This window comes from Camelus bactrianus, chromosome X, assembly GCF_048773025.1.
Source record: "Camelus bactrianus isolate YW-2024 breed Bactrian camel chromosome X, ASM4877302v1, whole genome shotgun sequence".
NCBI classification, from domain to species: Eukaryota; Metazoa; Chordata; class Mammalia; order Artiodactyla; family Camelidae; genus Camelus; species Camelus bactrianus.
In genome coordinates, this window is record NC_133575.1 from 11,926,438 (window position 1) to 12,214,795 (window position 288,358).

Below are 288,358 nucleotides of genomic sequence, written 5' to 3' on the forward strand. Positions count from 1 at the left end.
ATGATGGTGGTGGTAATGGTGATGATGCTTTAGGACAATTCTGCATAGGGGACTCCAGGAAGGTTTTATAGGAGTGGTATTCTGGAGTATGAAAGGGATTTAGGGCATTTCAAGCAGCATATTTGAAAAATTATAGGGCAGCAGAAGAGCCTACTTAGAGAAGATCTGTGTGGCTAGATTCATTACATTCTTAATTGTTTTAGGAATTTCTGAAGGGGGGAATGTTATCTTAAGAATTACCTTCATGGAAGAGACTGTTGAAAACACAAAGTTGTATCTTCGCACTGAGAGGTCTTACATATAAGAAAGACAAGAGAGAGGAGCAAAGGCAGCATTCAAAACATTGACCTCTAAATTTGGTTATTTTCTTTCACTTCCTGTGTTGGAAGTATCAAATAAGTTGACTTGGTTTCTGTTCTAGATAGGTCTTCCCCAGAAATCAGACCATGATTAAATGAGGAAGAGATGTGCTGGGGAGGTAATACCTGTGAAAGTTACAAGGGGAAGGAAGCAGCGTTGGCTAGAGAGAGACTCAGACCACCATGCAGCTCTGACAAAGTCTCCACCAACCCCATGGGAAGCTCTGGGGCAAAGATCGCCCATTAAAAGCATCCCCTATTGGGCAGAAATGACCAGGTCCTAGTGTTCCTGCCATGCTGGATCTTTGGCTGGAACTGCTAAGAAGAGCATGGCCTCAGCTCAAAAGTTAAGGTGGATCCTGAAGGCACTTAACAACTGGACTTTCTTAGCTAACTGTATTCCTTGTAGCTGAACAACACATTTTGTTTTGCAGGAAGATCTGAGAAGTGCATGTCTGTGGATACCATGATTCCTCTAATGAGCTGTCTCCTAGGAGAGCACCGTGGATGGGAGGTGGAAGGAGTGAAGTCGGTAAGCTTCCAGGAGGCCCGGTTTCTGACCCCCATGCAACTTTAGTTTACTGTGATAGTCTCTTAACTTTTTTGGGTCTCTGTTTTCTCAGCTAGGAAGGTGAGGGGATTTTATTTGAAATATAAAATATATTTGATTCTAGATGGCAAGAATTTTAATTCAGAAATCCTATGGCATGAGAATGGTATTAAGAACATGGATTACCTGAATTTGAAATCTGGCTTTTGCCTTGACTAATTGTGTGATCTTGGGTGAACTATGAAATCTCTTTGCACCTTGGTTTCCTCATCTATAAAATGGGAATAATACTAGTACCTACCTAATAGGGTTGAAAATCCAAAGAGAAGAAAGCACTTAGAATAGTGCCTGGCACATGGTGAACACTCAGCAGATGCTGGTTGTAATCCTCCATCCCCACCTGTACATGTTCCCACATACAGATACTCTTGAAAGGACCCGGACCTTGGAGTGAGAATTTAAGGGGCAATTGGGTCTAGGTTAGGCCCAGCAGCAGCTAAATCTAAGGGAAAACTTCAGCCCTGCTTTTTGTATATGCTCGTTTCTGAGAAAGGGTAAAAAGCATTTTTCTTCCAGAGCACAGTTTGTGATGCTTCTGAATTGCCTAGTAACAAATGTTTCTCCTCACTCTTTTTCTGATCTGATTGTTTTCAGTTCAACACTTTTTTTAATTGAAGGTTTTTAAAAATTGTTAATTGAGTTCTGTTTCCCTGACCATTTGAAGTCACTGAATCTCAAACAAAATGCTTCAGGAGTGTATAAACATCATTGTTTGTTATAACCTGCTCAGAGTTATTAACTTTCTATTCTTTTATTTTTTGGATGCCTAGCAACCAGGCTGTCTTTGCTATAGACATAATGAGGTGTCCCCTTAAGTCATCCTCCCAGTGTGGGATTGGTGTTGGCAGGGGGAGAAGGCAAGGTTACCACACTTTAAGCCTTTGATTAAAGAAAGAGAATGTGCTTGGGGAACAGACTCCAGTTTTGTACTACTCCAGTAGTATGAAACCCAAAGAGCAAGACTATTGTCAATCAAATCATCAAAAGGAGAATTTACAAATGAAGGAAGAGGAATGGATGTTTTTGAATGACTAGAGTGAGGTCTTTCTAATCCCAGCAGAACAGTCAAAACTGTTCATTTTGAAAGTGGTGTCCTCCCTGTTGGCAAAGGGGTGCGGAAGTAGAATTAGGACAGGGAGTAGGGTGTGTGAGAGGGGAATGGAAAGCGAGGTAACAAGCCTTGCTCTGAGTCTGCGAGTAGCCTCTGCCAGGAGATCAGAAATGGGGGCGTGTTCACTGTTAAGTCACCCTGAAGCCTAGCAGTGTTTTCAGCAAAATGGTGCGTAATTTGCTTCGTGTTTCCATGAGGATGTTTCATCTTGTTTATTGAAAGAGGAAGCACAGTTGAGGTCCTGTCGCCATTGGGAACCAGTGAGTTTCTTCTTCTCTCTACTGTACATCTTAAATCACTTTGATATTAAAGAAATGTGACTGTAGACATGAGACAGGAACTGAGCATCCTGTTTATTTCCCTAGAGGCAAAAACCTAAAAAACAGAAAAACAAAAAACACGGGACACTGTTGCCGAGGAAGAAATAGAAACCACAGCTGCTGGACTCTCCATGGTTTTTTCCCACTAGTTTTTCAGCCCCCTAATTATCCCTAGTTTCTACTTCCTTGTGTTTCAGCATGCTTTTCCCCTCTTTCCTATTTGTCCATTTCACCTCCCAGGAGAACACTGAGGTATGACTCTCCACTTCTACCCTTTATCTACTGAGAGGCGTGTGGTTCAGGGGTTAAGCACCCATTTACCAGAACACACTAATTAACTGTGTAAATTCAGGCCAGTTGCTTCCCCTCCCTATACCTCTTTCCTCATCTGTAAAAAGGATGTAAATAGTCCTATATCATAGGATGGTTGTAAGGACTCCACGAGGGAACACGCTTAAAGCATCTGGAATCAAGGGGGTTAGGTTATAGCTCAGTGGTAGAGCACATTCCTAGCATGCACAAGGTCCTGGGTTCAAGCCCCAGTACCTCCATTAAATAAATAAAACTAATTACCCACCCCCCCAAACAAAAACAAAAACAAAAAGCATCTGGAATCAATGTCAGTTCTTTCTATCATTGTATCCTCTGTTCTCAGTCCTTCCCGTAGAGCCTGTACTATTCATAATCTGGCAATTTAAAACAAAGGGAAGAGAAAACTCACTAAGAGAAATAGAAAGGTGAATGCTGATAATAGCTTTCAGGTAGGGGGAAGTGGAGTGTTTACTTGTAGTTGAAGTATAAGGCCTTCTCTAGAATTTTTGCATGAGTCTAGAACAATCATTTAAGTCTATTTACTTCATACAGGGTAATAGGGATATAGGAAAAACCATTTCTAGTTTCTCTGACTCTGTGATAGAGTCTTGGTTAGCACACCTAGGCTTAAAAAGGAATTTGGACTAAAAATTGATCTCATGTTTTTGACTTAGTAGGACACAAGCAGAATTAAAAATACACTAAGGTGGTCATGGAGAGGGATAAGAGGGAGAGAGGGTAGTAAAAAGCAAATCAATCCATTTCTCCACTGCATCTAAGAGACATTTTCCTAGGCTGACAATCCAACAGCCACTCTGAAATCAGTCCCATCCCAAAATCATTTGCACTCCATGGCACTTCAGTTTGGGGTCTCCAGATTGATGTGGAATAGAGAAAACGCATATCTGAATGGCCAGAGGGATGCTGCCAACCCTCCAGGAAGCTCCACTCTACGCCATCCAGTCGAGGTCTCAAAGATACGTGCGTAGTTAGTTGTTTGGCATTTACTTATCATGTTAATAATAAATCACCATTTTGATACTATTAAAAATAGTGGAGAATTTAAAACATATACAAAATAGACAGATGCATTACATGAATCCCCACATACCCTCACCTTTCTTTGACAATTATCAACCTGGCCAATCCTGTTTTATTTTTACCCTTACTCACTTTCCACGTGATTTGGAGGCAAATCCTGGCTATCATATCATTTCACCCATATGTATTTCAGTAAGTTTCTGCGAAACCGAGGTTGACAAACTCTGGCCCATGGATCAACCTCCTGTTTTATAAATAAAGTTTATTGGAACACAGCCATGCTCATTCCTTTACCTATTTGATATTGGCTGCTTTTCCAAGGACCCTATGGTCCACAAACCCTAAAATATTTCCTATTTGGCCCTTTAAGAAAAAGTTGGCTATCCCTATCTAAAAGATAAGGACTTTTTTTTTTAAAAATTGAAGGTATAGTTGATATACAATATTGTGTAAGTTAGAAGAGTACAATATAGTGGTTCACAATTTTTAAAGGTTACATTCCATTTATAGTTATTATAAAATATTGGCTGTATTCCCTGTGTTGTACAATATATTCTTGTAGCTTATTTTATACATAATAGTTTGTACCTCTTAATCCCCTACCCCTATATTGCCCCTCCCCTTCCCTCTCCCCACTGATAACTACTTGTTTGTTCTCTGTATCTGTGATTCTTTTTCTTTTTTGTTATATTTACTAGTTTGTTTTATTTTTTAGATTCCACATATAAGTGATATCATTTTTAAAATTACAGTATTTGTCTATCTCTGACTTATTTCATTTAGCATAACTCTCCAAGTCCATCCATGTTGCTACAAATGGAAAATTTCATTCTTTTTAATGGCTGAGTAGTGTTCCATTATATATATGTATCCCATCTTCTTTATCCAGTCATCTGCTGATGGACACTTAGGTTGCTTCCATTTCTTGTCTATTGTAAATAGTGCTGCTATGAACATTGGGGTACATGTAAGGATAGGGCTTTTAAAAATATAGCTACAATATCATTATCACACCTCAAAAGTTAACAATATACACAGTAACCTAGAATTGTCTAGGAATCTATACCTTTTAAATGTCTTCATATTTGTTGCCTCATTTGAATCTCACAACAATTCTGAGAGACAAAGATGAAAAACCTTAATGCCGTGTAAATCCCTTTTATATATGAAGAAAAGTATAAGCATAGAGAGTTTAAAAGTGACTTTACCAAAGGCAAGCAGCTAAATAAGCAATGTGATATTGTGATAAGGCCAAGGGAAGCTTGAATTCTGCAGTAAGTGAATGATAAATTCCCTGTGTATTTCTCAGTTGTTCCATTTCAAGAGTGTTTGACTTGAAGAACCTGGTATGGGATATATAGTTCAGACATGACTTAAAGTTAATTTAAGGTGAGCCTCCTTCAAGCAGTAAAAATAACAGTTTTTATATTGGGTGAGAGTTCCCACGGAACCACTCTAAGTTTGAAGTGCTATAGTGGCATCTAGAGAAAAATCTGTGGGTAATCCTGTTTCCTAGCATCCTTCTTTCAGAACATGGTGTATTATTTCACAGGCCAAAGAGAAAGGGTGAAATGTGAGGAGTGGAGATGCACTTTAGTTACACGAGCACTCAGAGTCTGGAGGTGAATCCCAGGTTTTTTTGTCCCATAAAGCTGGCTGGATATAAAATAAAAGCCAACATACCCCCTGCTATGATGTGATGAGACAAGCACCTCACCTCTGTGGTTTTTCTCCCCCAAATCCACATCCCCTGTCTCATAATGGAAAGGTAGCAGACAAACCCAAATGGAGGGATATTCTACAAAATTCCTGACCAGTATTCTTCAAAAGTATCAAAACAGGGAAAACAGGAAAGTCTGAGAAACTGGCACAGATAAGAGGAAACTAAGGAATCGTGATGCTTCAGTGCAGTGTGGGATCTTGGATTGGATCCTGGAACAGAAAATGACAGTAGTAGAAAAACTGGTGAAATCTGAATAAAGTCTATAGTTTAGATAATAGTATTGTGCGCATGCTAATTTCTTAGTTTTGTAGATGCTAACAATAGAGGAAGCTGGGAGAGGGGTATATGGGAACTCTTTGTACCGTGGTTGCAACTTTTCTGTAAACCTAAACTTATTTCAAAATAAAATGTTTAAAAAGGAATTCATCCCAGCAACATGTTGTCTTGTCAGACATCTATTAGCAGAGGTAGACATAATACAGGGATGTGTTTCAGGGGCTCAAGGGCCTCACTGATCCGATTCTCCTAGGAGAGAAGAAGAGCTGGAAAGAGAGATGGCTGAGGTCAGAGGGAAGGTGCCAATTTCTGTTGCCTTAGGTGCTACTGGGTGGTACTAATGCCTCAAGTCGTCCTGAAGCATAGGCCAAGGGGAAATGGCCCCTGTATTTTATGGAGGGGGAATCCATGGCACAGAACAGTTCAGTGGCCAATAATGTTCACTGAATTAATTTGACTTGCCCAAGCTCACTGAACAGATGGGAAAATAGGATATGAATTGTCTAATTTCCAGGTATAAGGTGGCTGGGCAAGAAAGTTCAGCTCATTTATAATATTTTTAAAATACATATATTTTATCCAGATAAAAAGAACTTTGTTGTTACTGAATAACAAATGGATTTCTGTCTCTATAACTTTTCTAGATTTAACAAACCTTTCCTTCACACTCTGTCTAACCACTCAAGCAAGGTTCAACCCAGGTTTATAGCACTTGCCTTTTCTGGTATTTCTTTTATGTTTTATTTTGTCTTTTTGGTGTTTTTCTTTTCCCATTCCCTCTCCATCCATTCTACTTACCAAGTGTTATCTATTGCTGCATAACAAATTACCAGAAAGCAGTGGATTAAAACCAAAGGCAGTTATTAACTCACAGTCTCTGTGGTCAGGAATTTGAGAGTGTTTTGACTGGTAGTTCTGGCTTAGATTATCTCTCTAGATTGTAGTCAAGACATTGGCTGGGGCTGCAGTCACTTGAAAGCTTGACTGAGGCTGGAGGATCCGTTTCCAAAATGACTTACTCCCATAGCTGTGGACAGGAGGCCTCAGTTCCTCAGCCTGTGGACCTGTCCTAGGTCACTTGAGTGTCCTCATGACATGGTGGCTGACTTCCTTCAGAGCAAGTAATCTAAGAGACAGTGCACAGAGGGAGCTGCCATGTCCTTTGTCATCTGCCCTTGAGGGTTACACCCTATCACTGCTGCCTCATTCTGTTTGTTAGAAGCTGTTCTCTAAGTGCAGCTCACATCCAAGGGGAGGGAAATTAACCATCACCTGTTGAAGGAAAGAGAACCAAGAACTGGTGGAATCTTTGAAAACCACCATACGGGGTATTCTTTCAGCCTTGGGTCTGACTGAGAGGCTGGCCTTCCACTTGAGGCCTTCCCTGGGCCTGTCCTGCGGCAGTTCTGTGTGGCTCAAAATGAAGCTTAACTCCCTCTTTCAGAAGACTCCCCCATCTCTCCTAAGTTTCCAAGCCCCATGAAAAGTCACAGAATGTTAAGAAAATAGAAGGGAACTTGAAACGATCCCAGCATCACAGGATCTGGATAGAGTCATCTGTCTCTTTTGTTCCTGCTGCTGCACTAAAATTTGATATCTCTGACTCTTCTCAGGCAAGGGTTGCTGCAATCTTTTCAGCAGCTTCTCCATGGGGCTGCCACAGATATCATACTGAAGTCATGTTCAGTACCCACTGACTTTCAGCACATGACCTTTTCCTCAAAGCCTGACTTCACTTGATTCTTGGCGATTTCTCTATACATTTAAACTATCATAATTCAGCGTCCTGGTTTTCAGCCAGTCCTCTTAATTATTTACCTCTCTGCCTTCAGACTTCAGCTCTCATTTGTGTTAACTTCCTTCCTTTCCCTTGTTCATATAATGAACTCAGTATGCCTGAAACCAGCTTCTGCATTTCCCTCCAAAGTGGCTTCCCTCTTGTTCTTGCAGTTTATTCTCTGAGTCACGAACCTAAAAAAAAATAATAAAAATAAAAATAAAAATTTTTTTTAAAATCACCATCTTGGGCTTCTCCATTGCCTGTATTCCCTACATTTGTAATGGAATTCTTGCCCCTCTCTTGGGGCGAAAACGACTTATTGACCATGTAGTCTGGGACAATTCCCAGCCATTATCAGGGCTATCAAAAAGCCCAATTCAGGGATTCTTCTTTCAGCTTCTAGTTGGTCCAGTTGCTCGTTTCATTCTAAACTTGAGATTCCAGTTTCCTATCTGTTCCCAGTTCCTGCCCTGGTTTCTTAACCTTTTCTGCCAGAGCTCCCTAACACCTACATCAGCACTTCTCAGACTTTAATGTGCATGTGAATCCCTGGGAATCTTATTAAAATGCAGATTATGATTCAGAAGGTCTGGAGTGGTGCTTGAGTTCTTGCATTTCTAACAAGCTCTATGGTGATACCCAAACTGCTGGCTCAAGGACCATACTCTGGGTATCAAGGGTCCATAGCAGCAGTCTCCTAAATGTGCTTCCTTGCTCACTCTCTCCCTCTGAGGAAGGGAAGGCACAAGGACTGTAATGTTGCCATGACCTCTGGGTCGCACACTGCCTGCATCATGGGTCCCCAGCATAGCAGAGCGATGGAATCGCTTTGGGACCTCATGAAAAATCTCGATTCTTAGGTTCCATCCCTGGAGCTGATTCAGCAGGTCTGGAGTAGGGCCTCAAAAATCGTATTTTTAAGAAGCATTCCAGGCAATCTTGATGAGTTTTTGAAGAACCAGTGTTTTATAGGCTAAAGTTCAACCAAAAATCTTAAATGTAAAATCTTCCCCAGCAGATACAGTCTCCTTTTTCCTCACTTATTACTCCCCTCTAGAGCTTTGTTGCAGACAGACTGTCTCTCAAACAGATCCAAAGCATCCCCTTCTCTTTACTCTGGTACCACCTACAAATTCTACCCACTCTATAATTCATTTATCTTTTCTGTATGTGTTCGTTGTCAGTCTACCAAGAATGCCAGCTGCTGGAGGACACGGTGCCATGCACACAGCCGGTGGGAGGAGCCTCTGCCTCCACTCTCTTTGGTCCTGTCAAGTCCACCCATCCTCCCAAATTCTACCAAGTCACTGTGCCCCAACCCCAAATTTTTAAAAATCTAATTTTCTGGAAGAATGGAAAATGTGACTCTCTTGACTGAAATAGAAATGACATTCCTGCCCTGACACATAAGAAAGGATGCTGAGTCACACTCCAATTCTATTTGAAAACTAGAGTCCCTGAGGATGGGGACTTTGTATTATGTTTGTTCTATGTTATTTTTATAAGTTGAATGCATCTCACGCTCACCATTAAATAAAAAGCTAAGCAAATGTCTAAGTATTTTGGTCATCTGCCGGAAGGTGACACATAATGGTAGGGATGGAAAGGGTCATTATTGCTAATTAGTTGAAATGACATCAAAATTCTTTAATTAGCTTTAAAACATCTTTGCTCCCAGAAAATATTAGGTGTTGAACCTGAATATATCTTCATTCCTAAAACACCATCGGAACAGTCTGTAGTGTTGCGGAACACATAACACTAACACCAGCCTTGAGAAATCATGACTATCAGTATCAGCGTAACTCAGTGTAACTTACATGGGAAGAAACACTAACGGGCTGGTTGGATTTAAGAGGTGAGGCTGATTCAGCGCATGATGTCTAAAGAAATAAAGGGAAACAGTATCCGGGAGTCCTCTTTGTGAGCTAAAAATATGCCCTCTAAACCAAACTTCTTAACAAGAATACAAGATCCAACACAGTCCCATCCAAACCTGCCTCAGGCTGCATTTCACACTGCTCTTTCCCCACCCCCTCTCTTCCAATCTGAATGGTCTTTCTGGACTTGTCACTGTCCCCTGCTCAGTGCCATGTGCTTTCCTTTATGTCCCATCCTGGGTGCATACTATTTTCTCTGTTCAGAAGGTTCTGCCAGACACTTAAATTTTAAGATCAAACGTCACCTTCGCTGGAGAAAAGTTAGTTACTTTATTCTGGGGAAGGGCTGGAGTCTAAATTGCTGCGACTCTTTTTTCTTTTTTCAGAAGCCAGAGTTTATTTCTATTTAAACAATCCTCAAGGAACTTTCAGAAGGTTAAAAGGCGCAAAGACATCCGGGTGTAATATACTATTATAGCCAGGTTCTGGCTATTGCTGCCTCTGTTTCAAAATCCTCAGGACTACCCTGGGCAGTTCAATGCCTTGCTAATTCTTCTAGTCCAAGAGTGGTGGATTTCTCTGAGTTTTGATATAATTCATACAAGGCTGTCCCTTCAGTAATGATGACAAAAACAATGCCAGAAGCAGTCATTGTCACTGAAAGGCAGAAAGGTAAATGATCAGAGAAAAAAGCCACCACAGCAACTTCAAGAAGCAGAATTACAAAGCCAGTATAGAACAAACAGAAAAGCATTTGCAGAATCTACGTGAAAACCCTTCTTGCATTATTTGACACCAGGTCCTCTGACTCTGAGCTTGCGTAGCTGGGATCATGGCAGGCCTTATAATAACATGTTCTTTTTCTCAGGCTCTTGCACAGTGCCTGGAAACTGGCAGATGTTCAATAAATGTCTTTCAAGTAAATGGAGGACTTGCTGATTCACCTGTATGATAGGACCTTTTGCCTATTGATCTGAGGTCAATTGTTCTTCTGACATTATTGGGCTTCTTCAAAGCAAAATCACAAAAATAATCTCTTTCAATCACAACAATAATAATAGTTAATAATAGCAGCCGGTGTTAATTGAGCACTTACTATGTTCCAAACACTGCGAAGTCTTAATTTGGATAATTTCATTTAACTTCACAAATTTATCCCCACTTTGCAGATGAGGAGCTTGAAGCTTAAGGCATCAAGTAACTTGCCTAAGTAACTTGACAAGGTAATGAATGAGGGAGCCAGGACTTAAGCACAGAGCCCATGTACTGCACTATTAAGCTATACTGCTAGCAACTCATCAAGGCCACTAGGCATGTGGTTGGTTATTGACTCATTACTGGTGATACTGATCTCCACTGAGAAGCTCTTCCCCCTCCAGGCACAAAGCATCAGACTCTCTGCTGCTGGCTGAGAGAATCACAAGCCCTTGGATTTATGGAAGGAGCATGGTGGCCACCTCAGTGTTGTAACTTGCCACTGGAAATTTCCATGACAACGTACTTGGAGGCTGTCTTGGTGGGCCCTGGCATGGTGATGAGTGCAAGCTTCTTTATTCCTTATGAATCCTGAAAAACCAAACCTTCTGTGGCAATGCCTGCTAGTAACTGGCTTCTTGTGATGTCCCTGGAAGAGCTGGCTCCACTTAAGTCTTGAAGATTCACCCTTATACATTGTTGCTAAAGGTCTAGGCTCAAGCCTTTCCTGGCATCTATCAACTCTCAGTTATTTCTTTCCACTCCCCAATTCCTCAGTATTCTATCAGTAATTCCTTTCCAGTTCATTTCCCGCTCAGAGCTCAGAAGGAAATTTGCTATAAAATACAGCAAGCATTAATCCAAAAATACAAATAACTGCATCACAGTGATAATTCACAGACTTTTTAGATTCAGTGGGAAAATACCCATTCTTCTGCAAAAGACTACTGATATTTGAGAGTTAGAATACAGCTGGCTTGTGATTTTATTTCTCTCTGGTAAAAGGAATGAGAATGGCTTGGCAAATCTATAGGATAGAGCACATGTGCGTTCTGCTTCTGGTTTTCCCAGATGTCAGGTGCTAAAGTTTAAGGCAGGAGTCCTGTGCCTATTCGTCCTCAGTAACAGTCCCTATTCAGATAGGCAGTGGGGAGGCTGAGCGGGACCACTCACACATGGATGCCCTGTACATGGTGTGCATTTAATTCAGAGACAGACCTCATTTTATAACAACCGTAACATGTCATTCTAATGTATCAGAAAAGATGAGAAAATTGGATGTGAGTCCCAGCTGGATTCAGAGCCTAGTATCGGAAAGACTTTCAGTGCTTTACAGAGTGCAGCAGCACTTGCGAAATACCTACCATTGGTGCTGCGTCTGCAAAGAGAAGCCGAAGTTATCTGCTGAAGCTGTAGATGGAGGAACTGCAGTCGCTGGTCGATTCCCGATTCCCATCTGGGCAGAGCTGGCAACCAGGCAGTGATTGAAGTGTCCAGCAGGGGGCTGGCATTCTCTGTCTGTAAGTAGCCCTGGTTCCTGTTCAGAGCCTCAGCTCAGCAGAGCTGCCGTTTGCTGATGAAGCTGGTGACGTGCAAAGCATTCCTGCCTATAGCATTTGAGGCTTTCTCAGTGCAGTTTTTTCTACCCACTTTAAACCTTCAGGTTCTAAATATCACGGGAAATGCCGAGTGAAAATAGCAGGCCAAAAGTTCTTAGTAAACTGCAGCCAGGGAGACTCAGACTAGAATGGAGGTAGAGTTGATACAGAGTAGGTTCGATTCTATGCCCTTTTGGGGTTGAATTTTTGTTGCTGTTCTGTTGTTAACTTATTGAATTTAGAGATGTATTGCATTGGTCATGTGAAGACCAGAGCAGCACCAGCATCAAAATAGTGACAGTTTTGAATGCCACAGTATCTGTGTACTCAGAGTATTTTTTATGAAAGAAGATAAAGAACCCAGCATAAATTTTCACCCTCATCTTCACTCAACTGCAAAATCAGAAGTTAAGAAACAGCATCTAAGGGCATTTTTCAGGTGGCAGAGAATCTAGAGGATGGCTCTAAATGACTGTGTGCTTCTGAACCTGGAAGTGGACCATTTCGTGCACTGCAATATCTCTAATCACACTGTGGATCTCCCTATGAAGGACGACTGGTTCCACCCAGGGGTCCTCTATGTCATCCCTGCAATTTATGGGGTCATCATTCTGATAGGCCTCGTTGGCAACATCACCCTGATCAAGATCTTCTGTACCGTGAGGTCCATGAGAAATGTGCCGAACCTGTTCATCTCCAGCCTGGCTTTGGGAGACCTGCTCCTCCTGGTCACCTGTGCCCCCGTGGATGCCAGCAGGTACCTGGCTGACAGATGGCTGTTTGGCAGGATTGGCTGCAAACTGATCCCCTTTATACAGCTTACCTCGGTGGGGGTGTCTGTCTTCACACTCACTGCTCTCTCGGCAGACAGGTAAGTCCCGGAGGAAAGTGACATTCTCTCTCAGGGGGGTAGATGCCTCAGTAAATGAGCTACCATGTTGGGACAAATAGGGCTGTTTGCACAAAGGGAGGTTTTCCTCAAACTCTGATTCCCTTCCCAGCATGTTTCTCTTCTAAGGATTACTTCTTGTGGTTGGCATCTTGGTTTAAGAAAGAAAAGTAAGTGGTTGGCGGGGACAAGAGAGAAAAAGAAAGATCTCGGAGCATAACATTGAGGTGCATTTTCTGGAGACAATTGATTTAACCTTGCCTTTTCCTAACTTCTCCCTCGCCGCAAAATTAATTGGTGAGAGAAAAAACAAATTACACCTAGTAGAGTTTAAACCCCAGGCAAACGTTTCTTGGAAGCAATTCAGAGTCTTCAGAGAATAGAAAAGTCCCATTGCATTTCTTCTTCAAATATTCTTTCAGAAAGAACAAAAAGGAGAAAATAAGTGGCATTTCCTTGAAATCCATTTTCTTCAAACAGTTTAACTTTTCTTACAGCTGATTTTGTGTTTGGCTCTCTGTAACTGAATAGTTTGTGTGTTGTTTTTTCTAAGTATTTCTTAAGTGAAATCAGGCATTGTTTGGATTTTTGTTCTTGAGAAAGCTCTATTCAAGGCTGATTTCAAATTTTAATATCTTTATTGATGTACTTCCATATATAGTACCTTTGGGGTTTTTTGGGGGTGAGGAGAGAGTCCAGTATAATGTTTTATTCTGGAAAATCTGCATATTTGTGAACTACATTTCTTATGTAAACATATTGCTGAAAATTTCACATCTATTCATTCTTAAAAATTCATAATTATTCTTGGAGCATTTATCAAGTGTCTATCATGTAAAAAACACTTGCTTGAATTAACCAGTCACGAAGTATCTGCAGGTTGTTCACATGAATTGCTGAACATGTCTTATGTACTCTGAGCTCTAGAACTTGGACATGGGAATGAAGAGACTCCAGACACATCGTAGACCATATGGTCAAATTAAGAAAAAGTGGTACAGTGAACCAGAGACTATAAATTTTTATTTGAAAATCAACTGTATGTTATGGTATTAAAGATACACAGGGATCTGAGAGTGTACTAGGAAAGGCGCAGAAGCAGCTCTTGAAAATTTATACTCTGAAGAAAATGTCCCACATTTAAATACATATGGTGCCGGATTCTCACCTTGTAGAGGAACAAACAGTCCCCAGGTGATCTGGCTTTGTGGAGTAATGGACAAATAAAGATAGTGTTATCAGTATTTGTAGGCATGTGTTTATACTTAGCTGCCTGAAGTACACTGCACAGCACACACAACTTTTTCACAGACTGAAAAATAAGAGCCCAGGAACGAGGTTTGCATATGGCGCCGACTGGACAGGGTTTCTCAGTTCCTACCACTCACCCCTAGCTTGCTCTAACCTTGAACGTGCGCCCACCAGGGACCAACGATGACCACAGACAGTCTTACTGTTGAGCTAGGGCAGGCAAACTGTGGAGCTAGCAGCAGGTCTGTGGCTCATTACTGATGGCCGGGGGCACCTCAGGATGAGGGTCATTTTCTTGATGGGAAGATGAGATTTTGGTTTCTGGATTAATGAGTGCAGTGGTACAGATGGTGTTTCCTATCTTCCTGGGGTGGGATAGGGGTAGGGGAGAGGACAGTGAGGGCATGCAATGGAAAGATGCAGCTGCAGGGAACTCTTCTCTGGAGTTGCAAAGCAGACCAAGTTCACATCAGCAGAAAGGCTCTCTCAAAAGCCAGGGTGCACCATTTGGCAGCTTCGGTTGTGTTCTCAGTAAGTTTATAATTACTGCATGTCTTTCCCAAGTTCAGAAATTACTGTAAGCTTCCATATAACTGACTTTTTGTGTTTTGCTAAGGCTTAAAAAAGCTGATAGATTACCTGAATCATAAGTCATGCCTCTCACCAATTTCAACAAGAATAGGTATTGAGCTAGTTACAATATATGAGACCATACTTATCTACTTATCTCATCTTTAAAAGCTATCGGAGTCTTATAACAACCTCATGAGGTTGGCATGGCAAATACACACACACATACACAATATCTGTATTTTTTCTTCTCAACAAGGTATAATCTATATACAGTTAACTAAACAAGTGTGCACTTCAATATATCTCCACATATTCTATATAACAACATAAGCACCACCAAGACAGAGATATAGAACACTTCCAGCACCCCGGGAGTTTCTTTTATGTCCCTTTCCAGTTAATACCCACCTCCATAGGGAGGTAATCACTATTCTGAGTTTAATTATCATATATTATTTTTGCCAGTTCTTTAATCTCATATAAATGGAGTCATACTTCTTATGCTTATTGTTATGTCTGGGATAGTCATCCATGCTGGTGCACATAGCAATGGCTTATTCTTTTTAATTGTTGTGTAGTATTCCATTGTATCAGTATGCCTCAGTTTATCCATTTTAATACTGATGGACATTGGGTTATTTCCAGTTTGAGGCTGATAATAACCTGCTCTGGATATTCTTTGTCATGCCTGTTGGGGAACATAAGTGTTTCTCTTGAGTATATGCCTGGGAGAGGAATTGCTAGAGCAAAGGGGGCAGGTATTTAGTAAATATTGTCAAAGTTTTCCAAAGTGGTAGTCTGTATCTGACAGATTGGTCAAAGAGTGATCCAGAAGACCCTCTAAACTGGATGGCCATTGCAGTCATTGGCGAGCTTCAAAATATGCAGATCCTTAGCCCCCATCCTAAATTTACTGAATTAAGATGGATGGTAATCATCCATCCCTGCCCCCAGTAAGTTGACCAGCAATGTGAGTACTCATCCTAACCTCTCTTCTGTAGTCCTTCCCTTTCCCAGGTGAACTTGAGTCTTTGTTGATATGAAAATAACATTTTTCTAAAAAAGTGTATACTGTTGGCACTAAAGGGAGACTTCAAGGCAGTCCTGGGAACCAGAATTCTGGGTTTCACACCATTGACCAGTTGCAGATTTGCATTCAAGCCCCTTCACTATTAGTCCCACCCCGCCCTTCTTCCCATCCTTACACAGACTGATGTCCTCACACTCAGTGGTTATACTGACGACTTCCTGGCTCTGCTCCCTTGCTTACGCTGTGTCACATCCACTCTCCAGAATGCTTTCTCCTTTACTAAATAGAAGACTTCTCTGCATCCCATGTGATGTATGGGGGTGGAATGGGTGTCAACAGCCCTACATTTTAGGTTTTATTTTTCTGCCGTTACTACTCATATAAGGGAGTCTGACCAGTCACATAACTCTCTGACCTTAGTTGAATCATCTATAAAATAATAGGGTTGAGCTAGGTTATTTCTAAGGTCCTTCCAAATTTTAAAATATTATAATTTTTTTTCTGTCGTATTGCCTGCCATTCGGAATCTGCCTCAACCCTTCTCCTTAAAGCCCTAAGTTGGACCATTCTAGCCCAAATTTTCTAACCCTCTTCTAAACATGAGGCTCATTATCTGAGACATGAATTATCTTGTGACATCCTTCATCTTGCTGTTTTGAAGTATTTCACTCATTTGTCTTCTTTTAGTCTCTCATATATTCATTGCTTTGACTTTTCAAGCAGATTATTAAGACTGTTGAAGGCACAGATTTCTTATATATTCTTAAGTTTTACAGTGCCTCAGATGGTTTCTTGTACCAAATGGGTGATCAACAAATATTGATTAATTAAAATTATGGTTAAGCATCTGAAAGCATACTCTTCAAAAATATATCACACAGTCACCTCCTTCTAATCTGTTCCTCTCTATTAAGCTCTCATTATTTGGGCAAATGAGAGAAAAGCTGTTCTTTGTGAATCAGTAAATCGATTTGGAGGATAAACAGATGGGTAGATGGATGGACAGATGGTTGGATAGATAGGTGAATGTTTGGGATGGATGGATAGATTTTTTTACATACTAGTCTTTCCTACTAGGTGCCCATCTCTGCACTAGGTGCCTCAAGTATTATGTAAATAGAATTTAAGACCCAAATTGAACCGTTAACAGGAAAAGGGTAAGGAGGGCTTGTGGTTTTTTCCAGAATAATTGTAAAGTATAAAGCTGGATTTAATGTTAACAGCATATAATGTCCAAGTTATATTGTGTCTGCTTTAGTATTATTACTCAGTTTTATTTCTGCTAGAATGGAGCTGACAGAATAAGTCCTAAGGACAGTTCCATTGTAAGGCAATTAGCAGTTCCATTGTAAAGGGGGGGGTTGGTATAGCACAAGTGGTAGAGTGCCTACTTACCATGCATGAGGTCCTGGGTTCAATCCCTAGTACCTTCCCAAAAAAACAAAAAAACCTAATTACCACCCCCCCCCCCAAAACCAAAGTCCACTGTAAGGTGATCCTTCCCTGATTCCATGGAAAAGATTTTTCTTAAGTTTTCCCCTCCCTTGTGATTTAGAATGTGTAAAGAAACAGGAAAGTATTACATTTATGGAAACTTCTTGAAGTATAGATTCTTTGAATTCATTGCAGGAATTATGAGATAATGTAGTTTTCAACCTTTCCTGACATCTAGAGCTGCATGGTCCAACATGGGAGCCACTAATCACATGTGCTTATTTAAATTTAGATTTAATTTAAATAAAACTAAAAATTCAGTTCCCTAGTCACACCAGCCACATGTCAAGTGCTCAGTGCCATGTGTGATTCTGTCAGACAGCTCAGATACAGAATATCTTCATCATTGCAGAAAGTGCTGTTGGACAGTGCAGCAGAGAGTTCGCTCTGTGTCTTGGGGTCCAAATTTCTTTCCCATGATCCATGTTAGCTGCTCTCTTTCATTGAGGGTATCAGGAATTCCTCAGATAGGCAAGTATCAGATGCATCCCAGCTGCACAGGCTCTTCCTGTCTGTAAAGTATCTTATATTGGAATACACTCAAAGATGAAGAGGGAAGAATACAGGCAACCCAATACAATCACTAGTCACAGGCTTGGGGACTTCAGGCATCCCATTGATGAGGTTTTGAGACTCTCTGTAGGATGCATGTGGGGTTCACTTTCTGGGTCTGCATTATGAACTTCTGTCTGGTCCTTCCATTCTCTTTTGCCAGGCCATCTGCCATCTGCCAGTCTAACTTTTTACTTTCCTATCTCAAAACTCACCAGAACAAACACTGCTCAAGCTAAATTCTTACTGTCTCCCACATGCGCTGCCTGACTTCTCCCCTCTTTGACTTCATTTCCCCTCCCTGATGGCTGGGCTCTTTCCTCCATCTGTCCAAATCCTACCAGTCTCTCAAGCCCTTCTCCTCTCTGAAGCATTTCCAGATCTGCTTTCACTGACTGTTTTCCCCTTCCCAAGATATTTTTGCCTATAAGTTTCACTAAATAGCAAATCTAGCCTACCTTGTACTACTGGGTCCTTTTCATAGATGTGCTTTCCACCTCCTTAATCATGTGGGAAGCTCCATGGGGTCTGCGCCTGCTGCGACACCCAGGCCCACCTTCCATCTAGTAAGATGACCATAACTACAGCTGGGTTGATGTTTGAGCAGTGACAAAATGATAAAGTTCAGCAGCTACAAGTAGAAATCATCTTAAAGTTCGAGCCCATGGAAATGGTGTTCTGAGACTCAGTTTACAACAATGGGGGAGTGGATTCCCCACATATCCAACAAGCAGTTCTCAGAATACCAGCTAGGTGTCTGAGAATTCAACTCATTTCTGACACTGTCAACCCAGAGGTAGCATCGGATCCCACTGGTTGAGAACTCAGTCCTACAAGACTGCATTCCACTCCCCCCACCCCCTTCAGATGCCAGTCACAAACCTATGCTTCTGACCAACTGGCTAAAAATCAGATTCCCACAACCCCATCTCCTCAGGTTCCATTAATTTGCTAGTGCGACTCACAGAACTCAGAAAACCATGTTACTTATTAAATCACTGGTTTATTATAAAAGGTGACAGTGCTTTTATCCTCAGGACAGCCAAATGGAAGAGATACACAGGGCAAGGTATGGGGAAAGGGCACAAAGCTTCCATGTCCTCTCCAGGGGTGCCACTCTCCTCAAATCTCTCCACGTATTCAACTGGGAAGCTCTCCCAACCCTGTGCTTTTGGGTTTTTATGGCAGCTTCATTACATAGTCGTGACTGATTAAACCATTGGCCATTGGCAATTGATTCAACCTCCAGCCCCTCCCCCCTCCCAAAAGGTCTAAGGATGGGACTGGAAGTTCCAACCTTCTAATCACCTGGTAGAGTCTCTTGGTGACCAGCCCCCTTTGAGTGCTTTCCAAAAGTCACTCTATTAACATAACAAAGACACCTGTATCACTCTCCACACACTTAGGCAATTCCAAGGGTTTTAGGAGCTGTGAGCCAGGGACTATGAACAAAGACGAAATACATACGAGAAATAGATGTTTGGTCATCTGAATGACCAAATATACATTTCTAAATGACAGTTTCTCACCTTGTTTGACACAGAGACCAAAAGTAGTGATAGAATTTGGCCTTTTTACCACAAATTCAGGGTAGAGTCAGACTAGGACCTCCAAGTCCCAATTTCTTCAGGGGCTCTGAAAAATTTTCTTCAGAAACCATCAAACAGAGTCTGATTCCATTTCCCTTCTCTGCTCAGTGGGAACTACTGATCCTCAAACCCTGCTGTTCTGAGGGAGGTACCCTGAGTTAATCCAAGTTGGTCCCCTTCCGAGGGGATCATCTCAGTGATTCCAAAGGCTCCTCTAGTGTTCTACAAGCTCAGCTTCACTGATTCCAGGGAGACTGGCCCTTTCTCCCAAGAGAGGACGATTGAATTTCTTGTAAAACATCTTTCCCAGAAAGTCTCTCTGTTGGAGGAGTTTACATGAGACGCCAGTCCACGACTCCTCTAGAGGGTGATTTTTCTGAAGCACATGCTGCGTCTCTGGAAGGAATCTCAGCTGGTGCCTCCGCACAGTGATGGGTCTGTCCCAGCTGCTGGCGGCCTCTTGGGTGTCAGAGGGCAGGTGCAATTGACGTGGGCTTTCCCAGCAAGACGTTAGAGGGCTGTGGGGAGAAGGGCAGCACCCTCTCACACATTATCTCTTAAAGTGGTAGACTTTTATGTGATTAATTATCATTTCTGGCAACTTAAAATGCATGGAGGTAAAAAAAAAAGGCTCATACTTAATCATGCAACAGAGCAGAGACTGAAAGGTCTCCCTGGTGAGTTTTTTTGAACTGTGCTTATCAATACCATCCTTTGAAAATAGACTAAATTTGCATTTTTGCACTTGTAAATCCTCTTGGTGTGTGGTGTTTGCATAAATTCTCTCTTAATTAAAGCACATGTTTTGCAGAATAAAAGAAAAAAGTTTCTTCATTCCTTTTGCTACTTCCCAGTATTAGTTAAAGGGATTTTGTTTATTACAGTCATCTTTGAAATTCTGGTTATTAAGTATTAGATTAGCATTTGATATTTGCTGCTACTTGAAATGATTTGATCTGCCTAGTAACCCCCAACAGGCTGCTGGTTCATTTTACACATTGAATGTCACCCTCTGTAGGAGGACCTCATTGACCACTCAGTCTAAAGGAATGACCAGCACTCTTCTACCATCCAGTTCCTTCTTTCAGGTTGATTGAGGTGTAATTTACATACAGTGTAAACTTTTAGGTGTGCATTTCTATGAATTTTCACAAACTTATACTGTCAGGTAACAACCACAATCAAAATACAGAACAGTCCCCCAGTTCTCTTATGTCCCTTCGTAGTCTATCTCCTTCCTCTACCCAGAAGGGGTTTTTATTTCCTCCACATCCAAACTCTTTAGTTTCTAACCTCCATTACACACTAAGTTAATCTTACAGAAAATAAAGCCCCTGGTAGCCCCTGATCTTTTCCAAAATATCATATGAATAACATCACACAGTCTGTAGTTGTTTGAGTCTGGCTTCTTTCAACTCAAGTTGTTGCATCTATCAGTAGTCTGTTCCTTTTTACTGCTGAGTAGTTGTCCATTGCATGGCTAGACTAGTTTATCTGTTCTTCAGTTAGTGAGTGTTAGGGTTGTTTTCAGTTTTGAGTGATCATGAATCAAGCTGTCATAAACATTCAGTTTTTGTAGAGATGGATGTCTTAATTTCTCTTGGGTAAATATCATCCACTTTTATTTCCTTGAGAATTATTTTGCTCATTTGTTTGTTTATCTGTTTACTGTCTGTCTCCTAACACTAGAATATAAGCTCCAAAAAAAAAAAAAAAAAAAAGGAGGCTATGGCATTCATTAGCATATTCTGTGACATTAGGACAGTCCCTAACCTGTGGTACGTGCTTGAGAAGAGTTTGTTGAGTACCTGAATGGATGGATACAAGAAGGAAGGAATAAAGGAAGGAATGAATTCTGGTAGATTCTACTGTCCCTGTTGCTGCAAATGGCAGAATTTCATTCTTTTTTATGGCTGAGTAGTATTCCATTGTACAATATACCACATCTTCTTTATCTACTCATCTGTCTATGGACGCTTAGGTTGCTTCCAAATCTTGGCTATTGTAAATATTGCTGCTATGAATATTGGGGTGCATGTGTCTTTTTGAACTAGTAGTTTTGTTTTTTTCTTTTTTTGGATATATACTCAGGAGTGGAATTGCTGGGTCATATGGTAGTTCTGTTTTTAGTTTTTCAAGAAACCTCCCTACTGTTTTCCACAGTGGCTGCACCAAATTACATTCCCACTAAAAGTGTACAAGGGTTCCCTTTTCTCCACGTCCTCGCATTTGTGTTCTTTCTGATGACGGCCATTCTAAAAGGTGTGAGATGATATCTCATCGTGGTTTTGCTTTACATTTCCCTGATGTTTAGCGATGTTGAGCATCTTTTCATGTGCCTTTTGGGTGATATCTTTTTATATAGAGAAATGAGAAAGATAACACAGTCTTCTAGCATGGTTGATTCAAATTGACTTATTACTAATGAGAGGTTTGAAAAGTTTCTCTCAGCTTCATAACTCATTATTGGTAATGTCATATAAATGTTTAGGGCTATTATCAAATGTTGAGGATTATCTGAGAAAGCCACTATCAAGTTTCTTTCCTATACTAGCTGTAAAATTTCACAGCATTTCAAGTTTTCTTGTACCTTGAGTAATCTTAAATACTCATTTAATTGATGATGCCCATTAACCTTTCTACCATGAATGTCTTTGCATTATGAGTTTTAAGTTAACTTCATCAATGCTGGTATTTTGTGGGTATGCATAATATGAGTGACTTCACACAAACGTATTTGCTATTTGTAATTTGGCAACAGATTTCTGCCCTATAAACACAGACACTCTGATAAACTTGATTTTGCTGATATAGTTGGGTTTAAACTGACCATTTTATTATTCATTTTTTGTTGGTCTTACCTGTTTCATAATCCCTCTTCTCTCCCTTCTTGCCATCTTTTAAATAAATTAAACATTTTAATGATTCTATCCTCCCCCAGGGCCCCAGGATGAATTTGTTAGTTATACAAACTCTTAATATTTTTTAGGGGCTACCCTAGTGTTTACAACACATACCTTTGACTTAATAAATTTTACTGTAAATTAGAACTTTCCCACTTCCCAGACAAGGGTAATAGGACACTTTAACTTCATTCTAATTCCCTCCTGTATTTTTTTTTTTTTGGTTATTGTTCCATATTTCAATTCTCTCCATGTTTTAAAACCCTCAAGACGTAATGTTAATTGTTTTTACATATACTTACATTTACTTACATATCTACCTTTAGATTTATTTCTGTATTCACCTTTTCTTGCTCTCCATTCCTTCCTGCATGTCTGTGACATCATCTGAGATCATTTTACTTCTGCCCAGAGACTGCCCTTCAGTGTTTCACTTCATGTAAGTCTAATAGGGATACATTTTCTGGTTTCATTTGTCTGGAATTGTCTTTATTTGATGTAATTTGGGGAGGATATCATCACTGGGCATAGAATTCTTATCTTTCCCACTTTGCAGTTGCCATTCCACTGTGAAGTCAGATAGTTTCATTGTAGCTCCTTTAAAATTATTGATTTTTTTTCCTCTTTGACTGATTTTAAGATGTTTCTCTTTATCTTTGGTTTTCAGCAGCATTATTATGAAGCACTTAGTGTGGTTTTCTTTGTATTCTTCCTGCTTGAGATTCATAGCTTTTTTCTTAAATCTGTGACTTGAAGATTTTAGCCACATTTGGAAAGTTCTCAGCCATTACAACTTCAAAGATTGCTTCTGTCCCATTCTCTTTTTTCCTCTCCTTCTTTATGCTGTGTACATATAAATAGAATAACTACAGGTTAACTTAAAGCTTTTCAAGTTTTTTTCCCCTTTTGGTTGTTTTTGCTTTTATTGAGGCAGGCAGTTTTATACTTGGGTCAGGCCTCTGTGACCGGAAACTATTTTAAACGCAATTTCATTTCACCATTTCACCGATACATTTCTATTACCTTTCTGTATTTTCCATTTGTTTTTCTCACAGTACTTCAGTCTGGCCATTTTTCAGCTCATGAATCCTTTCTTCAGCTGTGTCTAGTCTGCTTCTGAAGCTTCAATTTAATTCTTAATTTCAGTTATTGGATATTGCAATTCTTGAATTTCTATTTAGTTTTATTTTATCACCTAATTTCTTGAATTAGTCCTAATATATTATAAACTCCCTCTTGGGTAACTCTAACATGTGGAATCTCTAGAAGTCTGTTTCATTTATATATTTCCTCTCTTGTTTTTTGGTCATTTTGTTTTGTCTCCTGGTATACAAAGCAATTTTAGTTTGACTACCTGATTTTGTGTATGAAGAATTATAGATAATTTGGGGCTCTGGATGGTATTATCTTCCACAAAAGATTAGCTTTTGCTTCTTCCGGGCAGGTAGGAGGTGGCAGTGCATCTGACCGAAACAGGGATTGAGCAGATTGGAGGCTGGGCTTTGGTCTTTGTGAGAATTGGTCTGTTTCCGGTTCATCTGTACTGCTAGAGTGTACCCCTTTGGGCATCTTAACTGTAAGCCTGGGGGGGGGTTACCTGGACACCTCTCTTTGGTGGGCCCTGAACTCCATTTATTATTCCTCTTCATCCTGAAACTGCTAGTAGCTCTTCTCAGCTCTCATTTTCTCTGCTACTGCTTGAAATTTGGTAAATGCTGTAAGGGGAAAGTGATGCTGAATAACAGCTTCATCTCTTTGTGCTTCCCTTCTCCCTAGGATTTTGGTCCCTCAAGTCCTTACTGCCTTGGTATTTCTCTGATGTTTTGGAAGAGATTGTCTACCTTTTCATTTCAGAAGAGTAGGTCAGCATCAGGCTAGGTTGTCATGATCAGAAGTGGAGAATCCTGTACCACCTCTTCTTAAAGACCTGATCTGCTGTCCCCGAAGCTATCCACATACCAGTTCCTCTAGAGAGGAGTACCCAACTACCTAGTCAGATGTGGGGAATCAGCGTTTAGAGTCTCAAATTAAATCAGCAATTTAGATTCAGAGAAATGAGCTCTGGCTAACCTTAAAGTGAGTAAGTCAGGAATCTCAGCTGAGGCCTGCAGCAGTGGACACTGCCAAGTATCATAGGTACATCAAAGCCTCTGGGATCTTTCAACTTGGCCAGGACTCTTAGCCCCAATAAGCAGGAGCTAGAGCCAATATTTAGTTACGCAGTGATTGATAACAGCTGAAATTTCATGGGACCAGCAGGGCCAAAAAGGTTGCTAAGGTACACTTCTTTAAATTTCACTTCTTTATTACTTTTTCTTTTTTTGTCTTGTATTCAGACCAGTTGGCCAGTGGTGATGGCTAAAGGTTACATGGGAAAGAAATAGGGGGAAAATGCGAAACGCAGCAAATAAAGGAATTTATTTCCAATGTGAGAAGAATTTACTGTGACAATAATATGTCCATGTGACTCACTTATTTCTATGTTGTCTACATATAAATAGAATAATTAAAGATCAACTTAAAGCTTTTCAAGGTTTCTTTTTTCTGTTTGGTGGTGGTGCTTTTTATTGTCAGGCAGTTTCATACTAGGGTCAGGCCTCTGTTATGAGAACTATTTTAAACACAATTTTAAAAAATATAAAATTATGTAAAAACAAAATTACGGTGGTTTCTCTGTGAGAACATATGGGAAATGCATGTTTCTTTTAAAATAAATGGTGATCAAGACAGATTGTTAAGAATTTCATCATTTTCTTTTCCCCTACCACTTTAAATGATTGGAAACATCACAGAAGAGCAGAAAAAACAGAATTTGATCTTTTCTTTCCTAGATTGTCAACAGAAGTGAAATTGAAGGTTAAAATGAAGGCTTCAGGAATACATACATATACTACAGGATGAAGATAAATGTAGTCAGTATTTATTTTCAAGCATGTTTCACTTGTGCTTTAAAAAAGCCTGTGAATCTGAAGTCTATAGACTTGGATTCAGAGACAGAGGTTCTAGTCTTGGTTCTCAGCTAACTGGCTGTGGGTCCCGTATGGGCACTAGTTTCCTCTTCTTCAAGTTAAGGAAATGGGACTTGAGTTTTATATTCCATAGTTAGATATAAAGTAGGTTTCTAATCAAACATGTACTCACGTGTCTGTACCATGATGACAGCGCTTCATCTGTTCTGAGTGCTCCACCAAGGGGAATAGACATATGTGAGTATCATTCTCTTGTTCTTTAAGGGCTTTACTTGAGTATATCTCATTTCCTCAACTAGATTTTAAATCCTTTGTGGCCTGGGGCTTTTATATCCATAGCGCCAAGCATAGCCTGAGATACTAAATTAGTATTTTAATGTGCTGATAAGTTGACTTAGCATCCTGAGCCATGAGGGTTTAATATTGGAAGACCAGCAGCAGAGGTTAGTGGCCTGTTCTCTTCATTATCACAAATTAGTGAGTCTAACAGGCGGTGCTATGTGAAGTGGAAGACGGGCTTTCCTCTGTCTAAAGAAGGAACCAACAGCTTCGGTGTGGACAGGGAGAAAACAAGAGAAATGGGAGCCCTGGTCATACATTCAGTGCACATAGGACAGGGGCCAGGAAACCTTTTCTGTAAAGGGCCGTATAGTGAACATTTTCCTCTTTGTGGGCCGTACGGTCCTTGTTGCAACCACTCAGCTCTGCCATTATAGCAGAAGAGTAGTCATAGACGTGATGTAAGTGAATGGTCATGGCTGTATCACAGTAAAATCTTATATATGGACACTGAAATGTGAATTTCATGATGGTAATTTTCATGTCATGAAATCTTTTGATTTTTTTCCCCAGCCATTTAAAATGTCAAAACCACTCTTAGCTCGTGGGCCATATGAAAACAGGCAGAAGGTCATGTGTGGCCAGTGGGCCTTAGTTTGCTGTCCCTGATACAGAAGCCTGTGTACACTTGCTGAGGTGGTCATTTAGCAGAGAGAGTTCCCTATTTAAACAGAGTGGGACGTAGGGGAATCCATGACCCCTGTCCAGTTAGCCAGGACAGACTTCCTAGGTGATATCATAAAAATACAGGTCATATGGCTGTGTGATGCTTTCTGGTATGAGGCATCATCATATCAGGCACATTAGCTTTGGGATCATCAAAAAACTGAGTCAAGCCAACATCTTTAAGCCACATGTCTTTTCCAGCATGCCTTGGGTCCTCTGTGACACTAACAGTTGTTTAAATGAAGAAAATGAAACTTTTAAATCCAGGCTTAGCTGGATTCCAGCTCCCATGGGAGGTGGGCATGGGGACAGAGCCTTCCTGTTGGGGAAGTAAAGATAGAAACAGATGATGTGCTTCTCACTACCTTCTCTAATGTTCCACCATCAGGCACGGTGCTGCCTCCTCTAAGCTCTTTTCATGATAGGCTCATGTAAGCAAGTCACTTAAAAATTGTTAAAAAGAGGAATTGTGCTCAGGGAGAATCATTTCCTCAGTACCCCCAGGGATTCTTCTGGGCTTGAAATGGTTAGAGAAGTAGGAAGTATTTGGGTTACAGGAGATCTCCTGGGAAAAGCCTAATAAGATTGGTGTCCAGAGTGATTTGGGGCAGGCAAGTGGACTTAAGAGGAGGGTTTGGCTAGAAGCATGTCAGCAGGGATGTAGGTTATTTTGAGCATCATGAACCCATTTCCTTGTCTGAAAGTACATTACAGGCCAGACAAATTGGGTGCACAGTTCTAGATTTTTAGTTTTCATTATATATTTATTCAAAAAATAGAATAGGCATAAAATGAACAAGACATGGACTCAACCCTTAAGAAACTCATAGTCCTGTGATGCAGGGTGCATGAGCCTTTTTAATTTCCAGGATGGAATGAGAGAAGATGTCACTGAGTGTCCAGGGCTTATGCTGCTTTTGACCTCTTCTGTACCTAGTACAGGGCCATGCAAAAGTAGGTGCTTAAGACATGCTTTTGATTATTAAAAGTGCTAGTTTTTGAAGAGTGAAGATGTTTCATTTCATTTAGACAGGATGTATTGCACTGGAGCTAATCCCAGGAGGGATCTGTGAAAGCAGGGTTGTTACCCTCTAGTGACTAGAGGGGCTCCTTAGAGCTGAATGGACATGGTGCCCAGAGAAGCCAGCTGGCATCTGCAGAGCGCCCCCTGCTGGTTAGAGGGGTCACAGGCATCCTGAGGCAGATGCTCTTAGGCTATAGATCCTCAAAAAAGATACAAAATTGTATGCTCTGGATTCTGTATAAAAGACAAAGAAATATAGGAAGGAAATACATCAAAACATCACATGTAAGGTTTATGGATGATTTCTTCTTCTTCTAAGAATTCTCTGTCTAAATTTCTACAATGAGCTGTTAATTAAATTTTTCAACTGAAAAAAGTCATTCAAATGAACTAACTGCCTCTAGACTGCCTTCCTGGAGGACGTCTTTGCTGACTCTAAGCAAACTTTTCCAGTTGGTTCTGAAGATACCCCCAAAGTTTCAGGATGACAAACTTACAAACTCCCTCCCTCCTTCTTCCTTCCTTTCCTTCTTTCTTAATTTTATTGTGGCAATATGTACATAACATAAAATTTACCATTTTAATCATTTTAAAGTTCACAGCTCAGTGATCTTAAGTACATTCATGTTGTTGTGCACTTATCACCACCATCCATCTCCAGAATTTTTTCATCTTCCTAATCTGAAACTCCATACTCAAACAATAGCTCTCCTTTCTTTCATTTTATTTTTTCTCTTTCTTTTTTTCTGTCTTTCATTTATTATGTTTTTGAGGTTCACATTTAATAAAGAACTGTTCATAGTGAGGGTAAATTCAAAAGCATTGAATTTGATTGATAAGATGTCTGAGTTTGAGCCCTGAGTCTTCTAATTGTCAACTGGGTGACTTTGAGCAAATTACTCTACAGGCCTCACTTTTCTAATCTGTAAAAAGGGAATAAGTGTATTTACTTTTAATATTTCATAGGAGTGTTGTAATTTTTATAATGGTAAACTAATGTGTTTTATAATGGTGAAAAAATACATTGACTTCTTTATGAGCTGTTAGAATTTCCAGTCAAAAGAGTGAGTGTACCATTAACATGATTGTTGTTTATGTTTATAAGGGAGCCAAGAGGGCTCCCTTTCAACCAGTTGATGTTCTAGTGGACAGTCACTTGAAACGTGTTGGGAGCTGTACCAGGCACACAAGAAGTGTGAAGAAATTTTTGTTAAATAAAAATTAAAAAAAATAAAAAGAAACTGAGACAGCATGCTTATACACAAATAGCTAATTGTGGAAGTGGGAGTAGAACACTGTGTGGCTCCAAGTCTTCATCCAGTCCCTCTCTCTCCCTGTCCTGGGCTACTTCACCACTGGCGTTACCTCCCTGACATGGCCAGGATCAACCCCCGGGCGAGGAGACTCAATAAGCCACACAGTTGGGTCACCATTTCCCCATGTATAAAACCTCTCACAAAAGATTATTTAAATACGGTGGTGTTAAATTGTTATAATTAGACACAATGATTCATATGCCATGGTGGTATTTTTGAGCTGTCATGATTTTTATTTTGAAAAAAAAAAAAGATAATGCATTTTATTGAGATAATTTAGGAATTTAGAATTTCTATTTTTATCCCCAATAATTTGAAATATGTTTAAAAACTGAAATTGTCTCATTTTCTATATATATGTTTGGTAAATTGACTGGACCAGGAGAAGAACATAGTGGATGCTGTTGGTGGACCCTGGAGGTCACTTGCAGACCTGGACTTTCTGTATTTCTCTGGCCGAGGGTGATCCTGGCCAAGGGGAGGTTTGGGGCAGGCTGGAGTGCCCCCATTAACACCACAGGACAGTTTTCAACCAACGAGGGATGGGAGTTGATGGGTAAAAACCCCAGCCTCTTCACCCATTGGTGGCAAGTTCCAGAATGTGCTCACCACAGTCTCTCAGGGGGTCCGCAGCAGGCCTGTGCTCCAGGTGCCCTGCATGGTCCCCTTCTATCCCCTCCCTGCCCCACTTCCCCACTCCCTCGCTGTGCTTCCAGAGAGCCCCTCCCAAATAAAATACATGCACCTAAATCCTTGTCTCAAGGTCTTTCTGGAGGTGAATGACAATTTATATAGATAATTTATGACTCAGAGTCTATTATACCCTCCACCCTAGAGTATAGGTGATTTTTTTTTCTGTCTTTGTGATTTTTCCCCATTCTCTGTGTATCTTCTATGCCATGCAGTAGAGTAAATGCAGACTGTGTCTAACTTCAATTTGCAGATGGGATTTATAAGTGTTCTTCAAACTTTCTGGCTCATAAATAGCTGAAAAAGTCTAACAAGTTATAAATATATGTTCCTCCCTCCATAACATTTTTGAGGAATGGCCTACAAACAACTTGTGCCAGGATGTTTGCACATCTACTGAAATTTACCTGGGTTACTGCTTTCCTTTGTCATTGTAAACATACCCACTGGCAACTGTAATATTTCATCTTGCTTATACCCCTTCTGACGGGCTCCCTTACAAGATTAGTGCTGAGCTTTGGAATTAGATCATCCTGCTGAAACCCATTTTGGGCCCAGGGGTCAATAGTTGCTCAACTCTTTCTGCCAAAGCACCGTCAGATGTCCACCAGTTGCTTGCATTTCTCTTCCCATTTTATACGTCAGCTTCTACATCCCTTATATCCCAGAACCAGTACCTGTACTTCTGAAACCCTCCCCGCATCAATGACTCTTTCTCTAGCCTCCTTCCAGCCTTTGGTTTTTAGTCCTTCCCTGGTTGGTGCCTTTTTGCCTCTGCTCCAGGGTCTCACTCAGATGGCCTTTTTAGGCCCTGAGGCCTCTGAATATATGAAAGAGCCCAGACTTCACTCTAGGCCTCAGGCCACGAAGAACCTCAGGATGTGTATATAGGGGTGAAAAGGCAGGAGATTAGGTATAACAGACTCAAGGGAGAACAAGAATTTTGGGTCTGCCCAGAAATACACTACTTTCAACATGGCTGCAGCAGGTGGGGAGCAGACATTCTGATCATTTCTTTGGTTTTCTCCCTTAATTCCAATACCAGTGAAGGGGAGCAGAATTTGCCACCTCAAAATGTGCCTCTTTGGCCCAAGGATTATTTTAAGCTGCTTATTTTTAAGAGAGCAGACAGAGGCGAAGATCTAAAAACTGAGTAGCAGTTACCCTCCTATGAGAGACGTTTACATTTATAAGGAAAATCTCCATTTGTAACGGTGTCTCCCTCTTGGTATCAGATTGCCTGGTCAACCACAGGACCATCATGATAGGAAACAGCAGGGCCTAGGAGTGTAGACTTAGGGGACAGCCCCTGCCTGGGCTCAAATCTTGTCTCCAATGCTTAGCACTGATGGCCTGGGAAAAGTTACTTTGCCTCAGTTCCATTATCTGTAAAAGAGCAATAATATTAGTACCTGCCCCATAGAATTGTTGTGAGGATAAAAAGTGACAATTTAAACAAGACTCATAGCATAGTTACCTGATCCATAGAAAGTCTCAGTAAGTTTTAGCATTATTATTGTTGTTGTTCTTAACAGACTCAATCTAACTGAAACCCAGGTATAGAATGGTCTTATTCCTCTGCAATCTGTTACAAGAAAAAAATTCCCACATGGTAGTTGTAAAGTAAGCCTTTGAAGAAAGTAAATATGTACAGGTCTAACTGTCAGCAGCCCTTGCCCCCCAGATGTCTCCTCCATCTGCTGGAGAAATAAACAAAAATGCCTTTATTGGGAAACAGAGCCTTTCTTCCATAATCAGAGGTAGGACTCTCATAAGGAAGGTGATCTCATTGACTTCAGTCCATACTAAAGAATGGCTGATATGCACTCCCCTCCTCAAAGAAGGGTTTGATCTCAGGGAGGCAGTGGGCTTCTATGGGAAGAGAACACCATGGAGGGGAAATTTTGATTCACAAAAAGGTGACTTCAGGACTTTCCTCAGGGGTGGTCCTGGGTGGATCCATGATCTATATCTTAATCTCTCTGAAGAAACTGAGAAAAAGAAAAGGCATGATTACACTTCGTAAGGTGGATCTAGATCCTCTGCCCTGGGTTTAAAGCTTGCTTCCTCCGGAGACAGGTCTTCATTGCAGATCCTTAGAAAGCCCCCTGAAACCTTTGCTAAATTTTCTGGAAAGTGTGTTCTGGGACACTGGACCCCAAAGTGGGGTTCATGTCTACTTATATTGATTTTTATTTAAAAAGAAGGATGAACTAAAAGTTAATACTATGTAGTATCCAAATTGAAGCTCTCCCTGTCACTGAGTCCACGTCAGACGATCCCTTGTCGTCCGTAGTTCAGGCAGCAGAAGTAGGGGTCCCACCATGTACAGGTATCAACAGTGACCTTACTCTTCCCTGCACTTTCAGAAGATGGAGAGGCATTGCATACTGACGCATGCTTGTGCATAATTAACCTCCCCAAATGGAAAAGTGGCTTAAAAATATTCCTGCCAAAACAAACCAGAGCAAAACCAACCCCCACAGACTGTAGGTGATATAAAAATTGTGAGTTCAAGAGACCAATCTGAACATAACAGAGAAGACAATTCCCTCATTCTTGGTAGAGGCGCTAATCAGGTATGACTCATGCAGTCACACTATAGTTATAATAAAGTTTTCCAATGACAAAAGGGTATACTGTTAATAAAATATATAACATATTATTTTAAAATTATTTTACTGTTAGTTCATCTTTTTAAAATTCTGTATTTTAGTGTATGTTCCCCCCAACCTGTTTATAAACTCCTGTATAATACCCACCCACATTCCACAATTAACATTTCCTAGACTTTGTTCTCACTTTCTAGTGTGTATGTGTGTGTGTGTGTTTTGTTTTATTTTGCTGAACTCTGGAAAGTAAGGTCCAAACATCCTGAACTTTCACTCCTAAGTATATCACTGTGTATTTCCTAAGGACAAGGACACTCTTCTACATAACCCAATGCCATTAGCATACTTAGTGAATTTAACAATAATTCCTTAGTACCATCTAATATGTAACCCATAATCAAATTTCCCCCATGGTCCCAAAAATATCTTTTGTAGCTTTTCTTTTTCCTAAATCCAGGATCAAATCAAGGTGTATACATTGCATTCACTTGTTATATCTTTCTTTTTTTTTCCAGTTGTTTTGAGATATAATTGACACATAACATTATATAAGTTTAGGGTATAGAACATAATGCTTTGACATATGTAAATACTGTGAAAAAGACTACTTGTTATATTTGTTTAATCTCTTTTAAGGTAGAATAGTAGCTCCCCTACATTCTTCTGAAAAAACAGTGTTGACTGTTTTGATGAATCCAAGCCAGTTATCTTGTAGAATGTGCCAGAATTGGATTTGTCTGATTGTTTCCTCCTAGTTAGATTCAAGTGAAAAATTGGGAACAAGAATACTGCTTAGGCAATGTTATGTCTTCCCGTTGCTCTGCATCAGGAAGCACATGATTGCAGATTGTCCTGCTACTGGTGATGCTAAGTTTGATCAGGGCTGCTTTACAAATTTCCTGGGCCCTTTGCACTTTTACCTTCGTGGGATCCCTTATCCATAAAAAATACTAAAAATCATATTTTATAATTGTATTGGCACAATTATAAATATAATCCAAGATGCATTATATTCATTTTTTTCTTCTGATTTTAAAAGAAATTAAAACATTTTCCTGAGCCTCTAAAGGTATCATGGGCCCCAGACCTTGTGCCTGCTTGGCCTTATGAAGTTCTCTGTGGGGTTTGACCACTTGATTAGAGAGAGGGGTGACCTCTGGATCTCCCCAACATAAAGGTACATTTTCCCTTTGTAATTAGATAGTAATCCGTGGGGAGACTCTTTGAGACTGTGAATATCTTGTTCCCCTAAAGCCTCTCCCTCTGGTTTTATCATTTTTGCCTGAATCAGTTATTACATTGAAGGTTGCAGGAATTACCTCCTGTCCAGGAGTGAGAATACTTAGGTGCAAAGAGTCCATGATTTATTTAAGATCATAAAGCTAGTATGGAGAATCACCATTAGGAACTAGATCTCTCTGCTCCCAAGTTCACAGTAGAGCCCAGAGGAAACTGGAGTATATTAAGAAGGAGTGAAAAAGAACATTGTAGTTATTTGGCCCAGAGAGAAGAACAGAAAGGCATGACTAATCTGTTACATACTTAAAGATAACGGTTAGATGAGCACCCAGAATCAGCAAGCTCTTCACTTGCAGAATAAGAGCTCAAAGGAGAGAAGACTCCACTGCTCTGGATTATAGTCATTTCACAAACCAGTTAATAATTGCCTCACATTTCTTCAGAAAAGTTTTTGGCGTTATTCTCAGGGGAGAATAAAGCCAGTGTTTAATAGTCTTGTCAAATCTTATGAGGTATTAGGATTCTAATTTAAATGCTGACAGTGTGTCAATTACCCTCAAGACCATTTTAGTTAATTTCATTTTCTCAGTCCTCTCCAGGTAGTGTATGCATTAGTATTGTAATGGAGATTTTAAAATTTTCTTGTTCAACAATTGCTACAGACTTCAGTAGGTAATTATGGACAAATAAGGGCTGAAATATTGTATCCTTAAAAATAAACAAACTGCCCATATTTGAATAAAAGACATACCTTTCTCTGGGCAAAGGTTTCCAACCCTGGGTTTGGACGCCAGCTACTTCCACTTGCCAAAAATCCCTTTGACACATTAATCTTGCGCAGAGAATGTTTTTGACCTTTGCAGTGTTTGCATGAGAAAAATGAAGCACACAAGTTTTCAGAAGTGGGAAGCAATTGTCTTCAGCCCTATAGTATCAGAGGAGTGAATTTGTCAGTCTGTGGAAGAATGATTCTTACTAAGTGTGTGAAAGTGAATCTGCTCTTGCTTGTTTGTGAGAAGTTGAAAATAAAAGACACATCTGCAAATCACATGTTATTAATCAATTAATTAGCAAGTATTTGCTGAGCCTCTATTTGAAATAAGTGATATGCAGAACAGAGGACCTGGAGCATTTAAGTGATACGGAAAAAAGGGAAGAGATGTAAGCTTCTGACCTCAGGAACTTATAAGAAAGTTAGGTAGAAAAGACATGCCCATGGAAAGCTAGCAAACAATTCAAGATAGTGCATGGTAAGCACGAAATGAGAAGAGTAAAATTAGACAGGTTGGGAAAAGGAATGGAAAGTATGGAGGCCTAGATTGGTCAACAAATCTTCAAAATAATACTTAGAAGCTGGAATTTGGAAGGATAGGATTCAGATGGATGGAGACTCTGGGACTGGGCATGAAGAAAGGAGGGAGGCAGGGAAGTGATGGAGAATTTAAAAACAGGACATAGACTAGTCTCTCTTAAGTACAACCAAATGTTGACAGCTCATTCTTTCAGAGGGCAGCAAGTGGGGGAAGACCTATGCAAAATGATCCTGCAAGTAAAATCTGATAACTTACATGACCATCGTGTTTAATTGTTCTAAAGTTCTTTTGTTGACAAAGAATGGAGGCCACTCAAACTAACTCAAGTGAAAAGGGAATGCGAGAATTGTAAGACGGTAACAGGAGACCTCTTGAACATTCAAATGTAGTTCATGGGCCAGGAACCAAGGACCCTCTGTATGACTTAGGGCCGCATCATCTCAGCTTCTTCTTTTATGTCTGCATCATTCATCTCTTTCTCTCTGTCTACCTACTTTGCTTATTCATCTTCCTTGACATCATAATCTTCCATTTCTAGCATCTGTGATTACTAACTATATCCTCTCAGTTTTTTAGTTTAAATATTTACGAGAAAGAGAGACTCTTTAGTAGCTGGCCAGGCAGTCTACTGACTGGTTTAGATGACTGAGTATCTACCCTGGTCCAACTAGGACTTAGGTCCATAGCAGTAATGAACTTGCAGACACCCTGATCTCCTATATTAGATGTGCCATTCCCCTAGTCAGGGACAGTTAGATAAGCCACAGGCCTCGCTGAGCCCAGTGCACATGCTAGGTTCTGTTTCCTAAACTCACCACTTAATAACTCACTCCCCCTTCCCTGGAGGGAGGCAGAAAGTGAGTGAGGATTCAGGGTGTAGCCAAGAGTGGTAACTCAATGGAGGTTTAATTAACATGGAAACAAGTGGAAATAACTGTTCCTCTGTCTCTGAAGTCCATTATATAAAAGAGTATCAGAGGCAGAACCCAGTGTTAACATAGCACTTTCAGCAATGAACACCCTCATGTTTGTGTGGTCCCAACTCATATCAAATTCCATACTGTAGCAGCTCATGCACAATTGAGCAAATGTTTGTACAGTGTGTGCAGATCACAGTACCGGCTGATATGAAGATAGAAAAAGACACAGTCTTTGCCCACCAGAGGCTCATCCTCTTGTGGGTTCTCAGACAAGCAGACAGAAAATAGGTGTGCAGCCCACCATGCTCTGTGTTGTATGGGGAGTTGTACCAGACATGGAGATACTCTGCTCAGATCTCCCTTGAAGAACAGACTCATTGTCCAACTATGGGGACTGTGGTTAGCTCACCACCTCCAGCTGTCAGCTCCTCTGGGTCCGCTTCAGTTTCAAGCTATGGTCATGCTCTTCTTGGGCAGTTCCTGCCCAATGACAGAACCAGGTAGTAACTGAGGTCAGACTGTTTCTGGGTGGCCCCAACCAATGACCAAGCAAGGTGGTGATACACCGGCTTGATCATTTCCACCAAGATAGGACTCCTCCATTGGGCAGTCTTTGCTCCTGAGCTTCCCATTGGGCTAGTGTAGGGTGACCAACTGTTCCGATTACTGGGACTGAAAAATTTCCCAGGATATAGGACTTTCAGTGTTAAAACTGGGAAATTTCTGGGCAAACTTGGTCACTTTCACTGGTCACAAACACTTGTCAGGTTTGCATCAGGGTCTGACAGCTCCCTCTGCCCAGTTCTGCTTCCTCCCTTTTTCCCCACTGGTATTCCTAAATGATAAACTCTTTGTCCTCCTGACTTCATCTCAGTGTCTGCTTCTAAGAGCACTCAACCCAAGACAGGGGCACAGGTAGCAGCATGGAAACCAGGAAGGATCTAAATACTGCAAGAGAAGATGAGGCTGAAAGAAAGTAGGGCAGGGGGAAGATTAATTTGACAATTACAGGGATGCTCTTGTGTATAACTTTTTTAGCAAACTATTTGTTCTGCAACCTTTGAAAAAGAAAAGAGGCATATGTAAATACTTGGTGACTAAAGGTTTCCTAAACTGCATTTGAATACTCAAAATGAAGGCTTTGCCAAGAGAAAAAAAGCCAACATTCTTGTTCCTGTGTTCTTTGTTAAACATTCTTTGTTATTCATTTCTATGATCTAAGAAGAAAACTGAAAGGAGCTTCAGCTTTTCTGAGAGAATATGGCCAGAATGTTACTGCTGGAGAAAGTGCACAGCATCCTTCAGGGCTTGGACTAGGATAAGGTGAGCAAGGTGCTTGGGGTGCAACATTTAAGGAGACACTCAACTGTGAGTTCAGAGTCGAACCCGAGAATGAGCACCTCCTTAAGTATTGCACCTCAGGTGCCTAGCTGGCCTCACCCTAGTCCCAGCCCGGGCATCCACAATAATACTAGGCAACTTAACACAGAATGTTCCCTCTTTCCTGCCCCAGGTACAAAGCTATCGTGCGGCCAATGGATATCCAAGCCTCCCATGCTTTGATGAAGATCTGCCTCAAAGCCGCACTGATCTGGATCATCTCCATGCTTCTGGCCATCCCAGAGGCTGTGTTTTCTGACCTACATCCCTTCCACGAGGAAAGCACCAACCAGACTTTCATTAGCTGTGCCCCGTACCCACACTCTAATGAGCTGCACCCCAAGATCCACTCCATGGCTTCCTTCCTGGTCTTCTACATCATCCCACTGTCCATCATCTCTGTTTACTACTACTTCATTGCCAAAAATCTGATCCAGAGTGCTTACAATCTACCCGTGGAAGGGAACATACATGTCAAGAAGCAGGTGGGTGCTTAGGAGTGATTCATTTCCTCCTTGGGCATTTGATGCCTTGCATTCCTTTTAGACTCCACTGACAAGTCCAGTAGTTAGGTGGTCACGTCGCCTGACTCTGCAATGAGAAGAGGTGAGTGATCTGCGACCAGATGGTAAATGGGAATGCCTAGCTGCAGAAGACCAGGGATTCAGGTGTTCTTCAGAATCCTGTTCTCTTATGAAAGACCTAAGCTAGGAGGTGTTGAGAACCTGAAAGATTTGGAGTATGGGTTTCTTTTTGAGAAATATCTGAAAAAGTGTTGTTTTAAAAAATAAAATAAAATGTTGAGGCTTACAGGGATATGACTTCTTTGAACTCCAATCACATTGCTTGGATACGAAGAGGGTTACCACATGTGATAAAGCAGAAGGGGCAGGAAAATGAGGCCAGTTGAAGAAAAAGAAATAGTTTGATTAAGATGGGTTCGCATTGATGTGAGTTCAAATCCAGACTTCCTGACTTACTCACTTACCCTCTGTAAGTGTCAATTTCTCATCCATGATGTAGGGTCATAACTCTTATCTTGTAAGGCCATTGGAGGATTACAAGAGAGAGCATATGTACCCCTAGGTTGCCCAGAATGCAGGATGCCCTCTGTATGTGTTAGACTTCCTTCCCTATCCCCTGCCCTGTCACCCCCACGATTTCACCCTCAGGCTTTAAATGGTAGAAACCAAGGCTCTGGCTTTCTCCTCTTTGTCAGTTTTTGCCTTCTAGTCCAAATGTAGATCATGCGATATTTGTGATGGAAAAGCAGAAAGACTCTCCATCCATTTAAAATGTATAGCTGACTCAGTTGGGGGCTGCACCCTCTAAAATTCTTTTTTCCCCACTCAATTATGGGGGGGAGAGTGGCACTTCTCAGTGAAACTATCTCCCTGCTTGAAAGACCTCTCAATAGTGCACATCCATTGTACCCCAAATTCTTTAATGAGAATGATGTTTCCCTTGCAGTAGCAGGGGGAGTTGGGAACAAAGGAGATACTCAGCCTGCTTGGTCTAAGACCCTTCCTATATAGTAAAGACCAGAAATAACTTGAGAGTAAAAAAGGTAATAATAGGCAGTTACCTTGCTTTGGCCATTGAGGAAGGACAAAGCTGGCCACTTTTTCAAGCATCAGAGGGAAAAAGAAATTATTAACTGTGGAGCTAAAAGGCCTGAAGTCATATGCTTGATAACTGCACCAATGCTCTCCTGAGGAAAAAGAGGGCACTTACTAGAATTTCATTGTGTGTCCGCTGAAGCGCGTAATCCACTTTGTGTGAAGATCTGCTCTCAGTGGCACGTTCTAACGGTACTCTACCTCATTGATTTCTGCTTCCCGGCCTTTCCCTTTCTGTGTTTCTAACTTGCTTGCTTTCTCTGTTTCTGTGGCTTTTCCCTCCTTTCTCTCTCTCTCTTATGGAACTCGTTTTCTGTGACTTTGTGAGCCCGTCTATTTCCCAAATTCCTTTTCCCTGTCTTTGTCTCTGTGTTCCCCCACCCTGTCCCTCGGTCCCCCTGTCTCTCTCTGGGTGACTCTCTCCACAGATCGAATCCCGAAAGCGCCTGGCTAAGACAGTGCTGGTGTTCGTGGGCCTCTTTGCCTTCTGCTGGCTCCCCAACCATGTCATCTACCTGTACCGCTCTTACCACTACTCCGAAGTGGACACCTCCATGCTCCACTTTGTCACCAGCATCTGTGCCCGCCTCCTGGCCTTCACCAACTCCTGCGTGAACCCTTTTGCCCTCTACCTGCTGAGCAAGAGTTTCAGGAAGCAGTTCAACACCCAGCTCCTCTGTTGCCGGCCCGGCCTGATGACCCGGTCTCACAGCACCGGCAGGAGCACCACCTGCATGACCTCATTCAAGAGCACCAACCCCTCTGTGGCCACCTTCAGCCTCATCAACGGAAACATCTGTCACGAGGGGTACGTCTAGACTGACCCTTGATCCTGCCCTGCCTAGAGACCCCTAGTTTTGCTTATTACCCATAAGGAACCCTCACATCTGTTATTGTCTCTGTATCCTCAAAAGACCTTTTGGAAGGCTCGTAAGTGGTGTAGGTGGGTTGTGTAGAGGCCCAAATGGGTCACTATTATGTTTGAAAGGCCCATCAAGGTTTATGTTTTCCATTTCAACTTGTGAATGACACTTCCAATGTAGAATACACGTTCCCCCTTTTAGAAAAGGGACCAGGTAGGAAATCATTATTTTAATCATTAAACCCTGATATCCAGATGTGGTCCACTAAGTCATAGAAACTGTATGAACAGCCAGATTTATATAGCAGAAATTGTACACTGAATGTCCACTTTGTGAAAGACTTCACCCTGTCGTTTCTTTAAGCAGAAGCTAGTGCTTTAAAAATATGGTTTCAGTCATTGTTCAGGAATATTTATAGTCACAAACCAAGGAACTTTTTTTTACACTCGTAGCACAAAAAGTCAACTCCAGGAGAGTCTCATGATAAGGGACAGTCCCCAAATTGATAACACTGGAAGCCAATTTAAAACAAATCCCAGAGTGTTGATTGTTTTTTAAAGACATTGCTAAGGACATAGGAGAAACATTCACTGCGTCATTTTAAGACAAAAACACAACCAAACACATTGACATTTGTATCAATGTCCAGATGTGGCTGTGGAGTGGTATCTCACACTCTGAATTCTAACATGATGGAGGTCCTTTTTGCTGTTACCCAACTATCATCATCGATGGTACAGTTCCACCATATCAGAGAAATCCTTTTGGGGGAAAACTGATCATGTTATCAAATTCATCAAATATTTATTAAGTGCATAAAGTATAGTTTTTTTGTTTTGTTTTGTTTGGTATATAAGTTTTCAGCCAAATGTGTTTACTTCTATTTGGCTGTCATTGTCTGCTACATTGAAGCAGTAGTTTCACATGAGAAGAAAGGGATCATGTTCGAGCGGAAATAGAAACACATTTACATTTATTGTGGAAATAGAAACACGTTTACATTTAACGTCTGCTTCACCTAAAGTCTGTTGCAGGAAATGAATACAATGCCAATAATAATGTGTTTTTGTCTGAACATGTGTAAAAAAGTTGCAGGGCTCTTAGCTTTAAGAACCAATTGAAAAACAGCTACATTAACTTTCTACTTAAGAGTATTTAGGAAACAGCCCATGTGCAGAAAAATACTGGACTTAAATCTTTTTCATTTTAAGTGAGTAAAAGATTTTGACTCTCTTACTTTAGAAATCCTGAGTCAAGTTTTTGTTGACTCAAGGACAGGCCAATTCTGACAGATTGCAAACGTGTTAACCCGCTTTCAGATAAGTCCAAATTCTGCAAATGTGCCCTCCCACCCTAAGACAGTTTTAGTTGTGGTTTTCTCTATCCAGGTGAGATAGAACAGTCAGCTCTCATTTCTACATGGCACATTTTAAAAGATTTTTCTTTTTTGATACAAGGAGGCGCTCACTGTCTGCAGAGCTTTGAAGTTAGGACCTAGACCGTTGTAAAGATCTGTGTTTATGGTTGTATGAGCTGGAGTGAACTCTGCACTTCTACTGGCCACGTGCACTTATGTACTGTACACACCTGCTTCCCCAGCGCTCCTTAATTAGAGGGGCCAGTTTGAAAGAAGACAGGTAGTGTAGCTGAAAGGACCAGATTTTAAGCTTGATGTCCTAACTCTGTCTCTAGCTGTATGACCTTGGCTATCATTTTTTTTCATCTCTAGAATCAGAGGACAGTCCCTTCTCTTGCTAAGATCCTCTGAGCTCCATCATTGTTTCTAGTTCTGTCTCTTAAGCCCTTATGTAGCCACCTGCTCACAGCTGCCTCACTTCTGCTACCTTTGCAACAGCTCCTCTTGAGAAATCCTTCAACCACGTTCTACACTCATGTTCCCATTAGCGGAATGGGAGGAGAAAAAGACTATTCTATGGCTTGGAGTAATTTGTATGAATGATGTCCCATTAGCTTGTCATATTTTGTAGTTAGAGCTGAAAGAGACAGAAAAAAACATATTGCTATCTCCTCATTGTACAAAGAGTACTCTTGCTATTGACCCTTTGTCAACCTCCATGCCCCTGTTATCTTGAATGACTGCTCCATAATTCTACCCTTGGCTTGCTCCAACACTCTTGAGTATGAGTGACTCCATACCTGGTTAGTTGCTAAGGTGTATAGCACTCTGTGTTCCTAACATGACTTGTTCGACATCTCTGTTCTACCTGCTTCCAAAGCCATTTTGGGAGTCGGTCTTATCCTTCAGTTAGCACCATGGCATAGACTGCCTCTGGCCTCCTTTCTAGCTTCTGGATAAACAGGAGATCAATGTCTATGTCTAGCTGTGTGTTCTTAGGCAAATCCTATCACCTCTTTTAGACTCTTAAGTGAAAGGGTTGGAGGAGGCCTTTGCCAGCCGGTGACCTAGGATTGGTCAAATTATTTTGTGAATCTACTGATGGATTGACTCAAACCTTTTGTTTCAGATGAACTTAGCTGGGCCCTTCTCTAGGGAAGTCAAATTTTTATTTCTCCTTCAGAACCTATAATCTTGGTGAGAGAGATCCAAGCCCCCATGTGGTATCACCTCTCTGCTAGGGGAGAGCGTGGCAGGGGCTGGAGCTAAGACATTGCACGCCTGGCTTCCAAAGATAATCACGTTTAGTGCTTATATCTTTGGTGAGGGGGAAAAATCAATTTTGGCTGTGGAAAACCATCTGTGTTTATTCAATTGACAGACACTACCTTTCATTCTATCTTAAATTGAGCCTCCCTGAGGCAGGCAGCTCAACAGTGATAGATTAAGCAATAAAGGAAGCAGTCTTCCCACCAACAGCTACTGCTGGCAGGGAAGGTGCGGCCGCTGTTAGGAGGGATGTTCTGCAGCAAGATGATCCTCCCTGCATGGCGCAGTCAGGGCCTTGTCCTGCCATTGAGGGGAGGAGCCTCCATGAATGTGGATGGCTAACCCCTGTCCTCTGGCTGCCCTCACCCTCTCTCCTCATTGAACCTGGCCTTCCTCCTCATTGCCAAGCCCTGGATTTCCCACTTTGCCCCACAATTTGGTTTAATCTTGAAGGATGGAGAACCCTTAGATAAATAAACAGCTTAGAGGCTGCTTCACATGAACCAAGTTCAACTTGTTATGAAAACATACGTTGAATAGAAACCAATGAACTTTTCCACAGGCACACTTGTTATAAAGTCTTCGTTTATGCCTAGAGTAGCAGTTGGTTATTGGCCTAGACCTCTGTTCATGCACCAAGTGGCTTCTGGTAATAGTGATTAGTTTTGTTTGGAGACTACAAATTGAATGACATCCTCAATCTGTGGACTGCAAGATGGCTAAGTCACTTTTCCTAGGAGCCAGATAGAAACTATGGCCCTGGGAAGCTGACTGTATGGAAGTTGAATAATTGTACACACTGTGTTGTGGTGAGATGGGGGGAGCAGTGCAAACTTTCTTGCCATTTGTGCCTTTCACACCAACATCAGGAAGGAGCTGTTGTTAAAGAGTAGCTTAGTACTGGGGAGGGAAATAGTCCAGTGGTAGAGCGCATGCTAAGCATGCATGAGGTCCTGGGTTCAATCCCCAGTACCTTAATTTAAAAAAAAAAAAAAATTAGAATTAACCCTGGGTTGCTGGGAGAAATGGAACACATCTGTCTAATTTTTGGCTGAATTTTCATAAAGTGGATTAGCAGCTGAAAACAAAGGAATTATTCACTTTCCTGGGACTAAGCTTTGTATGAACTATTCAATGAAACCAAACCCTAACAAACTATCTGGATGGTCATTTCTCTTGGCCCCCATCTCAACAACCACCCCCTAACACACACATGCGCGCGCATGCGCCAACACAGAAACAACTGTAATATTAGGCAATCTCTTACCGTGACTTTGGCCTTCCCAGATGCCCTTCTAGGTGAGGGCTAAGCATTAACTTCAGTAATCAACAAATTGCACACTGAAAACAAACTTTTCTCATGTGAAACTTCACGTTAGAAATGCATTCCGTGGAATTTATCTAATTTTTTTTAAACTTTAAATAAGAGCCCCTCGGTTAAAATATTACATGTTCACAATTCAAACAATACTTTGCATTGCCCTAGTGTTCATGGCCCACAAAGCACTTTTATACCCATTGCCTCATCTACTCCAAGCCTCCCCTGCTGGCCTAAGAGCTGCTTTACATCCTTTATTTACTGTGGACATTTGTAAATAACACTGACTAGTGACCATCCACTATTAGATTAAAAGGCCCATGGAACTATGAGGCTGAAACATGAAACTGCAAAGACTGGGCCAGATTTGACATACAAAATGGTGATTTCATAAATTTCAGTATAACCTGATCTTATTCATTCTCACGGCCCATTCTATGATACTGAAGAACAGCGCTGATCGTCACTTCCCCGGTTACAGGATAGCCTGCTGCCTGCCAAGTGAGTCTGTTTAACTTGGCACAAGGGAGTGAATGGTGTCATTGTCCGAATGGAGTTCTGTGGCTCTAGAAGTGCTGGAAGGAAGGGGCTCGGCTTCACCAAGCACCGATGACGTGCCGGATGCTAAGCACACTGCTTCATCCTCACAAGCACTCTGAAGAGCATTCAGAAGATGAAGCTGAGGCTCCTGGAGATCCCTTCTCTCTCCCAAGGCGACCTGACACAGGTCAATGACAGTATTCACGCCGACCTGTATCTCTCTTACGTCCGCGGCTGCTCCACTGCTCAGCAGTGCTTCCCAGATCCACCCATGTGAGAAATTCACTTCATTGGACCTCATGGACCGGCCTGTGCCCTACTCTAGATTTTGTCCAAAGGCCTGAACTCATGATAAAGTCAAAGAATATACACAGAGGCATTGAAGATGTTTCTAAGCACCTAAGTTAAGGACTCGCTGCAGGCCGAGGTTGAAATACAGTACAAAGTAGGTGGATAGAAGTCCCTTAGTTCAGTTGCTCCCAGAGACACAATTCAGTTTCAACCAGAGGCCCTGGGAAGAATTTTCCACCTTGTTCTATGACTAACCGAGGAGGAAAAAACCTTGGCAAAGGGCCATGTACAGAGAGAGGCCCCGAATGAGAATAGTCAGTCCAGGCATCATCTTTGAATCAGGATTAGTTGGAGAAAAGGTTTCAGGAAGAGGTGGAACCACCCACTTCCCTGCTTCTGCCCCCAGAGAGTAAGATACGACCGTGGATGGCTTCCTGGAGCCTGGAGACCCAGGCTACATGAATAGCGTCTAATAGAAAAATATCTCCTGGACTAAGGGACCAAGTCATGGGCTCAGGTATAGACTTTGGTATCTGAGGGCCTAATCCCAAGTGCCATGTTATAATCCCAGACACCACTGTCTCTCTGCCCTCTCTGAGCTCATATTGTAGAAGATAACATTATTTTCTTTTTTTCCCCCAATTTAAATTTCATTCCCAGAGCAATATAATACCATGGAAGGACTCACGTAATTTTATGTTCTTTTAAAATAATCATTTTAATGGATAGTATACCCTCACACATTCAACACCTCATTAATTCCCAGACAAGCTTGAAAATTTGGGTATAATCCAGGATTTTAGTGTTCAAAGTACATTATACAATTTGGGCCTGTTGTGAACTCAGATTTTTTTCACCACTTTGCTTCCGTTTTAGCTATTGATACTGATATATCAATAGTGACCATGTACGTCATTAAGGAAGTAAAACTGATTTTATTCAAAAAATTTTTTCTCTGTAATTTGCACTTGACTGATTTTAACATGACCTTTTTGCATCCAAGTCAGCAGGGTTTTGGGTAATAAAATTTGTTGAAATGGTCAATTCAGTGAGTTGTAAAAATATCTGGCATAAACTTCTTAAATGTCATTTTCTGTTTTGTTTTAAATATTAGACTCATATTTTGTAAATTATAATTGTACTTGTTACTATTAACTGTAAATATTTATTGCATTAAAAATGTGCTCTGTATTAAATAACTCAGAACAAGTTCCAGGTGTGGTATGTAGTATAAATAATGTCATGACTTGGCTTTGCCTAGACTCCTTAGAGTAATGAATTATTTATAAGAAATTCACAATAATAATATGAATGATTCAGATCCTTTTAAATGTGCAAACTTAACTGTGTGACCATGTAAAATTCTATCTCTGAAGTGTGCTTATTGATTGTATTCTGATTTTTCAAGAAACGTTCCCAGTGCTTCTATCACATTGTACCTAGTCTGTATGACATTAGGTCAAATCCAGTGTAGTAAACTGAATATTCAAGTCATAGAAGATAAGAAATGTGTTTTATTTCTTAATATAATAAAGCATAACTTATGAAATGGACAGATGCATGTATGCAATGTTCAATAAAAAATATAGCTCTTGCATGTATGTAGTCTGTGGCTATATGCCCCATAGATGGTTCCAGAACCATCTATATCAGAATCACCCAGGCCACTGGTTGCAAAATGCAGATTCCCCAATTCCACCCCTACTGACTCTGGCACATCTGAAGGTGTGACCTAAAAAATCTGCATTTTAAAGCACCCCCAGGGATTCCTCAGAACACTTGAATTTTGTTTTATTAAGTTTTTAAAATAGATATATTTAACTTTTGAATAGGTAAGACATTCTCATGATTCAAAATTGAAAGCACAAAAAGGTATTCAGTGAAAAGACACGAGGCTGCCCTGTCCTCACAGTTTTCAGCATCCATCACCACCTTCCTCCAAAGGGTGGTTATTGTTACTAGTTTCGTATATGTGTGTACCTCTGGACATTATTTATGCATATGCAAATAAATACAAATATGTGCTTTCCTGCATCCCACCACCAGTTTACAGAAATGGTAGTAAATTATATGCATTGTTTTGCCCCTTGCTTGCTTCAGTACACACCGTATCTTGGAGATCTTTCCCTGTTATATAAGGAAAGTTCTTCCTCATTTTTCTTACAGCTACAAAATACCTCCTAATTTATTTATCCAGTCCACCATTGATGAACATTTAGGTTGTTTCCAATATCTTGCTATTATGAACACTGTTGCAATGAATACCATATATAATTTCATGCATGAGCAAGTGTTGCTGTAGGAAAAAAATCTTAAATGTGGAATTGCAGAAACAGACCATATACCTTCATCATTTTGACAGTTATTCCAAATTTTTCTCTTTAGGGCTTGAATACCAAAGTTTGAGAGCCTCTGCTTTCTGGGATAATCCTAATCATCAGAGAGCAGGAAAGCAGCAAAGAAACGACACAACGACTGGCTGCAGGTGGGGGCTGTCCATGCCCCCTGCGCCCTAGGTGAGAAGTGGTAACCAGGCCCGCCCATCAGATCAGTCAGCCAGTTCCCTGAGGGGCACACTGACCACCAGGCCAAGGGCGCTCCAGAGTTGGGGTGTGTATAACCACCATGAGGTTATTTGGGAGAAGGTTCTCTGTTCCCCAGATGTATCACCATTCCATTTGCCATGCACCCCCGCCCCCAAGACGTGTGGCATGTTCAGCCCACGGTTAAACTGTAAATGCCCCCTGAAAGTGTCACCACTTTTAATAGCTAATAGTGATGATTCATATTTGCCCCTAAAGTAGACCCCGTATCTCTAGTTTTCCTGGATTAGATGGGAAGACAAGGAGACTAAAATCTTTGAGGCACCCAGGGCATAAAAATCCAAATTGACATTTAAGATTGGTATGTGTTAATTGCTCAGAGCTCCACCCAAAGCCCAGGTGATTTTTCCTATTAGAAATACTCTGAACTCTCTTTGTAAGCTGCCTCTCGTGTCAGAAAAGAAAGCTCTATTAATGCACAGATTATAGTATTGAGAATTTAATATTCTCTGAGAGTCATGAATTATTGGAGTTGGAGGACACCCCCAGAGAATGCCCAGACACAACCCCACATCTCACAAATGAGGAAGTTAAAGGAAAGTATCATGATGTGTGTTTCCACGCAGTCATCAGGCTTTGGGAAGATGAAAACTTATTGGCTTGAAGATGACGTGGATGAGGAGAGGTTCATCAGGCCCTTCTGCTAGAGGGAAGGTAAATCACTTGGCACTATCTTATAACACACCAGGCAGAGAATCTTCCTCCTCACTGGGTTCAATGTTGATAAATAATGGCTTCTAATGCAAGAGAGATGGGATAATATTTTGTCAAGAAAATGACACAAAAGCAGGGGTCCTGTCCCTTGAATATGGACTGAACTGTGTTTAAAATTATACAAATGGATTTACAAAAGCACCCCCCACACACACTCTTCCCAGAGGTGAGGTCGAGGAGGTCAAGCATTTTGCTCCAGATCACTTGTCAACTTTGACATTTACCCAGTGTGTTTCCCAGTGTCCCTCTCACCTCAGGGCCTCTCAGAGGGACTAGACTTGCTCTGACTCACTAGTGTACTATTTGCTAGAACAGTCTATGTGAGTGTAGAGTTTCTCCAGGATATTGCTACTTAAAGTACAGTCTGTGGGCCAGCTGTCACCATCACCTGGTAGCTAGCTGAAAATGCAGACTCTTGTGCCCGGCCTCACACCTATGGCATCAGCATTTTACCAGATCCCCGAGTGAATCCGACGCACATTCAATTGGTGACCACTGGCAGAGGATATCATTTGCTGTGAAGAAATCCATAAGAGGCTTGATATTTTTTCTGTGCCGTCTGGTGATGTCTACACATTTCCCCAAAGCTTCTGGGTTGAGAGCCTTGGAATTCTTTCCTTATGTGGCCTGTGTTCACCACCTTTGTCATTTGGACCTAAACTCTGCCCATATAGAGTGGCAAGGTCCCTCAGTGTCCTATCCCTGTGCTCCAAGGGCTGGGAGTGTAAGAGTTCAGGATATTAGCCTTGCAGGACTGCTCACCCTTATTGGCCAAGAATCATCATAGAACTCACCACACAATTGATTCTTTTTCCTTTCTCGTGGTATACAAATGAGGTCAACCAACAGTGGCTGTTGTCTGTTGTACTCAAGTCATTCCTGTCCAGAAAGACTAATTTCACCTGATAGCAACTAATGGGATGTGTCAGGCTTCCCAAGTTTCCATAAGAAAGCTTTGTCCAAAAAATAATAAATTAATAATAATAATAATAATAATAATAATAATAATAGTAATAATAGTAATTGTATCTGCCTGTTGTTTAATGTTTCTTTTAAAGAACTGAGAACTATCTGGCCATTAAACCGACCTCAAAGAAGGTACTGGGTTTCTGATTAGATGGTACTGTTCCAATTTTACCTGGGTCAAAAGAGATTGTTTAAAGTCCAGTATACCTGCCTTCTCAGAAGCAGAATCCTGACCACTAGCAAAACCTTCTTTGCTGTTCCTTTAAAGCAGGAGATGCAGTTCTGCTTGAACAAATGCAAAAGAAAAACATCTCACAAGCCAAGGGATAAAACCAGTTGGGTCCTATCTGAATGCGGCAGCAAGAACGAAGGGGCATCACTCCCCTCACTGGTCTCTGGGTCTCTTGAAGTTTCTGCCTTTTTGCCCATTTTAAGAGAACATAGAAAAGAGGTCACTCAAAATTGTGCATGTACCTAATAATAAAGGCCAGTCCCACTTTGATGCCAACTGGTTATTTACATCCCAAACCAAATCACTGTCTCTCAAGACCTTCACCTCTTTCTGTGTCTTCTTTGCCTTCTAGTGGCCATCAAAACTCCCCCAATCATCTAAATGCAAAACCTTACCCTCATCTCTGACTCCATCCATTCAGCATCATCCACATCCAGCTAGCCTCCAGCGCTTGCAAATGGCTGTCCAAAATGTCTCAGGTGAAGAAACCATCTCCCCAAAGCAATGCTCATTCAGTTCAAAAATACTTTACCACTCGTGGGTAAACAGCTGCTGGGCTGAGCACCCAAATGCCTCCGGCCTCAACTTCTGCTCCAGGACCCCATACTTCTCCATGATCCAGAAACTGAAGGATCAAGCTCCCAGAGCAGGGGTCTCTGGGACTGGATAGTGGAGGCCATCCTGATGGGTTGGTACTCATGTCATGGCCAACCTATAATTTTGACCCTCCTGAATCTACCTGGCCATGTGTCCCTGCCCTAGATAAGATGTGCTCCTTGTTTTGCTTAAACTCTTACAAATAGCCCCTAACAGGCTCCTATTTTTTTATTGATTCTTCACATTTCTTCTAGATTACACTTCTTTATGTACAGCTCTGATCATGTTGCTCCCATGCCCACATTCTATTATTGTTCCTTTCCCTGGGACAAAATCCAGTATTTCTAGCCTGGAGGTCAGCTCCCTAGTTCCTAAGCTTACCTCCCACTGCTCTGCCTTTCCCCCTGCACCGACAGAGTTCTCTCCACACCTTGCTCCTACGTGGTCCTTCACACCTCTCTAGCCCAGTGCTTCTCAACCTGGGCTGCCCTCAGAGTCACCTGAGGAGCATTAAAAAATCTTGATGCCCAGGCCCTGCCCCAGAACAACTGAGTCAGAATCTCTGAGAGGGGAGAACCAGGCATCTCTATTCCAAGCTCCCCTAGTGATTGCGATGAGCAGACGTGGTGGAGGACTGTCTCACCTAGGATGCCCTCTTGGATCTCAGCTGGCCCGAATCCACCCTGTTCCTTGAAGCTCAGCTCCAACATCCTCCCTCGGAGAAGCCCTCCTGCTCTCCTGTGCTTGCAGAGCACTTTCTCTACGGGTCCTAGCTTTTATCATATCCTGCGTTGAATTAAATTTACTTGTGTGAATGCTGGTCTCTCCCGGGAGATCAGGGATTGGCAAACATTTTCTCTAAAGGGCCAGAGAGTAACTATTTTAGGCATTGTGGGACATACAGTCTGTCAAGACTACTCAACTCTGCCACCACTGTAGCATAAAAGCAGCCAAAGATAATGTGTAACAGATGAATTTGGCTCTGTTTTAACTATTCTATATTTGCAGAAACAGGTGGTGGGCTGGATTTGGCCTGAGAGCCATAGTTGCTGACCCCTACATGAGACTAACACAGTGCTTTCCAGGCAGGAATCTTTTCTTCCTTCCTTCCCTCCCCCTCCTGGAGGTACAGCTTCCTCATCTCTTGTAACTCCAAGACAAGGAACCATTTTCCACAAAGTTTACAATAAGGGAAACTGCTTAAGAGTTTGAAGATATGTGGAACTTCCCAGGAAGTCTTTAATCAAGGAGACAGGAACCAAAATGAGGACCCCCCTGTAAGAGGGCTGGGGAGACCAACACCCCAGAATATAGGCAAACCCACAGAGACCAGCCTAGGGCTACTCCAAGACCTCTAGGGCTCCAGGCAGGCCTGTGAGGCTGAGCAGTCCCTTCAGGACTCTCAGGATCATGATGGCCTTGGTCTAAGGAGGGAGGGAGAGAGGGGTCAGTAGAGGGAGAAGTGTGATCCTCCGACTGATATCAAGGTGAGGACCCGGAGTAAGGAATGAAGGAAGGACTCAGCCAGAACAGCAGGGTACTGTAGAGCCCTGCCCTGCCTGTTGCCAGTGGAGGTCTGGAGCAGCTGTGACTGGATTTGGGTCACCCTGACTTCCAATTCAGTGGTTCCAGGAAGGAGAAGATCTGAGGGAGCAGCCCCAGGTCTGCTGAGGGTGGCATCGCAGGAACGGGCCTGATGCCACAGTGCTCGGGGTCAAGGTGAGGGATGGCGAATGAGGAGTGAGGGAACCACCCCACCACCCCCAGAACATAGGAGACCCCACAAATCTCCCCCATCCTGCTCCAGCTGGCCACCCTGGGGGGCCCAGGAAAGAGTTATCAGGTCAAGGAGCCCCCTCATTTCTGCCTGGAGGGTCACAGGGAGAGGAGGGCTTTGCCTAGGGGGGTGGCCCCAGTTCTAGATGTTCAATAAAAATCAGGGTTGGGATTCAGTGATAGGAGGGAACCCCAAACCAGCAGAGAAGCTTGCACAGAGCCTGCGTGTTCTCATCCCTGGAACACCCACAGCAGAGCACTCAGCTCAGGAGCCCTTCATTTTTGCCTAGAGAGTCACAGGAATTGGAGGGCCTTGGGATAAGGGGCGGCCCCAGTTTTGCAGAGGGAGGAGTTTTGGCCCCAACTGGTGTCCAGGTTAGGACGCTGAGTACCAATGAGAAGACTTCTACCCCAAACAGGGGGCTTCCCAGAGCCCCATCCCTGGTCTTGGTCTTGGGAGGCCTGAGGCAGGGGTAACTAGATGTATAGCACCCAACGTCCTAGGGTCTCTTGGAAGTGAGGACCTTGGTTGGAGGCTGATGGACCCAGATCAGTAGAGGAAGGAGTCCCAGGCTTTGATATTTGTCCCAAACAGTCCTGCCCCTGCTGTCAGGCCTCGGAAGCCCCATACAGCTTTGAATGGATGTGGTTCACCCTGACTTTCTCCTTGGGGAATCCAAAAGGTGGGGGACCTCAGTGTGATGGGCACAGACTCAGCAAAGTGGAGGGTGGGTAAAGTAGCTTAATATCCTTTGGCCTTTAGATTCTCCAAGGAATGAGAACCCTTAATCACAACACTAGCAGGGAAAAACAGGAGCTTGACCAAATCAGAAGTGCCTTTCTCTTCTGGGTTTAGATTAATAAATAGAGCCAGAAATTTCAAGACATCAGTGCATTGAGATTAGCCAGAGGGATTTTGATACCACTTTTCCTTTTTTTTTTTAACTCTAAAATCTATATCACATATAGAAAAGCATATAAAATATGTATGTAGAGTTTAAAGAATAATTACATGAACACATATGTGCCCACATGTAGCTTAAGAAATGGAACATTGTCAGTACCTCAGCAACACCCAGTGGTCCTTCCCCAGGGGCATACCCCTTCCTACCTGCTATGGATTGAATGATTGGGTGCCCCCAAATTCAAAATGTCGAAGCCCAGATATCCTGGTATTTGAAGGTGGGGCCTTTGGGGAAGTAATTAGGTCTTGAGGGTGGAGCCCTCATGATAGGATTAGTATCCTTTAGAGGAAGAGAGCTAGCCCTCTCTCTCTCCACTGTGTGAGGACAGGACCAGAAGACAGCCATCAACAAGCCAGGAAAAGGGCCCCCACCAAGAACCAAATCTGCGTGCACCTTGATCTTGGACCTCCCAGTCTTCAGAACTGTGGGAAACAAATGTTTGTCGTTCAAGTGCCCCAGTGCTGTAATTTGTTACAGCAGCCGGAGCTAAGACGCTACCTCAGAGGTAACCACTATCATGAATCTTGTGTTACTTGTTTTCTTACTTTTCTTTTTCCCAACTTTGAATGTATTCCTAAACAATCAAATCCTTTGTCCCATTTTGCCTGCTTTTGAACTTTATATAAATGGAACTACATTGTAGGTAATCAGCTGTGACTTGCTCTCTGTTGTGTTTGAGATATACACCTGTGTCCTCATTGCTGTTAGCAGTCTGTTTTGTGCCTGTCTGAGCCTATCAGTAACCAATATTGTGGTTGCTCTGGCCCTTGTGGTTCTTTTTATGATTGCAAGATGCCCTTCAGCAATAATCATCAGGAAACTTTGAAAAATAAAAGGGTTATTACTTACAGGACCTGGAAATTACACAGCACACCTGGGGCCACACGAGGTCACGGTGAGGGGTAGGGAGGAGAGAGAGAACACAGGCCTGGGTTCTGCTTTTATTGGGGTGGGAGCCTAGGGTTTTGAGGGCTCACTCTTTCTCTTTATTGGCAAATTAAAAACATAGGAGGGAAAATTTAAAGGACAGGAAGAGAAAAAAAAAAAAAGCTGCCTAAGTACTCAGTTATTGAAATCAACCAAGATTTTTAAAACAAAGGAGCATAGAGGGGTGGGAGTGGCGGTCGGCTGGGCACTTTTATCTAGTCCTGTGGCTGGTGATATGTTTATTAGAGATAGCCCTCTTTGAAGTGGGCTCTCAAAGTTTAAGTCAGGCCCTTGCATTACAAAAAGAAAAGCCAACTGTCAGGGTTTACACTACACATTCCAGTGTCTAAATATACCACAATGTATTTATCCACTTTACTTTGGTTAATATTTGAGTTGTTTAATGCTGCTGTGAATATTTTTGTAGATATCTCCTGGTTCACCTGTGCATGCGTTTTTCTTTCGGAGTTTCTGATCTAGTAGTGGAATTTGCTGGGTCATAGGGCATGCACAAGTTCAGCTTTGCCAGGTGATGCCTAACTCTTTCCAAAGTGCTGGTACTCATTTCACCACAGGGAAAGAGAATATGTTGATCCATATTTTTCACCAATGTTTAATATTTTTCAACTTTTTAATTTTTGTTGATTTGATGTGTAGTGATGTCTCACTGGGGTTTTAGATTGCATTTCTCTGTTTACTAATGAGGTTGGCAGCCTATCCATATGTTCATTGCCCACTTTGTTGTCCTCTCTTGTGAGATGTCTGTTTAAATTCTGCACTCATTTCTCAGGTAGGTAATTTCCTTATTGATTTTGTATATGAGTTCTTTACATATTCTGGGTATAATCCTCCCACAGTTAATATGTTTTATAAATATCATCTTACAGTATATGACTTTTTTCATAATTTTTATGATGAGTTTTAAAGAAGTCTTTAATTTTAAGAATTGCTTTCAAATTTATCAGTGCCTTCCTTAAAATTGTGTGGTTTTTATTTCTTGGGTGAGAAATCCTGCCACTTTAAGATGATAAAATATTCTCTCATATATTCTTTGGAAGCTTTATTATTTTGCCTTTCACATTACTTCTTTAATTCAGCTGGTGTGAATCTTTGGGAGAGTTGTGAGAAATGTATAACATTTCTATTTTATCCATATTCAGTATCAGTTACTGAAAAATTCATCCTTTCCCCAATAATCGGTGCCTCCAGTCATGTACTCAGACTTCACACATCCATGTATTTTAGGTCTTTGTGTTGTTCCATTGGTTTATTTGTTTTTCCCTGAGCCAACACTGCATCTCACCCTTCTTCCTTAAAAGTTTCTTTTTTCTTCTAGGCCCTTTAGACTCTTACACATAAACTTTAGACTCAGCTTGTCAATTTCCAAAATTGTTGGAGTTTTGATTGGTATGAATTTAACTATAGATCAGATTGAGACTTTATACCTTGACAACACTGAGTCTTCCAATCCATGAATGTGGTATATTTCTCTAATGATTTGTCTTCTTTAATAATTTTCACTAAAGTTTTATAATTTACTCCACATTGTTAGATTTCATTTGAGAAGCATATATTTTTCGTGGTATTATACATGGGAATCCCAATCCCTCCTAATGTTTTTGTTGATAAAAAGAAATGTAATCTTATTCAACTCTCTTACTGATTTTCATTACATGTGCATGGTTTAGGCTTTTTTAATAAATATAATCACATCCCTTGTAAATAATGATATTTTGTTTGTACTTTTCCAAATATTCCTTGTTTCCTTTTCGTGCCCTATTGCACTGAAGAGGACGTCAGCACGATGTTTAATGGAAATGATGAGTGAGCCCCTCACCTTGTATCAACATCAGAGCGAAGGCTTTTAGGATGTCCCCATTGACTATGTTTGCTGTAGCCTTTTGTATTAGGTTAAAAGATATAAAAATTAGTGACATTTGACCATTTTGACCTACAAAAACAGCAATTTCATATATTTTAACATAAGAGGTGCTTATGTTATGTTATGTTATGTTATGCTTATGTTATGTTATGTTATCAGGTTAAGGTAGTTCCGTCCTATCCTGATATTTTTTTAAAGGTTTGGGATAATTTTGCATGTTATGAATGGTGCTGGGTTTTTCCAAATGCTTTTTCTGCATCTACTGAGTTATCATATGATATTTTCACATTTTCTTGTCAATTATTGATTTTTAAATACTAAAGCTATCTTGTGTTTCTGGATTAAACTCAACATTTCTTATTTAATATTTTGTATTTATGTTCTGGAATGAATATGTCCTGTGAACATGAATTGTGAATTCATGTTGAATGAATTATGAATTATATCCCGTGACTTTATTTTATTATACTGTGTGTTCAATATTGTCTGTGCCTATTTGCTCTCTCTTTGCTATCTATAATTCTGATTAGATGTATAGTAGTCTGCTCATGCCATTCTCTATATCGTTTGACCTCTCTTTCACATTTTGCCTTGTGTTTGTCTTTCTCTGATGCATTCTGGATAATTTCTTCAGATAAATCACCCAGTTTTTTAGTTTTTCTATAGCTGGGTCTGATTTCTGTTTAAGTCCTTTTTTGAGTTATTTATTTTTAACTTCTAAAAGCTCTATTTCAAATCTGCATGGCCATTTTTTGCAATTTCTTGTCCCCAGCATGCATTTTTAAAAATTATTCATTATTTATTTAAGTATAGTAATCATTATCTATTTTATATTCTGTAATGAACATGTGAAATCTTTATAAGTCTGTTTCTCCTTGCTCTAATTTTTTTCTGCTAATTCTCACTCATGGTTCCATACTCTCTTGCAATTTTTTCATGATTTCTTTTGACTCTTGCTTGTATTCCTTAAAACTTTTATTTGTTGCAATCCCTGGAGATTTGGAATACAGTTCCTAGCATAGGGAGAATTGGCTTTTGCTTTCATCTGCCAGCTATGGGCACTTATCAAGCCTGTCTAAAAGCAGTAGATTATTGGTTTCAGGTTTTGTTGAACACCCAAGAAATATGAATTTGGGCTGCCTGGGCTCTAAAGAGTCAGCTTATGATCACATCTTCCTGAGGGCATCTCTTCCCTCTCTTCTCAGTGCAAAGATTTGGAGGACAATTTTTATTACAGTCCCCCGAGACTGGAGCTCTTTGGGCTCCCAGTGTTATGGCTGGGCCTTCTGTTAGGCTCTTCCTCTGAGGCAGACCCTTGTTTTCTTCTCCTGTATCCATGCCATTACAGCAGTGTGACACTGAAGTTCAAGTTCACATCAGTTTGGCCAGCACTCTCGATGTCAAAGACTGCTTTAGTGTGCTACTTACCTCTCTGGGTTTCCATCTTTAATCAATCTGTTACCTACATGGTCCTTTCTTTCTTGCCTGATGTCAGCTCTTTTAATAATTTTTTAATCCAATATTTTAAACTGTTTTCAGCAGAAGGGTCAGTCTGAAATCTTTGCATATTCTATTACTGGAAATGGAAGTCCAAAGGCAATATTTTTTGCCTAATTACTTTACAACTGGTTAATTTTCTATTGTAACACCTATCATGAAGTCAATGAATATAATTAGCAACCCTCAGGCTCAAACTTATTTATTTCCCTGGGGAAGCTGAAACAGAGAAGCAGAGAATCATGTATTCTGTTACTTAAGATAGTTGGTATCTCTCTCAATCCTGGTCCATCTCATATAGCGGTAATGAAGACCACAGCATTGACTTGGCATAGGTGTCCCTATGAAATCCCTACTGCCTCTTTATTCTGTTCCCTAGACAATATTAAGCAGTGCGTTCAGCCCTCTGGATCCATGGGTCCTGCATTTGCAGATTCAACTAACTACATTTCAAAAATATTTGAAAAAAAACAAACCAAACCAATTCCAGAAGAGAAAAACTTAAATTTGCCACACACCAGCAACTATTTACATGGCATTAGGTATTATGAGTAACCTAGAGATGATTTAAAGGATATGAGAGGTTGTGTGTAGGTTATATGCAAATACTATGCTATTGTATATAAGGGATTGAGCATCCGTGGATTTTGGTATTTGTGGGAGTCCTGGAACCAATTCCCCTGGGATCCAGAAGGATGAATGTATTCAGATAGTGCCCACCATGACTAAGGCTTCCACTTGTGAGATTTCTTCTCCCCTCAATCTCTGTCTAAGTGTGTCTGAATTGAAATGCTCAGTGATTCTCAGACAGAGTGATTTCCACCCCCCAACCCCTGCCCAGGGCACATTGGGCAAAGTCTGAAGACAGTTTTGGTTGTTAAAACTCAAGATCAGAGTGCTTCTGGGATCTAGTGGGTAGAGGCCTGGGCTGTTACTAAACGTCTCCCCTGACAAAGAATTATCTGGCTCTAAATGTGTCTAGTGCTGAGCTTGAGACATGCTGGGAATTGATGAACTCAGAGAGTTTGGCCCATGAGAGGATGAATTCCTTAAAGAGTGTAGGTGGCAGGAAATGTGGGCTACATCATCAGCCAAATGCAATTCTATTACCTCATGAGAGGAAGGTCTAATTGTTAGGTCCCCCTCTAATGTAAAAATTGATGTCATTAGAGCAAGCTGGCACCACCTCTGGGCCGAGAGAAACCTTTCACGGAAATATTTAAGCAGTACATTTTCATTCACTGCAGCACATATAAAGTGTCTTTAGGGACATGCACATGGTGTGACTTAGTTAAGTACAAGAGAAAAAGGTTCCAATTTCCAGTCCTATTTGTTTCCCACAAAAGTGGAAAAATCACTAATTGTATGTTGAGTGTTAAGACAAGTCAAGGCAATCGTTCCAATTTTAGTATATGTGCTGCTGAAGCGAGCACAAGTCAGGGCAATCCAGGACAATTTAAACTCCCCCGAGAAGGAATTTGACCAAGGGTCTCCCAGGACAGCTGTGTAGCAATTTAACTGAAATCTGATTATTAGAGTTGCTCAGTCAGTCTATGTCACCAACAATTTCAGTGGCTTCCATTCAGGAGACCACTTTCCCTCAGAAAAAAATAATTCACTAGCACTTGAGAAACAGAGACTTTTCTTCCAGCTGATTCAATCACATTTTAATATTGATGTGTAACTTAGGACACAAAATATATAAAATGTCAAAGATTCTGTGCCAAATAATATTGTACCAGCAGGCTTGATGAAGCCATTAATAAGAAGGGGTGAAATAATTTCTAGGACAAAATCTGAACCAATCAGGTTTTGACAGAGAAGAAGAAAAATGATGCATGATGTAGAGTAAAGGATTTATTATAGGGTTTATTGTGGGGAAGGTGGAGCAGTTCATGTAGGCTGTTTTCTCTGCGTCTAGTGTAGAGCCAGAAGGCATTATCGTTCAGCCAGACCGGCATTTGGATGTGAACGGGGCATAGATGAGAGCAAAGACAAACCAGAAGCTGCATCTGTCTCTTACTACCTCCAGCCTCAATGGCACGGGTGGCCTTCAGGAGAAGCTGGCTTTGCCATGGCACTGCACATACACTTCCCTCCTTAGGGAGAAACCTAAGGAGGGAAGATACTAGGCGCTAGATGAGCTGTGTGTCCAGGTACTGCCCCTGGCTGACAAAGTGAACCAGCAGATACATGACAACTCACCTGGTCCTCTGTAACAGGATTGTAAATATAGCTGCTAAGCATAGCCGCTCCTTGACTTTCTAAACTTCTACATCTCACTCAACTTTCTCTTGTGGCCAACTCCAACCTGGAAGCATTCAGGGAAAGAAGTTATGGGAAACACCAGACAAAGATGCCACAAATACCCTGCTTTCCAAAGGAGGAGAAAATACTCATGGGTAAACATTTCCCATCATGAAATCAGTGGATGACAGTATGAGAGGCTGGCAGTAACCTTGGGAATGTGGAGGCTAGAGATAGAATTCCAGAGGATGATAAATAAAGACAAAATGACACCGGAAGTGTTTCTCAGGGAAATCTCTATCCAAGAAGATCTGAACTATGCAACAGGCCATGGGTGTCATGTTTAAGGTGGCAGCTAGAACTGTGATTGGAACTGGGCAGCAGTGGGGACCAGAAGCTAGTTCCTTAGACACCGTGACATTTGACTCTACCTTATAAATGTGGGAGTGTAAAAACTTGTTTGAAAGACTAAGTAAGCTGGAGATTGGAAGATTAACAAATCAAAAGAAAATGACATATAATACTTTTTATAGAATCAGAGAAGTCATTTGATAAATTCAACATATATTCATGGTTTTGAATGAGCTATCAATAAAATAGGAATTGATTAATTTACTTTGTTATGATAGAATGTAACCAAAAAGTCAGTATAATGATTTATGGGAAAATGGTAGAAGTATTTCCATTAAAACAGGACAAGATAAGAATAGTCTTTATTACCATTTTTGAAAAAGTTTTTAGCCAAAACAAGACTAGAGAAAGAAATTAAAAGGCATGAAAATTGGGCAGGAGGAGGTAAAGTTATCATTACTCATGGATAAATTTATAAAATTATATATAATAGCTAAATTATAATAAATATAATGTAGTATATAGCTAGAAAACCCAACAGAATGAACTAAAAAACTGTTACGAATGATAGGGAATTTTAGTGCATTTCTGGTGATAAAATCAATGTACAGAAATAATCATTCTCATATAAGTAAACAACAATTACAAGAGATACTGAAGACCCTACTTGAGCAGTTGTAATGTGAACTGTATATATGCTGCAAAGGTGAAAATATCTGTTACCTGTCCCTTTATAGAAAAGGTTTCTTGACTCCTATTCTAGATGATGGGGAAGAACTAGAAAACAAAACACACAATACAAAGCAATGCAAAACAAAAAAAATCCTTGCCCTCATGGAGCATATATACCAATGGATTCTGGAGGATGAAAGCCACATCTTAGACAAAAAAATCTAAAAGCCTAAATATCTTTGCAAAGTCTATGAAACCTACAGCAAAAATTCTTTATTAAAGGTATTCTGAGTATTTACCACTTTGCAGAGAAAAGTATCTGATCAATTTTCTAATTCCTATCATTCCTTAAGGAAATGCTGTCTCTCCATGATTAATCTCTGTGTGAAATAATTAATTACTTCCTATCAAAGGCCCATTTCCATTAATGCTATTTATCTTATGCTAGTCTCCTATGTTGATTTCAGTAATATGTCCTGAATTTCAAGTTTGTCACATGTTAACTTTTAAAATGTATTTCTATCTTGTGTCTTTGAGTTCCTTTCCTCAGTGAAACAAAATCAAGGCACTTAAAATGTGCATGATGTTTATAGTAATATTATATAAATATTTCCTCCATTTTGATCTCAACAGATTAGATTTAATCTATGTGCAAGTTTCCAGTCTTGGCACTTTTTTTTTTTTTGAGTCTTGGTGCTATTGACATTCTGGACCACACGTTTTTCTTTGTTTTAGGGCCTGTCCTGTACATTGTAGGATGTTTAGCAGCATCCCTGGGCTCTACTGACTACATACTGGTAGTGCCCTCCAGTGAAGACAAACGAAAATGTCTCCAGACATTGCCAAATGTCCTCTGGGTGGCAAAATCCCAATTAAATTCAGCCTCTCATGTTTTCCGATTACTTTTTTATCTTCATGATTTTTTCAAATAGCCTTTGGTATTAGAAACTACCAGGAAAATAATTTGACTTTTTCATTAAGTATAGTTTGAGAGATTGCCCAAGGAAAACCTTTTCACTAGTATCTTCAAAAACCATTCCATAGAAGCAAACAAATACAAGGTTACAGCTTCAACTGACAAATACAAGCTAAATAAGTTATTTTATTAATACTGATGTTGTCAACCTAAAGAAAATCCTTGTTCGTTATGTGGGAGCATCATCCTAAAGCTATTTTCTGTTAAACTAACTGTGGTAGAAAATCACTTCAAGGGTTGGTGGCATAAGGGCCTCTAAAAACTCACTCCTGCATAAAAGGTTTCAACAACACTATAAATCAGCTAGACCTAACATACATCTACAGAACCAACAAGAGCAAAATACACATTCATGTCAAGTGTACATGGAACATTCTCTAGGATAGGCCATGTGTTGGGCCACAAAAACACATTTCAATAAATTTAAAGGAATTGAAGTCATGCAAAGTATATTCTCCAACCACAATGGAAAAAAAAGTAGAAATCAATAACAGAAGGAAATTTAAGAAATTCACAAATATGTGGAAATTAAACAACACACTCCTAAATAACCAATAGTCAAAGAAAAAATCATAATGGAAATTAGAAAATAAATGAAAATACAACATACCAAAACTTGTGACATGTAGCTAAAGTAGTACTCAGAGGATAGGGGAGAATATCTCAAATTAATAACCTAATATTCCATCTTAGGAAGCTAGCAAAAGAATAGCAAACTAAACCCAAAGCAAGCAGAAGGAAGGAAATAATGCAGATTAGAGCAGGAATAAACAAAAAACAGAATATAAAAACAATAAAGAAAATTGAGGAAACCAAATGTGGATTATTTGAAAAGATCAGCAAAAATTGACAAACTTTTAGCTATACTGACCAAGAAAAAAGAGAACACTCAAATAACTAAAATCAGGAATGAATGAGGGGACTTTATTACCAACCTTGCAGAAATAAAAAAGATCATAAGGGAATTCTGAGATATTATATGCCAACATATTAGATAACCAAGATTAAAATGGGCACATTCTAGAAAGACACAAACTACCAAAATGGACTCCAGAAGCAATAGAAAATTTTAGTAGACTTCTAACAAGTAAAGAGATTGAAATAGTAATCATAAACTTTCTACAGAGAAAAGCTCAGGCTCCAAAAAATAGGAGAGGGAACATTTCACAACTCATTCTATGAGGCCTTGATACCAAAACCAGACAAATACATCAGAATAAAAAAGAAAATGGCAGACCAATATCCCAAATGTTATAGATGCAAAAATCTCAACAAAATCCTAGCAAACTAGCAACATATTAAAAAGGATTATATACCATGACCAAGGAGAATTTATCCCAGGGGTGAAAGCTTGGCTTAACATGTGACAATCAATTTAATTCATTATATCAATAGAATGAAGAACAATAGCCACATGATCATCTCAATAGATGCTGATCAAGCATTTGACAAAATCCAACAAACTAGCAAACTAGCAGTAGAAGAATTTCCTCAAACTAACGAAGGGCATTTACAAAAAAAAAAAAAAAAAAGAAAGAAAGTTATATCGTGCTGAATAGTGAAAGACTGAACAGTTTCTTCTTAGGATCAGGAAAAATGCAAGGACACCTGCTCTTGCCACTTCCAGTCAACCTTGTGCTAGAAGTCCTAGACAGAACAGTTAGGCAAGAAAAATAAATAAAAGGCATCAAGATTGAAAAGGAAGAAGTAAAACTCTCTCTCTTGGTAGATGACATGATTTTGTGTTTAGAAAATCCTAAGGAATCCACAAAAAACTATTAGAACTAATAAATGAGTCCAGCAAGGTTGCTGTATACAAGATCAAGATACAAAAATCAATTGTATTTTTATATACCAGCAATGAAAATCCAAAAATGAAATTAAGAAATTTCATTTATAATAGCATCAAAAAAACCAAACTACTTAGGAATAAATTTAACAAAAGAAATACAAGACTCACTGCACACTGGAAACTACCAAGCATCATTGAAAAACTTTAAAGGCCTAAATAAATGGAAATACCATGTTCACGAATTGGTAGATTTAATATTGTTAAGATGACAACACTCCTCACATTTATCTACTGGTTCAATACATTCCCTATCAAAAGGCCAGCTGCCTCTTGAAATTGATAAGGCGATTCTAAATTTCATATGGAAGTACAAGGGACCTAGATCACAAGAACCCTGTGATCACCTCTCCCCAGAGATGCCAAGGCAGATGTCTTTATTGTCAAAATTCCTGCAAAGGGACTCGTTCTTTATCCCTTGTTTTGTTGCTAAAGTCAGCTATCTGGACTGAAGAAATGCCAGACATCTGAAAGCTATGGATTTTTTGCATCAAAAATTACAAGATTGTTTTTTCCCCTCCTTCAAAACTCAATGCCCAGGGCAGGCATTTGTAGCACATGTTTGCTGTGCTCCTATGTCCCTGAGGCAGGGACACAGATAAGGATTGGCTCTCCCATGACAGCTCCCTTTCAGGGTGTGTTGCAGAGGGCTTGGGCCCAGGCTCCTTGGCAGCAGTCCTAGGTGAAGCCAACACCATCCTCCCCTGTCAGGTCACTCCTTGGGCTGTGTGAGGTCACCGGAACCCAGGGTGGAAGAGGCCCTGATTAAAACAAAAACAAAAACAAAAACAAAAACAAAAACAAAAACAAAAAACAAACCAAAAACCAAAAACCTGTAATAGTCAGATCAATTGCATATTCTGGATATCTTTGTAATTGGCGACTTTATGAAACGTGACATCCCCTCATTCCTGCCAGAGTAGCAGTTCAGAGAATGAAAATTAAAAGCCAACTTTTTCTCAGCTCTGCATTTATGTAATAATTTAAGTATTATTCTAAAAGTTCATCACCAAGCAAGCAATGATATACCAGATTCGCAAACCCAGAGGGCTAAATAGAGCAGGTCTTCCCACTCCTGCAAACAGCCAGAGGGCACAGACATTAGCTTTGGTGGATCCATGGCTACTGATCCACACTTTCAGAAAGAAAGCGTTCTCAGTGCTTGAGTTCTCAATCTTACAAGACCTAAAGCGGCAACTTCTCCAAGGTTCTTATTCCTCACAATCTGTAGGAAAGAAATGGGGTGGTTAATATAACGGGATTGATAAGTTGTCAGGGTTTTGATTAGCAGACGTGGGTTTGAATCCTTGATCCACCACTTACTAGCTGAGTGACCTTGGATAAGTGACTTAAGTTCTCTGTGTCTCGCTTTCTCTGTCTATGACATCGTGATGATAATCCCTAACTTACAGCGTTGTTATAAGAATTGCAGATGACCTGAAAAGATGCACATCTTAACTAGTAATCAAGAAATGGGAAGACAAGACTGCAAAGAGATTCCATTTTACACCCATATGATTGTAAAAAACAGAAAGCTTGGCAATACCAAGTGTTGAGAAGGAGCTGGAATGATGGATCTCTTACGTAATGCATCTCTCATGTATTATATATTGGTCCAAATACTTCGGAAAAATAATAAAACATTAGGGGGCAGGGTACAGCTCAAGTGGTAGAGCACATGCTTAGCATACACAAGATCCTGGGTTCAATTCCCAGTACCTCCTCTAAACATAAACAAACAAACAAACAAACCTAATCAACTCCCCCTTCCCAAAAAATATGAATAAATAAATAATTTTAAAAATAATAATAATAAAACATTAAATCATAAAGCTTAACATCCTTAAAGTCTATGACCTAGAAATTTCACCGCTGGATGTACACCCAAAGGAAACTCTTGCACATGGTTATCCAAAAATATGTACAGAAATGTCTATAGCAGCACTTCAAATAGCAAAAACCGTGGAAAAACCCAAATGCCATTGACAGGAGAATGGGTAAACTATTATGATATGTTCATACAATGGACCATTAAACAGAAGTGAAAATGATTGAACCACAGCTACTTGCAACAATATGTTGGGTGAAGGCTAAGTAAAGTACAAGACCCTGTCATCAAGTTCATTGCAAGTCAAAACAATTGTATATTGTAAAGCAAACATATATGTTATGAAACAAAACAAAACAGAGACAAGGGAACAATAAACTCAAAACTAACACAGTGACTACCTCTGAGAGAGACTTAGGATGAGAGAGGGGCAGAACACCGAGTAAGTCATTGGTGATGTTCAAATTCGTAGATTGGGTAGCAAGTTCAAGGACGGTCATGAACTCTCAATCAATAACAGGTATTATTAGCATTATAAGTGAAGTTTGGGGTGGACCCAGGTACTAAGGAGGCACTCTTTAAGAGAAATAATACAAACTTACAAATACATAATGTTCTTGGCCACTCCATTGTTCCCCAACATGAGGGGAAAATATGATGGAGAGGAAGTCAAAATGGAAAGAGACAGTGGTCTTAACTGATTCCATTTAAAACATCTTACTTTTGCAGATTTTACCTATAGTCCTGTCAACTCCTTTCTTGGGCCCTGCTGTTGAGGTGGAAGAAAAGTCTGAAGTTAGGAGCCTTGAGGATTAAGCTGCACTGGCTTCAGGTAAATGCACTTCTGCCTGATCAAGGAGGATAAATGTAAAGGGCATTGCATGGCTCTAGTCTTAGCTCTACAGCTACAGCTGTGTGTTGTCAGGCAAGTCACTTACTCTCTCTGAAACTTAGCTTCCTTCTCTTTGAAATGAATGGATGAACTAAATTAATCAAACACTATCTTCAAACTCAAATAGCCTGCAACTCTACTAGTGAGGATCCAGAGACCCATTTAATAGACACAAACAGTATGAATTGTGTGTCATCATTATAATGTGCTTACAATAGATGATAAATTAACACTCTGTCATCCACTGTGTAGCCTGTGATAATAGAATTTACCTTGAGCACAAAGGAGAGTTCTTTGACACAGAATTTTTATTCCCTCAGGATGTAAATACTTTAAAATACAACATTATGAAAGTGCAAGCAATTTAATACAACAGGGAAGGTAAGTTATATATGAGAAGAGGGGACAAAATTAAAGTTAACCTCAATTAACATGAATGTTTGCTTAAAAAGCCAAGACATTACAGTGTGTAATTAAAGATCCTAATAAAAGGGTTCAATGAGAATGAAGGGTGATAACAAAAATAGACAAACCACAATCACTTTTCTTTTAATTCCAGGTACAGAAATCTGAGTTCTTTCGTTCCCCAGACTAGAGAATATTATCACCATGGGGTGGTACATAGTCACTTTCTTGTTTTATTTTATTTTTCTTCATTACCAATCACTAGTCCCATGGCTCCATCTCCACTCTAACCAGAAACCTACTCGAATGTGTTTGTCATCTCTCCTTCGACATATATGCATCTTTGCAAACTAAAAACCATATGTGTTTAAATTTATACGATGGTATTGTCTTCAGATCGTATCTATTTCTTTTTCTCACTTGAGAATGTATTTTTAAGATTTTTCCACAGTGCAAATGCTTTTCATTCCAGAATAGCATGCATTTTTATTTATCAATTTCCCCTTTGATGGACAGCTAGGTTGCCTCCAACTCCTTGTTTTCCCAAACAAAGGTCCAATGAGCAAGCTTATTCAGATACCATCATGGATCTGCATGAGAGTGTATCTACATTCTGTACAAAGGAGTGGGAGTTCCAGTTCATAGGGAATATCTATAATTTCACTTAGAACACCACTATATTTGTCACCAGTAGCTGCACCAGTCTAAACCTCTGCTGGTAGTTCATGAGTTTTTCTATTTCCTCACTGCTTCACAAACACTTGATATTTTATGACTTTTTTGGCAACAACATGAAAACAAGGTCTATTGCTGTTTTACTTTGTATTTTTCTGATTACCAGAGAAGTTGGGCATCTCTTCTTGTTCTTGTTTGCCCATTTAGAATTCTGTTTCTGTGACTTGTCTTTTCATGTAATTCACCCATTTTCCTATCTCCCTTTTCTTTTTCTTGTTGATTTGCACAATTTCCTTGTATATTGCAGGTATTAATCCTTTGACTATAGTTTTTGATGTTGCAAAAATCTCCTATTAAGCCACTCATATTAATTTTATATGGGATGTCTTTCAAGACTAAAAAGGTCTTTAGTGTTAATGTAAACAAATAATAACATCTCTCAACTAGACAATAATTAATTTTTTAAATAATTGGAAAAATCCATTTACCAGGAGAAAATCTTATGGAAGGTGTATGATGTTGAGATTACAAAGTGAAAAGATTCAACCCATGTTTCCTTAAACTAATTTTGAACTACCTTCAGGCTTTTGTGAAAATCAGACACCTTATCTGGATGCAAACACTACTCTAAAGCACAATGAGTAAAATGCCCATATTTCCATATCATACTGACTTTGATGACGAGCAGAAGTCTATTTAAGAATGATGTTTAAAAAACAACAAAAAAAGGATGATGTTAAGCCCTATTTTAAAAATTTACTCTTGGGAGAGGGTATAGCTCTGGTAGAGCACATGCTTAGCATGCATGAGGTCCTGGGTTCAATCCCCAGTACCTCCATTAAATAAATAAATAAATAAATAAATAAATAAATAAATAAATAAATAAATAAACCTAGTTAGCTGCCCCCACCCCCCAAAAAAGTAGAAATTAAGAAAAAATTTTAATCTATTCTTTGATTTGTACATGATTATTTTATACACAATGTTTATGATTTATATTATATAATAATAAAAATTAATAAGCATGATTTCTATAGGCTTTTTATAAATCTTTATCAGATTAAAGGGATTCTTTTTCTTTCCTTTCTATTTTTTCTGGTGGATTTCTACTATTATTATAATATTCCATTTCTCTATTTCTAGCAATGCTTTTAAATTAAATTCCACTTTACATATTGCTATCACTTAAATTGATTAATATTAACCAGATGTATTTTCTCCTAGCTTTTTATTTTATAACTTTATGTGTGGTTTGTTTTGAGGAATTTCTCTTATAAATTAAAGGTAGCAGATTTGGTTTTTGGTTTTAATCCAGTCTGATAGCCTATGTCTTTTATTGGGTAAATTTAACTCATTTACATTTATTTTTGTTATTTTGTTCAGACTTATCTTTTTATATTTTTTAGAAGTCACTCGTCAACTTTTAAAAACATATTTAAGTATAAATTTTTCTAAGCCAAAGTTAATCAGTTTTATTTATCCTCCTTCCTAAGGCAAAGATTTTAACATGCTCTAACAATGCACTGAACAGTCTCCACCATTTTATTGTTGTTCTAAGATTTAGTTTCACTCTTGTTTATAAAAAATGGTTATTTTTTAAGTCATTCATTAGACTTACTGACATATTTTATCAGCTTATTTGTTCATTGTTATTTCACACATCCTAAGCATTCCCTCTGCGCTCACTTCTCTTCTTGCCAAAGTATATACTTTAATACTTCTTTCAGTAAGGTCTGTGAGTCATAAATTCAGCCTTTGTAAATCTGAAAATATTTTTATTTTTCCCTCACTCTTGAATATGAATTTATATGCACATAAATTTCTAGCTTGCATATATTACTCCATTATATTCCTGCAAGTATTGTTAATGAGAAGCCTACTCTCTTCCTAATTGTTCTATTATATCTAGCATTTCTATTCGGTAGCTTTTAAGATAGTTTCACTTTATCCTTGCCGTTCTTCATTTCCACGACGATGCGCCTAAAGTTGGGTATAATTTTATTTGTCCTGCTCAGTCTTAAAGTGAACTTTTTTCTGAAGACTCAAGTCTTCAGTTATGGAAAACTTACATCAGTATTTCCTTAAATACTGCTTCTTCAGCTTCCCCCTCTTTTTTTTTTCTCATGGCACATGTATTATGCCTATGGATTTCTCGATCTTTACACATTATAATCGATCTTTTATATTTGGTATCAGGATCTATGTGCTAGATTCTGGATGAATATTCAAGACTTTTCCAGTTCACAAATTCTCTATTCAAATGTGTCTAGCTTTGAGTTTATCTTATGTTGAGGAACTATCTTATCCTATTTTAAATTCTAGTCACTTATTTTTCTATTTGATTCCTTTCATATGTACTGAGACTCTTATTCTTTTGTCTGCTTTGTTTTATAATTACCTGTTTAATTTATGAAAATTTATTTTTTTAACCTGTCATCTTAGGCATACTTACGAGCAAATCTTTTTAAAGCTTATTCTCTGATTTCAGTTTTATTTTGAGTGAATTTATGTTTTGATCGATGATTTTGTCAACTGTTTTAGCATACGGTTTATTCACTTTGTTTGGCATTTTGATTTCCAAGATCATTTTGAGACTTTGAGAGGAGATTCTTTCTCTCCCTTTGCTTCTTTCCAGCAGGTTTTTAGAACTTCTGCTTTGGGGCTGATGATTCAGAACCAGGACTTATTTGGAGGTTCCGGGTCTCAGTCTTGTGAAGGTATCAGGGACATCTCATCTCCAGTCACAATTAGCCTGTGGACATATTGGCTCCAGTCTGGAGTGAAGGCTGCCTGCGTCCTCTCTCCCCTCACAGGCGCACTTCTGAACCACAGCCAAAAACTGCAGCCCCAGGCAGCAGTGAACAGCAGGTCTTTATAGCTGCCTTCGCCCTTTACTACTTTTTCTCTTGCCCCTCTAGGCAAACAGGAGGAGATGACACTTGGCACTTATTTCTAAGAGGTGGCTGAACTTTGTACTACCCCACCGGCTGGGTAATGTTTAGCATGTACAGCAGGACGTCACTAAAAACAGAGAAGCAGACAGTCTTTCCAGATGGGGAACTATAGGGAGTCAGGCTTTTAAAGCCCAAGAGGGAATTTTACTTGAAAATGAATCTAACTGATTTTATGTTGGGTTATTTGGCCACAGATGACATAGAAAGATTTTAACCATCACTGCTTTTGGTGGGGGGAAGATCAAGGACTCAGTAAGTGAACCTACTTTAAAGAATACCAGAACATGAGGAAATATTCCAAGGACCAAAATAAGGGCCAGAGCAGATGAAGGGGGCACAGAGAGAGAGAGAGAGAGAGAGAGAGAGAATCTAGGAGGGGGAAAGGGGGAAGCAGATGGAAAAACAAGGTAGAGAGACGGGGCAGAAGGACAGGAAGGGAAGAGGCAGATGCAGACAGAGGCAGAGGTGGAGACATGAGGCAGGGTTGGGGGCAGAAGGAGCCAAAGGGAAGAGGAAGAGAGAAATCCAAACAGTACGAGAGATCCAAAGGCAGACATAAAAGGGAAAAGCTTGCAAGAAACATTGTGAATACATTGAAGGAATTCCATTTTCTTGCTTTTAAAAAATAAAACATGGCCACAACCATAAGAGTTGATGTACCCTATTTGCTGAGTCTGTTGAGGGGATAACCCAGAAGAGAGTAAGGAGGCAAAATGACTAATCTTCCCATCAGTGGTACGACCCCCTCCAAGCCTGAGACAGAATGCTGCTCTCCACTAAGTGTTGCCCGGCACAGCCAAGGAGCACTCCCGCCGCCTCTGGTCACTTCTTCCAGGCAGGCCGATTTGATAGTCTCTTCAATAACCCATTCATCCACAGCCTTAGATTAGTTTTCGTCCTGAGTAACACTAATTGCCCTCTGGCTGACAGCATGTGTGAGGCATTGATTGATGACATTGCACTATTTTCCACTTTAGCAGTGACCACAGAGGTCTTGGCTGACACACACATCCCTCCCCACATGGCAGGTGAGGTGATTTCAGGACCAGTGAGGGTGGGAAAGCGAGCCCCCCTCAGCAAACTAGCAGTTGGGTTAATAGAATGAACCACAAGAGATTAACTCCATCCCGATGACTGATCTTCCCCCTTTGAAACAGCGCACTCAGCTATCAGCGTGCGGCCAAATATTTGCTTTTCTCCAAGAGTGCTTCCATTTATCCAAACCTGTCTTTGCTTGGGTTTCCCCAGAAGCAGAATCTGAGCAAAGCATATGAGAGCAATAGTTTATTTGGGAGGTGCAGATAGCACTGGTAGGAGAGTGGGGAAATGTGAAAAGGGGAAGAAGGCAGCCAACAAAGCATGCGTCATCAAGCCGGCATCCTACATGTTAACTCTGAGAAACATGTAAAACCCCTGCCCCAGGTTACTTAATGAAAGGGGTGTGGGAGCTGGGGTATTTACACACTAACTCTTGTCAGTCTTTGGCCACTCCTGGAAGGCATCCTTTCCTGGAAATTCTAGCCTGTCCTATCTATGAGCAGAGTGGCCTTCCACCTAAAGAAGTGTTGACACTGGCAGGTAGAAGGTAGCTGGAGTAGACTAAGTCATAAGGCCTCAGGGATGTCTGGGACTCCTACAACTGATGCCCAAAAGCCTTAGGGGAGACATAGAGTCTTGCCTCATTTTCTGAGCTCCTTGGAGCAAAGCTGCCCGTGTCCAAAGTTTCATAACATGGGCTCATTTACAAGTAGTCTGGTAGCCTCCACTTGATGTACATCTGAATTCGTCCTAGCACTTTGAGTTAGGTTCAGTCTCAGCACTTTACTTGCTGTACAACTAACCAGACAAAGACATCTAACTGGCCAAATCTCAGTTTTTTCCACCTATCCAGTGGAAATAATCATACCTGACTGACTTCCCTCACAGGAATGAAATGAGGCTCAAAATCACAATATGATAATAGTTATCAGGAGTTAATAAATTTTTCCTATAAAAGACCAGACGGTAGACATCTTAGGCTTTACAGACCATGTGGTCTCATAACTACTCACCTCTGCTGTTGTAGCAGGAGAACAGTTTAGACAATGAGTAAACAAATGAGCATGGCTGTGTTCAATAAAACTTTATTTACAAAAATAAGCTATGAGCTAGATTTGACCCACCAGCTCATGAGCGGTGGTTTGCCAACCTCTTGTATACAAGAAAGGCCTTTGTAAATGTCAGTGCTATGCACACCTCCAGCATCATTTATCCCTCACTTGATAAGTCATTGGGGTTCACCATGGTGGGAGTCAAGTTCATAATCGCCTTCTTCATGCAGCCCCATGTACTGAGCACCTCTTCTGTGAAAGGCATTACACTGGCCCTGGGAATTCAGTGCTAATAAGACAGACACTGTGCCCAATGCCTGGGAGGGGGATCCTAACTCTGCTCTCCCACCAATCTGCACCATGAGAGAGCCATTCTTTTGGGTCAACAAGTGACAATGGGCGCTCTCTCAGTGCCTGGCAACTGGGGGCAGAGATGACCTTACTAAAGAAGCTTAAGCTTCTGGGCCCCCCATTGGCAATGACTCCTTCCAAGGCCCTGGAAGGGACAGGAGCAATGATTCTTGTGGTCATATGTTTTCATCAAATTCACACATGTAAGCTATTTTAACCACAGTTGGTCAAGGTCACAGTCTTTTTCCTCTCTGGAATCCTCCAGCACACTTCCCTTGTGCTAGGTGATTTCTCTGATCCTCCCCTTTGAAAAACTATCAGTCAACAGTCATTCTAAACTCTTTTTAGTGAAAAACATTATCACTGTTTCGACTTTGGAGTTATGGTCTATTGAGACTGCTTTAAAAACAGGCCCCCGTTGGAGAGGCAATAATTTGTAATCTTTAAATAATTATTCACTGTGGCTCTTTGGTGTCCCTGTGGGTCAGAGCACTGTTGGGGAGAGCTGGTATCAGTCGTCATGATTATTTCTGGTCCAGGAACTACCGGGAAATGTAAAATGACAGGAGGGGCTGTCAAATTCTTTAAGGAAGGAAAGTACCCAAGCTTAGGGAGGCAACTTGGTAAAATCCAAATGAAATTTATCATCCCTAAGATTTGGAAATTTACAAAGCCCCTTTTAGCACTTTACAGGTATGTATTCATCCCTGAGCTAACCTGGGCCCTGTAATTTGATAGCATTTGCGCATTCAAGTACCAGGATCCATGAAAAACCCCATATGTGATACAGACACATATGTATTTGAGTGTATACACATGTAACTACGTAAAACTCTCCAAAACCAAAAATTCAAATATTGGACATAGGCACTGTCATTGTGTTTCCAAATATAGACTAATAGTATAAATAATGACCTACCATTTGTTGAAAGCTTATCATGGGCCAAGCACTATGCAAGCCCTTTGAATCCACAAAACCCTACGAATTTAGATTTAGTTATTATTGTCTCTGTTGTCAGATGAAGAAACCAAAACAGAAAATATTAAGGAACTTTCCCAAGGTCAATTTGTAATTGATGGAGCTAAGATTTAAAATCAGGTATTTCTGACTCCAGAACCTGATTTTTAATTACCACACAGTCACTTTAAGTGTAAATGTCCTCTCAAAAGGACAAGGTCTTGGCAAAACTGCCTAGAGCCTTGGGAATGTAGCTGTTCACCAAGAGTCTTTGCAGGAAATTGATATTTGTATGTCTGGGCTGGGGCGAAGGTTCAGGCACAGATAACATTTTCTCCCAGTGTAAACAGTAGGGAGCAGTTCCAGGACTCCATCTCACTCTGCCTTTCTCTTACACTTTTTTCCCTTATGGTGGTCACTCTAGGGCTGGTCTCCTTGTCCTTCTCCAGCTTCCGTGAGCCTCAGTGTCTGACAAGGATGCCTGTGCTCTCAGACCAACTAAAGATTAGTACCTCATATTTCTCCCATGGGCATCTTTTTTTTTTTTTTTTTATGAGGGAGTGGTAATTGGGTTTATTGATTTATTTCTATTTGGAGGAGGTACTGGAGGTTGAACCTGGGACCTCATGCATCTCAAGCTCTACTTGAGCTATACCCTCCCCCTTCCCCTGGGCATCTTTACCTAGTGCAGACACATAGTCTATACAAGGTTTCTATATGAAGTGGAGCTTTATTTGTTTGTTCCTGCTTCTAGTAGCAAAGAGCTCAAGCTAAAAATGATTGAAATGCAAAAAGTCCCATTAAGGGGCACATAACTGACTTGGTACTGACCTATATGCAGATTATACACAAGGTGCAATTTTTCTTGGTGTTCATGTTGTCTTAGCAATTCCACTCAATTTCTATATACTTCTGTTTATGTCCTGTAGCTAGAGACCACCAGAAACACACCTGTAGTCAAAGTTGGTTTAATTGATTTATTACAATGAGAGTGAATGGACACAATGGGGAACCATATTGCATCTCAATAAGAGTGGGTTAGAAAGATTTATTGTTGTATTTGGACTTGTAGTAGGTGGCTTGGGGGAAGGTTCAGGAAGTAGGACTTTTTCTGGATTAGGTACTGTCAGGAGATGGGGGTAATTCTGTGCCTTTAATAAAGCTTATCTAAAGGAGAGACTAGCGTGAGGCTTTAGCTGTAGTTGGTGAAGCAGCAGCAATCACTTCTATTAGCCAAGATCGGGGGGAATTTGGTCGTTTTTGTGGTTTGAACAATGTTCATGCTTTTATCTGTGTTCAGACATGATTACAGAGGGGTCTTGTTCTTTTTCTTGATCTGTTGTGATCTCAGCATGAGCTGGTGTGATGATGGTGTTACTGAGATCATCTGTGTTCACCAGGAGAGCACTAACCGCACTTAGCTCCTAGCTACACCAAGGCTTAGCTGATGGTTCCAGGCCAACTTCTGCCATTAGGGGCACTTTACTCTTTCTCAGTTTTCTTATTCTTAAGCTGATATTTCTGAATCTCATCTTTTGAATGAATGTCTCCATGCCCATCTCTCTTGCACGTAGACCTCATAGAGAAAGACAAAATATCTCAAGAATGCTAACAGTGGGCCTTAGGCCTTCCAAAACATCTTTCCCCACTGCAGGGAAAACACAAATACCGTGTTTTCCTTTCCTTACTTTTCCATTCCCTCATATCACGGAAACAGTTCCATCTGTAGCCATATCTACAACAGACCAGAAGATGATGCACCAAGACCCGTGGTCTAATTAAACTAGATGAAGGGATGAGAAGTAAAGATCTGTAAGCAACAGTTTAAAGGTCACATGATGCCACACACCGACAATAAGCAGTAAGATGAATCTGTGTCATAGCAGTGATCGTAGCCGAGTGGTAGAGGAGAGTGTGGAAGACTGCCTAGGACAGTTCTCAGAATTTGCATTTTGGCTTTGGAAGTCCTTTATAACTTGTCTCTCCCTTGAATGGTAGAGGGGACCCTCCTCCTTCCTCTTAAATTGAACTCTGCCTCCTCTTCAGCCTTTTTATCCTCTTGATTGTCACCTCTTACCCATAACTTTATCTCTCCAGTAACCACACAGATTGTTTTCCTATAAACCATAAGCTTTCAAATGCTCTTCTGTGCTGGTGAATAAAGTGTCTGACACAGACACACTTGATTTATGTTCCCTGGACTGCTAATATCAACAGTTGCCATCTTGATACTCTCAAATAGATAGGGAAGCTATCCACCAATAGGATTTGGGTTTGTGTTTCAGCTAATACAGTTTTTCTCCCTGCACTGTTCATATCCTCTGTAGCATTTTCCCTGCATGAAAAATATTTTCTAAAATGGAGAGGTGTCAGCTTGTTCTGATTTCTGTTACCCCATATTAATTTACAAGTTCTACAACTTTATATAAATGAAATGATGCAATGCAATATGTGCTCTTTGTGTCTGTTTTCACTTATCATAATGTTTGTGAGACTCATCCATGTTGCTTGTATCAGTAGTAAATATTTTTTTTGCTGAGCTGTATTCTACTATATGAATATACCAAAATTTGCTTATCGAGTCTACTGATGGATATTTGAGTTACTTCTAGTTGGAGGCTGTTATAGATAGAGTGGTTATAAACATTCTAGTACAAGGCTTTTTTTTTTTTTATGGATATAGGTTTTCGTTTCTCTTAAGTAAATACCTAGAAGTAGAAATTTAGGAGCATAGGGTGGGTGAACATTTAACTTTATAAGAAACTGACAAATAGATTTCCAAAATGAATGTACTCTTTTACACACTCAGCAGCATTGAGACTTCTAGTTGCTCCACATCCTCACCAACGTGTTATGTTGTTACTCTTTGAACTCCTAGCCATTCCAGTGGGTTTCATAGCACTTTAAAGTTTTCTGATTGTTCACATAAATAGGAATGCTGGATTCATTTCTTATATATTTTTTTCCTATATTTTTATACTTTTCAATTCGTATCTTTTGTGAGTAAAACTAGAAGAGGTGCAATTTTTTTTCTTTAAGATGGTACAAAAAGACACTAACCATAAAAGAAAAAGTTGATACACTGGATTTCATTAAAATTGCCAATTTTTATTTAAAAAAGATACCTTTAAGATAATAAAAAGGCAAGCCACAGATAGGAAGAAATTTTAGATATGCAAAAGATTATTCATGTCCAGAACATATAAAGAACTCCTACAAAAAGACAAAAGACCAAGTTTAGAAATGGGCAAAAGATTTGAATAGGCATTTTACAAAATGAATATTCAAGTGGTTTATTAGCACATGAGATCATGCACAATTCTTTAGGCAAACTTAAAACACAATGAGATATTACTAAACACTAAATAGAATGCCCCAAATTAATAAGACTGATAATACCAAGTGGTGGCAAAGATGTGGAGCAATTGAAGTTTCGTGTACGTTATTTATGGGAGTGTAAATTGGCAATCATTTTGAAACACTGAGAGTAACTACTTAAATTAAACATACATCTATTGTATGAGCCAGCAATTCAACTTCTAGGTATAGAACCCAGAAAAGTGAGTGCATATGTGTTCCAAAGACATGTGCACATTTGTTCATAGAATCCTTATTCATAAAAGTCAAGACTGGGAATAACTCAAATGCCTATCAATAGGAGAAAGACATAAATTGTGTTATATTCACACAATAGAATCCTACTCAACAATGAAGAAAAGGAACTACAACAGCATGTGATGATACGGTTGACTCACAGACTTAATGATGAGTGAAAGAAATCAGACTGAAAATAAGTACATAGTATATAACTTCCTTTATATGAATTTCAGGCATAGGCAAAGCTCATTACTACTGATAGCTGTAAGAATACTGGTTATCTTTAGTGAGAGGTATTGACTGGGAAGGTATATAAGGGAACTTTCCATAGTGCTGGAAATATTCTATATCTTGAGCTGGGTCATAAAAATTCATCAAGTTGCACTCTTATGATTAGTGTACTTTATTGAATGGATGTTATACTTAAGTATTTTTTAAAAACAGCAAAGATTACAATAGACATATTTGAGAACTAAAAAACAAGTAGTAAATAATTAGCCCCTTAAAAATATATAACCCTCAGAATTCTTGTGTTATCATTTCCCCTCAAAATAATATTTATTTGTTTCCTAAACTGACAGGAGAAATATCCTGAATGATGATGTCTAGTTTGTAAACCATTGTCCAGAGATCTGATTCTTGGGAATCTTTTCAAGATGGCCTATTAGCTCTGATATGCCGTGACCTCATTTGGAAGGATTAGAAGCTCTTAAATGCCATTAACCTTCCAATATTGGATTATACTGCCCCAAATTGACTCATATTTTTCTGGTCTTGGTTTCACCACTATAAATTTGGCAAAAATTACATTATAAACCACGCTTATGAGCTGTAACCACAATATTGAAATGCCAAACCTGCAAGAAAATGGCAACCTACCCGAGCATCCTGGCTAGAAGGCATGGTTTGCAACGGTATTATTTGATGATCATCCAGGTTTACATATATATATATGTGTGTGTGTGTGTGTGTGGTGTGTGTGTGTATGCCTGTGTGTGTCTGGTGCCTGTCTGTCTACCTTTGTTTCCATGGTCTGGCCTGAGGCAATATGCTTTCCTTTTGTAATCCATGTTTGAAAAATAGTTTCTGCTGTTTTAGGTTTGAGTAGGAATAAAAAGAATCTTCAAAACTTTACTCAAGTTTCTTAGATATCATTGGCTACACTTTCCCTTATTTTAATACAAATGCAAAAAAAACTCACATTGATTTGGGGATGGGGCAGTAAGGAGAAGAGACTGAAACAAAATATTATTGGAGTAGCAAAAAGCCCTTTGGAGGGACTAAAATGCCAACAAGGGATTATGACTTAAAAATTACAATAATACTCATATTTAGAACTCAACCATAATATCAACAGGAGACTGTGAATAAGTTTCATTTTTCCATAGAGGAAAGATTAAAGGCAAGATAAAATCCACATGTATAATGAAATTTTGAAATAGCTTTTTTAAAATCTAAATTCTCTTTCTCTTGTCACTAAGGTAGCTATTTGCTCTTATTAGTGTTCACTCAAATTTACCATGTAAATCCTTCCTTTGGAGTAAATGTGATACTAAGCAAAGCGGTTTCTACACATAATGGCTAAGCCCAGGTCTTTGTGCAGAGTCATGTACGGTCTTATGATGAAATATTCATTAGCTAGGAACAAATCTTCCTCCATTTGAGAAATATGTTCTTCTTTGACGTCTGACAGCTCACTTGCAGCACTTTTTCCCTTGGGATATCTTGACTAGAGAGCACAGTATTGGTAAGATGGGCTGGGCTGCAAAAATTCAAAAGTAAATTGTCTCCTGTGGAAATCACATCCATATCCTAGGCTTTCCAAATGGAATAGCCAGCCATGCACAGGAGATCTCAATTCTGGTGACTCTGCTGTGGACATGCTAAGTGAGCCCTCTTACAGCTGATATAATGATAGAAACAAGGCTACCACTGAGCAAGAGACAAAAATAGACTTTGTCAGCTGCTTACTTTAAACAGCTGGGCTAAACTTTTTTTGGGAGGGGCAAAAGAAAATGATGGAGGATTCTGTAGAAAAAACACTGTATGACAGTACCCCCCAGAACATCCGCCACAGTCCCAAAAGGCACATTTCAAGTAATTGGCGACTGCTCCCCAGACTGGCCATTACCACTTACTATAAGATCAGTAAATCTGATTTTAAATTGTTTGCTTTAAGTCGATTTTACATTATTTTAATTCATAGCCTTTGTTGTCTTGACGATGAGTTTTCAAGAGATATTTGAAGAAAATTTCATTTGAGGGCCTTGTGGGATGCTGGGGTATAGTGATACCTGTTATGCAATGTCAAACAGTGAGTGGCTTTTTAAAGACTTGAATAAAACTCATTTCTGCTACCCAGTGTAAAGGTTATAAGTTGGGGGAACCATGTTAACCATCTGGCTGCCTAAAAGGAATATTTTGTCAAACAGGAATGTGACACTAAAGTTCAAAACAGACATATGCTTCAGTTGACAGTCTCAAAGTTACCTAAACTTTCACTTCTTAACGTCTTGTGAACTCCAGTGGCAGCTCAGTCCAATCCTCTCATTTTGCAAACTGAGGGCCAAGTAGCAAAATGCTGTAGCCAGTGCCACAGTGCTAATTACCACTGTGTTGCTGAAAAACCGGCCTCTGTACCCCGATAGCCAAATTAAGAATCGGAGGAAGAGTTTTGAAAGAATTAGGAAAGAAGAGCTTTATTGCTTTGCCAGGCAAGGGGGAGACACAACAGGCTAATGCTTTAGAGACTGTGAATCCATCTTGGGGTTGGTGTCCTGAGGTTTTATAGAAAACCAGATGGAACAGAAAGGTGACCACGATCAGGGCATTTTCCAGGGTGCTGTATTCTTCTTAATCTTGATGAATCCACTTGGCATCACAGAGGGTTCTGTTCATTCTTCTGAGGCTATCAGCCCATGACTATCTTTTTGGAATACAGCTTCTGGGTTAAAGGATAAGCTATTTTGGGTAAAGAATGTATAGAAAGTGGAGAGTATAATGGAAAGGTTGGGGGCTTTTTAGCACAAAAGCAGTTGGGCAAGTGAAGCAGAGATGGGAGTTTGTTAGAGAAAAGAGAAAAACAAGTTACAAGAACTTTAAGTCAGAATGAATCAGCAAATAGCTTTAGCATCAGGGAAACCATTTTGTTAGTTTCTTACTCTTTCAATCATGTGACTAAAATCTAAGTCCCCTTTGATGGCAGCTTCTAAAATGGCTCCCAATGATCTTCACTTCCTGGTATCATGCCCTTGTGTGATTCCCTTGTTGAGTGTGAGCTAGACTTAGTGACTTGTTCCCAATGAGTAGAGTACGGTGAAAGTGATACAGTGTCACTTCAGTGATTAGTTTATAAAGAACTGTGACTTCCATCTTGCTTTTACTCTCTCTCTGGCTTTTCTTGCTTCCTCACTTTGATGAAGCCAGTTGCCATGTTGTGAGCCACACTCTGGAGAGGCCCATGTGGCAAGGAAATGAGGGTGGCCTCTGGCCAACAGCTAGAAAGGAACTGAGGCCCTCAGTCCAACAGCCCATGAAGAACTAAATGCTGCCAACAACTGTGAGTGAATTTAGACGCCATCAAGCCTTGAGATGACTTCAGTCTCAGCCAGTACTTTGTTTTTGACTCCATGAGAGATTCTGAGCCAGAAGACCCAGCTAAGCCATGCCCATATTCCTGACTCACAGAAATTATGAGGTAACAAATATTTGTTTTATTAAGCTGCTTAGTTTCGGGGTAATTTCTTAGGTAGTTAATGCACCCCCAATGCCCAGATCAGTGCTTTTTGCTGATGCCTGTAGAGTCAACAGTAGCCATGCTTTCCTCTGCCCGAATGGAAGCTATGTTTGTGATTAATCTTTGATCCCAACACCAAGTGATTTCACGGCTGACCTTGGCAAGGAAACAATATTAAAATGACAGTGGAGCAGGTAAAGCTCAGATGTGAGATTAAAACAAACAGAAACAAAATAGAGTTGCTGTTTCTAAAGTGACTGCAGATTTCTGGAGGCACAGACTCACATTATGTACAGCTGCCCCTTAAACATTTCATCAGTAAATGCACAGCAACAATCTTGTTCCCGGTGATGTTCACAGTGAAAACAAACACTCCTGATTGATTTTTCCCTCCAATAGAATGAATTATCGATGTTCTTTGTCAATGTGGGCAAACATGCGTGTGTGTGTATATGGGGAATAAGCACATCTTTCCTGTGCAGTGCAGAGAGTTATGGAAAGGTTAAGATTTGAATTCCACTTGAAAAGACTGACAGCTAACAACACCACAGTATAAATTAAGTGAATGAAAATTGTTCAGGGAGAATAACTGTGTCATTCTTTATTCATCCATTTATTCATTCAGTTATTCCCCTACTTATTCAACAAATACTTATTATGCATCTATTATGTATCAGGCGATATTCAAGACCCAGGAGATCAAACAATGAATGAGATAAATTCCCCTGACTCTCCTGATTGGGTCCTAGTAGCAACCCTCTCCTCAATCTCACAGCTGAGGTGACCAAAAAATGTCTTCACACATTGCCAAGTGACCCCTGACAGTAAAACCACCCCCAGTTAAGAATCACTGTACTAGAGTTCTGGGGGCCAAGGAATAAGCAACTGACATCCAAGTGTTTAAAAATTTCACGTAATAAACTTTTCAAGAAAAAATAGCTCTTAGCTCTTGGGATCTCTTATTTCAAATACGTCAGTGTTACTCTTTTATGGTATCATTAATATAGGCAGGTCCAGATTTTATAGAATAAATAGATCTTTAAGCAAAATTAAAGTTGGTTTTGACTTTAGGTATGTAAAAATTCTAAAATGTTATCCCAGAACTACACACTCCCCTCAGTCTACTTAAAACTTCCTTTGTCAACTTTCACTTAATAACACTAGAAACTCTTAACGACTGTAAATGCATGTGCTTTTGTGTTATCTGTCTCCTTTTGCTTTGTGAAGAATGATCTTTTTTTGGTAGCAAACTTCTAAATATTCTAACAAGTTAATGTGATATTTGCTGATCTAATATGTAGGTTTGTCCTCAGAGGCATGTTCATGAGTCTTTAATATTAATTTTCCTTCTGTTTTGATTTAACCTGTGTCATTGATAACTTTTCCTTGGATACTTCTATTCTGGAAGTTTTCAATCTTGACTTTGTAGGATCCCAGTTAAATCCAGTTAGGGGGCATAGGACAGGAGGAAAGCAAAAATAACCAAATAGAGCTAATTTAATTCCCCTTTGTTTATCTTGTAGGGGAGGAAAAATAATTTTCCCTCTACCCTTCTAGGTTCTTGCCTGAGACCCTCTGTAATAAAAAGACAGATTAACAGAAGAAAAACAAACAGAAGTTTAATGACGTATATACCTCCTGTGTATATGGGAAAGACCCAGGAAAACTGAGTAACTCTCTGAAATGGCCTAAGCCACTACCACCTTCAATACCTTTCCTTCGTCAGCCAAAGACAAAAGAAAGATGTTCGAGGTGGGAGTTGGGGGTGGGGCAGTTATGGGAGGTGACCCAGGAAAAGCACAGTAAACAAGGTCGTGGTTGTTATGCAGATTTAAGTCTGTGCCTTCTCCACTGCCAAGAGTTTCTAGAGATTTAGACATCCTCCTCTTCTGGGTACAGAGAGGGAGATATCCTTACAAATGGAGATTTCCCTGAGAGATGTAAATGTCTCTTGCAAAAGGGTAACTTTTACTTGGTTTTCAGAGCTTCTCTTGTGTCTGCAGTTTCTTAAAAACCCAACCAGCTCAAGATAATCCTTAAACCAAAGAGGCATATCTGAGGGTGTCATATTATACCCCCCTTCAATATGAACATGAATTTTTTTAAAGGTGAAGATTTAAAATTCTGATGTCAAATTCAGGCAGCGTTTTATTCTCCAGAAAATTTGGGAGTTACTGCTCTACGCATAAAAAGTACAATTTAAAACTTAAGGAAAATTTGGCCTTAAAAAAATAATCTGTGAACCCTTATTTTGTGTGGACTCTGTGTCAGACCCTAAGCTAGGTAGAGGGGATACAAAAATGAGAAGATAAACCACTGAGTTAGGTGTAAAATGTGGCGAAAGAGAAAACATGGCGTAGAACAGCACCCCAGTGAACTTGGCTCACCCTTCCTTCCACACTTGAGCCTTTTGGTATTGGACATGTGGGCTTCAAGCCAGGACCATGCCTGGCTGGCTGGTGTTTTTTATGATTGTCTTGATATAATCTCAAGAGACTTCAAAATTTATAAGAAGCTGGAAACATCTTTGGATCACATACTCATTAGCAAGGTTATTTCTTCTCTAAATCCAGGACTCTTGAGTATATCTAGTCCTTACTTAATTAATTCCCTGAAAATCCCTGCTGCCAAGTGAAAAGCCATTAAAATTTCAAAATCTTTAATTCTGTTCATTTTAACGAGAATTATGATGCCTTCCATCCCAGTTCGAGATACACAAATACAATTTCACAGATGGAAATATATATATATCAATTGAATAACAAAAACAATTTTATATAAGTAACAAACAACAATTTGAAAGTAAAAATAAGCAATTTGTATATATTGTAAAATCAAGATTGATTCTTATCTGTGCTCAGTGACATTTTCTCACTATGAACACTATAGTAACCAGTAAAGTTAATGGGTGCATTTTTGTCTCAAATTGTAATGCTGAAAATTTACATTTAATGGAGTTTTCATTTATCGATGTTTTGGACCTAGAGATTATCATATTGAGTTAAGTAAGTCAGACAGAGAAAGACAAATATATGATATCACTTGTATGTGGAATCTAAAAAAAATGAATCAAATTCTATTTACAAACCAAAAACAGACTCATGGACATAGAAAACAAACTATGGTTACCAAAGGGGAAAAGGTAGAGAGGGATATATTAGGGGTTGGGGATTAACAGATACACATTACCATATATAAAATAGATACGCATAAAAATAAAAAATTAAAATTAAAAAATTTAAAAAATAAACTCACATTTGATTGATCACAGTGAAAAAATAAAATAAAATAAAATAAAATAAAATAAAATAAAATAGATATACAACAAGGACCTACCATATAGCACAGGGAACTATATTCAACTATATATTCTTGTAATAATATATAATGGAAAAGAATCTGAAAAGAAAATATGTATGTGTATGTATATGTATAACTGAATCACTTTGCTGAAACTAACATTGTAAATCAATTACACTTCAATTTAAAAAAAATTCTTTTAAGTCATTATTCTGGAAAAAAAGGAAGAAACTGTCTGAATGGTGGTATATCTAGAGAAAGGCCATTATGGTGAAAAATCTTAACTGATCAGTCATTTATGTGCCATAACTCTGCATATTATCCTCCCCACTTATGATCACACAGGTGCTCATCAGTATTTCTAGGATGTAATGCAAGAGGACCTGAATCTTCAGCCCGTGACAGTCATCCATGGGAGAGGGGGCCACATCTGCGTTGTGATGCCTGAGAAGGTGAATTTGACCTTGCTCTCCACACTTTATCTGATTACCTGCTACTTAATAGCAGCTAATAACCAAGCTAATTAAAAGGTTAACTCCATAACTATATTTGGCCTCTTGTAGAGTCTTCAGAGGTATGATTAAGAAATCATCATAGGTAATTATCCCATCCAGCAAATCAAGATAATTCAAGTTCATGCCTTTGATAATTTTGCAGCAGAAGTTCAGACACCAGGTAAAAAGTGATCAGTCTTGAGTTATAAATGTCAAAGTAACTTGAAAATCAGCTCAAGGGACAGCTTCCTTCCCTGATAGATTTGCTATGACCTAAGAATCACTCCAGACACCTTTTGTAACAGTTATTGTCCCTCCTTTCTTCTTCATCAATTCTCTTCTACTCACTGGGTGCATTCTATAAATGGACACAGTGCAAAGTATTTGACAGAGGACCTGGATTTTTCCAGGCTTTGCCACTGAATCTAAGATGTCATCAATTATAAGTTCAACCATTATTTATTTAACATTAAAAAAGAAAAAATGGTTCAAGTTAAATTATGACATAGTGCTTCCTAATTACTTTGACATTTTATTGTATAGTTTTTGAAAGAACTTCTTAGACTTAGATTTTAAACATAGATTTTAAGAATACTTTGCTCTTATGCATACATCAAAGGGAAATATGAATGAAATAAACTGATTCAATTCCTAGGGATTTTTCAAATTCATTGTTCAACTCTTTTGAATTAATTTTCAACACAGAATTTCCATGTCCATGTTTCGGTTTTGTATCTATGTTATACCATAGACTACATATGATCTTGTCTTCTGTGCCATTGAGAGCGCTAGTAATACAGCATTTCTTAAGATGATACTTCACTATTATCTTCGGGATTTTCTTTAAAGCTGCCAGCTTGGAAGAAAATTCTGCAAATGCTGATGTTGGTACAGTCTTGCTTGGTGGGATATAGGTAAAGCTTTCTGCATAAATGTGAGTAACAAAACATTTAAGAGTTTTATCTACCTGTGATTATCTTCCTTTCCTAGATGCCATAAAGCACTTGGTCATTGCATTGAACGAAAATATGAAATTGTCATCATTCTTTCAGTGACAGCCGTTTGTTTCCCTGTTATCAAACTGAAACCCTGATGCTTCTCTGCCACTCTGCACTCACAATGTCTTAATGTCTTAATACCAAATCACAGAATAATCCATGGACAATATTTTAAATGCCAGTTAAATTTAACTCATGTGATAATAACAGTGAATATAAGTCAACTGAAATAATAACGTAAACACAAATAGTGCCATAAATAACTACATGACAATGACCACCTACCTGGCTGCCAATGATTGTAAGACACCACCAACGCCTCAATTTCAGAAGTGTTAAAATGGGGAGGTGGAAGTCTATCTTAGACTTGATGAAACTTTCAATTATGAAAAACTGATCACAAATAAAATCAAGAATGTGTTTAGATTATTTCACTTAAGCTTCAGCTCCAATATTTGCCCTTCCCTCTATATGGGATCTTTAGCAACTGCAAAATGAGACTGAAGAGAAAAATCTAGGGATTCTATCCACATTTTGCATCATTTAGATAAAACTATGCAATGTGGTTGTGTTTGCTAAGAACTGCTGTCTCTGTAAGGCAGCAAGGATTTAATTCCAACTCAGTCCCAAGTGTAGTTTAAGGAGATTGACTTGAAGAGAAACATCTCATTTCAGAACTTTTCTCCTGGTTCCCTTCCTTTATTATAAAAGCACATCAAGGGAGCCCTTTTCACAGAGAAAACCCTTGAAATATTACTTAATAACATCTGAGATGACTCAAAATGATTCTTTAGGAGTATGTGCATCTTAATAGGGAATTCCAAAAGTGAGAATGAAGCCTTCAGTACCCAGAAGCATTCCTTCCCCAAAAAGGATATGTGTGGGATGATGTCTTTGTTGGGAGAGATTTTCTATCACACTCCGTCCTTCTGCCTACTCATGAGGATGGCTCAGCTGCCTAACAGGCATGAGGGTATGAGCTACAGATTTCCTCAGTGAGTAGTCTCACCAGGGTCAGTCCCTTGGACTGAAGGTTTGCTGAAATATGTTTCACATTGAGATGCAAAGGAGCAAGCAGACCCTTCTGGGGTGTTCATAGGGAGGCCAAGACTATCACTGTCAGGCCAGATGTCCAAATTTCCCTGGCATTGGTTTCTTGACTTGAAAATAATATGATTGGGTAGAGTGATCTCTAACACTCTTTCCTGCTCTCCGATTTTCTGATTCTGTGGCATGACACGGTGGAAAGAGAACTGAGTGAGAAGAAGGGTTACAGAGTCCTGGTCCCAAATCAGCCACCATTTAGTGATGTAACCTAATCACTTCACCTCTCTAAACGTCAACTGCAAAAGGAGAAAGCTGGAGAAAATTTGTCCAGAATTCTCTCTAGGTCTACATTCTGTCTGTAGTTTTCATTTATAAGCGACCTTATCATTTCTGTTCTTTGGTAAACTTTGTTCAGAAATGCATCTCAAAAGTTATTCCAGCTCAGAAAAGAGAAGCTTGGAGCTTTAGATTCTTAAGATGAATATTAGAGTAGAAAAAGGGGAAACTTTAAAAGTCTAAAAGATAGAGAGATTATGGACCTAAAATAATAGAAACATAATGCATCATTTTATTGTGAAAGCATTTTTAATGAACATCCTTGGAAGAAAAATAAATGGCTATACCACTAGTCAAAGGGAGGGTTAACAGTGTGCTTAAAAAAAAAAAAAAAACCCGCTATAAAAGACTAACTTAAAACCCCTGTATGGCAGAGTGGTGATCACTTGGAAGAAGAATTAGCAGCAGCAGCAGCACAAAGTCTAAAGTGATAGCAGATAGAGGTTTCAGGGCATGTTGACATAAGAGTGATAATAAGCTCTTTACACATAGCTCCAGTCACAAGCTAGGGGGCAGCTCTTCGACTGGACATCATGAGAAGCCAGGCTGAACTCTTTAGTCCTCTGATAGCGATGGCCAGCAGTTGTGGTGAAGCCAACCATCATGTTTGAGATACCATGCTGAAATTTCCACCAGGTACCCTTGAAAGAGATGCATATCTTTAGAGTAAAGATACTTAGAGAGTATCTCTAAAATAATAAATATAAAAGAACATCTATAAAATAATTTCAATTGACCAAAAAAATGTGTGAATGCCTGCTGATGGCTCTTTGTGCTGTAATGAAAGTAACATGAACATAATAATTAATGCAAGAAAGGACAGAGTTCTTCACCATTAGTCAGTTATATATGAGGGTGTGATATGTGCACTGACCCCAAACAGGAGAAAAGGATTGGAACATAAAATTAACTTATGATAGTTGCAGCCCTACAAGTAGAGGCTATGTTTTGATTATCTCTTTTCTCTTTCCACCCATAAATTCACCCTTTGAATAATAGCCAGCTCACACACAAGGCAATCTTCTTCTGATTAGTTTTCACCTTCTTCCCTCAAAGCCACATCAGAAAAGTACCAATTTAGATGATGAAACCAGACCCAGTGGCCTAGGTACATCGTATAAAGGCTTCACACTGAAGGAGCTACGTGGATTCTAACAGCTAAAAAAAGCAATTCCTGGGTTTAAGGTTTTTTTCTTTTAAAATTAGATTTGAAATCCAGTAAGATTTTTCATGATGTTGTTCCTGTTGTTCCTGTTCTGTTCTGTACCTGAAATGGTGACTCAGTCTGTAGCCTGTTAGACAACACCTGGGCTGAACCTTCAGTGCAATCAGAAAATGGCCCCAAAGTTTGAATAACAATCCATTTAAATGTATATATTAAGCTCCTAGGCACAGGCACAGAGGACATGGAGGAAAACAGAATTATTAATTAGTTTTTATATCTATATATACAAATAGGTTCAAAAACCTCAAAATTTTGCCACAATGAACATTTATTTTATACTTGTGGGTTTCGAAGTTGGCTGTCATTTCAACGATCACAGCTCGAGTAGACCAAACTCCACATGGCTCCTGTCTGCTCCACATTGTAGGACTCAGTCTGAAGCAGGAATGACTCTCTGGGCCGTGCTCTTCTCATGGAGGTGGCAGCTCAGAAGAGCCAGTTACCAATTGATTGCTCTCAACTCCAACTCACCCTCCAGTGCCTGCTCTGCAGTAGTAGACTGGACTCTTTCATCATTTATCCTTTATGGTGAACATGTCCTTTACAGTAAGCTTTGTCAGCGGAGGAACATTTCAGGCAGAAGGGGGCTTCTTTTCCCGGATCCAATATGCTGTTTTACTTTTTCTTCCTTCTGTTGCATGGTGCACGTGTGTAGGAACAGCTGTCAGTGCTTTGTCCCAGCTATGCACGCAGAGTGCCCCATCGCTCAGTGATCGCATGGCCTGGCCCAGGCCTGGAGGCCTACATGGCATGAGTCTCCTAGTGTGGACACTGGTACACTCTAGGCCTCATGCTGGCAGCGGTGCCCCAGCTCTCTCTGCACACCCACTTGCAATCCTTGGCTCACTTGTACCCCTGAGGGTGTTTCCTGTAGCCTTCTCAGCACATACCACATGTCACAGGCTGTGCACCACCTTGCCAGTGGGTGGGTTCTAGATACCGTGACTCGCTCTGTGCTCCTGCTCATCAGCCTCAGTTCGCTTGTACCCCAGAGATTTGTTTCCTGATACCTGGTGATTGTGGACCAGCTCTGGCCAGGGCAACCCAGCCGACTTCTCCACCATCCAATGGGCCACAGCCATACCCTCTCCAATGAGATCTAAACCCATCCTTGGGATCAGCCTTCTTCCAAATTTGTCCTTCCTTAAGTACTCTCTCTCATCCCTGGGGTATCATTTAGAGTTCCCTTTATGTCTCTATCTCTAATGGTTTAATAATTCATTATACTAAACTTTCTGTATTCAAATCATTGTTTCCTGATTGGATCCAGACTGATATGCTGTGCTTTTTAATGCTTCAGTTCAGAACTGGTACACTGTTATTTCTGTCCATATTTCATTGATCAAATCAAATCATATGGCCAAACTCAAGTTAACGAGGCAGGGATATCATCTCCACTTACCCCAGTGGGAGCTACTGCAAAGGCATGTGGCCACAGGCATGGGTGTGTAATTCTATTACAGAGAGTTACCAAGGGATTGGAAACAATAATCCAACCTGCCATTTGGAACCTGCTTCATGGAGCATATTGTGGAAGAAAGATATTAAGAAATTCCTGGGAAAACAAGAGCTATAAAAGGAGAATAGAGAGCATCAGGGGAGTATAATCTGTAACATCATAGCACCTCGTGTCTCGGTTCAGTTTCTTTAGCCTCAGCTGCAAGCTTGAGTCTTTACCATGCGTGTGATGTGTAGAGTCAGATTGTGAACTAGGTTTAAATGTAGAACTTGAGGTTTCCTTGCTCCAAGTCTCCTTTTTCTGGGCCTCCCTGGACTTTCCAGCAGCCATGGCCTCCCTGAGTTCTGTCCTTTGGTTGCCCAGGTCAGAAAGAAAGCAGGTTAAGATAGTACCACACTGTGATCACAGCCCACCACTCTGCCAGCTGCAAAAATCCAGAACTTGCAATGTGACAGTCATTTCTTCCAAATCTGAACACTCCTGCAAAATCTGCCTTATCTTGGTTTATTCTCCAGATCCTTTATGTAGTTGTTTTTTTTTTTTTTGTAATTTGTAATTTCCAGAATTTATAGTTGTTATCTGCAAGAGATGAGCTTTGTTAGGAGTTTATGCCAATGCATGAGAAATGAAACTCCAGCACTAGTCAAATAGGAATTTAAAAAATCACTTGCCTCAAAGAGCTCAAAGTCTAACAGAGGAAGCTTACATATAAACAAATAACTTAAAACCCAAGATCATAAAGCATGACATTGGACATATAGTTAAGGTATAAGGTTGACCAAAAAAAAAAAATCAAGAAAGCTTTGGCGGGAGGACATCTGATCTGATCAGAAGTCAAGAAGGGCCACGGGGAAGAGCGAGGTTGTGTGTAGAGTGCGAGGCCAGGAGGAAGGATGCGAGAGGCAGAAGGGGTCGAAACCATGACCTGACATTTATATAGCATTTCCCAAGTTTCACACTGTAATTATATCCATTATCTCATTGGGTTTTTAATGAACCCGGTGAAATCAAGCTATTGTGCCAGCAGAAATATTTTCCATTTTCTTGAAATGAATCCAAGCTTAGATGATTTCTACTCAATGTAGAGCAAGACTTTAAAACTATCTTATGTGAGGAAAAGAATATACATATTAGCCCCAAGTGGGAATTGAGAAGAAAAATATTCTATATATTCAAACTGCTTCTAAACATTAATCAAATGTGACATTGGCTCCCCAGACATTATGTACAGCACCCTATCACCTTTGTTTCTAATGGAGAAGTGTTACTGTTTTAAAGTCCTGCTAAAACTCCCCAAAGAACAGTATTTCCTTCACTATGTGTTTTTGTTTCTCTCTCTAGAAGAAATTTACAATAACATTGTCTTATAGTCTTGTTCCCCCGTCAACACACACATAAATACATGCTCCTCATTCTGAAAAAATTGAACCCATATTTTAAGGATTAGTTCAAGACCTACTTCTCTGCTCCATTCCATCCTTTTTTTAAATCTTTTTTTGAACTCCCATTTCTCATACTCTGCAGTGTGTCCCCAGCCTGGCTGTGAACCATGAATACCTGAGAGGCTCCTTCAAAATACATTTTTTTGCTGGGCCCCACTTGAAATTCACAATCTCTGGAGCTAGGTCTGTATTTTGTGGTTCTGCAGGTGACTTTGATGTGTCCCAGCACCTGTCAACTGGGACCCACTAATTAATAAGCATCAGATGATTCATCCTTAATTGTTGTCTGTCTGATGTATGTATGTTGGCCTGTGTTCTATATCAGGACTTCTCAACCTTTGAGGTGCATATGAACCACCTAAACATCTCGTTAAAATGCCGATTCTGATTCAGCAGATCTGAGTGGGCCTCAGATTCTGCATCTCTAACCAGCTCCCAGGTGGTGCTGATACTCTGGGAAGGGGGCCTCTACTTCCAGATTTCTTTCCTATTGCAAATGATACAATCAATAAATATTAGTCAATTCAAGGCCATTGTTTAAAAATTATGTGCATTTTATCCAATGCCATGTTCAATTATTGCCCTTTGGTACAGCTTTACAAAGATGTTTACAAAGATTTTTTACCCTTTCTCTCAGGATCTCAATAATGAAAATTCTATCATCACTTGGGGAAGTAGGGTATTTTATTGGCTATTCCTGCTAAGAGAATTTAAGGTGGAAGGAAAACAGAGACACTCATACTTGAAGACACTTATTTTATTTATTTTTTTAATTGATGTATAGTTGATTTACAATGTTGTGTTTCTGGTGTACAGCATAGTGATTCAGTTATACATATATATATTCCTTTTTATATTCTTTTTTATTATAGGTTATTACAAGATTGAATATAGCTCCCTTGGCTATAAAGTAGGGACTTGTTATTTATCTATTTTATATATAGTAGTGTGTATCTGCTAATCCCAAACTCCTAATTTATCCCTCCCGCACCCCTTTCCCCTTTGGTAATCATAAGTTTGTTTTCTATGTCTGAGAGTCTGTTTCTGTTTTGTAAATAAGTTCATTTGTATCATTTTTTAGATGCCACATATAAATGATATCATATGATATTTGTCTTTCTCTGTCTGACTTACTTCAGTTAGTATGATAATCTCCAGGTCTATCTCTGTTGCTGCCAATGGCGTTATTTCATTCTTTTTCGTGGCTGGAGTAATATTCCATTATACATATATATGTATATGCATATATGTATATACATATATACATCTTCTTTATCCAGTCATCTGTTGATGGACACTTAAGTTGCTTCCATGTCTTGGCTGTTGTAAACAGTGCTGCTGTGAACATTGGGGTACATATAGATGACAGATTTCAAATCCTCTAGTGGAGTCCTCCTCACCTGGGTGCCTGTTACAAAGGCTGCTTTCTGTACTCCATTCAGACCTCCTAAAGGAGAACACTTGGGCAAGGGGTTTAGGAATGCCTTTTAAGCAAGCTTCCCAAGCTCAAGTATATTAAAGTTAGAGTAACACTGTTCTAAGCTGGGCTCCTTCTTCTGACAGTTAAGGAAACTGAGGTCCAGAGAAGAATAATGATGATAATAATAATCATGACAAGCAGCAGCAGTTGACATTTATTTAGTCCATACTCCGTGCAGGCCACTGTGCTGATTACCTCATGTGACAGTTTAATTTTAATCCTCATAATAACTGTTATTTTTTGAGGAGCCCAGCGAGGTTAAGAAAGTTACCCTAGGTCACACAGCTAATGGGTAGCAGAGCTGGGTCTTGAACCCAGGTCTCCTGGCATTCTTTCTATTGTGTCTTCTTTCTAGTTCCCTTCTCCTACCATAAACTGTTTCACTGAAGGTTTCTTTCATCCCTTCCATGTATTCCTTGCCTCTATCCCATTCTTAGAAATAATCAAAAGAGAACCGAAAGCCACCAGCACTGAGAGCCACTCCAGCCCCTCCCTTGCTCCATGGCTGCTCTTTACCTTTTAGCACAGCCAGCCCCTGCAGTTCAGGCTACTCACTTACAGAGATGGGGCAGGGGGATCATTTTGATTTATTAAGGATGTTAAAGGATAATGTTCAAAAAAAAGCAAAATCATAACTCTCATACCAATGTAAAATGAACAACTGTCACCTATTTTCTATTGAACTCATTAACAGAAAACTGGAAAAGATGGTACCAAGAAGGCAAAGAACCACATATTTATATACAGTAAAGGAATGTTGAAATGAATTTGCAAAAACTGGTCTAATCATTGCACAACAATGAATTCCATTCCACTGGACACAGCTAGTTTGTACTTGTATGGACAAGAATTATTTACATGGTCATCAGTTTTCTACTAATTCATTTCTGTCTCTTCAGAGTTGTAGAATAGCCTTGTCAAAGGCAAAGGCTGGTAGGATGAGATAATCCTGAGACCCCAGCATTCCACTGAAAGGATACTCAATAATTTCTTTTGCCCACTCCAAAGTCTTATACTTTTCCTTATACTCTCTCTCCCCCTGTCTCCTAGAAATCAAAGTAATCTCTAAGAACAGTTATTCATGATCACAAAGTAAGGTTGGTCTCACATAAGGTTTGGTTTGACTATTTACACAGATATAGCAAGTGTTAAGCTACCATATAGGCCTTCCTAAGTTAACTTTGTTGGAAATTTTCATAAGGAAACTCAGATTGGACTTTTAAAAGCCTCTATTATTTGCTGCCCTGAAGCTAGGAAACCAAGCCTAAGAAACACTCTGAGGGGAGAGGATAGCTCAGTGGTAGAGTATGTGCTTAGCATGCACAAAGTCCTGGGTTCAATCCCCAGTGCCTCCACTAAAAAGTAAAATTAAAAATTAATTAAAAAATACATAAAGAAACCTAATTACCTTCCTCCCACCAAAAAAAAACAAAAACAAAAACAAAACAAAACAAAACAAAAGTACTCTGTATCAAATTTCACTTGCACAATCTACAAATTCTCCTTAAGTTCCCCTAAATGTACCAAGGTTCCTGGCCTGCAAAGAAGTCATGTTCTTGGTCACATGTAAGGCTGGACCCTCTAAGCATCATGAGTTTCCCTGGGAGGGCTTTGTGGGCATTGGTTCCAGAAATAAAATTTGAGTTCCATAAAAGTGTCTGGATTGATTCTAGCAATAAGGAAGATAGATTCTTAGTGAAACTAGGCAAAAAACTATATTGCCATAAAAAATAAGGTAACATAAAGATTTGGGGTTCAGGGGCAGTGGCAGAGGAAGGAAAGGTATCGGTGAGAATTAAGTATTATTTTAAATGTTATGGGTAACAAAAATGTCCATCAGCTGATGAAAGAATAAAATGTGGCAAATGTATGCAATAAAATATTATTCAGCAATAAAAAAGAATGAGGTGCTGATATGTGCCACAGCATGCCTCAACCTTGAAAGCATTATGCTAAGTGAAAGAAGCCAGACACGGCAGATCACATGTACAATTCCATTTATATGAAGTGTGCAGAATAGTCAAATCCATAGGGATAGAAAGTAGATTAGTGATTTCCAGAGGCTAGAGTGGCTGCTAATGGATACAGGATTTCTTTTTAGGATGATACATGTTCTAAAATTGACTGGTGATGACAAAGCTCACTGTGTGAATATACTAAAAACCACTGAATTGTACACTTTAGATGAATGAATTCTAAGGTGTGTGAATTATATCCCAGTAAAGCTGTCAGAAATGTTATAGGTTACAAACAGCTTAAGTAGATAGAGAAAGGTCTTTCCGATATAATCTAGGGGAAAAACATTCTTTAAAATATCAACTTCATTTCAAACAAGTAACCACAATAAAATTTTTTTCATCAGTTCATTCAGCCCTATGTAATTAGCGCTTGGTCTGATGGATCTTGGGTCAATAGAGTCGTGAAACCATCTGACTTAGTCTTGACTAAGAAAGAGTTCTGGTAATCCTGACTCAGTGCAGTGATATGATCTTAAAGTTGTCTAAGCGATGCTGTCTAAAGCCTGTACTGCAGAATCTTTTTTTTTTTCGCAAAATGTGAATCTTTTTTTTTTTTTTTTTTTTTGTCAAAATGTCAGTAATTTGAATGACCTGTTATAGTCCTTTTTCACAAGGCTCTGAGACGGTTCTTTTTTGTTGAAGACTCAGAGATGACCTGTAGTTTACAGCAAGTTTTCAGGCAAGAAATTAGAGTAAAATAAAAACTATCTGCGGAGCAAAGAGACTTTCACTGAAGATGAATGTTTTCTGAAAATTTTCATATGTGAAAGGTCTGATGAGAGTTCACAATAAGCATAATGCAACTGACAAGGACATTAGCTTGTTTCCAGGCCTTGAAAAGGAAAGATAATAAAGTCATTCTAAAAATGTATACAAATGTCTTTAAGCATAATGCTTATGCCTATTTTCAATAAAGTGAATGAATGTTACCTTTGATGTATACAAATGGATGAACACACACAAAAAATGAATGAACATAATTATTTGACAGGAAAAAATCTTGAGATATATAGTTATCGTGAAACACATTATATATAATATACCAAGAATATTCTAAGCATATACCAAGAATATCAAGTTAAAGAGATTCAGTGAGTCTGAAGTAGTTTCTTTTTTTTTTTAATTTTTTATTAAAGTATAGTTGATTTATAATGTTAGTTTCAGGTATATACCAAAGTGATTCAGTTATACATGTACATACATTTTTTTTTTCTTTTCAGATTCTTTTCCATTATATGTTATTACAAGGTATTGGATATAGTTCCCTGTGCTATACAGTAGGCCCTTGTTGTTTATCTATTTTATATATAGTAGTGTGTATCTGTTAATCCCCAGCCTCTAATTTATCCCTCCTTACCCTTTCCCCTTGAAGTAGTTTCTTGGTATCTGTATTTTTATAAAACTCCATGGGTAAATCTGATGTGCACCCCTGACTGAAATCTACTGGCCTAGAAGGTGCTAGATTCAAACTAAAGAAGCAAGACTGTGGTCTAGTTAACATTTTTAATAACTGAAATTATGACTGATAGCACTATACTGTTGCTGCCTAATACCCGGCAAAGCACCGTCAGGACTCTGAGAAACAGAAACATACCATGGACAGTGAAGGCATTCATGAATCTCTAGAAACTTCCCATAAAGCATACAATTTCTAAAATACTTAAATTCATGACATTTACTTAAGTGCATTCAACCTAGGGAAGGCTGAGTATCACTTATTTGACTACTCTTCCCATATAACTCACTAATAGGAACGAATAAAGAAACCAAATGTTTCTAGCTTCCTTTTATTTGAAAGGTGAAAGAACAAACCTTTGTGATTTTCTAGAAGCCCTCTAAGAAATCCACAAAGATATTTTTAGGTGTAAAATACATTCTGAAAAATTTATTTATCTTTTTCTTTATTAAGGATCTGATTTGGAGAAGGCAAAAATCAAAGAAGTTGTCACAGGAGACTTGGACACTTGATTAAGGTAGGATTATGGTGCCTGAGAAACAACATCTGGTTCTATATTTAATCAAAGTGTCAATAAACATTTTAAACTAAAAAAGAAGGTAACATGATTATAAAGAATTTTAGTTCTTTCATAAGTAAGGACTGAGGAACCTTTGTTCTTTTTTTTCCTTAAATAGTCAAGCATATAATAAAGTCAACATAAAGTGCAGGAAATTATTCTGGTTAGACTCAGAATCTCTGCTATTTAGAAAGTAAAAAAAAACAACCCTTCATGTTGTAGGCAAAGGCAATAAGCAATAAGGCAAGGAAATAAGGCCATCAAAATTGAGTACATTTGTCAAGATTTTAACACATTTTATAACTTTTATTTTCAGACTTGGGTATTATAAACCAGGGCAAATAAAATTTACTTTCTAAATTTTGCCCTTCATTAACTCCTTTGTAGTCTGGAACAAACTGACACTTTAAGACAGATCTTGAGGGCTCTGCAAGGTTAGCAGTGATTTTATTGTAATTTTAAGATGTTATTAGTTAGGTTACAAGGACACTGGGCTTTCATCTTAGGGACCTTCTCTTGCTCTCTCACTCACTTGCTCCAAGGGAAGCCAGTTACTATGTTTTGATCGGCCCTACCGAGAGGCCCACATGGCAAGGAACTGATGCCTCTGTCTAACAGTGATGACCTGAATCCTGCCAACAGTCATGTGAGCGAGCATGAAAGCAGATTACCCCTCCATCCCCCTTGAGCCTTGAGATGACGTGTCCTTAGCTGACTCCTTGTCTGCAGCCTTGTGCCAGCACCACCCAGCTAAGCTGCCCTCAAATTCCTGACCCTCAAAGACTGTGAGATAAATATTTGTTGTTTCAAGCTGCTGTGTTTTGAGTGGGGAGAGGGTAATTTGTTATACAGCAGTCACTAACTAATACACCCCTCATCCCATCTCATGTGTTAGGTTTTTCAGGCTACAAAGACTTTCACATGCTGATTTCACTCAATCCCCATGATGGTCACTGGCGCATTGTCCCCATTTCACAGATACAGAGGAGTGGTCACCCAAGATTACAATTAGTCAGTCCTAGAGTGGAGACTGTGAAGATCTTGAGCATTTTAACTCCCTCCCAAGCAAATTAGTTCTACTACATGCTACCAGTTTAAAGAGTATCACTCCAAACTCATCTGTCAAGGTTGTCACTATAGTGAATTTCATATCTGTAAAACATTCACAAACATGACTTTCCCTAAGATAAATATCCATTAAATATGTTATAAAATACAGCAAAAGCATCTAAAACAAAACTGGCTTTCCCTTAAAAGAATAAACTATTGCCATGTAGAAATGTTTGACTATCAGCTTTTTTTCTAGCTAGTTGGCCCAATACAATCCAAAAAAAAAAAAAAATTGGGTCAGAGAAAAACAAGAATGAATATGATTTTGTCTCAAATAAATTTCGATAGCAGTTCACTGGCTATTTATGGTGTCAACAGAAAAAAACATGCACAACCTAAAAGTTGAGAGTTTTGTTTTATTCAGCAGACTTTCTGAGGCCTCTAGCCTGGGAGGCAGCCTCTCAGATGGCTCTAAGAGACTGTTCCAAAGAGGCAGGAGAGGAGCCAGGATATATAGGAGTTTTTGCAACAAAACCAGGTAGTGGAACATCAAAAGATTACTGTTAATTAAAGAAAACCAGATATCTCAAGTTAAGGAATGTAGCGCTTTCCTATGTATGGGAAGGAGCAAATGTCTGGGCTCATTGAAATCATTCCTTTTATATGCACCTAGCTATCTAGGGCCAGTATCCTGTTCTTTGACATCCTGGGTTCCCTCAGGGGCACCACTGGGGGTGGCTGCCTGCTTGTCTCCATCCTGAGTTCCCTTTGCTCACTCTTGTGGGTGGCAGTCACGGCTAATGACTTGATGGCTGCAGCATCCTTTGTTTACTGATATGGCTGGCAATATTTTTCATTCACAGTGTAACAGTGGCTTGTTGTGAAAATGTCCTAATAAAGTGCCTTATATAAGGCATTTAAGTAACTAGGCAGATTATTTCCTCAGAATGTCTTGAAATCTTCAGGTAAACACACTAAAATGATAAGAAATGTGGAATTCTTGCTGAGGAATATAGTCAACAGGTATTTTTATCCAATTCTCAATTATTCACCTGGTGATCTGCCTTGTGAGTTTCCTGAGGGCAAAGACCTGAGCCTGCACATTTACAGGGGTCGCTCCAGCAGCATCTGCTTGGCACGCAAAAAGTCATCAGTATGCATTTTAATCTATTAATTGTTTAATGGCTTGTAACCACATTTTACTGTCTTCCCCACATTATACTATCTCAGAAACATGCTTTATAGAGTAGCAGAGGAAGAGTAAAAAAATTAATATTGAGAGGAGGGATGTGAGGTGAAAGAGATATAAAACCGTTGTATTGCAGCTCTTTTTTAAAGACATATTATTAATAGTTATAATAGCAAATATAACCAATAAAACAAAAATATCAACCTTGCCCAAATATCAGAAGAACTATGATAGAAAGCAAAGAAAATGAATAAAAGTTGTCTGTCAGTGTAACACCAAAATGGGAAAACCAAGTACAAATATATCTGTCCTATAAAACATGTAACTGGGCTTAACTTACATTTTAAGGGGAAAAAAACCAAACAGACAAAAAAAAAACCTTTACCCCAGGGTCGTGCTCACACAGTCACAGCCTCTCTTGAAAGGCTTGGCCTTGCTGCCAGCTCTTTCTCCTTGGCCAAGGAACACCGTAGAGGCTCTCTCTTCTCGAAATCCCTCTTTGAACCTTTGTCCCTTCTATTTACCATCCAGTCTCTCTCACCTCTGCTTCTTTCCCACTGGCTAATTCTAATTCCACTTGCTCACTTTCCATTCATGTCTTAACCCACAGCAATCTGGCTTCTGTCTCTACCAAATTGTATTATATAAAGTGACTGGGGATCTCATGATTACCAAAGCCATTGGACACTTTCCATCCTTTATCTTACTGGAACACTCAGCTCCTTCCATTTTCCAGTGAATCAGAAGGCAAAACAATCAGCTAAGAGTAATAAAGGAAATAGGAGTGGCTTCTCAAAGAAACAGGTTTCTGAGTCCATTTTTCAAGAGTGCATCATATCCGAATAGTCCTTCCACGAAGTTAGAAATGCAAACAGAAGCAGAAACCATGCAGCATGCATTAAATTGACTAAAACAGCGCCATCAATTTAATGATGGATTCTTTGAGTGATTTAAGTATCAAAACTATCAATATCTACTTATCTGTGACAAGAAACAAGAATTAAATGAAGGAAATGGTGCTATTTAAAAGTCCTTGTGTTTTCAGTATCACTGAAGCCACAAAAATCTCTCCAAAATTTTTTATTTAAATAATGGGAGCCTTTTGCAGAAGGCCAGAATGTGAAAGTGTTAATTGATAGAGACTCGCAGGCAGCCTTGTTCTCTGCTACCAGCTTTACAGAACTCACTAAGTGTCTTACAGACCTGGAACATAAAGTTCTGCAGCTATAAGAAAAATCACACGAAGTTGAAAATGACAACCTCTAGAACTACATGGAAGTGCAAATTAGCAGTACAGCCCAGGATCTGTCCAAGTTGTGTGAAAAATGAAAATCAATAGTAAGATGCACTTGGGGCAAAGTTAATAACAGAAATGCAATTAAAGGAGAATGTAATAAAAGAAAAGGTTGTTTAGGGAAAGTGAAAAATAAAATTGTCATTCTTAGATGAGCAGTTTAGATGTGCAGAGGTTTCCAAGTGCTTCCCTTCCTTGATATCCAATGCAGAATCTTAGGGGATTATCACCCAGATGAAAACAAAGTATCGGCAACCCATGAGTTTAAGGGAGGCAGAAGTGCTAGTTAATCATATTGTAAAGGATAGCCAAGGCAATCTTGTATTGACCAATATCACAGAGCCAATTTACAATGTCAAATGGATACAGACCAGACATGTGAGATGCCAAGATAACAAATAGACTATGCCACATCTCACAGTTGTTGCTGAGGATCAAGTTTTAGGGTGAAGTGTTTATAGCTTCTGAAAATTTCTAGCAGAGAACAGTCAAGAGGGCAGCAAAAGTAAATAGTTGGGTATCCCATCAGATACAGAGTGGGAGTGAGGACGCATCGCCCAGGAAGACATAGGGAGGTGCCTGAACAAAACCATCTTTGGGTAGAGCCCTGGCAGGATCTACATTCTCACTTTCAAGGATTTTAGACCAAGTCTGGATCCCATGACGGAGATTGTATTAGTTTCTGACAGCTGCTATAAGAACTTACCAGAAACTTGGTAGCTTAAAAGAACATTTACACAGATCCTCATCCTCTGAGATCTTTGTTCAGGAGCCTGGACTATAAGGAAGCCTTCCAGGTGATTCTGATGGTGGTGCCTGTAGATCACATTTTCAGAGACACTGTAATTGAGAATTGATGGGCACGTTGATCTTTAGGGTTTCATCAAAATCTTTGGAAGTAACACTTTTTAAATTAGAAAATACACACTATTGGCTTGAGAATAATTTTGAAAATAGAAATTAAGATTTCAAAAGCACAAGTCAGCATTTATGCAAAGTGGCTTTGCAGTTATCCAAAGCCATGATAAGCGGGGCTACTATAGTACGTGAGATAACACAAGATTAACAGTGATTAATAAAGATTTAAGAGAGGCTGGAATCAATAGGTCAGTTATAATGGCTGTTCTAGTCATAGTTACTGAGTTAGCGTATAATTTATTGTTATTAGATCAATAAGGATGAAGGGAGTCTTTAAATGTTTAGGCAAGTGTCTGTGTGAAACGAGGCTAAATCATAGCACAAGCTGATGAAAAAAGTCAATAGAAATTCCTTATTTAAGGACAGTTTTTTTCTTAGAGAGTTTTTGTTGAGCTGCTGTGATACTCATGGTCTTGAAACCAAAGCTTCTCACGTATTAATATATCACATACCTATACTTGGAAACACATTTTACAAGTAGGTTTAGCACTCGCTAAATAATAAGTTTGTTAAAAAAAATCAGAAAACTTGACTGGATGATTTGTATTGAAAGGGATCTTTGGCATTGAAGAGGATCTGTTTTACTTGACACCACACAGATAGTGAAGGCAACAGGTTAGAACACTTAGAAAGAATGGGCAAGATTGACTTGAGAAACTTTATAATCTCGATTCCAGAATCTTCAACAGTTTAAAAAAGTTTTCGTATCGACTGTTTTAGGGGACAAGTGGTGAGAAATGAAATAATTATGTTGATGCAAGTTGTATAAAGGCTTCTAAGGAAGTTGTTCAGGAATAGTTGTTTTAAAAAGATGACAGTAGCAAGCTGAATTGTGACCTCAGAACCTGAAGAAGCAAAGGGGGAGTGCCTTGTATTTGTTTTACATCCAGGACACTGCAGGATGATAAAGTATAATGAAACAGAAGAGAGGCTATTTCAGGAGAAAGTGGGGAGAGTGAAAAATCCCACATTTGGTTGCTTGCATTACATAGAAGTCTTCTTATTTCAAGTGATCGGAACAGATCTGTAAACTGAAAAACTCAATATTAGGAATCATAAGATGTACATGTCATAAGCATGACATTCACTTGCCAGTCCTTTGCTGTAGGTCATGCCTTCTTCCTGCAGGGTAGGTCTGATTGGAATTCCAAGTTGTCCTGCTTATGTCAAGAGATGGTGTTAGGTGTTGAGTGGGGTTTTCTCCAGCTTTTCTTTTTTTTAAGTCTGGAAAATCAAGTCCCATAGCTGAAAGTGAAAAAGGGATTATGTGGGCCATACCTTAAATTTACAAAAGTAGCCAGGACTCTAGCCAGCCACCTGCCTCCAGGACTGTGGAGAAGAGCCAGCAGAACTAGCTTCTCTCCTCTCCTGCCTCTGCCCTACTCCATGCAAATGAAAGACTGGGGAGAAGAGAGAGGTGAGCCTGTGAGGTAGAGTGGTGCTCAGGCAGAGAGGCCATCCCCTCTACTCCCTGTGAGGGGAGGCAACATCCTGAATAACTGGGGAACATTTGCAGGAAAGAAGGCAGACATCACACTCCTGAGTTGGATGTCTGCTCAGCTTACTGCCCTGCCTGGCTGATACCCAGGTGGGGGATGGAGCATTAGGGAGCGATAATAAGGGCCACCCTCTTGGGCTTCCCCATGAACATGGAAGATGGATTTGGGCTGTTCCCAAAGGAGCTGTTTTGGTTTGTGGTCCTACTCAGCAAGATCTGTTGAGACCCTCACCCATCCACATATGTCCATGTTCAGCCTTTAAAGGCTTAGTTATAGCAGTAATGACGACCGCCCCAGCTAAGAAGCCCATCTTTCTGGGTAAAGAGACAATGTCTGTTTTTCCTCTCCCTTTTCCCCATCCCCTCACCAGAGGGATAATTGGGGAGAGGGGCAGGGGAATCAGAGGGCCACAGAGGATAAGGAGGAGAGCTTTACGAGTAAAAGACTGAAAGTTTAACAAGAATCCTTTAAAAACTGGAATGACATCGTTCTAATGACTAAAAGTGACTAAGAAGTTTTGTCATAAAAATGAGACTCCCAAAGGAGTGGCCAGAGCACAGCTGGTGGCAGTTACTCCAAAATGAAAACTATTTCACATTTGTACCCAACATATTGAAATTTTCACTTAAAAAACCATACTTGAATAATCTACTCCTTTAACATGTAGTCTGTTATTTCCAGTGGTATTTTTTTTTTCCTTAAGTGAGAACTTAGACTCCAGGGAAGCCATTTCAGTAAAGCACCCTCTGAAATTGTTTTGCTCCACACACTCCATCTTTTACTTTTTTTCCACTGCTGTCTAATCTGGCGGCAATTTTTAAAGCAATTTGCATTTATTGAGTCTTTCCAAAGGGATTCAAGTTTTCACAACAACAATGTTCTTTCTACACCAACTCCACTGGTTTATCTAATATTTTGGTTCAATCAAGGAATTAGGAAAACAAGTAAAAATGGCATAAACAAGCTTGGGAGCCAACACAGCTGATTTAGGGGAGGCAGACAACCTGAATGGCACGAGCAGAGGTGACAGGCGTGTTCGAGATGCCTTTTCCCCGACTCTTCTCCAGCGTGTCTGCTCACTTAACCCTCCAGGTCAGACTGACTGGCCCACAGGACAGACGGTGCTCACAGCTCATAGGCTTCTCCTGCATATTTTCAAGCTGTGAGAGAAAACATTTTGAACTCCACTGGGGACTTCTGGGGTTACCTTGGGTAAATGTAAACTATTTTCTTTAATTCATTGAGTATCGGCGCTATGCCTGCTTAAGAAGAATGCTTATTTGATATAAAATTACTCACTTCTGATGATCGCCAGCATAAAGTGAATAAAATCTCCCTGAATGTAAGCAGTAGGAAGCAACACCACCTCTCCCCAGAGATCCTTAAACATCACCCACCTCTATTTTCAACTGCATTTTCTGCAGATTTCAAGCCCCAATTTAATCAACCTTATGCAGTATGCAATAATATGTTAATGTCTAATTTTGTCTGCATCGATCTCTCCAGTAAAGAGAGCTGATATTAAGAGAGGATATTCAGATGCATGCCTATTCTTTCTAGTCTCCATTCAAGAGTTTCCTCATTAGAGCTATTATCTTAATTTTACCTAGGATAGCTGTTCATTGTCTCTAGGAATCTGGTTTCTTTTCTAGTTCCCATTCTGTGGGAGTGACAGAAATCTAATCTTAGTCATTTCAAGGGTTTCCTCCAAAGCACACTTTGTCTAAGACCAAAGGTTCTTAAATATTACCAAGGAGATGAAAATAGGAAGTATCTGATCCTAAAGTTCCTCTGTCCTGACTTTTTCTCATCCAGCGGATCAGTTACTTGTGGCTCATGTTAAGGACTTGGAGATTATTTTGCTCCATTATCACTCCACTCGGGTACAGAGATGGCACCTACCCATGAGGCTGCTGGGGCATCACCTGCCTGGACTCACCATGAATCCATTTCCTGTCCACGCCAGGGGCAAACTTGCCAGTAGGGCTGCAAACACTTTTATTCCTATGTCTTCAGAGTGTATGTAAAAGCCAAGAAGAAATGTGTAGATTTTTTTATTTCTCCCTTGCTACCCCCAGGATTGATTAGAAGCCACTTGAAGCACTTAATTTTTGCAGCATACATTCATCCAAAAATACTTATTGATTGCATACTATATGCCAGACACTACCCAACACAGTGTGTTCCTGATGACCTAGAGAGTGCTCACCCTTCCCTGGTGGACAGTGCCCTGTGGGAACCTTGACTAGGCATCTTTCTCTGAACATTTCAAGATGAGCTATGAGCTTAATAGCCAGGTCCAAGATGAGGGTTCTCTGGATGACTCAAAGACTTCTCATGCTGATGGTGAAGACCAGCAAGTAAACTACTCTACTTTTCCATTTATTCTAAAATGTAGGTTATTTATTCATATTTATCATCTCTAAAATTGAAATGCATCTTTCAGTCAATGGCAATTTATAACTGCTGTCAGCCAGGTAACATTCATGTGGTTGCCATTGTGTATTCATAATGTATTGCCCCCATATGTATCTTAGTTATCTATTGCTGCATAACAAATTACCCCAAAACTTAGAGGCTGAAGACAACAACATTTATTACATGAAATATTTTATTACATGAAATAGATCAGGAGAACAGGTAGGGCTCAGCTGAGCCCTCTGACTCCAAGGTATCTCCTGGGGCCATAACTATCTTAAGGCTCAGCAGGGGGTAGATCTGCTTTTAAGCTCACTCCGGTGATTGTTGACTGGATTCAGTTTCTAATGGGCTATTCAGCTGAGGCCTTGGTTCTTCATAAGCCATTGGCCAGAGACCTCCCTTAGTTCCTTGCCTAGCAGTCTCCAGACAGGGCAACCCATGATATGACAGGTAGCTTTACTAGAGCAAGCAAGCAAGAGGGAGAGAGGGAGAGAGAGAGTCAGGTAGCCAGAAAGAAGTCAGCTTTTGTAATCTAATCTCAGAAGTGTCATCCCATCACTTTGGTGAGTTCTAATCTTTAGAAGCAAGTCACTAGGTCCAGCCCCTACTCAAGGGAAGGGGATTATACTAGGGTGTGAATACCAGGAGGTGCAGGTCATTGCAAGCCATTTTAGAAGCTGTCTACCACACTGCCTGTGATTATGGAACTTAGTTTATTCCTTGGGGTATGAGTGGCCACAGCAGTCCCTTGACATTTCAGTCAACACACCATTTTTAAGGGCAATATGAGGAAGGAAGATGAATCCTAGTTTTCTGAAAGTGTTTTGTCAGCACCTTCAGATAGCAGAGTGAATGTCAGTGGCTTGGGTGAAAATCCAGAGATACTAGGAGAGCAGACTTTAAAGAAATGCTTCAGCAACAATGCTGTTTTACCTACATTCTCTTCTAAGAGTTTTGTGATATCATGTCTTATGTTTAAGTCTATAAGCCATTTTGAGTTGATTTTTGTGTATGGTGTGAGGGAGTGTTCTAACTTCATCGATTTACGTGCGGCTGTCCAGCTTTCCTGACACCGCTTGCCAAAGAGACTGTCTTTTCTCCATTATATATTCTTGCCTCCTTTGTTGAAGATTAATTGACTGTAGGTTTGTGGGTTTATTTGCTTTGGTAATTCTGGGTCTTTTGTGGTTCCATATAAATTTTAGGATTATTGCTTCTAGTTCTGTGAAAAATGTCCCAGGTAATTTGACAGGGATCTCATTAAATCTGTAAATTGCTCTGGGTAGTATGGCAACAATGCTGTTGATGGGACGATACTGTGGGGAAAGGTGAACATGAATGCCTCTGAGTAGCAAATGATTTAGAAAATTAAATCCTGAATGGGAAAGGGTTTTAGGAATACCTCAACCAATTTATTTCATGTGTATTTTTCATTTTATGAATGGACAATAGTGACATGATTAGAATCTATGCCTGAATGTGTGCAAAACAGCTCTTTTAATAAACTTAAAAATAAAATGAAAACTAAATAATATTGAAAGCATCATGCCCAAGTTTAATTTGCAACTTTTTTTTCTTTATTTAAGTGTTACATGAAATAATTTCCTCTAATTACAGGCATCTTAAATTCAGTGAATCAAGAAATGATTACAGTGCAGCATGATGAATTCACAAACCAGAGGTAAGTTATCCCTGCCTGTGGACTCTAACTGTGCCAGGGAGTCTGCAGCCTAGCCAAGATGTGTTTTCAGTGGGTCACTCACCTGGACGTGTACACACCTCATTTAAAGTACAATGAAAGTAAACAACTAAAGCTTCTGAAACATTGGGGGAAAAGAGTTAAAGGTAATCATAAACAATCTCATATATTGTGCAAAGGAAAGGAAGACTTAAGAGATGACAAAAATGTCCTGTCAAGCATAGTAGAAGTAATTTTCATCAAAGTGAGATAACTTTTTATAAGTCCCACCTCTAGTTCCCAGTCTGCAATCACAGACCCCAAGGGTTAGGAATTATTACCAAGGGCCCAAGAACCCATATGCATTTGAAACATTTTATGTAGAAAGGCTAAATAGTCTCTTAAACACTTCTGAACCACTATTTTTCAAATGTATTAAAGCACTTTGTTATTAATCAAATACACATGATTTTCAAGCAGTTTTTGACATCATCTTAACTTTTTTATTGTGGTTTGTTTAAGCAACAAACATTAAAAATATAATTTTTATCGGTGGGAAAGAGTCCATGAAATTTTTACTTTAAAAAAAAATACCCACTATGGCAAAAATTCTGGGAACCACTGTCTTCAGAGTTACTGAGTTGCAAACTTAAGCATGTTCAAAAATGATTCATTTTCTATGTCCTCATACCCTTAGGAAAATCATTTATCTCCATGTTACCAGATAAAGACCTATCACTTGCTATCACTCTTTCTATTTAAAATTTTATACCCAGAGATAAAACTTGTCACGATTTTAGAAAGAACTCCAATTTTTATTCCAACATGTTGAAAGGAAATCCATTTTGTTTCTGAGAATAATGAATTGAATTTTAAAAGAGATTTCAGAATTTCTTTTTCTCTCTCTGTTGCTTAATGTCAGATTTTTTCTTTTAATGGCAAGCTATCTTTCATTTTTAAATAACATTGGCCTATGAATGTTGGTTTAATTTTTTTCAGTTAAAATGGTGAGTCACAGTACAATGATGATTTTATTATACAATTAAGAAGCAAGAATACCAAAACTTAGCCAAGATGATAAAACTATTAGTGCCCCATCACAGCCAAAATGATTCACTTGCTTACCACCAGAGATAAAATTAGTCATAATTCAGGTATATTCTTGATAAAATGGAAAGAGAAAATTTTAGTAAGTATACTCTTATTAATATGTTTTAAATTTTACCTAATAAAACTGAAAAATGAAAAAGAAATGTTTCCTGCTCCTAAGAGACTTCAAGTGTCTCTTTTTAAAAAAAAAAACAACTTTTTTTAATTGAGTTATAGTCATTTTACAATGTTGTGTCAAATTTCAGCGTAGAGCACAATTTTTCAGTTATACATGAACATACATACATTCATCGTCACATTCTCTTTTGCTGTGAGCCACAAGATCCTGTATATATTTCCCTGTGCTACACAGTACAATCTTGTTTATCTATTCTACATTTTGAAATCCCAGTCTGTCCCTTCCCACCCCCCATCCCCCGGCAACCACAAGTTTGTATTCTATGTCTATGAGTCTCTTTCTGTTTTGTATTTATGGTTTTTGTTTTTGTTTTTGTTTTTTAGATTCCACATATGAGTGATCTCATATGGTATTTTTCTTTCTCTTTCTGGCTTACTTCACTTAGAATGACATTCTCCAGTAACATCCATGTTGCTGCAAATGGCGTTATGTTGTCAGTTTCAAGTGTCTCTTGATATGAGATCCAGGGTTAATAAATACAAATATGTGCTCATATCGTCCTATACATAACTTGAGCAGTTGCCATTTATTTGTAGGTTCACGATCAAGAGAGTGATGTCTTGTTCTGAATAAAGCAGGCTTGAGGACCATGTCCATACTGATATAAAGCAAACTAAAAGTCATCTTCCTACACCCCTGTTCATTTGATACATTTCTCAAATATCCACTTGATAAGGAAAACAGAAGTGAGGAGCTCCATTTCAATTGGCAATTTGGGATTAGGTATAAAAAATAGGTCTAGATAGCTGGCCAATTCATTATTTAAGTCATCAAATAAATATCCATTGAGTGACTTCTTTTTTTATTTTTATTGAACTATAGTCAGTTTACAATGTTGCATCACTTCCTGGTGTACAGCACAGTGCTTCAGTCATATAGGAACATATATATATTCATTTTTATATTCGTTTTCACCATAGGTTACTACAAGATATTGAATACAGTTCCCTGTGCTATACAGTATAAACTTGTTGTTTACCTATTTTATATATAGTAGTTAGTACCTGCAAATCTCGAACTCCCAATTTATCCCTTCCCACCCCCTTCTCCCTCTGGTAACCGTAAATTTGTTTTCTATGTCTCTGAGTCTATTTCTGTTTTGTAAATAAGTTTGTTTGTCTTTTTTTTTTTTTTTTTTTTTTTTTTTTTTTTTTTTAGATTCCACATATGAGTCATATCATATGGTATTTTTCTTTCTCTGTCTGGCTTACTTCACTTAAAATGACATTCTCCAGGCCTATCCATGTTGCTGCAAATGGCATTATTTTATTATTTTTTATGGCTGAGTTGTATTCCATTGTATAAATACACCATAACTTCTTTATACAGTCTTCTGTCAATGGACATTTAGGTTGTTTCCATGTCTTGGCTATTGTAAATAGTGCTGCTATGAACATTGGGGTGCAGTTATCTTTTCAAATTAGAGTTCCCTCCAGATATATGCCCAGGAGTGGGATTCTTGGATCATATGGTAAGTCTATTTTCAATCTTTTGAGGAATCTCTATACTGTTTTCCATAATGGCTGCACCAAACTACATTCCCACCAGCAGTGTAGGAGGGTTCCCTTTTCTCCACACCCTCTCCTGCTTTATCGTTTGTGAACTTTTTAATGATGGCCATTCTGACTGGTATGAAGTGATACCTCATTGTAGTTTTGATTTGCATTTCCATTGAGTGACTTCTATGCTTCCAACACAAGCTTGTGCTCCTGCTCTCAAGAAGCTTGAAATCTATTGAGGATTCAAAAGGGAACGAACCGTTACAAATCAGTGTCAAAGGCACTACCAAAAGGGTTGACCCAGGATACTTTGGAATTATAGGAGAGGTTCCCAATGCAGGGATAAAGAATCAAGGAAGACTCCTCAGGGAAATTTAGCCCAGCAACTGGGGGGTAATGGTGGGGATGGGGTAGAAGAGTGTTCCAGAGGGAAGAGTGTGAGACAGAGCACAGGTGGGACTGAGGACGTGAAAGTTAAGGTTCAGCCTACTGCTATGGGAAGTAAAATCCTTGAAAGACTTTACTGGCTTTTGTGATGACCTTTACATCAGAAAAAAGTGACATTGTCAATGTGATATTTTACATGCTCCAGAGACTTTAAAGGGAGTGATAGCTTGCGGTGACACAGGAGTGAACGGACAGTGTGGCACACTTTGAATACATGAATACTTTAAAAGGACTACACGTGTGCTGTACTAAATTAAGAGTTTGAGTGAATGACATACCCCTCTACCAGCTAAAGGAAAATATTCTTCATTGGAATGCTGAGATGCCTCTGTGGATTTTTCTTCTTACATTTTCCAAAAAACAATTTTTGTGTATATATACTTAAATCAGTAATAAAATATGATCCAGACTAAATGTTTTTTGACACAACAAATTTTAGTAAGTCATCTAGGGCCTAAAATGAGATTAGCCTGTGGTCAGGGAATTCAATCCAATGTTAGAACATCCATCAATGATGCTTCCATTCAAGATAACATGTCAACCTGTCAAGATAGCTAGTTGACTGACAGTCTTCTGTAGCTTCCAAATTTCTTCTTTTCCCACCCCAGAGTTCCCACTTCTATCATTGTATAGGCTTTAAATTGAAAACCCAGCCAGAAATATGACACCTTTCAACAGTCTCCTGGCATGTTATTTCAATTTCTATTTGTCAATTCCATCTCAAATGTAGGCATAGCAAACATTACACTGCCAAGCCCCAGACTCAGTCTAGGGCCTGGAGCTTGAGAAGACAAGATCAGGCTGTGCATTGTCAGCAGACCATGTAGTTGTCCATAAAGATGATCATATCAAAATCACATGTTCTGTGCTTCAAAGTATGAACACTGGGAGGAATAATTCACCGTATAAAGCATGGAAACTAGAGATATGCTAGAGCTATTCAACACATCTGTTAGGATTATAGGTAAATTATAATTAAGGGGTCACAAAGTCCAATTGGGATATATATTCCTAGAAGTCAATCTTAGGATGCCATTTGTGTAAACCACAGTGTAAACTGTACCTCAAGGTGTTTTGTAGTGTGCCTGTCCTATTAGCAAGAATATTTCAATGATTGATGCTGGTCTGCAAAGTATCTCTTTCCAGGAGTTAATATGCTTTAGGGGTGGTACTTTTTTTCCTTTTTTTTTTTTTGCTAAGTTGGGATTTATGATACAGTGACCCCTGGAAGAGGAGGGGAAAAGTCAGTGGAGAGATAAAGGGATAACTTTTTATGTGGCTTTGTCCCCATACTCTCCTATCCAAACACAAACTGGCCAGACAGGCTACTTTTGAGCCTCACTGGAGAGGGGAATTAGGCACATAAGCCAAGAGTTGTGTTGATGAGAGAGTTTATAAGACTGGGCTGTTCCTGATCTGAGTTCAATGGAGAAAGATGGAGGAAACATTCACCTGACTTCAGCACTGGGAAACAGCAGCAGATAATGAAGACCATGCAGTAGCAGTTACGCCCTGCTGAGAAGCCACAGAAGCATGTGAGGACCAGAGTGGCTGCAACAGTCACAGGTAGCAGTGATGGTGTCAGAGCCTATTAGAGTCAGCTTTGTAAAACACTGCCTGAGGAACTCCTCCTGCCTAACGTGCAGAGCCTTTGGAAAAGACATAAGGGCTAGGAGGAGCAAAAAACTGGGGGATATTACTGTTAATGTGACCACACCCTTCCTCACAGTCTGGAGTGGCCTGGGATATTTAGGTTTCAAAAATGTAACTTCGATTTGAAAAGTAAGCATGTAAACTTAGAACCCTATTGTTTTCTAATAAACCATGAAAACAAACACAGTGGTTGAAAACATGAATGAGAAGGCGAAGGGAAAAAAAAGTCTTCAGTGTCACTTAATAATTATCACAACTGATCTTTAAAACTCATTGTGTTCTTATTGTCACAAATTGAAAAACACTAGGATGGGGCTGGTGGGGACAGGGGGAGTGGAGATAGAAAAAGAGAGAGACCCTGGATGGATGGAAAAACTGAGGCAGAGAGAGGTCCAGCCTCTGCCTCCTGGAGCTGCTCTACACGCCTGGGTTTCCCCTCCCCAAGTGCTGCCTCCTAAAATGCCTTTGACACCCACCTCCATTTGTCTCAGAGACAAGCCTTGCAGAGCTGGCCGAAATAGCTGTATTGATTGATCCTTATTTCTGTAGGTATTTGCTCAGGTCATCAGCAGCTTTTCTCAGCCTCCAGGACAACTCAGGCACTCAAGGGTAATCCATGTGGGAGATGCTATTGCAATGTGATGAGTAATTCCACCAGCCCAACTGAACCCCTCAGAAAACAAAGTATTTATTCAGCTTCTCTTGCTGGATGGAACTGAGCCCAGGGGTTAGAGCTGAGAGCTTCCTCTTTGTACCAAAGCTACAACACTCAGCTGGGAGGTGATTAAAAACTTTAAACTACTAAGCAAGAAAGTAAACAAGCTAAAGCAAGAATGAGATGGCTGGCTCAGAAAATGGCCTAAGAAGAGGACGTCTTTTGTTGCTATTCTTTTGAGCGGCTAATCCTTTCCGGGTTTGCTTTAACCCATTCTCTGTCTAGATTATAAGATTTTTCAACCTCGGCACTACTGATATCGGGGACCAGATAATTCTTTGTTGTAGGTGCTATCCTGAGCTCTCTAGGATGTTTAGATGTCTCTACCCACTAGATGCCAGTAGCAATCCTGCCCCCTAGTTATCAAGATAAAAAATATTTCCCGATGTTGCCTGATGTCCCCTGGGTGCCAAATAATCCACAGTTGAGAATCACTGATCTAAAGTTAAAGGTCTCCATAACTGACAGCCTGTGCTACATCAATAACACACACAAAACCAAAAACAAAACAGAAAAAATCTGCCAATCAAAATTATTTATGGGATTTTTTTTTTAATAAAAAGGCCAAATGCCAGTTTACTGGTTTTGTTTTGTTTTTTCTGTTATTCTAGGAAAAGAATCAGATAGAGAAAAAGGTTATATCCCATTTTGAGCACCTAACATATCCACATATCTTACAGGTCTACCTTTAGTCCACATTCGGAGAAAACAAATGTAGAATAAAATAATTGAAGAGGAGCAGAATTTGCCACCCCAAAATAAGCCTCTTTGGCATAAGGATTATTTTGAGCTGATTATCTTTTGTAAGAAACAGTAATCAGGAAAAGCTCTGAAAATGAAGTTATCCTTTTGTAAGAGACGTTTACATTTATAATGGAAGCCTTCATTTGTTAGGGTGTCTCCCTCTCTGTACCAGAAAGAGAAGGATGACCCTAAATCTCTAGAAACTTATTAATGGAGAAGGCATGAACTTGAATCTACATAACAACCTTACCTTGTTTATCTTTTCCTCGTCACCTCCCATAACCCACTCCCCTCCCCCAACATCTTTTACTTTTAGCTGGAGAGGGTATTTAATGTGGCTTGGGCCATTTCGGGAAGTTACGCACTTTTCCTGGGCACCTCCCCTGTGTACAAGAGGTATACATGTTATTAAACTTGTTTGTTTTTCTCCTGTTAATCTGTCTTTTATTACAGGGGAGTTTCAGCCAAGAATGCAGAAGAGTAGAGGGAAAACTACTTCTCCTCTCCTACAAAATCTTGTAATTCTAAGAACCAACCTCTAAATTTGCACTAAATTTCTCCAGAATGAGCCAAGCAAGCATCTACTACTATATTAGAGCCTAAGTAACTAATATAAATTCATAGTATACAGTGGGAATAAAATTGATCTTCAAAAAAAAATTATTCAAACTGTTTTTTCAACAGGATTTCTAATTCTCTCAAAACCTGACAAACGACTCCCTTAGTGCATATACTCTATAGCATCAAAATGACCGATGATTGGAGTTTTTTGGCCGAATTACCGGACAGAGGGCAGGAGGGAGGCGTGGAGAAGAGACAGGGCTATTAAGACAGCCCAGTCCATCATTCAGGATGGTGAAGGTAAGAAGAAATTGTTTTTAAAAAAAACAAAAAAAATAAAATTTGATTTTTTTCCTTGACTCGAAAGTTACAATGCCATTGTAGAACATTTTGAAAATACACAAAAGAATGCTCCCTTTTGAGATAATGACTATTAACTTTATTCCTTCTAGCCTTTTTTTCTCTGCACATGCAGTAAACAGCATTGGGCTTATACTAGAAGTTTAGGGATTTCTTTTTTTAGAAATAAAATTTTTAAGTTCAGTTTTTGACTTAACTTTGTATTATGAAAATGTCTTCATGTCATTGAATTTATTTATTCTTTCATACGTTTGTTTTTCACTCCATTATTACAAGTATTTCTGAGTTACCTATGACGTAGGTGCCAGGCACTATTCTCATGGCCGGAGATACAGCAGTGACCAGAAGAGACAAAAATCCTCTGCCCTGATGGGGCGTATATTTCAAAGTGGGACAACCAGCAATAAACAAATGAATAAGTACTATATTTTGCATGTAAGATAGTGATAAGAAAAATGGAGGAAAATAAGACAAAAAGGTCGGGATAGCAGTTAGGTATGTGTTTGGGGGACTGAGTTCGCATTAAAAAGAGGTCAGGAAAGTCTTCAGTGAGAAGATAGCATTTGAGCAGAGACCTGGAGGAGGTGAAGGAGCTATTCTTCGGGAGAAGTCATGCCTGACCAAGAGAATGGGGCGGGAGCCCGCCTCCCATGTTTCAAGGCCACAAGAGCTGACCGAATGGGAAGGGATGCCACTGAAGGGAGGTGGGGGCTGGGCAGTGAGAAGATTGTTTAAGGCCTGGGAGCAGTTTTAAGCACTTGGGCTTTGATAGTGAATGAGGTGGGAGACCCGGAGTCCAGGGATGTTTGACCATCTAACTAATTCACAGATACTGCATGAAGAAGAGACTGGCTCTATGGAGGGGGCAAAACCAAAAGCAGAAAGCCTGGTTGGGAGGCAACCACAAGGGTCCAGATAAGGCCTGGTATAGGCTTAGACATGGGTAGAGGTGACAGAACTAGCTGGATTCTGGATATATTTTGAAAATCAAAACAAGATTTCAGGAATATCAGATATGCAGGGTATAAGAGAAAAAAAGAAGAGTTAAGAATGACTCTAAGGTTTTTGGCTTGAGGATACTTCTCTAAATTATAACTTTAGTAAATGCATAATTTATAATAATGCTTTTTAAAGTATTCTCATTACATAGGCAGTTTCAAAATTAAAGAGAAATAACTAGAATAATCACAAGAATGTCATCTTTATTTAAATATAATTTTGACAACTAGAAATCAAGAGTGTAAGTTCAAACAAATCCAAAGCATCCAACCCCTTGGAAATGAAAAATAATTCATTTTTAAAAATGGATCAAAAGTAAAATAAACAGTTCAGTAGAAAATTCAAAACCAAACTCACCAAAATCTGTAGCATGAGATGAGTCTTGAAAGATGAAAGAGAGTTCCTGAAGAGAAGAAGGGGCACAGAAGATTCCAGGCAGCAGGACAGCCCATTTCAAAGCAAGATTAGTGAGAGAACATGGCGCCCTTGGGAAACACTAAATGTTCAACATGGCCGCGGTCAAAGGAGGAACTGATGAAGGATAATCAGGGCCCCATTATCCATGGCATTCTATGCCATGCCAAAAATCCACATTTCATCCTGAATGTAATGCAGAACCACTATAGGATTTGACACTGGGAGAAATATTTAAATGAAGATGAGTATTGGGTCCTTATGAAAAGGTCTTTACTTAGTATGTAGTTCTGTTTCCTTCCTCTGGTTATTAAGAAAACAAAAAGTCTTGCTCTTATTGACCAATCTTTGTAAGAAGATATAAAATTCAAAACTAGATCTCATCTACTTTGTTTTGTAGGAAACTTACCCCTAATTTTACTCAAACTTAGTATTATTCACATAGGAACTTACCTACACTCTCATCATCCAACCATTTTTTCTTAGTAACTGTCTCTAACTCACTTTTGTCATTAATGTAAGTGATTTCAAATTAAATGTAATCATTGCTGCATTTTTTTGGTTAACTATTTACCTATCTCATCTCTTCCATTAAGGTTGTGGTAGACTGAGGGCAAGAACCCCAGTTCCAAGAAATTTTTGGAAATGACAAAATATATTTATTGTCAGAGATGATATTTCTTTCAGAGCCCCCATGTGGTGTTACTCAATAAATTGCACTGAGAATCTCAATCATTACATGCTTCTTTTCATTGTTAAGGATATACTATGATTTCCCAAGAAATTTTCATGAGAAGACTTCCTCCATCAATTCTAAGTATGCCAAAACATTCATTAAATCTCTCTGCTACTTCAAAGCCTTAGTTAATTAAGCTTCTCTCAATATATTATCCCTATTCACACAAGTAGCCTCTTTAAAATGAATATGAATGCGTGTTTTATTTACCTATCTCTCAGGTCCCTGGTTCTTCATACTACTTTATTATCCTTTGATTGCCTGCAGTGAGTTTATTCTAACATTCTGATATGTGTTCCCCTTTGAATTTACAGCCGTGTATGTATGTGTGTAATTGCATACTCATGTGTGTATGCAAATTAGGGACATTATGCCTACGTAAGAACCACAATTAGTTCATTTTTTCCAGCTTGGCTGTAGAATTTACTGAAAAATGTTCAAGTTTGTCTTTGGTGATTATCTTATACTTAAACTAGGTCTCCTTATTTTCAATATAGAAAAATATATTGAATTACATCACCCCAGTTAACTCCAAAATGGACAAAGCAAGCCCAGCCAGCAAGGACATGTAATGCTTTGGAAAGAAATGCCCAAATGAGAAGCTCCAAAGTTTAGGTCACCAGTGGGGTGGGGGGTGGTCCCTGCCAAGTGTCTTGGCCTGGGTTGCACATAAAGCAGAGCCTTCTCCATTGCTAAGAGTGTCTAGAGATTTAGTCATCCCCTTCCCGGGACAGAGAGGGAGACACTGTTGCAAATGGAGATTTCTCTTATAAATGCCAATATCTATAACAAAAGGGTCACTTCTCAATTGCTTGTTGCAGGGTAAGGCCAGGGAAGAGCCATAGCCTTGGAGATATACAAAATGTGGCCTATCTTCAATTCACAAATCGCTCGGTTTATTGCACACAACTAGCACACAGCACAGGTTAGTCAAACTAGGGAAACTAGAAAAGTGGGTAACAAACCACTCCAAGGAGAAGCCTGGGAAGGAGGCCTCTGGTCTGGCAACAGAGTGGGAAGTCACCCTCTGCACCAATCAGGCCTCCAGCAGGTCCCTCTGGAACAGCTCTCAGCAGTGTGGAGTTGGGTCCTCCAGCAAAGGGCCGTCAAGTCACTGGGCTCAGTGGTCTCTTTTTAAGGAGTAACTGTTACCCCAGGGGAGAGGGTCTTGGCTCTATCGGTTGCTCCCTCCGTTCCAGTGATGTACACTGGCAAACAAATTTCTCATCTAAAGTTGCCACTCTTAGTTTATCAGTCTAAGACACTCACAGTCCTACAGCGGATGTTTCAAAACAACTCACATGGAAGTTTACATTGGCCACTGTGACTCCATTTTGAACCACAGAGCATAGCTTAATGTAACTCAAATTCTGCAAGTTTCACACAGGATGAGTAGGACTCGTAACACGAAAGAAACCACAGCATAACAGTTTTCAAGGCTTTTCCTATGTCTGCTGTTTCTTAAAAATAACCAGCTCAAGATAATCCTTCTGTCAAAGAGGGATATTTGGGGGGGCATATTTTGCTCCCCTTTAGAGGACCTAAGACTGCCCCTTAGTGGGCTGGTCAGTCCAAATATGTTAAGGGATGTGTCATGAGAAAACAGAGTAAATTCCCACTATTTATCCTGTTTAGTAATGCAGTGTAGACTTTTTGAAAGATACAATTGCTAGAAAGGATTTTGACTCTAGCACCAAGCACTTTTTCAATTCTCTGGAACAATAGTAGCCTTTGTTCTTTCTCTGGGTCCATCTAGATCTTACCATTAATCCAGGCAGGCCAAAAAATATATATACATATAGATAGAATGCCCCTCTTAATATGCTAGAAGAAAGCATTTCTTCCTACTTTCTTTCTGCTTTTCTTTTTGCTTAGGCCTATTGTGTAAGAAGCTGAAGGTTATGTTTACCAAACTTCAAAGAAAAAAAAAAAAAGGATAAAGCTTTGCACTTCATTATAAAACTGAGTATTCAAAGACCCAGGAGAGTCACGCTCTCCACCTGCATGAGATAAATAAACATTCCTTGCCGGAAAGACCCCAGAAGAAACGCTGACGAAGCTCCCATTGTAATAACAGGCCAGCAAACACAGAAATCTAGTCAGGTATGCTGAGCTGCAAAAGGTTTCAAGAAAATCAACTTGTGTATTTTCTAAAAGCGAAGGAATCTTGTTTTCAGGATCTGTTACAATATTTGGATTTTAGAGGATTAGCCTCAAATGGAAATTAGATTTCCAGATTGCATACTGTTGTTTAAATGGTGAATGGAGTCTGGCTTGGGCAGCATGGAGTTGGTGCAGCACTCCGAGCAATGCCAGCTCCTGCCAGTCCCAGCCCAGAGCCATTCCAGGAGGAGGGAGGGGACAAGGCTTCAAGGAATTACCAGGCCTCTCTACCCATAAGTCGTGTACTCGGGCATCTCTGTCAGCCCTTCCTACAGCCAATGATTTCAAGACATCACAGAGATTAGGAAAAAAAAAAAAAAAAGCTCCTCTCTGCAGAAGGAAAGGGCATTCTACCCTAGACAAGAAGGGACGCCTTGCTTTGGTACCTATTAACTGTAAGCAGTAGAAGTCGGGGGAAGGGAAGGATGCGGGTGAAAGGGTGCAGAGAAATGAATTTTTTAAACGGAAATTTTAAAAACATGGAAAAATCTGAGCATTCAAACTGGTTATAAATCATGAAACTGATTTCCACCCAGCATAGGTCTATTTTTCTGTTTAATTGTTATTTTCTTTCTTCTTATCCCAGGGCTCGTAACAAAGGAAGAACTCATTTGAGTACCACATTTTGGCTTCAAAAACCAAGGCGGTTTCCAGTGACATTTGGGTTTTTTTTTTTTATTACCGAGTTTGAGCCTTTGAATCTAATGTTATGAGAGATATGACAACTATTTTAGTTTCAAATGAATTAATAAATTCTAGTCCTACTTTCCAAAGACCAGCCAGGCCAGCCTCCTCCATGACTCCGTGCATGTCTTGCTTCTGTGTTCTATTCATTCTTTTATTGTCATTGCTATCTTTTTTTTTTTTTTTCATTTACTTCTTATGCTGAACCTCTCTCCATTAATGAATTTCCATCACATTCTTCAAGAGCAAGGTCAAGTCACCTTATTTGGAAAGCTTTCCCTGATGGTTTTTTTTTTTTTCAGGTTTTGGGGGGGGGGGGTAATTAGGTTTATTTATTTAATATTTTTTAAATGGAGATACTGAGGATTGAACCCAGGACCTTGCGCATGCTAAGCAAGCGCTCCATCCTCCCCACTCCCTGATGCATTTTTATCTTCCTCTTGGGCCAGGACGCATCGCATAGATCAGCCTCCCATCATCTCATCACCGTCATCATCATCATCATCACTGCAGCTAGTATTTACTGACCATCATGAACTGGGCACTGTGGTAAGTATTCTGTGGAGATTTTGTCATGGAATCGGTGACCCTATGCAGTAGGCTTGTACAAATGACAATACTAAAGCACAGAGAGGTGAAGTAGCTGGCCCAAGGTAGCTCTGTGTTGAAGGGGAGCAGAATTTGCCAGCCCAAAGTAGGCCTCATTGGCATAAGGACTATTTTAAGCTGATTATTTTTAAGAAACAACAAACATAGGAAAAGCTCTGAAAACGGAGTAGAAGTTACCCTTTTGTAAGAGACATTTATGTTTATAAGAGAAATCTTCCATTTCTAAAGGTCTTCCCTGTACCAGGAAGAGGAAGACTAAATCTCTAGGAAATCTTGTCAGTAGAGATGGTATGGACTTAAATCCACATCACAACCCTTGTTCATTGTGCTTTTCCTGGTCCCTTCCCGTAACCCACTCCCCACTCCAAAATCTTAGCTAGAATGGGTATTCAAAGTGGTGTCTTGGGCCATTTGGGGGAGTTACTCAGTTTTCCTGGGTCTCTCCCATGTACACAGGAGGTACACATGGTATTAAACTTCTGTTTGTTTTTCTCCTGTTCACCCATGTTTTATTGCAGGGAGTCTCAGCCAAGAACCTAGAAGGGTGGAGGGAAATGATTTTTCCTCCCCTAGAGTATAAATACATGTTACATGTCCAAGTGGACGTGTCTCTCTAGTGCTTTAGCTCACCCTCCTCGCATTTTTCCCTCAACATTTTATTATGAAAAATGTCAAACATCCAAAAATGTTGAAAGAATATTACAGTGAACAACTGTTTACCTACCACCTCGATTCAACCATTACTATTATGCTCTAATTGCTCTAGTACATACCTCTCCATCCATCGATCTATCTTGTTTTCTTTTGTGATTCATTTCAGAGGAAACTGCAGACAGCACTCCATTTCCCCCCAATACTTAAGCATGCACATCATTAACTCACTCCTCGAGTTTTAACGCTAGAAGGAAACATTGATGTGGAGAAAACAAGGGCACTCCTCCCTTTTTGGACTAGGACTGGCCAAGTGGTACACACCCCTTTTGTTGAAAACCATAAGTAAAAATTTTTAAAGGACACTTTTCTTCAAAATGTGGTGGTTTCCAAAGTTGGACAGTACCTTCCAAGATCCTTGGGAACTTTTTTCTATTAAGATGGAGAGAAATAAATTCCCATCAGTAGCACACACACCAAGGGCAAGCATACACCTGTAAGCTCCACGTTCATTCCAAAAGGCATTCCTGGGCTGCAGAACGGTCACTGCTTCCAAGTTGGATGGAAATCACTGGGGTGTTATTAGATTTCGATGAGAAGGAATAGTGGACTAGTGTAGAGGATGCCTTGGGAGAAAACTTGAAAGCATCAATAAAATGAGAAGCCAGAGCTGGTGACATTAAGGAAGATTGTGCATCTATTTGAGTCTTAGGAAAACAAATTAAATGTGGTCCATTATGAATCACAACACACTGATTTTTAGGTCCCTAAAAGGCTTCATAAGAAAGCAAAATCTGAATTTTACGAGATCTATATTTAATTTTCAGTAAGACATTTTATGTGGCTTAATTACAGTCTGATTTAAGTTTTTCAAAAGCAATATTTCATTTTGAAAAAATGTCATGTAAGCAATACAAGTAAAATTCCCCTGAAATTTAATTCATCTCAAGGTTCAGCTTTATGATTATAATGTTTGAGATACACTTTAACTACATTATAGTTTTTTAATACTGAAGACAGTATGCTAAATCATGTTACTTCAAAGCATTGTCTCAAACACTTGAGGAAGGCATTGCATTTCTTGTGGATTATGAGAAGTAATTAAAAGAAACATTGAAGCCTGAAGTTTGAGATTGTTTTTATAACCATGATATTTAATAAGCAATATTTTTCTGCTCCAACAGACACCAACTCATCATTGTGGAGTTTGAAGTTAAGATCAGCTCTATTCACAAATGGATACATGAGTGATTTCTAGATAGGGTTGCTAGATTTAGCAAATTAAAATATATGATGCCCAATTAAACTTGAATTTCAGATAAACCATGAATCATTGCTTAGTATAAGTATATCCCAGTGAATTTCAGATAAACAAATAATTTTTTGTATATTTCCCAAATACTGCATGGCACATACTTGTACTAAAACATATTCATTCTTTATCTGAAATTCAAGTTTAACTGGGTATCCTGCATTTTATCTGGCAAGCTTATTTCTAGGAGTTTAGAAGGCTCCCAAGCTAAGCATTGATTTCTTTCTGAGGGAAGGAAAGAAAACACTTCTGTATTAAAATTCATAATCCCAGTATGCAATCCTTAAAAAAAAAAAAGACACAATTCTATTATATGTTCTGATATAGAATTATCTCCAAATAAATTAAGTGAAAAAAGCGAGCGAGGTTCAGCAGTGCATGTATATGGGGTCATAAGGATTGTCTCCAGGGAGGGAAGTGTGTTTGTGGCAGTGGGGGGGCCGTGGTAGGGTGGAGTCTGCTTTTTCATTCTACTATTTGGTACATTTTGAATTTTCCACCATGTGTGTATATTATCAATTTAAAGACAAATAAATAAGTGTAAATGAATAAGCAAAGAAGCAAAATTAAAATATTTCTTTCCAAGCAAAATAGAGCAAAACATCCCAAGAGATGCCTAACGTTTGCTGGAAATGACTTTATTAACTTCTTTTATTCCTCATCTGACCTTATCAGGTCACTTTCAGAGCTCTGGGAACCAGGAAGTAAACTATTTTACAATCTTGCATGGATTCTGTCCTGTTGAAATGGACCTGATATTTTATAGTGAGGGGGAAAAAACCTCCTTTTTATAAAGTTGTAAATTTTATCTGCTTTTATATGTTTTATACTCTTCATTCTTGACATATTCCTCCTCTCTATCCCCCCCCCACACACACACACGCTTCCCTCCTAGAATAACATGAGAAAAGGTCCCTTTGTGAACAACAGTGATCTAAGTTTCTCCATTCACATTTTCAGCACAGACCTCCATCACAAAATCAATTTTCAGGCTACATGGATAAGGGTTATTTTAAAGGAAAGACCAAGTTTATAATTAAATCTAATGTTCTATCTGAGAAAAGCCAATGAAACACACACACACATCATTAGCAACATTTCAGACTAATTAAAAATACACTGAGGTGTTTGATAAATCCAAGAAAACCCCAATCAGGAGTTGATTCAACCTCTCAGCTTACATTCAACATAAAGTTTGGTTTACCAATCTAAGTTTGGTTTACTGTTCTCCTTAGGGGATGTTCAATATGTCAGAGTGTTGAGCCATCCCCTCCCCTTGCTGGCTGGTACCACGTTTCCTTTTCACCCAACTCTGGTACCTCCTGCTTTTCTCTTGAAGTCTTTCCTGGGTAACAAAAGGGCGGTTTGCCTCTCCTTCTTGAGCTGAACCTGCACTTTCCTCTTGATGTATTTGGTTATCCCTTCACAGTCATTTAGTGAGCATTTGTTAGTGCCAGGCACTGCTCTAGGTGTAAGCAAATCTCTTCTCTTGCACAGCTTATATTCTAGTCTGGGGAGACAGGGAAGAAAAGGCAAAGGAATCAAAAGTAACAGGGCAAGGTTACATTTTAGAAGGTCCTATCTGGAAGGGTCTTTCTGACTTTCCAGAATGGAGCCTAGTAGATATCTAAGGGAGAGCATTCTAGGCAGAGGGAACAGAAAATGCCACGACATGAGTCTGGAGCATGAGTTGGGCACGGTTCGGTACAAGAAGGGCGCCGAGGTGACCGGAGCAGGATGAGAAGGGGAGATTAAGTAGGAGGAGATGGAGTCAGAGGTAACAGGTAGCCAGATCATGAAGGCTGTTGGAGCCATGGGAAGGACTTCAGATTTTGCAAATATTCCCCAACTTCAGATACTTGAAAGGACTCACCAGGCTGCACAGAGCAGTCACATAAGGCTTTTACTTCAAGGTGAAAGCTATGGTGCAGCAAGAGAAAGAGCGCGCCAGTAAGCATTAGGGATCCAGGGATACGCCATGGCCAGCGAGGTACAGCCAGAAGCCCCGCGGATGGGAACATGCGTGTGGATCTGGACCCTGGAGGTATAGCAGCAGCCATCCTTAGACAATAAAATGACACTCAGGATTTCAGAGAAGGCAAATAAAATAGCCCAAATCCTGGAAACATGATTTGACCGCCATAAAAAACAAAGGTTTCCCTCCTTGAGGCTTTTGTTGCAGAAAACCAATAGACTTTGCTTCTGTGTAAGCTATGATAGGATTTTCTGTTGAATGTATCACTGAGATAGGTATAGCCCTTTGATGTCTCCAAAGAATAAAGTTCACGCTCCTTAGTATAGCAGATGCAGTTCCCATGACATGGCTTTATCCTCTGCCACTCCCTGTTCTCCACTTTATGCTCTTATAATACTTTAATTTCTAAAAATTTCCATCATATACCTATTTACTCAAACCTCAGGGCCTTTGCTTATGACATTATAGGAGAGGAAAATTTTTTCCTCTCCCCTCAGCTTACCACACCTTGCCCATGTTCTTTGTCATTATCTCTAGTGACAGCTCTCTTCCTAGACCAGGCCCTCCCACCCCTCTGTCTAAATTATTTTAGGCAGTTAAGGAGGAGGTAAAAAGAAAAACTTCCTAAGTCTTCTGTTTGTTAAAAATAACCAGCCTAAAATGATCCTCATGCCAAAGAGACACATTGTGGGATGGCAGATTTTACTTCCCTATTGTATCTCCCAGTCTGCTATGCACCTTGCACCTTTCTCTGCCTAGCTAACTCCTACTCATCCTTTAAAACCCACATGTCAAACCCTGGAGTGCCCCTTCTCCACACTTCCATTGTACACCCTTCATTCTTTTACCTGAGCATTGACCACATCTCACAACGATTTCTATTTGTGAGTACCTTCCCCCACTGGACAGAAGGTTCCTCATCATCTCCTTCAGTACCCAGCACAGTGCCTGGCACAAAACCAAGCTCAATGGGTGTTAGCTGAACTACTCTGAACTAAAGGTGGTCTTCCTTATGTGTGCAGGGGGTCACCTAGAAGCGAGTCACCAGTTCTAAGCATCGGAAGACCCTCTTGTAGAGTTCTAACCATCCTTTCTGGCTTGAGAGTATAAGCCTATAAAGGAAAAAGCCTAGGTGATCCAGAAGCTCAAGGATGTTTTCTGAGATCTTCCAGGGAGAATTAAAGAGAGCCCCCCTAGGCATGGTTGCTTCTGGTGCCTTTCAGCAATACAGCCAGAGATTTCCTATCAGGGAATACATTTGTGGTGGCATGGGAATATGTCAGCCTGGCTAGGCTGAACGACGTTTCCAGACTTCCCTTCCCTGCGTGTTTCTGGTTAAGGTGAGCCATGAGAGAAACTCTTGAGGAGAGTTGGAGGGCAGGAGAGAGGAACTAGCCTTTTATTTAGCTCACACACATTATCTCTGACCAGCTAACTCACTTCACTGGCTGCTGCCGCTCACCTTCTCCTGGATCTGCCTGCAGCACCTCTGACTTCTGGCCCGGTGTGTGTGTTTAGCTCCATTGACAAGGGCCCTGGCTTCTGGAGGATACCCGCACCACCAAGGTCTGGGGCATCCGGAACTGACATGGGATTCCGTCAGTCCTCGTGGGGTTCCACCTCAGGCCTGTGGTCTCCCTAACATCCATGCCTCCTTCCCAAATGCTCGCCCTACAGACTTCAAGCTTCAGCATCAGAGGTAAAAACAGCAGCCTTACAGAGACTGCCTAACTAGCTGACGTGATTATATCAAGTCAAACTTCTGTAATACATCCCTTAAATATATATGTTTTATACAAACATATTTTTGTGTTTCTATGCACAAATATAAATGTATGTTACATATACATAAATTTATATATATACACACATTTGTGTGTGTGTGTGTGTGTGTGTGTGTGTGTGTGTATAAAATCTCTTATTGGTTCTGCTTCTCTGAATGAAAACTGACTGATAGAATATCAATTCTTGAAATTTCCTAATATTTCCTCTTTTCTTTATCCATGCTCTCTTTTCCCGAAGTGACTGGCCATATATCCTTTATGAGGTAGTTAAATTCTTGCATTTTCCTGAAAGAGATCTGGGAAACAGCCTCTCACCCTGCAGACTTCTCAATGCAGACTATGCTGTGGCCACAATAAAAAGGAACCCCAGAGTCTGCAGGAAGGGAGACAGAAAGAGGGGCTGGCCTATATTGGGATGACTCTAGGGGGTTAAGCTGCAAAAGATTCCCATGAGGTCATCAGTACTGAGGAATCTGTTTTACTGTCTGTGTTCTGAGCTGGCTCACGTGTGAGAAGAGCTTAAACCCTGCCCAGGAGCCAGTTGCCAAAGAGGCAGGGAGAGAACTGATGAATGAGACTTTTCTAGCAGTACACCCAGAGAGAAGCCAAATAAATACTTCCCACAGGAGCTTTTGACGGTGGGAGCCTGGTGCCAAAATACACTTTATAACTTATGTCCTACTCTAAGAATGCTTAAAGGAAAGAGTATCACAACTGCTAAAGTGTCAGAGGATTCTTGAAAAAATGAAAGCGTCCCTCCAAACTAGCCCTGTGAAACTTTCAAGGATTGCACACATACTCTGGTGACTTCAAAGGTAGCTCTGATTTCCCATTTATTTCTGGGACAAATGATGAGAGAAATGTGAGCCAAAGGGAACAGCACCCATTGCATGTTCTGAACATAACAGGTGTTTGGTTGAGCTTTACTTGCTCATGATGCAAATGTGTGCATGTTAATAGTAATAATCCTTAATTGTCTCTGATTCTTCCTTCTAGAGGCCAGTGTAGGATCTTCATCATCTTCATTTCAATGCCTAGCCCAAGTCTCCTGGGAATCCCTGAAGGTATGTTGAATAAACATCCAAAGTTTACAACTCTCCAGAAAACACGGCTAAGCTAGGTTCCCAGGAACCCTCAATGCATGGAAGCCGTTCTATACAGTAGTAGAGAACAGGCTGCCTACACTAGTCTGTCATACTTTGTCATCGAGATGTGAAAGCATTGCAGTTGTGTCTCTGTTGAAAATAGCTCCGTAGTAAGACTTCTAGAGCTTACATCAATTTAGTTCCTCTCTCCTTCTGGGCAGCCAATCAAGGTCAAAAGACTAGTTGTAATTATGGGCTGGGAGCATAAATCAGGTGGGTCACTTTCAAACTGAAGCATTTAATTGTGTTTGAGACCTTCCAGCACTTTCTCCCCTTACTATATCAACTGAGCAGAGTATTTTAGATAGCACAGCTACAGGATGGGCATATTGTGTACATGAGGAATAATCCTTCATTGTAGTACATCACAGTACATCACTGGGATTTAGGGGTTTGGGGTTTATTTGTTATTATAGCATATCCTTCTCCATCCTGACTAATGTAAATTCTTGTAGCTGCAAGCCTTCTACCACTGCAAGCTTTTGAAATTTCTTTAATAATGGCTTTACTACCCACCCCACGTCACTTTTTAAGGACCTCAGTTGCATAGAATTGAAATTACTCTCTTTGGCTTATAACCACTTAATTCAGCTACCAACATTTTTGACCCAAATATAACTTGCTATCTAGCTAGCTAGCTGGCTATCATCTATTTTTTTTTAAATAACATGATAAACACAATGAACCCACTAACAAATCAAAAACCTAAAACATTACAAATAACTTACATATAACTACACATCATTCCCCACTTCCATAATTCTGCCTCCTCTCCAAAAAAAACCCATAATTTGAAATATTGTATTTATCTTTCCCTTGTCATAAATGTGTGCATAGTTATATCATTTTGTCACATATATTTGTGATATATGAAGTACAAAAGAATGAAAACTAGCCTGGATTTTCATCTGTGTGATTGTTAATGAGGTTGAACACCTCTTTATATGTTTATTGATCATATGTGTTTCTTTTTTCTACAAAATACCATTTGCATTATTTACCAATTTTTCCACTGGGTTATTTGTCCTTTTGAAATTGATTTGTGAAAGCTCTTTATATATATTGGATACCAATCCTTTATCCATTATATGTGTGGCAGTTATCTAACCTATTTCAATTTTGCCCTTTTATACTTTATTTAAAGTGTCTTTTGATGGATAGAAATGTTTAATTTTATCTTGAAGAATTTAGGAGTAGAGATAAGGGGGCTGGCTGATTAGACTTCTTTGGAGGTACAAGCCCAATTATTACACTATTATTGTTTGCACTTCAATTGGTGAAGTCAAAAGGAAGCTGACAAGTTAGAAAATAACAACACACACATATACATATATAGATATTTACATAGACACACAGCATTGAGTTTTTGCCTGTGGCTAACCACTCAATTCGGCTACAAAAAAAATCCTTTAAAATGGGTAGGCTGTAAACAGACAAATAGCATTTTTATGATGGTTGAAATCCACTGTTAAAAGAAAAAGGACAGGTTGTGTGATTAAAATGGAAAGACCTTTTATTAAAGATGTTCAAAGTAAAGGTCATCATAGGATACTAGCCTAGAATTTGAAAGCCATTTCTTTTAGGTTATTTTACCTTAAAGGATGAAAAGAAGAATTGAAGGATGAATAATACAGAGGATAGTTTGTACATTTTAAAGGCAAGCATGACTCATCAGAACGTAAGATAAAATGACTAATACTATTTAGATGGAAGCTTAAGAAACAGAATGTTTTCCTAGTTTTTAGACCCCAAGGTATTTTTCCTATAATGCTTATGCTACCAATAGAGAAACTTCTCATGAAATGAACAGGGCAGCTAGAATCAACATCTCTCAATAATTTCTCAAAAAATTGTATATAAAATAAAGCCTTCCTCAAAAATACCTGCCGCTTTTAATGCCATACTTGTAAAATCCTTTCCTTTTCCTTCTTAGCAGAAATCAAAATAAGGTGGGATCATAAAAACTATATACTGTATATCAGCATAAAATAGTACATTTCCTATTTTGACTACGTGTAATCCATTTATTTAGAAAGTTTGCACCCTTCATGTCTGATTGATATACACACTTTACCCATAAGAGGTGAAAGTTTTAATTGGTTACATATAGCATTTATAGACGATTCCTCTAAAAACAGAGCACTGGGCCTCTACTCTGGAATTTACCCTCCCATTTTCCATAAGGGAAGGGAGGGGCACTGGGGGATGGAGGGGCTGCAAAAATGTCCCTTCTTCCCTTCTACATCCTTTGGATGATCTAATAATTAAATTGATATAAGACAGATTAACGGGAGAACAAAATAAATTTTGTACCTATGGGAGCCCCATAAAAATAGGAGACCCTAAGGGCAGCCAGGTAATTGAGGCTTATATAACATCCTGAGTTTTTGGCGGGTATAAACCCAATTGTTTTTACTAGGAAACTTATCTGTATAACAGGGCGACTTTTGTTTTTCAAACATCTCTGCCTATCTGTGAATGGCCTTCCTTCCCTTTGTATCCCCAGACCCAGGCCCCCTTTCCAATGTAAATTTAGGCAGTTGAGGGGGAGGTAAATAGCTTTTCCTGAAACTGCTGGGGTTTTATTGCCTTTAGCTCAAAATAATCCTCATGCCAAAGTGGCATATTTTGGGGTGACAAATTCTGCTGTCCATCAGGGAGCATTTCCTAGTTAAAACTTCTAACATTTGCAGTGACTTCTACTGGAGGATTGGCATGATTTCTTTCCATTAGATATGGCTCTTTGGGGAAGATAACTTTGATGAGTTATTTTGAATTAAAGATTAACACTCACATTCCATATTCCCACATCCTCACATCCCCACATCACACATACACACACATTCACACACACTGCCCCAACTTCCTGGACTCTTAAGAGACAAAGAGAAAGCTGAATTGCTCTGCATGCTCAAGTAAGAAAAAATCTGAGTTTCTGGCACTCCCCTAGTAGGAAGTGGTAGGGTGCCTGGGAGTGGGCAAAACAAAGAGATGAAAAGAGCCTTAAAAGATAAGGCCAGAGTATCTTGGCAGGAGCCAAGGAGGCAGAGAAGAGAGGGCTTTTACACGCCATTTTAACGGGTGTAACAACAAGCATGTAATCCTGAGGCAATTGTATTTTTGTCTCCCATTAGCCCAGTGGTTCTCCGAAGAGTCAGTTTTGCCCCCCAGGGAACACTTGACAATGTCTGGAGACTTTTGATTCACAACTGGAGGAGGTGCTACTGACATCTAGCGGGTAGAGACCAAGGATTCCGCTAAAGATCACGCGGTGCACAGGACAGTCCCTACGATAAAGAATGACCTGGTCACAATGTCAGCAGTGCCAAAGTTGAGAAGCCCTTTATTCACCCCTTAAATATGCTTAACAGGGCTAGCTCTTCCCCTGCCCCGTGTGAAAATAACTCCATGAATCTTCAGGTTGCTCTCAGGAAACACAAGCAGTCTGTCTAATACTATACATGTCCATTCACTGCTAGAAGTCAATACTCCAAATTTGCTCTCAGGTTGAGCTTCTCACCCAGCAGTCAGAGAACTGTACTGGATGATGTTTTGGTTTCTCCTTGTATTAACATTCTAAAGGGCACAAGATTCAGTTGAAATTGTACTGATTCCCAGCCCATCCCAGGATGAGACACTGATTACCTGTCAGTTATTGTCTTCTTTGTGTGTTGTCGTCGTTCTCATTGTTTCAGATTTTGCCTCTTTTATGGAAGCAGTGCTGCAGAGTGGTTAAAAGTTTAGACAATAGAGAACACTGCCTGGGTATGAATCCCACCTCTGCCATTTCTTAGCTTGACCTCTCTGGGCCTCAGCTTCTCATCTATGAAATGTGAATAATAACTTACCTCATAAAGCTATTTTAAGATTAAATGAGTAAAGCATATTTTTCAAGAGGAAAAATTGGTATTTTAGTATCCTCTTTTATGGATTTCTGATCTAACACTCAGTATAAATAGCTTAGCCCAGAGGACATATTGTCTATAGTTCTGTGAAACTCCCCCAAATTCCATAACTCTATCCCACACACAGTTGGCAGAAATGTAATATTTAATTTTTTATTTGAGTTCAGTATAGTCAATCACCTTCAGATGATACAATCCTAAGAAAAAAGAGAAATAAAAAATATATCTGGCTCCCTAGTCTCTTCATGTTTACCTTTTCTATGGAAGTGAAAAGAAGTTTCCTTAAGTTTTATGATTATTATTAAAAGTAAATACTATAATAATAATAATAATAATATCACATCATTGAAGAAAAAAATAATTCACAAGATTATAAAGCACATAGCTAAAGATGTGATAGTTCTAGAGACTTTAAAAATCGCTGGCTCTGGATTCTTCTAACTGAAATTAAGAAAATGAAATACATAAAAAGGCTCATGGACAGGAGTTCTATGGTCACTACTTATTTTGAAAAATCAAGTTGTCAAGGATTACTTTGAGTCATCACAGAATGAATGACAGAGGAGCAATGGGTCTGCATTTTTTTCAGTTAGAGAGATCTACCTGCATTAAATTCCATCAGGAGGAAAGGGCCTATGATGAAAGCAAAACGACTTTACTCTAAATTCACGATTGTCGTTTTGCTAACTGCTATTTTCCGTATTTATATAATGTGAGTGATAAAGTCCGGTAATGACAAGACCACCTATATAGCACTGTTTTCTTGGAAACACATAATTGCTCCATTTTGAATTATGAATGATTCCAAGTAAAGGACTTCTCTCACTACTCAGCAACTAAAAAGAACCTGCAAAATGTTCTAATTTTATCCATCTTTACCTAGATGGTGTTAACCAAATCAAACTTAGGTCAGTTCACCCACCATGCAGCAAAGCCAACATACTGACACTGGGTTATAGTGAAGGAAAGTATGGTGTTTATTGCAGGGCACCAAGCAAGGAGAATGGGCAGCTCATGTTCAAAGGACCCAAACTCCCTGATGGCTTTCAAGAAAGGGTTTTTATTTTTTTATTTTTTATTGAGGTATAGTTGGTTTATAACATTATATAAGTTGCAGGTGTACAACATAGTAGTTTCACAATTTTTAAGGGTTTTACCCCATTTATAGTTATTATAAAATATTGGCTATATTCCCTGTGTTGTACAATATATCCTTGTAGCTTATTTATTTTATATATAGTAGTTTGTATCTCTTAATCTCTTACCCCTCTCTTGCTCCTCTATCAAAGGGTTTTTTAAGGCAACATTTGGAGTGTGGGTTGCAGCTTGTGGAGTTTTTATCGGTTGGTGGTGAGGTAACAACCTTCTAGTTCTAACCAGTGTGGGGTCTGCATGCTTGTGGTCAGCATATAGGCATCATCCTCCACTTGGGGAGGCAGGCCTTCATTTCTGCAGAACAACTCAATAATACATGTCAGATTGTTATGCATATTCCTTGAGGAGGAACTAGGACTCTGTTTATTGGTGAACTATTGTTTAAGCTACCATTACTTTTCTTGCTTGACTGCCTTTCCTTTGTTTCTGGATTCCCTCACTTCTGTGCTTCTGACCAATCGGCTATAGATTGTTGGTTCCAATGACCCTCTCCAACTCAGGATGCCAATAACAAGTCCAGATAGTACTTCTGACTAACTGGCTATAAATCACAGGTTCCCATGACCCCTCCTCAGATTCAGCTAATTTGCTAGAGCAGCTCACAGAACTCAGAGAAACATTTTATTTACTAGATTACCATTTTATTATAAAAGGCTATAACTCAGGAACAGCCAGGTGGAAGAGATAGATAGGGCAAGTATGTAGGGATGGGCATGGGACTTCCATGCCTCTCCAGGTGCACCACTCTCCCAACACCTCCACGGGTTCACCAAAATGGAACTTCTCAGAACCCCATCCTTTTTGGAGTTTTAACGGAGGCTTCATTACATAGTCATGATTGATTGAATCATTGACCATTGTCAAATGATTCAACCTCCAGCCCCTATCTCCACCCCCAGGGTCAACCAACCCTCTAATCACATGGTTGGCTCCACTGGCAACCAGCCCCCAATGTTAGGTTGGGTTCAAAAGTCACCTCACTAACATAACAAAAGACCTTTGTTGCCCTCATCACTTAGGAAATTCCAAGGGTTTTGGAAACTGTGAGCCAGGAACTTGGGACAAAGGCCAAATATATATATGAAATATATCTTGGTCATCTGAATGAATATACATTTCTTATAAATCACAGTATCACAGACACCTAAAAGCATAGGCAACAAAAGCAAAAATAAACAAGTGAGATTGCATCGAACTAAAAAGCTTCTGCACAGCAAAGGAACCAACACCAAAATGAAAAGGCAACATACAGAAGAGGAAAAAATATTTGCATATCATATATCTAATAAAGGGTTAGTATTCAAAATATATAAAGAATGCCTACAACTCAATAGCAAAAATTTTTTAATTAAAAAAATATGCAATTTAAAAATGAGCAAAGAAACTGAATAGACATTTCTCCAAAGAAGACATACAAATGGCCAGGTATATGAAAAAGTGCTCAATATCACTAATTATCAGGGAAATGCAAATCGAAACCACAATGAGGTATCACCTTGCACCTGTTTAGGATGGTTATTATCAAAATTATATATATTGTATATAACAAATATGGTGAGGATGTAGAGAAAAGGGAACCCTTGTACACTGTTGCTGGAAATGTACATTGGTACAGCCACTATGAAAAATCATATGGAGTTTCCTCAAAAATTTGTAAATAGAACTATTGGGGAGGAGGGTATAGCTCAGTGGTAGAGCACATGCTTAGCATGCATGAGATTCTGGGTTCAATCCCCAGCATCTCCTCCAAAAATAAATATAAAGCTAATTACCTCCCTCCTGCCAAAATAAAACAATTAAATGATATAATAAATAAACAGAATTACTGTATGATCCAGCAGCCTCACTTCTGGTATATATCTAAAGGAAACAAAGTCACTATCCCAAAAAAGGTACCTGCACTCCCATGTTCATGATAGCATTATTCACAATAGCCAAGATGTGGAAGCAACCTAAATGTCCACTGATGGATGAATGGATTGAAAAATATGCTGTATGTATACAATGGAATATTATTCAGCCTTAAAAGAGAAGGAAATCCTCCCATTTGCTGCAACATGGATGAACTTGGAGGACATTATGCTAAGTGAAATTAGCCAGACACAGAAGGAAAAATGCTGCATGATACCATGCATATGAGGAATCCAGTCAAATACATAGAAGCAGAAAACAGAATGATGGTTGCCAGGGGCTGGGGGGAAGGGAAAAGGGGAGGTATTAATGAGACAGCACAAAGTTTTGGTTACACAAAATGAATACATCCTGGAGCTCTACTGTACAGCACAGTGCCCACAGCTAACAGTACTGTATTGTATACTTAAAAACGTACTAAGAAGGTAAGTCTCATGTTACATGCTGTTATCACAAAAAAATGAATAATGAAGGCAGGAGGAAATTTTGGAGGGTATCAACATTTATGGCACAGACTGTGATGATGGTTTCATGGCTGTAAATGTCCAAGGTGTATATATTAAATATCAACAGCTTTCTGTGTGTCAACCTTACTTAATAAAATGGGTTTTTTTTTTAAGTGATCAAAGAGCACAAAGGACACTGGACACTTGAAGGATAAGAAAAGCAGTGTCAGAATGTGGGGACTGGACACAGAAGGGAAGTGAGATGATGCCGAAAACAAATGATTCCTGTCACGGCATTACCATTTTTCCAACATGTGTCTTAGAGCAGGAACAAGAAACATGTCCCAAGTCAGTTTCCCAACAGATATCTATAGATTTATTCTCAGAAATCAGTGCATATGCAAAGGACTTGCAATTGGTTTCCCCATTTAACAAATGAGGAAACAAAGAAAGGCTAAGGTCACAGGGCTACTAAGTGGCAGAGTTGACTCCAACTTAAGCCTTCCAGAGGAATTTTGTCACTTCACTTAGGAGACTCAAACATAAAATTGAGTGTAAAATGTTTAAGTAGGCACCTGTTCCTAATGGCTAATACCTCTATAACAACAAATGTTCCCTAAGACAGCTGCGCCCTGAGTGATTTTATTTATGCCCTACTGTTAGCCATCTCCATTAGAAAGAAAAATTACAGACTTTCAGCAGAACAAGTAGAACAAAATCAAACCTCAGAGAATTTTATGGAGCTAGAAGAGACCCAAGTAATCATTTAACAGAGAGTCTAGTTTAAGACTTCCTTGCTCCTCAAAGTGTGGCCCCTAAACCAGCAGCAACAGTATCACCTGGGAGCTTGTTAGAAATGCAGAATTTCAGACCCCATCCCAGGCCTAGTGAATCAGAATCCCCACAGCCGGGATCCAGGAATCTGTGTTTTAACAAGCTTTCCGTGTGATTCTCTAAGACTCACTCAAGTTTGAGCTCCACTAGGCTAAGTAACTTAACTAAGGTCTCATAATTAACTTAAAATGAACTCTCCTAATTTCTAAGTTCAATGCTTTTTTTCTATGATACCAAGTGGCTAATAAATATCAACATTCCCTCTCACTGTCCATTCAGTATTTCCCCAGGCAGATCATAGCTGAAGGCATTTATTTTGTATTTTACCAAGATTGTAACAAACAAGACCTCCAAAATAATATTTTATAGAAAACTTTTTGTCTTATCAAATCCTTTAGATACTGGTTTTGAAACAAACTGGAAGGAATTCTTTCCTGGCCACATCAGGCCATGGGCATTTTCTCTCTTCCGTATTGATTTGTTAACACATTTGTTTGACGCTGAGTAGTAGTTAGACTTTGGTCCCCACCTTGGGCAGGTGCAATAAGAACCATCATGAAGATGGAAAATCTTAAAGTTTCTGGACCAGAACTCCAAATTATTCTGATGTGTCTCTTTAGGAAGCCTGCTCTTGCAAATGCCAAACAGCTGGTCCTGCGTTAATTTAAATAACTAGCGCAGTCTTCCTTGAAGTTAGCCACCCAGACCTAGGATAACGTCTGATTCACAACTTGAAATGTTTCCATAAGGCTCTTTGGGTGCTGTTTATTACTGCGAACCATTTCACATGAGTTGTTCTGTTCAGGTTTTAATGTTATTCTAGAGAAGTCTCACCTGTTGGCTCACAGGAAGGGGAGGAGGGAGTTATGTCAGGTGCCCCTGAATTGGCTTTTATTTTGAAAGCTGGGGATTGGCGTTTGCTGGGACGAGATCTCGCGATCTCGCGGAGGGAGGGTCTGTTGGCGTCTAGCTGCTCAAGGTCAGAATAAAAGACGCTGCTAGAGAGTTCTTTTTTATGGCGATTCCTGCAGTTCGCGGGCCTCAGTGGTTTTTGGAGACCTTTCTTTGGAGAAAAACCCTTCACAACTGGAGAGCGTCATGAGACTGCATCGAACACACGGCAAGGTAAGGCCTGAATGAATCGTCGGAAATTTCGAAAACTATCTCCGTACATTCCCTTCCCTCACCCCTATTGAATCTCAGGGAACCATTAAATTTTCACCATTGCCATCGGTTATTTGTATCTGCCTTCAGGACGCCAAAGGTAGGATTTCGGCAAAAATTGTTTCAGCCGTTTTTTCCCGTGTGTCCATTCTCCTCCCGAGTTCTTTGATCATCTTTACAACATCTACTCTGAGCTCTTTCTTGGGTAGGTTGCCTGTCAGCCACGGGAGGCTGGAGAGGGGTCCCAGGAGGTGAGCTGCCCAACTGGAAGAAGGCGTGAGGAGCCAACACAGAGCAAAACAGCACTTCATTGCAGTACAGGTGGGTGGCACACGCACTCAGGTGTATGCACTTGGGCTTTTATTACGCCTGGGCATGCGTGTTGTTCATAAAGCGTACTCATGCTACTGGCGCATGCGTATTGTTCATAATGCTGACTCATGCTGCTAGCACATGCGTACATTTACTTCTTACCTCATACACATGCAAGTTATCATGAACTTTGAGCTGGGTCCCACGGCCTACTCACTTAAGACGGCCGACATTGCCTATCTCCGCTTCATGTAGTTCTTCTTCTGGGGTTTTGTCTCCTTCGTCCGGAACATGTTCCTCTGCCACCTCATTTTGTCTGAGTTGGTTTTGGTATTTTTGTGTATGTGGTAGGTTATGTCTCGACCTTGGAGAAGTGGCCCTCTGTAGGAGACATCCTGTGCCTCCCTGCAGCTCACTCCCCTCCCTTCCCCCAAGCTGTATGCTCTGGGGGTTCCCAAGAGGGCTGTGCGGGTCCTTCTGTTGTGGAGGGCTGACTGTGTGGGGGCGGGGAGTGTCTGGCAGGCTTGGTTGGCCCCCGGTCTGGTCGGTTGTCTGGCCCAACCTTGTGTGGATGCTGACTAGCGGGGCCTGGTCACTGAGGTGGCTGGTTGGGGAACCCTAGGGGGCCCCAGGGCTAGTGCTGGCTCACTGGTGGGTGGAGTCAGGGTCCCGAAGACTCTGGGGCTGTTGCCCCCAACCCACTGGCAGGTGAACCAGATCCTGGGGTTAGTGCTGGACTAGAAGGCAGAGTTGGGGCCTGGAGTCTGGCTGCAGGGCCCAGGGATCCCAGAGCTCATTTCAAATCATTGTGGCAGTATAGGGGGGTGGCGTGTGGTTCCCGACACAGTTGAGAATGGGGTCTGGGGTGTCCCACAGGTTGCAGTGGTCTGCTTGTGGGCAGAGCCATGGCCCTGCTGGTCCCAGGGTCAGGTCTGACCTTCATTGCTGGATCATAGTTTTCTTGCTTGTGGTGTTTGCCCCCTGCTAGGTGAGACTGGTCTAGAGGCTTTTGTGTAGGCTTCCTGGTGAGCAGAGCCCACTGGTGGGCGGAGCTGGGTCCTGGCCCTCCAGTAGGCTGGGGCATGTCCAGAGGCAGCTCTTTAGGCTTAAGGCAGCCAACTCCGTCCAGTTAGTTGTTTGGCCTGAGGCATCCCAGCACTGTTGCCTACGGGCTGTTGGGTGGGGGCCAAATTTTGGAGCTAAGAAGCTAATGGTTGTAGTTCTGTGAGGAATGTCCCGAGTATTTTGATGGGGATTGCGTTGGATCTGTGGATTGCTTTGTGTAGTGTGGCCATTTTGCCACTATTGATTCTTCCAATCCAAGAGCACAAGATATCTTTCCATTTCTTTGTATCATTTTGGCTTTCAGAGTATGGGTAACCTCCTTGGTTAAGTTTATTTCTGGGTATTTTGTTGATTTTGATGCAATGGAAATGTCTCTGCCGGTTATAAAATTCTGGTTTTTGAAGTGGAAAAAAAAAGTAAAGGGCCGCAAATGGCAAAGTATCCTTCCTTTTTATGGGTGAGTTGTATTTCATTACGTATAGATATGCTGCATCTCCATTATCTGTTCAACTATTGATGTGCACTTATGATGCTTCCATTGTCTTGGCGATTACAAATGTTGCTGTTAATAGCAGAGTGTATGTATCTTTTTGAGTTAATTCTTATTTGTAGTTGGCTTTATTCCTTTGATAACTATGTAAGTTTAAAAAGCTAAAGCTCTAAATGTTCTTAGACACAATGAACAGTACATATATGTAAATTTAAAAACATGTGCAGTTAAAAAAAAGAATCTGTCAAGCCATGAAAGACAGAAGAAACTTAAAAGACATATTACCGAATGAAAGAAGCCAATCTGAAAAGGCTACAAACTGTATGATTCCAACCAAATGATATTCTGGAAAAGGCACAGCTACAGAAACAATAAAAAGATCGTGGTTTCCAGGGGTTTGGGGAGAGGGAGGGAGGGAGGAATGAATAGTCGGAGCAAAAGGGATTTTTAGGGCAATGAAACTATTCTGTATGATACTATAGTGGTGGCTGCATGTCATTATGCATTTGTCAAAGCCCATAGAATGTACAACATCAAGAGTGAACTATGGATTTTGGTTGATAATAATGTGCCCATGTTGATTCATCAATTGTACCAAATATGCCACATTGATGAGGGATGTTAAGGGTAGGGGAGTATATATGTATAGGTGGGGAGGGCTATGTGCAAACTGTTTTCTGCTCAATTCTGTTGTGAACCTGAAACTGCTCTAAAAGAATAAAGTCTATTAAAAATAAAAAATAAATGAAAAATAAAAAAATTTTAAAAAAGAAGCTAATGGTACCACCAGCACTGGCTTCCACGTGATGGAACAAGCTCCCAAATATGGTGGCGGCCAGTGTCTCTGTCCCCAGGGTGAGCTATAACCGCTTCCCCCGCCACCACCTCTCCAGGAGGCTCTCCAAGACCAGCAGGTAGGTCTGGCCCAGGCTCCCATTAAATTACTGCTTTTGCCCTGGGGCCCGGTGCACATGAGGTTTTGTGTGGCCTTTTAAGAGTGAAGTCTCTTTCCCCCGCAGTCCTTTGGGGCTCCTGCATTTAAGCCTCGCTAGCCTTCAACGCCAAATGCTCTGGGGGCTCATCTCCTGGTGCCAGACCCCTGGGCTGGGGAGCCCAATGTGGGGCTCAGAATTCTCAGTCCTGTTGGAGAACCTCTGCACTAGAATTCTCCCATTTGTGGGTCCCCCACCCCGGGGGTATGGGGCTTGATTATATCACGAGCCCGCCCCTCCCACCATCTCGTTGTGGTTTCTTCTTTATGCTTTTACCTGTAGAAAATCTTTTCTGGTAGGTTCCAGACTTTTCCATGGGTGGCTCTGCAGATAGTTGGGGTTCTGGTGTGCACGTGAGAGGAGCTGAGTTGTGCAGACCCTGCTCTGGCCCTCATCTGGCTGAGGCACTCCCGCCCGGCGGGGAGTGTTCTTTTTCCATTCTCAGCTTTCTCCAAAGCTGAGATCAACAGAAGCAGCAGCTTTATTCAGTGGCCAGAGACCGGAGAAGCAGGAACTAAGTTCACAGATCAACTTCTTGCCCACTTGGCAAGAAAGATTTAATTTTAAAGAGTAAAGACAAAAGGAGGAAGAGTGAGGCTGATGATGAGGTGGCACGTGCATTAGTCTACCAGGGAAGGGGAGGGGCTTTTTCTGAGGGAGAAGGGTGCCATCCCCTCTTTATCCTTTTTTGGTCCTTAATGTTGGGTCATGGCTGCCAGTAGGTGTGCCATTTAATATGCTAGTGTAGTCAAATCAGTGTATAATGAGGCCCAGGGTCTGTTGGAGGTCAGATTCATTGCCATCTTGGTCCCAGCTGGTTCCATCTGGTTTTTCGTTTGTAGCTTCCTTTCTTATCTCTGGACCCTTTAACTTAAAAATTTATGTTAACTCCTGCTAAAGGTGCGGGGGTTGGCAGGTTTTGAGTAAGGACACCCTTGCTAACGTTGAGGTTGATGGGTTTTGAACAAAGACTCGGAACCGCTCTGAGAACAGTTTTGGTGTGCTATGAGAGGAGGTGCAATCAGGGTCTTTCTGCTCTGCCATGTTGGCTGCTCTCAGGAATTGTTCCCTTTTTTTTTTTTTTCTTTCTTTTTCCTTTGTGCTTAGTCTAGTTTCATTTGCTTGCAGATTCCAGGAGACTTGTCCCTGGCACTTCAGACTGGAGCACCTCAGCTCAGTGGGCCTGTGTGCAGAAGTGATGTGCCTGGCACTCCAGCCACTTTTTTATTGAGACTCTGTAAAACAGAACCATTTTTATCCCCTCACCACAATTCTTTGTATGGAAGATCTTTAAACTTTGACAGTTAAAAAAATAGCAGTAGAACAAACACTTCTGTCAAACAAAGTCTTTTGATTGAACAAATAAAAGAGACAAAAATTGGAAGCTAAATTCAGAAGCAGGCATATAAAAATGAATCCTGAAATGACATCCAAGTAAACTCCCATGTGTAATAGCTGAAACTTTCCACTGATTAGTTTTCTGACCTTGGATGAGTTACTTACCTTCACTGGGGACAATAAGATCCCAACTTTACCTTTAAGATTTTTTGTAATATGATAATATAGTATATGTGAAATGTTCTGAAATACGGTAGAGAAGTTCTGGGTACATACTGACTTAATAACATTACAGCTCTGAAAGCCATGATATTCTTAGTTATGTAACCTCTAGAGGTTACCTAGGGTGCACCCATGTGCTTTGGAAGAATTGGACCATTCCGTGACACTGCAAACCACAGTTTTTTGGTCATCAAAATTGAATTTATCTTCAGTCACATTTTTGTGCTTCCAAACAAGAGGACCGTGAACATGTTGAAGCCACTTTCATCTCTTTTCCCTACATGCTTATATGGTGGCTTCAAACAGTGAATATGCCATTCCTTATGGAAACAAAACACAACTGTAACCCTCCGCGTGGTTGACTCAGCTAGCAAGCACATCCTGCATCTTTGGCAAAAAAAATCTGGATTATACCAACAACTGTTCTGCTTGTTTACTGAGCACTACAAACATTGTTTTATCATGATTTTGAGTTAAAAGGAAGCATAGTGACCGTTTACTATAATCCTCTGGTTTTACCACTGCAGGGATTGAGCCTCAGAAAAGTGATGAGAATTGCCCAAAGCTGCACAGCTAGTTAGTGGCAGAGTCCAACTCAAGTAATCCTACAAACCATAAGGGAAAGGCACTTGTTTCTGCCATGCTTCTTCTAAATTCAACTGCTTATTTTTAATCAAAAATACTTTTCAGGAGGCTTGATCTCACCAGTGAGAATCTTCACTCCTAACCCTTAATTTGTTGTTGTTTATGCTTGCTGAGTTGCAGCAATGGTAGCTGACCTGCCTAAGGCTTTACTCTGGAATGCTTTTTTTTCTTCTTTTCCATTTGTTTCTAGTAAACAGCAGCTCATTTCCAAATAACCCTCCATTTTCCTCCTTCTTCTCAGCAACAAATTCTTTAAATCTTCTAGGAAAACTTGAGGGGTGGTTGTTAAGAGCAGATGTTCCAGGGTCAGAAAGCCCTGGATTGAAATCCTGAGTCTGCTCTTGACTCTCTGATGGGATAATGCTTGGAGCTATTGGCAGATTCTCTCCACATTTTCTGGTACTTCTTGACCTTTCCCTGCTTAAATAGATGAATTTTTGTCAAAGGGAAGCTATGATACAGCAAGAGAGCACAGAAAAAGCGTTTGAGTCTCAAAAGTTTAGGCTTTGCGACTACAGAGTCCTAGGCTTTGAAGGACCTCAAGGAATACATAAAGCATGATAATTTAAGAGTGAAATTAAAAATACTCCTGGGATCTCAAAGACCTGATGTTGAGTGCAAAAAGGCCAGATACAAGAGTATACACTATATGATTCCACTGATGGGACATTCCAAATCAGGCTAAAACTAATACACCCTGATAAAAATCAGAAGAGTGATTAGGGTGGGAATTGTTTGGAAAGAGACATGAGGGAACTTTCCGGGGGTGATTAAAATGTTCTATATCTTAATATAATATAGATGTGAGTTACACAATCGTAATCATTGGCCAAATGTAACTGAACTGTATACTTATGATCTGTGCATTTTAGTGCATGTAAATTATACCTCAACAGCAAAAAATTTTTAATGAAAGATTCCTTGATTCCTTAGGACATGACTGAAAAAAGGATCAGTGGGGAAGCAAATACAGCTTACGTATTATGGATGTGTTTTCTGGAAGGGGGAGAGTCTCTAAGTCCTGTGCCTGCCCCTTCTTGAGGGACTATTGGAGGAAAGGGGAGGACAGAAATCACAAGATAGGCCTGGGGAATCTGAGAGCCTGGGTGTCTTTGCCCTGCTCTTCGCAGTAGAACTATGTAAAGTGGCAAGACCCCAGAGTGTTTAAAAAAAAAAAATGCTGAATGGGATGTCTGAGCAGATGGTACAAGATAGATGGTACAGTAGAGCATTCACTCTGCCATCAAGAGTAGTTGAAACATGGCTTTGAGCGAGGGCCCCTGGAAAGTGTTAAAAAGACAGAAGGAAGGACCTCCAAAGTAGCTGAGATTACATTTTTCACCACCAAATAGATACAAAGCTCATAATAGAAATCAAGCTGTCAGTAAAAAAAATAAAGTTGTATTTTATATACACCTCAGTTTTCAACTAGAATATGCCATCCCTATTCCAGTAACATGACCATAGACAGGGAACAACCTCATTTGGAAAATGGCAGCAGTGTTATTTGGCAGAGCTGTTGTAAAGAGCTGCGATACTAGATGAAAGTAGCTAATGCACAGCTGTATGTTAAAGTGCCTAATATTATTCCAGGAAAAAAAATCCCTGGACATTATTTAGGATAATTGGAAACTCTCTTTGCTGAACTGCTTTCTACTTACGTAGTCATGGGATACTAACCGTGGAGCAAGAGCAGAGTCTTCCTGCATGAAGATAAAAATGAAAGACTCATTATAATTCCTACACTTGATATATATTTGTTGCACATCAACCACACAGACATGCCAAAAAAACAGCACAAGAAATCCATGGGAAGAATAGTGAGGCTAAATGGGACAAAAATGTTAAACCCTGTGGATTGCCAGGGACCAACTCCCACCATTACCACCTCCCAGACATTCTTTTCACTTTTTAAGGGGCAGAAAGTATCAGAAAAAAAATTGAATGCCCCAATTCTAGCCTAAGCACTGGTTGCCTTTAGTTTTAGCCAGTAGTTTCATTCCTGTTCTATTCTTTTTATTGCTTTTTTTTTAATTGAAGTATAGTCGATTTACAATGTTGTGTTAATTTCTAGTGTACAGCATAGTGATTCATTTATACACATATATATTCCTTTTTGTATTATTGTTCATTAGAGGTCATTACAAGATATTGAATACTGTTCCCTGTGCTATACAGTAGGACCTTATTTATCTATTTTATATATAGTAATTAGTATCTACAAATCCCAAACTCCCAATTTATCCCTCCACCCTCCTTTCCCACCGGTAACCATAAATTTATTCTCTGCCTGTGAGTCTTTGTTTCTGTTTTGTAAATAAGTTCATTTGTGTCTTTTTTTTTTTTTTAAGATTCTACATATAAGTGATATCATATGGTATTTTTCTTTCTCTTTCTGGCTTAGAATGACGACCTCCAGGCCCATCCATGTTGCAGCAAATGGCATTATTTTATTCTTTTTTATGGCTGAGTAGTATTCTTGTGTGTGTGTGTGTGTGTGTGTGTGTATATATATATATATAATCTCCAGTCATCTGTCAGTGGACATTTAGGTTGTTTCCATGTCTTGGCTATTGTAACTAGTGCTGCTATGAACATTGGGGTGCATGTATCTTTTTGAATTACTTTCTTCCAGTATATGCCCAGGAGTGGGATTTTGTTCCTTTTCTGGATTAAATTAGGCATGGAATCAAAAGTCTGAGATAAATGAGCCCCTTTGATGTTAAGCACAGACCTACCATCCACTCAGGCTCTAAACAGCAAAGCAGAGGCCTCTGAGCCCAGCAGTGCCATGTGCCATCATCTGCCACACAGCTGGCTCATTGGTATTCTGGATTTCAGAAGACTAATAAGATATTCATACGTGTGTAATGGAATGCCCATTCAACTGTCCATAAATTTAGAAAATTTACTTTTTAAGAGAAATGACCACCATTAATCAGTGACCCCAATGCTGTTTTCCAGCCTTTGCTATCATGGTGGACACTGGGCTGTGCAGCCCAGATTCCCCTTCAAGGAAGAACTTGCCCCAGCTTCTGGGGGCCAGCTGACAGCCTTCAGCGGTCAGCCCCTTCACAAATTGCCTTGGTTACAGAGATCCCTCTCTCCCAAGGTCACATCCTCTTCAGGACAACACCTAGCCAGTAACAGATCCATGCATGAATGTAAGGTCTGGTCACCTTAACACAACTGGGGACAACTCTGAAGGGCCATTTGCACTCTAGAGTTCCTGGTTGGGTCGGCCGAGGCTCTGGTTGGTTCTGCATGGCGGTTCAGCTTCACCCTTGTCCAGTCCTGCTCCCTTTCCTCCTCTTCCCTTCCACAGGTGGTGATCCCAAGGGCAACCCTTAAAAAGCATCCGCATCCTAAACTCCATGTTAGAGTCTGCTTCCCAGGAAACTCAACCTTTGACAGTTACAAGATAGGTATGTTGGGCTAGAGGCTGCCAGACCTTACGATGATCCAATGTGTGTAAAATAACATTTATTTCAAAAGCTACCATAATGGTCATAGACCGATCTCAAGCTTTACCTCTCAAGGTTAGATTTAAATCAAAATGGATGTAACCATCCATGGATATTTTGGGAGATGATTCTCTATGGGTCTCTCACATTTCCACATGTCTTGTGGGCAGAGGCCATGACAGCCTTTATTTTAGACAGTCTTTTCAAGGGCAGTTGTATATTCATCAGCCTTGGAAGACAGAAACAGTGTTTCCCTTGGAGGGCAAGGGATACAGCACAAACATGAAACCCATTCTGCTTGCTGTGCTGTGGGTAATAAAGAACAATTAGAAGCCAAAATGTCACCTTTATTACTGATAGAGGCCAGTGTGAAACAGGTAGTTTGTTGTAGGGGCTAAATGGACCTGCGAAATGAACTCAAGAAATAGTGGACTTTCCCGCCTATTGTAGGCATGCTGGGGAAACGTGGGAGAGAGAACTCCCACTCCTTGTGCAAAACAAGCCCTCAAGAGAGAACCAGGGGTAGAGCTGGACTATGGGCAGGCCCCAGTCTTCCATCTTACCAGTCAGATGACCTCCACCCCCTTGGGGTGTATCCAATAAAGGGGGAGAGAGAGGCCAGAGTATAATTTTAATGGGGCTCTAGCTACCAAAAGGAAACATCGGGAATAAAAGCGTCTCCTTCAACATCTTGTCAAAAACTCACTGTTCAGGGTCTGACCTGTCACCCTGACTACAAACTGACAAGTTAGCCAGCCACAGTTTCGTGGATGCTGGCAGAAGATGTGAAACCCCTGGGTCACAGATGAAGGACTCTATTAATAAATGGTACAAAATTTTTAACTCTGGCTGCACATTGGAATCACTTAGATAAATTTTGAAAAATATTATGCCTGGGACCCAGCTCCATAGGTTCTGTACCTGGGTATCTTTTTTTTTTTTTTTTAAGGCTCCCCTGGTGATCCTACTGTAAAGCCTGAGTTGAGATACTTCAAGCTACATTTTATATCCAAAGGCTCAGAATTTTTTCCTACCTCATAACAGATAGCTCTCGTGTCAAAACTTCAGACTGAGAGAAGTATACATCCCTTGGTTTTCAACTTGGTGGTCGATAAGTTACTCAGTGTTATAACTCTCACAGAAGAAATAATATCATCTTACATTAGCATAGGTGTCCCAGAGATCAAAAAGGACTTTCCCTTATTTTACGGTGGAGGAGGCTGAGGCTGGAAGAACTTAAGTGACTTGCCTCCGATAGCCCAATGAGTTGGTTACTGTAACTCAAACATTTACTAACCAGAGAGGTTTAGGTGCCAGTTGGAACACCCAGTGCCAGAGGAGACTAAGACTTCCTCTGAGCTGTTCAGCAAAGCACCCTCACGTCCCCTTTCTGCCTTCCTCACACTTGTTTATTGTATATTTTCCTGGGAGCTGTAAGCTTTGTGAGGATGAGAAGGTCATGTCGGTCTTGTTCACCAGTGTGTTCCCGGCACCTAGCACAACTGCAGGCACATAGAGAATCTCAAATATATTTGGTCTTTTACCCATTTTATGCTTTGCCTATAATTTTACAACTTTTACTACAATTGATGGAATTGCACCTTTCCGCTCTATTAAACAAAAGCATTGTTCTTATTTATGAGAAAATAGCTCCAGATTTAAAAACCCACCACACTATAAAGGATGGTTTGAATCTTTGGTACTTGCACAATTTTTCCCCCAGTTCTATTGAGGTAATACTGACAAATAAAAATTATATGTACATATACATTGTGAAATGATTACTACAGTCAAGCTAAGTAACATATCCATTGCTTCACAGTTCTAAAGCATAGTTCAAGTCCAATATTTTCTTACTAATTTTTCTGTCTAGATGATCTAACCTTTGTTGAAAATTAAGTATCAAAGTCCCCTAACATTATTGCATTGCTGTCTATTCCTCTTTTCAGATGTATTTGGTTTTGCTTAATATATTTAGGTGCTTTCATATTGGATGCATATATATTTACGTTTGTTATATATTCTTGATTAATTAACCCCTTTATCAGTACATAATGCCCTTTGTCCCTTGTTACAATTTTTGACTTAGTCTATTTTGTCTTAAATAAATATAGTTAACCCTGCTGTCTTCTGGTGACCATTTGCAAGGAGTATCTTTAGCCATCCCTTTATTTTCAGCCTTTGTGTGTCCATAAAGCTGAATTGAGTAGGCAGTATATAGTTGTCTTGTTTTTTACCCATTCAGCCACTCTTTTGATTGGAGAATTTAATCCATTTACATTCAAAATAATTATTGATCTGTAAGGACTTGCTCTTGCCATCTTGTTCATTGTTTTCTGGCTATTTCATAGTTCATTTTCTTTCTCACTGTCTTATTTTGTGAATTGATGATTTTCTGTAGTTATATGCTTTGATTCCTTTTTCCGTATCTTTTGTGTATGTACTATAGGGTTTGGGGTTTTTTAAAAAATTTTTGGCAGGAGGCAATTAGGTTTATTTCTTTATTTTAATGGAGATACTGGGGATTGAACCCAGGGCCTCATGCATGCTAAGCAGGCACTCTACCATCGTGCTATACCCACTCCCCAGGTTTTTATTTTGGGGTTACCATGAGGCTTACGTAAAACATTGTATAGTTATCATAGCCTGTTTTAAGCTGATAACTTAATTTTGATCATTTCAATTTGAAGGACTCCCTTCAGATTTCTTATAAGGCAGATTTATGGTGATGAATTCCCTCAGCTTTTGTTTGTTTGGAAAAGTCTTTCTCTCTCATTCATTTCTGAAGGATAGTTGTGCCAGCTAAAGTATTCCTGATTGGTAGTTTTTTTCTTTCAATACTTTGAATATATCATCCCACTCTCTGCTGAACTGCAAGGTCTATACTGAGAAATGTGATACTCTTATGGGGGTTTCTTTGTACGTAATGAGTTTATTTTCTCTTGTTGCTTTCAAAATTCTCTCTGATTTTTGACAGTTTTATTATGTGTCTCAGTGAAGTTCTCCTTGGATTGGATTTTATTGGGGACCCATGCACTTCATGTACCTGGATGTCTATATCTTCCCAGATAGGGGACATGTTCAGCCATTACTTAAATAAGCTTTCTGCCCCTTTCTCTCTCTTCTCCTTCTAGGACTCAACCATGGGTAGTTGTCAAAATCAATGTTCTGTGGAGGGATGATGGCTGAACTCTATTCTGCCATCTTGCTGATTTCATTGCCCTTGAACAATTTCTTATGTTAGGCTTGTTGGATTCAGATAAAGAACAAGGGCAGAAAGTAAGCAGATGTTGTGCCAATGTCAGTAGGAGGAGATAAAGGTGATAACATCAATGAATGATTGCTGAGCTGTGCTCCTATTGACATTTCAATGTTCATCAATTAGGCACTTCTCACGGGAAGGAAAAAAAATTAACTGGTGTCTTAAAACTTGAAGATAACCTGTGCCACTGAGTGGGAGATCAGCATGTTCCCAGTGGTAGATGACAAAGAATTTGATCAAACATCTAAACAAATCTTATTTCCAAGTTCTTGTGCTGTGCATGTTAAAAAATGAAAAACATATCCAGATAGACACTGCATGTTTCTTACCACCTGCTTCACTGAGAGTGGGTATTTCATAGCATTATTTTACATAAGGGACATAATGAATAGTTCTGGGTAAGGTTTAGTGCTAAGAGGGCTTCTTTATGACAGTTATTTTAATTGAATCTCTAAGTATGTGGAAAGGAAATCTAAGCTGACATGCAGTGTAGGTATAAATCCTTAACTCTGATCCTTTCTTAGATCCAAGCTGCCAACATAATGATTTAGGGTAGACAACGGAAGAGAAAGTCCAGCATTGGTGCTTTGTTGGCCCTCAAGAAGTACCACAGAATTTTCAGAACCAGATAGACTCACATAATATGCACATCTTTGCCACAAGTTAAAGGAAAATATACTGGATTTATTTGTTAGAAACTTAAAGTACAACATATACTATGTATGGCATATGGAAGTCTCAATATTGTTAAGATCTCAATTTTCCACATTAATCTATAAATTTAACATAATACTAATCTAAAACTCAGAATTTTTTTTTTGTAAAAATCGATAAGCTGATTCTAAAGTTCATAAGGAAATGTGTAGGATCTAGAATAACTAAAACAAATTGGAAAATAACAAAGTTGGAGGAATCACACTTCCAAATTTCAAGACTTGCTATAAAGCTACAGAGGTCAAAACTGATATTTACATAAGGATAGACATACGGATTAATAGAGCAAAACAGAATACAGAAACGGGCCCATACATACATGTCAAATGACTTTCAATAAAGGTGCTAAGCCAATTAGAAGGCAAAAGAGTCTTTCAACAAATGATGCTAGATCAAACAGACATCCAATTTAAAAACATAAATCCTGACTCTTACCTCACATCATACACAAAAATTAACTCAAAATGGATTGTAGAACTAAATGTAAAAGCTAAAACTGTAAGACTTTTAAAACATGGGAGAAAATATTTGTCAGCTCATGGTAAATAAATATTTCTTAAATAGAATGCAAAAAGAACAAACCATAATAATAAAAAGTTGATAAATTAGACTTCATCAAAATCAATCTTTTTCTCTAAAATTTCAACATTAGAAATATGAAAAGACAAAGGCAATACACATAAAAGAAAATATTTGCAATATATATGTCTTACTAAGGATTTGTATCCAGTATACATAATTATCAGTTGAAAGAATTTTGGGGGGGAAGTTGGGAAATTTTAGATAGGGACTGTGTGTTAGATTTTATCAGTGTTTCTCAACCAGTTTTTCATAATCATCCCCTCAATGAACTTTTTTAAACATTGTTTTGCTAATTGTTTCCCAAAAGAAATTTTAGTACCACCGATATGTATCTGTTTATGTACTGTATGTATATTTGTGCTTCAGATATAAAAAGAGTAAGATTTTTTCACATATGCCTCCAAGAAAAAAGTTTCACCTGTTGAGATTTCTTAGATTATATCATGGGAATGTTAATTTTGCTAAAGTGATCATGGTATTTGGCTTTATAAGAAATATCATTATTTTAAGAGCTGGAAAACAAAATAATATTTTAAAAGAGTGAAAGCTATAATAAATTTACTTTAAAATACATTAGAATTTCAAAACAATACAAAAGGGTCCATCATTACCACTTCTTCAACATTGTACTAGAGATACTTATTAGCCATTGCAGGAAGGCATGGCAGACAATTAAAACATCTAGGGGTTGAGAAAAACTCTTATTCATAAGAAAATCTAAAATAATTTACAGATTAATAAGAATTAATGGTCACTCGACCCATCCACTTTAGGAGATAATGCTACTAAAAATAAATATGCACATAATGTACCACCACCAATTTAGTCTGTTTCTGGAAATAGATCCTGGAAAGCTCTTGTACATGAGTACCAGGAAACACTTATGATCATAGAATCATGTTTGTATTAACAGTAAATAAAAGAATCAATACAGACATCCATCAAATAGTAGATTGGATACATAAATCATAATACAGAGGCAAATACAATGGAATGCTATTCAGCAGTGAAATGAATGGTCTATCTCCTGTCTGCAGACTCTACCCCGATCCTAGAGAGGGTCTTCTGAATGCTTGTGACAGGCTACAAGGATGGCAGACTAGAAGGAGAAACTGATCCACAGAACTCCAAATCTTAGACCAATTCAGCAAGCACACTGATGGCACCCTCACAGACAAAGGAGTCCACATTTTTATTTCCCTGGGTCTCACATCTCTAGGGTTTGAACGTGTCACTACAAAACGACTCCAAAAGAAGAAACTTTGATATTCAGTTTTATATCAAATGCACAAAGTATGGAGTTAGATTAAATTGCTTCTCAGTGCCCTGCGTCTTTTGATCAGAATAGAAGTGGTTCTTCTCTTCTTTCATTGTGATAGATAATAGTGGTGTCTTACCCTAGAATTGCAGCCAACTTTTCAATAATAATTTTACTTTCCATTCAGCCTAAATAAAAGGTCACTGTTTCAACCTCTATGAACACTGGTTCAAATGAGGGTCACAAGCTTTCACAAGACTAGGATTTGTTAACATCTTCTAGTTAGCATTGACATTATTATTCAACAGCACAGTTCTCCCTATTTAAAACATTGTGAATATTCTCAGTTTATCCTAGTCTGTTTCTCCCCCTGAATCCTGAAGTTAAGACCCAGGATGTCGTCAAAACACTTCAGAGACACTTTTTTTTTTTTTTTCCCCTCAATCTCACATAACCGAGCTGCTCTTTTATTCTCCCATACAACCTCCAGCATGGCTTCCTCGAGTTGAAGGCAGATCATAGGCCAGCAGCAGGGATTTCGCACTGATCCTCTAAGCCAGTGTGTATTTAGTCAGCTTTGGTTGCCGTAACAAAATAGCACAAACTGGGTGGCTTAAACAATAGAAATTTCTTTCTCATAGCTCTAGAGGCTGGAAAGTACAAGCTCAAGGTGCCAACCAATTCAGTTCTTGTGAGAGCCCTCTTTCTGGCTTATAGATGGCTATCTTCTCACTGTCTTCAAATGAGAGAGAGAGAGAGAGAGAGAGAGAGTGTGTGGGAGAGCAAGCCAGGAGCCAGCTCTCTAGACACTAAATCTATTGGATTAGGGCACCACCCTTGTGACCTGATTTAACCTTAGTAACTTTCTTATCCAAATATAGCCACACTGGCAGTTAGAGCTTCAACATATGAATTAGGAAAGTGGGGGGACATAATTCAACCCATAGCACAGTGCATCTCAAAGTACTTGTGCTGAAGCACCAGGTTCGTTCTGTATGTTTTGTTTTAACTTTATCTCTTGTGGACCATTACTTTCCTACAAATCCAATAGAAATGGATCCCTTGAACAAAGGGAAATAGGGACAAAACCTAGAGACATGCAAGATGCAACACCTGAATTTTATTATTAGATCCAATAAACAGAAAAATATTCTATAAATGGCTTTTTAAAATACTTTTTATTGTAAATATGTATAACAAAATTTACCACTTTAACCATTTTTGAATGTACATTTCACTGATATTAAGTACATTCACAATGTTGTACAACCATCATCACTATCGGTTTCCAGAACTTTTTCATCTCCCCAACTGGAAACTCTGTACCCATAACACTAAATCGCCTTTCCTCCCTCTCTCAGCCCCTGATAAGCACCATTCTAATTTGTCTCTCTGAATTTGTGTATTCTAAGTACCCCATGAGTGGAATTATGGAATATTTGTTCTTTTGTGTCTGTCTTATTTCATTTAGCACATTTTCAGTTTCAACCATGTTAGAGATTTTTTAATGCTTCTCAAGCTCTTGTTCACAGTTTGTTTACTTACTTGCTGGAGCGCTAACTTAGTTTGTGGGCCGGCATCAGCCCAGGGGTTGCTTTCAGACCGCACTCTGAATAGCACTACTCTAAGCTGTTATGTAACCAGACGTATGCTTATATGCATACTTTACTGGACATTATCCCTCAAGTAAAACCAGGGAAGGATTGGATAACACCAAGGCAAGTAAGAGTCGTTTGTTCAATAGGTAAGACCACCTGCATCAAGGATAACTTTTAGTGAAAAACAGAGAATCTTGTCTTGTATTTACCTAGTCATATGTATGTCATATTGGCACTGCCAAGACGGTGAGTTGATGATCAGATTCAATAAGGAGTAGTAATTAAAATAAGTAAAATTTTGGCCCATTGAAAGCATAAACTTTCTTATCACAGGCACTTGTATATTACTGTTCTTTAGAACCAAGCCTCCAAGCTGCTGTTTATTAGTATGGGTTCCATTATCAAATAGTCCAAATTGAAAACCATATTCCATCAGCTTTCTAGAGTCTTGAGAATTATCCCCAGAGGGTTCAAGATGGTGCCCTGAGCACATGTCTATCTCCTCTTCTTCTTAAGAGACCCCCCCACTTGTCCAAGATGTACAATTTCCAACCATTTTCCAGTTCTAAACAAATCTCTCTCCCTCTCCCTCTTGCTGTTCTCAACGACACTTCTCTCCAGCACCATCACCTTACCTCACAGAAGCAAATGGAAATGTTGTGGCCTGCAAAAATTCCCTGAAGCAAGGAAACACTAGGGCTTGTTGGAAAGAATGGAAATGGATAATGAGAGAATAAGTAACACTTTGTACTGTAACAAGTCATCTTGCCATATTCTTCTCAATGCCGACTAAGATCTGGGCAGGCAGATGTGCTCACTGTGCTTCCCCTTTCTAGACCATACTTCAGAGACCCCAGGTCCTGGAATTTCCTCCCCAAAAGGCTTCAAGCCTACTTCCAGGGCCCAAGCAAACATCTTCCCTAAGACTCCCCAGCTAGTGTGTTCTGTGCTAAGCTTGAGGAATGGCCAAACAATTGCTCTTTGTTGGGAAGGGATGGGGGGAGCTTTAATACGTGGCCTGGGATATCGACATGTATGCATGGGGTCCTCTCATGGTGAGGGGCAGACCTTTATGCTGTGGAGCCCAGAGTCCAAGAAGCCTCCATTCCAACCTGGCCTTCCAGTCATGGCAGTGGGAGAGAACATATTTAAATCTGTTACCTTGACTGACAGCTTTTAACCACTTAGACAGCTGGCGTGTAGACATCCATTGTATTCTTGCCTCAGGCCCCACAAATGTTAGCAGGACTCTGTCTCTCTTAAAAGAGTCTCATCCTGATAATGACACTTCAGTTTCTCAGGGCTCTCCTTGCCTTTCAGCATTACAGGGGGAGCACAGTGAGGAGGCACAGTCCCAGCTCTGGGCTCTCGGGTCTCTTGAAACATACTTTCTCTCCAAATGGCCAGGTTATCAAGTTGATAGTAAGTGAGAGCATGTATTTCCTTTGATGTTCACCTTAGGCATTTGTTGAGAAATTCTGAATTTATTTTTTGAATATGTAAAACACTGACGTGTTTCGGAGTATAAACTGTGTAAAAAGGTTCCCTGGGTAAGTCTTGCCTCCTCCCTTCATTCTCGCCCCTCCCACCTCCCACACCCTAGAGGCAACCGTTTAATAAGTTGTTTATTTATTCTTCTAGCATGTCTTCCTGCAAATAGAAGCAAATACGTAGATGTTTTCTCCTCTCCCACCCCTTTATTGCACAAAATAGAGCTTCCTGCATACACAGTCCTGCACCTTGTGCTTTGTCACTGAACAAAGTAGCCTGGAGACCACAACATTATCAGTGTCTTTCTCAGTCCATTTTTACAGCCACATAGAACTCCACAGTATGAACATACCGCAGTTGATTTTCACTAGTCCTATATCATGCAGGTTTGGGTTGTTTCCAGTATTTTGCTGTTCCAATAGTATTGCAATCCATAGCCTTGTCATCTGTCATTTCATCAGTATGCAGGAATACCTTGAAGATGGATTCCTAGCAGAGGAGTTCCTGGGTCAAAGAGTAAATCTCTAATTTCTTTAGATATTATGAAACTCCCTTTTGTAGAAGTTACAGTTTGCTTTCCCACCAGCAATGTGTTATGGGTGTGTTTCTTCTAGCTTCACCTACGGAGTGTGCTGTCAAACTTTGAAACAGAAACAGTCACTCAATGTATTTTAATCTGTATTTCTGCTATTATTGGTGAGCCTGGTCATCTTTTTAAAAGGGTAAAGCCCTGCTTACATCTCTTTTGCTATATTGCCCATTTTTCTATTTTGCTTTTGGTCTTTTTCCTGTAGATTTTAGGAAGGATGTTAACCTTTATTTTGTGACCTAAGTTATAGAAGCTTTTCCCAGTTTGTCATTTGTCCTCTGCCTTTTATTATTGTCCTTTTAGCCAGGCAAAAATGTGTTCCTGCTTTTTAAATGTAGTCTAGTATGTAAACTAATCTCTTCTTTTCTGGCTTTTGGATTTTGTTTCATAATTAGAAAGGCTTTCATCACTTCCAGGTTATAAAGGAATTCACCCATGTTTTCTTCTATTGTTTCTTTAAAAAAAAATTTTAGATCTTTGTTCCATTTGGAGGAACTTTCGGTGTGTGGCATTGGCATCAGTCTTCAGAGTTTTTGATCATGGATTTCCCTACTTTGTTTAGGTTTTCTGTTTTGAGTGTTAATCCCCCTGCTCAAGGACTTGGCAGTCCTGAGCATCTTCCCATCCTCATTAGTTATCTGCAATTAGCTTTGATCATCAACCTGTCCAAACATCCCTCATGAATACTTGTTTGCCATACACATTTGCTCCATCCTTTTCCCCAAGAGATCCCAGGGGACTCAGTTCTCCCAGGCACAACTCTTTATAAAGGAGGCTAGATGACAACCTTTTTCATGGCAGGCACAAGGCATGGAAAGTCGTGCAATCCCAAGGGTGAGGTTTGGGTCTTTGGTGTTACTCCTACTGCTTATGGACCTGTATTTGAACTGGGAAGCTTTGGGGGACAACTAGGGGAGCAGGAGGTGGTAGGGAAAGGCAACACTGTAAAATGAGACGGGGAAGGGCATGTGATGGTGCGTGTCAACATACTTCGATTCTCCTCTGGTCCCCCTCCAGCTTTCTTCTTGGCCTCAACATTGTCTTAGTGTTCATTGAATGAGGGTGATTAATCTTCTTCATCATTCGGGCATGTTTTTAAGAATTTTGAAACGCAAGCCTGATTCTGGAAGTTTGCATAGCAGGCTTTTCTCTACGGAAATGTAAATGAGCTGTTTCACTAAGGAAGAAAGTTTTCAAATGTGGGAAAATGGATGAGTGTTTGCTCTCTGTGAAAATTCTTTTCATACTGAATAATGCAGCTGTCATTCTCTGAGTTGGTTTCTCAAAAACTCACTGTCAAACAAACTTATTTCCTGGTCCAGGCCTACAATGAAAGTTGTTTGTTCATTTACAAGTCCTAAGCCTTGTTTATACGCCTTCTGCTAAAAGCACAATGCCCCACGTGTTCGGTGTAAATGGTCCTTTACCATCTTCTAGAATTTTAACTATTTTGATGGCTTAACCTGATCTTCTATTTCAAACATGGGAACTCATCATAAAACGGACTAGCTTTTCCTTTACACTGATCTTTATTTCAATTTATTTTCAATCTATTCAATTGATTTTTATTTCAACCAAAAATGCATTGCTTTTTGAAATTGAGATTATAATTAAGAGGGATAGGACGCTTGTATGGTGCTGCCAGAGGGGAAGCTCTCAAAACAGTGCCCAGAAGAAGAGTGGGACTACATTCCCCAAATACTTTATTTGAAAAACTGCTGGTCTGTCCTACCAAATGACTCTTGGTTAAGGGTAATGCTTTTATTGCTGGCAGATGTCCCACCCTGGTCGGCCTGAAAGTCCCTTGAGGGGCAAGCACCATGTTTAATTTTGAGTGTGCCCTAAAGCCGTAATTTGGGAGAATTTATTGTTACATAAATTAAGTACTTTAGTAACTATAACTTGGGGATAATATTACTCATTTCTAACTTTTTTTTAACATTTTTTATTGATTTATAATCATTTTACAATGTTGTGTCAAATTCCAGTGTTCAGCACAATTTTTCAGTTATTCATGGACATATACACACTCATTGTCACATTTTTTTCTCTGTGAGTTATCATAACATTTTGTGCATATTTCCCTGTGCTATACAGTGTAGTCTATTCTACAATTTTGAAATCCCAGTCTATCCCTTCCCACCCTCCACCCCCCTGGTAACCACAAGTCTGTATTCTCTGTCTGTGAGTCTATTTCTGTCCTTTATTTAAGCTTTGTTTTTGTTTGTTTGTCTGTTTTTGTTTTTGTTTTTTAGATTCCGCATATGAGCGATCTCATATGGTATTTTTCTTTCTCTTTCTGGCTTACTTCACTTAGAATGACATTCTCCAGGAGCATCCATGTTGCTGCAAATGGCATTATGTTGTCGGTTTTTATGGCTGAGTAGTATTCCATTGTATAAATATACCACCTCTTCTTTATCCAGTCACCTGTTGATGGACATTTAGGCTGTTTCCATGTTTTGGCTATTGTAAATAGTGCTGCTATGAACATTGGGGTGCAGGTGTCATCCTGAAGTAGATTTCCTTCTGGATACGAGCCCAGGAGTGGGATTCCTGGGTCATATGGTAAGTCTATTCCTAGTCTTTTGAGGAATCTCCACACTGTTTTCCATAGTGGCTGCACCAAACTGCATTCCCACCAGCAGTGTAGGAGGGTTCCCCTTTCTCCACAGCCTCTCCAGCATTTGTCATTTGTGGATTTTTGAATGACGGCCATTCTGACTGGTGTGAGGTGATACCTCATTGTAGTTTTGATTTGCATTTCTCTGAGAATTAGTGATATTGAGCATTTTTTCATGTGCTTTTTGATCATTTGTATGTCTTCCTTGGAGAATTGCTTGTTTAGGTCTTCTGCCCATTTTTGGATTGGGTTGTTTATTTTTTTCTTATTGAGTCGTATGAGCTGCTTATATATTCTGGAGATCAAGCCTTTGTGGGTTTCACTTGCAAAAGTTTTCTCCCATTCCGTAGGTTTTCTTCTTGTTTTATTTCTGGTTTCCTTTGCTGTGCAGAAGCTTGTAAGTTTCATTAGGTCCCATTTGTTTATTCTTGCTTTTATTTCTTCTAGGAGAAAATTTTTGAAATGTATGTCAGATAATGTTTTGCCTATGTTTTCCTCTAGGAGGTTTATTGTATTTTGTCTTATGTTTAAGTCTTTAATCCATTTTGAGTTGATTTTTGTATATGGTGTAAGGGAGTGTTCTAGCTTCATTGTTTTACATGCTGCTGTCCAGTTTTCCCAACACCATTTGCTGAAGAGACTGTCTTTATTCCAATGTATATTCTTGCCTCCTTTGTCAAAGATGAGTTGACCAAAAGTTTGTGGGTTCATTTCTGGGCTCTCTATTCTGTTCCATTGGTCTATATGTCTGTTTTGGTACCAATACCATGCTGTCTTGATGACTGTAGCTCTATAGTATTGTCTGAAGTCTGGGAGAGTTATTCTTCCAGCCTCTTTCTTTCTCTTCAGTAATGCTTTGGCAATTCTGGGTCTTTGATGGTTCCATATGAATTTTATTATAATTTTTTCTAGTTCTGTGAAATATGTCCTGGGTAATTGGATAGGGATTGCATTAAATCTGTAGATTGCCTTGGGCAGTGTGACCATTTTAACAATATTGATTCTTCCAATCCAAGAGCATGGAATATCTTTCCATTTGTTAAAGTCTTCTTTAATTTCCTTCATCAATGGTTTATAGTTTTCTGTGTATAATTCTTTCACCTCCTTGGTTAGATTTATTCCCAGATATTTTATTACTTTGGGTGCTATTTTAAAGGGGATTGTTTCTTTACTTTCTTCTTCTGTTGATTTATCGTTAGTGTAAAGAAATGCAACTGATTTTTGAATGTTAATTTTGTAACCTGCTACCTTGCTGAATTCTTCAATCAGCTCTAGTAGCTTTTGTGTGGACCTTTTAGGGTTTTCTATATATAGTAACATGTCATCGGCATATAGTGACACTTCTACCTCTTCTTTTCCAATTTGGATCCCTTTTATTTCTTTCTCTTGCCTGATTGCTGTGGCTAGGACTTCCAGGACTTTGTTGAATAGGAGTGGTGATAGTGGGCATCCTTGTCTTGTCCCAGATTTTAGTGGGAAGCTTTTGAGTTTTTCACTGTTGAGTACTATGCTGGCTGTAGGTTTGTCATATATAGCTTTTATTATGTTGAGATATGTTCCCTCTATACCCACTTTGGCGAGAGTTTTTATCATAAATGGGTGTTGAATTTTATCAAATGCTTTTTCTGCATCGATTGAGATGATCATGTGGTTTTTGTCCTTTCTCTTGTTGATGTGATGTATTACACTGATTGATTTGCGTATGTTGAACCAGCCTTGTGTCCCTGGGATGAACCCCACTTGGTCATGATGTATAATCTTTTTTATGTGTTGTTGGATTCTATTTGCTAAAATTTTGGTGAGGATTCCCCTATACTTTTCTTTGATATGCTATTGAGATCTAGAAATTAGTTCCTGCAGAAAATAATTTGCAATGATTAAAGCAGGAGAGCAAGATAGAAAATCTGAAAACCAAAGTAACCAAAGATTTCCATTAAAGCAATACGTTAAGCTCATTAAATATTCATGATACCTCATAATCCCCTTGTAATGACTCAAGGGTCTCCTAACTAAGAAATACAACTTCTTTAATATTATCCCCCAAGTTTCAAGTCACTGTGCCAATAAATAGGCAACCAAAGATGAAGATGGTTAGGATACATTCTCTGCCCTATTTGAAATACTGATTTTGGCCTTCTCAAAACTCCATTAATTTTTAGGTTGGTTTTTGTTTTTATTTTGGTAGAGTTACTTAAGTGACTCGTACATGGGGATTTTAATTCTCCATCTCCATTGGAAGCTTCAGGTTTGCAGGGTGGAGGGTGGAGAGAAATGAGTCATCTGGAAGCCAATGAAGCTGATGATAATGTAGCTACAAATCGTGTCCAGGGAAACTGAAGGGCTTTGTCTTGGAAAATAGGGGGAGTGGGAGAACTGTCTTCAGATCATTTCAAAGTCAAAAAAGAGGTAAAATTGGTCTATTCTCTTTGCTCCCCTGTATTCATCAAAATAGACTGTAGGTGTGGGGAGGACAGCATGAGAAGTGGGCCAAGGCCACGAGACAGTCCATCATTCCCCAGTTGTGCCCTGTCCTCTCCCACCTCTGCCTTTGTCTGTATAGGAAATCCAGCCTCTCCCTGCAAGTTTATTTCAAATGCTACCTCCTTCATGTGGTTGGTGGTCATCTTCCTCTGTGCTTCCTTTGTGCCCCTATGATAATCTTTAGGACATTTTGCCTTACTTCTTCTCAAACAGATACACACATACGTTAATTATCTGAGAATGAAAACTTCTTCCTCATTTTCTCAGACCCCCTCCCCTCTCTCTGACACAGTGACTGCACTGGGCAGTTCATCACCATATTGTCTCAACTACAAAAGCACTTTCTCCATACCTCCCATGGGACACTTCCATAATTTAAAAAAAAAAACAACAACAGTAGCTACTACTTACTGAGTACTTACTATGAATCAAAAACTGACACTGACACTAATAACCTCGTTGCCTCAGTTTCTCATCTGGAAAATGGGACTAATCATCTGTTTCATGGAAATGTTGTCATGGACACTGTAAGAGATACAAGTGAAAGTCTTAGCATGGGGACTAACAAATATCAATACTTGATAAATATTTTACCACAATGTGTTTTAGTTAAGGGAAAATCTATGAGGTCATTAGGTGTGACGGGATGCTATTGGCTGAAGGAAAATGAAATGCTAGGGGGTTGCTGAAGACCAACATACCTCATCTTATTTTTTTTTGTCTACTATTTGACCTGTTCTTTCTGTTGGAGAAAAAGAGTCCATCTTCTGTGGGTGCTAGCTTCTTCGTAAGTCACAGAAATACGTTGCTTATTTGTTACTTGGTTTGACCACGAGTCATCTGAGAACTTCCATGAGGGAAATGCTGTTCAAAAAGCCTCTGTATGAGGAAGAGGTCATTTATTCAGTAACTGTTCATGGAGCAGGTTAACATCAAGCTCTGTGCTAGATGCTGGGGACATAGTGATGAACAGAACAGCATCTTGCCTTTATGGATACTTTAATGTCAAATGGGAAATAACTAAGCAAGTAAGGGCAAGAAGTTCATCACATAGACTCTGTTGCACACACACTCCCACACACTGTGCATAGTTTAACCCTGATTCCTAGAAATCTTGCCAGGGAAGAGGGCAAGGAGCCAGGGGACATTGGCAAAAATGTCCAAGAGACTGGACCACTCCAAGATGGGAGGGTAAAAGGGTAAATTATTCAGTGGGGATAAGAGGGAGAAAAGGTAAGAGGCTGACTCAGTAGCTTTGATTTGGGAGAGTAGCTATGCTGGAAAGGACCAGCAGTTCCCAAAGCTTAAGGGAGGTAGTGTCAAATATAGTGAGCTTAACTAAGGCAGAACAGAGAGGAAAGGAGATCTTTTTTTTTTTTTTTTTAACTGAAGTATAGTTGATTTACAGCGTTGTGTTAGTTTTTAGTGTACAGCATAATGATCTAGTTATATATATATTTTTTTTCATATTCTTTTCCTTTCTGGTTTATTACAGGATATTGAATATAGTTCCTTGTGCTATGCAGTAGGCATAGTTGGTTATCTATTTTATATATAGCAGTTAGTATCTGCCATTCCCAAACTCTTAATTTATCCCTCCCCCATGCCACTTCCCATTTGGTAACCATAAGTATGCTTTCTGTCTGTGAGGCTGTTTTGTACATAAATTAATTTGTATCATTTTTTAGATTCCACATACAAGTGATATCATATGGTATTTGTCTTTCTCTGTCTGACTTACTTCACTTAGTATGATAATCTCTATGTCCATTCCTGTTGCTGCAAATGGCACTATTGCATTCTTTTTTTACGGCTGAAAATATTCCATTGTATGTGTGTGTGTTTGTGTGTGTACACACACATACATATATATATACACACACACACACGTGTGTGTGTGTGTGTGTATCACATCTTTTCTCCAGTCATCAGTGGACATTTAGGTTGCTTCCATGTCTTGCCTATTGTGAATAGTGCCGCTGTGAACATTGGGGTGCATGTGTCTTTTTGAAATAGTTTTATCTGGATACATGCCCAGGAGTGAGGTTGCTGGATCATACGATAACTCTTATTTTTAGTTTTTTAAGGAATCTCCATACTGTTTTCCATAGTGGCTGCACCAAACTACATTCCCACCAACAGTGTAGGAAGATTCCCCTTTCTCCCACCCTCTCCATCGTTTATTATTTGTAGACATTTTAATGATGGCCATTCTGACCAGTATAAGGTGATACCTAATTGTAATATTGATTTGCATTTCTCTAATATTTAGTAATGTTGAACATCTTTTCATGTGCCTATGGGTCATCTGTATGTCTCTGGAGAAATGTCTATTTAGGTCTTCTGCCCATTTTTTGATTGGGTTGGGTTTTTTTTTGAGTTGTCTGAGCTATTTATATATTCTGGAAATTAAACCCTTGTCAGCCACATCATTTGCAAATATTTTCTCCCAGTCCATAGGCTGTCTTTTCATTTTGTTTATGGTTTCCTTTACTGTGCAAAAACTTATGAATTTAAGTCCCATTTGCTTATTTTTCCTTTTATCTCTATTGTCCTAGGAGACTGACCTAAGAAAACATTGCTACGATTTATGTCAAAGAATGTTTTTCCTGTGTTCTCTTCTAGGAGTTTTATGGTGTCATGTCTTAAATTTAAGTCTTTAAGCCATTTTGAGTTTATTCTTGTGTATGTTGTAAGGGAGTGTTCTAACTTCATTGATTTACATGCAGCTGTCAGCTTTCCCAACACCACTGGCCAAAGAGACTATCTTTTCTCCATTGTATATTCTTGTCTCCTTTGTCAAAGATTAATTGACTATAAGTGTGTGGGGTTATTTCTGGGCTCAGTACTCTTTTTTGTTCCATTGATCCATACGTCTGTTTTTGTGCCAGTACCACACTGTTCTGATTACTCTGTATCTCTGTAGTATTGTCCAAAGCCTGGAAGGGTTATGCCTCCAGCTTTGAGGAACAAGAACAGTACTGCTTTGGCAATTCTGGGTCTTTTATGGTTCCATATAAATTTGAGGATTATTTTTTCTAATTCTGTGAAAACTGTCCTGGGTAATTTAATAGGGATCGCATTAAATCTGTAGATTGTTTTGGGAAGTATGGCCATCTCAACAATATTAATTCTTCCAATCCAAGAGCATGGGATATCTTTCCATTTCTCTGAATCATTTTCAGTTTTCTTTATCGATGTTTTATAGTCTCAGCCTATAAGTCTTTCACCTCCTTGGTCAGGTTTATTCCTGGTTTTGTTTTTTTGTTTTGAAGTGACTTTAAAAGAGATTGTCTTTTTACTGTCCCTTTTTATTGTTGGTGTACAGAAATGCAACAGATTTCTGTTATGTCAATCTTGTATCTTGCTATCTTGCTGAGTTTATTGATCAGTTCAAGTAGTTTTGTATGGAGTCTTTAGGGTTTTCTATATACAGTATCATGACATGTGCATATATTGACAATTTGGATCCCTTTCATTTCTTTTTCTTATCTGATAACTGTGACTAGGACTTCCAATACAATGTTGAATAGAAGTGGTGAGAGTGGGCAGCCTTGTCTTGTTGCAGATTTTAGCAGGAACGCTTTCAGCTTTTCAGCACTGAGTATTATGTTGGCTGTGGGTTTGTCATACAGAGCTATTATATTGAGATATGTTCCCTCTATACCCGCTTTGGTAAGAGTTTTTATCATGAATGGATGTTGAATTTATCAAATGCTTTTTTTTTTTGCATCTATTGAGATGATCGTGTGAATTTTGTCCTTTTCTTATGTTAATGTGGCATATCACATTTACTGATTTGTGTATGTTGAGCCATCCTTGTGACTGGAATGAATCTAACTTGATCATGGTATATGATCTTTTTTATGTGTTGCTGGATTTGGTCTGCTAATATTTTGTTGAGAATTTTTGCATCTATATTCATCAGAGATAATGGCTTATAGTTTTCTTTTTTGGAAGTGTCTTTGTCTGATTTTGGCATCAGGGTGATGATAGTGGCTTCATGAATGACTTTGGGAGTGTTCCCTCCTCTTCAAACTTCTGGAAGAGTTTGAGAAGGATGAGTGTAAGTTCTTTGTATGTTTGGTACAATTCCTGAGTGAAGCCATCTGGTCTTGGACTTTTATTTGCAGGGAGTTGTTATTATTATTATAGATCCTATTTCACTTCTAGTGATTGGTCTGCTCAAATTATCTATTTCTTTTATCTCTTTTTTAATTGAAATATAGTCAGTTACAATGTGTTGATTTCTGGTGTACAGCATAATGTTTCAATCATATGTATACATACATATATTCATTTTCATATTTTTCATTATAGGCTACTATAAGATTTTGAATATAGTTCCCTGTGCTATACACAAGAAATTTGTTTATCAATTTTATATACAGTAGTTAATATTTTCAAATCTCAAACTCCCAATTTATCACTTCCTACCTCCTCTGCCAATAACCGTAAGTTTGTTTACTATGTCTGTGAGTCTGTTTCTGTTTTTTAGGTAAGTTCATTTGTCATTTTTTTTAGATTCCACATATGAGTGATATCATATGGTATTTTTCTTTCTCTTTCTGGCTTACTTCACTTAGAATGATGATCTCCAGACCCATCCATGTTGCTGCAAATGGCATTATTTTACTCTTTTTTGAGGATGAGTAGTATTACATTGAATAAATATACCACAGCTTCTTTATCCAGTCCTTTGTTAATGGACATTTAGGTTATTTCCATGACTTGGCTGTTGTATATAGTGCAGCTATGAACATTGGGGTGCATGTATCTTTTCAAATTAGAGTTCCCTCCGGAGATAGACAGACACAGATATGTTTTCTTCTAGGAGATTTACAGTGTATTGTCATATTTAAGTCTTTAAGCCATTTTGAATTTATTTTTGTTTATGGTGTGAGGGAGTGTTCTAACCTCATTGATTTATATGTGGCTGTCTGGTTTTTCCCAATACCACTTGCTGAAGAGACTGTCTTTTCTCCATTGTATATTCTTGCCTCCTTTGTAGAAGATTAATTGACTGTGACTCTTTGGGTTTATTTCTGTGCTCTCTATTCTGTTGCATTGATCCATATGTCTATTTTTGTGCCAATACCATGCTGTTTTGATTACTATAGCTCTGTAGTATTGTCTGAAGTCTGGGAGGGTTTATTCCTCCAGCTTTGTTCTTTTTCTTCAAAACTGCTTTGGCAGTTTTGGGTCTTTTGTGATTCCATATAAATTTTAGGATTATTGGTTCTAGTTCTGTGAAAAATGTCCTGGGTAATTTGATAGAGATCACATTAAATCTGTAGATTGCTTTGGGTAGTATGGCCATTTCAACAGTATTAATTCTTCCAATCCAAGAGCATGGGCTATCTTTCCATTTCTTTAAGTCATCTTTAATTTCCTCAATCAATGTTCTGTAGATCTCCATATATGTTTTTCACCTCCTTGGTCAGATTTATTCCTAAGTATTTTACTTTTCTGGGTGTTATTTTAAAAGAATTTTTTTTTTTTTTGCTATATAAGTTTATTATTACTGTAACAACATTTTGGAGTATAATCTGTGCATATACTGAATTACCATGCTGTACATCTGAAACTAATATGATATTGTAAATCAACTATACTTCAACAAAAGAAATACATAGGTAAAAGGGTTTATTCTTTGTTTTTGTGGAGGTTTTTTTGGGGGGAGGGGGGAGTCCATTTTTGGTTTTGACTTAGAAGCAAGGCTGATTATTATTCCTCAGACGCCCCAGAGTGGTTAGTTGTCATTTCTGTCCTTAATTTATTTTTGTTATTGAAGTATAATCAGTTTAGTTTCTGTGTCAATTTCTGGTGTACAGCATAATAGTTGAGTCATATAATTGTTTTCATTTTTTAATTATAGGTTACTACAAGATATTGAATATAGTTCATGTGCTCTGCAGTATAAACTTGTTTAACTGTTTTATATATATAGTAGTTTGTATCTGCAAATCTTGAACTCCCAATTTATATCTTCCCACCCACTTATCCCCTTGGTAACTGTAAGTTTGTTTTCTATGTTTTGAGTCCTTTTGTTTTGTAGATAAGGTCATTTGTGTTTTGTATTTTTTTTAGATTCCACATATAAGTGATATCATACGGTATTTTTCTTTCTCTTTCTGGCTTCCTTCATTTAGAATGACAGTCTCCAGGCAATTCTGGGTCCATCCATGTTTTTGCAAATGGCATTATTTTATTATCTTTTATGGCTGAGTAGTATCCCATTGTATAAATATACCACTGCTTCTTCATCCAGTCATCTGTTGATGGACATTTAGGTTGTTTCCATGTCTTGGCTATTGTAAATAGTGCTACTACAAACATTGGGGTGCACTTATCTTTTTGAATTAGAGTTCCCTCCAGATATATGCCCAGGAGTGGGATTGCTGGATCATATGGTAAGTCTATTTTCAGTGTTTTGAGATATCTCCAACTGTTTTCCATAATGGCTGCACCAACTACATTCTTACCAATAATGTAGGAGGGTTCCCTTTTCTCCACAGTCTCTCCAGCATTTACTGTTGGTGAACTTTTCAATGATGGTCATTCTGACTAGTGTGATGTGATACCTCATCGTAGTTCTGGTTTGCATTGCTCTGATAATTAGTGATACTGAGCATTTTTTCATGTGCCTATTGACCATTTGTATTTCTTCATTGGAGAATTGCTTGTTTAGGTCTTCTGCCCATTTTTGGACTGGGTTGTTTGGGGGGTTTTTGTTACTAATTTGTATGAGTTGTTTATATATTCTAGAAATTAACCCCTCGTCAGTCTCATTTGCAGATACTTCTCCCATTGTGTAGGTTGTCATTTTGTTTTGCTTACGGTTTCTTTGCTGTGCAAAAGCTTGTAAGTTTAATTAGGTCCCATTTATTTTTGCTTTTATTTATCTTGCCTGGATAGAATGCCTTAGGAGAACATTGCTAATATTTAAGTCAGATAATGTTTTGCCTTTTTATTCTAAGAGGTTTATAGTGTCTTGTCTTTTGTTTAAGTCTTTAAAGCCATTTTGAGTTAATTTTTTTGTATTTTTATTGAAGTATAGTCAGTTTACAATGTTCTGTCAATTGCTGGTGTACAGTACAATACTTAAGTCATATAGGAACATGAATATATTCCTTTTCATATTCTTTTTAACCATAAGTTACTGTAAGATATTGAATACAGTTCCCTGTGCTATACAGTATAAGCTTGTTTATCTATTTTATATGTATTGTTGGATTTGGTCTGCTAATCTTTCATTGAGAACTTTTGCATGTATATTCCTCAGAGATATTGGCCTATAATTTTCTTTTTTGGTAGTGTCTTTGGTTTTGGTATCAAAGTGATAGTGGTTTGATAGAATGACTTTGGCAGTGTTTCCTCCTCTTCAGTCTTTGGGAAGTTTGAGGATTGGTATAAGTTCCTTGTTTTGCAGAATTCCCCGCTGAAGCCATCTGATCCTGGACTTTGATTTGCAGGGAGTTTATTATAGATTCTATTTCACTTCTAGTGATTGGTCTGTTTAACTTACCTATTTCTTCTTGATTCAGTTTTGGTGGCCTGTATGTTTCTAGAAACTTGATCATTTTTCCATGTTGTCCAATTTGTTGACATATAATTGTTCATCATATAATAGTTTTTTGTATTTCTGCAGTATTAGTTGTTATTTCCCTTTGATTTTTAATTTTGTTTATTTGGGTCCTCTGTTTTCATCTTGGTGAGCCTGGCCAGAGGTTTGTTGATTTAGTTTACTCTTTCAAAAAAAAAAAAAAAAAAACAGCTCTTGGTTTTATTGGTATTTTTTTACTTTTTAAATTTTGACTTCATTTATTTTCTCTCTGATCTTTATTATTTCCTTGCTTCTGCTGACTTTTGGTTTTGTTTGTTCTTTTTATCATTCTTTTAGGTGGTAGGTTAGGTTGTTTGAGATTTTTCTTGTTTTTTGAGGAAGGCCTGTGTTGCTATGAACTTCCCTTAGGCCTGCTTTTGCCACATCCTATAGATTTTGTATGGTTGTGTAGTCATTGTCATTTGTCTCAACGTATTTTTTAGTTTCCTCTTTGAGTTCATCATTGACCCATTAGTTTTTAAGTAGCATGCTGTTTAGTCTCCATGTAATCGTTTTTTCTCATTTCTCTCTCTGTGGTTGATTTCTAGTTTCAGGGCATTGTGGTCAAAAAGATGCTTGAAATAATTTCTATCTTAAATTTTGTTGAGGCTTGTTTTGTGTCCTAGTATGTGTCTATCTGAGATAATGTCCCATGTGCACTTGAGGAGAATGTGTTTTCTGGTTTATTTGGATGTTCTGTTGTATCATTTAGGATCTCTGTTGCCTTAATGATACACTCTCTGGAAGATCTGTCCATTGATGTCAGTGGGGGTGTTAAAGTCTCCTAATATTATTGTCTCATCAGTTTCTGCTCTTATGTCTATCAGTATTTGTTTTATTTAGGTGCTCCTATATTGGATACAAACATTTTAATGAGGGTAATATCCTCTTCTTGTATTGATCCTTTTATCATTATATAATGTCCCTTTTATCTTTTTGGGGGGCTTTTGTTTTAAAGTCTATTTTGTCTGAGAGGAGTATAGCTTACCCCTGGCTTGTCATTTCTGTTTGCATGAAATATCTTTTTCCATCCTCTCACTTTGTCTATGTGTGTCCTTCTCTCTAAAGTGGGTCTCTGGTAAGCAGCATACTGTAGGCTCTTGTTTTGTTATCCAATCTGCCACTCTGTCTTGATGGGAGCATTTAGTCTATTGACATTTAAGGTAATTGATAGGTATTAATTGCCATCTTAAACCTTGTTTTCCAGTTGACTTTGTATTTCTTCTTTGTTCCTTTCTTTTTGGTTTTTATGATTCTAGTGTATGTTTTTGATTTGTGGTTACCCTCTTTTTCAAATACATTAACTCATTACTATAGCTACTTGCTTTAGACTGGTAGTCATGCAAGCTCAAATACATTCTAAAAACAAATCTATATTTTCTTACTCTCCCCCACATTTTATTTTTGTGTCCTCTTTTACATCTTTTTCATTGAAGTATATAGTCAGTTTAGTGTTGTCTTTTATCAGTGTTGCATCTCTTTTATATCTTTAAGTTTCTCCTTTTGCTGTTCATTGTGGTTAGTGCTTTCACACACAAAAAATATTTTTTAATCTGTGTACTGGCTTATTTAAGTGACTTATATTCCAGTCCTGATTTTCTCTTTCCTATAGATTCTTGTTTCTTTTCTACTTAGAGTCAATACTTCTTTTAGAGTAGGTTGCTATATTGGTTGAGTTTTTGCTTGTGTGAGAAGCTGTCTCCTATTCTAAATGATGATCTTGCTGGATAGAGTATCAGAAGTTCCAGGTTTTTCCCTTTTAGAACTCATACTGCTTTTATTTCTTTCATTTTTCTTTTCTGCTGTTCTGACTGCGTGATTTCTGTTACTCTATATTCCAGATCACTCATTCACTCTCCTGCATTATTCAGTTTGCTATCACTGCCTGTAGCTCAGCTTTTGTCTCAGCAAATGAGTTTTCTAATTTTAATTGGCTCCTCTTGATAATTTCTAGTCCCTTTTTACAGTAATCTGCATTTCTATTGATAGCCTTTCTTAATTCCTTCAGTATTTTTACCTCATTTTTGCACTCAGTGTCTATTTGACTGGAGAGGTCTGTTTCACTGTTTGTTCTTTCAGGGGAATTCTCTTGATCTTTTAATTTCAAATGGTTCCTCTGCTTTTTCATTTTACTTACTTTTCTCTGACTCTGAGTTTAGGAGAAACAGTTACCTACTGTGGTCTTAAAGGACTCTTCTTATCTGGGAGCATCCCTCTATAGAGCCTAATATTTTTGGTGCAACGGCTGTTCTTAGTATGGATGACTGACATGTCTTTCCTCCATGTGTGCTGGCCATTATCCCCTTGATAGGTGGCATAATTTGTGTTGTGCCCAGACCCTGCACTGGATGTTGGGCAGGGCTTCCTCTTTGCTCTGTGGTGGTCACAGCCCTATCAGGGGTAGGGTCTGCACCCCAGTTGTTGGGAGCAGAAGCCCTCAGATCCGTTTCTGAGCTGCAGTGTGAGGTAGGTGGGACTGGAACACTCTCACTGGGAGAGGAGCTACTGAGTATTCCTCCACAGGAACTGTCCACCATGAAACATGCTCTGTGGTGTCACCTGTCACCCACTGTGTGGGCTCAGAAAGTACTCTGTTGTTGGCCCCACCTCAAGTGTGGGAATGCAGGCAATCAGCTCATGTTACCCTCAGGCCCTGTGCTCACTAAGGCACTAGTAAAGATCTGTTGGCACAGATCTGCTGACTGAGACCACCATGGGAGCTTGAGAACAGCCCAGACCCTGACCTTGGCAAAGCCCGCAACCACTAACACAGGACCTACCCAGCCATGGGACTACCAATAGTCCACTCCGGTGTCCTGCAGGTGAGGAATTTACAAATGCACAAGTGGCATGTAGCTCTGGGGGTGGCAGAACTGCTGGGACAGGGCTCAGATTTCAGCCCTGCCTTCTTGTGTGGGCAACTGGTGGGTGCTTGCTCAGTCCCAGAGCTCGGAAAGGTGGAGGCATGCCTGCTGTGAGCATGCCAAGAATGAGGCTGCTATGGCAGGACCCCATTTCTTCCTGCAAGTGCATGTTAACAACGGGGCTTCTATGGTGGACCCAGGCTCTGTCCTGCATATATCCCTGGTCGTGGCCTGGACCACACTCCAGCCCCTTCAGGCTATGTCCAAGCAGCCAACCCTACTCCTCTCCCTGGATCTGTTGACTGAAGCCCGAGTTTCAGCACCCAGCCCCCGTGGGCACTAGCAGACATGCGTCTCAGGCTGGGGAGTGCAGTGAGGTATCCAGAACCATCTATGCTGGTCTATTTCTGTTCTGCCTGCTGCAAGCCCATTGCTGCACTCTCCTCTGAGCCTCGAAAGCTCTCTTTCTGTCCTGGTTGATCCCCAGCAAGTTAAGGGAGTTCCCAGGTGAGGGAACAGTCCCTCTTTCACAGCTACCTGCCAGGGGGCACATGTCCCATTACAATTTTTTTTTTTCCGTCCTACCTGGTTATGTGACCTTTCTTGCAGCTTTGGTTGTATGAGCTCTTCTGCCAGTATTCACCAGGTATTCTGTGAGAGTTGTTCCACATGTAGATGTACTTGTGGGAGGAGGTGAACTCCATGTCCTTCTATTTGTCCATCTTGATCTCTCTAGTAAGTTCCTTCATGCGTTTAAGATTTTTGATTTGCAAAACAACCTTATAGGAATATTCTGAATCCCTCAATTCCCTGGCACAGTACAGTTAGCTGGGCTAATAAGAGGAGAGTTTTATAAAGAAACTATTGAAAAACATGTTGGAGGTTATAGGGAAATCACCAGGAATGATGAAGTGCCCCCAAGGCCAGTAACAACAGGGCAGAGAAGAGCCAACAGGAAGGCAGTTACTGGAACCTGTACACAGTGAGAGTCAAGTGAAATTGGCTCCAGTCCTTCCTTCAGTGGCGGGCTGCAGCTTATGATGTTCCTACTGGAAGAAGTGGGGAAACAATTACCCAGAACTTCACTTTTTTCCCTTCCTGTGATCAGCCGGGGCTTCTTGTTGGTTGAACCCAACTGGAACCCAGAGCACATTCATGGAATCCATGCAAGTGAGCCTTTTGGTCCAGAAAGAAGAGTAGAAAGGGTGGAGAGTTGGTCTGCAGGAACAAAAGGAGTCAATCAAGGAAACAGGGTGAACCTGAACTTTCTAATTTGTGTATCCACTTCTGTCATACGTCTTTGCCTTAGGTTCCATATCTGAGCAATACTAAGGAAACTTCCATTAGAATAGTGTCCAAAACAAGCAGTATGAACTAACCTAAAGTGAAAATGAAAGCTCAGCACACAGGAGTGAAGCCAGTGGTTTCTCATCTCCCTCCACAGGAAGTGAAGCCAGTGGTTTCTCATCTCCCTCCATTCACATGAATACTCTCCATTTTTAAACACACTGATGAATGATATGCTTCTATTATGTGCTAAGCCTATGGTAAACCAAAAGAGGAAAAAGATACATTTTGCTTCTGTGTAAAATGCCTAGGACAAATAAGATGCAGATTTCATTTTCATGAAGCATCACATGACTTACTATAAAAGTTTGAATAGGTCAAAATTTAAAAAACAAATCTAGCTATGTAAAGTTAGACCCCTGAAGAGAAAAAAAAAAAAGGATACAGTAATATTCTTGTGGCTAAATATTTTGTTTGGGTTTTGAATTAGGCAAATGTTCTCTGACTACCCTCATTGCTCAGAAAGAATAAACCTATCTCATTGGCAATTTTTATTTCAACTTGACACCCTTTTGTAAATAGTTTCTCTGTTACAATGCATGATCTTTTTTTTAAAGGCCTGAAGCAGATTCACACATTTTCTGCTGCCACTGTTGCTCCCATGGCACTTTTTCCTTCTCTTTCTTATAGCACTCATCATTTTGTATTGTAATTATTTAACATGTCTGACTCCCTCGTAAGACTGTGAGCTCCCAAGAAGAAGGATCATGCTCTCTGCATCCTGCAGTCCCTGGAGTATACATCCAACGAATCCTTGTCAGATACATTAAAAATGAAGCAATCTTGCTTCCGTCTTTTCTCTCTTGAGGGGAAGGATTGTCAAACTGAAAAAGAACACCATCCATCTCTTGCGCATTCTCAAGAGTGAAGCTCATGGTTTAAACCTGTTTCCTTTGTAACAATTTTCTATTTTAACTGTTTTGTACTTGTATTTGCATCTACTATACAAGTATGTGTGAGATTTTTGTTAAATGGAATCATTTAGAACTGGGGTCAGTAAGCTTTTTTTTTTTAAGGGCCAGATAGTTAGTATTTTAGGTTTTGTGGGCCACATAATCTCTGTTATAACCCCTCAAATCCTCCCTGTAGCACAAAAGCAGCCTTTGATAATACATAAATGATTGGGCATGAGTATGTTCCAATAAAACAGGCCTCTATTGCTGGATGCTAGGTTTTGAGACACTGCAATGAGTAATCGCCTACACATGGCCTTTCATATACATACGTATCTAGGAGCAATGTCAAGAGATGGGATTACTGGGGCAAAGAATAAATACATTGGGTAAAAACTTATGTATATACAATAAGCTACAAGGATGAATTGCAGATTTCTGGTCAAGATGGCAGAGTAGTAGAACCACGAGCTCACTTCTTGCAACTACAATGAAACAACTGACTGCTAGACAACCATTGAGAAAAGACTGGAACCTAGCAAATAAGATCGTCTTCAACTGGAAACACAGATGAAACCACAGCAGGATAGTAGGAGGGGCATGCTCGCGATATAATTGGGCCCTAACCCCTGGGTGGGCGACCCACAAGCTGAAGAGTAATTAAGTCACAGAGGCCCTTCCACAGGAGTGAGAGCTCTAAGCCCCACATCAGGCTCCCCATCCTGGGGTTCTGGCATTGGGATGAGGAGACCCCAGGACATTTGGTTTTGAAGGCCAGGGGGGCTTAACTCCAGGAGCCCCACGGGACTGGGGAAAACAGAGACTTCACTCTCTTGGGAAGCACACAGACTCTCCCATGTGCCAGGTCTAAGGGCAGAGGCAGTGATTTCACAGGAGCCTGGGCCAGACCTGCCTGCTGGATTTGAAGGGTCTCCTGGGGACGTGGGGGACAGCTGTGGCTCATTCAGGGGACATAAAAGCTGGTGGCAGACATTCCAGGAGTGTTCATCTACATGAGCTTTCCTGGAGGCTGACATCTTGATTGGATCATTAGCACCAAGACCCAGCCCCACCCAGCAGCCTGTAGGGAAGCCTCAGACCAAACAACATGCAGGGTGGGAACACAGCCACACCCATCAGCAGACTTCCTGAGCCACAAAGGCCTCTAGACACAGCCCTACCCACCAGAGGTCCAGGACCAAGCTTTACCCAGCAGTGGGCAGGCTCCTGCCAGGAAACCTGCATAAGCCTGTCGTCCAGCCTCATCCACCAGGGGCAGATACCAGAAATAAGAAAACAACAATCCCAAAGCCTGTGGAAGGAATGCACAAACACAGGCCAGACTCTACATTAGGACCAGCTGGACCCTGGCCCTTGGGTGACAAGAGAGGCATGTACTGCTGGGATTCATAGGACATCTCCCACAGAGGGCCACCTCTCCAAGGTCGAGGAACGTAACCAACCTACCTAAAAATACAAATAGAAAGATACACAATATGAAGCATCAGAGGAATATCTCCCAGGCCAAGGCACAACAAAATCCCAGAAGTAGTAAGTGATGAGGAGATAGGCAATTTATCTGAGAAAGTTTAAAGTAACAGTGGTGAAGATGTCCAGAGAACTCGAGAGAAGTGTACAGAATGAAGTTTTTAGCAAGGAGTTGGAAAATATAAAGAATACCCAAACAGAGTTGAAGAATGAAATCACTGAAATGAACAATGGACTAGAAGGAACCAAGAATAGACTAAATGAGACAGAAGAACAGATCAGTGAGCTAGAAGACAGATTAGTGGAAATCACTACTTCAGAACAGAAAAAAGAAAAAAAGAATAAAAAAGGATATGAGGATAGTTTAAGAGAACTCTGGGAAACATGAAGCGCTCTAATATTCGCATAATAGGGGTCCCAGAAAGAGGAGAGAGAGAGAAAGGACCTGAGAAAATTTTTGAAGAGATAATCACTGAAAACTTCCCCAGCTTGAGAAAGGAAATAGTCACCCAAGTCCAGGAAGCACAGAGAGTTCTACACAGGATTAACCCAAAGAGGAACACACCAAGGCACCCAGTCATCAAATTGACAACAATTAAGGATAAGGAGAAAATATTAAAATTAGCAAGAGAAAAGCAACAAGTAACATACAAGGGAACTCCCATAAGGTTATTAGCTGAGTTTTCAGCAGAAACTCTACAGGCCAGAAGGGAGTGGCATGGATATATTTAAAGTGATGCAAGGGGGTAACTTACAACCAAGAATACTCTATCCTGCAAGGCTCTCGTTCTGACTTGATGGAGGAATCAAAAGCTTCACAGATAAAAGCTAAACTATTTCAGCACCACCAAACCAGCTTTACAACAAATGTTAAAGGACCTTCTCTAGCTATCAAACCATAAGAAAAGAGAACAAAAAGAGAGAGAAAAAAAAAAAAGACCTACAAAAGATTGCTTTGGCAATTTGGGGTCTATTATGGTTCTGTATAAATTTTAGAATTGTTTGTTCTAGTTCTGTGACAGATGTTGTGTCACATTTGGCGGGGGTTGCACTGGATCTGCAGATTGCTTTGGGTAGCATGGCCATCTTGATAATGTTGATTCTTCCAATCCAAGAGCACAAGATATCTTTCCATTTCTTTGCATCATCATCAATTTCCCTCATCAATGTTTTAACAGTTTTCAGAGTATAGGTAACCTTAGTTATTTCTAGGTATTTTGTTCTTTTTGATGCAATGGAAATGTTTATGCCAGTTAAAATTCTGGTTTTTGAAGTGGAAAAAGAAAGTGAATGAAGGGCTACAAATGGCAAAATATCCTTTTTTCTTATGGGTGAGTTGTATTCCATTACATATATATGCTGCATCTTCATTATCTATTCAACTATTGATGGGCACTTAGGATGCTTCCCTATCTTGGCAATTACAATGTTGCTGTTAACAGCAGGGTGTATGTATCTTTCTAAATTCTTATTTTGTGGTTGGCTTTATTCTTTTGATAATTATGTGAGTTTAAAGTGTTAAACGTTCTTAGAAACAACGAAGAGTACATATATGTAAATTTAAAAGATATGTGCAGTATATTGTGTATATGTGCAGTCAAATTGTAATAATTCTACCTAAACTGAAAAATGAAAAAAAGGATAAATTGTACAACACAGGAAATATACCCAATATTTTATAATAACTATATATGGAGTATAACATTTAAAAATTGTGAATCATATTGTACACATCTATGCCAATCGTACGCAATATGGGAAGAACTAAAGAATAAGACAACACAAGGAAAGGAACAAAGATCAGAGAGGAAATAAAACGTTAAAAAAAAAAAAAGAAAAATCATTCAAACCAAGAGCTGGTTTTTTTGAAAGAATAAACAAAATTAACAAACCTCTGAACTAGGCTCACCAAGAAGAGAGAGAGGACCCAAATAAACAAAATAAGAAATGAAAGAGGTGAAATAACGACCAATACTGCAGGGGAAAAAACAAAACTGTAAGAGAATAGTATGTAACTGCCAACAAACTGGACAACATAGAAGAAACGGACATATCTCTAGAAACATATGTTCCACAAAAACTACATCAAGAAGAAATAGATGATTTGAATAGACCAATCACAGGAAGTGAAATAGAATCTATAATAAACTCCCTGCAAATAAAAGTCCAAGATCAGATGGCTTCACTGGGAATTCTAAAACATACAAAGAACTCATACCGATCCTTCTCAAACTCTTCCAAAAGCCTGAAGAGGAGAGAATACTCCTAAAGTCATTCTATTCAGAAACTATTAGCCTGATACCAAAACCAGACAGAGACACAACCAAAAAAAGAAAATTACAGGCTAATACCTCTGATGAATATAGATGCAAAAATTCTCAATAAAATATTAGCAAACTGAACCTGACAATACATAATAAAGATCATAGACCATCATCAAGTTGGATTCATCCCAGGGTCACAAGGATGACTCAACATACACAAATCAATAAATGTGATACGCCACATTAACAAAGGAAAAGACAAAAACCACATGATCATCTTAATAGATGCAGAAAAATCATCTGATAAAATTCAACATCCATTCATGATAAAAATTCTTACCAAAGTGGGTATAGAGGGAACATATCTCAACATAACAAAAGCTATTTATGACGGAGCCAGAGCCAACATAATACTCAACAGTGAAAAGCTGAAAGCCTTCCTGCTAAAATCTGCAACAAGACAAGGCTGCCCACTCTCACCACTTGTATTCAACATCGTATTGGAAGTCCTAGTCACAGCAATCAGGTAAGAAAAAGAAAGAAAAGGGATCCAAATTGGAAAGGAAGAGGTAAAAAATTCAGTAAGAAAAAGAAAGAAAAGGGATCCAAATTGGAAAGGAAGAGGTAAAAAATTATCACTATGCAGATAACATATTATATGTAGAAAACCCTAAAGCCTCCAAAGACTACTAGAGCTGATAAATGAATGCAGCAACCTAGCAGGATGCAATATGAACATACAGAAGTGTGTTGCATTTTTTTACACTAACAATGAAATATCAGAAAGGGAAAGTAAAAAAAAAGTCTCTTTTAAAGTCACATAAAAAACAAAAATACTTAGGAATAATCCTGACCAAGGAGGTGAAAGACTTATAGGCTGAGACTATAAAACATTGATAAAGAAAACTGAAAATGATTCAGAGAAATGGAAAGATATCCCATGCTCTTGGATTGGAAGAATTAATATTGTTAAAATGGCCATACTACCCAAAACAATCTACAGATTTAATGCAATCCCTGTTAAATTACCCAGGACAGTTTTTAAAGAACTAGAACAAATGATCCTCAAATTTATATGGAACCATAAAAGACCCAGAATTGCCACAGCAGTACCATTCTTGTTCCTCAAAGCTGGAGGCATAACCCTCTCAGACTACAGACAACAGTACAGAGCTACAGTACGGTATTGGCACAAAAACAAACACAGATCAATGGAACAGGATAGAAAGCCCAGAAATAAACTCACAGACTTAGTCAATTAATCTTTGACAAAGGAGACAATAAGATACAATGGAGAAAAGACAGTCTTTTTGGCCGGTGGTGTTGGGAAAGCTGACAGCTGCATGTAAATCAATGAAGTTAGAACACTCCCTCACACCATACACAAGAATAAGTTCAAAATGGCTTAAAGACTTAAATATAAGACATGACACCATAAAACTCCCAGAAGAGGACACAGGAAAAACATTCTCTGAAATGAATCATAGCAATGTTTTCTTAGGTCAGTCTCCCAGGACAATAGAAATAAAAGCAAAAGCAAACAAATGGGACTTAATCAAATGCATAAGTTTTTGCACAGTAAAGGAAACCATAAACAAAACGAAAAAACAGCCTAGGGACTAAGAGAAAATATTTGCAAATGATGTGGCTGACATGGGTTTAATTTCCAGAATATAGAAAAACCTTGTACAACTCAGTAACAAAAAACCAAACCACCCAATCAAAAAATGAGCAGAAGACCTAAATAGACATTTTTCAAAAAAGACATCCAGATGGCCAACAGGCACATGAAAAAATGCTCAATATCACTAATTTTCAGAGAAATGCAAATCAAAACTACAGTGAGATACCACCTTATAGTGGTCAGAATGGTTTTCATTAAAAAGTCCACAAACAATAAATGCTGAGGAGGGTATGGAGAAAAGGGAACCCTCCTACACTGTTAGTGGGAATGTAATTTGGTGCAGCCACTATCGAAAACAGTATGGAGATTCCTAAAAAAACTAAAAAGTTAGACTTACCACATGATCCAGCAATCCTGGGCATATATCCAGAGAAAACTGTAATTTGAAAAGATACATGCACCCAAGTGTTCATAGAGGCATGATTTACAACAACCAAGACATGGAAGAGACCTAAATGTCCATCCACAGATAACTGGATAAAGATGTGGTGTATGTATATATATATATATATGTGTGTGTGTGTGTGTATGTGTATACAAACACACAAATACATACACACAGTGGACTACTACTCCGCCATAGAAAAGAATGAAATAATGCCATTTGCAGCAACATGGATGGACCTAGAGATTATCATACTAAGTATTTAAGTCAGAGAAAGACAAATACATCATCACTTATATGTAGAAAATTAAAAAAAATGATAGAAATGAATTTATTTACAAAACAGAAAGAGAGTGACAGACATAGAAAACAAAACACTGTTACCAAAGGGAAAGGGGGGAGGGGAATGATAAATTGGGGGTCTGGGATTTGTAGATACAAACTACTCTATATAAAATAAACAACAAGGTTCTACTGTAGAGCACAAGGAACTATATTCAATATCCTATAATAAACCATAATAGAAAAGATGAGAAAGAATATAGACATGCACAACTCAATCACTTTGCTGTAAACCAGAAACACATCACTGTAAGTCAACTGTACTTCATTTAAAAAAGAAAAAAATATGCCAGATATTAACATTTATCGATTCAAACTGGCTAGTATTGTCACTGTAATCTGTATAATAATCTGTAATCATTTCTGAATCTAAATTTTTTAAATAGATAAGTTAAAAAATAAAATAATTTTTGTTGATTAATACAGAACCAGGTATAAATAAACGAGATCATTTCCTCCTATTCCTACCTTGTGGTTAATCACCTGAAGGGGATTTTCCCAACTCTGATTAGGATGACCTCAGCCACAGTGAGTTCCGGTAGCACTGCCTTTTCATCTAAAGAACTGCACAGAAGATTGCCTTCTGAAATGGAAAGAAACACAATTTTGTTCAAAGTTTGAATTAAGATGACCATAGCCTACTGTGTCTCTAATGGCCCTGACCCTAGACTAGCAGTTGTTCTTACATCAGGGTCACCTGGAGGGCTTGTTTCAGCAGACTGCTGGGCACCCACCACCAGAGTTCTGATTGCAGGGAAATGGGCCTCTCACACTCTCCTGTGCGCCCCTGGGGGGCTTGTTAAGGTGCAGATGCGGAGTCAGCTAGTCTGGGACGCGGCCCAAAGTGCTGCGTGTCTCCCAAGCTCATGCTGCTTGTCCAAGGACCGTACTTTGCAAAGCAGAGGGTCTGAAGCACTTTGACCTGATCAGTGATGCACTCATGCATCCTTGACCGCAGGAAGTTTTCATGGCTGTCCAGGAGGGGCTGACGGCACCCAACACCAGCACTCCCGACCTGCGGAGCCGTATAGCCACTCGCCTACCAGAAACCCTCCCTTCAGCCGGCCTCCGGTCACCTGGAAGTCAGCTCAGCGTCTTTGTCCTCACAGCCTCGCCCTCTGGGGTCAACCGCAGCTCAGGGAACACCACAGCACCCGCGGGGTCTAGGTGCAGAAAGTGAGGAGTCGTCCGTGGTACTCAGGAAAGCGCTCTCTGACCCGTCACTGTCTTCCTCTTCCGCTGCCTTGGCGCCGGTCCAAGCACCTGCCCGCTTTTCCTGAGCCATCGCGGCGAGCGCCTCCTCGCCTGCACATGCACTTTGTGCCCGTCACGCCGGCCAGGGGGATCTCGGACAACCCCAGTCTCTTCCTCGTGGTTAACGGCGCTCAGTGGCCTCACAGGATCCGGAGGATGAAGTCCAGACTCCTTCGGGCGGCCTGGAAAGCCCTGGGTGGGTCTGGCTCCACTAGACCCTTCCTGGCCCCGCCCGCACTGAGCCCGCTCTCTGTTCGGGCTGCTTCCGCGCCCGGGAGAGCGCCCTCCTCCTTCCACCACGGAGCTTCTGTTCCTGTTCCTGCGTCCTGGACCACCCTCTCTGTGTCTGATGAACTCAGACTCAGCCTTCGTATCTAAGGGGTGGAACCCGTCCCCGGTTCCCCTCCGGAAGCCTCAGTCAGTCCCCGTGCTTTGCTCCTCTAGCTCTTCTGAGCTCAGGACCACCTGGCTAATGTCTGTCTCCCCAGAGACGGGAAACGCCATCAGAGTGTAGACCACGCCTGTGCTAGCGTGCCGTTGAGTCCCCGGCGTCCAGCCCGGTGCTGGGGGCATCAAAGACACTTCGATGAGCATGGAATGTTCACTGATTGATTGAATGAAATGGAATAACCGAATGGACGGACAGCTGCTCCCTCCCTCCGCCTGCTGTCCTCACCCGTATCCGTTACCCTGCTGAATGGACAGCCGCAATGAAACACAGCCTTTAGGAGACCTCAGGACCCGAGCGGATGGTCCCAGCAAGGTTGTGGGGAAGAGCTGCTCTTGGCCAGGGGAGCTGAGCTGCGCCTTCAGAGGACCCTGTGCCAGCCGCGTCTTCAGAATGAGTTATGGGTCACTGGGTGTGGATTCTTTGGTTCTGTTGAGAATTACTGTAATAACTGCCTCACTAGCCATGGGTGGGTCTTCACAGCCCGATGCCTGGTATCTGGAAGGCCATCGTTTCGTAGGTATTGTTCAGCTTCTTCTTGTTTCAGGCAGGAGGATAAATTAGGTCCCTGATACTCCATCTTGGCCAGAAGCCAGGAATTGTTTCGTGGAGATAGGTTTTCATTGTCACAAAATTTGCCTGGTGATCAAAGAAAGCAGATGGAATGGCCGTGTGATTCTTTAAGACAGTGGTTCTCAGATTCGTGCCTACATGAGAAATTGTCCAGAAGGCTTGTGAAAACAGATGACCGGGTCTACCCCGCCACCTCAACTTTCTGATTCAGTTCTTCCGGGGTGGGACCCAAGAATTTGCACATTTAATACATTCATAGGTGACGCTGATGCAGCTGGTCCTCGGACCGCACTCTGAATAGCAGGGTTTCCAGATCTGGGTCTGCACACTTTCTCTCTCCAAGGGTAACCATTTCAGGCTTTGTAAGCCACATGCTCTCTGTGACAGCGACAGGGAGGGGGCTAGGAGGGAGGGAGGGAGGAGGAGGAGGGAGAGGATCCCCAGCAGTTACCTTGCATACCTGTTACCCTATGAGGTAGCCTTCCAACCCACGGCTGCCACCTTTCCAGATGTTAGTTATTTTATGTTGCTGTTGGTTTGCCAACATCCCCTATGGTTATTCCAAATACGGCAAGACACAAACTCTGATGATGCTCCCTGAAAAGAAACATCTTGCTCTTAGAGCTGTTTCTAAGAACCCCATTTCACAAGTCGTATTTGAGTGTTTATTTTCAAAACCATTTGATGGCTAAACTATGTTCCTAAAGTTATGTTTTGGTTTCTAGTTGCAATCCAAAAATCTTTGAAGATGCATGCATGAAAAGCCAGGGATAAAATTATAAAAGCCTACCACCATCTGCCTTTAAAATGTTATTTTCACAAAACTAAATTTATCAGATGGCTCCCAATGTTTTCCATGGGGAGCAGAGGCAAAACAACCATGAAATGAGTAACAGTTATTGCTGCTTTTCCCCCACTGTAGCATCCAGTGGAACTAGACCTTTCAGCAAATTAAACACGATGAGACGAAAAAGAAGGAAAAATGGTGAGCACCTCCATCAACGTTCCTCAGCTTCACTGAAACAGGACTTCATGCACACATCTCTCCAAAGCATACCACTTCCTCCTCCTTTCCCCTGAACATGGATTCTGGATGCTCAAAGCATTCACAGCATAGCAATAGCCCAGAAGAATTACTGTGGTTGGGCAGAATTCCAAATTTAATAGCCCCAGGATCTAATTCAACAAAATAATTTCTATATTAATTCACAAACTTTCCCCTTTGGTTATGGAATCAAGGCTCAAGATCATCAGCCAGTATTATCCAACACCCCCAGGCTCTGAAACACTGCGGCTGACACATGAAGAGATAAAAGGCAGAACTTGCAATCTGTGACCTGAGGCAGTTTATATTAAAAATGGGCTCACTAAAGCTTACCAAAATACTAGCCTAAGCAAAGGAGAACCAATATTGCTACATAAAAAGTATAGTAACAGAGTATTAATCACAATTAAGAGGAATGGGCTGTTGGACCTAATGCAGTTTTCTAGTCCTAGGAACATTTAACAAAATGCTTTTTTTCTTCTTATCGTCCCAATATTGCTGCCAGCACGTAGGGTAGTGGGTTTTGCGGACTGGCTTGCTCACTTCTGCTCCAGCCCCCTTCTGTGCCTTCCTGGCTTACAGAGACCGGAAAGCCACAAGCTCTGTTTTCCAGACTCCCTTACAACTAAAATTGTGGATGAGATTTCGATTCTGCATAACAGATGCACTCATCCAATGCTGGATTTGGAACCAAGTGATGCAGAAGCAGAGGCCAGGTGTAAGAAATGCATTTTGTGGACACAGACCATAACTGCGGCTGCCCGGTTCCAACGCCAGCAGCTGACACCGCCGTTTCCCGAGTCAGCAGAAGTGGCTTCCTGCTCACAGCGGAGGCTCCCAGGCAGCACTTTTCTACTAGTGGCCCGCTCCAGAAGCGCCTTCAGCTGGCAGTAGGGGCCACAGTGCCCCTGGAGCCCCGTCTGCGGTTCGCTGTGAAAGCCGACCCTGGCAGTCTAGCTCATACCATCCCTCCAGCTTTTCCAGTGATACTGTTACTTGACACCCCTTACTGTTCCCTTGCCACTCAAGCCACATGTCACTGATTCTGTCTCTGTAAGTAATTTCCAAATACAGTAGATGCTCACTCCCCTGCCTTCATAAATACAGTATAATATATGAACTGGATGAACAGGTGCTTTAAAGTTCTTCAAAATCATTAAGAAAATAAGTTTTATTCAAATCAAATTGAGTGCACAGTCACTTTGAACTTCCAGGAGTGACTTAACTTCATTTGAACCAACATCTCCTTTCAGACTATACCTTTACTGTTTTACTTGCTATGATAAAGAAATAAGCAGACCAAGTGAAGAGAATACTGAATGCATAAGCTCTAATTAAATCAAAAAACATGACTGTGTTGGTAGTGGGTTCACTATTTCAATAGTTGCTGGTAGAGACTCACTCCAGCAACTGTCCAGGAAAAGACATATGGACTTGGCCTGGGGTGAGAAAAGGGGTGGAGCATAGAGCAAAGATGGTGCGTGTTAGAGTATGAATTCCCCCAGAAGGAAATGTTGAGAGGACAATTTGAATGCAAGTAGTTTTTTAAGAGAAAAATCTGTAGGGGTACAAGGAAGTGTATTAGTTTTCTATTGCTTTTGTAACAAATTTGATGACTTAAAAAAACACAACTGTATTATTCTCTTACAGTACTGGAGGCAAGAAGTTGAATATGCTGCAGGGCTGGTGGCTCTGGAGAGATGCCATTTCTTTTCGTCGCCATTTCTTTTCGTCTTCCAGCCTTCTAGTGCCCTTAGTATTCCTTGGCTTCTGGCTGCTTCCTGAATCTTCAAAATCCATCAACAAATCTGCTTCCATCATCACATCACCTCCTACTCTCACTCTGACTCCTCCAGAATCCCTCTTAAGAAGGACTCATGTGCCACTATGAGAAAATTACAGACCAGTATCGCTGATGAACATAGATGTAAAAATCCTCAACAAAATATTACCAAACCAAACTCAGCAGTACATTCAAAGGATTATACACCATGATCAAGTGGAATTTATCCCTGGGATGCAAGAATGGTTCAACATACACAGATCAATAAATGTGATATACCATATTAACAAAATGAAGGGGAAAAATCGTATTATTGCCTCAATAGATGGAGAAAAACTATTTGACAAAATTCAACATCATTGCGTGATAAAAATTCTCAACAAATTGGGTATAGGTGGAATGTACCACAAGATAATAAAGGTCATATATGACAAGTCCACAGTTAACATCATACTCCATGGTAGAAAGCTGAGAGTTTTTCCTTTAAGATCAGGAACAGACAAGGATGCCCAACTCTCCACACTTTTATTCAACATAGTACTCGAAGTCATAACCAGAGCCATTGGGCAAGAAAAAGAAATAGAAGGCATCCAAATAGGAAAGGAAGTAAAACTGTACCTGTTTGCAGATGGCATGATCTTAAATATTAAAAAAATTCTATAGACTCTACCAAAAAAAAAAAAAAACTGCTATAATAAACACATTCAGCAACGTTACAGGATGCAAAACTCAACACTCAAAAATAATTGCATTTCTATACACTACCAATGAAAAATCAAAAAGGACATTAAGAAAATATATACAAGGGGGAGGGTATAGCTCAAGCGGTATAGCACATGCTTAGTTAGCATGCATGAGGTCCTGGGTTCAATCCCTAGTACCTACTCTAAAAATAAACCTAATTACCTCCCCCTCCTGCCAAAATAAAAAGTAATGCAATAATAAATAAAATATTTTTTAAAAAGGAAACTACACATACAAAACAAGAAAGTTCAGTCAAGTGGTTACACACAAGGTAAATATATAGAAATTAATAGTTTTCCTTCCCCAGAGTAGCCAAATGGAATACTTGAAAAACAGATCATACCCACAAGAGCAACAAAAACGTAAACTACCCATTTAATATGCAGAACCCCAATGATAAAAATTATCAAATTTTTCCAAGACATGTAAACACAGATTTAAATATACAGAACTGTGCCATGCTCCTGGCTGTCATGACGGAATGGTATAAAGATGTCAATTCTTCCTAAAATGACTTACAGATTTAATGTAATGCTAATCAAAAAATTCCACTTTTTAATTTTAAAATATTTAATCTCAAAAATGTGTTGGGGGGTGGGTATAGCCCAAGTAGTAGAGCGCATACTTAGCATACACAAGGTCCTGGGTTCAATCCCCAGCACTTCCATTTAAAGAAAAAAAAAAAAACTTTCAAAACCTCTGCATGGATTGGAGCGGCAAAGGGGCACAGGCTTAAACATTTCCAAACAAGGGGCAGAGTTCCTGCTTCATCATTTGCACAATGGGTGCCTGCATTTTAAAAGCACCTCCGGCAACAACATGGATGGACCTGGAGATTGTCATATTAAGTGAAGTAAGCCAGACAGATAAAGATAAATACCATATGAGATCACTCATATGTAGAATCTTAAAAATGACACAAATAAATTTATTTACAAAGCAGAAACAGACTCACAGACATAAGAAGCAAACTTAAGGTTACTGGAGGCGGGTAAGAAGGCAGGGGGGAGGATAAACTGGGGGCTTGGGATCTGCAGATACTAACGACTATATATAAAACCGATAAACAAGTTCTTACTGTATAGCACAGGGAACTATATTCACTATCTTGTAATAACCTATAATGAAAAAAATAAAAATGAATATATCATTATATATATGCTGTACACCAGATATTAACACATTGTAAACTGACTATATTTCAAATAAATAAATAGATAAATAAAAAAATAAAAGCACTTCTCCACTGAACATACTGGCCCATCATGGTGTCATGCTTTCCCAGCTGTACTGCTGAGTGGGGCCTGGAGCTAGATGATGGAACGTGCTAACAAAATCTTGGGCATTTGGGGAAGGACCTTTACCCAACACACAAATTTAGCAATGTCCCTCCTAGGTTTGGCCAAGTAACTTTCTTCCTCTTGCTTTTCGTATTTCCCTCATGGTTCAAAACCAATCTTTAGGGGAAGGGCTTGTCAGTTTTTACCAATCAAGTCCAAAATGGCCTCGTAAACATGTTTTTCTCTGGCTTTGTGTTCTTCATTTATCACATGCTTTGACGTTGTTGCACCCAAGGCCATCTTACAGTCCCTCTTTTTACCGAAAATGAATCACATTTATTTCTAAGTCACCCTTGGGGGAAAGGGAGAGAAGAATGTAGCTGGTTTCCTTAAGTACAGAACCAAGAAATGCAATATCCCTCCTCAGTTTTTGTCAGCTCTTTCCCAAGGCCATAATACACTCCTCCAAATCAGCACAATTGACTAAGATGTACTGCAGACACAGAAAAGGAGACATTGTTCAAAAATACCATCTTTTGACTAAAAAGGTAATCACCTCATTACAGACATAGATCAGAATAAGCCAAACCATTGTATTTCATATGAAGACTGGTCTAAATGGAACGTGGAATAAAGTGGGTGAGTGGTTAGAAAAGCAAAGTAGTCCTTCCTTAAGTAGCCAAGTCTCGAAGGTGCTGATTACGTATCCGTGTTGGATAACACCTTAAAATGGGTAACACCTCACACGTAAACAGGCTTCTTTGTGGCTGCCATTCTATAAACCACACAGTACTTCTGTTTACTTTTACAAAAGAATGACGTGAATGTAAGTTGAATAGTGTAGCAAATGAAATGACTGTCGACAGATTTCTAAGGGATAAATCTATAAAAAAAAAAAAATCAGATTGCTTTTTGGATTGCTAGAAAAGCATTAATAGATGCTGGCAGAGCCACCAGAGACAATTTATCTGGATCGCAGAAAGATAGTTGATGACCTTTCGTACAGTAAACTAATAAGTAAAACTAAGGAATTTAAAAATCAGTGCTAACATCCATACACGGAAATTATCCTAGCTGGAGATTGAGATGCAATTTTTTTAAAGGCAATGGTACCAAATTCCTATTATTTGCTTAGGCAAGGTAAGCTACCAGGTAAAAATTCTAAACAATAAATATTGTTCTTTTATGGGAAAAAGTGTGGGTTTTTCTATATAAGCTTAAACATGGAATCTAAGTCCCATATTTTTAACTTTAATGTATACTCACTTCTCTTTTATAAAAGAAAGTCACTCTTGCCTATCATCGCCAACTGGAATTCCTTAAAATTTTTCTAGGAAACCTGTTTGCAAAAAAAGTGATTCCCAAACTAATACCACAGGCATGGCAAAGAAGGCTATAAAAATAATCTGGTTCCAACACACCTTTCAACACTCACTTCCATCACACCGTACCCCTGCCATGCTTGCTAAGCTCTAATTATTAAAGAATATCCATTCTTTGCAACTCCATCCATAGCCACACTCTATTACAATCTTCCTGTCTGGGCTTTAAGTTCCCCAAGGACGCAGGCACAATTGCAAACATCCTTCAATTCCCAGAGCCTTCCCGATGGCCACTGCCCAGTGCATGTGGGATAACGGAAATTAAGTGTAATAACTGCCTTGCCCAGAGCCCCTTAGCTCTTACTTTTCAGTGCACATAGGCTCCACTTCCAACTGTGAATACCTGCAACGTTTTGCCAGGGGACTTTCTCTGGCTACTGAAGCTTGCTCTGCCCATGCCCAGGCTGAAAGTACAGAGCAGGCTAGCGCTACAGGAGCAGCCTTCAACCGTTGACTGACATAAATTTGTGGATAAAGACTCCAAGCCCTTTCACCTCTTGGGTGGGATGACTCTGAGTCGCGTGATCTACACTGTCAATCAGAATTCCGCAGACTAAGATTAAGCTCAAATCGCCCTTAGTTTAATGTCTTGATAACACACCCTGCAATGACTTCCTTCCCTTCCCTGTCTCATTTCCACAGTCCCCTACTAGTGTTTCCTGGACCGCCTTGCACATAAACTACTTGCACTCAATCCTTGTCTCCAGGTCTACATGTTGGGGAACCCAAATTAAGAAAACAAAATACTGAGTTGAACGGCACAAAGTTTCAAGGGCATATCAGTCAAGGTGAGTGTGTCCTTTCAGAGATTGCTTGCTTCAACTTGTCCCTTGGATCAAATGCATTCTTTCAGAGATTACTTGTCTTAACACTGGGAGTCTTGACTTACGTCCTTGAAACAGAAAGCTTTTACAGCTTTTTGAACAGAAGAATAGCATAATATAGGCAGTGTTTTAGGAAAGTTATTCTGGCAGAGGTAGATGGATGGATGGATGGGTGGGTGGGTAGCTGGATAATAAAGACATCAAGACAGAGAAATTAAATAATACAATAGAAAAATTAGATTTGGTGGATATTTTCAGAGCATTACACCCCCCAAAAATGGGATATACATTCTTTTCAAGTGCACATGGAACATTTTCCAGGATTGATCATGTACTTGGGCACAAAAGAAGCCTCAGCAATTTTAAGAAGATAGAAATTATCTCAAGCATCTTTACTGACCACAATGCCATGAAACTAGAAATCAACAACAGAGAAACAAAAGAGAACAAAAGGAAGGCATGGAGATTAAACAATATGTTATTAAAAAACCAATGGGTCAATGAGGAAATCAAAGCTGAAATTAAAAAATACCTTGAGACAAATGACAATGAAAGCACAACCACACAAAATTTATGGGACACAGTAAAGGCAGTGCTAAGAGGGAAGTTTATAGCGATACAGGCCTTCCTCAAAAAAGAACAATCTCAAACAATTTAACCCACCAGCTGAATGAACTAGAAAAAGAAGAATAAAAACCCCCAAAAGGCAGCAGAAGGAAGGAAATTATAAAGATAAGGGAGGAAATAAATAAAATACAGGTTAAAAAGACCATAGAAAAAAATCAACCAAACCAAAAGCTGGGTTTTTGAAAAAGTAAATAAAATTGACAAACCTCTGGCCAAACTCACAAAGAAGAAAAAAGAGCACAAATTAGCAAAATAAGAAAGGAGAATGGAGAAATTACAACAAATAAAATAGAAATACAGAATATCATACAAGAATATTATGAAAAACTATATGGAACCAAACTGGATAACCTAGAGGAGAGGGACAAGTTTCTGGAAACATACTGTCCACCAAAACTGAATCAAGAAGAATCTGAACACTTCAACAATCCGATCACTAGAAAGGAAATAGAAATAGCAATTAAAAACCTCCCTACAAATAAAAGTCCAGGACCGGACGGCTTCACCGGGTAATTCTACCAAACATACGAAGAAGAACTCATACCGGTTTTCTCAAACTCTTCCAGACAATTGAAAAGGAGGGAATACTCCCAAACTCATTCTATGAAGCCACCATCACCCTGATACCAAAACCAGGCAAAGACACTACCAAAAAAGAGAATTGTAGGCCAATATCACTGATGAACATAGACGCCAAAATCCTCACCAAAATATTAGCAAATAGAATGTGTTGACACAAGGGTGGTTCAACATACGCAAATCAATCAATGTAATACATCACATCAACAAGAGAAAGGACAAAAACCGCATGATCGTCTCAATAGATGCAGAAAAGCATTTGATAAAATTCAACACCCATTTATGATAAAAACTCTCACCAAAGTGGGTATAGAGGGAACATATCTCAACATAATAAAAGCTATATATGACAAACCTACAGCCAGCATAGTACTCAACAGTGAAAAACTCAAAAGCTTCCCGCTAAAATCTGGGACAAGACAAGGATGTCCACTATCACCACTCCTATTCAACACAGTCCTAGAAGTCCTAGCCACAGCAATCAGATGAGAGAGAGAAATAAAAGGGATCCAAATTGGAAAAGAAGAGGCAGAAGTGTCACTATATGCCGATGACATGTTACTATATATAGAAAACCCTAAAAGGTCCACACACAAACTACTAGAGCTGATTGAAGAATTCAGCAAGGTAGCAGGTTACAAGATTAACGTTCAAAAATCAGTTGCATTTCTTTACACTAATGATGAATCAACAGAAAAAGAAAGTAAAGAAACAATCCCCTTTAAAATAACACCCAAAGTAATAAAATACCTAGGAATAAATCTAACCAAGGAGGTGAAAGATTTATACACAGAAAACTATAAACCATTGATGAGGGAAATTAAAGAAGACCTTAAAAAACGGAAAGATATCCCATGCTCCTGGATTGGAAGAATCAACATTGTTAAAATGGTCACAATGCCCAAGGCACTCTACAGATTTAATGCAATCCCTATCAAATTACCCAGGACATATTTCACAGAACTAGAACAAATCGTAATAAAATTTATATGGAACCATCAAAGACCTAGAATTGCCAAAGCATTACTGAAGAGAAAGAAAGAGGCTGGAGGAGTAACTCTCCCAGACTTCAGACAATACTATACAGCTACAGTCATCAAGACAGCATGGTACTGGTACAAAAACAGACATATAGACCAATGGAACAGAATAGAGAGCCCAGAAATGAACCCACAAACTTTTGATCAACTAATCTTCGACCAAAGAGGCAAGAATATACAATGGAATAAAGACAGTCTCTTCAGCAAATGGTGTTGGGAAAACTGGACAGCAGCATGCAAAACAATGAAGCTAGAACCCTCCCTTACACCATACACAAAAATAAACTCAAAATGGATCAAAGACTTAAACATAAGACAAGATACAATAAACCTCCTAGAGGAAAACATAGGCAAAACATTATCTGACATACATCTCAAAAATGTTCTCCTACAACAGTCTACTCAAGCAATAGAAATAAAAGCAAGAATAAACAAACGGGACCTAATGAAACTTACAAGCTTCTGCACAGCAAAGGAAACCATAAGTGAAACAAAAAGACAACCTACGGAATGGGAGAAAATTTTTGCAAATGAAACCGACAAAGGCTTGATCTCCAGAATATATAAACAGCTCATACGACTTAATAAGAAACAACCAAACAACCCAATCCAAAAATGGGCAGAAGACCTAAACAAGCAATTCTCCAAGGAAGACATACAAATGATCAACAGGCACATGAAAAAATGCTCCATATCACTAATTGTCAGAGAAATGCAAATCAAAACTACAGTGAGGGTTCACCTCACACCAGCCAGAATGGACATCATTCAAAAGTCCACAAATGACAAATGCTGGAGAGGCTATGGAGAAAAGGGAACCCTCCTACACTGCTGGTGGGAATGCAGTTTGGTGCAGCCACTGTGGAAAACAGTTTGGAGATTCCTCAAAAGACTAGGAATAGACTTACCATGTGACCCAGGAATCCTGCTCCTGGGCATATATCCAGAAGGAACTCTACTTCAGGATGACACCTGCACCCCAATGTTCAAAGCAGCACTATTTACAATAGCCAAGACATGGAGACAGCCTAAATGTCCATCAACAGATGACTGGATAAATAAGTGGTGGCATATTTATACAATGGAATACTATTCAGCCATAAAAACCAACAAAATAACACCATTTGCAGCAACATGGATGTCCCTGGAGAATGTCATTCTAAGTGAAGTAAGCCAGAAAGAGAAAGAAAAATACCATATGAGACCGCTCATATGTGGAATCTAAAACAAACAAACAAACAAACAAACAAAGCATAAATACAAAACAGAAACAGATTCATAGACATAGAATACAAACCTGTGGTTGCCAAGGGGGCGGAGGGTGGGAAGGGATAGATGGGATTTCAAAATTGTAGAATAGATAAACAAGATTATACTGTATAGCACAGGGAAATATACACAAGATCTTATGGTAGCTCACAGAGAAAAAAATGTGACAATGAATATATATATGTTCATGTATAACTGAAAAATTGTGCTCTACACTGGAATTTGACACAACATTGTAAAATGTTTATAAATCAATAAAAAATGTTAAAAAAAAAACTGTTTAAAAAAAAAAAAAAAACATCAAGGAGGCTAACTAAGCAGCTGCAACCTGGAAGACGGCCTTCACCAAAACCTGACCACGCTGGCACCCTGATCTCAGACTTCTATCCTCCAGAACTGTGAGAAAGGATTTCTATTGTTTATTAGCCACGCAGTCTATGATCCTTTGTTACAGAAGCTGTTATCATGGTAAGAAAATTTTATAAGATGTTATCCTAAGGGGAAACTCCTTGTACTATTTTTGCCATTTCTTGTGAATCAAACTACTTCATAATAAAACATATATAGAAGTAAGTTAATCTTTAAAAACATTTGGGGCACAGTCTGGGCCCAAGCGGATAAATCTCAACCACTGTGTCCCTTTACTCAGAGGTCTAAACCTCTCAAGTCCATTCCTTGTCACCTGGTGACAGTTCCCCACACAATCTACCTTTCCCCTGTACATCCAAGGCTAAGTGATTTCTGTTGGGCTCTGGTCCACCCTCTGCCACATGGCTACTGGAGCCAAATCCCTTTCTGTTTGAGCCGCGATTCTTCCTACTCAGATCACATTGCTGTCAAAGCTCACCTGCCACACAGCCTGGAGGGCTGTTCCCAAGCCTGCCCAGCAACCTGTAAGTCCTCTCTGGTAACCCGGGGCAGTGAACTTTCCCACCACCCCTGCACTCTGTGTCAACCACTCCTGCAGCTCTTTTACCTTCTCTGGTCCTCTCATCTCCACACACATACATCGACCCCTCCAGCCAGTGTGGAGGGCCTGTCCTCTATGCAGGAATTTCTTTTGCTTGTTCTTAGGGATCCACTTTAGCACTTCAACTAGACTCATTCTTGACCCACATTTCCCCTCCACATCGGGCACCCACACCCAGCAGCCCAAACCAGGGTACCCAGTGGACTTCAGATGATGGGCTTCCCTCCACCATAAGCATTCAGAGCCTGGTTCAGAGCAAGACGGCCCAGTTAATTGACAAAATCATATTCTTCCTTTCAAATATTAAAGCATGTAGTACACTCATTTTACTCTTCATCTCACTGTTCTCTCCTCCCTCTCTAGAGTAACCCTTTAACTCACCTTTTTTTTTTTTTTTAAAGTTACTCTGACAAAACTGGCCATTGCCTTGGCTCTGAAAAACCAACCCAACAACATCTAGGATTAGTGCAAGTGAACGACATATCCATCAAGATCCAAGGTCCTGATTAGTTCAGCAAATTGCTTTAGCATCCATCTAGAAATTGTCATTGGGTCTGGGGTGGAGGATTTCAGAAGTGCAGACATTGGAAATTGGTCTATAAAGACCCAATGGCTTCTGTTGTCAGAATACTGTAAAATCAATTTGGCAGCAGAGTTGCAAATACCTACGGGAATTCATGTTATGCTGACATTTTTTCTGGCATCAGGCCTTCCTGCTATCATCAGGTGTCAAGATGCTCCCTGGCTCGGATGCTGTTGGTTCTCTGTAATGTATTCCTCAGAACTATCTTCAGAGAGTTCCACTTCCTTTGTTCCTGACAAGGAATGTTGATTCCAAGTCTTTGGAGCTGTTACGATTTTTAAGATTTTTAAAAAGATATATTTAGAATATATTTATATATTCAATATAGCAAAATATTTATAAATGTATATATTTAATATATGTCTTGTATGAAGCATATTTGGCCTCAGTAGCAACAATCTCAGAACAGTTTTTCCTTGAATCTCAAATTTCTGGTAGTTTTTTTTATGATTGTATCTCAAGTTTGAGAGTAAGTTCTCTTTTGAAACATTATGAAATAGTAGGAAAAAATTAGTTTCCACAAACTATAACCTAAGGAGTGTTGAGCCAAATAGTAAGAAATCTAGATTCTGCTACTAAATTAATTACCTCCAACTCAGTTCATAAGATAAACTAGAACCTGGTTAGTATAAGTGTCTCACATGGATCAGCTACATAATTTGTGTGGCCCAGTGAAAATGAAAATGAACCCCTTGTTCAAAAATGAATTTTAAAGACAGCAATAACAGAGCATTAAACCACACATAAAGCCATCCTGGACATGGGAGATAATTAATCTGGAGCAGCCACTGTGGGAAACAGTATGGAGATTCCTTAAAAAACTGAAAAGATGAAAAGACTTACCCTATAATGCAGCAATCCCACTCCTGGGCATATATCTGGAGGGAACTCTAATTCAAAAAGATACATGCACCCCAATGTTCATAGAAGCACTATTTACAATAACCAAGACATGGAAGCAACCTAAGTGTTTATCAACAGATGACTGGATAAAGAAGCAGTGGTATATATATATATATATATATACAATGGAATACTACTCAGCCACAAAAAAAGAATAAAATAATGCCATCTGCAGCAACATGAATGGACCTGGAGATTGTCATTCTAAGTGAAGTAAGCCAGAAAGAGAAAGAAAAATACCGTATGATATCATCTATATGTGGAATCTAAAAAAAACACAAATGAACTTAATTAAAAACAGAGACAGACTCACAGACATAGAAAACTTATGGTTACTGGAGGGAAATGGGGTGAGGGGATAAATTGGGAGTTTGGGATTTGTAGATACACACTACTACATATAAAATAGATAAACAACAAGGTCCTACTGTATAGCACAGGGAACTATATTCCATACCATGTAATAGCCTATAATGAATAAGACTATGAAAAGGTATTTTATATATATATATATATATATATTTTATATATATATAAATATATATATAAAACAGAATATATATATATAATAGAATCACTATGCTGTACATGAGAAATTTATACAACATTATAAATGACTATACTTCAATTAAAAAAAAACAAAACAATAAACCTAAGGTAGAGGGACAGGCATTTGCCATGCACTCACAGGAAAAAGGAAACTCAGTTCTCTGTAACTGAGGCAGAGCAATATCGAAGCCTCCTGACAAGAATGCCCAGATGAAAGGGACAACTTGCTCCTAGTAGGGTACTTGCATCCTGAAGCCAATAATGGGATATCTAGGAAAGATTCAGTTCTTTGATAACCTTGACGGTTTGGAAAAGATAGTTCGGCCTACCTGAGTGAATTAATAAGCACATTGAGTTTTAAAGCCTGAGTCCAGAAGTAGAGGCATAAAAATAAAAAAGTGAAAATGAAAAAAGCTGGAAAGTACAGGTTAACTCTCCAAGTTGAGACTGTCCCAACAATTATCTTAAGAGTATAAATTTTAAATTGACAGTGTGAACTGGACTAGGATGAACAGGGTGCTTCCAGAGAAAAAGTTTTGTTTTATTAATTTCAGATGACAACATCACAGAATTACCCAGGGTCAGTGCTGATAATGAACCATCCAGGATGGTATATTAATTACGATTCCGTATCTGCAAGCAACAGCAACCAACTCTGGCTGACTTAAACATAAGGCAAATGATTGGTTGACTATTGATGTTTACAAAAATGATGGGTCTTGGGAATGGCCAGCAACCAAAAGAATACCAGAGAGTTAGGAAGCAGAAACCACAGATCAGACAAAGTCTGATCCTTCCTGCCACTGAGTTAAAGTCCCAGGAGAGAGCTTCCAATAGGCTAAGCTTAGGTTAGATACTTATATCCTTGCATGGCCTCTTGGCTTCTGTAAAAAATTATTAGCACCTGGAATTGCTCTCCCACCAAGGCTACAAATATGTAACTCCCCCAAAAGAAATCCAAATGATACCACATAGGTGAAATGGATGCTAGGCAATCCAAAACAGTTATGAATGCTTGCTATAAGTGGAAAATACACTTTCTCTCAAGTACAAAGTCCCATTGGTTGGTGTGGCTGCCTGGCGTATATGTTGAAAAGGTTTCTGAAACCAGGTCCAAGCATCATGGGAAAAGGTGCCATGATTGATTAGTAGAGTTGGCCGCTGCCACAGAAAAGAAGTAAAATGTGTGCCAGCTCTTTGCCATTGTTTGCAATAGCATCAGTCTCCCTCCTCCATAAAAGCTTTCTCTCACTCTTTCTGTTAGAAATAAAACATCCCTCTTTGGCTCAAATTATTTTCCACCCCTGAAGAGCTGAGCAACTGTAAGCCATAATCTGAACCCCTTCGCGCCTCTATTTTTCATTGGTTAATGAAATATTAATACCCAATTCATAGGGTGGTTGTGAGTGTTATATACACTACAACATGGCAAACATCTTGCTTAAGGCCTGGCAAAAAGTCAGCACTCAAGAAATGTTAGCATACCCCCAATATGTACCTCTTTATGATCAATGATACATTCTTCCTTGTGTCATGGCTATTCGTGCTTAGTGCACAGAGGTGGAATCAAGGCATACTGGACTTTGAAACCTCCAACTCCTACCTTTTCCACTCACCAGCTTTGTGGCCTTGTCCTATTTATCACTAGATTTCCACCACCCAGCAGACTACCTATCACTTAGAGCAAGAGCTCAAGGAACAGTCTCTGAATGAATGAGAAAATTAACCTCTCTCAGCCTCAGTTCTCCCAGCTATAAATTGGGACCCTACCTGGCTCACTATGTCAAGACATTTCAAATTCAAAACATCAACGTGACCTGGCACAGTCTTTTACCCCATATTTGCTGCTCTAGAAATGTTAGTTTCCTTCCTTTCTCATAAACTGGTGTTTTCCATGAATTAAAAAAAATGGCCCTAGAGTATGATCCATTTGATACACTCAGATTTAACCTATGAAAAACTGTTTTCAATTAGATTAGAACACTTGTTTTAAAAACATAAAATATGTAAGCCACAAAGGAACCCATTTCAACTTTAAAGATAAGTGAAATACACATTTCTATAATAAAGAAGAGGCCAGACCAAAAAATCTTTTCTTTGTTCCTTCTCCTTTCATTTTTCCAAGGTGTCAGATTATTGCTCTATACCCAGAAAATGGTTTTGATGGACTTCAGTGGAATAGGAACAAAAGGACACAATTAAAATAATGCAAATGCTTACTATTAATTTTAGCTCCAAAACTAGAATGGATAAAAAGTGAAAACTGCTTATTTCTACAAGCTCTAAAGGACTGGTCATTCTGAAAACAAATTTATACTTACTTTAAGATACACTTGGAAAATAATATCATTGTATTAAGTTGAAATTCAATGTGGGCTCCTTTCACAAAAGGAATTAAGCAGAGCAAGCAATTTTCTACCAATCTGTATTTCTGTACAAACAGAGGCCCATCAAAGAATTACTTGGGAACTCAGTTTGTTCCACAATAAAAAATAAAAGCTGCTCTTTTCATTTAAAAATGTTTTAATTATCTTTTTGCCTCATTCCCTTCTATTTTACAGATGATTTCTTCTTTCTTGATTCTTTTTCATTTCACTTAGGGAAGAGGAAACCAACTGTGTAATTCTTATGGGAGATCTATACCCTGTTGATGACACAGCTCTCTTTAATTTTCCAATTCTGGGTTTTAGCTACATTAGGCAAGAACTCTGTGGTTTTTCTCCTGTCTAAAGAATACTGACAGAAACTGAACCACATCTGTGTGAGTGTGTCAATGCATCTGTGTGGGTGTATACAAAACACAGAGGAAGCTAGAGGTTAATTTAAATGATTGTTTTAAACAAATATCTTTATTAATTGCTAATTCTAGCTTTTAAAATAATATAAAGATGAAGGTAAGAGTGTCACATGGGCCACAGGTTGAGCATCAGAGAAGGGGGACTCTCCATTCTCATTTCACTGCTAACTAGCTCCTCTGTGAGTGTGGTAGCCAGCCTGTAAGATGGTGTCCAGTGATCTCTGCCTTCTGGTATGCACGCCCTTCTAGAGTCCCCACCCATATTTGATGAGGATTGGCCTGTGTAACTGATAGAATATGGCAGAAGTAATGTATCTCATTGCTGAGGCTAGGTCATAAAAGACACTGTGGCTTCTCCACTTGGCTCTCTCTTGGATCCCTCACTCAGAGAGAAGCCAGCTGCTGTTATGAAAACACTCCAGCAACCCTATGGAGGGGCCTTGACAGGATTCAGTGCGGGCCACCCCAGAATGTGCCACTTTGGCATGTGTATTATTTTGACATCAAGATAATCAAGGTCCAACAGACTCAACAAGAGCTTTTTACCTCCCCCTTAACTGCACAGAAGAATTTAGATAGAGGTCCTCGTCCGGGAAGAGAGCTACTACCAGACAGAGCTACAAGGAGTGTGGGTTGGGGGGCTAAGCCGCGGGGAGGGCTGCAGAGCCCGTTTGTTCAAAGTCCTCTGTGTGTCCCACTGTCTCTGCATTGCCTGACAAACACTGAAGCAAACATTTGCTCTTCTCATCTTCCTGTGAACTGTCTTCCTCCCCTTTTCAGCCCCAGACCCCATCCCCCCCTCCTTCACTCAGGATAACATATAAGCTTCAGTTGCCTGACTGTGTTTGACCCTCTCTTATCTGTATGAGGCTCCCATACGTACAAAGTTACATTTGTTTTTTCCCTATTAATGTGTCTTAAGTCAATTTAATTATTATACCAGCCAAAGAACCTAGGATGCAAGAAGAGAAATGTTTTCCTCCCGTACATCCCACATGGTGAGGAACAGAGGTTTATGACCATCAGTTACTTCCATGAGCTCGGAAGGAGATCTTCCAGCCCCAGTCAAGCCTTCTGATGACTGAAGACTTGGCTGATGCTTTCATTGCAATCTAAGCAGAGATCCTGAGCCAGAGCCACCACTTAAGTAGTCCCTAAATTCCTGACCCACAGAAACTATGACATGATACTGTTGTCCTTTGGTATCCATGGGGGATTGGTTTCAGGACCACCACAGGTACCAAAATCTGTACATGCTCAAATCCCACAGTCAGTCCTCCACATCCATGGCTTCTGCATCTGCAGATTTAACCAACACAATACACCATCTGCAGTTGGTTGAATCCGTGGATATGGAACCCCCGGATAAGAAAGGTCAACTATACTGAAAAAAAATCTATGTATAAGTGGACCTGTGCAGTTGAAACCTGTCTTATTCAAAAGGTCAACTGTCAATATTTATTCTCTTAAGCCTCTAAGTTTTGGGGTAACTTATTACATAGCAATAGATAACTAATACAATTACCCAGTAGGAAGGGCCATTTTTTGTTTCTGTTTTTCAGATTATTTTTACTCAGCCAAATATTTACTGCTTAATGTGCCAGACATTATTAAAATGCTAGAGTTGGACTAAATGCTCCTTACAGAAGTAACATTTTGATTTTCATGGATAATCACGGAATCAGTCAGACTGTTCTTTCAATAGAATCTGCAGTTTGCTAGATCAAATGCTCTCCTTTAGAAAAATTCCAAATACTACCTGAAACCAATACCATTAATTGGATGACCCAACGAGCCTTCTCTTATCACTTGTTGTTTTCACACTTACACACTGGGAACACTACTAACTGGCTTTCCTGGCTTCCCTTGCCACCAGTGGTGGCCATGTCACATAATGCTGGCCAATGAGAGAGAAAAAGTCATTTGTTTAAAGGGTTTCCAAGAAAGATTTTGATTTCTTGATAAAATAGGCACAAAAGGCTGGCACCACTCTTTCCTCCTTCTTTCTGCCTTGGCTATATATAGCCCAGTGCCTGGAGCTGTAGCAGCCATCTTGTAGCCACGAGCGAAGGGCCTAGGGAAATTAAGACATACCAGGCCTTGACATAGTTGAGCTGCCAAACCAATGCCAGGAGCTTCTGGCCTCCAGAGATGTAGAACTTTCTATTTCAATCATAAAAGTTGGACTTTCTATTTCTTACAGTCAAATTCAATTTTCATTGACACAATACCATACAAAGTGATTGATTTCAAACGAAGTAATAAGAGTTTTCCCACTAATGTATCTCCTTTGCTCTGAGTTCCATAAATTGTTGAGATGTAATTTGTTAACATCAACATCACCAACAAAAGAGCCTCTCTCCTGCCTTCCTATATGACAGGCAATAGTGTATTCATAAGACAACATTCCTTGAGTGCACACCATGAAAGAAGCACTGTTCTCAGTGTTTTAGAAGTATTAATTCATTTAATCTTCACAATAATTCCTTGAGGTCAATACTATTATTTTCTACATTTTGCGAATGAGAAAAAAGATTAAGGAAATTTGCAAGGTTTCATAACTAATTAAATAGTAATGCTGAAACTTAAACTAAGATCATTTAGTTTCCAACATCACCATTTTGCTTCCTTATCTGACATCATCAGATAAAGCAATAAACACAAGAAAAACTGACATCCACCTGCCCCCTCAAATGCATAGGATCTTCCACATTTTGAATTTAAGCTCCTTTAATGTTATCTGCTTCTGTAACTTTAAATTGTATGTATAGCCAGCAAGTGGAGAAGAGCTGGGCTAAGCAATGGAGTTAAGATTTGAGGTACATGAGTTTGGATAGAGAGGAAAATAACACTTACTGCCATCACTATCACCATCATATCTAATATTTATTGCGTTTCTGCCTTATACTATGCACTACACTGGTGGGTACCATGTCATCTTTATACATAAAAGATTTAGAGCTATTTCCCCAAGGGTCAGTTATGGCTGATTTTCAAATGACCACTCAAATCAATGGAAACAAGCATTCACCAATTAAGAGAAAACCAAAGCCATTCACAGATGAACCATGGGGAAATGTATCCAAAGCTCTTTAATAGAAAAATAGCTGTGCTTTATTGAACGTTTATTCTGTGCCAGACACTGCCCTTAATGCTTTACAAGCATTCTCTCTAATTGTCAAGCAACTCTCAGAAGTAAGTCCTACCATTAGCTTTTGGTCCCCTCTGCCCCCTACCCCCACCTGCTGGGGGATTAGAGGAGGGGATGCAAACGTTAGGAGTAACTAGATAAAATCTCTCAGACACCAGCCCCATCCTCTATGTTCTATACATATGAAGTAATTGGACTCTCGGATCAGAGACCAAAGACAAAGGACAACAATAGCAGGAGTCAGATTAAGATCAGTTGTGCTGGTTCCCCAAGCCCCAGTTCCACCCACAGGGTGATGCTGTGAGGGCCAGGTGATGCCTGAACGTACAGTGAGCAACTCTGAGCCTTGGAAATGCCAATCTTTGATGAGGGGGCTGCTACTAAATCTGCCCTGGAGAGAGACGAATTTCATTTCTATCCTGTAAGCAAGCACGTCTGCCCTCTGCTTTGGAGGAAGACACTATCTCTACTTTGTTAAGTCTTTTTATCATACAAGCATCCTTTGCAAGACTGTATGGAATGCAGATCTGCTGATGCCTTTGCTCAGGTGTGCAGAAATGCGAGACCCCAATGGAGAATTTCCTCCCAACAAACGATCCACAAAGATTTTCAAAGGGTCATTCCAGCATTCCCAGGTAAGTATAAATGTAGCAAAAGTATAAATATAGGAACTAAAATTACTATAGTATGTATTTCTAAGCTTCTATTTAATCGCTTGGAGAGCATTCATAGAATAGCCAAAGGCTAAAATGTTAAAAATGATTCACCTATTTTGAAGAAAATATAGTGCAGAAAAACATTTAAAGTATTGTGCGTCCTTCAGAGCCTGACATAGAAGTAGGCTTTTCACAGAACCCACTTATACCCACCAGTCTATCATCTACATCCTATCACTGAATTCAGTCATTAAATACATCAAATGTGCTTTCTGAGAATAAAGTTATTAATGATACTGAAGTTTATGAATAAATGTGTCAGTACTTTATGAATACTAAGACCTGCTAAAAAGTATCATAGACCAGGTGCAACTGGTTTAGTTCAATCATTACCCTGTCAGATTAATGCCTAATTAACCCTATTAGGTTCCTCTTTACATATGAGGACTCCCATAGATTCAGTAGACCTCCTAACATCACACAGCAGGTTTATGGCAAAAACCCCATCTGTCTCATTACACATGTAATCCCAAACTGTATGAACAGGATTCTTTAGATCACATTTAAACATAAAAATATTCTTGGAAACCAGGAACTTTCATAGGTTCTAAGTAAGAGACTTAGATTTAGTATCAAAGCTAATAAAATAACACTTTTCCCCTAAAATAAACACTCTCCAGCCAGGAATTGAGACCTGAAAATAACTTTTACCAAGTGGAACAGAAAAATACAAGCTGTGGTGTTGTAAAAGCTATTCAACAATCAATTAGCCTCTAGGTAACCAAAGAACTATTTTAGTAGCTCCCTGAATGCTATGAGGTTAATAATAATACCCTGGGAATGATACCTATAGACCTCAGTCATTTTTCTAGTGCCGACAATAGCCTAGAAAAATTATTCAATCCACCTGATATATATTAAAAAAAATTTTTAGCTGAGTAAATTTGAAGATCTAATTGGCTTTATTCATTTCTCACTAGGGCTGACTAAGAAATTCCAGACTGATTGGTTTAAAGTGCCACTACTGGGAGAGGGTGAAACTGCAGTTAGCTTAGGTATTACGACTTGATGGGGCTTAGCACAAGTGTCTCCAGTTTGGGGCTTACTGTTTGTTTTTAACACGTATTTATGAAGAAAAAAATAACAGGATTATTAATTAATAGGAATTGCTATCCTTTGAATTTTTAAACATAGAGAAAAATAGGAAATCAATCATAATTATGCTTCCATCATAACTATAATAGCCTAATAGCCCCACAGTTTAATACAAAATATCTTCCTAACAATGTATACAAATTCCAATGTGAGAAAGTCAAACAGTAAGATTACAAAAGAGTAAAGTGGAACAAAATTTTCCACCAAAAAGATGCCTCTTAGGGAATAAGGATTATTTTAAGCAGGTTATTTAAAAAAAAACAAAACACAGCAGACTTGGGAGAAACTTTGAAAACCAAGCATAAGTTGCTCTTTTATAAGAACAATTAACAGTTATAAGGGAAATCTCCATATGTAAGGGTATCTCTCTCTTAGTACTGACTAGATTTTTAGAAACTCTTATCAATGGAGAAGGCTTGGACTTAAATCTGCATAACACCCTTACCTTTGTTTACTGTGCTTTGCCTTGAAAACCTGGTTCTCCACTTACCCTGGAGATGGTATTGAAGATAGTGGCTTGGGCCATTTTGGAGAGTTGCTCAGTTTTCCTGGGTCTCTCTCAGGGACACACGAGGCATACATGATATTAAACTTGTTTGTTTTTTTCCAATTAATCTGTCTTTTATTCCCGGGGGGGAGGGGGGTGTCTCAGCCAAGAACCTAGAAGAATGAAGGGAAAATTACTATTTTTCCTCCTCTACAAGACGATGTAATTCCCAGAGATATAAAAAAAAATTAGGAAAACTCAAAATACATTGATCATTTTGACACATTCTTCAACAATATATTTTCAGCATTTTGGAGGTATTTATTATTTTATTCATTTTCCCCACAATTAACATAGTCTCCATGTCTAAGTCCGATGAGCATCCAAATAAAGTTACAGATTATCAGCTTTCAGTATGCTTAAGGATCTATACTGAGTTTGAGATCTAGACTTCTCTCACAGACTTTTTTATAAAATAATAAATACATAATGTAATAAAACATCCAATAATGATATGAGCACTGCTGTGCAAAGATGGAGCTGCTTCCAAACCTGACTGTTGATGTCAAAGAACCAAACTTGGGTCTGTTCTCCCACGCACAGTAAAGCCAGGCTAGAGACACTGAGTTGTGGGGAAGGAAAGAGCCGCGTTTACTGCAGGGCACCAAGCAAGAAGCTCAGGACTCCCCCACAGGTTTCAGCAAAGCATTTTTTAAGGCAGATGAGGGTGGGGCATCCCAGGGTATGTGAGCGGCTCTTGTACAATTCTCTGATTGGCTGATGCTGAGGTAACAGGGCAGTATTACAGGGGTTAACATTATCAATCCTTAGGTGCCCAGTGGATGGGTTCATGATCGTCAAGTAGTTAATTTCTTACATACGGTGGTGGTTTTAGCATCTGTAAACAAGTCAGGAGTTGTGCATCAAATACTATTATCCAGGTACTTCAGAGATGGGCTAAAGCAGAGGATATGGATCTGTCCCGGAAAGGCCCCATAGGGTCCTGCTAGCTTACACTGAATGACAGGTAGCCCCAATATGTGACGGCTTGAAATACTCATTCATCACCTGTTGTATGAAAATTTTAATTTGGCTTAGTAAAGGCAGTTTAAGGATTTCCCAATGAATAATGTATTAACGTGTGGGATGTATAAACCTCAAATTACAAAGACCAGCACGACCCCAAAGTTAAATACCTCAGGTGTGATGGTTGCAAGCTAGCAATGAGTTTCCATTTTCATTATTCCTGCAGAAGGTCACTGATGCACAGGACATTTTAATTCACAGAAGCCTTGGAAACTGAGTAATCAATGACCTGCCGCTGTCTGGGAGAAATCCTGAGGGCTGTAGGGTAGATGAGTCTGACTAGAAAACTGACCACTTCCTAGTCCTTTGAAAAGGGACAGAGTCAGAGAGGAAGTAGGTGGGAGTGGGATGTAATTGGCCCCAGGACCCATTTCCACCTGAGAGATAACAGTTCTGAGCAGTACCTTTTCTGCAAGAAAACTATTCCCCGAGGCACTTAGGATTATAGATACCAGAAATGTGCCTAAGGGCTGTACCCATCAACCCACCCACCCCCAGGTTAAAATCTGAGTCAGAAATTGTGACAACCCCTTGTTGGTCCATAAACATAACCAGGGGGAGTAGCATCACCATCAGAGGCGTAGGGGAGCAAAAGCTGCCACCCCACAATGTGTCTCTTTGGCATGAGGATTCAGTTAGGTTGATTATTTTTAAGAAACAGAAGACTGGGGAAGTCTTCCTACTGCCCCCTTAGCTGTCTAAGGGATTTAGATAAAGGGTCTGTTTCTGGAATAGACCTATCATCAGAGGTAACTTCAAAGAATATGAGTTGGGTGTGGTGGGGAAACTCTTAAGAGATCAGAGTCCACTCTCTGTCCCAGTGTCCCTGCCTGCCCCAGCAAACATTTGGTTACCAAACATTTGCTTTTCCATGTCCCTGTGAATTGCCTTCCCCCACCTGGAAGTCCCAAACCACTACCCCTGAAGTCCTCTTTCGTCTGTAGCTGAAGGTGGTATTTAAGGTGAGGGTTTCAGCCATTTTGGCGAGTAACTCAGTTTTCCTGGGTCTCTCCCATGATTACATGTTATTATACTTTTGATTTTCTCCTGTTCATCTGTCTTATGTCAATTCTTATACCAGTCAGAAGAACCTAGAAGGGGAGAGGAAAATTTCTTCCTCCCCAACACAAGCTAGGTTTCTTTTTTTCAAGGATGAATTAGGAAGAAAAAAAAAAAATTGAACATGGAATGACCAATAAAAATGTTTTGGAACATTAAAAATTGATCATATAGCAGCTATGTTTCAAATGATGGTGGTTCAGGTACTCTGCTTGGCACTTGACATACTTATCTAATTTAATTTTCAGACCCTCTTCATAAAATAAAAGTTATTATTCCCATTCTGGAGGGGAGGAAACTGAAGTCTGGGAAGGACAGCCAAATCTCACAAAGTCACCTAACTGGTGGATGGCAAGGCTGAGATTCAAATAAAATTAAGTCTCTGCTCCTAATCATAGCCCCGGACCATCTTCCAGGGAACCACGGATCTGTGATTCTCAACACTTCCTCACCTAGTCATACAAACAAATCACCTGGGGGCAGGATGGGGGGTCCTGTTAAAATGCAGCTTCTAATTCAGTAAGTCTGGAGCAGAGGCTGAAAACCTACATTTCTAACAAGCACCCTGGGGAGGTTAATGCTGCCAGTGCTGAGACCACAGTTTGAGTGGCAAACCTCGAAACCTGCGACCAAAGAAAACTGGGCTCTCAAAAAATAAAGAAAACACAAACTCTATGAAGTAGGCAATGAAAGGTGAAATGAAAGCACAAAAGGCCAGTATGAAAATAGAAGCCGCTGAGAAGGCAAGGGCAAAGTAAGAACTGGAAACGATTGCCAAGACTCCCAGGAAACTACAAAGGCGGAAGTGTCCACCAGAGCTAACAAAAGGGTGGAATCTACATTAGAGAACAAACAAATCAAACATATGTAAGGCCAACTGGAACAGCACTCCAAAGATAACAAGGGAAAAGAACAAAAGGATGAAAATGATAGAAGATTAAAGCTATGAGGGCAAAGATGCAAGCTTCTGCAAATAGGCATCGCAAAGGGGAACCAGGATGACGGGGGTAAACAGTAAACTTGAAGATACAATAGAAGAAAATATTACTACTTAAGACATTAAGACATAACACTGGTTCTAAATGATGAAGGGTCAGACATCTGTGGCAGACACTGTTGGTGTCCTGCCCGGTTTGACCTCTGCCCACTTTGGAGTCCACATGCAGCTACAGTGGATGGCCCTGGACCCCCTGGCAGTTCCCTGCCTCAAGCACCCATGTTCCTCTGCTACCAAGGAAGTGCATTTAGCCTGTACACCAGGCAGCCCAGACTCAACACCCCAAGACTCAGTGGCTAAATGCCCCAGCTTCCCCTTCAGCCTGGGACAACTCTGAGGGGTCTTCTACAATTGTCTTCCAACAGGCCCAGCAGGATTGAGCCCCAGTTGCAATGCACACATGAACTCCCCTTCCTCAGGTTTTCTCTCTTCCTTGCCTCATCCCCTATGCCCTCACTTATGCATCCTGGGGTTGCCTCCCAATTAAGTGATCTGTACCCAAGTCCTTGTCTTAGGGTATGCTTTGGGGGAAACACAAGCTAAGACATGCCCCAAAGACACTGGAGGAAAATGCCTAACTATATTCAAGAAGAAAGAAATTCCACATTTAATGGTGTATTAATCAAGTAGTAGGTGCTCCTCCCTGCCCACCATTTTGAATTCAGGACCTAGGAGGCACTGACGTGGGCAGCACATAAGCCTTCCCACATCCCATCCCTTACACCACTTCGCCTCTTTTGGGCTCCACTGTGCAAGGTTTATAAATATCCAGAAGGCTCTATGGCATGATTCCTATTCCTTGTCTACCGTTCTTATCTGTAAATTCCCCATAAACTAGAACTGTGTCTTATTAACTTTATATCCCAAGTACCTAGCACAGTACCTTGCACAGAGAAGGCTCTTGATTAACTTTGTTAGATAAATGTTAGATGAATCACTGGGTCCTAGTACTGCTCTGCCACGGAGTAGACATGTGACCTTGGACAACTCACTTAACCAGTCTGAATCCTAGTTTTCTCCACCTGTAATATGAGAGAACCCAATTCAGTGTTCTCTGAGGTCGTTATTGTACGAATTCAGATAAGCAAAATTTCTCCCTACTCCATCTCTTAAACCCAGTTAATGAAGCATAAAGCTGGCCACTCTATTAAGGGAGCAAATTTTTTTGAACCACATTGATCTGTAACTAAAATATCTCCTAAAATCCTAGCATTTAACAGCCTCTTTGGGGGCCTACGAACATTTGTACTGGTGATTATGATGAACTCTCATTGTCCAGACCTATGCTGTCCAATATGGCAACCATCAGTCCCACGTGGCTACTGGGCACTTGAAATGTGCCTCTTCCAAAACAAGATGTGAAGTAAGTATAAGGTACACACTAGCTTTCAAACATTTAATACCAAAAAAAAAAAAAAAAAAAAAAAAAAGTAAAATATCTCAACAATTGTATTACAGTCATTACATCTTAAAATGATCATGTTTTGAATATACTGGGCTAAATAAAATATACTGTTAAAATTAACTTACTTTTTTTTTTTTTTATGTAGCTATGAGAATATTTAGCATGCAGAAAACTTAGTGATTCATTCTGTGTCAACTGGGCAGTGCTGGTGTAGAAGCCATGAAGGAGAGAAAGATCTGTCTTAGTCTCTACCTTTAATGTATTTCAGTGTCAAGAAGGGAGAAATGGAGAAGGAATAGATCCAAAAGTAGCTAAATAGAAGACAAAGTAACTATGAAACAAAAGAACAGAGGGACAAAGTGCTACCCAAATGAAGGGGAGGGAGATATTCTGTCACTAGCTTTTACTTGGAAGTGGGGGTGGGGGGTAGATTTCCAACACAGGAAATCACCCTGCTGTGTTTCATCATCATTTTTCTCAGAGGTTTACATATTATCACAACAGGCTTTTGCTAACAGTTGCTGAGAAAACCAACCCAAACCTGGTCTCAGAGATATTATTGTTCTTACAATGCTCTGAGAACAAGAAAAATCGTGCTTTTATTTCCTGCCTGTGGTTGTTAAAATGTATCCAGGGACAGGATGATACAAATTCTCCAAAACAAAGCATTATGGCTTGACTTTCCCCATATTCCTCTAAAGAGACATTGTTGTTCACAAAGCAATCTCTTGAATTGGCTAAATGGTCTTTCAAAGAAACATTTTGAGATGGGTCTCCCAGGTGCTTATAAATTCTTCCAGTCCCTTAATGAATGTATCTGTGTGACTTCATGACCACTGCATGGAAGATGAAAAAACAGGATGTGGAGCAGAGTCAGCTGGGGCGGGTTGAATAGACACCCACTTTGTAATGCCAGTTCCACAGGATCATGTGCAATAAATAGCAAGTGAGACCTAAAGGCAGAAAACAGAATTCTACCTTGAACAAGCCCATAGCTCTTTCCTCCTTTTTCCTTCCTAACAAAATTCTGCTTTTGCTGGAAGAGGCAATATGCCCAGCTGAAAACTTCATTCCCCAGCCTCACTTGCAGATGGGAGAACCAGATGACCCAGTTAAGACCAATGAAGTGTAGGAGGAAGCTGTGTGGGGCTTCTAAGGGAGCTCCCGCACCAGCGCAGACTCAGAGAGGGCATCCTCCACCGTGTATGCTTCTGCTCTGCCTGCCATGTGGGCACCCTGCTGGAGAAGCAGCCGACCACAGCCTGAGCAGCAATTGCACACTGAGGATGACTGAGGAAAGAGACAGCCTGCAGCCTCAGAGTCATTGTGGAGACACCAACCCTAGACGGTTCAACTCCGGATTCTTTGTTATGTGAAAAATACGACAGAACTATTTGAGCCACAGTGGCTGTGCCCCTAACTAGGGGTTATACCTTCTTTGTTTGGATGGCTATTGTCACCAAATGTGTCCATGTGTATGATCTACTAACCCAGCATTAATAGCAGTGTTAGTGTCCATCATCACTGCTTAATGTATCATACACCCTAAGAAAATAAAACACGTAAGCTGCAAGAAATGTTATACTGAGTGTGACCTGTGGTTCTTCTAGTCCAGGGTTGTCACAGACTGTATTCACTAACAATTATCTCAAAAGCCTGAGGACCATGATAAACAACACGCATTGAGTACTTGCTATTGACCAGGCACTGTTTTCAATGTATTTTATATTATATATAATATATATAGATAGATATTATATTATATATAATATATATAGATATAATATATATCTATCTAATGCATTTAATTCTTAGATGGACTCTGTGACAGAGGCATTTTTCCCATGATACAGTTGAGGGGCATATGGAGTTAAATGATGTGCCCCAAATCCCAACTACTAAGTGGTAAATTCATCAGAATTCAAATCCATCGCAGCTGATGCAAGAGCCTACTCTCTACAACCTATATTTGATTGCCTCCTGCCCACAAAGAGCCTGAAATTCTCCCCTTAATGATGCTTTAAATGCCTAAGGTGACCATTCTCTTTTTTTTTATTGAAGGACAGCTGACTTCAATATTATATTAGTTTCAGGTATACAATGTAGATAATACTATATACAAAGTTATTATAAAATATTGACTATATTCCTTGTGGACCATTCACTCTCTTTTTAAAAAAAAATCTATTTGATGTTTTAATGTTTTGAAACTACTTACAATTTTATTCAAGGCTTCTAGCTTCTCATGGTATGTTTCAAATCCATCACCACCACCACCACAGGCAACGTCACCCAGGATGTATCTCCAGCTGATGGTGGGTTAGACCTAAAATAACAGTACTTATTCAAGTTGATTAACATATCCATCATCTCTGCCTAGTTACCATTGTGTGAGTGTGTTGAGATTTTTTTTTTATTTTTATTGAAATATAGTTAACTTACAATGTTGTGTTAGTTTCAGGTGTACAGCAAAGTGATTCCGTTATATACATATATACATACACACTTTTTCAGATCATTTTCCATTATAGGTTATTACAAGATATTGAATATAGTTCCCTGTGCTCTACAGTAGGTCCTTGTTGTTCATCTATTTTATATATAGCAGTGTGTACCTGTTAATACCAAGAGATTTAAGATCTATTCTTTTAGCAAATTTCAAGTATACAATGCAGTATTGTTAACAATTCTCACCATTCTATACGTTAGACCTCTAGAATTTATCCACCTTTCATAACTGAAATTTTGTACCCTTTGACCAGTATCACCCCATTTCTCCTTCCTCTCATCCGTGGCAACCACCATTCTACCCTCTGCTTCTATGAGTTTGACTATTTTGGAAGTAATACTATTAAAAGATGTATTTATATAACCTAAATAAATTTAATAGACTTCTATCTTGTAATTTCAGCTTCCGCGATGGTCTGCCACAGTAGCATGGGAGACCCAACGGCAGCGAATTGAATTCACCCTTCTACAAGTAACTAAATATTAAACATGGTTACTAATAACCAATTGCTTCTTTTCCAATCTTTTCCGGACACAGATTTCTCACCACCACCCTTTCAAGGATAACACGCAGAGCACTACCTGATAAAATGAAGTGCTCTCAGAACTAGACCATCTAAGGACAGGGAATCAGTTATCAATAACTGCCTAACAAACCACCCCAAAATTTAGGGGCTTAACACAACCATGTTGTTTGCTCATGAGTCTGTGTGTCAGCAACTTGGGCCAGGCTCAGCCTCTTGATGGGAGAAGTGCAAAGATATGGCCTTCTTCTTAATCTCCCTCAGACAGTTAACCCCTTCTAGAACGGGGTGGTTGGAGGACAAATATTTGATGCTGCTGACACCTAGTCACGTGATGAGCTACCTGGTAGTACCTGGTCTGTTACAGCCTGAGAAAGACACAAACAAGGCAGGTCACTTGTTAGGGGTGCTGGTGGGAACGCAAGGCAATTTAGGTTACGACTATGCAAAATCTGTGTAGGAAATCAAGGCTGGGCAATAATCCTTCTGTAGAATATGTGGAGAGTCATCCAAATGCTCTTTTAACAGTGCTTTTTATGGTATGGGGTAGATTTCAATCATTTATTTCATTGTTTGGCAAAGCTTTTTTTTTTTTTTATTTTGTAGCAGTGAGCTCACAAAAAGTGTGTTTAATGAAAATTAAACCCTGAATTTCCTTCCCTCAAGAAAGGTATTGATTTGCACAAAGTATTTGTTAACATTTACCATCTACAATGAGGGTCCTTTTAATATCATTTTCCACCTGAAAACCCAAAGACCACACCTACTAAAGAGGAATCAGCATCTCCTTGAAAATTTGCCATTTTCCAAACCCAGTTGCTGAAGATAATAATTTAACACAAGCAGCTGCCAGAGGTCTGAAGACCCAGAACTCTGTGCCACAAGGCCATTCATTTTGACCAAAACCCTATTAAAATACATTCTTTAGATAAACATCAGTGACACAGTCTTAAAGAAGAGATGCAGCTAAGAAACTTAATAAAAATGTATAAATTACAAATACTGAATCATGTTATACACCTGAAAGTAATATACCTCAACTTTTTAAAATGTGTATAGACAAGAATTGCTCTGCTTCTGTTATTTTTTTAATGTCAAAATTGTCAAAATTATCAATGTCAAAATGTTTTCATTTTGCTGTAATGTATATAGATATATTAGTTTTACTTTTGAAAGATTTTACTTCTAGTAAAACTATTTTTAGATCCATCAGTATAATAAAACCAAATCAGTGGTCAATAAATAAATACTTATTTTGTTGGTCAATAAATAAATATTTATTTCAGACCTTCCCCCTTCCACTTTGAAAGTGTCCTGGTTTGGACTAAAGTAACATGGTTACCCTAGTTATAACTGTACAATTTATGTTTCCACAGGGCTATCTAATTCAATTGTATTAAAATAAGAGAAGCTTTGATGTTATCATAAGAGGGGCTGAAGAGATGCTCAATTTTACTCAGCAAAAAAGATCTTTTTTTTCCCTCTTTCTTGCCTGATAGCTTCGGGGAACAGGACTTGATATCACACCGTCCTGTTGATTGTATTTCTCATTCCTTCTCACTACATTCCATCTTAATGATGCTGAAGGAGGCTTCTTCACTCCAGAGTTCCTGAGGGCTCCTGTAATGATTGCTAAGGACAGCGCCTCTTTCCCAAATGGCCACACCCACCAGGATCTTTTTGTCTTTGAATTATAAACAGGGTAGTGTCCTTTTTCATGAATTTTTTTCTGAACTGAAATTTTTTACATTCATCTTGGTTATTATTTTTGTTGGTTCTTACTGAGGCCCCGCTTCAATTATTTCCCAGCTTGTGGGCAGCTGCTGCGTAATGTTTTGAAAATGAACTGGCTCAGATCACTACAGTGGGAGGGGTCAATCCCACTCCTGTCATTTCTATTTTTACAAACATAATGGTCATCGAAATTTCTGCTTCTGTTGTTTGCACCGTATTTCTGTTGCTTCTACTCTTCCATTCTCCATCCTCTATGTGAATTATGGTAATGCTAGCTGCCTAGAAATCTCAAAGCTGATTACTCTCTCAAATAAAGCCCTGTCAGCTGGAGACTGGAGCTGGTAACTGGTTACTGCAATAGTAACCTGCTCCACAGAATATCCCAGAGACTAAGGCTGACAAGATTTTGCCACCTTAGAGCAGAGGATCACAGGGGAGGTTGTAATGTATCAAACCTGAAAGATCCACAGAGCTTCCACCTATACCTCACAGGCCAGTGCTCAGACACCTGACTGTCCTTAACTGCAAGGGAAGCTGGGAAATGTAGTCCAGCTGTGTGTCTAGAAGGAAAGAAAACAAGCGTGGTGAATAGCCCACTGAAGTCTGCCACAAACTAATTAGACATAGTCACAGTAGTCATTAGAACCTCAAAACAGGCTGAATGAAAGCTTTCTGAAGAATAAACCATAAAGTATAAGCTCACTGCCAAATGCACATTATGGATGCTGGTTAAATGCTGAAAAGTCCCTTCAATTACCAGCAGAAAGGGTAATTCATTTTAAGAAGTAGTGATTTAACTTGTTTAGAGATTGAAGAAGTTTGTCTCTGAAGAGAATGTGTGATTCAAATCGACACTCCTGTCTTACTACTTTTGAGCATTCATTTGAGCGCCCAGACACCCTGACCGCCCATTTGAAAACAATTGGCAAAGGCACGGCCCTATGTCTCAGCCTTGCTGAACTTCTGGAACAAATTTTACACACAATTACAAAGTGCTGAAGTCTCGTGCTGTTTAATTACTTATCTACAACTTCAAAGCAGAATGAAGTTCTCTAACGTAAGTTTGAAACTGCCTGCTACTGCAAAGATAATGTCACAAAATCTATTTGTATTTTGCAAATGTCTTGCAATCATTGCAATCATATCTATTCCCTACCATCTTTGACAGAATTTCCATTCTCATTTTACAAGTGAGTCAGCAAATGGCGCTCAATGTTTCTCACTGTTTCGTAGTCCTGAACTGGGCTCCCTCTCCCTGTAACTGTATCTGTAGATAGATGATAGATAGATTATCTGCATCTGTAGCTTCACCATCCTTCCTGTTAATACATTTGTGAACACATATTAATCTACATCCTAAGTGATAAAATATTTGATAGCACCTGCTTTCATGCATTTCTGCCTTAATAAATGATAATCATATTGGCAGAACTTATTTCCAAAATTATCTTCATAAAAGCATTTAAATTGCAGCCAAACAGGACCTTGTGCACCTCCACCCCTGCCTCCCACCATCCCCTGCCTTTTGTTTATAGAAAAGCTAAAGTCTCCAAGGCCTCCCCGAGTGAGTCACAAAAGAGCAGGGTCAAGCAGTTGGTGATTAAGCTGAGTTATTTTACAGATACTGTAACTACCACCATGTAGGCAGCTTTGGGCAGGAAACAGCTCTCTGCAGGAGGCCCCTTCTGTCTTGTGACTAACCTTAAACCAGGCACCCTCATCCCTTTCTGTTGATCACACAATACCTTGCCTAATCTGTTGGTTCTTTCCTAGATCAAAGAAGTTGAAGTGAAGAGTAAGTAATTAACATATGACCAGATCCGTTCCTCAGCTTCCCCTTGGATTATTTTACAAACAAACTTCGTGAACAAGATAGTATCTAAAAGAAATTCAGAGAATTGACAGTCCTGCATGCACTGGGGATGCCGACAACGAAGCCTGCACAACGAAGTCTGCACACGATGCCTGCATGCAATCCAGGGGGTGGCGCCAGCTCTTACCCCATCTCAATGATTCTTTCCCCTGTTCCCTTTAAAACTTCCATGGCTAAGCAGAATCTTCTGAGATGGTCCTTGGGGACTTAAGTCCATCATCTCCCCAAATTGCCAGCATTCTGATTAAAAGTAATTTTCCTTTCTATCAGCATTGCCTCTGCTTATTGATTTAATGAGTGGCAAGCAGCCAGCCCACATTTGGTAACAAAATGATGGTAAAGGGAAACTCTTCTTTCAATTTATTTTTTTAGCCAAGTTCGTTTTACTTGCATGTTAACTCATTTGTGCCTTCACCTCTTTCATTTCTCCATCCATTCCTTCAGTCAATCATTCACAAACATGATTGGTTTCATCATTTTAGTTAACTGAAAAACAGCTACCTATGCTGGGGTTGTTTTCAGAGGACACATTTAGAGGAACATGATTAGGGTGCAAGCTCTACAGACACAAAACCGTTACAAGCAGAGAGCTCTTGTGGCTGAGTAAGTTGTACTCATGAGTTATATTTGTATGTGCTGCAGAGATGTCCAGTTTACTCAGTCACTGATTGTTTTCCAGCGGTACTGAGGTATAATTAACAAAAAAAGTTAATGTATTTACATATATGTGTATATCAAACCATCACGTTGTATGTGTTAATCATTTCATAATATATATATTATCAAGTTAATTAACATATCTATCACCTTTCATGGTTACCTCCTCCCCTCCTTTTTTTTTTTTTTTTGGTAAGAATCCTTAAGATCTACTCTCAGCAGGTTTCAAGTATACAATACAGAATTATTAACTATAGTCACTGTGCTGTACATTAGATCCTCAGAATTTATTCATCTAACTGAAATTTTGTACCCTTTGACCAATATTTCCCCAACCTCCAGTCTCTGGCAACCACGGTTGTACTGTTTCTATGAGTTTTGTTTTTTTTTTTTTCAGATTCCACGTATAAATGATACCATACAGTGTTTGTCTTTCTGTCTGGTTTATTATAATGCCCTCCAATTTCATCATTGTTGCAAGTGGCAGAATTTCACTCTTTTTCATGGATGAATAATATTCCATTATACATTTACATCACATTTTCTTTATCCACTTATCAATGGACACTTAGGATGTTTCCAAGTCTTGGCTACTGTAAATGCTACTGCAATGAACGCAGGGACACAGATATCTCTGCAAGATAATGATTTCCTTTCCTTTCTATTCATACCCATAAATGGGATTACTGGATTATATGGTAGTTCTATTTTTTAATTTTTTCAGGAGCCTCCATACTGTTTTCCACAATGACTACACCAGTTTACAGTCCCACCAGCAGTGCACAAGGGTTCCCTTTTCTCTACATCCTTGCCAGCATTTATCTCCTGTGTTTTTGAGAGCTGACATCCTCATTCATTCATTTATGCAACTCTTCTTCACTTACCTACCGAGCAGGTACCATATGCTGGGCACTGTCTCAGGTGCTGAAGATCCCATGATGGACAAGATAAAGTCTCTCCCCTCACGGAACTTCCATTCCTGTGGAGAAGACATTCAATAAGCAGATATATGGATGGATCAGTTATATATAATATTTATAGATATAGTACATACATATTAATTGTAACATGTATAGATAACAATTATATATATTATATCACTGGCAAAGGCAATTTTGTGACTTCCTGTCTCAACAACAGCCCTATATAAACATTCACATTCTATCTCTGCCCTTTTCGCATTCAACACTCCAGGAAAATTCTCACTGTTGGTGAACAAAAGGGCTGTAGAATGAAAAAAGGTAACCAAGTAAAGTTCATTAATGATTAGAATACAAATACAAGTGTTACATTTGACATTTTTTATTATATTATTTCAGAATCCCAACCCTCCTCCTTCCCCACCCAAAACAAGACTCCAGGGTCCCAAGTGGTTGCTGGTTGAGTTCTCTTCCTTCTCTCACATGAACACAAATATACAGATTTTGAAAGGTTCTGAGAGATCATCTTCTCTCCCCGTGTTATTTTACAAATGAAGAGAGGTTCAGGAACACGAAGAAATTCGCCCAAGATTATAGAAATAGATGAGGGAAGAGCAGGACTGGATTCCAGTTCTAGTTTTGCATCCCTGGGAGAACACAATGAGTTAACAATCTACTGTATAATACTAATGAGAAAACACCAGCAGACTCAGCTACATGAAGTGCAACTTTGAGGTTGTAAACTAGAAAACTGAAAAGTCTATTGAAAGTTACTTTCTTTTCTTTCTTTCTCTCAATGCCTCTTTTAAGGAAGGAGACAGATTTTCTTCCAAAAGTTGAATGACTTTCTGACATGGTGGGGCAACTGAATCTGAGCTGAAAATTGAGAAAACAATACACGTCAGAAAAAGAACTTAAAATCAGTATAGTACCCCCTAAACACAAGCCAGCTGATGTTTTTCTAAACATTGCCCTCATAATGATTAAAACATTCAACACTTTACAAGATACGTAAGAGGAAGTCAACACATTTTAAAAGTAAACAAAATAAAAACAATTTACAAGTTAGGTAGGAGGAAGTCAAATTTCGAAGCAACACGTGAGCAAACTTTACCAAAGATCATAAAGTGCAAATTAAAATATTCAGGATATTTTTTTTAACCTGTAAAAAAGTATTTTGAAGGATAATCCTCAAGGCTTACGAGGGTTGGTATGAGGGTCGGCATGGGAATACTCATGCATCACAGTTTAGTGGGTGTGTCTATTCGTACAACCATTCTGGAAGGCCCTTTTTCAGACAAATATACTGGGAGCCTTGAAATGTTCATGCCCTTTGACTCAGAAATGCACTTCGAGGGATTGGTCCTCAGGAGATAATCAGAGATCCAACTAAAGATTTATATGTAAGGATACATCATCACTCATGATGGCAATATATATATATTTTTTTTTCAATATCTATTTATATATATATGTAACAGACTAAACATTCAACAACAACAAAAAAGCCATGAGTAAATAAAGTATGGTATATCCATCACATGGGTTTTCAATGATTATTAATGATATGGAGAAAATGCTCACAATATAGTTGGATCATAGATTCAGAATCTATGATTCTGCCTAGCAAAGGACAGTTGACAATGTCTGGATTCATTTTTGCTCATCATAAATAGGGGTAGGGGCACTACTGGCATCTACTGGGTAAAGGCCAGGGATGCTGTTAAACATCCTACAATACACAGGCAACTCTCTCCCCCTACAACAAAGAATTATCCTGTCAATGGTGCCACAGTTAAGAAACTGCATCAGATGAATAAAACACAGCACAATACTATCAATGTTGATTGATCTAGAGTTTGAAGAGGAAATAAACAAGGATATAGCCTGGTCATAAAATTATGGGTGATGTTTATTTTCTTCTTTAGACTTTACTTTCCTAAATATTCTACCATGAACATGTAATTATTCATATAGTCAACTACAAATTTTAAAATAATTCTTCAAAAGCTCTCTGCAGTCTCTTACATCAACCCAAACTCCTCACCTCCACCCTCAGGAACATGCATAATTTGGCCCTGCCCGTCCTATAGAAACCTTATTCTTCTCTACTTTTCATCAACAACTCTCTGCTTTAATTAAATAGGTTTCTCCAGCATCCCTGAACACACCCTGCTCATTTGCTCATCTCCTTGATTATCTGTGACACAGGATAATTGCCCACCTCCTGGGATTGTTGAGAGGCTCAAATGAGATAAAATGTGCAGAAGTATTTTATAATCGCCAAGTCCACAAATGTTAGTTTTCACTCTGTCACCATGCCCACCTTCCCTCCAGCTGAACTGAATGTTAGGTTCAACTCCTAACCCAGAAATCTTTTTTCTATGACGTCTGTCCTGGCTTCTCCCAGGCTGTTTTGGGAAACAGTGAGCCATCCAATTTTGCCACCCTAATAAGAGAAAGGTTGAAGTTAAAGCATAGTTTCCCAAAGTATGTTCCTTGGAGCACTAGTCTCACGTGATATCAGCTAATGATATGTCAGGAAACAAAGGGTACTTCAAATTGGGCAATTTGAGGGAAATTAAACAATGGGCTATTCACAGAGATGAGGTCAGAGTGGAGGGAAACCACAAGAGATAGTGCAGGACCCCCAGATCTAGTAGGAGCAGGGAGCTGTGACCATCCTGTGGGGAAAGAGAGTGATTTACTGACCCCATAATCAAGAAGGGAAGGGTCACAAGAAGATGGCTCCAGATAAAAGCTAGGATTTTTGTCCATGGACGCAGGCAACCATAACTGACCCAGCAGAGTGTGATCCAGAGAATAAATATCCTAACCCCACTCTTCTTCCTCCCTCTAATCACCTGCGGGTAGGCCTTACTGGCCAAACCAACCCAGAAGCTCCAGAGAAACAGAAGCAATACTGAGAAGGAAAGAGATTAGTATTCAGGAATTGGCTCATGTGATTGGGGTGGAGGTGTGCCGTTGATATTGCAATCTTGAACTAGAATTTCTTCTTCAGGAAACTGCAGATTTTGCTCTTAAGGCCTTCAACTGATTGGATGAGGCCCACCCATATTATTGCCAGTAACCTGCTTTACTTAAAGTGCACTGACTGTCAATGTTGGCCACAAAAATAACTTCACAGCAATCTCTAGATTCAGGCAGAATTAAATAAGTGGGAAATACGGCCCAGGCAAGTTGACACATAAAACTAACCACAACAGAGGTCAAGGGGGACCCATTGATATGGTTCAGACAGGTCAGCCTCCCCCATGAGCACAGAGCAGAGTGAAGGAGGGTCAAGGGTGAATCTGGAGGAGCAAAGAGTAAAGAAGCTATCTAGCACAGTTTGAATAGCCATCTTGTGAGCAAAAGTGTTTTGTGGGAAAATAAATTTGAGAAATACCAAGTTATACAAAGTTAAACCAATTATTTTCCTGGTAAAATGAAGAGGGGAGGCATTCCGTACAGAAGGGGTGGGATGTTCCAAGGCTCATGGGTTAACAGGTAGGTATAAACGTGCACTATGGGTAGGGAGTATAAACGGGCTTATGTAGCTGGAGCAAGATGCCCAAGGAGGGCCTTTAAGTGAACGGGTTTACAGGCTGAGGACTTTAGAGTATATAATTAGGAGGTTTAATTTTATTCAAGAAGTAATTGAGAGTTATTCTGGGCTTCTTAGAATGGGAGTGACCTAATCCAAACAAAAGCTGAAGAAAGTATTCATGCTGCTCTGTGTCGGATGCATTGGAATGAAGACAAGAAAGTAAGAAGCCAGAAAGGAGCAGATGATGCACTGCGGGTCTAAGATGGCCACTGATTAGTCTGGGATTAGGGTGGGAATGAAAAGGAAGCAGGAGAGCCAGGAAAGTTTCCAGAGAAAATCATGCTTCACAGCAGGCTTGAAGTAGAAAGGAAAGGAGGGAGATACTTCTAAAGCTGGAAAATAATTGCAATGCTATTTCATCATAATGAAAGAGCCAGGATACTCATACAGTCCATCCAACTCCAATCAGCAGCCAGTTCTCTCATTCCAAACAAAAATCAGAGGATGCTTTATAAGAGAGGTTGAAATGACACAACCCCCATCCATTCCATTGTGCCACCAGAGAGCCACTTCTTATAATAGTAATTGCGACTAAAATTGCAGAAGCTTCTTGAGGAAAAAGCTCAGAAAAGAATAAACTCATAATGGAAAATAATCAGTGCAATTGAAGGAAACTGTGGAAGGATTGTGTTAAAAGACGCAATAAGAGTGGCTTTCATTATTGTGATTGATGAGGACCTCTACACTTCAGTAGGCAAAGAATCAGGACCCATGGGAGAAATGCCACATGCATTTTTTCCCACAAAGTCTTGGTCCTCTCTTCTGGCATGGGAGCCTTTCATGAAAATACATAAAGCCGTGTCCCGTTTTCCATTACAGCCTCCAATGAGGACACAGGTAAAGCCTCACTCTCTCCAACCACCTAACCTGCCACAGTGGACAGGGGAGACCCTGGGAAGAAGGTTCTGGCACATACCATGGCCCCAAGGAATGTTCTTAGAGTTGGATGGTACAAGGCCTGGCTCTTCCACTTGACTCAAGCCAACCACTTCACCTTTCTGAACCCACTTCCTCACCTTTAGAATGGAGGTAACTTACGTTAGAGTGGTAACATGACTACATAAAATAATTTTTTTTAAGGCCAAAGACTTATTTATTTCATATTTTAAGGATCACTTATTTAATTTTAAATTGAAGTATAATTGGTTTACAATATTGTGTTGATTTCTGGTGTACAGCATAGTGATTCCGTTATACATACATATATATTCTTTTTCATCATCTTTTCATTGTAGACTATTTTAAGATATTTAATATAGTTCCCTGTGCTATACAGTAGGACCTTGTTACCTATCTATTTTATATATAGTTAGTATCTGCAAATTCCAAACTCCCAAACTCCCAATTCATCCCTCTACCCCGCCTAAAATAATGTAAACAATAACACTTTATGGATTGAAAAATATAATCCAATTCATGGTATTATTATTCATTGGAATTCTTTTGCTACAAGCAGGCACTGCAACCTCCATTGGCCCCACCTTGAGTAGAAGGGGGTGCTTGGAGCTCCAGACTTGAGCACACAGCAAGGTGCTGTCCACAGACAGATTCTCTAGGGTCCCCAAGGAGTGGGAGAAAAGTACTTATGCCCCAGAACTTGGTTTCCTCCCTTAGTCCTACCTGGTTGCCATGGAAATCCCTAGTCATACTTCAAAGATTCATTCAACCTGCCATTTTGAGTATAATAGAGACGAAAAAAAGTTGGCTTTAGTATAGTTAGAATTACAAACTTCCACTAATAGCTTTTGCAGAATTTTTCTGCCATTTAATAAAGAAAAAAGGAAATGGCAGTAGTTTTTCTGAAAGGTCACTGAATGAGAACATACAGGTAATATACCCTCTCTCAGAATGGCTTGATCTTGCCTGATAAAATACCATCTCTCTTGAGTAAGAAGTTCCTGTTTTCCAGAAGATGTGGCAGAATATTAGAAAATGTCGACTGCAATGGCAGTTCCCTTTACAGAGGGCCCAAGATTAAGAAGGACTCATGAGCTGAGTCCTCCTGCCGGATCAATGATTGAACATTAGGAGGGATCCAAGACCCAGACGTTACCAGCGATATCAAGGTAGTCCTGTCAGCAAGCCATACAAGCAACCACAAGGGTTCTATGAAACAGAGTGTATGCTTCAGACTATAGATGTGACCACCACACCATAGCTCCTGTTTACTGAGTGCTGCCAATGCAGGCTAGGCACCCTGCTGAGCTCCTTCCCTGCATCAGCTAGGCGAATCCTCACCAAAGTCTCATAAAGTACGTGCTATTATTTGCCTCCATTCTACAAGCAAGGAATCAGCATCTCAAATTCTTGCATTTAACCCTTCCTACTCACAAAGACCCGCAAAAAAATCCTTAAAAGGCTCCAAGACCCAGAAGTTACCAACGATATCAAGGTAGTCTGGTCAGCGAGCCATGTTAGCAACTCTAAGCCTTCTATGAAATTAAGAATATCCCCAAAAATATCCATAAAAGCCTTCAAAAGATGCCTCTCCTGTGCCCATGGACCAGTGTGTCAGCCACAGTCAGCACCTGGCATCTTCAGTCCTTTCTCCTCCAGTTCCCCTCATTGATGCCTTTGCTAATGTAACCACTATGGGGAGACTCAATGCTGACACGGCTGATGGATATCTTGGAACCACTTTGCCCATGTCTCCTCCTGGTCACAGAGTTGCCAGTTTGGAAATGCCAAAGTGGTCCTGGGGACCATGGAGAAGTGGGGACATTGGATCTCCTCCTGTCACAGCGATACCCATTTTCACCTGAACCTTGAAGCAGCTCATTCAGTGTCTGGTTCCCCTCTTCCTCCTGATGGTTCAAAATTTGACCTTCCTAGTTTTCCACATTTCCCTTCCTCTCACTTCAGGCACAAAAGCAAACACAACAGGACAGAACATCAAAATCAGTATGCTCGGGTGTCTTCCAGAGCATCTTTCATAATTAAAACTTCTATAATTCAAGAATAATTTTCTCGTAGGGCTGACAAAGAAGAGCACCATGTAGTTCTGTTTATCAGCTACCACAGCAATAGCAGAGTTTTCAATGCATTCAGTCCACCAGCTTTAAACATATGTGATTGTTGATTTTTTTTTCTCATTTGGGGAGGTTTGCATTATTTCAACTTTTGTTCCAGAAATGAGACTCTAAGTATATTTTAATCACATTATTTCATATTTACATAATCCAAATTCACATAAGGCTATATTAATATGTGACTATTTCAGCCCTTCCCACTTTCCCCCATTTCTAAAGGGGAAAGAATCTTATTTGAGAGTTAAGTGCCAAGTTTCTCCTGTAGAGTATAGAATCTGGGAAATGAAGAGGTTCTCAGAGAAATAAAAATGGGTTACCCACCCCAGAGGCCAAAATGTATCAGAATGGGTCAGATGCCAGGAGCACCAGCTGTAGGAAGGCATCACTGTGCATGAACAACACAGAGATGGAAAAGAGGTAGTGAAAGAGGAACTATCACAGTGGTGACGGGAGTCTGCATGACAGGGTAAGAGAGAGATTTGTAGCCACGTACTTGAGGGGGACTCAGTCAACAGACCAAAAAAGGCATGCCTTTTGGTTTCAGGGAAGAGTTTTCAAAGACTGAAGAGAAAATGGGAAGAGAACATTTTACATTTTCATGAGCCACTTTCAGAAAGAGTTCTGAGGAGCGCTGTTACAAGGCTTATAGAAAGATTGAGGACAATAAAATTGTCTAAAGAAGATGCTCTTCTAAAGTTTTGCAAGCATTAAGAATGTACTCCCTTCTTTGGCATTTTTTTTTCTTCAAGAGTCTGAATACAGATGTGAATTACTGTCGATTATGTTTTTCTGCCACAATACTATTTCTCTGAAAGCAATATCGCTCAGAGACCGAGCCATTTTGGGGCCCCAATTGCATCCAGGTTATACAGAGTAACAAAGAACTCCCTTTCTTTTTAAGAAAGGTCTATCACACATATGAACAGGTACCAGCCAAGGTCACCAACCTTTAAATCTTAGTTTGATCTGAACTGGACGTATGCCGTAAAAGTTGAGTCACATCTAAAGTAAGAGCTATCTTCCTTCCTATCAGTGGGAAGATACTCAGACCCATTCAAACACTCGAGATTTTTCATGGCAAATGCTGGCAAGAGATGTGTGCTCTCTAGGTAGTTTTAGATATATACATTTTCATATCCTTTTTTTCTTCCCTTATGCTCCTCTTTGGACCACAGAGTCAAATTTTATAGATCTCACTCCACTCTACTGGTAAATCCATCCTGTTCTCTTCCATTTAAAAATAGGATCAAAATCGTCTCATATGACTGTTCAGTATCAGTTCCTAGTGGATTAAAACAACTACCATTTATTTAGCTCCTGATTCTGGGAGTTGGCTGGTTGTTCTGTTCGGGGCCGGCTCAGCAGATTCCTGCTGAATTTCTGTTCACGTCTAGAGCCAGCTGGCGGACAGCTGGTGGCTGGGTAATTGAAGGTGGTCTCACTCAGATGTCTGGCGGTTGGCTGGCTGGAGCAACAGAGCCAAGTGTCTGTCATCATTCAGCAGGATTGCCTGGGTTCCTTCACACAATGGTCACAGGGTCCCAAGACAAACAAAAGCAGAAGCTGCATGGCTTGTTGATGCCTAGGTTTGGAACTCACTTGATATCCCTGGTCAAAGTCAGTCCCAAGGCCAGACTCAGTTTCAAGGATGGGGAAACAGACTCCATCTCTTGATGAGAGGAGCTGAAAAAGTACTGAGGCCATTTTTTTGCAATCTGCTCTAATGTCGTTGTATCTGAAGTCACTGTCCCCTACTGCAAAGGACACCTGGAGATGAAGCTTCCTGCACTCTTCCTACTATTTACTGTAGAGGAACTTGGGCAAGAAACATTTATTGGCTGTTCCTGAACTGGGAGCAGTATTTTGGCAAAGCTTATACCCAGAAGACTAAGAGGCAACCACTTACAGGGTGTGCATGTGTGGCAGTGAAAGCCCTGCCTATCTGCTAAATTCCATTAGAGCCACTAGCGATGCCGTGTAGCCTCCAAGGAGAATGTCTCCTTTTATGTATCTCCATTAGCTGGTTAATCAAGTGGAAAGACGGCCCTGAAAAGAGGACTCTGCCACAATAGAGTGAGACATAAGACATGGAGATGAGACGTATCAGAAAGGTTGAGTCCAGAGACTAGAGACAGAGAAAGCCAAGGTCCCCCAGTGGAGAATGGGAGTGGGGCTAGAAGGGAAGTGGTCTTGCACTAGTTACAGAGCTGTAGAATGTCCTGGAAATTCAAGGAGACAGCTACCAACAGATAGTAGGCACATGCAGTGCTGATGGTAAATTTCAGTCACCTCACAACTTTGTCTAGCCCCTTTTTTCCTAGTCTACCCGCCCTCTTCCCACACCCCTATCCTCTCTCCAATGGATTGATCCCCGTTTGCAATTTGCTAAATGATGTCTGCTTTATCTTAACACCCTGCCAGTGCATGATACAGTGATCAACCCACAAAGGTCAGAATGAATGGTGGCAAGACCCAGACCCTGGACATGAGTGAGTCAATCAATTCACTTTTTCCCTGAAGTTTTCCCTAAGTCTGAGTGATCAGGTAATGCAGAACGGTATCATTTCCAACTTCATCAATTCTTCTATAATTAACTTCTGATAAAGTGGTGCTCAACAAAGTGTTGTTCGCCAGGATGGATCAGTAAACTCACACAACAGCCAACTTGGAACTTTTATCCACACAATGTCTCTAAAAAGATTTGGCCTTATGATCTTGGGTTGTTTTAGTTTTTTTAACCATGACTACGCTAGGTAATGCTTTAAAATACAAACTTCTTCAGAACAATTTTTTGCCTAACCCTTTGACCACTCAGCGAGTCCTCTTCAAAATGTGATCCTCTCTTTCAGATTTGTGTCAGCCACAACATCAACATTTCTATTCTGTGATACAATCATAGGATTGCGTAGCTGACAGACATCTGTAGCTTGCGGTGGTTTAGAAATGCAAACCTGTAGGATCAAAATTTTAAAGAATAAAACCTGTAGCCATTATTTTCTCTCTCTGCCTATGCAATCCAACATTATAAAAATCTCGTTACACAACAGAAACTGTGGCATCAAAAGATAACTTCAATAAATGAAATATGGTTCTGTACTTTGTATGTTTAATTACATCATCCCAAATCCAATTCTGGATTGAAAACCACTTGACTCTGAAATTGACTATGTCAGGAATATCAAAATTATATCTAAGCAAAGCATTTAAGAAAACTGACTTTTTTAAAAAAAAGCAAAACCTGCCCTTATCTGGTATCTTCCTTCTCTAGAATCTGGCATTTAATAGCATATTTTATTATTTTATTTCAATTCCATATTCAAGGAAAGCTTTTGAAGCCATTTTGATTACCCTGACAGCAAATATATATATATATATATATATATATATATATATATGTATATATATACACACACACACACACATATATATACATATATATATATATACACACATATATTTTTTTTTTAACAACAACAGCGTATTTGGAGCCAAAGATCTGGTTGAAACAACGAATGCAATGATGAAAATCATTTTACAGTAGCACAGCCAAGTATATTGGCTTCATTTAACATTTGTATCACACAGGTTTTGTTTTGTTTTGTTTTAACACTTTTCCTCTAAAAGAAAACAGTAGCTTTCCATTCTTTCTATTGGCCAAGGAAAGTCTTATTAAAGCTTTGGAGATTTGAATAGTTACCAGAGTCCCAGAAACCCACTGCCCAGCATCCTGTCTTAGGATTATTTTCAAAAGTTTTGGAAAGGAAAGATATCCTGGGAGCTACACAATTAAGATATTAGTCAATTTTCACAATAACAGTAGACTCCCATAGAGACAATAATAAATTGTGCTTGAACATGTGAAAGTGCTCCCAGTAAAAAATCCACCCTTTCAGAGTTGTGTTCTAGTGTACACTGACACAGTAGTGGTTGCAGATTCTAGCTGGCAATCCGATTCAAGACACGTTGCAGGCTTTTGTCTCCATTTACATTGCTTTGTAGAAGACTAGAGGACAGGAAACAGCATCTATAGTTATCAGGAACCTGTGGTAAGCAGAACTGTGGTCCCCCAAAGATGTCCACATCCTAATCCCCAGAACCTGTGAATATGTTAATGTTAAATGGGAAAAGAGAATTAAATTGTAGATGGAATTAAGTTTGATAATCGGCTGACATTAAAATTGAAGATTATTCTGGATTGTTTGGATCGGCCAAAAGAAATCACCGGAGTCCTAAAAAGTGCAAGAGGGATGCCGAAGAGATTAGAGTCATGCAATGTGAGAAGGACTTAATGCACAGTTGTGGATTTTAAAGATGGAGGGAGGGACCACAAGCCAAGGGATGTAGGCAGCCTCCAGAATCTGGAAAAGGGCCAGGAAATGGATTCTCCCCTAGAACCTCCAGAAAGGAATGCAGACTTGCCACCGTCTTGGTTCTAGCTCCATGAGATCTGTGTCAGACTTTTATCCTACGAAACTGTAAAGTAATACGTTTATGTTGTTTGAAGTCACTATGTTTGTGGTCATTTGTTACAGCAGTGATAGGAAACTCATACCACACTCAACAGATACCCAAGTACATGGCTCCTTTGGCCACCATACCCACACAGGAAGTGCAAGACTGCCACAGAATGACATTCAAGGTGTGAACAGGTCACACTGACACAGAGAAGCCGGGCCATCAGCTTCCCAACAATCTTTCATGTGGTTCCAGTGACACAGGCCCCAAACTGGCACGTCAGCCCCCAGCAGCCCCACTCCAGGAGTGATCCCACAGACCAAGGCTTCAGAACAAAAGGGACAGACAGAACATTCCACATTCACTGATCACTGCATTCTGCGGAGAAACAGGATGCTGAAGTCATTCTCATAGGCAGGCCTGGATCAGCCCAGTGCTGAAATAAACCCTTTCCTCAGAGTTGCGATCCCAGTGTCATTATATCTATCGCCATTCTAAATCTGAGGAATCTGTCATTGTTTGAATCTTGGGCACAAGCAGGGCTCCCTCCCCACAGACATCAAAAGCCAACTACTTGCTTTCCCGGGCCCAGGCAGATAGGAACGACACAGCAATGTTTCAGTGTTCACTAATTCAGTGTTCATGGTTACTTTAGAGAACATCACTACCACAAATAATGAGAATCAACTGTACTTAAATCACCAAGGGTTATGCAGGAATAGTGCTGCAAAGAGTGACAGAAAGCCTGAAGATATGTTTTGTCAGGTATGTTTTGTCAGGTACCGTATGATGTCATTTATACATGGAAGCTGAACTTATTTACAAAGCAGAAACAGACTCACAGACATAGAAAACAAATTTATGGTTACCAGGGGGAAAGCAGGGAAGGGAGCAATAAATTAGGAGTTTGGGATTTGCAGATACTAGCTACTATATATATAAAATAGATCAACAACAAGGTCCTACTGTACAGCACAGGGAACTATATTCAGTACCTTGTAATAACCTGTAATGGAAAAAATTCTGAAAAAGAATATATCTATAACTGAATCACTTTGCTGTACATCAGAAACACAACATTGTAAACCAACTACACTTCAACAAAAAAAAAATTTAATTAATCAATTGACGATAGAAAAAAGATACATTTTGTCAAGGAAGAAGAGTGACCCACAGATCTGGAGAAGATCACGCCAACACAGAGTAGAAGGTGGTAAAGTCTGATGCCATGAGTTGCAAAGCTGGAAGAATGGAGAAGGGAGGAAGAAAATTCTGGAAGAATCAGTCAAGAGCAATTAAACATAAGTAATGGATTAATATCAGAAACTTGAGACATCAGGGGCAGGTTTGTGACAGAAATTTTTTTTTGGTTGTTGACTAGCTCTGAACCTCACGGAGCCTGTGGTCACCTCTTTGTCTATTCCGTCTGGGAGCCCGGCTTCTCTCCCTCCCACATAATGACAAGAGCAGGTCAACCTCTTCTTAACCTCCACACTGAGAAAAAGAAAAGGTCAGCTGCTGAGTACGGAAGCGTAGTTCTATTCTACAACTCAGTATGTCACAAAATAGAATCCACTTTCCTTTGCTATTTCTATATAAACACCTCTATTATGTCCATAGACGAGAAAGGTTACATTTTGAAAGAAATTATTCATGAGGGAAAAATTTAGAATTTTGAACGAGCCTTTTAGGTGACCTATACAGATGTATGAAAATAGGACTTCAATCTATATTAGATGACTAATCCAAAAAGATGAAAACATAATCAAATTGCAGTAGTACTTCTCAATTTAACTTAACCTTTGAGGGGCCTCGCCACCGTACTTTAAAATTAATTTCACCCAGTGGTTCTCCAGGGAACAATGAGAAATGGAACTTCTACTTAAAAATATGCATGTACATTTATAAACATATTGTAGTCAATTTGCCTCCATGTTTTTTCTCCCAACAAAGGATTCTAGATTGCTTATTAAGGCTTCTCAGCTTAAAAAAAAAAAAAAAAAACTTTGGAAAAGAGGCCTCATTCTGAAAAACTCCAGGATTAGTGTCCAATCTTGAAGTGCTTCTGAAAAAACCTTCAGCAAAAAATGTAAAATTTACTTTGCCCTCATTATTAAGCTAACTTGTAATGGGTTTTCTTTAGGATTTTAGCAATTATGAGATTCTTGATTAAAATTTTGTCAAAAGATTAATATCCAACAATAAGTCCCCCCAAAATACTCAGGCATCCTTTTCTAAACTTGACTTTGGGTTTGTCATTTAATTTCCTTAAAAAAATATTAAAGTAGAAATCAAACAATGTACCAGTTTGACAAGGTTCTTCCACCTTTAGGAACAACAAAAACTTAATAAATTGTCGGCACTAACCAAAAAAGATTAATTATGAAACTTATCCAAAGCTTAATGGAGTAGCTGAACTAGGGGACGTTAGGGAGAAGTGTTTAGTGGGAAAAAAAAAATGGACTAATTTATATGAGAATTATTGAAGGCATACTTGGAGCTCTTGCTTTGATTAAGTTTAAGAAAGAGTAATACTGCCAAGGGCTAGCACAAGCGGTGGGAGGCACACGCTCTAATACAGAGCTGGCAACATTATAAATTGGGTCCAACTTTCTGGACGGCAATATGGAGATACACATCAAGTCATAACATATGTCCTCATTGACCAAGACTTGCACTTCTTGGAATTTATCTTAAGAAAATAAAGGCTGTAGTAAAATTACACTATCCTTTTTAATTCTTTACTTTAAATAATTTTATTATTGCACAACATCAATTATTCTGTTGAAAATTAGAGAAAGTTAGAAATGATGAAAATTCTTACCAATAAGAATCTTTTAAATAAATGGTCTTTCTTCTCCCATCCTCGTCCCCTTCAGTCTTTTCCCAACACAATGGCCAGCATCATCTTCTAATTAAAATGCAATGACTTGAATGTTAACTCGACTTACTGTGGCAATCATTCCACAATATACACAAATACCAAATCATTATGATTTCACCTGAAACTAATATAATGTTATATGTCAATTGTACCTCAGCAACAACATTTTTAATGCAAAAACTACACATATTTGAGATGAACAATTTGATGAGTTTTGATAGATGTCAATACCAATGCAACCACTACAATTCAGTTTTTCATACTAAGTTTTTGAAGTCTGGTGTGCATTTCACCCTTACAGTGCAACTCAAGTTGGACGAGCCACATTTCACATGCTCCACAGCTCCATGTGGCTAGGAGACACCATAATGGACAGTGCAGCTCTGCAAGGTCAGGACTATGCCCACCTCTTCAGCCTTCTTAGGCAATAGACATATTTAACCTTCAGGTATTCAAAATCCAATTCTCTGAACTTTCCTGGTCCTTTTTACATATTGCGTTTTCATCCAACAAATAATTTGAAAGAAGACAAATAACCAAATTTTTTAATAGGCAAAAGATTTGAATGACTTTTCACCGAAGGAGATAGACAAATGGCCAACAATTACATGAAAGATACTCAACAGTCATTAGGAAAATGCAAATCAAAACCAAAATGAGACACTTCACATCCACTAGAATGACTATCATTAAAAAACAGACAATAACAAGTGTAGATGACAAAGGGAAGAAACCAGGACTCTCATGTATTGTTGGTACAATTGTCTAAATGGTGCACCTGCTTTGGAAAATAGTCTGACAGTGTCTTAAAATGTTGAACATAGAGTCACCATAAAACCCAGCAATTCCACTTCTAGGTATCTACCCAAGAGAAATGAATGAAGACATACGTCTACCCAAGACACGTGTCCATACAAGACTCGTAGAAGCAACCCGAATGTCCACCAACTGGTAAAAGGATAAACAAAATGTGGTCTATCCATACAATGCAATACCATTCAGCAATAAAAAGAGCTAAGTATTGAGATATGCTACAACATGGATAAACTTCAAAATCATCCTGCTAAGGGAACAAAGCCAGACATATATTGTATAATTTCCTTTCTCTGAAATGTCTCAAAAAGAAAAATCTATAGGGACAAAGTAAGTAAGTGGTTGCTTAAGGTGGGGCGTGGAGATTAAGACTGCAGGTGGGCACAGGGTCCTTTTAGGAGGAATGGAAATATTCTAAAACTGGCTCTTGGTGATGGTGGCACAACTGTGTAAAGTTACTAAAAATTATTGAATTGTCCACATAAAATGAGTGGATTTTATGGCATTAAAATACCTATCTCAATAAAGTTAACTTGAAGAAAAATAAAATATTCACAAGAATTAAAAAATGTGTGCTGGGAGGTCCTAGGGATCTGTCTCTTGCTTCCACACTGTTTGGACAGAACAGACCCAGGGACACCCCTTCCTCCAGCATCCCATCACCCTCCAACCTTTTTTTCCCCAGTCACAACCTTCGGGACCAACCACTGAACTACCCTCCACCTCCAGGACCAGCCAGCACTATTTTTTGAGCTTAGCTCCTTATTGCCAATCAACCCTGAGCTCCCAGATTTGTCAGAATTATTCCACCGACGTGGAGGTCACTGTCAACTGCCTGGTCAACATGCATCTGCAGGCCTCCTACACCTACCTCTCTCCAGTCTTCTATTGCTACCGAAGGCAGGTTCATGTGCCCGCCGCCCCATGAAGCCAAACTGAAACATGAGTTTGGAGCAAAGAAAGGTTTATCACAGGGCCGAGCAAGGAGGACGGGATGGTTCGTGCCCAGGAAAGCCCAGAACTCCCTGAAGGTTTCAGCAAAGCGTATTTAAAGTCCAGGTAAGGGGGGGCGGGGTCTCAGGGTATGTGATCAGCTCATGCACAATTCTCTGATTGGCTGATGTTGAGGGAACAAGGTGGTCAACACTATCAATTCCTAAGCTCCAAAAGGTCTGGGGCTACATGCTCTCCATCATCAAGAAGTTCATTTCTTTCCTTTAGTAGTGGTTTTAAGCATCTGAAAAACTCAGGAAATATACACGAGATACTACTATCCAGGTACTTCAGAAAGGGGCTGAAGCAGAAGATATGGGGGAGAGGTCTGACCCCAGAAGACCCCACAGTGTCCTGCTCAGTTACACTATTTCTACTGTGATGATGTGGCCCCTGAGGGCCTGGGCCACTTTTTCCACAGAGCGCGGCTGAGCATCTCTTGAAAATACAAAACTAGTGCTGCTGTGGCACCCTCTTCCAGAACGTGCAGAAGCTATCCCAAGATGAGTGGGGTAAAACCCAGGATGCTATAGAAGCCGCTGTGTTCTTGGAAAAGAACCTGAACCAGGCCCTTTTGGATCTGCCTGCCCTGGGTCCTGCCCGCATAGACCCGTAGCTCTGTGACTTTCTGGAGAGTGGCTTCCTGGATGAGGAGATGAAACTCATCAAGAAGATGGGCGACCACCTGACTCACCTCCGCGGGCTGGCTGGTCCCCAGACAGGGCTGGGCAAGTATCTCTCTGAAAGGCTCACCCTCAAGCACAACTAGGAGCCTCTGGAACCCAGCAGCCTTTGAGGAGCCCCTCTGGAGTCAGGGCTTTTACCTGAAGCCTCTCTCTGCAGCCACCATGTAGCTTTTTAACCACCCTGGAGCCCTCTCCCAAACCTTGGACCAAACAGAAACAATAAAGCTTTTTGTAAACAAAACAAAACCTTCAATGTTTACATCCTGCTATTAAATGTTTCCTACCTTTTACATTCCCAGCTGCCTCTCACCAGATCCTAAGTTCCACACAGTGAGGAACCATTAACCCCTCGCTCCCTGTTGTGGCCCCAGCATCCTTGTTATGCCTTACACATAGCAGGGGCTCCAACAGCTGTTGAATGAATTGTGCATGAATTGCTTGGGCAATTTCAAAAAAATAAATCATAGACAAGAGTTTTTAAAAATCCTATTCAGCAATAAAACATACTCAACAACATGGATGAACATTACAAAAGAAGCCAGAAACCACTGAGTACATACTATATGGTTCCATTTATGAAGTTGCAGAACAGCTAGAACTAGAAATTGGAACAGTGTTTTCCTGGGGAAGCAGGGGGGCAGTAATTGACTGGGAAGGGGTATCAGGGAACTCTCAACATTCTGTTGAGATGGAGACGTTCTGTACGCTAAGCCGCAAAGCAGTTACACAGGTGTACATGTGTCAAAATTCATCAAACTGTGCACTTAAAATCAGTGTATGTTATATATAAATTATATCTCAGTTTAAAAATGTGAAGACCTCCGGTGAAAATAAAATTTAAAAATGATTCAATAAAGCAAGCCTCCTAGTTCTTGAGTAGGAAACATGAGGCCTTCCATGGTCAGGGCCCTGCAGGCTGCTCCAAACTTACTTTTCAGAAAGTTGCCCACTGCCCTCCCCAAACTGCCCTCCCCGCCGCCCAAGCTCCACCCGCCACAAACCCTGGCCCCAGCCTGATGAAACTGCTGGCATTTCCCCAAACACACCGTATCCATCCATGCCTCTCTGCCCTCCCTTCCTAAACCTTCTTCATCTCTAACAGCTGGGCACCTACTGATTTTGTAGAACTTCAGAAAGTCGAGTCATGATCACCTAGAGTGATGGATTCTGGTGATAACTGCATGATTCTGTAAACTGACTAAAATTCATCGAATTGTACACTTAAAACAAGTGGATTTTATAGTATGGTATGTAAATTAAACCCCCAAAAAGCTGTTTTTAAAAAAACAATTTCACAATATAGGTAAATCAAACCATCACGCTGTATGGCTTAAACTTAAAGAGTGATGTATGTATGTCAATTTCTCAATAAAACTGGGGGAAAAAACTTAGCTCGAAGATAATCCCTCTGTGAAGGTCTTCCTAACCACTTCCAAACCTTCAAACCAAACACATATTTTCTCTGTCACACCCCATTGTTCTCTGTACCTCCTCCTGTTAAAGGCCTACGTGCTTCAGTGCACTTTTCTCTCTAAATGTCCTCCTCTCCTCAGACTCGGAAGTCCCTGAGGGTGCTGCCTTACCCAAGCTTTTATCACCCATACGCAACACTACACATGGCACATAAAGCCACTTAATTGCTGCTTATGGGACAAACACGTTGCATTTTAACTTCGTAATTCCCTGTACTACTGCAAAATTAAGCCTAAGATTTGGGTCCCAGTTAAAGTTTCCTTATTCTGACAGGTGTGGCTTTGGGTCTTTTGAACACATGAGTGTTGCTGATAGAAACACAACAAATAACCACAGTGTTCTCAGTTGTGATTCCTGCCCTTGGATTCGCACTTCACCCAACCTGGTCTCCCCTACTCGTACCTGCACTTAAAATACCCAGTTCATTTACATGGACTTCAAAGCCTGCCAAGAACAGAATTTGGAGAAGGCTTTCCAGTCTCACCAACTCTTATTTGTTGGCCCACAGTTTGGTCAGCAGTAACCCTGCAGGCTTCAGAATATCTTAGAAACCATACTGTGTTCTGATTCTTAGCTTTCTGGTCCTAATGACATCATACTAACTTCTTTGGAAACCCCTGAAAAGAGTGTTGGCCCCAAGTCTTCCCCCCTCAGCACGCACTGTTTCTGAATTGTGTGAGATATTATAGGGAGGCGAGGAAAGCACTGGATTTTAGGTCAGAGTCCCTGAGCATGAGCCCAGTTCCACCCATCACTACCCGTGTGACCCCAGGGAACTACAGTAGCACTCTACAGTAGTAGTGCGGCTCCTGCTTCTGCAAAAGCAGGTTTAATAACAACTGCCCGTTTGAACGTACTGAGCAGCCCTACACATCAAAAGAGGCAGCATATGAGAAGGTGCTCTTTAGTTAAAAACTGCTCCACAAGTCCAGAGTTACTAACCAGTGCCTTCCTTGCTGGTTTTCCTTTGCACTTTGCCCTAATGTTTCAGTTAGTCCATTGGGATCTGCAAATTATCCCCCAGTTGCTGTAGAACAAAGAACTCCTTGATCCCCTTCAATCCAACTGGAGAAATGTACACGGAATAAAGTCTATATAAAGGGCACCACCTGGCTCAGTGCTCCATACATTTATTCCCTGGGTGTCTTGAATGATCCTTCTCCAACAGCTGACCATAGTAGCTTGATTTAAAGTCAAGTGTGTTATTGCCAACTCAGCACAAAATCTAAGGGATGATGTTTGTTCTCATCTTTGTATTTTTCCTGGTTTTTTTTTTCCAATTTTTCACAAAAAACATACTGTTATTAAAAAAGAGAGAGAGAGAGAGAGAGAGAAAGAAGAAAAAAAAACTTTAATGCTGATTCTATTTTAGACCAACCATACACAGCTAACACTTTCAAAACACTAAGTAGTAGGTTCCTGTTAGAAGAACTCTGTATACATTATCCTCTTGACAACACTAGGAGCTAGGTAATATTATTTCACTCCTTTTCACAAATGAGGAAATAGAGGCACAAAGATTAAGCAATCTACCCAGGGCCACACAGCTAGTAAGTGATGGAACTGGGACTGGAACCCAAGTACTTGGGCGTCGGAGTTCATGCTTTTAACTAGTATTCCAGGGGGAAAGGATGTGAGTGACTGGTATTACCATCTACCATGGCTCTAAGAATCCAACTACACAAGCAGACTCCCCCTTGGGAGAAATCAGTAGTCTATTAGACTGAGGAATCCTGAAGGCGAAAACTATGTCTTATTCATCTATGTTTCTATACCAGTTAGCTTGCTGTATAACAAACTACCCCAAAACTTAGGTACCTAAAAACCACAACTATCCATTTCACTCACAATTCTGTGGGTAGGCATTTGGGCTGGGCCTTACTTTGTTGGTCTTCTGCCATGCTTAGCTGAGTCATGTCAGTTAACAGCTGATCTGCTAGGCATCTCTGCTTCTGGAAGTTGGCTGGCTGGCAGGGAGGGCAACAGGAGCCCATGGGCCACAGGTCTCTGATCAGCCCAGTCTAGCCTGGGCTGCCTCATGCAGTAGCAGTACAGAGTCCCAAGAGTCTTGAGAATGGGTAAGTTCCAATGAGCAAGAACTTTCTGGGCCTCTGCTTACATCACATTTGCTATTGACCTATTTGCCAAAGCAAATCACATGGCCAAGCCCAGAGTCAGTGTGGGAGGGGACTTGCCAAAGGCATGGATGTGGAGGGGTAAATAATCTGTGGCCATTTATGCAGTCTACCAATATCTCCATAACCAATCACACAACCTAGTAAAGAGTAAGCACAAATTAATGCTTATTGAACTGAACGCTGTCTCCCCTTCATGAAAAAATCAAAATAAGACCAACAATCCCTTCCCTCTCTACACGAAGGTTGCCACATCAAGCAGATGGAAGAGGCTGATTGATACCTCCTCACAGAGGAACACCTCACCTGGGTGATGGAGCCTACCACTTGACAGGCACCTCCCAACACAGGATCCTCTCAGCCCTTGGGGAGAGGGGTGTGTTCTTACTGGGGGCTGCTTCCCTAAAGCTCTTAGAATCCCAGGCCTTGCTCTTATCAGTGGTCCATCAAGCCTCCCAAGAGATCTTCCCTCTTCCCACAGTTTCTCTGGGGTCCCTCAGGGACACCTCTCTCAAGCTGCTCCAATTGGCATCCCTGCTTACCCTCTAGTGGCCCCCTAAAGTTCTGCAGCTCTTTGAAGAAAAGTGTTCAAAGCCTTCTACAAGGGCACCAGAAGAAACATTTGTCTATGCTTGAGATCAGTACTTTCCAACAGGGGGCAGTATTTCCCCCATAGGACATTTAGCAGCATCTAGGCATTTTTGGTTGTCATCACTGGCATATAGTGGGTAGAAGACAGGGATGATGCTAAACATCCTGTAATGCCCAGGACAACCCCCATAGCAAAGAATTATCCAGTTCAAAATGTCATAGCAATGTTTGAGAAACTCTGCCTTAGTTTAGAGTGAGTCCTCCTTCATCCTAAGGATGCACCCACCACCCTGCCCAGGGTTGATTCATGGCTGGATCTATCACTCCCTCTGAGAGAAATCAATCTGTTGGCAACAATGCTAAATCTCTCTGTGCAACTTAAATCTCAGGAATGGTTCACAGGACACCCCATGATTCCCAGCTTAGACAGATAAGCCAAGATCTAAATGGGAGCTTGGTTACGTGCAACATGATCTTATTACCTCTTTCTATTATCTATGCTCAATCCTACAGATTCTGGGAACAATTTTCTCAAAAAAAAAAAAAAAGAGGCGTGCTTAAAGGTTTTTCTTGTAAGCCAGCTAATGGCCTCAGGAAATACACATGGCTCCCTGTGGAAAACAGCACTGTGGGACTTCTGTGTGAACCATCCAAACCCTTTGATAAAATGCACATGAGTTGCAAGGAAGAGATGACAGGCATTCAGTTTTCACAAAATGACACTTGTTCCAAGGAAGAAGAGAACTTCTTCCCGTCAGAGAGAACACCAAGAACCAAGGGAATAAAGCTACACAGACACTGATTGCTATGGTAGCTCCATGTACAAAAGCAAAGGAAATGAAAACCTTGATTCTAGTCGCCCATCTCATGGTGGCATTTTAGCAATGCTAATTAGAAGAGAGTAGCTGACATTTCCCTAGCATGAAAGGTAAACTAAAATTTACCCAGGAAATTTACTTCTGAAGTTTTCACAGAAGAATTCTATAGTCAAGGTGCTTTTTATTGACCCTGGACTTTACTCTTTGCCTATTCTTAGACTCCTTTATGCTAGTAACCAGGAACATCCTCCTCACTCATTCCCCAGAGCTCCTCATTCAAGAGTGATGCTGGGAGAACGAGAAGGAAGTGGGGTTCCATGATGCCAGCTGCTCTGTGTTTTACTTGGAAACCCTTTCTCCACCTCTTACCGGGTTGTGAGGCTTCTGAACACCCTCCTCCTCCTGCCCTCCATTTCCATCTCCTCTCTTCTTCCTCCTGCTTTACTCACCCCTGCCTCTGGGCCCCAGAACCCCTGCAGGGCAGATGGAGACTAACAGGAATCCCAGACACATTATGGAGATATGGCTCGTGTCAGGGGAAAGGTACCTCGCTCCTTCCACACCCCACAGGGTAGGCAGTGTGGCTCAAATAGGATTTGGAACAAAAAGCCTTCTACTCTTGTCATTCTCCAGATGCAAGGCCAGGTCTGAGGTTTAGACTCATCCAAAGAAGAGCCTGGAGTCTGCCCCCAGCCCCTCGCATTGTGAACCCAGCTTCCTATAGCACCTCACATTCTAGTATCCTCTAAGCTGCCTGCTACTTATGATTGCCTAGACTTCTCCAGGTAAGCTATGGAGAAGCAGTAAAGCGTGCCCAGGACGAGGCCTTGTGGGAAGAGTTTCTCACCAAGAGTTCCATTTTGGGTTCCTGATTAGGAGTCCACTGCTACTGGTTCTTATGCCAAAAGCTTCTCACTTCAGAAGAGAAAACTTCAAGGAATCATGAGGCTGGGCTCTCCATCCAGCCAGGAACCACCTTTGGCTGAACACCATTAACTTCCCTTCTGTCACAACAGAGTCATCATCTATATCAAGGAGTAGCTTTGGGGTGCAAAGGATGGAGACAGCTCACCTACTGGGATAAAAGGGTGGCCCGAATATACATGGAAAAAACATGAGCTTTTGAGTCATAGGGTTCTTTATTACGTGCATATTCTGGACTAGACCCTGTACTAAGCCCTTTATGTATTTTTCCCACAGGCTAGCTGTGTGACTTTGGGCAAGGTGGTTAACTTCTCTGTATGCTTTGCCAGGTAGAAACAGCTAACTTGCAGAGTTGTTTTGAGGACAAGCTGCAACATATGGAAAGTTCCTGGCATATGGGAGCTCACTCAGTCAGCTCAAGCTGCCATAACAAAATGCCATAGACTAGGTGGCTCAAATAATAGAAATTTATTTTCTCACAGTTCTGGAGACTGGGATGTCCAAGATCAAGGTACTGGCTGATTCATTTCCTGGTGAAACTCTATCCTTGAGTTGTAAATGGTCAGCTCCTCAATACATCCTCAAATGGCCCTTCTTCAATGCATGTGTGCAAAGAGGGAGAGAGAGAGAGACAGCTCTCTCTTCCTCTTCTTATAAAGCCACTAATCCCATCATGAAGGTCCCACCTTCATTACTTAATCTAACCTTAATTACCCCTCAAAGACCCCATCACTAAATACCATCACTTTGGGGGTTAGGGCTTCAACATATGAATTTTGGGGAGACACAAACATTCAATCCATAACAGTAGACATTAAGTAAATGGTAGCTATCATTACCATTAAATTGTTATTAATAAAACAGGTATTGACACTCAGGAAACAGGTACAATGGCATGGTTTTGTCTAAAACAAAGGCTCTCTCTTAAGCACTCACATACCTGAACTGGTACTGGCAGAAAATAAAGTATCAGTTTCTTAGTGCCCCTTCTCAGGCCCCCAGTGCCGGTAAACAATGGTTCCCCGTCACTGGTTGAGCATCAGCGATCTGGGCAAGCTGCAGCTGTGCCTATTGACCAAGATTATTTCCACCATCTACAGGGCATTCTGGCATTCTCTGCAGTCCTCCCACATCTAAAACGCTAATTCCAACAAGCTCTGCTCTCTTCCAGTTGTGGAACGTGCAATCCTGGTTGCTCTTCCTTATTCTGAGGAGCCACAGTACCCAGGATCAAGATTCTCCCCTCTTGCTTAATTTCCAAAATATACAGACAGCTCATACAACCTGCTATCAAAAAAGCAAACAACCCAATCAAAAAATGGGGAGAAGACCTAAATAGACATTTCTTCAAAGAAGACATACAGATGGCTAACAGGCACATGAAAAGATGCTCAACATCACTAATTATTAGAGAAATGCAAACCAAAACCATAATGAGGCATCACCTCACACTGGTCAGAATGGCTATCATCAAAAATTCTATAAATACTAAATGCTAGAAAGGATGTGGAGACAAGAGAACCCTCCTATACTACTGATAGGAACGTAAGTTGGTGCAAATACTATGGGAAACAGTACAGAGGTTCCATTAAAAACTAAAAATAGTTACCATGTGATCCAGCAATCCCAACCCTGGGCTTATAACCAGAAAAGATGAAAACTCTAATTTGAGAAGATACATGCACCTCAATGTTCATAGCAGCACCATTTATAATAGCCAAGACATGGAAGCAATCTTAGTTTCTAACAATAGATGAACAGATAAAGATGATGAGGTATAAGTCTGTATATATATATATATATATATATATATATATATATATATATATATATATACATACAGGAATATTACTCAGTCACAAAAAAAGAATGAAATAATACCATTTGCAGCAACATGGATGGACGTAGAGATTATCATACTAAGTGAAGGAAGTTAGACAAAGACAAATATATCACTTCTATGTGTAATCTAAAAAATACAAATGAATCTATTTACAAAACAGATGTAGACCCACAGATATAGAAAACAAACTATGGTTACCGAAGGAGAAAAGGATAGGGGAGGGATAAATTAGGAGTATCCTAATTATTTAATAACACAAACTATTATACATAACATAAAAGTTGTGGTATATTTATACAGGGGAATACTAATCAGCCATAAAAAAGAATAAAGTGATGCCATTTGCAGCAATATGGGTGGACCTAGAGATCATCATTTAAAGGGAGGTAAGCCAGAAAGAGAAAGAAAAAGAAAAATACCATACAATATCACTTATATGTGGAATCTAAAAAAAAAAAAAAAAAAAAAAAAAGGACACTATGAACTCATCTACAAAACAGAAATAGACTCACAGACATAGTTAACAATCTTATGGTTACCAGGGAAAGAGGGTGGGAAGGGCTAAATCTGGGAGTTTGAGACTTACAAATGTTAGCCACTATAAAAACAAAAAAAAAATTCTCCCCTCTTTAAACTGCTAGGCAGAAGTCTCCACCTTCTCCCACTCTTTGACAGTCGAACCCAGTTATAGGTTGTCTTCAGGGCAGCCTTCAGACCTCCCAGTAAATTCTTCCTTTTCCATCCTGAGAAGGGTGAACAGTATATTAACTTCTACCTTGGTGAAACTCAGCTTCAAGCAAATAAGTAAAAAATTTCTCAATCATTTTCTACATGATTTTTAAAAGGATATTTGCTGATGGAGAGATAAGAGAACCATCACCCACCATTTAGTACAGGAAACACTGATAAGAGTGTCAAAGAATTCTTCATAGGTTCAAGTATTTCAAAATTCCTTGAGCACCCCCTGGCTCATGCCCTTAACCAAGCTTAAGTTAATTACACTCCTCTTATTTACCACTGCATTCTTAGGCATCAGTCTCCTGCTACTGAACCACAGTGGAAAAGGGATAACCGTTCAACAGAAAGAGACTAAAGTTTACTTTCTTTGAGGCAAATATTGCCCTCTGTTTTGTCACCCAAACATAATATATCATCTTTGGGCTGAAAAGTGAAAATGTGACACAAAAGTGAAGGCGAGGTGGCTGAAATGTGAACCTGTGCATTTTGATATAACAAAGTAGAAGACAGTATCTGGCATAAATCCTCAAACGCCTCCCCTACAGTGTGCAAGCATCTGGAAAGCATAATAGCGTGCTACTTCAGGCTCCCGTTTTTTAAATCTGGAAAACGGGGATAAAATTGCAGGTCTCAAAGAAAAGTTGTAAAAATGAAAATACACTCAAATCAGAAGTATTTACTGAGCATCTAGACTGTGTCCCACGCCATGCAGGGCCAAGAGGAAACAGAAGGGCAAGAAAGTCCCTGTGTCCACCCTCACAGATCGCAGCCTCTCTTCTCTCAACACAAGAAGGACTGAGCAAATCTGTGCAGATGCCATAAAGGATCCATTCGCACCAAAGAATTAGTGAAAATTTTACTAATCGTCTCCTGAGGAGTAGAATAAGAAATATCCATTGCATAGCACACAACACGTGTCCCCTCAAAATATTATTTTTTGATTCCTATAAATACCTCTTCCCACGTCTCTTCTCTGAGCCGTGTGATTCCATGGTCTTTTTCCTCCATCTTGGACACCACTACCCACCCTACTTATGTGAAGATTTTCTCCCTGCCCTGGCTCCTGTCTTCAGTCTCGTATCCCCACCCAACAGTGAGATCTTAAGTTTAAGTAGCACAACAAAAAACATTTTTATTAAAAAAAAAACAAACAAAAAACAAAACAAAAAAAGCTTCCATTCTTTCCATAACAACAGGCTGGGCGGTGGGGATGGTGTGAAGAGCTGGAGGCACCCTGAGTGCCTTCTCATCAGGAAAATGGCTTTTCCATGTCTGAGGAATACTAACTGTTGGGTAGGAGTACACAAGACTGGAGAAGGATGCAGGGACAGCAGAAGGAGAGGAATGGAGGAAGGGAAATAGCCTGGAGCAGTAAGTGGGGTGGCTGGTAGGGCCTGGACTGAAGCCAGGGAAATGAATGGCTGAGAGGAGGGACTTGGCAGGAGATACTAATAGAGAGTTTTTGAGAGACTTAAGTGTGTTCTACAGTGTACACAATGCCCTGGCATGGAGTGTGGGTTTTATGAAGGAGAGGCAGTAGGAGTAATAGCCATTGCCCAAGTGTGAATGGTGAGGGCTGAGATCAGGTTGACAGCAGGGCGTATTCTGAAATCAGGTGCTAATTTCTTTTTACTTCTTCCTTTTTTTTTTTTTTATAACATATATATACTTATATTTGTTTTCAGATTCTTTTCCATTATAGGTTACTACAAGATATTGAATATAGTTCCCTGTGCTATACAGAGGAAACTTCTTGTTTATCTATTTTATATATAGTAGTTTGCATCTGCTAATCCCAAACTCCTAATTTATCCCTTACCACTCCCCCACCCCCACCCTGGGTAACCATATTTACTTCTCTCTTAACATGATAACAATTCAGAAATGTCTCCCACCATTGAATGACTCCCTCATCCCCCTCTCAATCTTTGCATCTTTTCAGGCTCAGATCAATTTCCATCCCCTTCTTCTCAGACTTTCTGGCCACATCAACCCTTCCCTTCTCTCAGCTTACAGGTATAACTTGTATTAAGCTGTTTTCTTTGGGTTCTCCCCGCATCTTGCCATCTCTCCAATATATTATTATCAAAGTAGGGGGAGGAGGGTATAGCTCAACAGTAGAGCACATGTTTAGCCTGTACGAGGTCCTGGGTTCAATCCTCAGTACCTCCATTTTTTAAAAAAAAAGCATATTATCAAAATAATCCTTAATCACAGTTTTCATCATGTTATACCACTACTTAAAAAAAAAAAATCACTGGCTTCCCTCTGTCAACAGGACTTTAAAAATTGAAGGAAATGATCATGAACCACGTTTTCTACAGACATTGGCTCAGTACCTCTTATGTCTAAGCATTTCCCCAGAGCTTGAGTGAAAGTGGCAATCTGTCATGATTCATTCCTTTTCCGTACTATTTTATAGCTTGTGATCCTGCCCTGCTCATCTACATGCCAATTCGATCCAGCTTCCAACAATTCAGAGCCAGAGGAGACAAAACTTAAGGCAATACATTAATGTTTTTCAAAGCCCAGCATAACCTAACAATGAAAGAGCTTACTCCTTGTATCATCCCCAGAAATATGCAAATGTTCATAAGGGATTCTAAACCCTCTTCGGAAGGAATTATTCTGAAACTGCCATTGTTGGACCATTGTAACTGCTACTGAAATGTTCCCAAACCTGTTGCCCCAATCTATTCACACACTCCCCACTACCCAGTTCTCTTCAAAGTTTATCGTAACTTTAGGTGAATGTTCAAAGGGGTAGAACCACAATTACAACTGATTCAAGGGATGTTTCCAACCCTGGCTGCACACCCAAATCCCCAGTGCTCCCTCCAGGCCAATTAATTCAGTACCTCTGGGGGTGGGCCGGACATCAGTTATGTGGCCAGAGTTGGGAGCCACTGTGTATTAAAGGGGCTACCTCTTGCTTTCTCAGTAGAAAAGGGGGCATACCTAGATCAGGTAGACAGACTTAAAAAGCCATGTCCACGCACCGGTTCTTGAGAAGGCTGGCAAGAGCAAAGGATGCCAACTTTGGAGAACCCAGGCACCATGCAGAGGACTGAGGCAGGGACACACCCAAGAGGACCAGGACACCTGCCCCCACAAGAAAAAGGGCACCCCAGCCACATATGCTGCCTCCTTGAGGAACCAGCCACATTTCTACAGTAAGCTAGGCACGTAGAATCTTTCTGGTATCAAGAGAATCAAGAGAAAACTTTCCTACAACACTCTCCTGCTTCTAGAAAAAACAACCCATATGATCTGTAATTCTGCAGAGAAGCCCTGTTGTCCTCTGACTTCACTGAATCCATTATTAAATCACTTCTACTCAAGTAATTTTGAAAACAGAAAAGACGTTGCTGAATGACCATGTCTTAACATTGATTTTTATACCAACCACTCCTGACTTTGGGGTCAAGCTCCCAGAAGGAATTTTCAGGAAGCTTCAGGGTGAAGATCAAGGAAAAAACACGACCTCAAACGGTAAAACTGAAACTGTTAGTCAGGCTTACTTTAGCTCAGTACTATAGATGACATAAGAAGCAGGAAACCAGAGACAACTCCACTCTGCCAATTAAAAACAACTGCCATTTTCAGCTAACATTGTATTTTAATCCTAACATGGTAACTCTCTTTTCACAACATTGAGTTTTTACAGCTTCCAGGTATTTCTACGCTGGAGCTGAGCCTGCCTTCCGTGTTTGCCCCCGGGTCTCCAGCCCTCAAATTCAACTCCATTCTCCCGAAGTGGTGAAATGTTCCTGCTCTCTTCTTCTAAGGAGGTCAGTACTAGGCATTTGAAATAGGGGTGTGCCTATCAGAGCAAACAATAGATATAGGTACAGATAGATACATACATGTACATATTTGTATCTATGCATGTGTGTATGTATCTGTATCATTGTGATCAGTGAAGGAAAATATAGGACCACCCCTCCCCAGCTTTCCTATCATCTCGACCTATCCCTAGTGTGTGGCTATGACAAAGAAATTAAAAGGAATACGCATGTGCACATACACAGAACAGGACACCCTATTCTGGTGCCATGCATTGGCCAGCCCGCCAGGTCTCTGAGATTTCAAGACTCCAAAGATGGGGGAAGGGTAGAGCTCAGTGGCAGAGTGAGTGCTTACTGCTTAGCATGCACAAAGCCTTGGGTTCAATACCCAGTACCTCCATTAAAATAAATAAACAAACAAACAAACCTAATTACCTCCCTCTCCCCCCAAAAGAAACAAACACTCCAAAGACACATAATTTAAACTCTTAAGGCCCCAAACACTAGGTTGTCAACTTCCCATTGTGCAGAATGTATGGGATGGCGTACACACGAAAGCAGTCTCAGAAACTCAAAGCAAAAGGCAAGCCCCTCTGCTTCTACCGGCCTTGTCATATAAGAGAGGGACAATTCGTCAACAGCTTTATTCACACTCCTGCTTAGAGTCTCCTGCTTAGAATCTCAGCATTTCCAGAGCCAACTGTGAACTTCTGATATTGTCACCTTGGAAATGAATGGTGAGATTAAGAGAGTGAGGGGATGGATGGACCTAGAGATTATCATAAGTCAGTCAGATAGACAAAGACAACTATCTTATGACATCACTTATATGTGGAATCTAAAAAATGGTACAAATGAACTTATTTACAAAAGAGAAACGGGGAAGGGTATAGTTCAGTGGCAGAGTGCATGCCTAGCATGCATGAGGTCCTGGGTTCAATCCCCAGTACCTCCATTAAAATTTAAAAACCTAATTAGCCTCCCCACCAAAAAAAAAAAAAAAAGAGAAACAGACTCAGACATAGAAAACAAACTCATAGTTACTGGCCGGAGTTGGGGTAGGAAGGGGGAGGGGTGGGGGAGGGGTAAATTAGGGATACAAAATAATATACATAAAACAGATAAACAGCAAGCCTGTAAGTGTGTAGCCAGGGCTGAGGACCACTGCATTTATGCAAACTCCTGAGGATCAAAACAGCTCTTTTAAAGGGCTCACAATCTTTTTTTTTAAGTCCATTCTAAGAGCCATCAGGCTCTCCATCCATTTTTTTAAATAAAGTTTAGTTGGACCACAACCACACTCGTTCACGTACACACGGTCTATGGCAGCTTTTGCCCTTTAAGCCTCTAGCTTAAAATCAATACCAAATTCACCAGTGTATAGTTTGAGGAATTTATGCTTACTCTTGAAAAATCAAGGCATCATTGTTTGTTTTTAATATTTGGACCTTCTCACCTATTATTCTCCTGGACCCTGTACCACTTCCCGTCATTACTTAAGAAAAACCAGCGATATTTTGTCAAGATCACCTATCCCAATTCTAAAAATTAGAAGTAACAAATTTTATTCTGATGTATGAATGTATGTCATGGAAATACTTTTAAGATTGCCTATGATTGCATTTAATAATTGTTATGAACATGAGGTTATTGACCAGAATGAGTATGCATTGTACATGTTGACATATTTTCTGAGTAGACTGTGTGTAGCCCAGCTTCCTACCCAATTCTCTGAACTTGCCAGCTATTAAAACCTAAAATTATAATGACACATCATATTTGATATATAGCATTTACTATTTAGTACATACCATATGGTTTATACTAAGCAAGCACTATCTGTGAGGCAGATATCCCTACTGTTCCACGGTCTCCTGGGCGTTTTGAATCTCACATTGCAGGTGTTTCTAAAGTTTATGATGGGGGTGGGGGGAAGGGGAGTATAGCTCAGCAGTAGCCCTCGTGTTTGGTGGGCACATAGATTAGGGTTCAATCCCCAGTGTCTCTCTTAAGAGGAAAAAACAAAAACAAAAAACTAAAGATGTAAAAGAAGGAATGAAAAATTACAAGAAAAGAATAAGACAAAATTTAAAAATAAAGCTTATCATCAATGATCTACAGGAAATGTGCCCTAAAATAAATGTGTTTCACTGAAACTTTAGGCATGAAGAGTATGCAGGGAGACACTTGTAAGAATTCCACCCCACCCAACTTTCCCTAGACCATTCCCACACTGCACACGAATCTGAATTTCTGACATCATTCAGCACAATCTGCTGGTAGAGTGGCCTGAGCTTGATGATTATGTGTGTAATTATGACACGTGCCCTTCCACTCCAGGTGAATTAGAATTAGTGATGTTTCTCTATCCCCTGCACAGTTAATACAGGCTTTCTTAGAGACTTGTTTTCCACTAGATGTTGATACATCCTAGAAATTGCCACAGCCGGAGAAACTGCATCAAAGCCTGGACCTGCCTCACTCCCAGACTTGCTCTGGTCCTGAGAACTTGCAAGTTCAGAGGATGCAGCACTGACTGGCTGCTGCCAGTCCTCACAAATGAAGTATGTAATCATGCTTCTTGCATGAAAGTCACTCTCATTTTGGTCAATAAGCCTGTGAAGAAAATGGAATCATTAACCAGAAGAGTAAAATCTGAGAAAACATTTTAATGCATTTACTACATGAAATGCTTTCACTACTAGAAAGCCCTTTGATTGAAGGGTAGAAAACTGCTGAGAATTGACAAAGGCTGAATGATCTTCAGAGCTGCTCGTAACATTCTATCAGTTTGATCTGAATCACAAGTAATGAATGGCTGTACAGTGTGCCCCCCACACAAATAAACACAATTTATTAAGGAATATTTTGACAAGAAGATATATGAACCCATTTCAATTACCTTAAAGTCACAAATATTCGAGATACCCAACTACACACGCGCCTGGTCTCAGACCCGGCTCTCAGCTCCACCTCAGCTGAACTGACATCTCATTTACCCAGCGGTGGTCCCTGCTTCCTGGTCTGTCAGGCTGTAACAGTCAACATCATTGCTGATTTCTGGAAATCTACTTCAAATGATTGCAAAGGGCTGTTGTACTTTCAGTGTCAAGTGTGTGTTTTTTGTGATCTAATTCTTTTCAAAAGCCGTCTATATCAATGGTGGCTCTGTGGTATATTTCTCTCAGCCAGAGTGTTAATTAACCAGAAAACCCAATTTTCACATGTAGCATAAAATAGTTTAGTACATCAAGTCACACACAAAAAAATAATTGTTCTGATTCCAGCTCTGAGCAGGGAAGATCATATTCTGTTCTTCCCCCTAGAGAATGTCCCACCTCTCAGCTAAGATGGTAGAGAAAGGATTTGACCTCAGCCCATCACTTCCGAGCAGGGAACATCCTGCTGTTTCTTCTGTGTCCCACATCTCAGGTGAAAGTAGTAGAGGTGAGATTTGACACCGGCCAGATTGGCTCTAAAGCCCACATTATTTGCATTTCACGATAATGTTTCAGACTATGTTTTAAATGTACGAAGGCTGCTTTCTAATTAAAATAAGGCTGAAAAATATTTTAATAAGCCAGTTAGTCACCTGATACCCTCTCTATTGGTCAACTCCAAAGTTAAATAGTCACCATATGACCCAGCAATTCCACTCCTAGGTATATACCCAAGAGAAGTAAAAGCATAAGTTCACACAAAAACTTGCGCATTAATGTTCTTTCCAGCATTGTTCATAATAGCCAAACAGTGGAAACAACCCAAACATCCATCAACTGATGAATGAATAAACAGAATGTGGCATTTCCATCCAATGGAAATCAGCCATAAAAAGGAATGAAATTCTGATACATGCTATAACACAGATCAACCTTGAAAATTTATGCTAAGTGAAAGAAGCCTGACACCAAAGACCACATACTTATGACTATATTTGTATGACATTTCTAGAAAAGGCAAATCCATAGAGACAAAAAGTAGATTAATGGCCGTCAGGAGCTGGGGGGATGGGGGTGGGGAAGAGGGAGTGATTGCTAATGGGTATAGGGTTTCTCCGGAGGTGATGAAATAAATTGGACTGAACTGTGGTGACAGTTGCATAACTTTGCAAATATACTAAAAATCACTGAACTGTCAACTTTGAAAAGGTGAATATTATTGTATGTGAATTGTATCTCAAATTTTAAGAAGGAGAAAGGCAGGAAGGGAGAGAGGAAACCCTAGGACTAAGTGGGAATACCAAGGAAGAAATAAACTTGGAACAGGGTGGGAAGAGGACTCCCCAAGGCTGGGATTCAATCCTGACTGGTGACAGTGTGGCTGCCGCCCACTGGGTGGCAGAGAAGTTGGTCAGGTCGCCCTGGGCCAGAGGTGGTCTGTGAAACAAGCCAAGACCACAGCCAGGAGCTGTGGGTCAGAGCTGGCAAGATGGAAACACCATGGGGGCCAGCAGGGCAAGGTGGTGGGAAGAAAACTGCCCACTGGGGTGCTCATGAAATTCACCAGAAAGCTGCCCTTGGGGGTGCTGCTGAATTTGTAGGAAGCTGGCAAGGGCACTGGCTGAACTCCCCAGGAAGCCACAAGGGTGCCACACACAGGAGGTGCCACTGGACTCATGGGGAAACCAGCTGGGGCATCCATGGCAGGGGCTGTCCCTGAGCCCAGCACAGCTGGGGCACCTGCCAAACTTACCATGAAGCTGCCTGCCAGGGTACCACTGAAAGTTGCTGGGGTAAGCTCCACTGGGTGTCTCACATGCCAGCCCAATACCACAGGAACAAGAAGAAGTAAAGTACAGGGAAACCAAGAAGAGACACCCCTTCCTCCCCCATGGTCTCCCCAGCAACCTCTACCAATGAAGCTTAACTTTCTGCCAGCTGGCAAGGGGGCAATATTCCAGTACCACAGTAAGGGCGACAAAGAGTGGATCTGGAGCTTAGAGGCAAGAGATTGATAATGAGCACAAATACTAATGTTTGTTCTTCAAAGAAAAGAGTTCCTGTTCAAGTGGGTTTGGAAAGCACAGCTTAACATACCACCCCCAAAATACACAGTAGTGTTTTAGCAGCACTACGGTGTCCTACGGGGAAGAAACTCTACTGAACTCTCAGTGTAGCGCTTCCAAAACTCATCTGATCACAGAACTCTGTTTCTCTGGATAACTAACGCCCTGCAGAATTCTCACTGGGAAACTGCTCTGGGCGTGGTTTGGCGAGACTGGCACACAACATCCAGAGGAGGAGGGAGGCAGCGGTGCTGGAGAGCAGCCTGTGTGCGTTCGCTGAGTCACACGGAGCCCGTCTGCTGTTTAAGGGACTCCTCTGGAGCAGAATGCACACAAATGGAGTCATCTGGCTGGGCTCCTTCGTGGCATTTCCATTGCTTTATTTACTGCACAAAACCCATAAGCTCTGCAGACACTCTGCAGCTCTGGAAATACAGTTTATTTAGGTAACTAAAAATACCCTCCAAATGGCATTTGGCCATTGCTGCATTTCCCAACTCCTCCTGCTTGCTCAATGTCTGTTCTAAATTACCCCTTGATGGTACTATGGAAAGAGAATGGGATTTAAAAGCTGGAATTGATGGTATTAAGGTCAGGGGCCTTGGAATGCTATAATCCTGCCTGGCTACTCACCTCATTTTCCCTTTTGGGGTTCTGGAGGGTACTAGAAACAAAAATAATGGGTATGAATCAACACTGTGTTTATTATCTGCCCACTGGAAAGGACAGAATGCAGTTAGGGAAAAAATGAGCATAGCTGAGCTGCGTGGAGAGAGAGCCCCTACATCATTCAGCCTTGGGTTCAAAACCCAGTCCCATCTAACTTCTGGAGGGAGGAGAGGCAAAAATAATTTTCCCTCCACCCTTTGTTTTCATCTGTGGCCCCTGTAACCAAGTCAGGTTAGCAAGAGAAAACAAACAGATTTATTAATATGTATACCTCATGTATACATGGGAGAGGCCTAGGGGAAAATGAGTAACTCACAGAGCTGGCTGAGAATTTAGGCTTAAATACCATCTTTAGCTAAGACAAAACAGAAGAGTGCGGTGGGAAGCGTGTTACGGGGAAGTAACAGAAAAATACAGTGAACAAGAGTAAGCAGATTTAAGCCTGTGCCTTTTCCATTGACAAGGGGACGTAAGTGGCAATTCAAGCTACCAAGAAGATTCAGATCATCTACATAAAATGCACAGAATCCAAGCCTTCTCTTGGATTACTTGCTCTGGGAGAAGCCAGCTGCCATACTATAAGCTGGCCTATGGAAAGACTGATGTCATGAACTGAGGGAGGTTTCTGACCAATAGCCATGAGTATCTAAGACCTTCTGATAACAGCCACATGAGCGTACCATCTTGGAAGCAAATCCTCCAGCCTCAGTCAAGTCATCAAATGGCTGAAGTCTAGGTGGACAGCTTGGCTACAACCTCTCGAGAGACCCTGAGCCAGAACTACTGGCCAAACTACTTCCATATTCCAGACCCTCAGAAACTATGTGATGAGAAATTTTTGTTGTTTTAAGTCACTAAATTTGGGGGCAATCTGTTATACAGCAATAGATAACTGAGATCCTTCAACTGTAATTCTGAGTAAATGATTCTGAACCCTGGGATCCCATCTCATTTTCAAACACACACACATACACACACACACACACACACACACAAATAGCCTTGAATAAAATTCTCTGGTCATGGTATCTGGTGAAATCAGGATTAAGATCTCCAAATTCTATTATATCACAACTACAATCTTTGCATTTAGTCCCACATTCATTCCTTCAGCAAACATTATCAAGCACTTATTATGTTCCAGGCAATGTTCTAGACCCTGAGGATACAGCACAGCTTACCAAGACAGACAAAAACCTCTGCCCTCGTGGGATTTACACACATATGCAGGAGAAACAAACAACAATATATAGATTGTTCAGTAGTAATAAGCACTAAGGAGGTGAAACAAAGCAGTGACTCCAGTGAATCAGACTTCACTTCTGGCTCTCAAAATAGTGCAGGGCAGTTTCCCTCCATGTGGTGATGCAGAGGCAGGCTCCTTCCATCCCTGGTCCTTCTGGCTTCACCTTCACAGGGCCTAAGAGTCCCCTGAAGACGACCAGCAGATGAGCAAAGTCAGGGAGGAGAAGGTACACTCGTTTCTCCATCACCTCCAACCAAGAGTGGACACATCCTTTCCACTCACAAACCTTAACACCCCTGAGATGCAAGGCATCGGGGAAATGTAGCCCCAACAATAGCCCTTTGCTACAAAGGGGAAAAGAGGCTCTAGTAGGAAGCCATGTTTCTCTACTACAGTCTCACTGATTTATTCCAGCTCTGCCTGTTCTACCTGCTGGGCCAGACTGAAGCCCAGGCACAGCCATGCCAAGAGGGAAAAATGTCTCCCACCTGGTTATCGAAAATCCCATCACAAGAAATTCAATTCTTGTTCTGAGTCATTTCCCATTTCAACATCTTGCCAAAAATGCAGTCACCTGTAGTGATGAATGGAGTTCTCAATTCTTAGAGAAGCTTACTGGATTTTCTTTTCCATTCCCTGAGATAAGTACCAGCTTAGCTGGTAACTCTGCGAGTTTTAGTGAGGGAAGAGAAGGAAGGCAGAGTGGGCATGTGCCAATAACCACTCACAGCTTTGCTAGGAGTGAGTGGTTGGGTTCTCTGTCACCAACTTGCAACTACTCATGGCATCATCTTAACTGCTTATGCACAGCTACTCTTCCAAGTCAAGGGAACACTTAACAAATGCATTTAGCTGTATATAGTCCTTCTCCACGAGGAAAGAAAGGCCCAGTTAATTGCACGAGCAGCTAAGTGTCAGGAATAATCACTAAGATGAGAGTGGTTCATCAAAGCAAGTCAGGAAAAAAGAGTCTATTTAAAAGCTAAACGGGGTTCTAAAAAGCAGACCCTGAAAAGAGCGATATCCGGGCTGAGTTTACTTTAATGCAAAGATCCACTTTCCTCTCATTACCTATGATTATTTTATACAAATTGTATTACTTTGGTCCCTTAGGAAATACAGGTGTAAGCTTCATTTCCACTTCCTAAGACTGAAAATGACTTTGGAGGGACTGAACTGGAATATTTTTTTTTTAATTCTTTAAACCTTCATATGATCTGGAAGTACAAAACAATTTACCAACTTCCCCTTGGAAAGGTAAATCAGCAGCATATTTCTATAAAAGTGAATTAATTTAACCCATAAGAATTTAAAAAAAAAAACACCCTGGGTTTTTACTAGCAATCACATCTGTTCCAGTTCTGTCTTGGGAACTGAATGTGTAAAATGTCACTACACAGACAGGATGCTGTAGTCACTTTAACCCAGAAGACACGAGAATATATGCTGGTCTCGGTGTTTCTGTCTATGACATTAGAATCAGACACTGTGTGAGGACAATACTCTCATCCCAATGAGGCTTCTTAAAGCCATTTGAGGGCTCTTGGTTGGAAACCATTTTGCAGCTTGGTCAGGAATGTATTTACCACTGACAAAGGCTTCAAGAGGGGATATCCCTAAAGGATAAAGCCGATTCTCTTTAGGTAACTCCAAGACCATCTTTGAAGCTGTATTCATTTTCTAGGACTGCTGTTACAAAGTACTACACACTTGGTGGCTTTAAACAGTGAAAGTGTCTTCTCTTCCAGTTCTGGAGGCTAAAAGTTCAAAATCAAGATGTTAGCAAGGCCATGCTCCAATGCCAAAGTCTGTAGGGGAGAATCCTTCCCTGCCTCTACGAGTTTCTAACAGCCCCAGGTGTTCCTCGGCTTCTGACAGCATCACTCCAATCTCTGCCGCCATCTTCCCCTGGCCATCTCCTCCCTGTGTGTCTTTTGTCTTGGTGTTTCCCCCTTCTTACGGGCTGCGCTAAGGACCTCATCTTAACTTCATTACATCTACAAAGACCCTATATCCACATATTCCAAACCCTATTTCCTCACATTCACAGGTACCAGGGATTAGGACTTCAAACTATCTTTTCAGGGGAACACAATTCAATTCAATAGGAAGTACTCCAGAGAAGGGGTTCAAAGCCACGTTGAAAGATCATAAAGCCCTCCAAGCTACTGTGCAAAGTAACATTTGCAGAGCCAGGAAGCCATAACACAGACGGAGGGCCACATTCCATAATCCTAAAGAAACAGAACTTACAAACCAAACTAGAGCAACAGCCCGGCCCACGTTCCCACCCAACACCCACTAGCCTGGGGGCCATCGTTACCTCAGAGAGCTGACGGAGCTGAGTCTAGACGACAGAATGGTTCTCTTGGGGTAGCCGGTGGGGGAAGCCAGACCCAGGTCTGACCACTGGACCTGCCGCAACTCGACTGATCCAGCTCGTCAAGGAGCCAGGAGGCAGTTTTAAGCACTTCCCAAAACTCCACCAGCTGAGCGGAAGGGAAGAGGGGAACGCAGTTACCTGGGAAACCCTGATTGCTTAATCACCCACAGGAGGGCCATCAACTTGAAAGGTGAGCAGCCACTCTTCTTCAGGTTTTCTGGGGCAGAGGCAGCATTTCCCACACACTTACGGGCTCTCAGCCTCCCATTCTTTGGCTGGGGTTTGGGGCGGTGGGGGTTGTGGTCTTTCCGGCCTAAGGGGCCTGGGTCGGTTAATGCATCTCTCTCTCATAATTCCCAGTAACTTAATCAGTGATCACAATTTTTAAAATGCTTTTAAAACTGTAAAATTCATCAAACTTTTTGCAACTTTGAAATTTTATAAATTCAAAAAAAATTCCAAAAGTCATCGCCTTTCATTGTTTATGATGTGTGGGGCCCAGAGCAGGGGTCTCTCATGTCCTAGTCTCAGCACAGCACAGATGCTGGATTGTTATGCATTTGTTTAAAAGAAGTATCCTGTGGGGGGAGGGGGGGAAGGGGGGACGGCTCAGTGACAGAGCATGTGTTTAGCATGCATGAGGTCCTGGGTTCAATCCCCAGTGCCTCCATCAAAAAAGTAATAATAAAATAAAATAAATTTTTAAAAAAAGAAAAAAGAAGCATCCTTATTCCTTTATAAGCCCACAGGGAGGTACAATTCCTGCAAGGCACCTACTTGGAGGAAAGGCTGCCCACACCCACCTCACCACTAGAGGGCGAGGTGGTTACAGAGGCAGGTCTGACCCCACCCAACTGCCACCAGCCAACCCAGCTAGGTTCTCCAGAGTATCTAAACGCAAGACACCTGGTTCCACTTGATTCCCGGGCAGGGCAATTCAGGTTGAAACACGTGAGTAGGGGCAGGAACGTTCAGACTGGGCCAGGTGGTGAGGTTGTGAAATCTGAAGTTGATAGGAATTATCTTTGCAGGGACTTGCAGTTTTCCTTGGTTTCTCTTCTAACCAGCCCCACCATCCTGATTTCTGCTCCCAAACTCATTTCTTCTTCCCTAATTCCCACCCCCTCTTCCTAGGCCTAGAGGCCTGTCGGGTTTGCCACCTCCTAACAGGAAAAGTACGCTGTCTGATAAACACGTTTGTACTGACTTGTTAGCAAATTTACACATTATTCTTTTCGAGGTTATTGGCTTTTAAAATGGAACGTGGGGAAAGGGGCAGTGCTTAACGCAAAGGGAAAACTCTGATAATTGAATTGCAGACATCAGCATAAAAGATGTATTATGTTTATACTGGAAATTTTCCGAGCGCTTCTCCCTTTCTATTACATAAATCATTACCTCCTTCACTGAAGCTAAAGCCTGTCCTTGTTTTATTATTATTATTTCAGCATTTGCATAAAATATTAACTAACTGATTATCATATAAGCTTGAATTTACTAGGCTCAGACAATAAGCCATTCTAAAACTCGAACTCCTTAGAGGAAATTGTATCTCTTTAATGACAACCACAAAATGTTACCTAATGAACACAGTGGAGGGTGTAAGAGCAGAAGCAACTGTTCTCACCTAATAAACCTTGCATTACTAGTTTACACTCGGACATCTGATCCTGAGAGCAACCCTGTGCAAGGTATGCTGGATAGATAGCATGATCTGTTATTCCCATTTTACAGAAAAAGAAATTGAGGCCCAGGGAACTTAAGTGTCTCGCCCAAGTTCATATAGCTAAGTGAGGGGAAGAGGAAGGGTAGGGCTCAGACTGGTCTTTTCACTTCAAGCCTGGGAGAACTCTACTAGCACAAAGATATTAAGGGAGAAATGAGAAAATATGACGTCAATAGGTAACTCTAAAAAAGTAGGCATCATGATGTGAGCATTGTAGACAGGATTTTCAGAGAGCTAATATAATATCTCACAAAGAAACTGAGGTATCCTCTTGAACTTTATCTGAAAGGGAAGTCCAGTTACAATAAACTTACAAACCAGAAGAGCTCAAAAAATTCTCCAGCTTTGCTAGTGAAAATAGATCTGTCCTCAAGTGGCACAGACCATGTCCTCCTCTCTTAACTCGAAGTACTCCAGGACGATCAGAAAAAAATGCATCTGCAATCTGATTACTTTTTTATAAAAGAAAGCAAACCAAAAAGAAATGTCAGAGTACCTTGCTGGGAGTCCTTTATAGAGTAGTTCCTCTTAGAGATGGAAAATGAGAAGAACTGTCATTTGACATACATTAGCTGAGACCAGGCACCAGTGGAACTCTGCTCCTCCTGAAACGTATGCATCACCTGCAGTGCCCTCAGCCACATGATTAGAGTCTGTGGTAGACTGATTGCACCAATTCTCCCCCATCCTTGTCGCCACAACTTCAGTCACGTGATTTTGTAGTTCATCTCACTAAAGATGCAGAGTCTCCTTCCTCACCCGCTTCAGTCTGAGCTCACCCAGGAGCTTTGGCCAATAGATGAGGCCTAGAACACAAGAGGTCTTGCATGTTCCCACTTGCTCTGAAATTGCTCTAAGAACAAGCCCAGGATACCCTGCAGGAAGATGAAAGACATGTGGAACACGGCCATAGTCAGCCTGGCTGAGGCTAAATCAGCCTAAATCAGCCAATAGCCTGCAGACCCCCAGACAAGAGAGCAAGGCCCCAGAACTCTCAGACAAAGGAATGAGCCAAGTCATGATCGGCCAAGCCCAGCCGATAGGAACCTACAGCCAGCCAAGTCCCAATATGTGAGTGAGCCCAGCCAAGAGCAGCAGAGACACCTACCTTACCAGCCTAGATGTGTGAGCAGCAGATCTTATTGTTGCTTAAAGACTAAGGTTTCGGTGGTTGTTTGTCATACAGCATTATTGGAGTACTAGGTAACTGATATAGAGTCCTAGCTTTTGGGCTCCACGCTTGTCAGAGGAGCGTCTAGAAAGCCAAAGACAGTTTCATGATACCTGACCACTTAACAGTTTCATGGGGCAGCCAACCAATCCATTTCTTGTAGCATCTTCCCTTTGTCCCTGAAAGGATGCAAACACAAACAAGTGGACAAGTCTGTAGGTAACCTCCCTTGGTATCTTTCATGAGTAGACCAGCCCTGACCACATGAATCATGTAGAAACAGAAGAATGAGGATAGTCTATACCTGTTAAAGATACTTGGTATCTTGGCACAGCACAGTTTCATTTATGTAAAAAATTATAATAAAATATGTACATATGCACAGAAAAGGGCCTCAAACGTTACATAATGAGGCTCCAAAAAGGTTTTTTCCTAGGAGGCTAGGTGGGATTATAGGTTAATGTTCTTCTTTTGCCTGTCCCTAATATCTGATTTTCCTGAAATGAACATGAATTTGTTTGTAATTTTAAAGAGAAATATAAACCATGAAAGAAACAATAAAACTTGACAAGGGGGAAGGGTATAGCTCAAGTGGTAGAGCACATGCTTAGCATGCACGAGGTCCTGGATTCAATCCCCAGTATCTCCTCTAAAAATAAAAGAAATAAATAAACCTAATTACCTCTCCCCTCCAAAAAAAGACCTAAATAAATAAATCACTCTTAAAAAAAAAAAAACTAAAAAAAAAAAAAAAATTGACAAGAAAAAGAACAAATATTTAAATTTATTTTTGGAGGTTGAGCAAGTTATTATTATCATTTATAGTTTATTTTAAGTTAATTATGCAGAATTGTTGGAAGAAAATTAATTAGCTAAGATTTTAAATCAGGGGGCAATTCTGAAAAACAGACAAAATTACTTGCAGACATATAAATAGTTGCCAGGTGCACTCAAATTAGCAATGCTCTTAAAAAAAAAAAACAGACTGGGTATAAGCATTTGCCAATAAATCTCTACCTAGAACAAGGGGTGAGCAAATTTTTTCTGTAAAGGGCCTATTAGGAAATATTTGAGTCTCTGTGGGCCAGACTGACTGTTACAACTACTCTATCATTTTTCCTTTGGATTTTAAGTGGTGGTACTGAGGATTGGGCCCAGGACTTTGTGCATGCTAAGCACATGCTCTACTACTGAGCTCTACCCTCCCCACCTACTCTGCCATTGTTGCACAAAAAGTGGCCACACTCGGTGGCTCACAGCGAAAGAGAATGTGACAATGAATGTATGTATGTTCATGTATAATTGGAAAATTGTGCTCTACACTGGAATTTGACACAACATTATAAAATGACTATAACTCAATAAAAAAAAGTTTAAATAAAAAAAATTAGTTGCAAGATAGCATTTATCACCAGTGACTGAAATCACTTTCTCCTACATTAATCATCTCTATTAACATTACCAAATTATGCATTTTGATAAAAATAAACTTGGAGAAAAATGAGACCCAAAACCTTATAATTAACATTTATCGCACAAGAAAATATTTCTTTTTACTGTGTATAAAATTGGACACAAAATGTTTGTAATTTTTATTGCATTTCATAATTTCATAACTAAGAAAATAAAGTCGAGAAAAAACTACAAAAAAAAAAAAAGTGGCCACACTGTGAATGCATGGGCATGAATGTGTCCCAATAAAACTTTATTCATAAAAGCAGGTAGCAGGCTGGATTTGGCCCACCACCATAGTTTGCCTACCTTTGGCGTAGACAAACTGCTTCCGTAACAGTAGTAGCTAATGATTGTATTGACAATAACTTACTACGTCAGAGTGATGAAGTGCTCTCTGCACCCAGTCCACTTGTGCCTGCTGTCAAATCCTTTTGCTTCTTCCTGTCTCAGCCTCCTCTTCAAGAAGCCTGAGACAGCTTGTCTTAGAAGGATGTTCTAATCACCCATTTACTTGTCCTTGTCCTCCATTTGGCTAAGAGCACCTACCAGTAATTATGATTATGTATAAATCACTTTTATATCCCCAGAGCCTGTGGAGAACCTGGACCACAGTAGATGCTCAATAAATGAAAGTGAATGAGTCAACAAGACAACAGTCACATCAAGAGAATGAGAAGATAAGCCACAAACTGGGAGAAAATATTTGCAAAAGACATCTCTGATAAAAGACTGTTACCCAAAATATACAAAGAACTCTTGAAACGCAACAATAAGAAAAATGAACCACGCAATTAAAAAATGGCCAAAAGATCTGAACAGACACCTCACCAAAGAAGACACACAGATGGCAAATAAGCACATGAAAAGATGTTCAACCTCATATGTCTTTAGGGAATTGCAAATTAAAATAACAGTGAGATACCACTACACACCTAAAATCCAGAACACCAACCACATCAAATGCTAGTGAGGAAGTGAAGCAACAGGAACTCTCATTTATTACTGGTGGACATGCAAAAATGGTACAGCCACTTGGAAGACAGTTTGGCAGTTTCTTAGAAAACTAAACATGCTCTCTAAACAATCCAGGAATTGTACTCCTTGGTATTAGCCCAAAGTATGTGAAAATTTATGTCTACAAAAAACTTGCATACAGATGTTTATAGCAGCTTTATTCATAACTGTCAAAACTTGGAAGCAACCAAGCTATCCTTCAGTAGGTGAATGGATAAACTGTGGAATATCCAAATAATGTAATATTATTCAGCACTAAAAAGAAATGAGCTACCAAGCCATGGAAAGATATGGAGAAATCTTAAATGTGTATCACTAAGTGAAGGAAGCCAGTCTGAAAAGGCTACATCCTGTATGATTCCAACTCTATGACATTCTGAAGAAGGCAAAACTATGGAGGCAGTAAAAAAGATCAGTGGTTGCCAGGGGTTGGGGTCAAGGGGGAGGGATGAATAGGTAGAACAGAGAATTTTTAGGGCAGTGAAAATACTCTATATGATATTACGATAATGAACACATGTCATGATACGTCTGCCAAAATCGATAGAATGTAGAACACCAAGAGTGAACTGTAATGTAAACTATGGACTTTGGGTTGGATGATGTGTCTGTGCAGGTTCATAGATTGTAACAAGTGGACCCCTCTGGTGGGGGATGTTGATAGTGGGGGAGGCTGGGCATGTGTGGGGCAAGAGGTATATAGGAAATCTCTGTATTTTCTACTCAATTTTGCTGTGAACCTAAAACTCCTCTAAAAATAAAGTCTACTTTAAAAAGACAAACACAGTCACATCATTACTGCAAGTGCTTACTCAGCCTCTTCTATGTTCTGTAGGAGACATTAAAAGCTAATTACCTGTAGGCAATGGTTTCTTAGATCGGACACCAAAAGCACAAATGACAAAAGGAAAAAAAAAAAAGATAAACTGACTTCATGAAAATTAAAAACTTTTACACTGCAAATCAAGAAAGTCAAAAGACAATCTATGGAACTGGAGAATATTTTTTACAAATCATGTATCTAATAAGGGACTAGCATCTAGAATAGGTAAAGAACTCTTACAACTCAATAATAGAAAGGCAAATATGTCCATTTTAAAGTGACGAAAGGATTCAAATAGACATTTCTCCAAAGGTGTACAAGTACGTATTTTCTAGTGCAAGAGCGAAATATTGCAATAATAAGAATGACTGTTAATACTAATTTTCTGTTAAAAAGCAATTATTAAAACCTTTCAAACAATTAAATAGGGAAAGAGACTGACAATAAAACTCACTACTGAGAGAATGCATTAAGTGGATACATTTAGGAAAAACCTTATAATTGTTTATCCCCACCAATGTTATACAGTGTTAATAATAATTATATTACATGTAATTCTAATTTTTGCAGAATTGTTCGATGGCCATTCAGTCATAACATTAAACAAAATAAGCTTTAAGAACCGAACTTAATTTTTTGTTATTTAAACGACTCGAATCATTGCAGAAATAAAAACACAGTGGGGAACTTCCAGGCCAATTTCTGCATGAAAGCTTGACACCATAGAGGCAAGTGGAAAAGCAAAGCTTTAAGCTGCTTTATTCCTTTGGCCGCTAATTAATTACTAATACAAACACTTGCCCACAATTCCATGACCATTCTAGCCCAGAGGAACTGAGCCAGAGTTCAGGGCACAGAGAAAGGGGATCTCACAGTGGGGTAGGACCTGACTGTCTCTCCCTCCCCCCATACACCACCACCAAACCTCTGTGAACTGCTTTGATCTGAGCCAGAGCAAGAGAGGGAACACGTCCCAAATATTAAATCAAGATTGGAGGAGCCAACTCTAGGGGACAATCATCAACTTAAAATTTGAGATATTTTTTAAATATTTGAAATTAAACTTACCAGCTGTAATCCCTTTTCAGCCATCTGTAATCCTTCTTAGATGAAGATAGGTGTTTAAATTGATAAATAAAATTAAAATTTCCCTTAGATATATATTATTAAAGTGTTAGAAATGACAATGTCAAAAGTTTAACTTTTCCTACCCGCTTCATAGTTTGTGGGTTCCACTTTGCAACAGATATCCACTAATTTTTGTCAATCTCCATAGCAAAGTGAATAAACACAGAATTGCAAAAAAAAAAAAAATTTTTTTTAAAAAGCACTCCGTTGTTTTTTCCAAGTCTGTCTCCAAAGTCCTTTTATTTAAACAAAAGAAGAATTCATTTCCTTTCAAAAACATGGCACTTTGAATATTCAAAAATAGGGAATGAAAAAGTTATTCTAGATCCAGTCAACCAACAGCCAGGTTTTGTTTCCAGCTAATTAAAAAGGAGAAAAGAATCTGGTTTCTATTCCATTATAATTGTGTTCCTTTCAACAACAGGGTGATAAGCTAAGGGATCAAGACAAAATGCTATTACTTAATTCTAATAGTTTCAATCCTTCCAAATGTGTTTGATTCTATTCTGTACATTTCCTAAAGTGTTTGCCTTAATCCCAACATGTGAACTTTATTATTGGGAACTTTATAATTCCTAAAGCATTGGCTTCTGGCTTAAGCATCCATTTTGCAAATATATTTTGTCCATATTAACTAGAAAAGAAAAAATGATCCTATTCCAATCACTTAGGACAGTAACAAAAGAATATACAAAGATGCTCTTAGGAAAACTTGTCAAAGACTTGGAAATGGGCAAAAGATTACTGAATGTCCTTTCAGTGGAGTGCCGGGTATTTTCCAGCCAACCTTCCTAGGATTATCTAATTCTATAGAGGTGTGCACCTTTGATTGAAAAGTTATGAGGTGAAATTCATGTTAATAATATATTTTACTGAACTCAATATATCTAAAATATCATTTCAACAAGTGATCAACTTTTAAAATGCTGAGATATTTTATTTTTTTTTATATATTAAGTCTTCAAAATCTAGTGTGTAGTATTTTACATTTACAGCCCATGTCAGTGCATACTAGCCACAACTCCAGTGCTCAACAGCCCATTATGGTTAGTGGCTACCATATTGGATGGTGCCGCTGTAGTTTTTCTTTGTCTGCATAAGTCTGGATGGTTCGACTACTACATCTTCCCATGCAACTATTTGCTAAAACCCTTTTGGCATTAACACTAGATACTTCTTCAGCACCTACTACGTGCCTGGCTGTTCACTGATTACCAGGACTAGTATAAAAACTGGTAATGGATGTCCCCTGCCCTCAAAGAGTACTGTGAGATAAGACACAAAAACATTAACAAATTAAAAAACAAGACATTATATAAATGAATTCTTGACTTTAGTGGATAGTAGAGAAGCAAAAAAATCATACAGATAAGCACAGTCAAGAAGGAGATCTGGAAGGGAAGAAAGGAGTCAAGGATATTCAAGGCTTAATAAACAGGATGAGAAAGGAAAGGGATAAGTTAAAGCCTAGACAAAGCAAGAAGTTAACTGGCCTGATTTTATCAAAGACTTCATTTGGTTCAGATCATGGTTTTCATAATATATGCTTGCTCTCTGGTGGATACATTAAAATAATTTTAAAAGGAAAACACATTTTCCATGTTATATGTTATATAATCTCAACTCTGTTCTAAAAATGCATTTGAAAAGACAGCAAGGGGGTAAGGGTGGAGCTCAGTGGTAGAGTGCATGCTTAGCATGCATGAGGTCCTGGGTTCAGTTCTCAGTACCTCCATTAAAAAAAAGGAAAGAAAAAACAGCAAGGAAACACCTTGGCCCTTGGATAACTGGATTGATTATGGTGAGGTAGCGGATGATCCTGCTTCTTTGCAGTTTGTCCTACCTTTCACTTTTTTCAATAATCATGTGATATTTTTATAATTAGAAAAAAACATAGATTGTTTATAATTTGGAAACAAGTTGCACTTATCTGATGGCTCCAGAAATTCTGAAATGAGAGTGAACAAATAGGTATGTCTAACCACTCCAGTATGATCTCCTGAAGTTTTAAAAAAACCTCAAATGAGAATCCAAGGCTTTCATATCACATTTTTCAGAACAATGAGCTATTGGACTGATAAACTGTGCAGTAATCGTTCCTGTATTTTCCATGAATTTTGTCTTGCACTGTGGGAAGAGTTCAGCATGCTCAAGCTAATAAATGGCCATCATTTTACTTTTGAAAAAGCAGCTTGCTAAAGGTGACTGCCTCATTGTTAAGTAAGGTTCATGGGTAAAGGTTTTAACAGGGATAGCTTTGGAACTGCCCATGGTGATTCTCTTGATCGCTCATCGTCTGATGGCCACGCAACTGATGGGAATTTTAAACACAGCCTTCAATCTTTGACCTTTGTCTTCATGATTTAGCTCACAGAGCAAACTGTTGTTATATTTTCCAGTCAACGTGACTAAGCAGCTCTTGAAGAATCACTGGATCATTTATTTTCGCTTTGCCTACCTTACCTCTAGCACAGTCATTAAGTATGTCTTATCCTTATTTGCTTTTGATATTTACTAATTACTATTAACTACTGCCCTTCATCTACGTCATTCTCTCATTCTCTTTCCACTTACTCAGCTATTTCTCATCCTTCCCACGTATTCTCCTGCTCTAGCCCAGTAGTTTCAAGTTGACTTCTTGAAATACGCCTGGCACATTTTCAAAATGTTAGGACACTTGGTAGACTTATAATGAGATGGCTGTCTAAGTGTGATAATTCCTTATTATTTAGTACAGTTAACAATTTTCACCGATCAACCACTGTATTTATGGATTTATGGAGCTATGAGACTTTTTTAAAGCAAATGTGGCCCTAAAGACACCCTGAATATCTTGCTTATACTCATGGAGTCAAGCAGAGAAAAGAAAAGCATGAACTATAGAAAAAAGCTTACAAACATATATGAGTTCACTATAGTGCTCTTTATGCTAATGAAACTGCTGGAAACAACCTAACTATCCAATAGGGGAATGGTGGAGGAAATTATATATATCTAAACAGTGAAGTATCATACAACTATTTGAATACTGATTATGATACTATTTGAATAAAGAGTTACTAAAAATAGCCTCTTAACATGATATGATCTTAGATACATGATCCCACTCACTTCCCTATCTCTGGGTCTTTAATAATCCTCTGTAACCTGGATGAGATAGCTTTTCTCTCCCCTCCCTACCTCCAGCCAATCTCCAAGTCTTCAAAACCAAACACTACACATTTGTCAGCAAGCATTTATTGCGCATCCTGCCAGTTGGCACCTACTCTCATGGGGCTCATGGTCAAATAATCTCACAGATACAAGATTACAACTGGAACGACTGCTGGGAAATAAAGAAATGGCTATAAAAGACAGTAATCTAGGGAAGTCTTCCCTGTGGAAGTGACACTTGAGCTGGGATCTAAAGAACAAGTAAGATTTATGAAGCGGGGTGGTGGTGGGCAACATGTGCAACGACCCTGTTATAGAAAATGCATGGTGTTTTCAGAGAACTGAAAAAAGGCCAGTGTGGCAGCAACAATACTTTGAGATGAAGTGGAGAGAGGTAGGCAAGACGGTGACCACATAAGACTGTGTGGTATTTAACAGAGCCATGAGAAGTTACTGACGAACTTCAAGGTTGAGAAGCGGAAGGGTAATGTAATCAAACTTGCACTTTGAAAAGATGATGCTGGCTTCAATGCAGAGACTGGATTGGAAAGGGATCAGGGGTCTAGCACACTGATCCAGGTGATAGTTCTAGCTTGATCTAGGGAGCTGGCTGTAAAGATAAAGAAAAGGAGACAGATCTGAGAGGTATTTAGAGGATATAGTTAGTAGCGCTTGATAATAGACTAGGATGGAGAATGAAGAAGTTGTCGGGATGACTCATAGGTTTCTGGCTTCTGGAACTGGATGGACAGTGGTATCATTCATTAGAAGACGAGGTTCAGGACCAACAATCAGGAGTTGGATTAAGTTTGGCCATCCCATCATGGGTTTACAGATAATTATTGAAGCCATGAACACAGATGAGACTATCTAGGAGGAAAGGATAGGATGAAAAGAGAGGAGAGTCTGAACTGAGCCTGAAGGAACTCCAACACTGGATGGAAGATGCAACTGCAAAGGCAGAGAAAAGATGGTTAGAGAGGGAGTAGCAAAACCACAAGAATGTGGTGTCTCCAAACTAAAAGTCTTCCATATCCTCCCAAACAATGGTGATATGTCAGCCCAAAACCTTCAGCTAAGCATTTTTTAATAGCACCTTTTCCTTTTTCCTTTATGTTTTTTCTGTATATATATTATGGCTGTTTGTGCACATACCTTATTACAACCGTTATAGTGTAGAATCCTTAAAGGCAGAGACTGTGCCTTGTTTATCTTTGTGTCTACAAGAGAGTGCAGAGTATTGGTTATGTGCTATGTTCAATCATTATTTATTAAATGAATGAATGAATTGGGGGATGGTAAGCCACTCAAAATTTAGCCAAAGGCCTTATGTAGCATCCACTGATGTCAATGACTACGCCCGTGGAAGTGAAGTCTTGGAGATGCACCATATTGCACCCTATTGGGAGGATCTCAGATAAGATGCCTCAGGACGTGCAGTATTTTCAACAATATTCATCAATGCCATAGAAGTGAAAGGAAAGCCAAATCTGTGGTCTGCCCATAATTACTAGAGCTATGATCCACATTTTTTGAAATGGGCTTTGCCAAGGTTGTTGGGGCCAAAAATCATTTTCAGTTTGTAGTGATAAGTTGCAGTGGAAATTGGCTGTAGTAGCCACATGGTGAAATTTACATAATATTCCCTTCATTACAATACTTTAAAAATTGTGGAGGGAGGGGACTTCAGAAGTCATCTGAGAGGAAAAAATGGTTCCTATCAGTGGGAATCTGTGTCCAAAGCATTAATGCCATTAGATTAGGAAGTCGTCAACAAGTTTCCATATAAATAATCTGTTTATTTTTCTGTATTCACAAGCTTCTCTCCCCACTGTTGGCTCCACTTAACTCCCATTCAGAAACAAGGTCCAATCAACCAGTGTGGCTGGAGTTCCATGAAATAAGAAGGACCTGAGTGGGGCCTTCAAGAATGGAAAAACCTTTAGCAGGTGGCTACATGAAGGAGAAAAGTCAAGCACATTGAGCAGTGGGGCGAAAAAAGAGGATGAGGGGTCTGGCGTCCAAGAGACTGACCTGGCCACTGTAATGAGCTCAGGTGGGAGGCAATGCCAGGTATAGCCTGGAGAGCTATAATAAGAAGGTTCTTGAGATTTGTAAATATGAACTACTATATATAAAATAGATAAAAAACAAATTTCTTCTGTATAGCACAGGGAACTATATTCAATATCTTGTAGTAACCTATAATGGAAAATTAGCTGAAAAGGAACATATGTATGTATATGTATGACTGAAACATTATGCTGTACACCAGAAATTGACACGTTGTAACTGACTATACTTTAATTAAAAACAAAAAAACAAAATTTAACCTACAAAAACAGATCCAAAAAGAAGGCTAAATGTTTGATGCATGAGTTTAAATGTTATTCTGAGTTGGTAGAGAATCTATGGTGCAATCCTCCCCAGTTGGATGTGAAGGGAGTGAGGGGAGGAGGGGCAGAATATTAGCATCACACAAGGAACTCTTCCAAACTACCTGTGACCTCTCTTGCAGCTATTGTCAACCATTGCTATAAGAAAGCAGCACTGGGATAAAATTCTCAACTTTTAGAAAACTCTTGCCTGGGATTTAACAGTAACACAGCAGTAACTGCAATAAGAAATTAACCTTCTCACCTCTGAGTTTTGTATTCACCTTTCTGTTCCCTCATTTTGATGGTCTCTGTACCTTCCCCCCAGGGTCCCCTTCTCCCTCATACTCTTTAGCTGAACAACAACTCAGAGAAAGTCTTTTTCTTTGTATTTCCACAGCAAAGTAGAGACAGATGGACATTTTCCAAAATTACATTAGAAACAACTAAGAGAAATAAAACAAAACGATAAGAATAACACAAAAAGAGTCAATTTTCCTAAGCAAGGATTTGGGGGTCCAAAATTCCCTAAGCTAGGTAATGTCACTGAAGCAGTGAGCCCGAGAGGTACTACTGTTAAAGGAGCACCTTTCAAGCAGGAACCCCCATCCCCTACACAAGGGCATCCAATTCCAATAAAGCCTACAACTCTTCTTCAAACCCTCTTTCCTCTCCAAATTTCAGGCATCCCAAAATTCCCAGGAGCTTGTCCCTATCTAATCTGAGAAGTTACTCTCTCATCCATGCTCTCCAGTCCCACTAGCCTGCTCCCTTGACTACTTCTCTTTTCCACAAACCATCCCATATATCATCCCCCAAAATATTACAAAGTCTGTGCTACAAACCACTGCACCATGGCACTTCTCGCTCTACCCGCCTCTCAATCTCTGTCTCTTTCCCCTCTTCAACCTGGTCCTTTTCTGAAAACTCTGTTGCAGGCAGGAAAAGATCGAAGGCTGTGAGTGCCTAAATGTCATACTTTCATCTGAAAGTCATTCTTCCCACCTCCTCGGCTGCCCCTCAGCTCTGTGATCATCAGGCTCTGCCTGTCCTTCAGCACCCAGGACAAATACCAATGTTCACAAATCCAACCTTATTCTTTTTCAAACCTCCCTTATCTGCTTGAGGCCTGTTGCTAAGCTCTAGACTCCTGATGGAGGCGCATAACTACATCACGCCCAAAGAAGGACAGTGGTAACCAGCCCCCTTGAACACCCAGTAAACAATAGAGATCTTGTCCCCAAAACTACTTGGGTCTGTTGCCCTTGAAATGACTCTCAACTGATTCCTTCTCCTCTACTCCCAGCTCCCCCCACAACACTCCTGGCATATACCTGGAAAAGATGTTCTCATAGAATTTCACAGTATAAGAATTTCTTAACTTTATTAGAAGACTAAGATGGCTTCTGAAAGAAAGCTGGCAAACATTAAGGGGAAGGAAAAGGAGAGAGACATTTAGGTAGCAACTGGTGGCAAAAATCTGTTTTGAAAAGGCCCTAAATGTGTTTATGAACTTCCTTTTCAGTAGACTCGTTCAGCAAAATATATTAAAAGTTATAGGTGCTACAATGCCATCAGTAACTCTTACTGTTCACCTGGGAGTGAGGACCAAGCATCGTATCCTACTCTGAGTATCCTGCAGAAGATTGTAGTACTTGCAGTCAAGTTGAAAAAGAAATCACCTCTTGCAGTGGATCATTTCCAAAGATGCCCACCAAAAATTCCCACCACCCCTGTACATAAACGCCACTCCTCTCATCAAGAGGTTGAATCCATTTTCTCCTGGACTGGTCTTGTAACTTGTTTTGGCCAAAAGAATGAGGCAGAAGTGACATCCTAGTATTCCTAAGAACTATAAGAACTTTAAGGCTTTAAGAAGACTTGAAGCTTCAGCTTTCCCATTTTGGAGAATCAGATGACAGTTTAAAAAGCTCAGGGAAGGCCACTAAATGAGAAGAAAGTGGTCCAACTATCCCCCAGCCATTCCAGCTGAGGCCAGACATGTATGTGATACAGCTTGGACATTCCAGACCCAGCTCAGCTCCCTGCTGAATACTGGAACACCATCTCTAGCAGAAAAATTACCCAGGGGAGCCCAGCCAACTCACAAAATCCATGAGAAATAATAAATTTTCATTATTTTAAGCCACTAAGTTTTGAGGGAGTTTGTTACACTGCTGTAGAAAAGTGAGATCTGTTTATCAGTTCAACACATTTCAGTCAAGGGTATTAACAAATCTGGATCCCACATAACCTCTTAGTTTTCCTAGGTTTTATGTTTGAACTGTCCTTTTGTTGCTTGGGTTTTCTATATTGACCTCAATCATGCATTCCAGTTTCAGTTTCAAATGTTATGCCCCATTGTTCCCATAAGAACAAAGTTATTAGAGCTTACATTGAGTTCAGAAACTCTGATCATTTTATCTATGTTACTCCTTTAATATACTTAATGCTTCAACTTCCTCTTTTGGTTCTGAAGATACTTTGGATTTTATTATTGACTTGAATTTTAAATTTTACTTCCAAAATGTCCTGTGTCTAAATTTGCTGTGATAATTTCCTTTTGAATGTGTTTTGCAAGTTTATTCATGCTTTTCAAATGTAAATTCAATGATGTGAGAGCAATGTGTATTCAGACAATAGCATTCATCAGATGTCACCACTGAAATGGAAAAACTCTCCAGGGATTTAACTCTAATCTTTCTCTCTTCCTTATTCTATAGAATCTTCGTGTGATTTTATCAATGTCAATGACTTCAATTAGCATCTGTAAAATGATGACTCACAAATCTAGACTTCCCATTTGGACTTCTCTCCTGAGATTGATAGTGTTCCAACTGCCTCCCAGGTACCTACTCAGATGTTCTACATGCTTCATAAACTCACCATCTCCAAAATGGAATTCATTGCCCCCAAAACTCATTCTTCCTCCCTTAATCCTTCACTCAATGGATGGTGGCAGAATTCTTCCAGAAATCTGGTGTCAGGGAAGAAGAAATGTTCCTCTATCCTTCTAGGTTCCTCTGGCTGGTTAAGAATTAAATTGACATGAGACAGATGAACAGGAGAAAATCAAACAAAAGTGTAATAACATTTATATAAGGGAGAGACCTAGGAGAAGTGAGCCACTCAACAAAATGGCTGAAACCCTCACCTTAAATAGCATCTTCAGCTAAAGACAAAAGAGGATGTTGAGGGTAGTGGTTTGGGACTTCAAAGGAAGGCAATTTACATGGAGATGGAAAAGCAAATGTTTGGTAAACAACTATTTACTGGGACATGCAGAGACTATGGGACACAGAGGAATTTTAACAGTCTTTGCTAGGTTCCTCCCTGTCTACACACCTAGTTCACACCATAGTTATCATTGGTGATAGCTCCCTTCCTGGGCAGGTCCTCCATCTACTACATTCTTTAGGCAGCTAGGGGGAAGGTCAAGGTTCTTCCTGAGTCTTTTGGGCTTTGATTATTTTCAGCTCAAAATAATCTGCATGCCAAAGAGACATTTTGGGGCAGCAAGTTTTGTTCCCCAACACAGGCATGTGGATCTCCCCACCAGACCAGGAGCCCTATGTCCCATTTGTCTCAATCTCCAAATCCTAGCATAGGACCTAGTATATTTTAGTGCTCACTACCATGTTTTATCACTTACTGATTGAAAGAACAATATTTCATTCTGGTTCTGGTAACCCCAGTAAGAAATATCAGTCCCTGTTTAACCCAGCTAAATGTGCCAATACTTTCAGCACCATCTAGTCATGACCAAGACTTCATGAGGAATCTTGTCACCACTAGCAGGAATAGGAACCAAATGAGCCCCCAGAGGCCACATATGGTTGGGAAAATCTTGGTCTTCATAAGCCCATGATGCCTAGCCTTCCTTACCAGGACTAAGAGAATTCATTTGAATAGGTTCCATGAAGGGCCCATTGCCTCAGGTCCTAAGCCCCTGCTGAACCCGAGCTCTATTCTGAGCAAAGCACATCACCTTCCTAATTTCAGGAATGAGACCTCTTCCCAGTCATTCATGCTGCTGCACCCCCACGGTATTCTTGTACTTCACAGCTGCACAATATCAAATGGCTCTAACTTCTAGAAAACAGGCTTTTAACATTTTTTTTTCCTAATTACAATATTCTAGCCAGTTTCAAGTAGCTCAACGTCAACTCAGTTCAAATCTATGGGTTCTTTAAGGCACTGTGTTGCAGAGGTTAATCCCTCTTCACTGTTGGGTCATGTATATAAACCCATGTCCTGCCTGTTTCATTGGGCCCCACTTCCCCTCTATGTATTTCTGGAGGTCCAACTTGCTTCAAATCCAAATCAGCCTGGGTCACAGGCATTTTGAGTTTGTCCTTGTAGCTTAAAAGTCCTTCATTCTCTTGGTAGGACCAAGACTGACAGTTCTGTGAACAATAGTTTTAAGATTTATGTCTGTAATAACTGCTTTTATATTCCAGGTAAATTTATAGCATCTTAAATAATAAATTATTTGATCTAGCAATTTCTTTATGAAATCAAACACAATCTCAGATATACAAGAGATATCCTCTGGGTTTATAATTCTAGACTCTTAAAAGTAACTCTACTTTTTTTCATTCAAATACATTTGCTTTTCGGGAGTTTGGGATGATTTTAATGGGTTCATTCTAAACACTGTTAAAACAGCACTTCCCAATTTCATAACATCTGAATAAAAAAGAAATTCAATTTCCCTGAAAACAACTTTTGGTATTAAAATTCATTATATCTATTTACATAATTAAGGAGAAAACTCAATGACAACTACCAATCTATTTAACATCTTGTGCTTGATGAAGCACATTAGAACATGATTATATTGTCAAAAGACAGGTTCTTTTATTACCAGACTGTATTACACTACTTCGAAAACAAATCTTATCACCTTATACCCATCCTTTGCCTTTCGGTATATACCATCTAAAACTACGCTATTATGAATTGAACTAAAGAGGAAGGGGAGATTTAACACACTTGTGAAAAGTGGATTATAAATAAATCAATGCCAATGTGCTATCGGCAAAGGCCTTAACATACCTACTTTACTTAAAGTAAAATAAACATATTAACAGTTTACATGAAAAAGGATAATGCTCAAATATCAGGAAAAAAATTCAGTTTGGCAAGTCTTTTCACTTAAGCCTAAAAGTCACCTTCAGATCTATAAATTTAATGTAATCCCTATCAAAATTCTAGCTGCGTTTTTTTTCCCAGAAATTAACAAACTGATCCTAAAATTCATATGGAAATGCAAGGAACCTATAATAGCCAAAACAATCTGAAAGAAAAGAACAAAGTTGGAGAACTCACATCTCCTGATTTCAAAACACTGCAAAGTTACAGTAATCAAGACAGTGTGGTACTGGCATAAGGATAAATATATAGATTAATGAAACAGAATTTAGGGTCTAGAAATATGTTCTAGTATTTATGGTCAGCTGATTTTTGACAAGGGTGCCAAGACAGTTCAATGGAGGAGAGATAGTCTTTTCAACGAATGGACCTGGGACGATGGGCAAAAAAATGAAGTTGGACCCCTATCTCACACTATATAGAAAAATTAATTTAAAATGGATCATAGACCTAAATGTAAGGGCTAAAACCATAAAACACTTAGAAGAAATCATAGGAGTACATCTTCATGACTTTGGGTTAGGAATGATTTCTCAGATATGACAACAAAAACACAAAAGACAAGAGAGAAAAAATAGACTGGACACCACCAAGATTAAAAATTTTGTGCTTCACAACATTGTAAATTGACTATACTTAAATAAAGAATGCAAAAAAAAATTGGGTTTCAAAGGACACCATCAAGAAAGTGAAACAACAACCCACAAATAGGAAAAAACATTTGCAAATCACATATGTGACTAGTATCCAGACTATGCAAAAATCTCTAACTACTCGATAATAAAGACTAGTAACTCATCTAAAACATGGGCAACGGATCTGAATCAACATTTCTCCAAAAAAGACGTACGAATGACCTAAAAGTACACATGATGTTCAACATCATTAGTCATTAGAGAAATGCAAATCAAAAGCACAATAAGATGTCACTTCATACCCACTAGGATGGCTATAATAAAAAAAGATAGACAATAACAAGTGTTGTAGAGGATGTGGAAAAATTGGAAGCCTCATACACTGCTGATGGGAATATAAAACGGTACAGCTGATTTGGAAAACAGCTTGGCAGTTCTTCAAAAAGTTAAACATAGTGTTACCACATGACCCAGCAATTTCACTGCTAGGTATATACCCGAGAGAAATGAAAACATATGTCCACGTGAAAACCTGTACACAAATGTTCATAGCAGCACTATATCAAAATAACCAAAAAGTGGAAACAACCTAAATGTCCATCAGCTGATGAACGGTTAAAGATTTGGTATATCCACTCTTCTAGTGTTCTTGGACCCAATTCCAATGTGTGTGTGTTGGGGCTTCCCACACAACACCAAGCAATTCTTGGACACCAGCAGTGTGTTTGAGAATTCAACTAAATTCTGACACTATCTACCCAGAAAGAGCTTCAGATTCCATAGGTTAGAGGTTCAGTCCTACAAGAATGCCCCCATTCCCCACTTCAGACACCATTTGCAAGTCGAGGTTATCTGCGCTTCTGACTAACTGACTATAAATTAGAGGTACCCAAGACCCCCTCCTTGGGTTCAATTAATTTGCTAGAACAGTTCACAAAACTCAGAGAAACATTTTATTTACTAGATCACCAGTTTATTATAAAAGTATATAATTCAGAAACAGCAGATGGAAGAGATGCAAAGGGCAGGTATGGGGGAAGGGCATGGAGTTTTCATGTCCTCTCCAGGGTTGCCACTCTCCCCAAATTTCCCTGTGTCCATCAACCCAGAAGCTCTCTGAACCCCATCCTTTTGGGGTTTTAAGGAGGCTTCATTACATAGGCATGATTAACTTAATCACTGGTCATGGGCAGTTCATTCAACCTCTAGCCCATCCCCCTTCCCCAGAAGACTGGGGATGGGACTGGAAGTTCCAATCCTCTAATCACCTGGTAGAGTCTCTAGATGATCAGCTCCCATCCTTAAGTACTTTCCAAAAGTCACCTTATTAACATAACAAAGGACACCTTTATCTCTCTCTACACACTTAGGAAATTCCAAGGGTTTCAGAAGCCCTGAGCCAGGGACTGTGGACAAAGACCAAATGTACATAAGAAATAGATATTTGGCATATATTTCTTATAAATCACAGTATCTCACCTTGTTTGACACAGAGACCAAAAGAGGTGATGGAATTTGGCCTTGTCACAACAAATTCAGAGTAGAGTCAGACTAGAATCACGTGGTTGGCTCCACTGACACCAGCCCCCTCTTTAGGTGCTTTCCAAAAGTCACCCCATTAATATAACAAAGACAGCTTTGTTACTCTCATCATTTAGGAAACCCCAAGGGTTTTAAGAGCTCTTTGACAGAAACCAGACAAAGACCAAATATAAACTTCATATTATAAATCATGATACCACATTCTTGCAATGGACTATTTTTCAGCAATAAAAAGAATGAAGTACTGATGGGTGAAGCTTGAAAACATTATGCGAGGTGCTAATGAAATAATTCAACCACAAAACCTCACATACTGTATGGTTCCATTTATATGAAATGTCCAGAATAGGCAAACCTACAGAGACAGAAAGTAAATGAGTGATTTCTTAGTGCTGGGAGGGACAGAGTGGGGTGGGGAATGTGGAGTGACCATTAATAGGTCTCAGATTTCTTTTAGGGGGAATGAAAACTAAATACAGTTGCACATCCTGTAAATATAACCCCCCCAAAATTAATTATACACGTTAAATAGATGAATTCTGTGGTATGTGAATTATCTCTCAATACAGCTGTTAAAAAAGAAAATAATAATTTCCATCCCACCTCACACCAAAATTCATCAGGAAATCTGAATTAAGAAGGTTTTATGAACATTTTTTCCCTCAACAGTTTTGATCTGTAGCTGAACATTTTGTAACTGAAGTGTCTGCTAAATTGATCCTATTCCTCTCCCCAGTGCAAATTTCATCACATTTCACTTCGATTGTTCTTTCCCCAATTGAGATCAGTACTCTTGTGCTTAAAAGACGTAATCCCAAATGACTCTTCATTCATCTCTTGGGTAGCAAGCGGTACTGCCACAAGAAATCATTTTTCTTCTGATTTAGAAGACTTGGCCAGTCTGCAGTCTACATTCTGCTTCCTACTAGACTGCTCAGAGAACATTTCTTTACTTCTGTCAAGAAAACCTGTGAAAGACTTCAAAATGGACCCTTTCAAAAATTATTTTCTGGGTGTCCTGACTGGTGCATCCTTCCAGGTTATCTGATTCTATAGGGGCTTGTGCCTTTCAATGTCTTTGAGCAATTTTACAACCCTATGAATCGTAGAAAAATGATTATGATGTAAATGATCCCCATCCATTGAAATGCAAATGAATTGTGTCTCAGTAGAATGGACTGGATTATTGCTAGTGTATATTGACCAGTTTTGCATCTATGTCTAAACTGACTGCCTTTATATGTCCATTCTTTTAATTCTCCTTTGAACTGGTTGTAACATCTTACTGGTTCCCATGGTAATTAATGAGATAAATAAGATTTCACATGTGTTCATTTTATATTTGTTATGTGCCCCAATTTTAACATTTTTTAAGTATCTTTAAACACTTCTATTTTATATACAGTATAGTGAAATTTGGGTTCCCCCAAATGAGTTCCTAAGAAAGTGACAGATAATAAGTTAATTAATTAGTACTAATGCAGTTTTATTGTGTCATAGGTGGGCCTATAATATTAACATAATATCTAATATATGGTTGCTGCTCAATACATCTTTGTGAAATCATCTTTTTTCTCTTTCACTACATATCCGGAAGTCTTTTGTCAGAGGAGCCCATTCATGTGCATTTAGTTCATGTCTTCCTGAATCAGCTCTATGATGTTGGCACTGCCTGCCACCAAGAACGTCACACAACAGATCTGGCCTCAATTCATGTGATTTGAGGACTTGCAGCATACACCCCAACCCCATCATTTTCAATCTCAGTAAAATGCACCAAAACCAGGGAGAAAAGATGTCAAAATAAACAGCTCTAACTGAAGAACACACCAGTCAGCCCATCACCCAACTCCCCAGCTGCCACTAGCAGGGATGGGAAGAGGGTAGAATTTTCCATCTAAGAACTTCATTGTGCCTTCGTAAGTTAATTTTCAGTCCTCCTAAGGACTGAAGCTAAAGGAGCTGTCATTAAGAGGATCGGTGATTCAGCCTTTTCTCATTCTTGGCAGGTCTAAGGGGAGAAGAGAAGGCAAGGGGTGGATGCATGATAAAATGAGGTGCCAAGTCTACTATAAATCAGGAGGAGCAGCCTTATAATTACAGGGCATTTAAGGAAAAGTCTATCCTCTTCACCATCAAGTTTTGATTACAGCCTGAGAACTAAAGCTTGTCTTTGAATGATGAGTGTTCATTCATTCATTCATTCAATAAACATTTATTAAGCACCTCTTATGCATCTGGCATCTTGTTGGGCAATATAGCAGGTGCTGAAGGTGCCTTGCTCACAGCCCTCAGACCTCCCAGAGGTCACCTGCAGAGAATTCCCTTATAGTCCAAAGGACCCCCCCCACAAGGATATTCGATGGCCACTAAAGGAACATGCTCACCTACACACCCTCCAAGGGATGGGAGTGGGTAGATAAAGATCTCAATTTCTTACTCCTCAGAGCGCTGTTCCAGAGCCTCTCTGAAACTCCCCGGGCAGGGATGGGGGGGTTTGAGCCTCTGTTGCCCATGGTGGTATCCAGCTCTTCCACGCACCTCTTGACTGACTTTCTACCTTTCCTGTTTCTCTTCCTGGAATCACTTTCAAAATAAACCACCCAAATCCTTGCCTTGAGTCTGTTTTGGGGGAAACCCAAACTAAGACAGGCAATGTCTGTGTGTATGTGTGGTTATTACAAAACCAAACTTCTGCAGCCCAGCAAAGCCAGTTTACTGACACAGGGTTGTGGTGAAGAAAAGCACAGTGTTTACTGTAGGGCGCTAAGCAAGGACAATGTGTAGCTCATGTTTAAAAGATCTGAACTCCATGACAGCTTTCAGGAAAGGGTTTTTAAAGACAACATCTGGGATGAGGGTTGCAGCTCATGGACTTTCTTCTGATTGGTTGATGGTGAAGGTTGATGTTTCTGGAATTTTAATCATAAGATTCTAGTTTAAAAGTCCTTCCTTCACAGGCTGTAATTCCCTTTAGGATTCTTTGATCCTTCAGGAAAGCCTGATTCACCTGCAAATCTTTGTGAGGGGATGCTGTGAAGGCAGTGAGAGACAAGGTCATGAGGGGAGGTGTGTTGTGACCAAATCCCTCCTCCTCCCCTCTGAGGACACTCTGGTTAGAGGCAGCAGTAGGGGTACATGCAGGAGGACTACATTTTAAGGCAGATCAGCAGCTCAGGCCATGGCCAGCTGTGGTCCATAAAGGCATAGGAATTACACAGCCCTCAGAGGTTGACAAGGAGGGACTGAGGAAGCCTCCCCTCTTTCTCAAATGCGCCTGAGCAGCACTACCCAGCAGAAATAATAATGTGCATCACAAACGCAAGCCACATATGGAATTTAACATTTCTTGTAGCCACATATATTAAAAAGTAAAAGGAAACAGGTGAAATTAATTTTAATATGTTTCATTTAAATAAGGTAGCCAAAATATTATCTCAGCATGTAATCAATATAAAAATCATTAATAAAATATTTGCCTTTTCTTTACTAAGTCTTTGAAACCCTGTGTATATTCAGCCCTTACAGCATGTTTCAGTCCAGACTAGCCACAGTTCAAGTGCTCAATAGCCACATGTAGCTCATGGCTATGGTATTGGATGGCACTGGCCTAAGGGAAGGTGACCCTGAAAGCGAACAGGCCCTTAGATAATAACCCCTCATTCGCTATGTTTTATTTAACAGCTGAATGAGGGCTCTCCATAGCAATCAGAGACCAAAGCGAGCAGGACTGAGCCAAGGAAGAGGAATAAGGAATGAGCTGGAAGCCAGACCTCCTCTTCGAGATAATTATGTTGTAGGGAGCCCCACTGTCTGGGCTACATCTGCTGTGACAAAACCCAATTTGGATTCTTACTTTCTACTGTGTTAGGAACAAGCTGTACTTCCTGATCTCTTTATTTCCCCTTATTATTCCTTCTATAAGATAAGAGAAAAAATTCTAGCTCGTTCTACTTGCTATACTGTGAGCAATAAAGTCCCGTGTCTCTGATCTTGGGGTCTTTTGCCAGCATCCATGAAACTGTGGCAGGTTAACTTGTTAGCTTCCAAGAAGGGTAAAATAGACCCTCTATAGTTCTTGATATTATTGTCCCATCCCTCAGTGTCTAACCAACATCAAACTTCCCCAACGTGACTTGACTAACCTCTCAGAGCTCTTAACACTTCTCATTTCTACTTAGCCTTTAGCATATACCATAGAGAATATTTTGTTATAATTTTGCATGTGTCTATATTTTAACATCTCCTGTTCTCCCCTACACATTGCTCAGCACACGATAGTCCTTAAAAACTTGGCTTAATGACTCATTGATTTTTGTCCCATAAATGTGAAACATCAGAGAACTTTTGCACCATGTGAAGATGGAGTCCTACCTGCCCTCTTCCCATCATCAGATATGACAACAGTGCGTGTCCCGCTCTCCTCCTCCCACGGGCTATCCTTTCCTTCTCTGGCCCCACTCTTCTTTAGTAACTCCCTTCTCCTATAGTCACTTACTGCTCTTTCATTTTCAAACTGCTAAAGCAGATCAACTCAGCAAAATCAAGCCCATTGAATCAGGAATTATGGGATATAGAAGCAAAACAAGATCACTTTTTAATGGAATCAATGAATGCCCTCAACACCTTTGTCTTCAGATTGCCTCAGGAAAAAAGTTCTTTCCTTCACTAATGCAAACAAATCCCTTTGGAAGGAGGCTGCAGTAATATGACTAAAGGTAACAGCTCTCCAGTTCTCTTCCTCATAGAGAAAATGAATCATTATGGCATGAGTCCATCAACAGATGCAGGATAGGAATCATTCTATGGTAAGTAATTACACCAGAAAATTCCAATTATTTTAATGTACCCACCACATAACATTTGAAAACATAAAGAAATAACCTTTTACTTCCTAGATTTGAGTGATTTTTTTCTCTTTCTTCCCTTCCTATCTTCATTTTCTTTTTTTCCCTCCCTTTTTTTCCTTTATATTGTTTTCAAGCACATAGCATTAAATATGCATTTTTCAGAGTTTTTCAAGTTGCAGTGGACAAATATATAATGATCCTTACTACCTAGGTGGGGCACATGGTAAGCAGCTCAGATTAATCTATACTATCAAAATATCATATGTTATCTTAGTGGTGTAGATTTGCTCTCAGACCACAAGATGTGTCTATAATGTGATTAAAGGTGAACGTATCTATATGAAGTAGAGTTTTGTCAGCTATAGAGAGAGTGGGAGAATAAGGTAGATTGAACTGAAACTTCTTCCCCACACTCCCTCCCTTCCTCCATTATCAAAGTGAGAGGTAGGAAGAACACTGAACTTCACAGAAGAACAACTTCACTGGAATGCCATTCATTGGCACTGTCATGTAGAAGTTGCATACTGAAGCTCAAAATGTGTAAGCAATGAATATAGCACTAGCACGTTAAGGAACAGTTCCAAAGTCAAGTTGATATTACTATGCAATTTTCAAGTAGTCTTTGCAAGGCGATTAGTGCCCTAGGTGGTGAGTGATGTTCAATTTTTAGGAACCTAAGAGGGAAATCATCTGCAGTTGGCCATCTTTTGCCCACCTCATTCACAGGGCCAGAGCATCCCATACTGCAGTACCAGGGGAAAGCTCTTCACATCCAGTAGACTGCTGGAAGTCTGAATTCAAAAGTCTCAAGAAGAGACAGGGGCTTTATTATTCTACAGGGAGGTTAGCAATCTAGGGAGGTGCCAGAAGGGGCCCTTCAATGGGGAATCTCTTAAAGGAGAGGTGGGAGAGTTAGCGAACAAGGGGGCATTCACATTCACATACTACAATTGCTTAGACAGTGAGGACTTTGCCTCTACGTATAATACAAAGGAACAAGGAAGCCGTGGTCACAGTACTTGATAGCAACCCCTCCCCTTCTCATACCATCCCCCAGCTCTATACACTGGGATCATTTCCTGAGCCACAAATAAAGAACTGCTCATATCTCCAGGGGTGTGCTGTGAGTATTCGTTTTGAGGAAGACAGAAAGGACAGGACTCAGAATGGACAGATGATGATGCCACTCCATTGTCATCTAAGCATTGGCTCACCATCACCGTGAGGAATCTCAACCAGCCAACTTAGATGGACACAGACCATCTCTCCAATCTTTCCCTTCCAAAGAGGGTAGATAGATACCCACCTTGTAGAAAAGAAAGTAGCTCTGGAATCAGTATCATCATGCCAAACCAAGCATCAGCCATGTGAGAGTGTGTCCAGATCCACAGAAGTCACACATTCCTGATGGCAGGTGTCCCTATGGTAGAGTAGTAGGCATCAGGCTTTGCCTGATGTCACTTGTGGTGAACGTTTCTTGTTTTTTGACTACACAGCTTCCAAATACCCTTCCTTTTGTGGGGAACCCTCTTATGGCAGGTCCTAGCCTCCTGCTATGAAGTCTAGAGAAGTATTGCTCTGTTCAGTAGTATAACTGAGCAGGACCCTAGGGGTTCCAAAGAGTAAATTTAATCAAAGAAGGGAGAAAATGCAGAAAGAAAGGAAAATAGTCAAGCAAGACGGAGTAAGAATAGTTTAGCCACTAAAGTCAAGGACCTTGAGTTCCTCCTCAAGGGCTATACATAATATTCTGAGCCATTCCTTTGGACTGCTTTATAGATACTGAAAACCCCACCAACTGGAAGAAGTTAACTGTATGTTGCCCACAAGCATGTAGAGACCCCAGTCAGGTTGAAACCAGAAAGTTGATGATGTTGACTCCTGATTACTTCACCACCCACCAATCAGAAGAATGTCCACGTGTTGATCACACACCCCACAACCCGCCTCCATCGCCTTGTCTTTACAAACCCTCCCCTGAAAGCCTTCAGGGAATTTGGGCCTTTTAAATACTACCAACCTGAACTCCTTGCTCGGCGCTCTGCAATTAACACTGCACTTTCCTTCTACTGACAACCCGGTGTCAGTAGATTGTCCTTACTGTGCACAGGCAAGCGAACCCAAGTTTGGTTCAGTAACAGTTTAGTTTAGTTAAGCTGACACTTTTTCCATAGCCAAATTTTCTAAACAGAGAAAGCACTAAATTGATCTATATTCTAGCACAAGTTCTCCAACTCATCACAAAATAAAAACAGTGAGTCCATAGCCTGGCACTAGTCTGCAGATCACACTTCGAGAAGCACGAGTCTGGGGCCACGTGTTCCCTCTCTTAGCACTCTGCAAGCTGTGTAGATGCACAAGACCTAAATTCAGGGACCAGATGCTCCTACCTGAGTCTTTGGATCTTCAAAGAGAGAAACAAAGACGCAGAGACAGTTAAGAAGCTATCCATGGTGGTGCGAGCATTTTCAAAAGACCAGCAAGAGTATCAGCACTGAGAGTCCACAGGTAGCAGCAGCATCAACTGCTCAGAGTTGGAACACTAGCGACACACTAGACAGGCGATAGTGAGCCCTGCCATGTTCTCTCCTCACAGCCTCTCTTGGTTGCCATTGTTTTCTGAGTCTGGTTTGTCAGCCTGCCCATCATTTCTGTGAGCTATCCGAGAACTTCCAATAAATTCCTTTTCTGCTTAGGTGAGCCAAGAGAGAATGTTGTTGTCTGCACCCAAGAAACTTGACTGATAAACCCCTTCACATTCCAGTCAGATGACAGGGGCTATATGTTTGGGTACCAAGCTCATCAAGCAATTTTCTGGTTGTAATTTGGCTTCTCATATGTTAACTAGAAAACCCTGGGCTTCTTGGTAACTAAATTTCTTGTTGAAAATTCATTAATTGTCATTTAGGTCTTAAATTTCAAGTGATGAGTAGGGATGATGTGAGTCCACTCCAGAGAGAAAAGCTCTACTCTGTAAGTTGACAAACTTAGATTTAATATTCTATAATGCTGACACCCAGAACATGGGTTGGAGCAAATTCACCACATATGTATTTATGAAGATCCAGTCTGGGTAGTCACCTAGCCCTGCCTAGGAGACCCTTCTGCAGAGTTATAACTCCTACACTATCCTCTGACACCTGGGGTTCAGTTAGCCCTATGGCTTTCTTATAGAGTTACTAAAGATTAAATCAGACTTATTTACAGTCTTCTAAGTCTGGAACAGGCAGTAGACTGAACAGGTTCAAATTAAGCTCTTAGAATTTCATAGCTTGCCAGCAAGGCAAATTATAAATCTTGAAATAAAATTGCTCTCATGCATCACATTTGCTTAGTTCCCCATTGATCACCCATAAGCATCCCATACCAAAACCATATGGAAAGAAGTCATTATCAAAAAGCAATCTGTGAATTTTAAAAAATAATAAATATTTTTAAAGCAGAAATCTGTATCTCTATATTGACTACATCTCATTAATTTCTAGCTTGATTCCTTCTAACTTGTATCATTAAATATTTGCTTATTGGTTTCATTTCTTTAAACATGAGTAATGATAATTCTACCTCCTTACTCTTAGGGAGTTGTCTATAGTTTTCAGAGAATTGTCTCACCCATTGTCTCATTTGATCCTCACAATGATCCTTAGGAGAACTTTTAGCCTTTGTTACAAATGAAAAAAACAGAATAGCTAGTCCTGGGTCACACAGATGCTATGCAGCTGAATGTGGACTTGAACCTGGATTTTTCAAAACCCAACAACCCAACACAGGGAGCTCCTGCCATTACCTGGAAAATTCATAACAATTCTATATTGCATAAGCATTGCTTTATACAAAATATCTGCATAAAGGAACCTCTTAAACATTTCAATATTACCCCTCTACTGTCAGCACAAGTACTGCACAAATCAGTGTTGTCATCTTGCTTCTAAAAATAATCAAACAGTTTTCTACCAGACAAATCTTAAACCTACAAATAAGTAAGCTTTGGATCACCAACAATCCTATGAAAAAATCAACTCTCAGTTGGATGTTCTATACTCTCCTGATTCTACAGGACCATTTCTCCATTAGCAGGGAAGTATCAGCTATAGGACCAGGTACAGCACTTCACAGCCTGCACGGTGCTTTTAGATGCCTCTTGTTAATTCTTACAAACACCCCACAGGATGGTAAAGCATGTAAGCATTTTTAGGTCCATTTCACAGATGAAGAAACCAGAGCTCATGGTGGTCCAAGGCCTTTCTCAAAATGACTCATCTCAGAACTGCCAGGGCCAAGATTGATCAAGTCTCCATACCACCCTTCACCACACCTGCAGAGAAAGCATCAAAGACCTTCACATAAACCCCACTGGGCACATTCTATCTTCTCTGAGCAACAAGTGGCATGACTTGACTGCCTTGATACATGCATCCTATTTTTCTCTGAATTTCCTTTTCTTCAAGTTGCCTCCTCCAAAGGCTTAGCACAAACCTGTTCTTAGGAGATCCTTTTCTTCCTGTTCATTTTATGAGCTAGTTACAAAGGTTACATTTTAAAATGTATGTGAAAGGACTCTGTAATCACGCACAGCACAAGCATGTATAGGAAAGTGTAATAATTCGAGTTGCTCAGGAGCCTTCCCCTGCTTCTCCCCTCTCATTCCTCCCTTTCCCCTCTCCCTTCCTCCATCCTAAATAATTCAGAGCAAAAAGCAATAATTCATTGAATCAACAGCCAACATAGACACCCTGGGACACAAAATGCCAGGAATATAAAAGACCATAGTCTCCCGAGGCAATAAATGGCTCTGAGATTGGCCTGAGCTCAGGGCAGAGCCAGAGCCACATAAATCTGAGTCCCCATTTTCTGCCCTCTTTGTGGGAGAAGCTGAAGGATGAAAGACAGTAAAAGAAATGTAATATGCTTAGATATCAATGGAGTAGGTTTTACATTGTCCCGCTAAATATAAAATTTTAATGGAATCAAATTAAGTCAGATAAAATCCTAGAAAAATAATCAAAGAATAGTTTTCCTTTAGAGGACAAACCCAGACTTTATATACACATCTCAGCTTGTGAAGGTCTCAGAAAGAGAAGATCGCCAAGTTTTGGGTTGGCCAAGTTAAGGGAAAAAAGAGTATGACCACAGAAAGAGACATAGCCCTTCTTGAGCACCAATTATGACGTGTGTTTTTTGTATGTTAATTCATTCTTCAAGACAGGCACACTGTGGAGATGTTGTGGGTTCGGTTCCAGACCACCACAACAAAGCAAGTATCGCAGGAAACCAAGTCACACAAATTTTTTGGTTTCCCAGAGCATATAAAAGTCATGTTTATACTATAATCTACTAAGTGTACGATAGCATTATGTCTAGAAAAACAGTGTACATACCTCCACTAAAAAATATTTTATTGCTAAAAATGGTAACCATCATTGGGCCTTCAGCAAGTTGTAATCCTTTTGCTAGTGGAAGGTCTTGCCTTTTTTTTTTTTTTTTTTTTTAGGTCTTGCCTTAATGTCAATGGCTGCTGACTGATCAGGGTGGTGGTTGCTGAAGGCTGGGGTGGCTGTGGCAATTCCTTAAAATAAGACAGCAATGAAGTTTGCCATGTCAATTGACGCCTCCTTTCACGAACGATTTCTCTGTTTGCCATCTTATATGGGTGCAGTTTGTGGCACCCCAAACAATTCCAACAGTATTATCAAAGATCACTGATCACAGGTCACCATCACAAATATAGTAATAATGATAAAGTTTGAATATTGAGAAAATTAACAAAATGTGACACAGAGATACCAAGTGAGTTAATGTTATTGGGAAAATGGCACTGGTAGACTTGCTCAACACAGGATTGCCATAAACCTTCAATTTGCATTACCTGCAAAGCACAATACAGCAAAGCACACTAAAACAAGGTCCGCCTGTACAGACAACAGTGTTTAAAAAAAAAAAAAAGGCATTAATCTTACCTTAGACATTAGAACAAGTGAGGCACAGAAAGGAAAGTAACTTTCCACTAGCCTCCAATATCAAAGCCAAGGCCAAGCGGTGATAAACAGAGTGAAGTGGAAAATCAAAAAAAACAGAAGTGCCAACAGAGGAAGCACTAGAAGTTTTCGGGTTCAGGTCAGCAGGAAAATCCATTATATAACCAAGACAATGCCAAATAGCAGAACTAACAAGCTAGAAGACCTTGCACACCATAGTAGCAGATGCGGTGTGCAACCCATCCTATCCCCACACTTACCATTTCCATGCATACCAATCTAGCTTCCAATGCCAGCAGCTGCAATGCTCTTCCTGCAGGCTTTCTCTGGCCGCTAGAGCAGCTCTTTCTACTGGAGGTGCTGAGGATTAACATTCCCCTGGAAATAACAAGGACAGGTGGATGAATACCCCAGCTCTTGTACCTCTCAGGAGAGCCAACTCTGAGGTGTGTGCTCTACATTATTTCCCAGGGTTTCCCCAGTGATATTGCACACTGGTTGCCCACCGTAGTCACTGGCTTCATAACCCACACTTTATTTGCTACCTTTTTCCCCCTGTCTCACTTCCCCACTCCCTACTAGTGTTTCTTGGAATTAACTCATCAGTGAACTATTTGCATAGCATCTTTGTCTCAAGGTGTACTTCTTGAGGGGACTCATACTAAGTAACAGCCTATCCAATGAATTTAGAACAGTGACAAACTAGTATTGGAGTCATCTAACTCCAATAAATTCATGCAGTAGAATTCATTCAAGAAATAGTGTGGAAAAGATGAGTTTCTACACCACCTATTTCCTGGACTGCACTAGCTAGTGTGTAATCTGCAGAAAGTGAGCCACATCTGACCCTCTCTCATCTCTACATTCCAGGCCACTCTAACTTCTCAGGAATCCCCAAATGTGTCTCATGTATGCTGCAAACAAACCAGTCAGGTCCCTGCCACTTGAGCTGGCTCTGCCCCTTGCCCTCAGTCAGGGTCACCATCCCTTCCAGGAGGTTCTTACCACCCTGAGGTCATATTGAGCTCTACAGGAAGGGGGAAGAATATCCTCTTCCCTGCCTTGGTCACACTTTGTCACAAGGTCACCATCTTGACATTGTTTGTGCTCCTGAGTCACCCTTTGTGGAAAAACCCCTCTGGCATCTGCCTCCAGCAGTCCCTCCATCCAGAGACCTCAACCATGATCCCATGGGGCCATTTTGGAGCGATCTCCAAGACCAGAGCTGCCCTCCCCAAAGTCTTTTCCCATAATCCCCTCTGAGCTCCCTTGTTCTTATTCCTCCCCAAACTCCTCTGCCTAGAGACCCTTGATGTCCCATTACTTATCTCTTCCCAGGTGTGTGTGAATTGCAGGACAACTCACAGTTTAGGCCCTAGAAGGGATCCACACTTCACTTATTATCTAATACAGGCACATACACATCATCCACACTCTCTGTCTTTACTCAGTCAACCTCAAAAATCAGAGCTAAAATGATTTTGGACCTAGAATCAATTGGATATAGTGATGAATTGGTCTGATAATTTCTATTATAAAACCAACTCTATAATGTGTGGTCACAGATGCAGTGACTTTCATTCTGTTCTGTCTGAAACCCTATAACCCTTTCTAAAGAACATAATGTACCTTTACTTTGCTCTGGAAATTTTGCAAAGGCTATTGGTCCAAAGTCATAAAGTTCTGACCTGATGGCAGAAATCAAACGCCCAAGAGTTCTGAAGTTTCAAGTGGAGTATAATTGGAACATTAAGAAAAGATCAAGATGGAACGAACTGAACACAGAGACACATGAAACCAGAAAGATATAGCTTAAATGCCAAGTGCTCTTTAAATTCCATTCTGTTCCCTGTGTATATACACACAAACACACACACACAGCCATGCAAGTATATGTGGGCTCACTCACTCATCTGAATAAGCATGTAGCCCTTGGCTTAACAGGCAGGGTAGTACATTGATTCTGAAACTACTCTGTAAGATCAAATCCCAGATCTGTTACTTACTACTTTTGTAACTTGGACAAATTACTTAACCTCTATATGCTTCAGTTTCTGCAAATGAAAGTGGAGATAATAATTGTCTAAAGTCTTAATGAATTAACTATTTTTAAAGTACTTTAAAAAAAAAGACTCATAGAGTAAGCACTCAATATGATAGTATGTATTTTGCTATCTTGTTTCATTTTAGTCACCTGAGCATTTTTGCCTGATCCTTTCTACTAAATTTTAGATACCAGAGATCACATCTTCATCCTAATATTTGTCCTGCATTTTCAAGCTGTTTGACAATAAATGCCTACAGAATTTGATATGATTTAGTGTCCACCAAAACTGAGGCCTCCTCCAACCCCATAGGGAATATTTTTATCATGGCATGATGCCATACTGATGAAATTAATTTGATATAACAAAAGTAGACAGAAAAGAAATTTGAAATATGCAAGTGTACAACTAAGATGAGGGATCTACTGATACTAAATATAAGTAATGATGGGGACCAAGTCTGATGCCACAAAGAGTCCCCCTAAAAATCCCAACAATGCTTGAGATCATCTTGTTTCCTTGTATTTCTCACAAGATAAGCTCAGAATCTTCACACTAAATACTCATTACAAAACTAAGAGGAAACAAAGAATCTAAAAATCTGTTAGAGTGTGAGAAATGTGTGTATTTTGCATGGACCAGATAGACTAGGTTCATTCGAATTTATCAAAAGTCCCTCAGACATTGGAATGAATGAAATCCATTCATTGATTCCTAGTGTTCCACCACCACCACCACCCACAATAATACTACCTACCATTTATTGTGTACCCATTCTGGGTCAGGCACTTTCAATGTGTAATGGAACCTTCTAAGTTAAAGTCACAGATTAAAAACACATCTAATTTTGTCCCTTCCCTCAAACCACACTAAACCTTATCAAAAAGGAAAAATGTTTTTAAGAGGGGAAAGAAGAAGAGAAAACATCAAATTTTTGAAAGTCAGGGAAAAATGCTATGCAAGGTACTGGAGGACCTCTTTGAAAATACTATTATTAATAGTGAGTTTGAGGGACTAGGCTAGGTAACTAGACTTTTCCATTTCTGATTTCATTTGCAGTGAAATGGTCTATGGTGTGGAACAAAGTTTTCATTGCCTGAACAGAAAAGTAATATTTAATGGCTTATCAGAAAATGTTAATTTAATTATGAGTGAAAGTAATTATCTTTCTGTCAGCATTACTATATCATTTAAATATCTTTAGACATCTGTGAATTACATAGACAGGGTTCACAGCTTAGGGAACTCTTTGTAAAATTTCCTGAGCCAAGGATCTAATCTATTATGTCCAGCAAGTTTCAGTGATCATAAAGATTAGCTTGCAACCCCCAAATGTATCTGCCAATAATGAAATATAATTTTTTATCTTCCAGTTTTATCGAGATTGAATTGACATAGAGCACTGTGTAAGTTGAAGGTGTACAGCAAAATGATCCAACTTACATACATCATGAAGTGATTATCACAGTAACTTTAGTGGACATCCATCAGAAATATAATGTTTTTAAATAGCGTAACAAATTATCCAATCCCATTACATTTAAAACCCATGTATGCCTGTGGCCACTAAAATCTGAGAAATACATTATGAATTAACTTAATCAGGTTTTTAGATGGTGAGACATTTTCCCTCTCTTCAAAGGATAAGTTGGTAAAAAGTAGTTTATATTCTAGAAAATAAGTTGATCTACTTATAAATATATGTCTATTTTCTTAGCTGCTAAAACCATCATCCCTGGTAAGTTGGTTGTCTACAGATAAGACTTTGGGATAGAAGTAGAATGGAATTTGCCACCTCAAAATATGCCTCTTTGGCATAAGGATTATTTCAAGCTGATTATTTTTTAAGAAACAGTAGTCATAGGAAAAGCTCTGAAAATGAATAGTAGAAATTACCCTTTCATGAGACATTTACAGTTAGAAAGGAAATCTCCATTTGTAAGGGTGTCTCCTTCTCTGTACCAGGAAAAGGAGGATGACTAAAACTCTGGAAACCCTTATCAATGGAGAAGGCATGGAGTTAAATCTATATAACAATCATAGTCTTATTTACTTTGCTTTTCCTGACATCCTCCTGTAACTGGCTCCCTTCCCCCAACATCTCCTTTCGTCTTTAACTGGAGATGGTATTAAAGGTGGTAGTTTGGGCCATTTCAGCAAGTTAGTTCCCTTGGGTCTCTTCCATGGATACAGCAGGTATACATGTTATCAAACTTCTGTTTGCTTTTCTCCTATTAATCTGTCTTTTATTATAGAGGAGTCTCAGCCAAGAACCTAGAAAGGTAGAGGGAAAAATATTTTTCCTCCCCTACAAGATGATAGCTATTAAATATATATGTGTTGTATCAGTGAGGGCATTTCTCATTGCAAATGATAATAAAACCAACTGAAACTCAGTTATATTAAAAAGGGAAATTATTGGCTTGAAAACTGAAAAGTAGAGGGAAGGAAGTCAAGTTTCAGTCACAGCTGTATCAAACAATGGCATCAGGACTCACTACAGTCCACACCTTTACTTCCTAACATCTATCTATACACACCTTTCTTTGCAGACATAATTTTTTAAATGTATCCTTCCAACATTATGCAACTATTCGATGTACCAACAAAATTGCACTCACCCTCTTCCCAAAAAGATATAGCCCAATGTTAAGTTTCATTAAGTTATTATACTCAAGACAGCTGGGTGATCTCTCCCAGACAGGTCTACATGTAGTTCCATGTTGTCTGACAGTCTATGGATAGAATATTTAACCACCCCAACAGACCCATTATACAAAGGCTAGGGGAGAAAAGAGTGGAAAACAGGACCACTGTTAGAAAAACTCCTATTTGGAAATAAAAAAAAAATAAAAAGGAAAGGAGGGAAAAAACCACAAGGATCATGAGCAATATATACTACTTGAGAGGGATCTCAATAATTCCCTGCTGTAGAGAACCAGCTGCCCTTGGTTTTGCTCTCTGGGAAAAGCCCCCTCATTCACCATCCTCCATATATGCATCTGAGATGGGCACTGGTGGAAGAGTCTCTTCCTAGGCGGTTGTACCTTTTAGCAGCTTGATCCCCATTGCTGCAGGTTTGGGAAACTGAATGTAAACTTTCAGGTTAAACAGGAGATCACAGACTTTTGCTCACAGAATTAGAGTTTCTCCTGCAATACAACCTGCTTAAAAGCTTGATTAAGTTTTTGCTTATATTCATTCACTCAATTCACTGAGCTAAGAACCTAAGTCAGAGATCTTGTCAAGTCATAGCCCATGAATTTAGACCCTAACCAAAGCATTACTGTCTTTCAGTAACAAATCTCAGGGCTTGGCCTCGCCTCTGCCTCGCCTCCAGCCTCCACCTTAATGGCCTCCATCTTCACATCTGATTCAGAAAAACATAAAACAGTAGCAAGATTACGAAGGCACAGCTCCTCTGTATCCCCAGGCTGCATGTTCTAAACCTGACTCAGGCAGGAAACATACTGCAGAAGATGCCCATGAGGGGCAGGAATATGGAGTGTTTCCCAGGCCCCAATTTCATTACCTACTTTGTTTCCTGCCTCTCTGTTTTCACTTTAGCCTCAACTGGAGAATTCACCTTTTTCCATCCTGCTCGGGTCATGGTACACTGA

At 39.8% G+C, this 288,358-nt stretch overlaps 1 protein-coding gene across 4 annotated transcripts; it reads left to right on the forward strand.

The window, feature by feature from the left end:
- Nucleotides 1-10,815: 10,815 nt before the first annotated feature.
- Nucleotides 10,816-181,851, forward strand: GRPR (gastrin releasing peptide receptor). 4 transcript variants are annotated; one of them, XM_045505059.2, is made up of 17 exons: nucleotides 10,818-12,856; nucleotides 36,868-37,219; nucleotides 38,782-39,161; nucleotides 46,377-46,507; nucleotides 47,161-47,248; nucleotides 64,803-64,905; nucleotides 83,377-83,483; nucleotides 95,440-95,503; nucleotides 105,534-105,597; nucleotides 112,625-112,801; nucleotides 116,886-118,406; nucleotides 123,836-124,103; nucleotides 125,185-125,252; nucleotides 134,616-134,709; nucleotides 134,958-135,069; nucleotides 179,945-180,007; nucleotides 181,718-181,851. In XM_045505059.2, the coding sequence occupies exons 1-4, from the start codon at nucleotides 12,444-12,446 to the stop codon at nucleotides 46,381-46,383; spliced, it is 1,152 nt and encodes a 383-aa protein (XP_045361015.1). In that variant the 5' UTR covers nucleotides 10,818-12,443; the 3' UTR covers nucleotides 46,384-46,507; nucleotides 47,161-47,248; nucleotides 64,803-64,905; nucleotides 83,377-83,483; nucleotides 95,440-95,503; nucleotides 105,534-105,597; nucleotides 112,625-112,801; nucleotides 116,886-118,406; nucleotides 123,836-124,103; nucleotides 125,185-125,252; nucleotides 134,616-134,709; nucleotides 134,958-135,069; nucleotides 179,945-180,007; nucleotides 181,718-181,851. The 4 variants fall into 4 exon arrangements, with proteins under 4 accessions (XP_074215507.1, XP_045361015.1, XP_010966311.1 ...); XM_074359406.1 differs by lacking the exons at nucleotides 46,377-46,507; nucleotides 47,161-47,248; nucleotides 64,803-64,905; ... (9 more) ...; nucleotides 179,945-180,007; nucleotides 181,718-181,851 and adding an exon at nucleotides 43,610-45,553 and having other exon boundaries at nucleotides 10,816-12,856; XM_045505058.2 differs by lacking the exons at nucleotides 46,377-46,507; nucleotides 47,161-47,248; nucleotides 64,803-64,905; ... (9 more) ...; nucleotides 179,945-180,007; nucleotides 181,718-181,851 and adding an exon at nucleotides 43,642-45,553 and having other exon boundaries at nucleotides 10,819-12,856.
- The last annotated feature ends 106,507 nt before the right edge of the window (nucleotides 181,852-288,358 follow it).

Bases quoted from the DNA above. Each gene is read 5' to 3' on its own strand.
- GRPR (XM_074359406.1), top strand. From the start codon at position 12,444: ATGGCTCTAAATGACTGTGTGCTTCTGAACCTGGAAGTGGACCATTTC. The intron at 12,857-36,867 runs GTAAGTCCCGGA...TTCCTGCCCCAG, and splicing joins ACTGCTCTCTCGGCAGACAG to GTACAAAGCTATCGTGCGGC. The intron at 39,162-43,609 runs GTACGTCTAGAC...ATGATACTGAAG, and splicing joins GGAAACATCTGTCACGAGGG to AACAGCGCTGATCGTCACTT.